Consider the following 255,958-nt stretch of genomic DNA (forward strand, 5'->3'; position numbering starts at 1 on the left):
CCCCCTCTCAAAAACCACAATAAACTACAGAAGAATTTGGTTTTCTGAGGCTGGAAAGACAGCTCAGCAACCAGAGTTACACAGAGAAACCTTGTGTCAAATAAATAAATAAATAAATAAATAAAGAGTGAATAAATAAAATTTAAAAAGTACTTGATGCTCTTCAAGAGGATCTGGGTTAGGTCCCCTGCATCCTTGTGGTCACAGTCACTGCACACATACGGTGTACACATATACATGTAGGTATTCTCATATACGCATTAAAATAAATATTTAAAAAAAACTTTTCAAATTCTTTTTCTACTTTCAAGTTTGGCTCCTACCTGGGCTGTGTTGATCAGAGAAACATGTGAATTAAAAGTTCAACAAAAGGGCAACTATGCAATAAACTCTAATATGGTTAGGTTGCCTTCATATCACACACACACACACACACACACACACACACCATACAGACACAGAAAATAAGTAAATGTAAAAGAGTCCCAGTCGCGTCCCTGAGAACTGGAGTTGCAATGCTGTACAATGAGATATATCAAATTCTGAATTCTCAGTTGAGATTACAGGTGTGTGCCACCGTGCCCAGCAAGATGTAACTTTGTTAAGGATAATATTCCTCCTTTGCCAAGCATGATGGTCCATGCTTATAAAATCTTGGCAGTCTAGAGGGTAAGGCAGAGACTCTGAGAGCTCCATGCCAGCCTGGACTACATATCAAGACCCTATCTTAGAAAACACGATAGTAAAACATTCCTCTTTCCACAGCTTAAGTCCTCTTTAGTTTTCCAACATATATCCACTGCCTCCCCATTCTGCTTAGGCCAACTACTTACTTATTTTGACTTGTTAGTCGCTGTGTAGTTTACCATGAACTAGTGTTACCTTCCTAATATACGACCTTGCAGTGCTATCAATAGCAGTAAGAGGTGCTCCTTTGCCATCCTCCCCTATTTGAATGCAACCTGTTAGGGGAAAGCTGGCTACTTTCTTGGACACTACAGAACACTCAACATGTTACACCGACTGAATTAAAGACTGATTGGCCATGGCTTTATCAGGCACTATTTCTGCTAATTAGGCAGGCCATCAGAGGTCTGGGGCCACCATCCTTCTGTTCACTGCGCTGGGATGGGAGTACCCTCCTCAGGTTAGGACAGAAAAGGAGGGCAACCCGACAGCCCGCTTGAAAACTCGGTTCAGTCAGCACCCAGGTGCCCAGGGAGGACACAGAAGCAAAGGAGAGCTCCCCAACCTTCCCAGCACCTGGTTGGAGACAGGGGTCACCACATGCCCTCGCCAGCCCAGTTGTTTTAGGAGGGCCATTCTCAGCTCCATAGTCCTGAAGCTGACAGAGGATGGCAAAGGACCTGAGTGGAGAGGAAGAGATTAGACCACAGAGTGTGTGGCAGGCCGGTGTCACCGTGCCGACAACTCTGTCGCCCTGCCAATCCGGAGGCCACACAAAGGGGATCGCTTAGCGTAGCCCAGGCTTGGCACTAAGTCGCTGATTCTATTCGCCGCCTGCGTGGCTGGCGCCAGGGCCTTCTAGATCCTGACAGGATGAGCCCTGGCTGGTCCACTAGCCTGAGCCTCCACTACCAGGGTAGGGGAGGAGAGCTAGTGCAAGGAGGAGCCCAGGACAGGCTGGGGAGCAGATTAAGAGTGTGGTGGCACCAGAAAAGGGCAGAAGAATATGGATACAGTGGGTGGGACAGCAGGGCCCAGTATTGAGCATCTAGGATATGTGCGAGGTAAGGCGGATAAACATTTGACCCAGCCAATCTCCGACGGGTTCTCCCGCCCAGACACCCATACACACAGAGATCCAACCACTGTACACATGCGCTGTGCTGGAAATGAGAGCTGAGTGGGTTGCTTGAGTTGGGCCTCCCAACGTCGTTTGCCAGAGTAGAGGAGTGGGACTCACTCGTCTCACAGAGTTCACTGTCCATCAGAGAAACGATGCCAAGGGTGAGGAGGGCAGAACTGGCTGGAAACCGTGTCCTTCGGCTCGCCCATCCCCCAAATCCACTAACTTTCAGTAACACACTGAACCTTGGGTGACTGAAATCTTAATAGCCCTGCCTCCACTTCCCAATTACCCTATTACACCTTGTACCATGTCTGGCCTAGGCAGCTTCTTTTTTCAATTTCAGTGAGCCATTAGAACTGCGGGAAAGTAAGAGCAGTTACTACAATGGAAAATGAGCTATTGCAGAAAAACAAAACAAAACAACACTGTCTTGTGCTTTCGTGTTACTTATTGCTACAGAAGAAAAATAAGATTTATAAAAAATTTTAATAGACGTGAGCCATGGCTCACAACCAGAAGAACTAGAAAAGAAATTTAGTAGGGACACCTGTGATAAAGCAAACCTTTATTCCCAACACCAGGGAGAGGATCTCTGTGAGTCTGAGACCAGCCGGGTCTATGTAGCAAATTCCAGGGCTAGCAAGACCGTGTCTCAAAAAAGTAAAACACCAGTAGGAAGGACCAGGAATGAATTACCCTACAGACTACATTCCTAAAGCTAGCCACCAGGGTCTATTCCCTTATTAGGCTACCTACTCATTCCTAAACCTGATCACCAAAGTCCAACTATCAAAATTCATTTTTTTTACTAACCTCATTAAAATATCCAATCAGATATGCCCTAGCTCATTCTAACACAGTCCTTCCCCCTTTCCCTTTTAAAATCTGAACTTGCAAAGCTGTTTGCAGCTGCTTCTGGATTCAGATTCTGCCACCTTACGACTTCGCCTTGCTTAATAAAGGATCTCTTTGTGTTTGCTTTGTGTGTAGAAATTAGTATTCGGGTGTATTCTGTGCTTAATTCAGGGTCCAGAGCGGAGCACCCCACAGTACTCCTTCAAGGCTGTAACAGGAGAAAGAGCAAATCTTCAACTCTGAAAAGCTGATTCATCATCATAAATAACATGACTGGGATCTTGAAGATAAAGAGCCTTTTAAAGAAAAAAGAAAAAAAAAAAAAAAAGAGTGTTTCTTAACCACAGTGATTTTTGACCCTGGAGGCAGAGGAGTGGAGCAGGTTTCCACATAACTTAGCTAACTACCAAGGAGTCACAACACAAAAACTAAATAAAGGTAGTTGTTTTATGTCTGGATATCAGGAGCTGGGCTTTCCTTTTTGCCCTATCTGAGGCCTGGGGCTCTAGCAGTCACTAAGGAAATGGACCTTTATTATCCTTCATGGGTCTTGGTTCTGTCCATTTTCTCTACCAGTTCAACAACTCAACAATCCTCCTGCCTCAGTGAGCTCAGTGTATGAGAGGGCTAAGCCACCAAACCATCTGAATGGTAGTCTTTATTCTTAAAGAATATGTAGACATCCTTCCACTTGAAAAATTAATGTGTTCAAGAAAACAATCAACAAATAAATATATAAAGCAGAGGTCTAGGAGTGCTGGCACATGACCTTAATCCCAGCACTTGGGGGGCAGAGGCAACCTTTATAAGATCAAGGCTAGCCAAGGCTATATAGAGAGACTTGTCTATAAATAAATAAATGTGGGAAATGAAATGAAACAGAAATGATATTCTCTTTTCCTGTAGTGCTTTCAAATGTGTTTTCACATTTCACAGTAGTGCTAGAAATGTGCTTGAAAAAAAAATATCCTTGGGTGTCCTCTTTGTCTACAGTTCAGGTTGGATCCCAGCAGTGGCCCAGGCATTGGGCAGTCTTTCCCTGTGGTTAGCATTCCACAATCCTGGTGAAGTCCTTGTTGTGCTTGTTCTTGGAGACCTTTGGAAGTCACTGTTAGGATCTGGGATTCTTTGTCATAATAAGTTTAAGCATTTTCATGCTATATTTAATACATTTTCTGACAGGTTCGAAGGCCGGTTCCTAACAAGAATATCTGAATTAAACAATCTTAGTTATTTAGTTACTCATGTTAGGCGTAACCATGAAAAGATAAAAAAAGGAGAGTAGGTAAACTTAATTTTGTAATTAACTGGATCAGTTCTGAGTTTTGAACATATTAAAGGCCCTGATTATCCATAAGGTGGCTGACCATCAACTTGCATTTCTTAGTTACCCTCAACGGTTTGTAATAATTTAGTTTTTTGTTGTTGTTGTTTAATTTTGAAAAAAAAAAAAAAAAAACGAGGCCAAATAGAGCTCATCTTGGCAATCAATTATGATCATAACCACAATCATGAATGTTTTAAAGAATACAACCATTCATGAGGTAACTGACAATCAACCTACATACCCCAGTTATCTTTAACAGTCCATAATAAAGTGATAACCACTGAAATGAAGCTCCTTCTGCATCAAAATTCTTAAATATAGCTAGAGACTGAAAACTTCCCTGACCCCCATATGGCAAACCACCATAGGACACAATAGTTCTCTGTATGACCCAGTTTACAAAAACCAGCTCTCCTAACAATGTTAGTAAAAACAAGTATACAATGTTAGTAAAAACAAACATATACATCCTTAAATCTGTCTTTGATAGCTTGAATATACCCCATGAGGCAGTAATTTTAATTTTCTTTCAATGTTGTAACCTTTTAAGGTATACATTCTGTAGTTGTTGTAGTAACCATATTACTATTATTATTATTATTATTATTATTATTATTTGCTTGGTCAAGCTCACAAGGGCATGGCTGTCTGGTACCTCTTTCTCAATTATGCTTCCTGTCTTTAAGCTTCTCTAAGTTATTTGTGTGTGCTGGGGATGACAGTTATAAAGTATACTTGCAAAGGCATATGCCATGTTGCTAAGGTATACTCTGACCTTCAATTGCTATATTTTTAGACAAAATTCAGATATTCTATATGGCGTGCTGAAGCTACTAAAGTATATAAAGTCTACTATACATAAAGCACATATATAAAATCATATATATGGCCTTCAATAGATTAATTTCAACTACAGAGCTCCGGTGATGACAACAAATTCGTGAAAACATTGCCTAGAACACTTGCCTAGCATTCCTGAGTCTGTGAGTTTGATCCAAAGCACTACAAAAACAAAAATTAAAAAAAAGAAATTGCCTTCTAGATATTGGCAAGGAATATCATTATGTTTCTTTATTGGGTTATAGTTTAACATTTTGATTTCTGATAGCACATTTAATAAAAATTATATTTGAAAAATCACATGAAAATTACATATACTCATGTTTTGTTATACAATTTTCTAATGTATAAAAAAGGTACATGTTCTGTGTGTGTGTGAGAGAGAGAGAGGATGAGAAAGAAGAGATCATACCTATGCACAAGCAGAGGCCTGGGGATATGCAGCTATAGATCAAGAGCTTGTCTCAAAACGAAACAATTAAAAAATGTAAACACAATCAAAATGTTCATATCTGGTGAAGCGTTAAAACTTGTGGATGATTTTAACTGATAAACAAATGAGCCATGCACATAAGTATACTTAATCAACATGACACAAGAAAACTTCTAGTGTAGAATATTGCTAAAGACTCATGAGCACACTGCCACTGAGCCACATTTAAATCAAGTTAACTTTTAAACTTCAGATGTGCTCTCATCTTCATAAATTATCTGATGGCTGGTACTGTGGAAGCATGGCTGAATGACTTTTTGAGAATCCTTACATCCATGAATTGTTGATGAAACTTTGTAATAAAGTCATTTGGACTACAAAAGTATGCTTTCACATTGGAATCCTGTGCCAGATGAATTTCAAATTCACTTCAAAAGTTTTTGCACTCTTTATATTCTTAGGGTTTTAAACACATGGGTTACAGTGTCATTACATGACATGGGGCACTTCAAGAAGGCTTAGATGATTTTGATCATATGAATCGACCTATGTTGCTAAAGCTAGTCTTCAATCACTGAGTCTCAGTAAACCCACAGTACAAGGATCTAGAATAGAAAGCAAGTGGTATTATACCATAGTATGATTTTTTTTCCTTACTTGTCATATCACACATGAAGTTTCTAATGTAGATTTCTGTTTCAACATGTGTCTGTTTTTATTAATTTCACTGGACCTCACACCTGCACAAGTTTTCAGGTGTGAATTAATGGGGCTTAATGTTAGAAAGCTTTCCTCTCTTCTTTACATTCAGTGTTAGTCACCTACAATATACTCGACTCATTTGAAGAATGATAAAGCTTTTCTCTATTTTTTTAACTTTATAGGAGAAATTCCCATGTGTGGCTTCTCTTACAACAGCATATGTGGTACTATGCCTTCCAACAATGTTTACAGACAGACTCCAGTTCACTGGTTGAGTAACAGCTGGCTTACACTAGCAATTTTCCAGTTTTTACATTCATCAGATTCTCACCTGCAAGCTTTCTGATTATACACTTGAATAAGATTTCACACATTCTTTACATTCTTAGTCTTTCTTATCTGACTCTGAGTGAGGTGTGGCATGAAGGAGAAAATTTTCTGCATTTGGCACACTCACAGGGTTTCTCCCTTGTATGACTTCTTTCACACACAGAGAGGTGGCATTTGCAGTGAAACATTCTCCTGCATTATTCACAGATAATGACTTCTCATGGGTATGAGTTCTCTGATGTCGAGTGAGTTGTTTTTTAAAGTAGTAAGCTTTTCTACACTGTCCACATGCATAGGGCTTTTCACCTGTATGGATTCTCTGATGTTGAGTGAGGTGTGACATCCAGGAGAAAGCTTTCCCACACTCTGAACAATGAAATGACTTCTTACTTGCATGTGTTTTCTGATGTAGGGAAAGATATTTCTTGCAGTAGAATGCTTTCATGCATTCTGTGCACTGATAGGGCTTCTCACCTGTATGGACTCGATGATGCTCAATGAGCAAGTACTTGTTATAGAATGCTTTTCCACACTGGTTACACTCATAGGGCTTCTCACCTGTATGGGTTTTCTGATGTGCAGTAAGTCCAGACTTGCTGTAGAATGTCTTCCCACATTGCTTACATTCATAGGGCTTCTCATTGGTGTGAGTTCTCTGGTGTACAGCAAGCTGTGTCTGAGAGTAGAATGCTTTCCTACATTCTGTGCATTGATAGAACTTGTCACTTATGTGAGTTCTCTGATGCACAGTGAGGTGGGACTTGCAGTAAAATGCTTTTCCACACTGTTTACACTCAAAGGGCTTCTCACCAGTGTGAGTTTTCTGATGCACAGCAAGGTTAGACCTCCAGTAGAATGCTTTACCGCACTGTTTACATTCAAAGCGCTTCTCAGCAGTGTGAGTTTTCTGATGATGAGTAAGCTGTTTCTTAAAGTAGAAAGCTTTAGGGCATTGTGGACATTCATAGGGCTTCTCATTTGTATGAGTCCGCTGATGTCGAGTGAGGCATGCACTGAAAGAGAAAGCTTTCCCACATTCTGCACACTCATAGGGTTTCTCACTTACATGAATTCTCTGGTGTAGAGAAAGATGTGTGTTACAGTAGAACGATTTTCCACATTTCATACATTCATAGGGCTTCTCCCCTGTATGACTTCTCTGGTGTCGAGTGAGTTGTGACTTATAGTAGAAAACTTTCCTACATTCTGTGCATTCATGTGGCTTTTCACCTGTATGACTTCGCTGATGTACAGTGAGATGGGACTTATAGCTGAAGCATTTTCCACATTCTGTGCATTCATAAGGTTTCTCACCTGTATGACTTCTTTGGTGTTCAGTGATTTGTGATTTATAGTAGAAATATTTCCCACATTCTAAACATTTGTAGGGCTTCTCATCTGTGTGCGTGCTCTGACGCTGAGACTTGGTGTGAGTAGCTTTCCCACATCCTGAGCTTTCACAGGGCTTCTTACCTTTATGATGTCTCTGATGTTCGGCCAGGTGTGAGTTCCAAGAGAATGTATTCCTGCACTGTCTACGTGTATACAGTGTCTCTTCTTTAAGAAGCCTCTGGCAGTTACTGAGAGGTGACATGTAACTGAAACTTTTCTTGCATGTGTCAATCATCTGACTCCTCGTGTGCTGTGACTGCTGGCAACACATCTTCACACATCCTTTACCTTTATAAGATGTCGCGTGGCTGATTTTCTCTGCCCACTTCAGGTCTGCCTTGAGACAGAGGAATTAGTTATATTTTATACAGCTACAGAGATTTTTTTTTTTCCTAGAATGTGTTTTCTGATTTTGGTTTTGAATTTTGTTTGCGCTCAATAGATAACGTCATATATAAAGATTTCTAATATTTACTGACCTTGTCAGAGATCTCCTTAGTATTAAAATCCATTTGGAAATAATGTTGCCTTTATTTAAAACACTATCCATGGTCAAATATATTAAACATACCAATGTCAACTTTGACTGAGGTTTAGGCAAATTAATTTGATCAGATGTCAAAATAATTTTCCACTATCATTAAAAGTATCATATTCTTCTCTAGCTGGCGTCTTAATAGCCACACAACAGAAAAAGATACTCAGCTGTGGGTTCTTTTGTAAGTGTATAGGAGGGAACATATGTATGTACACAAGTTTATATGTGTCTGTGTGTATGTATGTGAGGTTACTAGAGGTTGATGTTCAGTGTGTTCAAAAGTCACTTTTCACTCTATTTTTTGAGAACAGTTCCCTCTCACTGGACTTGAAGCTTCGTAGTTTGCATAATGATAAGCCAGAAAACCCCAACGACCCTAATCTGTTCAACTTCACAGCACTGATTAAAGATACATGTCAGCAAAGCTAGTTTTAAATATGGGTGCTGAGGATCCAAACTCAAGTCCCCGTTCTTTTCTACATCAAACATTTACTGACTAGAGAATCTCCCCAGGCTTGAGTAACTTCCTTTCATTTTTCAAATTACATTTGTGTTTCTGTGTGTATACATATGCATGCCACAGGCCACATATGAAAGTCAGAGAACAAGTTTCAGGTTTTTTTTCATATCCACCATATGCGATATGGGGATCAAACTCAGATGGCCAGGCTTGGTGGCAAGTCCATTAACACACTGGGCCATCTTATTGACTTGGGTTAATTTCTTGGAGATACATTCCTAAGTAATTTGCAAGCTTTATGTTTAGATCTGAAATATGTTAAGAGCTTATATTAAAGACTTTTAAGAGATAGCTCACTGATTGCAAGCATCAGCTCCAGAGGACCCAGGTTCAATTCCCAGTACTTGGTAATTCACAACTGTCTGTAATTCCAATTTGAGGAAGTCTCACAACATCACTCAGACATATATGTAGGCAAAACACCAATGCACATAAAATAAATATTAAATATTTTACTTACTTCAAAAATTTCCTCACTTGATGTCTGGTTGTTGGCAATTTCGACTTGGCACAAATGCCCCTTGTGATTTTCCTGATGGGTCTCAGTTGGGGTAATGGCTTTATGAATACCTAAAATGATATTAAAAATATCCCTGTCCATTAATAACTCTGAAATCTTTTTTCATATAACTCAAACAGAAAAGTGTTTCTTCTTATCCTCATGGAAACTATAAAATACTGACTTGTGAGAATGTATACATTTTAGCTCTTCTTGAGGTTTATAGTTATTTGCTTTACCTTGCATGTGTGCCCCCATGCCCAGCACCATCTGAGTCTTTTAAGTTAAACAATACAACTGAAATGTGCCTCATCTTTTTTTTTTCCTGATGATTCCAATGATAAACACTAAGAATGATACCATTTCTTGGTTATTGTGGTCATGAAACTTGAAGGAAGGACTGCCACAGGATCCTTAGTCTCACCATGCATATATCCAGGACGGGCACACTTATATCATGCAGCAGTTCTATTTTTCATAACTAAAAGAACTCCATACTGGATGGATAGTTCTATATTATCACCAACATGTATATGGGTTGTTTCTTCATATATTCTTAATATTGATCCAATACTGAGTGAATACCTGGAGAAGATTTTTTTTTCTATAAGATGCTTCTCCATTCTGGTTATTACTGGATAGAAAATTTTAATTTAAAAAAAAGGCATTCATTTTTGTTGTGGTGGTGGTTGTTTTCGTTTCAGATATGGTCTCATCTACCGTATTCTGGCCTTGAACCTTAGTATATGGAGGATGACTGTGAAATCCTCTCACTTTGGGGGTTTTAGGCATGGCCCACCATACCCTGCTAGATTCATATTCCAGAGCTGTTTACATTCTATTCAGAAGTCACCACACATGGCATATTCAAATGTGTTTGCATGAATTTCTCCAGCTGTCTCGAGATTAAAGGCCTCCTGTTAAGATCTCTGTTCCGGACACAATCCTTCCATAGAGGTCCTCTGAAAGATGCTACCCACCAGGTTATCAAAGGAGATACTGAGATTTGGTGCCACACTTAGGGGAGCATGTTGGAATCCTTATAGAAGAAGAGGGAGATAGAAAGATCTGCAGGGAACAGGAGCTCCACAAGGAGAACAACACAGCAAACATACTTGGGCTCAGGGGATCCTACAGAGACCAATACTTCAGCCAAGGACCATGTGTGGAGATAACCTAGAACCCCTGTTCAAAGGAAGCCTCAGTTTCTAAGTGGGTTCCCTAGTAAGGGGTACAGGGACTGTCTCTGACATGAACTTAGTGGCAGGCTCTTTGATCACCTCCCCCTGGGGGGTGCAGTCTTGCCAGGCCACAGAGGAAGATGATGGAGCCAACCTTGATGAGACCTGATAGATAAGCTAGGGTCAGATAGAAGGGGAAGAAGTCCTCCCCTATCAGGGAAATAGGGAAAGGGCATAGGGGGATAAGAGTAAGTGGGTGGGACTAGGAGGAGACAAAGGAGGGGGCTACAGCAGGGATACAAAGTGAATAAATTATAATAAATAAATTTATAAATAAAATGAAATTTAAAAAGACCTCTGTTCCATATGTATAGTATATGATAGCTGTCCAAGTTCAATCTTTTATGTTTTTTGGAGATCTACCTTTTACAGAACCATCCTTTAAAGTCCTTTTGTTGAAATAGAGTTTCTTGGTAATACTATTGAGAAAAAAAATGGCTAATGTTGTGTGAACATACTTTTGAATCATTGTGTAAGTCCATTTGAGGGTATGGGCTGAAAATTTCTGCTAACAGCTTGCTACTTTTGTTAATATAGGTCTTGGAGCATTATTTCAAAACAGGTATAGGGGTATGTCCAGCATCACCTTTTCTACAGGATTCCATTGGCAAGTTGGCATTATTTCTTCTGTGAGACAATCACATGTTTATATTTTCATATTACCTACAGAATATGTTATCATTTCCAAGGAGTGCACTGAATGTGTAGATAGCTTTCATTAAAGGATAATTTAGGTGCTGGCTAGCTGGAAAGGATGCTTGTTATGCAAAACTAGCGATGTAAGTTCAAGCCTCAGAACCAACATAAAGGTAGAATGAAAAAAAATCTCGACATAGTTGTCCTTTGACCTCCATATACATGCTATAACACACATGCCCCTGCCACACACAGCAGGCCCACACAATAACAATAGCAACAACAATAAGCTTTTAAAAATTAAAGAGATTTGGAGTATGCTAATTGTATTAATGTATGAACATGTGATGTCTTTAATTACTCTATTGTCTTCCTCAATCTTCTTTTAGAAAGTTACATTTATTTATTTGTCTATCTGTGAGAGCGCACACATGTCACACCACATGTGTGGAGGACAAACCCATACGAGTCTGCTCTCCCCTTTCACTAAATGGGCTCAGTAATTGAACTCAAGCCCCTTTATCTATTGAGCCATTTTGCTAACCCCAATTTCATCACTGTTATAGTTTTAACTGTACACACTGTTTAGAGTATTCCCTAGGTAGCTCAGGGATTTTTGAAGGCAATTTTAAATTACATCGTATTCTTCTTTTCCTTCTCAGCATGTTCACTATTCATATGTAGGCAAGATAATGAAAGCTAAGGATGAAGTTCAGTTGGTAGGGTGTTTGCCTGGCATACACAAGGTCCTGGTTTCAATCCCCAGCACCACATAAAACTATGCAAGGTGGTACCCATCTCAGATTCAAGGTAATAATCTACTACATAGTGAAGTTGTGGTCATCCTGGACTACATGGCATGCTGCTTAGAAAAAAGTTTCTGCCCTGGTTGATGCCAAATCTCATGGTTATAGCACTTTGCTGGTACATATAAGACCTAGATCTTATTCTTAGCAGTAAAGGGAGGGGAGGGGAAGCTGCTGATTCTCTATTGAGTGTATAACTTGATACTTGCAACAACGTTTAAGAGCCTTTATGGTCATCTGGGCCTGTTGGTACATGCCTTTAATCCCAGCACTTGGGAGGCAGAAATAGGTGGACCTCTGTGAGTTCAAGGCCAACCTGGTCTACAAAGCGAGTTCCAAGGCAAACAGGGCTGTTATACAGAAAAACCCTATGTCAAGGAAAAACAGGAAAGAATAGAACAGAACAGAACATCAAAAAGAGCCTTTATGGTCACCTAAATATAGGATCACTTCACCTATATTTCTCCTAACTTGTATTCTTTGGTTTCTTTCTGCTTTTGCTATGCTTTATGATTTTGTTATAATAAGTGCTTTTCTGCTCTTGTTATGAAATTAACATGTTTTAAAAAGACTGAAGAGAAAGAGTGAGCACTGTATTATTGCTTATATTAAAAGAAATGTTCTCGGTTTGGATGGAGCACTATATTTATTTATTCATTTTTTAAGATTTATTTTATTTATTCTTTATACAGTATTCTGCCTGCATGTGTACCTGCATGCCAGAAGAGGGCACCAGATCTCATAGATGGTTGTGAGCCACCATGTGGTTTCTGGGAATTGAACTCAGAACCTTTGGATGAACAGCCAGTGCTCTTAACCTCTGAGTCATCTCTCCAACCTTCATTTATTTTCTTTTTCCTTGCTCTCTTCTTTTTGAGACATGATCTCTTTATGCAGTTCTAGCTATACTGGAGCTTGCTATAGAGACCTGGCTAGCCTTAGAACTCACAGAGATACTTCTGCCTCACCACTACACCTAACACAGTTATGTTTTAGCATTTTGACAAATCTTGAATCCCACAGTAACTAATATCCACTGCAAAACCAAACTTTTCTTACAGAAGCTGACATCAGCACTGATCTATGAACACAAGCCGACAGGCATATCAGGTCCATTGAGAAAAATATGAGTATCAGCTTCTTCACTAAGGCGTCTAACTACCCCAGTCACAGGTTTTGATAATTCAGGTATTGAATTCAGTTATCAGAGTTGTCACTCGTGCTTGCTCTTTTACCAAACTCTGGGTTTCCAGAGTGCCCCTTGTAGAGGTAGAGGGATGGCTAGCTCTTTTCATTTTATGCTCAGGCTCTTTTCCCTCAGCACCCTCAGTCTCTGTCACTACTAAGAGAAGAAAAAGTGAACTGAAGTAATAGCTCTGTCACCAAAGAAAACCATTCATAAACATAAAATGAAAATTAACACAAAAGTAGAGCCTGTAATATGGCACAAGGATTACAGGAGGTGGCAGCCAGTGTGACAACCTGAATTCTATCCTCAGGACCCAAACGGTAGAAACAAAGGAACAATTCCCACAAGCTGCCCGCTGGCATCCCCCAGGGTGTGCCCTAACATGTGCATAAGCATGCAAACAGGAGCATGCATCTGCATACACTTCCACACGCAAATACATACTTTCACATACACGTTAAGTAAAAACAGATACATAAATTAATAAAAATCAAAACTGACACAACAAAGAATATGTGAGTACAAATTTCAGGTAAAAATGAATAAAGATTATGCTGGATGTGGTGGCACACACTTTTTTTTTTAAGCACTTTAGTAATTTATTGCCACAAGTGTTTTTTTTTCTATTTTTAAAATTATCATTTATAACAATTTATTCAATTTGTATCCCAGCTGTGGCCCCCTCTCTCCTCTCCTTCCAATCCCTCTCTCTTCTCCCCCTATGTCTCTCCCCTAGGCAACTGATAGGGGAGGACCTCCTCCTCTTCAATCTGACTCTAGCCTATCAGATCTCACATCTTTAATGCCAGTGCTCTTAACCAGATGCAGACACAGAGACTGTAAGACTGTAAATTCAAGGTCAGCCTGATCTATATAGTGATTTCTAGGACACACAAGGCTACGCAGAGAAACCTTGTCTCAAAAAACAAAACAAAACCAAAACAAAAGGCAGATGGTGGTGGCACACACCATTAATCCCAGTACTTGAAAAGAAGAGTCAGTCCAGTTCTGAGTTCAAAGCCAGCTTGATCTATAGAGCAAGTTCCAGGATAGCTAGGGCTACACAGAGAAACCCTGTCTCAAAAATCAACCAATCAACCAAGCAAACAACAAAAATAAAAACAATAAATGTAAAAGAGATAATAAAAATGAACAATAAGATTCTGTGCACTCTGCCCAAAGTTTAGTTATGAAGTCTCAGCATCTGCTTTAATACCCTGCTGGGCAGAGTCTTTCAAGGCCTTCTGTGGTAGGCTCCTGTTGTGTTGCCTGTTTTCTCCGTCTTCCAATGTCCATCCTGTTTGCCTTTCTGAGTGAGGACTGATCATCTTACCCAGAGTCCTCCTTCTTGCTTAGCTTCTTTAGGTGAATCGATTTTTAGTATGTTTATCCTGTATTATATGTCTAATATCCACTCTAAGTGAGTATATACTATGTGTGTCTTTCTGCTTCTGTGATACCTCACTCAGGATGATATTTTCTAGTTCCCACCATTTGCCTGCAAATTTATTTCCTTGTTTTTAATTGCTGTGTAATATTCCACTGTGTATCTTAGGAAAGAAGCAAGAAATAGAAAGAGTTGGAAGGGACAGGAGCTCCGCAAGGAAAGCAACAAAGCCAAAAAAAATCTGGGCACAGGGGTCTTTTCTGAGACTGATACTCCAACCAAGGACCATGCATGGAGATAACCTAGAACCCCTGCACAGATGTAGCCTATGGCAGCTCAGTCTCTAAGTGGGTACCCTAGTAATGGGAACAGGATTGTCTCTGATATGAACTCAATGGCTGGCTCTTTGGTCACCTCCTCCTGAGGGGGGGAGCTGCCTTACCAGGCCACAGAGGAAGATAATGAAGCCAGTCCTGATGAGACCTGATAGGCTAGGGTCAGAGGGAAGGGGAGGAGGACTATCCCTATCAGAGGACTTGGGGAGAGGCATAAGAGGAGAGGAAGGAGGGTGGGTGGGATTGGAAGAGTATGAGGGAGGGAGCTACAGCTGGGATATAAAGTGAATGAACTATAATTTATAAAAAAATAAATTTAAAAAATGAAACAATAACAGAGCAAGAAAAGTAGAAAACAGGGTTAAAAGAAAATAAAAAGGGAAAGGTATACATGAAAGGGAAACAGATAAACACAGGAGATAATGAATCTGGTGGGAAAAAAAAAACCAACACAAAGTTAAATAAGCCTGCAAGGAAGAATAAAAATACAAAGACAAAAGAATTGAATAAATAAAAAAAGAAGTAAAGTAAAACCACTAACCATAAAGTAAGAGGTTAAAGAAGAGAGGAGGGAAAAGAAACATTTTAATTTGTGTTCTCTGACAGTACTATCTGTTAAGAGCCAATGAAGTATGGCTCTGGAGTCTAAGTAAGTTTTCTGTTCTCACCTTACCACATAGCACTGTGCTGGCTGGCTGCTGGCCTCATGAATTATATGTTATATGCCAGCAATAGAGCAGCAGTCAGTTAAAAATCACAAATCAGAAACAAGTAAAAACTAGGAGATGGGTTGATATGGCAAATTCTTTCCAGAAACTACAAAAATCAAGTGTTTAGTTGGGCTAGTTAAGTTAGAGATAAATGTTTAACATGACCAACATGATGAACTGTCCTCTTGCTGCCCTTCTATGCTCAGTATCCATTCACTGACCTGGAAGGCTCTGGACAGAGGCTTCTGCCACTGCCCATGGCCCAAGTCCATGCTCCAACTTGAAGATTAGCTCAGGTTTGGTCATGCAATGTCCTGTAAGTGGGGAATAATAAACACGTTTTACAAAAGTGTTCGGTTCAGTGCACAAATGAAAGACAACAGATCTAACTCAGGACCTGTGCTTTGATCAGTGAATCAGATACTTTCATTAGAGTGTTTACACTCACATTTCATTGAATGGAATCACCTTCAATCAGTGTAATGATTTCCAGAAAATTTAAGAGAACAGAAGTGAATAAAAGAGAAAGCATAATAAAAGCGGTATTTAAAACAAATTATTCATGAGAGAATAATCAGCCTAGGTACCAAAAAGATGGCTCAGTGGTTTAAGAACACTTGGCCACTCATACAGATGAGTAGCACCCATATCACAATCACCTATAACTCTAGTTCCAGCATATCCGACACTGTCTTTTACTGTCTGTACTTACTGCCCACATGGTATAAATAAAAATAAAAATTTTTAAATGTTTTAAATAAACTAAATTTCTATGCATGGTGGAACACATATTTAACCCCAGCACTTGGAAGGCAGAGGCAGGAAGATCACTTTTGAGCCTGGTCTATGTAATGATAGATACACATACATACAATACAATACAAATAAACAATATTTTTCCTTTGATTCAATATGTTGGTCGACACCGGCACCTGTGGAACTGTGGAGCAGCTCCAAGGAGCCTGAGAGACCTGCGGAGGCTCTGAAGGGAGACAAGAGGTGGAGGAGGAGACTGCAGAGACAGAACAACTAAACAGAGGCAGTTTTAGGAAAAAAAAAAAAGCTTTTTAAAAGTAGCCTTCTAAAATTGGAAGAAAAGTTCACAGGGCAGGGCCATGTACACAGTGAAGAAAGATGAAACTAGAGATGAGGGAGCAAAGAGTATGGGAGCAGAATAGGAGTGTGGTCACAGCAGACAAAGAGCATGTCCTTGATGAATAGGGCTGGTCCTCAGACCACTGGAAGGAGTGGGGGACAGCCTGCAGCATGGAGCCACTACTGCTATAGTCCAGGCTACTCATCCTGCTGGGAGGAGGAGGTTGAGGGACTGTGGTGACAATCAATGCTCAGCCATAACTGGTGAGCCTCAAGATCCAGGTTCAAGCATATCCTGCTTTCATATACCCTATCCAGCCACAAGATCATCTTGACCTGACTGTGGGCAAAAACAGACTATCTAAGATGAGTCTCAACAATGGTCCAGTATTTGTGGTGCTTCGTTACAGTAAGTATTTGCATATAAAACTGTTTGGCAAAAGATTATACTGTGACACACTGCAATTTGCAATGCTACTTTGGGAAACAAATGTGTGATGAAGAGGTGAGAAAAATGGTGGAACGGGTGGTGCATACTTGGTAGAAGAAAAGTGGTGGTGACAGATGTGGAAGCATGGCTGCAGTGAATGGGGGAGCATGTCACTGCAGCATAGGGCTGGCAGGGTGTTATGCAGAGCTAACACACTTCTGCCCCAAACACCCCATCCACCTGAATGACAGCCCTGATTTTGAGCAGCAGGATGTCCAAGATAGGGAATGGCTCATTTTCTCAATAAGGCCTCCTCAAAAGACCTCTGTCGTCTGTGCTGCCTCCAGAAGCCATGTTGATATCCCTTGTCAGTGCTATATCCTGGAGATGTGATGGCACTTGTGGTCCATGCTGCCATCTGAGGCCATGTTAATGTCTGTGGTCTATACTGCCACCTGAGGTCATGTTGATATTTGTGGTCCATATTACCACTGGAGGACATATGGATATCTGGGGACCATGCTGCTATCAGAAGCCAAGTTGATGTTAGTGATCCCTAATGCTACGGGGATGTTCATGTTGAGGTTCACAGTACATGCTGCGGCCAGAGGACTTTCAGATGACTATGGCCCTTGCTGCTACTGAGGCCCATTTTCGCATCCATGATCCATGCTGCTGCAGGGTGCCACATTGATCTCTGTGGTCTGTGCTCCCACTGGAGGCCATGTCTGTGGTCTATGTTACCACTTGAAGCCATAATCTGTGGTCTGTGCTGTCACCAGAAACCACATAGAAGTACATGATATGGCTGCTGCTGGCTATTATGGGCAAGGAAGCTTCCTTGGCCATAGTATCAAAGATGACTGCAGACTACAGTTAAGAATGAGCGACAGTGAGGCTTCTGTGACAATCTCTCCCCCTACCAACCTCCTCATAAAGAAACAGTCCAGCTAGGAAGCTATTAAAGAGAGCCTTTAAAAATTGTGATAGGGACTCTAAAGTGTAGCTCTTCATAGTTGATGACTTCTGGTCGGAAAATAGGGTGGGAAAAGATCCAAATATCTTTCAGGGGCTAACCACTGGGAATTTGACCATGCTCCAGTGAGTATATGGGCAACAAATATCAGACATGTTCTATTTTCCCCTTTTTCTTTCCTTCTTTTTATGGGGCAGGTTATGACAGTGTATAGATGGGGACCCTGGGAGGAGTGTGAGACAAGTGTGATCAGGGTGCACTGTGTGAAATTCCCAAATAAGCAATAAAAATATTATGTTGGAAAAAAATTTTAAAGGTTCAATACTTTTATGGTTTACTTATTTGTACTTAACTTTTGGTAATGCTGAGACTTACATATAGAATCTCAGTCATAATACAGAAGCCCCTTGCTAATTATATAAAATCACAAATCCACTTTTCTTTTAGATTTGTCTCATTTGATGTGTCAGAAGATTTTGCCTGCATGTATGTATATACACCAAGTGCATGTCTGGTGCCTATAGAGGTCAGAAGAGGACATTAGATACCCTGGAACTGGAGCTACGGATGGCTGTAAGCCACCATGCTGGTGCTGAAAACCAACCTGAATCATTAGTGAGAACAACAAATGTTCTTAACCAGTAAGCCATCTCTTTAGCCCAAGTCCACTTTTAAAATTTGTTCACCACATACACTTATTTACTTGTGGTCTCTGTGTGTATATGTGTACGTGCTTGAGCATAAACAAGCCATGTCACATACGTGGAGGATGGAGAAAAACTTTCAGTAGTTACTTTTCTCATTACACAACGTGGGTCCTGAGGTTGAACTTGGGTGGTTAGGTGTGGAAGCAACCATCTTTACATATTGAGTCTTCCCACCAGCCCCACAATTTTGTTTTACAAAAACTAAGGAATTGATAAGTACATTAGTTGTTTAGTGTCAAACAGTCAGCCCTGGAGGCATACATATAAATAATATTCTATGATCCAACAGGAGGCAGAGGTAGGTGGATCTCTTGAGTTAGAGGCTGGTATGGTCTACAAAGTTCCAGGATACCCAGGGCTGCACAGAAAAATCTTGTCACAACAAACAAACAAACAAACAAAATTAAATATGAGGGTCTGAATAGATGGCTCAGTGGATAAAGGACGCTCACTGCTGTTGCAGAGGTGTTGGTATAAATGTTCTTGTGGGATGTATACAATTTACCCTTGTTCATTCACATGCTGATTTCTATACCCCACTATCTGGTTTCAAACAGGACAATGCATTATGAGGTTTATTCTAAGCATCACCTGTCTCAAGTTTGTGTAATCATGCCACCATTTGTTCTCTGAATTGTCAACTACACAAGCAGCCAATGCTGAGTAGTAGATTGAATAGGCTGGGACATCCTGGTCTGAAGGGGAGGAGCTGGAAGTGAGTGGGAGGAGTAGGAGAGGAAAAATGGGGAGGAGAGGACTTGGAACCAGGAGGAGAGATGAACCGGACCTAAGATATCACTAAAAGCAAGTATAATGTGGGAAATCTAAATGGAAGGAAACTATGCGGAATTGGAGGTTTAGGATGAAATGACTATTGCCCAGCATCATGATTTAGATTAATGAAATAAATCCTAGTCTCTATGTAATCTGGGTGGTTTAGGAATAAAAGACAAATCAATAATAAATATTAATAATCAACAACACAGAGGACTGGAGTTCAGTTTGTTGCACCCAAATGGCAGCTCACAACTATCTGTAACTACAATCCCAGGGAATCTGATGCCCTTTTCTGACCTCATAGGCTCCAGCATGTACATATACTCTCTCTCTCTCTCTCTCTCTCTCTCTCTCTCTCTCTCTTTCACACACACACAGACAGACACACAAACACGCAAAATATTTTTAAAAATATTTAAAGGCCAGCTTCTGCTATATAGTAAGGAACCTGAAACAAATTAAACACAAGGCTATACTTTCACACAATAATGATTACTCCCAAAAGTAAAACCTTGTTTCAGAAATCCCACCTCCTGAAAAAAGAACATGAATCACATTGTATGCAATGTTATAGATTAAAAAAAATATTTTAAATAGTGGCCCTACTCAAAGTGACTCACCAATTCAATAAAATCCTCATTTTAATACCAATTATATTCTTCAGAATTAGAAAAACAACCCATTATAACTAACACATTCAAGGAGCAATATCCCTAATTGTCAAAATCTTTAATTGTCAAAGCAACTCCAAGGAACAAACCTGAAGTCCCTGTAATACCAGCACAACAATAGACAGTAACCAAAACACCAAGGCATTGGCATAAAGACAGAGAGATAGACATACAGACACAGACACACACATATACACGCACACCAATGAAACAATCAGATAACTTAAGTATAAAAGCCTGCATGTTCAGTGTTATCCCCTGGATCTAAAATGTTCTCCAAAAACTAGATGCTCAGTTCTTCATTTCCAGTCTGTGGTGATGTTAATAGATAGCAGATAGTACCCAGTGAGAGAAAATGAGGTCATATTTGGGATGTCTTTCTTTCCTTACTGCAGTGAGACAAACAGTATGTGTTCCCTGCTATGCTGCTTATTTCACCACAGGATGAAAGTAACATAAACAAGTATGGTTTGAATGAGGTGTCCCTCATAGTCTAATGCATTTAAATACTATGCTCCTAACAGGTCGCCCTGCTCAGGGAGACTTAGGAGACATGTTCTTACTAGAAGAAGTATGTCACCCAGGAAGGGCTTTGGGAATTAAAACACTTTCCAATTCCAGTTTGCTTTCCACTTCCCATTTGTGGTTGGAGATAGGAGCTCTCAGCTGTTCCTGCTGCCATGCCTGGTGTCTGATTCCAGCTTCACCAGAGGACTCTTGGGCCTCTGGAACGATGAACTCCAAATAATCCTTTCCTTCTTTATGCTGCCTTGGTCATGGTGTTTCATCACAGCAGTAGAAAGGTAAGTAACACCAAGTTACTGGATGAAACTTTAGAAATCCACAAGCAAACTTAAATCTTTCCTCCTGTTAAGAAGTTTACTTGCAATCATATTGAGAAACATGCATATCCATCAACTGAGGAAAGCTATGTGATAAACCTTTCTCACTACACAGAAACCAGCTAAAACTGTATCAAAATTTAAATATGAGGTAAAAACTACAAAGCTGTTAGCACATACAGAAAACACTTTGGAATAAGGGCATACACAGTGTTTTAATATATGTGAAAAAGAGCAAACAGAAGCAAAAGTCAAGTTGATTATGAATCTCAAAATCATCTCTATAGAAAAATATGCAACTAATAGAAGAAATAAACCTACATGGTGAAAAATTATGGGCAAATGATTTATCCAACAAGACATTCATTTACAGACCAAATAATGACCCTGATCACCTAAAGAGAAGGAACACAGTCAATCTTTTCTTAAATCTGGGTAAATGGCCTGAAAAGACATTTCTCAAACACAAAGAGCCCACGGGGAGGGGGGGGGGAGCTCATTGCTCATCATGAAAATACCAATCATGACCACAAGGGGGTGTTGCTTCTCTCATCTTATGGTACCTGGAGATGCACAATAACAAACCCTGAAAGGTCTCATGTACTGATATAACCCAGTACAGCTAATATGAAATACAGTATGATGCATCCTCAAAAAAAACTGAACAAAGAATACTGCATGATGGTCCAATTGCACTGTTGACTGAATAGTTAAGGAAAGTACTATGTAGAGAAACCTGCAGCCCACTGTGTATTACAGTGTTCTTCACAAAAGCCAAGAAAAGTGTCCATCAACAGAGGGCAGTGAGGAACCTGTGTCAAAAAGACTAACAATAATCATGGAAATGAATAAAAAGTCTTAGAGTGTCATGGTGAAATGAATGAAAAGTTGTGCAGTGACATGTACACAACTGGAGGGCATTATGTGAAGCTACTTCCTCTGAGCTTAAAGTACAGCAGCTGTGGTGAACTGCAGTAGACACTGGCCCATGGTCATGGTAACAGGAACCATTCAGTGAATGTCTAGGTCTGGGATGGTGAGGACATAATAAGTCTCTTAAAATTTCTACACAGGATTGTCATAAACACAACATTCCATTTAGGACTGGCTTTTAGCCAACTATGTGGCACAAGTAGATATAAACTGAGTATTGCTGGTACCTTTATGCAGCAGAACTATCTGAATGCTCTTGTTCTCCAAGAATCCCAGTAACTTTTCTTATACTCTAAGGTGGAATTGACGGAATCTTTCTTTTGGCCTATCTACTCATTTCATAGTTATGAACAAAAGTTTCTTTATGTCTGCCAGGAAAAAAAAATCAGGCATAATCTAAATGTATCATAAAACATCTTACCCCCAGAACAAAAACAGAAAACACCTGATAGTTCTCATCTCATTTGAAAGCTAAGGTTATCTTGCAGTAGCAGATGGGGGAAAAAAGCAGCAATTATTAGAAGGTAGAAAATGCAGAGAGGAGAGAGGAATGGACAGAAGACAGGGACTATTTACTGAGATGCATATGGAAGTAACTTCTTCCCCTCACCCCCATGACAGGGTTTCTCTGTGAAGCTCTAGCTATTCCGGAACTCCTTCTGTAGAACAGGCTGTCTTGTTTTTATCTTGAAAAACAAACAAACAAACAACAACAACAAAACAAAACAAAAGGTCAGCAATAATTCCTATAATTACCAACCAAAAATACACCTGGTACTGAGACAGACTCACCCAAAAACATGAGGCTGTTGTAGTTCTCCAGCATCACATCCCTGTAGAGTGTCCTCTGAGCAACATCCAGGTCCTGCCACTCATCCCAGCTGAAGTCCACAGATATGTCCTCAAATGATACAGAACCCTATAATGACACATTTCTTTTTAAACTCTAAGTACTCAGCATGCTTCACTATCATCTTTTTGTGGTTTACACTGAAGACTTGACAAGATGTGGAACTAGGGAAGGGAACCACAATGACAAACTGTTTTAGAGAATGTTGATATGAGTTGGTATGTTTTAAAAAGTAGATTAACTGAGGTGAAAGCACCTGCCCACTATGGATGCTAGGTCTCAAGGGCTGGGTCCTGAATTTTAAGAAAAAGAGAGAGAGCTAAGCATGCAAACATTCCTTGTTTCCCATGTTTGACTATGGATCAAATGGGATCAGTTACCTCAAGCTCCTGCCACTGTGATTTCCTTCCATGGATGAAATATGCTATTAAACTGTGAGTTGAAATAAATACTTTCTCCTCTACTTTGCTTTTGTCTGGCCATTTTATCACAATAAAAAAGAAACTAAGATAGTGACTTACAGAAGGTTTCATCACTTGATTTGTATCATGAAACAAAAGCTAATATAAATATTTTACCTTTGTTAATGCAAGGATTCAACAAATTTTGAGTAAAGAGTCTTCCAAACAAGTACACTACAAACAAAACCTGATGCCCAGTCTCTAGCCACTGTAATCTACAGGTCCATCAAATCTGCCTATGCACTGAGTGTCTCAGCTGTAACAGAAGTGACATAAAGTAATACAGGATAAACCTCACCCTTCCCTCCTCACCCAAGCTCTAGGAATAAAGGGATCTGGACAAAAGCAAATTCTCCTGGATCTCAAAACAAACAAATGAAAACAAATGGTTTTAAGGGGGCATGTGCCCACTTCCCTGGGCTGAAATCTCCAGGAGCAATGCAGACAGAAACATCTTGCTCTCTCAACAAAGCTGTGTGAACAACTACTTATGCCTTCAATCCCAGCACTTCACTTAGGTGAGGCAAAGGCAGGCAGATCTCTGTGAGTTCCAAGCCAGCCTGGTCTATATAGAAAGACCCTGTCTCAAAAAATAAAACAAAACAAAACAACAACAACAACAACAAAAAACAGCCTACAAGTGTTTGAAAGGACAAGAATGCAGCTAGTACTCTGTTGTAAAAAAAAAAAAAAAAAAAAGGTAAATTATGTAACGCAGTCTTGGTCAGAGAAGCTTGTTCACAGTAAGAAATAGTTAATATAAATAAAGAAACTGTAACTGGTGAGAATGCTGAAAATAAATGACTGTTGACTGCTCAGTTGTATATGGGACATCTATTCTCATCCTCTCTAACAACAGGGCACACCACTGAAGAGGGCATGGAAAGTGTCAGAGTCAGCTTATGAGAAGGAGCACGGGGAAACACTGTCAGGACTGACATAGTTATTGCACCCAGGAACTCACAGCTGTAGTGCCTACTTGCCCAAGACAAGGCCCATCAACAATTTTAAGAAGTGACTATTACTATATAAAATGGTTGTACTAATTTTGTATTTTCCCTCTTTAAAAATTATTTCATACATGTATATGATGTGCTTTGACACACTTACCCAATTGTCTCTTTACAACAAATCTCCCTAGTACTTTTTCATATTTGTGTTTCCTACAATATTTTACTAGGATGTTTTTGCATAGGGGGAGTTTATGTACTTGAGTAAGGGCACCTTCCCAGTGGGCCACATCAATAAGAAGTATGATAACCCCTCCTCCAGCATCTATTAATTATCTAGAGCTCCACAGAGAGAAATAGGGCTGTATGTGCCTATCTCCCATCCTTGTCAGCAGAAGTGGAAAATGGGACATAGACATGGCTTTTCCCTGCTCCCTCCAACTACTTGAGGAGCTGTTTTCAGAGACTGCCACTCAGGTAAGGATAGGTTTCCTTTTTTAAAATTATTTTTGTTATTTTTTATTATTTCTAATTGGGGAGCACATGTGCAGATGCCCACAGAAGCCAGAGAAATTTGCTGCCCCTGAAGTTGAAGTTACAGGTTATGGTGAATGTGGGTGCTGGGAATCAAACCTGAGTCCTCTGAAAGAATGGTACATGCTCTTAAGTACTGAGCCATCTCTCCAATCCCACAAGGGACATTTCTTGACTTCATTACAGCAAAAATTCAGGAGATCCAGCATCAAACAGTTGGAATTTATTAATTCAGTTTACCCAGAAAGTGAAGACAAAGGAAGGGAAAGAAGAGTACACACTCAGCAGTGACGAAGGCTTTCTAAGAGCCACCCTTAAATTTCTTTAGATCAATGACAGATAGTAGGTAGGTAAGTAGGTAGATAGGCAGACAGACAACAGGATCTTGAGAACTAATGACCTTCCATGTCAAAGGATCACTTAGAAACTTAAATATAGTGTAGTTCCCAAGCTGCACTGGATAGGTTAACACTGTAGAGGTAACTCAAGAGTTGTAGAACTTAAGACATTTTTACTGTTAGTAAAATAATATGTAGTTTTCTGTGGGTTATTTCCAGAAAAAAAATCAGGTTCATGGAAAAGAAAGGTCTACTTTAAAAGGTCATGTACTCATAGGTTGTAAACACAGTTCACGGCTATTTTGACATTCTTATTTGAAGTACTGTTATACAGAATAACTGTTGTCTCTACAAAGGCAACCTTCACAGTAAATCTTGTTAATTTTATAGAAATTCCTGATTCCTAGCTAGAGACAACAGACTCTAGGACTCCTATGTTCCCCTAATTTTTGGTGTGGGGTGAGGTGGTGCATGTGTGTATGTATAAAGTTGTGGGTGTGTTGGAGATCACAGGTTGACCTTGGATGCCTTCCTCAGTCTAAGCCCACCTTGTTTTTGAAATAGGCTCTCCTACTTTCCACGTAGTGCTTGCTCATAATTAAGCCAAGCTGGCTGACATGTAAGCTCCAGGAATATGCCTGTCTCCAACAGCATACTTTTAAAGATCTACTGTTTTTAATTATCTATGTGAGTGTGCAGGTGAGTACAGGTGCCCACGGACCAGCAGCGTTGGAGCCCCTGGAGCTGGGGCTTCAGGAAGTTATGGACAGCCCTACATAGGTGCTGAAAACCAACTCCAAGAAGAGCTAGGACTATTAACTGCTGAGCCGTCTCTCCAGTCCCCTCAGCCAGTACCGTTTGTTTAAGTGGAAATTACTCAGATCCTCATGACTGTGCATCAGGATAAAGAGATTAAGCTATTTTATTATAACAATGTTTTTCATGCACGTGCACATATGTGTGTTGAGAGAAACAGAGGCAGAGAGAGAAAAAAAGAGAATACGAATGTGAGCATCCATGTGGAAAAAGACAGACAATCTTTCAGTTTTGCCTTCCAACCTGAGGCAGTCTCTTTTGTTGCTTTTCTGTAGAATATGCCAGGCTAGCTTCTTGAAATTTTTCCTGCCAGATTCTTGAGATTTTTCCCATCTGTGCCTTTCATCTCTCTATAGGGGGCACTGAAATTGCAAACATTCATACTACATGCCCAACTTTGATATAGGTTCTGAAGGTTTGAACTTAGGTCCTCACACTTTCATGGCAAATACTATACATTAAGCTATCTCCCCAGCCTTCCCTCATCTTTCCATGGGCTATGCTTCCACCTTCAGATTTCCTCAAACCCTCCTTCTCACACACAACTGACACCCACTCTCAGATCCCCTCAAAATCTCATCCCTCTACCACAAGGAGTTTCCTCAATGAGGGGTGGGAACTATACTTATCTGTGGGTTTAAGGTCAAATATTTAGAAAGGAGTTTGAGATTATGCTGGTTTAGTAAAATGGCAGTTGTAGGTTCTCCTCTAAAATCCATGACTTCACTAGTTCAGAGTAGTTGGCTAGGTTTCCATTATTGGACAAGTATTGCAAAGTTGTAGAGCCAAAGCCTAACTAATACACCTATAACACAATTCCTGCACCACTATCAAAGAGGAAGCAGAAAGACAGTGAGTGCTAGAGAAACAGGGAGCTTGCTGTGAGATTGTATTTCCTAAAAATGTCAGAAGTGACATCCTTGAAGTCTCTCCAACATGGCTGCCTAAATATGCCTGAACAAGGACAACAACAGACATAATAACTTGGATAGGGGAAAGCTCAAGAGGCCTTAACGCCAGACAAATAAGTATGGACAACTACAAAAGGCTGAGCACAGGGGAAGTTGTCCTTCCCAGGGGCCAGCACGCCACTTAGTTAGCTCTGAAAACACATACATACAAGTAACATTACACAGACTGAACAGGTTGTGTGTATGTATTTAGGAACACACAGCAACAATTTTTTTTTTTTTAAAGGAGATTTAAACTTGAAAGAGAACAAAGTTGAGGTTAAATGTAAGAGGCTGGAAGGAGGAAAGGGGAAAATGATGCAATCATAATTTCAAGAAATAAAATTAATTTAAAAAGTCTCATCCCTATAGAACGTTCCATCATTCTCTTCTCCCTCGGAACCACTTCTCTTACCCTCAGACTGCGAAAGTGTCCTCTTCCTCAGACCCTCACATTCTCAGAATCTCCCCAAATCTCTTCTCTCATACCCCTTTAACCTCAACTCTCCTTCCTCAGAACTATTTTCCCCACTTCTCTCTCAGACTTCTGCAGGTTACGTCCCCTATCGAAGACCATCACGTCCCTGCTAAAACCCTGATTCCTTCCCTCACATTGCCTTTTCTCCTCACACTTAGAGGGCTTTCTCCCTGTACCCACTCCCAGAGGCCTCCCTCAGACACGTTTGCTCTTAGTCCACCTTCATAGACTGGGGATCATCAGCATCGTCTCTTCCATCCTTTAGATGCCTTTCTGAGCCGAGTGCAGCCACAGTCTTCTGCAGTCCCATGATGGCCAAGCGACTGCTTCAGGGTGTCAAGCTGTGGAAAAACTCACTCTGTTTCGGTCCTAGGCCAGCCTTGTCAACAGAGACCTACCTGCAATAGAAAGAAGAAAAAAGAAAAGAGGAGAGAGGGTGATGGGAGATAATGAACATAGGGACTGATTTGCAGATACAAGACAGCCAGATAAAGAACCAGAGAACCCATATGCCCCTGGCCAGGTTTGGGGGACAGTTCCCATTCCTGTCTCACTGCTTCCTACATCCTTTCCCTCTGGCCCCTGTCCTGGACTGATTGCCCAGAACTCAACCATAGCAGTAACTTGTCCCAAGTTAAGCCTGGAAATGCTCCCCAATAAGGGTGCACCACAGGTGGGAACTGGAGAATACCTGAGACATGTCCCCCAAACAGCAGTTTCAGCTGCCCACCTGCCAAGCCCTCCCAGGTGATGGACAAGTAGGGAAACGGGATTCAACCTCCACCACCACCCCAGTGCCAGGTCTCAGGTTCTAACTGCGGCAAGCTGATGAGCCTTGTGATCTGTGCCTCTCACCACGTCTGTACCTCAGTCTACAAGTCTCTTTCATTGTGTCTTCCAGATTCTTAAAGTACCACCTTATCTGGAAAGGGCAAGGTGCAGGGACCCCACCAGGACAGACCTATTCACAGCCTCTTTGCACACACACACACACTGAACCCTAGATTCACCACAAGCAGAAGCAGGGGTGACAAAAGAGCAGCTGCCCTGGGTTTCCATTTACTTCTACAAAAAGAGCAGCCAGTAATAACACTGATGGTGTAGGTCTATAATCCCAGCTACTTCAGAAGCCAGTACAGGAGAATAGCAAGTTTAAAGCCATACTCTGGGACTCTGTCTCTATCATGGCACAGAATTTGTCAAATACGCTCAAATCTCCAAATTCCGTCCTGAATATCATATGCACACACATACAGCTCAAAGAAGAGCCTAATAACAGTTTACCTAGTAAGGAAGTAGGAATCAGTACTCCAACCTATGACCTAGAACTCCAGGGTCTCAAAAAAAAAAAAAAAAAAAAAGGATCCTCTTGAACAGATGTTAAGAGATCCAGATACTGAAAGATGAAGTGACAGCAGACATAAAGCACAGTAGGTTCATATGCCTAGGTTCTGACAGTCTCACATTCAGAGAGAGATACATCACACAGATTCAGAGCAACACCCTGACACACAAACGCAGAGGCATACCACGTGTTGCGGTGGGGTAAGTCAGCTAGCCCTTAACCCACCTCCCCAGGCACATAGGTGAGTAGTGGAGGGGCACAGAGGCAGTCGGCTACTGCCTTCTCAATAAAGGTAATAATCGGAGTCGCACAGCCCATTTCGTAGTGACCCCAAATGACTCAAGGAAATGCTTCCTTAGGACAGGTGGTGAGAGATTCGAGGAAAGACCAGCCCGAGACAGCAAAGCCACAGCGGAGGACGGTACTCATAAAACTAGATATGGAGAGTCCAACTCAAAAACCACAAGGAAACGGGGACACACAAACCCAGAAGCGCACGCAGAGCCCAGGGAGGAAAGGGAAGCGGGGTCCGAGAAAGCGCTTGCGCGGATGCGGCTCCGGGGCTGCGGCTGCGTGCCGCAGGGCGCCTGGACAGACCACCTTCTAAAGCCGCTCCCGGCCGCCCCCGCCCCGGCCCGGGTCTGAGAACCTAGCATGCCAGGCCCGAGTCCAGTGCTGGGCTGGACACGGTGGCCCGAAGGGGCGCGGCGGGAAGGTGTGGAGCAACCACCCATGGCCCCGTCAGGACGCCCAGCGCTCACCATTTCCGGTTCCTGGCCACCCGCGTCCTCGCTGTGGAGCAACTCGCAGCAGCAAGCAGCCAGACACTCGAGACAGGACGAGGCGGAGAATCTCAGGTACCGAGAAGGACCTGACAGATCCCAACGGGGGCGGAGGTGGGAAGTGAACCTCAGTTCGGGGGGGGGGGGGGAGGGAGAGCCCGCCCTCTATTCTGTCAGGGGATCTGATTGGATCCTCTTATAACAGTGCTTTCGATTGGACAGGGCTTCTGGTCTGGACTCCTGAGTGATGGGAGAGAGGGGTGAAGATGCAGTTGACTACATAAGCCAGAGATGTCTTCGGATGGCCCCCAAGCCATCCCTCCAGCCTCGTGGAAAGACTGCCCAGTTCTCGCTAGCGGATGTTTTAAGGCAGAAGCCTAGCCCCAATTAATTGAATATTTGAGGCTAACCTTCTACGTAAGGTTGTATCAGGTAATGATTGATATACAAATATTTCTTATTCATACGTGGAAATAATATCAGCCTTCATAAAAAAAACTAGACACGGGCTGATATTTTGAGGGGTTGGCATGTAAACAAACATGAAAAAATATATTCAGATTTTTTTCTTCTCTCTTGGACATTTACACTGCCATATTCATATTAGAAGCAGGATTCTTTTTTTTTTCCCAAGTAGCTGGTGCTGTCAAATGTAAAATACTTTACTAAAAAAACAAAACAAAACAAAAAAAACCTTACGGTGGTGGGAGAGATGACCTTTGATGGCAATCGTTAGATATATTGATGGCTAGCTTTATGTTTAAAAGTTTAACTAAAAAGCAAAATTGGACTTCCATATGTCAAGGGTTGTTTTGGTAATTGCCTGATCCTGTAAAACTTTAACAAAACTGTTGTTCATGCAACATGATTCCAAGGTTAACTGCTGTTTCTGCTTCTGTAAAGCAAAGCTTGTGTTGCTGGAGAGAACCAGGACACCTACCTGCATGATATCTGTACAATCATGTAATTGCAGTGCCCCCGGAATTCAGAAGGTGTTGTTAAATGTAACTTTTGGGGTGGTTTTTTTTTTTTTTTTTGTTTGTTTGTTTGTTTGTTTTGTTTGTTTTTTTTTTTTTGCTTTTTTTAAGTTAGACTAATCTGGCTCTGGGCTACATTTGGGAATTCTGAGTCCCAAGTGAAGCCTTGGCACCAATATATGCATAAAAGTCTCTCTGCTAAGTTATATTTGTGTTCAGATTGGTGAATCTCTGAACAATCACAGACCCTTGCCAGGTTCAGCAGGTGTGTATTGCAGAGGTTGAAGCTGGGTTCCCAGCTGCTCTCTGGCTGCTCCCAACTAACTACCTGTGACTCCTGCTCCAAGGGACTCAACACCCTTGTCTGGCTTCTGGGGACACTGCAATCACAGGCTTGTGATGATACAGGAGAAACTTGAAAGAGATTGATACCACAAAGGATTTATGAATAAGCCTTCTTAGAAAATGCTCAGTTACACAATCTTGAATTCAGAGAAAGAGCTATCTCCAGTATGACTGGAAGATAAAAAGTCTACTAACCGGGCTTTTTAGAGACTATGAGAAAAAAAAAAAAAAACAATTGTACAATTGAAAGTTAGGGTTACTGAGAAAGTTAATGTTTGGTCATAGAGACCCACCCCCAGTTAGGCTCCATTCATATAACAAAAGGAAGCAATCTTGACTTAGAACCAGCGATTAGGCTCATCCTTTATCAAAGAACCTGCCTCTAAGAGGCAGCTCAAGGAGACAGCATGGGGTCACAGCCACCATTAAGTCCCTTGTGATCTTATCAGGAAAAGCTTAATTCTGCCAGGTGAAGCATGCAGTCTCCTCATGCCCCTCTGGGCCCATGTGTTGGTCTTCTTGTTGAGCTCCCATCCCCTCCTGGTCCTTCTATGCCCCCACTCTTCCATAAGACTCCTGTACTCTACCTGAAGCTTGGCTGTGAGTCTCAGCATCAGCTCCAAACCCCTGCTGGGTGGAGCCTTTCAGAGGACATCTATGGTAGGCTCCCATCCTGGCCCCCTCTCTTCAACTGCTTTCAATGTCTATTCTCTTTGCCTTTCTGCATGAGAATTAAGTATCCTCCCTAGGTCCTCCTTGCTACTTAGCTTTTTTAGGTCTGTGGATTATAGTATGGTTATCCTGTATTGTATGGCTAATACAATATATCCACTGGAAATAACCCAGATGTTTCTCAACCAAAGAATGGGTAAAGAAACTGTGGATTATCCACATAATAGAATAGTATTCAGCCATGAGTTTTCAGCCATAAGTTTGGCCATAAGTCTCAGCATCTGCTTTGATAACCTGCAGGGTAGAGCCTTTCAGAGGTCCTCTGTGGCAGGCTCCTGTCCTGTTCCCTGTTTTTTCCTTCTTCTCATGTCCATCCTCTTTGCGTCAGAGACCTTAAGAAGCTCTGAATCAAAGATACTCTTGGCACATCTGTCCCTGCACTTACTCAGAAGCAAAATAACCAAAGTAAACTTAACATGGTAAATAATATTCAGTACACTAGAAAAGTTGGGAGCACATCAATTAAAAGCTCCTTCCTACTACTGATGGACAAAGAATTGTGTGGATAAATGATAAAAGAAACAAAAAATTAAGACCTCCCTTCCCCAGAAAAGTGAACTTACTTAGAGTCACTGTGGTGTCCTATGCCCAAGGGAAAAAAAATACCAAGCAAAATGGAAGTTTTGCTCTCTTTAAAAACTCAGTTATATTATATAGATATATTTTTGTTTTAATCCCAAGTCTGGGAGTTTAGTTGAGTTTTAGTTTGTCCATAGCTGATAATTGTCTCTTGTAAGACATGGCCGCGGACAGGTGGTAATAGCCTGCTTCATACACCATGGAGTGTGCTCTAGGGCTCTGAGGATATAAATATGAGAGCCTAGAAAGAAAAAGTGTGGCATGGCATGCAGTGGTGGTGTGTGGTGAGTGGCAGTGTGGAGAGACCAGAGATGGATGGTGTGGTGGTTTAGAGCAGACAGATGAAGAGAGGTGTTCAGTGGCTTGGAGGAGACTGTTGGCTGTGTTTGTTGTTGACGGAGATTAGTATAACCCTAAAAGAACCCATCAATCCTAAACATTTGGGAGAAGTAAAGGGGTCTGTGCCTCTTTTCCCCACTAACATTCTCCTATTTAAGGTTGGAGGATTGGAAGGGAGAGGCTTTAAAGAACCTCAAATAAAACAGACTTTAAAATGAGCACTACAACCAAGACAGGGCATATAAATAAATTCTACAAGTATATAAAATATAAATGCTGTATTATGGCAGAAATTAAATAACTGCAGCAGCTTTGGCTTGAAGACTTTCCTTGGCCATAATGACTATTAAAAGTTGATAATACACTGCTTGGGACATGACAATCTACCCAGGATGGCTTGGGTGTTTTCTCTTTGTCTAGTGCCCTTGAAGACTCCCAAACTACAAGAACATGCTGTCATGCTTTCACATAATATGCACTTGAATCTGCTGTGTTGTTAGAAGTTGTATTGTGGGATTGATGAGGGTAATTTATTGTAAAAGATAATTCTGTTCTTCCATGGTTTATCAATGCTGACTAAATTTATGACCAAGTAGAAGTTAAAACACAGGTCTTAAAACAAAAATATTATGAGCTATGTTTTGGAGCAGGATACATCTATCCCTGCCTACTAGGTTCTTTCTGTACAAAAAAGCACCCAAACTGCCCATAAGACAGGATCCCTGTGCTGACTCACTTCTCCTTATCACTCTTGCATCCACACATTCAGGCCCTGACTTACCTGGGGCTGGACTCTGGCAAAGCGTGGGCAGCTTTTCAAAGAAATCTGAGTCAGCTTAACCCATATAACTTGGTGTCTTGTTGTCTTAGTGTCTTTAGTTTATTGATTTATCTTGAAAAGTATATTTTTGAAACTCAATACATTACGATTCTAATGTTGTTTATTTACTCAGCCACAATGATGGTGCCTTTAAAGATGTTTCTTGCTATGTGGAATTAAAAAACACTGAGATTCTTTGTATTACATTTTTTTAAAAAAAATGGTTTTATTTCAGATGTACTTCCACATGTGTTCTTGCATTTTTTTTTTTTTTTAGCTCATTCCTTTCTTAAAGAAGACCCTCCTGAAAAATTATGTAATGGATGGGGGGGAAAAAAAACAACTTAGATTCAGAGTATGACATTCTCAATTTTTGGAATTTTCCAAAGGGTCTGGGATTACAGGTGAAAGTTGGAACCTTTTCTCTAAATGCCCCACAGGGTCAACAGTTGTCTTTATCTGAGCAGATCATACAATGGCCTACATTTACAAAGGTAGGTTGTGACTTATAGCACTACTTTGACCAGTTATAAAAATGCTAATTTTCAGGATGTAACGATCATTGGACACTCATTTAGTACCAAACACTATTCAACTACCAATAAGGAACTTCACATAAAAGCAGTCAACATAGACTATTTTCTCATTCCCCTAATCTAATGAATGGAAAAGTTTATTTTTAAATTTTATTAATGTCCAATTATTTGTTGTGAATAGAGTTTCTATTATGATTCTGTCATTCTGCCTCAAAAAAGTGATGTGAGGTTTATTTTGTCAAACAGCTGAAGAAAATTCAGTGAGAGGTAAGGTGGGATGTTTTTTTGTCAGCCTCTGAACAGGTAGAATGGCATAACAAATGTGTGTGTGTGTGTGTGTGTGTGTGTGTGTTGTGCATGAGAGAGAAAGTACATGAGCAAGTGCATATGTTATAGCTAAATAATTAAGAAAGGCAAGTTAAGGGATGACTGTTGCTTTGGCTGACACTGTGAGCATGGAGTTCATCATGGTAGGAAAAGAATGTTTTAAGAGCCAGAAGAGGTGATGACATCATATTCACCGACCTGAATCAGAGACTTAAAAAAAAAAATTGTGGTTGCTTACCTTCTCTCTTCTCTTTATTCTGTTTGGGAAAGTAGCCAATTAAATACTGACATTCATTTTGTGGTGGTTCTTGCTACCTCAGGTAAATGTCTCTATAAATCTCCTCACAGAAATTGCCCCAAAATTTGTTTCCATGATGAACCCAAGCCCTGAAAAATTCTCTCTGCTTCTGGGTTACCTCACACAGATGATCTTTTCTAGTTCCATACATTTGCCTGCAAATTTCATGATTTCCTTGTTTTTAATAGCTGAGTAGTATTCCATTATGTAAATGTACCACATTTTCTGTATCCATTCTGTTGATGGACATCTGGGTTGTTTACAGATTCTGGCTATTACAGATAAAGCTGATATAAACATAGTTGAGCAAATGTCCTTGTTGTATGGTTGAGCATCTTCCAGATATATGTCCAGCAGTGGTATAGCTGGGTCTTGAGGTAGCACTATTCCCAGAAGCAGAGAGACACACATGGTGTATACTCACTTATAAGTGTATATTAGCCACATTATAAACATATTAAAATCTACAGACCTAAAGAAGCTAAATGAGAAGGATAACCTTAGAGAAGATGCTTAATTTTCATTCAGAAGGAAAAACAGAATAGACACCGGAAGCAGTAGAAGAGAGGAAACAGGACTGGATCCTACCATAGATGTCCTCTAAAAGACTCCTCCCTGCAGGGGATCAAAGCAGATGCAGAGACTCACAGCCAAACTTTGGACAGAACACAGGGAGTCTTATGGAAGAAGGAGGACATAAAAGGACCTGGAGGAGATAGGAACCACACAAGGAGATCAACAAAGCCAAAAAAAAAAAAAAAGCAGGAATTGCAGAAACTGATGCATCAACCAAAAACCACATATAAAAAGGACCTAGACCCCCTGCTCAGATATAGCCCATAGACAGCTCTGTCTCCCTGTGTGTTTCTTTTTTTTCTTTTTTTTTTTTTTTTCTTTTTTTTTATCAGTTACATTTTATTAACTCTGTATCCCAGCCGTGTCCCGATCCGTCATTCCCTCCCAGTCCCTCTCTCCTTCCCTCCCTCATCTCCACCGTGCCCCTTTCCAAGTCCACTGATGGGGGGGACCTCCTCCCCAATCATCTGATCCTGTTTTATCAGGTATCTTCAGGACTGGCTGCAAAGCCCTCCTCTGTGGCCTAACAGGACTGCTCCTCCCTTCGGGGGTGGGGAGACCAAAGAGCCAGTCATCGAGTTCCTGTTAGAAATAGTCCCTGTTCCCCTCACTTTGGGAAACCAATTGGTTACTGAGCTACCACAGGCTACATCTGAGTGGAGGTTCCTGTGTGTTTCTAATAAGAGGAGAAGAAACAGTCTCTGACTTGAACTCAGTTGTCTGCTCCTGTAATGCCAGGTTCACTGGACTCTCAGAGACCACCTGGAGATGACTCGATGCAATTGCAAGAGCGATAGAACTCGGGACCCAAGTCTCACTGACGCAACAGTAGAGAAGTGGTACCTCGAACCCTGAGTGAACAGGATTTTTAAAGGGAAAGTCTGTGAGCAGGGGGTTTCCTTGGCAGCAAGCAGAGGGGCACAAGCCTTGGCGTTACAGAATTGGATGAAGTTTAGCAGGGCGGGGTGACCTTTTCTGAGGCACAAAATCACAATGGCTAAGGCATATAATCTGGCTGTTTTTCTAAACCATATCTGAAACACTGGGAAGAATTTTCCCACTCGATTTCCAACCGATTCCCATTGATTATTGCCAGGGAGTTTGTCTCTATTTTCTATGAAGCATTTATTCTGTATTATTTCCTGGAGGCTGTTGCTAGGAGAGTTAATTTTATTCTCGGCCAGGTGTACATTCTGTGATATTTCCTGGTACCTGAATTCAGCTCCCAGTTAAGATGGCTTTTTATTTTAAAATGGAGTTATACTCAGGATAATTATACCCAGGCTAATTTAAACTCTGTACTCCTTAATCACTTCTCCCTGGTGGCATGACCTAGCCAGCCCATAGAGGGAGAGGATCCTGGCAGTCTTGATGGGACCTGATACGCTAGGGTCAGACAGTAGGGAAGAAGGACTTTCCCTAGTAAATAACTTGTAAGTAATAATAATTAAATATAATTAGAAAAAAAGATGACATTAAATTGAATGGATTCTTTAAACAAAGTTCTCAACATTCACAACCACATTGCATATAAAAACTCCCCCTATACTAACCAATAACTATAGATACAGATTGAATCTGAAGTCATACCATGACCTAGAATACTACCTTAATGACTTACTATTAACAACAGCTTTATGTATCAGACTAAGATTTGCACATTTGTGCAATGAAGCCCAAAAGCTGTTAAATTTAGCAATACCCAAACCTTCAACTGTAAGTATCAGTATTTGCAAATTAATTGTTTAATGATACTCAGAAGTACTCTATTTACTTGTATAATTCACAAAATTCTGAGCACTTGCTAATATATTTTTCTCTCAGATTCCTCAGTCGGTGTGCAGTGAGAGCTGTAGGCCTGGTCAGGAAAGTTGCTCAAGAAGGCAAGGCAGTCTGCTGCTTTGATTTCATTCCTTGTGCAGACAATGAGATTTCTAATGAGACAGGTAAATGTAGGCTTACAGCGAACTCTCCACCTTGTCCACAGGAGTTTGCAATGCTTAAGCAAATGGAAATATGTTGAAGAGAACTAAGAGATAACCCTTTGTTTCTTGATTACAAATTTAAGCATTTCTGTTACTTTTATTTCCTTTTAAAAGGACACACTCTAGACATTAAAATCATCCTTCATTTACATTGTTATTTAATTGCAGACACTGTTCCCTGAAGAGACACACCTTTCCCCAAAATAAAGTCTGTTTCATTTCACTGTGAACACAGTGTTTAGAGCACCATTTCTTTACATTTCTAAACAATGCTCAGTCACCCGTAGAATTCACAGAAAGCTTGGGTTTCTCACAAGCTTTTTATGATTATTCCCAGTACAGTTTTTTTTTTTCTTTTACACTACAGGTGACTGGAAAGTTGAGTTTTATTTCCTGCATATGTATATTTTATCTTTATCATGACTAAGTTTTTTCTTTTTTAGTTTACAGAAAAGAAATTATTTCATGTAATATGTTGTTTTTAAATCTTTGTCTCCCTTTTATTAAACATAGATTCTTTTTCACACAATATAATCTAAACACATTTTCCCCTCCCTCCACTTATTTCAGTTTCTCCCCACCTCCTCTCTCATCAGAGATCCACTCCTTATTTATCTTTTATGAGAAAAAACAAAACAGGCCTGAATATAAGAGAATGCAGGCTGAGATTCCTTATCTCTATTACTAGGATTTCTCAATAGGATAGCCTTCATAGATTCAAGAAAATTTTTCACATAAATAAAAATACCCTTTCCAATTTCAGCCATCTCTCAAAACAGTCTTTCTCTTCATTCTGTCTCCATCCCTACCTGAGCCCTTTTGCTCCTTTTTCCCCACCTGCCTCCAGTTTACATGTAAAATAGAGTCTATTTTTCCTTGACAGTGAGAACATTTGTTATCACTGGAATGGAGCATCTTTAGTTAATGCTCACTCTGTGTGACAGGTCTCCTTTGGGAATTGAAAGACTCACAAGTGTTACCTAAGATTATCAGAAATTAAAAGTTTACATTTCAACTAATTGCAGTAGAAAAATGCTGTTAGAAAGTAGACAGACAGGGGTTGGGGGGAGAAGGGGCAAGATGGCGGCGCCAGAACACTGCATCTGAGGAGCAGGACAACATTTTCTGTACAGCGACCAGGAGACTGAACTCTGGGCCCTAAAACAACAGCGGTCGTGTTTCCCAGGTGAGAGGAAACCCCCACGGCATGGGAACCAGTCGGGTCCATGCTCAGGCCACCCAGCCAGAAACCCGGAAGAGATCCCAGGTGGCACAGGCACTAGGTCGCCAGACCAGAGCCACACGCCTGCATGCCCCAATCACCTTCCCAGGCTGATTGGTGGGCACAAAAACACCAGAGACTGAGAGTCCCAGTTGGGAGAAAAACCGACGGGGAAGGAAAGTAGCAGGACTGGCCACACGTCACCCAGTCTTCCCCTGGAAGAAGTATCGCAGACTGGCAGGTATGAGCTGCCATCACTGAACTAGGCTCCCACCGCCAGCATGGAGAGGGGCTGTGTGCCAGCTCTCTAGCACAGACGGAGCTGTGCAACCTAGTGCAACAGAGTCTGGGAGTTCCTGTCGGGAGAGACCCCCCACAGGGAAGGAAGGAAACAGTACTGACGTGGGTCACCCAGGCTTTACCCAGGGAAAGTCTCTCACAGCCTGGTGGGTATGAGCCGCCATCACTGATCTGGCTCCAAACCGGAAACACAGAGACTAGTTGGGCACCAAGCTCCTGCAGACTACCAGGCAGGCGCACGTGCCTCCAGCCCAGAGACCTGCTTTGTATGAACTATTCCTCACAGACAGAACTGTGCGCCCCAGGACACCAGAGACTTGGAGTCACTGTCTGGACAAATTCTCACAGGGAACTAAGCAAAGGGGATGGACTTAAACCACCCAGTATATCCCCAGAAAAGGTCCCGCAGACGGGCCCAAACCAAGGACTTGCTATGCACTGAAGGGATTGGACTGGATTTGTGACCTGTATGTCTTCTAAAGCCTATAGTTTTGAGTTTTGGGTTCAGGTTAAGCTAGGGCCTCTTGGTGCCTTTCCAGAGTGTGACCCTATCTGTGAGGACAGATATAAAAAAAAAAGCAAGCAAGTAATGACCTTCACTCACCAAAAAGAATGACCAGACCCTTGTCTTAAAGATAGTGTTTCTTAGCAACAAACCTAGATGGCCTCAATCCTCCTTCTGAGTAGCTCCTGACCTCCAGCCAAAGGATGAGCTAATCACCCCCACCTTCAGTTGCAGCTACATCCACACTTGGCAGGACTGGCCAAGCTTGAGCACCTAAGATTAACCAATTATCTTACTTTATAGCTTCCTCATCCAATCCTAAATTGTCAAGACTGCAACTTCAAATCTCTGCAATTTTTCTTTTAAAAACCTAAAGGCCTTTGTCTCCGGGTGCCACTCTTTGCTGACCTGCAGGGGTGACCCCATTGTGCAATGGTTAATAAAACTCTTGCTTTTGCAACTAGTCGTGGTCTGGGGGAGTTTCTGGGAAGGGTGCGATCTTAAACTCCTAAGCTGTGAGACCCTAGGTCTTATAGCACCAGATAGCCTGCTGTAAACAGGAGAGCAGTACTCACCCGCAACAGATTATTGCTTGGGTACTGGGGCACAGAGCCCCAACCTGAAACCTACAAAAGCCCGGGATCCCTGAGATCAACCCCCAGATACTGCTCCAAGGGGCAACCAGTTATCACTAGCAAAACTGACCAAACCACGGGACACACAGGTTATGGCAGCAGATCACTAAATTCACAGCAAGAAACTGGGCAGCTGTCTTCAGGACTTCTCCTGGTGAGAGGGGAGCCCTCTCGACTAACAAGGAACACAGTTACCATTCAGGTCTCTACACCTGAGGTGAGCAGTGGCAACTCGTGAAAAACACCATCCATCCAGTGACTATACCCAAAAAGCTGAGAAGGCTTCCTTCAGGAAAAACCATCTTCCTGCCAAAGGGATTCTCTCCACCTCAGGATTCCAGGAACCACCAGAAAACAACTCCAAACACCTAAGATAATCCAAAGGGTAGAGGCCAGTGTAAAAGTTCAAACAACAAAAGCCAGAGCAATATGGCATCTCCAGAATCCAGTTATCCAGGGGGCAAGTGGCCCTAGACACCCCAGCATAATTGAAATGCAAGAAGAGGACCTAACATCTATGATCATGAAGAGGGTAACAGAGGAAACAAATAAAATGCACTAAGAAATAGAGGAAGATAAAAAGAAACAGTGTGTGGTCATCCATAAAGAAATAGAGGAAGTTGCAGCCAAACAGTTTGTGGCATATAGAGAGGAAATGCTTAAATCACTGAATGAAATAAAAGAAAAAGAGGATTGTTCAAACAACCAGCTGAAGGAATTGATGGAAAAACCGGAAAATACAGTCAGACAGATGAAGGAAATAAACAAAATGGCTCAAGACCTGAAGACAGAATTGGAAAACTTAAAGAAAACACAAATGGAGGAAATTGTGGAAAGAAAGAACTTAGGGAAGAAAACAGGAACCACAGAGGTTAGCATAACCAATAGACTACAAGAGATGGAAGAAAGAATCACAGGTGTGGAAGATACAATGGAAAAAATAGATGTATCTGTCAAAGAAAATGTTAAATCTAAAAAATTCCTGACACAGAACGTCCAAGAAATTCAAGACAACGTAAAAAGACAAAACCTAAGAATAATAGGAATAGAGGAAAAAGAAGATTCCCTGCTCCAAGGCCCAGAAAATATTTTCAACAAAATCATTGAAGAAAATTAAAGGAGAGGCCAATAATACAAGAGGCCTACAGAACACCCAATAAATTAGACCAGAAAAGAAAATCCTCCTGCCACGTAATAATCAAAACAGTAAGTATACAGAGCAAAGACTAAAAATACTAAAAAATACTAAAATACTAAAAATACTAAAATACTAAAAGCTGCAAGGGAAAAAGGCCAAGTAACATATAATGGCAAACTCATTAGAATCACACCTGACTTTTCAACAGAGACTATGAAAGCCAGAAGGGCCTGGACAGATATCATGCAGACCGTAAGAGAACACAGATGTCAGACCAGGCTACTATACCCAAAACTCACAGTCCTCATAGGTGGAGAAAACAAGATATTCAGTGACAAAAACAAATTTCAACAATACCTACACACAAATCCAGCATTAGAGAAGACACTAGAAAGGAAAACACAACGCAAAAAAACTAGCTACTTTCAAGAAAACACAGGATATAATTAACCTCACTACAGCAAAACAAAAAGCAACCAAGCACACAAACTTATGACCACAGCCAACATCCAAATCATAGCATCTAACAGCCTCTGATCATTAATCTCTCTCAAAATCGATGGACTCAATTCTCCAATAAAAATACACAAATTAACAGAATGGATGTTTAAACAAAACCCAGCAATCTGTTGCATACCAGAAACACACCTAAGTCACAAAGATAGACATTACCTGATGGTAAAGGGTTGGAGGACGGCTTTCCAAGAAAATTGACCCAAGAAATAAGCAGGAGCAGCCATTCTAATACTGATAAAATAGTCTTTCAACCAAAATTATTCAAAAGAGATGGGGATGGATACTTCATACTCATCAAGGAAAAATTCCACCAGGAAGACATCACAATCCTGAACATCTATGCCCCAAATACAAGGGCACCGACATTTGTAAAAGAAACATTGATAAAACTTAAGCCACACATAGATCACCACACATTAATAGTAGGAGACTTCAACACCCCACTCTCAACAAAGGAAAGGTCAACAAGACAGAAATTAAACAAAGAAACAATGTCTCTAACAGAGGTCATGAATCAAATGGACCTGACAGACATTTACAGAACACCCATACACAAAAGAATTTACCTTCTTCTTAGCACCTCATGGAACCTTCTCCAAAATAGACCATATAGTTGGTCACAAAGGGAGCCTCAACAGATACAAGGAGATTGAAATAATCCCCTGTATCCTGTCTGATCACCCTAGAATAAAGCTGGACCTTAACAACAACAGAAATAGCAATAAGCCTACGCAACATGGAAACTGAACAACTTGCTACTAAATGACAGCTGGGTTAGGGATGACATAAAGAAAGAAATTAAAGTCTTCCTAGAACTCAATGAAAATGAAGACACAACATACCCAAACTTGTGGGACACAATGAGAGCAGTGCTAAGAGGAAAGTTCATAGCACTAAGTGCCTTCAAGAAGAAATTTGAGACAGCTCATTCAAGCAACTTAAAGGCTCACTTAAAAACCCTAGAAAAAGAAGAAGCAGATACACCAAAAAGGAGTAGATGGCTGGAAATAATCAAACTCAGGGCTGAAATCAAACAATCAGAAACAAATAAAACAATTCAAAAAAATCAATGAAACCAAAAGCTGGTTCTTTGAGAAAATCAAAAAGATCGACAAATCCTTAACCAAGCTAACTAAAAGGCAGAGAGACACCACCAAATCAACAAAATCAGAAATGAAAAGGGGGACATAACTACAGACACTGAGGAAATCCAAACAATCATTAGGACTTACTTCAAAAGTCTGTATGCCACGAAATTTGAAAATCTAAATGAAATGGACAATTTTCTTGATCAATTCGACTTACCAATGCTGAATCAGGACCAGGTAAATCAATTAAATAGTCCTATAACCCCCAAGAAAATAGAAGCAATCATTGAAAGTCTCCCATCCAAAAAAAGCCCAGGACCAGATGATTTCAGTGCAGAATTCTACCAGACCTTCAAAGAAGAGCTAACTTCAGTTCTCTTCAAACTATTCCACAAAATAGAAACAGAAAGAACATTACCAAACTCATTCTATGAAGCCACAGTTACCTTGGTACCTAAACCACACAAAGACCAAACAAAGAAAGAGAATTTTAGGCCAACCATCCTTATGAACATTGATGCAAAAATACTCAACAAAATACTTGCAAACCGAATAGAAGAATACATCAAGGATATCATCCACTATGACCAAGTAGGCTTCATCCCAGGTATGCAGAGGTGGTTCAATATGCAGAAATCCATCAATGTGATCCACCATATTAACAAATTGAAAGAAAAAAAAAAACACATGATAATCTCCCTAGATGCTGAAAAAACATTTGACAAAATACAACATCCATTCATGTTTAAAGTATTGGAGAGATCAGGGATACAAGGCACATATCTAAACATAGTAAAGGGGATATACAGCAAGCCTATAGCCAACATCAAACTGAACAGAGAGAAACTTAAATCAATCCCACTGAAATCAGGGACAAGACAACCTGCTCACTTTCTCCATATCTCTTTAACATAGTTCTGGAAGTCCATACTAGAGCAATAAGATAGTTGAAGGAGATCAAGGGGATAAAAATTGGAAAGGAAGAAGTCAAATTATCACTATTTGCAGATGATATAATAGTATATGTGAGTGAACCCAAAAACTCTACCAGGGAACTCCTACAGCTGATAAAATCCTTCAGCAAAGTGGCCGGATACAAAATTAACTCAAAAAAAGTCAGTAGCCCTCCTGTATACAAAAGACAAAAGGGCTGAGAAAGAAATTAGGGAAACAACACCCTTCACAATAGCCACAAATGACATAAAGTACCTGGGAGTAACCCTAACCAAGCAAGTCAAAGACTTGTATGAAAAAAATTTCAAGTCTCTGAAGAAAGAATTAGAAGAAGATATGAGAAGATGGAAAGATCTCCCATGCTCATGGCTTGGCAGGATTAACATAGTAAAAATGGCCATTTTACCAAAAGCAATCTACAGATTCAATGCAATTCCCATCAAATTACCAACACAGTTCTTTACAGACCTGGAAAGAAAAATTCTCAACTTCATATGAATAACAAGAAACCCAGAATTGCTAAAACAATCCTGTACAATAAAAGATCTTCTGGAGGTATCTCCCTCCCTGATCTTAAACTGTGCTATAGAGCAACAGTTCTAAAAGCTGCATGGTACTTGCATAGAAACAGAATGGTGGATCAATGGAACCGAACAGAAGACCCATAAATAAACCCACACACTTATGGACACCTGATCTTTGACAAAAATGCCAAAACCATACAATGGAGAAAATATAGCATTTTCAACAAATGGTGCTGGTCTAACTGGATGTCTACATGTAGAAAAATTAAAAATAGATACATACTTATCACCCTGCACAAAACTAAAATCCAAGTTCATCAAAGACCTCAACATAAAACCATACACATTAAATTGGTTAGAAAAAAAAAGTGGGGAATACCCTTGAACTCATTGCCACAGGAGACAACTTCCTGAACAGAACACCAACAGCACAGGCTCTAAGAGCAACAATTAATAAATGGGACCTCGTGAAACTGAAAAGCTTCTGCAAAGCAAAGGACACCGTCATCAAAACAAAATGACCGCCTACAGATTGGGAAAGAATCTTCACCAACCTTTTATCTGACAGAGGACTAATATCCAGTATATATAAAGAACTAAAGAAGCTGAAAAGCAGCAAACCAAGTAATCCACTTAAAAAAATGGGGAACAGAGCTAAACAGAGAACTCTCTGTAGAGGCATATTGAATGGCAGAGAAACACTTAAAGAAATGTTCAACCTCATTCATTAGCCATCAGGGAAATGCAAATCAAAATGACCCTGAGATTTCACTTTATACCCATCAGAATGTCCAGGATGAAAAACTCAAGTGACAATACATGCTGGAGAGGTTGTGGAGAAAGGAGAACCCTCCTCCACTGCTGGTGGTAATGTAAACTTGTACAACCATTCTGGAAATCAATCTGGCACTTTCTCATACAACTAGGAATAGCGCTTCCTCAAGATCCAGCCATACCACTCCAAGGCATATATCTAAAAGAGGCTCAAGTACACAATAAAAACATTTGCTCAACCATGTTTGTAGCAGCTTTATTTGTAATAGCCAGAAGCTGGAAACAACCCAGATGCCCCTCAACTGAAGAATGGATGCAGAAACTGTGGTACATCTACACAATGGAGTATTACTCAGCAATGAAAAATGAGGGAATAATGAAATTTGCAGGTAAATGGTGGGACTTAGAAAGGGTCCCTGAGTGAGCTGTCCCAGAAGCAGAAAGACACACACGGTATGTACTCACTCATATAGACATATAGGATAAACCTACTAAAAACTGTACATCTAAAGAAACTAGTTAAATGAGAGGACCCTGACTAAAATGCTCAATCCCCATCCTGAAAGGCATGAGGTTGGACATCAGAAGAAGAAGAAAACAGGAAACAACCTAGGAACCTGCCACAGAGGGCCTCCAAAAGCCTCTGCCCTGCAGACTATCAAAGCAGTCACTGAGACTTATGGCCAACTGTTGGGCAGAGTGCCTGGAATCTTATGTAAGAAGTGGGAAATAGTAAGATCTGGAGAGGACGGGAACCACACAAGGAGAGCAACAGAACCAGAAAATTTGAACACAGGCAACTTCGCAGAGACTCATACTCCAACCAAGGACTATTTATGGAGATAACCTAGAACCCCTGCACAGATGTAGCACATGACAGTTCAATGTCCAAATGGGCTACATAGTAATGGGAAGAGGGACTGCCTCTGACATAATCTGATTGTCCTGCTCTTTGATCACCTCCCCCTTAGGGGGAAACAACCTTACCAGGCCACAGAAGATGACACTGCAGCCACACTTGACGTGATCTGATAGACTAAAATCAGAAGCAAGAAGAGGACCTCCCCAGTCCATAGACATGTGTAATTTTCCATCATTTTTTTTCAATGTATTAAATTCTTCCTTGATCTGTTGCATACAGTTACCTTACAATGTCTTTTAAATCCAGGGTTTTTAAGTCTAGTTTATTTCAAGATAACCTGTTTATTGGTAGAAGTGGGTGATTTGTTATCACTGTGCTGGGGTATATGTTTTTTTTCATATCTAATGGTGCTTCTCTTATAAAACTGAGTAGACTTGTTTGATATGTATAGATGTATATGGGATTCTAATATCATGTTCATAGACTTTACTTTAATGAATATGAAGTCTCCCCCTTTTTGTTTGCTGACTACTCTTGGCTTGAAATACACTTTGTTAGATATTAGTGTAGCTATATATATGGCAGTTTTTTAGTTCCACGTGCTTCGAATTTTTGCAAAACTTTTACCACAAAAGTCTACGTTTGTTATCAAGGGGAGGTTCTTAGAGATATAAAAACAGATGGATCCTATTTCTAATCCAATCTGATAGTTTGTGCATTTTTTATTGAGAAATTGAGGCCAGTATTATAGTTATTACTGAAAGGCTTGTATTGATTCTGTAATTTTGTTGATTTCATGATGTTTTCTTAGTTAAATAACCATTGCAGTGTAATATTTGTTTGTCCCATTTTGCATGTTGTATGTGCTTATCCTTCACTTGAGTTTGAGGTATTCACCTATTTTCTTTTTCTGTAGAGTTATTTTTGTACACATAAACACCTTTAATGTGTTTTATCATGAAAAGTCTTTTCCTCTTTCAATTTTAAAACACTTTCTGGCCATATCAGTCTATATTAATGAATAAAATTATCAGGAGTTATAAGAAATCTTTGAATTTCTTTCTGTGCTTAAAGGTTTCATCAAACAAGGAATATTCTGATAAGCATTCCTTTATAATTTACTTGATTGTTATCAGTGCAACTTTCTTTTTTTATTAATTACAGTTTATTCACTTTGGTTCCCAGCTGTAGCCCCCTCTCTCATCACCTCCCAATCCCATCCTCCCTCCCTCATCTCCTCCCAGCCCCTCCCTAAGTCCAGTGATAGGGGAGGTCTTCCTCCCCTTCCCTCTGACCCTAGCCTTTCAGGTCTCATCAGGACTGGCTGCATTTTTTTCCTCTGTGGCCTGATAAGGCTTCTCCCCTTTCAATACCATTTTTTTTATTTTGTGCTTTTAAAGTTTCTCTATAATACATCATGGAGAATTTATTTTCTAGGCTTCTGTATTTGGTCTTCTGTAGTTTTCTTGTACCTTGGTTGGCATCACTTTAATTAGCTTTTGGAACTTTTCTTTTGTATCTTTACTAATGATATTTTCTATGACTTTGTTAATTTCTTCTGTTCATTGATACTGTGAGAAACTGGTTTGCTATATCTTATGTTCTTCTTGGACTGTGGTGTTTGTATCACCAAGAAGAGATTACATTTTCATAATCACTCATTTAAGACATTGTAACAAGGAAAAGATTTAACAAATGTTTAGTTCTGATACTAGGACATTCCTTCAAACCCCCATCTTTAAATCTCTTGGTTATCTTGCATCAAAGAATCATGTTCAAGAATTTATCAATGAAATTCTTATTCTGGAGATTTACTACTTTGTGTCTAATGGAGCAGCTGTTATTAGTTGATTGATACACAGCCTTGACCAATTATCCAGGATTGTAAGGAATTGTGATTTACTGAGCAGGAGGTTTCCCTGTGCCATTTCATTGTGTACAGTCTTATAATAGACAGGTTCTGTCTATCATTGTACACTGTTAATCTGACACAAAAAGAAAGTTCCAAGAAGCTATAGTTTTACCTGTTAACATTTACTAATGTAGTACTTTTTTATTGTTGTTTCATTTGGATTTTTGTTCATGCTATTCTCCCATTGTTTTTAGGGAATCATTTTACTGGGGGGGGGGGCATTTGTTCATTATTATATCACAATATGTACTACATTCAGTGCCCTAAACTCATGGAAATAGAGTCCTTGGTAGGATAACTTTCATCAGTATATTAGGTGAAAGGACACAGTTATACCTTTAAATTATCATACTTTTTACAGAACTGAGAGGAATTTCTCACACACAGTCATGTTTTCAGAGCACAGTAAGCACTGTGCTAACACACTGCCCTATATGTAGGGATGAATTACCACTATGCCTCTACTCATTGATTATCTCAGGCTGAAAGGGAAGATTAGTAATGGAGAAGTTTAAATCTCAGAATCTAAATTGGGATTTAATCTTTGTACTGAAATTAAGTAGATAATTTGAAAATACAGAATACAGCAGGACTATTTCCTTTTCCAAAGTGAGCAATACACTTATTTTTTTGGGTGCAGACATCATATTGTCCTGCAGACACAAATAAATCAAAGAAGAAAATTCTGAGACACAGATACTCAGTAGATTTAAATGGTTTTATTTGTTTTGGAAAAGCATGGCCCACTGATTTTGCCTAGTATGCCTGGCATGGACATTTTAGGCTTTCTCCTAATTCATGTACATGGAAACATATGACCTAGTATGTTTTCACCATCTAAAGTTATTGTCATATGAAAAGTTTCTTGCTCCAAACTTAGCCAAAACAGCCCAATCTGGGAACTGATTGCTGAGCTCTTCATGGGTGTCTCTTTGACTGAAATCATGGTGCCTTTGGCTAGAGAAGAAGCTACAAAAATATTTTCCAACTTGTTTTTCAGCAGAACACAGGGCCTCAGATGCATAGCCTAAGGGAAGAAAGAGTTCTAAAGCTCTGAGTGGCTGTGGATGTGGTATCAGGAAGAACTTGGGGTAATTACTCTGATGGTTGCATTCATTAACATATTTACAGTCACTTGAGCTGAATATATAGCTGCTGAGTATCATTAGATCTGTATCCATCAGTCTTATGGCTGGGCAGATACATGTGTTAATAGCATGTTCTGGATTTTTAGCTTTGGGCTCCTGTATGTTCCCGATTTTGTGTGTGCTTTTACTGACAATGAATGCTATGTAAGAGTCAAGGAATATTTTTACCATGAAGGAGATGTGACAATTGGTGCATTTTTTCCTCTTCATATTTTCTACACAGGCAAAAAAGTTCCTCATGGATATGTGCCATACCACTATGCGGACCTTCACATACAGTAAGTACAATTATTTATCTTCAGAGTTCAGAATTCTTGTTACTTAAAGGATGCATGATTAAAAGATTCTTGCATTTCTCACAATTTCTGTTTTCACTTTTCCAATATCTTCAAGTATATAATTACATGCACTTCTTTTCTTCTTTCAAGAAAAAGTGATAGTTTTGATATTACTCATTTTGCTTTACTCATATGATATTGGAACTTGATTATCTTCTTTTGTAATGTTTGTCATGCCAAATGATTTTATTATCAGTGTTAAGATTTCATAGTGTGGATAATTTAATCTATAAGCTAGCATTTCTGGGCTCTCTTTAAGACCAGATGTGCTATTGTAAAAAGAGGTGATGTCACTGAATGCAGATTCCTGAGTGTCTGGAATGTTGCTAGAGAAACAAGTCTTGACTATATTACATGCAGCTGATTTCAGAACAAGAAAGTCACCATTAAAATTTGGGAGCACTTTTTTGCTCTAATATCTTTGTCTATCTCATTTATTTGCCTGTCAATATATCTTTAATAATCTTTTTTTACAATTCTCAGACAGATTTTTAAATGTATACATGTTTGTCATATGTTTCCAGTGCTTTTCCTCATGTTTATGAATGTGCCTACCAAAATACTCTTTCTGTGAGGGTGGCAATTGAAGGCTGTTTCTTTAGCTTTTCTGGAATATGCAAGATTAAAGAATAAAGTCAGAAAATGTGTGTGTGTGTGTGTGTGTGTGTGTGTGTGTGTGTTTAAGAAAAAATGTTGACAAATATTCTAGAGTGTCTTTTTATAGAGGAAAAATATGGTGTGATTATCCCATAAGTACTTCTCGAATGTCTATGAATCCTGAAATACAGCAATAGGATTTGTAAATATCTTTGAACAGCTGAGAAAAATGACAGGAAAGCAATAGACAGAAATTTGCAAAATAAAATAGACTTATAAAGGTGACATTACTGTGTACTTGTTAAGCAATTAAGTAAAAAAGGAAGGACAGTGGAGAAGAAAGAAATATGTCCAGATGTAAAATATTCTATTTTTTGGTCTCGACACATTTGGTTTGAAACTAACATACTAAAGATATCAAGGATCCAATTTTATTTCTATATGCAATAATTCATATCTCATTACAGTAGTTCAAGGTAGATAAAATTTATTACAGATTATATTTTATCTCAAGTGAAATTACAAATTTATCTCATATGACGAGCAGACCAGGGTGCTACTTGAAGCACTTTCTTCTTTATCATACTCTATTATTTAGAGTAACTAAATAATGCCCTTTGTTACTCTTTCTCTTCACTGCACTTTCAGAAGCTCAGGCACCAATGTATATTTTTATGTGCTTTTTCTTTATATCATACAACAACAAGTGCTTATGTGAAAAGACTATACTTTCAGTTATATGAGCTGTGAGTATCTTGCTTGTCCTTAATGAATAAAAGAATTGTATCCTGTAAAAAATATTCAAATTTTATATAGTCAAAATGAAACTAAAGTAGTTCCTAACAGGAAAACAGTATTTTGCTATACAGTGGTTACAACCATCTCTTACACAATGCAGTTTCCAAACATTTTTCTGCATGCACTCAAACAAATTTGTATTGCTTGCCTTTTTTTGGAGTAAGTAAATAGATAAAATGGAGCAACTGTAAGTTTTGTAGGATATTGCTCTGGTGTCTAAAATTTGTCCTGGATTATTTTCTCCATTTATATCCTTTTGTGTATTAGCAGCAGAAATGAATTCCACTTCTACATTGTTTCTTGATCCTAAGAACATTTCTCCACTCTTGCTAGTGACCTTATAATTGAGGTCGCTATTTCTGTGTATTGTAGTCCTATAGCCTTTTCTTTGTACATAGTCAGTAGCCTCTAAATCTTTTCATGGAGATCTATCATGTATCTAGCCTGCATTCATTTACTTGAGACTTATAACTTTGGTGTCTGCTCTTCTGTATCCATTGATCTTTTTGCATACTCAGTTCATTCTTTGATTTCTGACCTTTCCTACTGATTTGTCTTCATGTTCTGCTACTATCATTATTCCAAGAGAGCACTGTAAATAACCATTAGTTAATATTATTTTTATGTAGCTGGGTGTGGTGGCACACACTTTTAATCTCAGCATTCAGAGAGGCAGAGGCAGGTGCCCAGATTTTTTGATTCTGTTGCTCTCCTTGTGGCGCTCATCTCCCTTCCAGGTCTATTATCTCCTCCTTCTTTTCTAAGGTTCCCTACACTCTGCTCAAAGTTTGGTTACGAGTCTTAACATCTGCTTTGAAACACTGCTGGGTAGAGTCTTTCAGAGGCCCTCTGTAGTAGCCTCCTTTCCTGTTTCCTCTTTTCTCCTTCTTCCAATGTCCATCCATTTGTCTTTCTGAGTGAGGATTTATCCTTTTACTCAGCCCTCTTTCTTACTTAGATTTAGTATGTGTATCTGTATCCTATATTATATGTCTAATATCCACTTATAAGTAAGTATATACCATGTGTGTATTTCTGCTTCTGGGATACCTCACTCAGTATGATCTTTTCTAGATCTCACCATTTCCCTGCAAATGTCATGATTTCCTTGTTTTTAATTGCCAAGTAGAATTCCATTGTGTAAATGTACCACAATTTCTGTTTCCATTCCTTCGTTGAGGGATATCTGGGTTGTTTCCAGGTTCTACCTATTACATATAAAGCTGCTATGAACATGGTTGAGCAAATTACCATTGTCGTGTACTTGAGCATATTCTGGATATTTGCCTAGGAGTGGTATAGCTGGATCTTGAGAAAGTGCTATTTCTAATTGTATGAGAAAGCACCAGATTGATTTCCAAAGTGGTTGTACAAGTTTACATTTTCACTATGTTAATCCTACCAATCTATGAGCACAGAGAACTTTCTATCTTCTGTTGGTATAATGTTCTTTTAAAATGTATACACCTTACCCTTGTTCATTCAAATGCTGATTTCTGCCCCCTACTGTCTGGTTTCAATCCAGATATTGCATTGTGATACTCATTCTAAGCATCCTGTCTCAACTCTTGTGTAAACAGGCCAAAATAAAGCAACTAGACACAATGTTGAGCTGGGAGGAGCCAGAGGACAGGAAAGAGGGGAGGAGCTAGAGGGCAGGAAATGAGTGGCAGGAGGAGGGGCTAGAAGAGAGCTTGAAGAGAGAGCTGGAGGAGAGATCTTGGAACTATGTAGAGAGATAGACTGGATGTAAGATTTCACAAAAAGCAAGTATAATGTGGGAAATCTAAATGTTAGGAAACGATGAGAGCTTGGAGGTTTAGGATGGAGTAGCTATTGCCCAGCATTGTATTCTAGGTTAACTAAATAAACCCAGTGTCTAATGTGGTGATTTGGTTATACAGCTGTTTAGGTTTAACAGCAGCATTACCAGAAGATAAATCAATAGTAAATATTAATCGCCGCCTACAACAATCTTCTGATACCTTCATCAATTTCTTTTTTCTGTGACTTAAATATTTTTTTGAATAGGTCTTTCACCTGCTTGCTTAGAGTCATACCAAGATACTTTATGTTATAAATGTCTATTGTGAAGTGTGTTGTTTCCCTAATTTCTTTCTTGGCCCTTTTGTCTTTGGTATACATGAGGCCTTCTGATTTTTTTTTAGTTAATTTTGTATCCAGCTACTTTGCTGAAGGTGTTTATCAGCTGAAGGGTTTCTCTGATTGAATTTTGGGGGTTGCTCATATATACTATCATATTATATGCAAATAGTGATACTTTGACTTCTTCCTTTCCAATTTGTATCTCCTTGATCTCCTTTAGTTGTCTTATTGCTATAGCTACAACTTCAAGTATTATGTTGAAGAGATATGGAGAGAGTGGGCAGCCTTGTCTTGTCTCTGATTTCAGTGGGATTGATTTAAGTTTCTCTCCATTGACTTTGATGTTGGCTATAGGTTTGCTGTATATTGTCTTTACTATATTTAGGAATGTGCCTTGTATCCCTGATTTCTCCAAGACTTTAAACATGAATGGGTGTTGGAATTTGTCAAATGCTTTTTCAGCATCTAAGGAGATGATTATATGGTTTTTCTCCTTCATTTTGTTTATATGGTGGATTGCATTGAAGGATTTTTTTATATGGAATAATCCCTACATGCCTGGGGTGAAGCCTACTTGGTCATGGTGGATAATGTCTTTGATGTATCCTTGGATTCAGTTTGCAAGTATTTATTGAGTATTTTTGCAACAATGTTCATAAGAGAGATCGATCTGAAGTTCTCTTTTTTTGTTGGGTCTTTGTGTGGTTTAAGTATTAAGGTGACCGTGGCTTCATAGAATGAATTTGGTAATGATCTTTCTATTTTGTGGAATAGTTTGGAGAGAATTGGAGTTAGCTCTTCTTTGAAGGTCTGGTAGAATTCTGCACTTAAACCATCTGACCCAGGGCTTTTATGGAAGGGAGACTTTTGATGACTGCTTCTATTTCCGTGGGAGACATAGGAGTATTGAATCTATTTATGTGATTTTGATTAATTTTGGTAAATGGAATCTTTCAAGAAAATTGTCCATTTCATTTAGATTTTCAAATTTTGTGGCATATAGGCTTTTGTAGTAAGACCTAGTGATTGTTTGGATTTCCTCAGTGTCTGTTGTCATGTCCCTGTTTTTGTTTCTGATTTTGGTCATTTGGATATTTTCTCTCTGCCTTTTAGTTACTTTGAGTAAGGGTTTATTTGTCTTGTTGATTTTCTCAAAGAACCAGCTCTTGTTTTTTGGTTTTGTTGGTTATTTGAATTGTTGTCTTAGTTGCTAATTTATTGATTTCAGCCTTGAGTTTATTTCCAGCCATCTACTTCTCTTGGGTGTGTCTGTTTTTTTCTAGGGCTTTCAGGTGAGCCACTAAGTTTCTTGTATGAGATGTTTCAATTTTTTTCTTGAAGGCAATTAATGCTATGAAATTTTGTCTTAGCCCTGCTTTCATTGTGTCCCATAAGTTTGGGAAAGTTGTGCCTGCATTTTCATTGAATCCTAGAAAGTCTTAATTTCTTCCCTAACCCAGCCGTCATTGAGTAGCGAGTCGTTCAGTTTCCATGTGTGTGTAGGCTTTTTTGCTATTTCTATTGTTTTTGAGGTCCAGATTTAGCCCATAGTGGTCAGATAGGATACAAGGCACTATATCAATCTTCTTGTATCTGTTGAGGCTTGCTTTGTGATGAACCGCATGGTATACTTTGGAGAAGGTTCCATGAGGTGCTGAAAGGAAGGTATATTCTTTTGAATTTGGGTGAAAACTTCTGTGGACTTCTATTAGGTCCATTTGATTTAGGACCTCTGTAAGTGCCATTATTTTCCTATATAGCTTCTCTCTAGATGATCTGTCCCTTGGTGAGAGTGGAATGTTGAAGTCTTCCACTATTAAGGTGTTTGGGTCAATTGTGATTTAAGCTTTAATAATGTTTCATTTACAAATGTAGGTGCTCTTGTATTTGGGGCATAGATGTTCAGAATTGTGATGTCCTCCTGGTGGATTTTTCTCTTGATGAGAATGATGTGCCCCTCCTCATCTTTTTTGATTAATTTTGGTTGAAAGTCTATTTTAGTAGATATTAGGATAGGTACCCCAGCTTGTTTTCTGGGTACATTTGCTTGAAAAACTTTTTTCCAGACCTTTACTCTGATGTAGTGTTTATCTTTGTTGCAGAGGTGTGTTTCTTGGACAGAGCAGAATGTTAGCTCCTGTTTCCACAACCATTCGGGTAGTCTGTATCTTTTTATTGGAGAGTTGAGTCAATTGATGTTGATAGATAATAGTGACCAATGAATATTAGTTACTTTTATTGTGGAGTTGGGGTCATCACTGTGTTTCATTGCTTGTTTTCTTTTAATTTTTTTGTTATGAAGTTATCTATATCCTATGTTTTCTTGCATGTAGTTTTTGTTGGATTGGAGTTTTCTTTCTAGTATCTTCTGTAGGGCTGGATTATTGTGTAGACATTGTTTAAGTTTAGTTTTGCCATAGAATATTTTGTTTTTTCCACCTATGTTGATTTTGATTGAAAGCTTTGCTGGGTAAAGTAGTCAGGGTTTGCATCTGTTGTCCCTTAAAAATCTGTATGACATCTTCCCAGGACCTTCTGGCTTTCATAGTTTCAGTTGAGGAGTGTCATGTGATTTTGATAGGTCTACCTTTTTATGTTACTTGGCCTTTTTCCCTTGCTGCTTTTACTATTTTTTATTTGATCTGTAGATTTAGTGTTTTGCCTATGATGTGACATGAAGAGATTCTTTTCTGGACTAGTATAATTTGTGTTTTGTAGGGCTCTTGTATGTTTATGGACATCTCTTTCTTTATGTTGGGAAAATTTTCTTCTATGATTTTCTTGAAAATATTTTCTGGACCTTGGAGCCTGGAATCTTTTTTTTTTTCTTCATGTATTCCTATCATTCTTAGATTCTGTCCTTTCATGGTGCCCTTGATTTCTCAGATGTCTTGTGTTTGGAACTTTTCCAATTTTACTTTTTCTTTGAGAGATGTATAAATTTCTGCAAGGATATCTTCAATACCTGAGATTCTCTCTTCTATCTCTTGTATTCTATTGGTGATGTTTAGCTTTGTGGTTCCTGATCTTTTCTCTAAGTTCTCCAGCTCCAGGATTTTCTGTTTGTGTTTCCTTTATTGATTCTATTCTATTTTATTCTGTTTTCATGCCTTGCACCATTTCCTTTATCTTTTTGAATATGGATTCCTGTCTTTCTATGATGGTCTCAATTTTTTTGTTTATTTCCTTATATGCCACTTATTGGGTCTCTACTTGTGCCTATTTGTTTGACTGTATTTAACTGTGTCTCTTTGAGAACTTTGTTTTTCCTCTTTATTTGCCTCCATTTATGTGGCTATTTCTTTGAGAGATTTGTTTGTTTCCTCTTTATGTACCTCTAATACCTACATAAGCATAGTTTTAAAATAATTTTCCTGTGTTTCCAATGACTGAAATATCCATTGATTTTGGGCGTTGCTGGTTAAGCCATGATGTCCTGATTTTTTTTTTTTTTTGGATGTGTTCTTATGCCAACTTCTGGCCCCCTGTTTATCTGTAACCTTTGCTGTTTGTTCCTGGAATCTGTAGTTTAGACTGGGTCAGTCTTTTTCTGGTGTCTGGAGTATTCTTCAGGAAGATGAGAGAGATCCCTTAGTTTGAGAGTGTGCATTGGTGTTTCAGTCATATCTAAGTGAGGAAGCTCTCAGGTGCATTGCACAAATGCAGGTGAGGAAGTGCTGGCATAAGCTTGGAAGTGTGCCTTGAAGAACAGGGTGCTAGAGAGTGTAGATGCTTGGAATGTGGGGAAGGGCGGTACAGATGCAGGAGAGGGTGTGGGCACTGGTGCTGTTCACAGACAAAATGCACATGTGCAGGTTCCCTGAATACCTCAGTGGCCTATAGGACTGTCATACTGTCCTTCTGGTATTCAGATTTGTCTGGGCTCCAGGAATTGTTTGCCTGGACTCCACTGGTAGACACACCGAACAGGGGCTTCAAAGTTGAGAACACTGTTCCAAGAATCCCTATGTTGCCCACAGTGGGTCTGTGGGTGGGAGGGATCCAATGTCTTTTTGCTAGCATAGAGGGACCCTGGATTTGGGGCTCTGCATGCTCTCACTTGAAAGCACAGTTGCTGTCTAGTAGGCCTAATTGAAATGTAGAGGGTTCCGATGTTCTCTACTCTCAGATTTGTGCCTGCTGAGGTAAATGCAAGTGAGGAGATCTTTCAGCTCAGTGGTGCTGCAGCTACAGAACTGGGAGGCTACTATAGTAGCCTGCTGTGAGTCCAGTCATAGCCTCAGAACTGGAGGCTGGTACAGTTGCCTTCTGAGAGGCCCTGTGGAGCCTGGAGCCTATACAGCTGCCTATAGACCTGGGTGGCCTGGCAGACCTTGTTGTCCCACTGCTGAGGACACTGGGAGGCCTGCCTTCTCAGTCTCAGATACGGAGCAGGGAGTTCTGTGTTAGGAGCAGTGGGCATTATGGGCCGCCTCTGCCAAGGGGGGAGGCTTGACAAGAGGAAGTGCAGGGGGATTGAATGTTAGCCACTCTCAGTTCCTGGAGAAGTCCACGGGTGACCCTGGATCCAAATGGTGTCAGCTCATGGGTTGTCCCCTCTTACCCAGGAAGCCTCAATATTTATGTTCTGGCTTCAGCTTCCACTCCACTCACCAATTTTGGAGTTTCAGATCCTCTGCCTGTCAGATACGATGCAAACTGGTTGCTGCTATCTTCTCATTTGTTTTCTTTTTGAAACATAGTCTTTCCAACTCACTTAGCCCTAGCAATTCTTTTTTTAATTAAATTTTTATAAATTACATTTTATTCACTTTGTATCCCAGCTGTAACCCCCTCCCTCATCTCCTTCTGATCTCACCCTCCATCCTGCCCTCCCTCATCTCCTCCCATGCCCCTCGCCAAGTCCACTGATAGGGGAGGTCCTCCTATGCTTCCCTCTGACTCTAGCCTATCAGGTCTGTAACTTAATATGTAGACTAGGCTGACCAAGAATTCACAAAATCTTTCTGCCTCCTGAGTGCTGGAATTAAATGCATGCACTACCATTCCCAGGTAAACATCTTGTTATTTACCTTTCTTTGTTTCTTTCTTTCTTTTCTTGAGGCAGTTTACCTGTGTAGTTGTCATTGTTCAGAAATTCTATATGTACAACATATAGAATATATCTTTGCAGCCTCGGCTTCTGACCATGCCTCTTGAGTCCTGACATTAATGGTGTGTACCATCAAACCTCACTTCTCTGTTTGTTTGTTTTTAATAATGGTTTGTTTGCTTTTTAAAATTTATATGTTTGAGAACTAGAGAGAAAAAGAGCACAAATTTGGGTGGATGGATGGATGGATAGATGGATGGAAAGATGAAGATGAAATAGTAGAAAGAAAAAAATTCTTTCATTCTAAAAGAAAGATATTACTCATGTTCACGAACTTGTATATATTAATCAAGGTGAATTAGCCAACTGATGGAAGGCAGATTTTAAAACCAGTGTGTAAACAGAATAAGAAAATCTCAAATAAAATTTTGTTGATTTTTTTGGTTATAGTATTTCTATTTCCTTATCATTACTTCATGTTTGGAATGTTGGAGCCCTTCTGCTGCTTTTCCCCAAATGTGTAGTAGTGATTGCACTCTATAATGTGCTTGCAAGCCTTTGTTTACACACATGAAGTTGTCAAAATGATACATATTATATTTCTATATGTATGCATTTGAATTGATACTGTATATTGGCAAAAGCTGTATTTTTCTTCTGTCTCGTCATTGTGAAAAATAACCCCCCATAAGACATAATATTTGCTTTATTTTGGCCTTTAAAGTATTTATTAATTTTTAATAATTTCATAGTTTATTATTTTCACCCACACCACCACATCTTCCCATATCCTCTCTATTCGCACTTACTCCCTACTCAACTAACACTGTGTCTCTTTTATTGTTTTCCAGTCAAGTACAGTTTGTGTTCTATAAGTACTGTTGTAAGTGGAGCCTTCCCTGAGTGTGGTTGACATGTAAGGGGAAAAAGATGAACAAACTGACTATCTGGCTTCCATTAACTAAGAAATCTTAATAACATCTCAGCTTGTGGTGAAATTTTTGTGCACATCTCCTTCTCCATGCTGGTGTTTTGTTTTTTTTTTTTTAATTTTTCATTGTTTTTATTTCAAATTAGAGAGGATATGCAAAAGGCTGGTCATTAAAAAGAAAATGTAAGCAGTCATCCAATATGCCCATGCTAGTTTACACTTCAAACAAAAATGGGTTGCATTGAAATTATACTTTTCAATGGAGAAATTCCCTCATAAAATAAGAATAAACCATGAGTGGATAGATTATAAAACTTGAAAAGTTCAATGATAGCATTTCTTATGTGAAGGTATTAATATTCTCAATTTGCTTTAATATTTACATCCAAGCATATACAAAGTCAATAAATTTCTTGAATCAAATAATCTCACACAGCTAAGATAAACCCTCCAGTAGAGAACATAAGAACAGAACACAAAATAACAATTAAATGTGATAAAGTTAGTGACTTCAAACAAAAATATTCTACTTCACTGAAGAGCAAAAACAAAACAAAATAAATATACATTTAGAATTCAATTTCAAGCTACTATGCTATAAAATATTAATAGAGTAATGTATGAAAAAATGGATAATTTATATACAACTGTTTCATTTTAGATTTCAACATATCATGTGATTGCATGATGGAGTCATTTTTCAAGATCCTTTATTGTATTTCTTTCTACCTAAAATTCTATTTATCAGAAAACTTCCTTCCTAGGGAAGTTCCCAGAGGCCTGAAGAAATATAAGTTTATTAATAACTAACAAACTTGTAAGTAAATAAAGTACTCATTAAAAAATACTTTAACTTTTAAATTTCATTCAATTATTTATCTTCCTAGCTCATAGACAAAGTACAGACAGACGTATGTATGTTTAGGGTTAAAACTATATATATATATATGTGTGTGTGTGTGTGTGTGTGTGTGTGTGTGTGTGTGTATTTTGTAACCTCTCCACATTTTTAAGCCTTTGCACCGGGTCAATATGAGTGGCCTTGAGCACTGGGATATTAAGAGGTGTGTATGATTACTAGGGCATGGCCTGCCCTACATCATTTCAAGGATATAAGCATCATTAAATTGTATTGATTCCTCGTTGAATTGTCTCTTACAGCCAGAATGTGTAAGATGGTCTTCAAACAAATGGAACAACAAATCACAGTATTCTTTCCAGAGAGGAGTTGACTGTTTTGTGTGTTATCAATCTCTGGCTTAAGCTCTCTTAACATTCTTTTTTGTTGTTGTTTCTTTTTTTTTTTCAATGCAGTTTATTCAGGAACCTTGAACAATCCTCGGACCCTGGGGAAAGCCAGCCCACAGCTTAAATAGCCTCTGGGTAGCCAACCCAGGCGTGCCACGTGGGCAACATGCTGGTGTTTTTTTTTTTTTTTTTTTTTTTGTCTTGTTTGAGTACATACTTTCATAATCGTTATGAGTTCAAATGTGCAAGTGTTGTTCACAAAAATACTTCTCTAAAGTTATGAAAAGCCTATAGGCCTTCCAGTCTTCCCTCTTCTCTTCTGCCATGATCTCTCAGCCTTCTTTGTAGGGGTATGCTATGTAATCCACATTTTTTTGGCCTAAGAATGTCATAGTCCATTGTTATATGTACCATGATCCTTCATTAGTTGCTGTGTTATTTAACATCTACTGGACAAACAAGCTTCTCTGAGAAGGGTTGAGGGATGTATTAATTCATGAGTTATTAGAAGTTGATTTCGCACTGTGTCTATTTAGCAGAATATGCCATTGGGTATATGACACACCTAGTCACATACTCTGGTCATTTTTTATAGTGCCAAGCATGTGCTCTATGCCATGGAGGAGGCCTTATATCAAATCAGACAAAGGTTCGCTCCACATACAACATATGTGGATATTTTAGTACCAGAGGATATACCATATAAAACCAGTTATTACTGGATCCCTCATGGTTCACAGATGAGTGAGAGTGATAATTACTTTTACTTTCTTTGTTGACATAGCACTTTTCAGCACTGTAAAATCTAGCCAGGAAAGATGAAGTATCCAAGTGAGTATACCTTTATTTTTCTATGTTCTGTAATTTGAATGTGTGGTGTCTTCAGCAATGGAATCTGTAGAATCTAGTCTTGTATCTTCCTGGTATATATTCTATGAATGAATCTGAAATATTATAGTATTTGACTTCCTTATGTTACTAAGAATAGCTATAGTTATATACAAGTTCAGAGAGATGTGCAGAGTTCTGGTCTGGTTAATTTTAGTGCCTGGAGTTTTTTATTTAATGGCTCTTTATAATAAATTTTAATTAAAATATTTTCATTGCGAGTCTTTGAATTTCTACTTTAGTCTTTGTAGTCTGTCACAAGTCTCCTGAATTTAGTGGTGTGGTACTCTCTCTTCTTTACAGCACTGATGAAAGACAAACAGCAAGAATGTTAGTGATTTCAAGGCCAGATTAGTTTGCAGAGTGTGTTCTAGCCAGCCAAAGCTACATGGTCAAAGTCTGTCTCAATCAATTAAGTAAAACAGTCAATCAATAATGAATTCAAATGTTTAAAAGACCCTATGTAAAATAATGTGGACAATTTGGGCTGACTCTGGATGTCCTTTGTCTTTCGTTCATAATTGTTGACACTCATGAACTTGTAGTTTCACAGAGACTCATATCCACATAAGTGACCCACATTGTAATATGTGTTACTCATAAATATACAAAAGGTAAACTAATTTGGGTGTGTTCATAAGAATTAATCCCAACCATTGAGAGTTAGTTATAGGAAGACCACCATAAGTTCCTCTTGGTCTACATAGGATATTTCACACAACCCTATTAAAAGGATCATAGAAACAACACCTGCAGCAATATATGTTTTAAATTAACTTTGTTATATATTTTAAATAGGATATTATCGCAGAAAACTGGGTGTTTAAGTAAAAACTGACCCATTAAATTTATAAAGGCTAAAAAAACCAAGATCCAGACACTAAGAGTTCTAATGTGTCAGAACCTAGTTCCTTATTTATAGATAGTTTTTCCACACATAAATAAATAAACATAACAATAAATTAGAGTCCCAGAGACCATACTTAGCAAGTGTTCAACCTATAGGATTTTACCTAATCTTACATACTTAAAATGGCCGTTCTAACTCAAGCTATTTATGACACGATATTAAAATATAGATTTTATAGAGACCTTGGTATTTGAGTTATAAAAGACACTGCACTAACTAGGAAGGTTCTATAGTCTGTGACTTCTTCATGTGTAATTTTTGTTTAAATCTGTGCAGATATAAGTTTAAGAACTACAAATTTGTTCTGGCCCTGATGTTTGCCATTAAAGAGATCAACAGAAATCCTCATCTTCTACCCAACACAACCCTGGGCTTTGATCTTTATAATGTCCCATTTACTGAAAAGAGTATTCTTCTTAGTGCCTTTTTTTGGCTCACAAGAATGAGCGTTCCCCTACCTAACTACAACTGTGGGCAGAAGAGAAAGTCACCTGCTGCACTCACAGGGACAGCATGGGCAACATCTTCCCATATTGGGACACTGCTACAACTCTACAAAATACCACAGGTGAGGTATGAGTTGTGGGAGCTAGTATTATTGGTGTCTGAAATTCAAAAATAGTGGGACTTGAAATATTCAGCTATCAATGAAAAGTATGAAGGTACTTGACAATAGATCCAAGTTTCCATAATAGGAAATAGCAAGGAAGGAGAGGTGGATAAGACCAGCTAGGATATTTAAACTGAAAACCTGTCAGGAATTACTGTGGAAAACTCTGAAATGTGTTTGCATTTTAAAACTGACAAACCATCTTTATCCTAACTGTTTATGTTTGTTGATTTGGAAGTGACATTGTGCTGATGATTTCCAATTTTGTTTCCTCTTCAGCTCACCTTTGGGCCATTTGATTCTATCTTAAATGACCGAGGTCAATTTAAGTCTCTCTATCAGATGGCCCCCAATGACACATATCTGTCACATGCCATAGTCTCTTTGATGCTTCATTTCAACTGGTCTTGGGTTGGTTTGATCCTCCCAGATGACCATAGAGGGACTCAGATACTGTCAGACTTGAGGGAAAAAATGGAGAGCAATAACATCTGCATAGCCTTTTTGAAAATGATCTCTGGTACCTGGAATTCATTTTCCAATGTAATATGGAAAAATATTGAAATTATTTCAGAATCATCAGCAAATGTGATTGTTATTTATGGGGATATTGTTTCTTTACAAGGCTTAATGAGACATATTTCACAACTCTTAGAGACATGGAAAGTCTGGGTCTTGAACTCTCCGTGGGATTTTGACAGCCATTCTGATTATTTCATGGTAGAGTCACTTCATGGGAGCCTCATTTTCTCACACCACCATGAGGAGATGGTTGAGTTTATTAATTTCATTCAAACAGTTAATCCCTATAAATACCCAGAAGATATTTATCTTCCTAAGTTTTGGTATTTGTTCTTCAAGTGCTCATTCTCTGAGTCTGATTGTCAACTTTTAGAGAACTGCCAACCCAATGCTTCTTTGGAGTTACTTCCCAGGCATGTTTTTGACCCAACCATGAGTGAAGAGTCCTACAATATATACAACGCTGTATATGCAGTAGCCTACAGTCTCCATGAGATGAATCTTCAGCAAATACAGATACAAGCATATGATAATGGAGGGGCATTCTTTCCCTGGCAGGTAATATCCCTTTCCGTGTGTTGGAATATCCACAATGTGACATTTTTATTATTTTCTAAGGCATGACAACAGGGTACCATAAATTTTAGAATACGTTGTCAATAAATAAGGGTGGAGATATTTGCTTCCCTTTTTGAAAGCCATTGCAAAATTCAGAGTAAATTTCCTTTATAAATGGTTCATCAGGCTAGAGGAAAAAACTTATTAGTCAATATTAAGTTCATGCAATAAGTTGCCTCACATTTTTATTATTTGTGAAAAACTGATATTTCCCATTTGTATTCCTTAGAGCAGAGTTTGGAGCAGTAGACCATTAAGGGTTACAATGTTTCTAAATACTACCAGAGGCTTACGAAGTTAAGGATAACATGAAATTGTACTTTAGACTTCAGGGCCATCATTTTAGGGAAGAAAGCTCTGACCATATTTCAAATGTTAAAAGAGGTGGCTAGCTTTTCAGAAAAAAAAAAATGAATCAGCTTAATTCACATAACTTGGTATCTTAGCTGTGTTTAGTTAAATGATTTCTTTTGAACAGAATGAGATTTTCAAAATTTAATGCATTTGAATCCACGTATCTTACGTCTCCCTTACAGATTTTTTTTTTATCATGAGTGCTCAAAAACACTGAATGTTGAGGACCAGCAATAGCATTTGACATGGTTCCGTAAGAGGAGATAAGGAACTGATGAGGAAGGGATGAGTCAGTTATGGTGGTCAAGAGAATCTTGAAATTCTTACTAACAGTCAGGTTGCTTGTTTATTTAAACAGGCTTCACACAACAGATGCAGACTAATGAGTCTTTGTGGCATACAGATTGTATAATTTTGACTCTCGATGTATGTTTAATTTTTCATTATATGTCTGGGGTTACAAATTCAGTCATCATTTGAAAGTACAAATAAAACAGATTTTACATTTATTATCAACCCTATAACCAATTCAGATTTTAAAGAATGTGTTTGAAAGCAAACACATTTATTATATGGTGCCCTGCTTTTAGGCTGGCAGAAATTGTAGTTTTAGGGTACTCTAGACAAATAGACAAAAATGGGAACTGTTATTTTTATGAATAGCCACTACTAATACTTAACTCATTTTATTTATATCATTTTACAATCTATGCTATTAAGAAGAAAAAGGTTATTTTAGTCAATCTATCTTATTCCTCCACTAGTGTAGCCTGTATGATCTCTTATCTTTAAACTACATTTTCAGAGAGCTCTACACATATTGTAAAAAGAGGCTTTGAATCTGTTACCAATTCTCCCAACCAGTCAGTTTGTCGAATATTGCTAAGTTTATCCTGGTACAATTATACTGTTTGAGTATGCTTAGTTAAAGATACCAAAAGAACATTCCTGGAGTCGTCTCACTTAGAAATTCCTAGCTTTGTTTTTATCTGTGCTCATCAAATCTCCAAGACCTAAGAAAAATTTTTCAAATTGGGCCAGACAAAGTTATTTCCTTAAAAGCTGAAAGGATAATAAGTTTAGGACTTTCCTAAAATGATTCAGGCATAATTTTCTCAGAAAAAGACATAGAATGAATCATATTCCAGAACATCCCTGAGAATGTAACACATAGAGAATAGAACCTAAAAATGAGAGACAGAATTACAGCAATTGCATCATTAGCTTCAGGTTTGCTGGAACTGTGACAAAGAGCTGTGCTGGCTCCCTGACTTTTGCCATTTCCAATGAATATGGCTGTGCCAACTGAGATTCTTTGTACTACTTTAAAAAATGTTTTTTGAGTATCTCAAGTGTACATCAACAAATGTTTCTGTATTTCTCTTAGCTACTACCTTTCCTAAAGAATACCCTACTGAAAAATTATGTTCGTGGTCACACATTAATGGATGGAAGGAAAAAAATAGTTTCAGAGTATGATATTCTCAATTTTTGGAATTTTCCAAAGGGTCTGGGATTAAAAGTGAAAGTGGGAACTTTTTTCCCAAATGCTCCCCAGGGGCAACAGTTCTCTTTGTCTGAGCATCTAATAGAATGGCCAGTAAAATTTACAAAGGTGAGTTGTGATTTGTCTCACTGCTTTGATGTTTCATACAAACAACAGTGATTCTCAGAATATAATAATCCTTGGAAACTCAGTTTGTACCAATTAATATTCAGCTGCCAATAAGAAACTTCACATAAAAATAGGCAACATAGACTTTTTTCTCATTCTCTGAATCTAATCAGTAAAAACCCTTAGTTTTAAATTTTATAAATGCTCACACACTTCTTCTGAATAGAGTGTCTGTTGTGAAACTGCCTTAAACCATTGATAGGAAGTGTATTTTGTCATCCAGCTGAAGAAATATCAGTGAGAATTAAAGTGTTATTTTTGTTTTGTCAACCACTGAAAAGGTAGAATAGCATGACAGATGTGTGTGTGTGCACATGTATTATACTTTCTTTGTAATTCACATAAACAGTCAACCAAAGAAACTGAAAGAAGCACAGGTTTGCTTTGGATGACACTTTGAGCATGTGTTATATCATGGTGGGAAAAGAATGCTGTAGGAGCCAGTGGAGGGGTTGACATCACATTCACAGACCAGAATCATATATTAAAAAATATGGTTGCTCACCTTTCATCTTATTTTATTCTGTCTGTGACAGTAGCCACTGAAATACTGAGCTCCATTTTGTGGTGACTCTTCCTACCTCAGGTAAATGTCTATATAAAACTTCTCACAGAAAAGCATTAGATTTGTCTCCATGACGAATTCCAGCTCTGCAAAGTCCTCAATCATCATTCATAAACATATTGGATATAAAAGCTCCTCTTAGTAGCCTGTAAGTGTAGAGACACGTTGAATCTCAAGTCATGACATTTTGGAACATTTAGTTTAATAACCTATACTTAACAACAGCTTCATATATTAGATAATGTGGGCTGTGTAAACCCGAAATCTGCCATAATTAGTAATATCAAAATCATTATCTTTAATTTTAAATGCAAGTATTGGCAAATTAACTACTCATGATACTCAGTAAGTATTTATTTACTCAAAAATTTCACAAAAGTCAGCATTTGCTAATAGCTTTCATTTCTCTCAGATTCCTCGGTCGGTCTGCAGTGAGAGCTGTAGGCCTGGATTCAGAAAAGCTTCCCAGGAAGGAAAGGCTATCTGTTGCTTTGATTGCACTCCTTGTGCAAACAATGAGATTTCCAATGAGACAGGTAAACACATGCTTTCGTAGAACTTTCCAACCTGTTCACAGGAGTCTGTAATACCTAAGAAAGTGGAAAAAGACTGCAGGGAAGAAAGGGGTACACTTTCGTTCCTTTATTAGAAATTTAAGTGTGTCCCATCCTTTTATTTCCACTTGAAAGGATACGTTCTAGACATTGAAATCATCCTTGATCTACATTTTTTTCATTGCAGATATTGTTCCCCAGGAAAGCCACCTTGCACAGAAATTAATAGTCTGTTTCATTTTACTGTGAACACAGTGTTTTGAGTACCACTTCTTTGTTTTCAAACATTCTCAGTCACATGTAGGATTCTTTTAAAGCTTTAATTTCGCACATCCTTTTTAAGATTATTCATAGTATATTTTTTTACACAGTACTTGACTGGAGAGTTGGATTTAAATTCTGCAGTACATGTATTTTGTCTCTATCAAATCTAAGGATTTTTTTTTACTGTAAATAATATATTTCTTATAAGATGAACTTTTACAATCTTTGTCTTCCTTTTATTACACATTGATTCTTCTCTCATACAATATTATCTGAATACATTTCCCTTCCTCCACTCCTCTCAGTTCCTTCCCAACTCCTCCTTCACCAGAGATCCATTCATTATTTGTCTCTCATTAGTAAAGAACAGGCATCTATGCCATAACAAAATAAAATATAATTAGTTAAAACAAACCAAAAAAACTCCCAGCAAATCAAAGTTGGAGAAGTCAAGACAATAGAAAAATAAAAGTCCCAAGAGAATGTGCAAGAATCAGAGGCTTACTTGTTTACACATTTAGTAGTGCCATCAATGTGCTAAACTGAAAGCTGTAGTACATGTCCAGAGGACCTAGTGTAGGCCTTTGTAGGCTGTGATTCCTGTTTTAGTCTCTGGATCTTCATATAAGCATTGATTAGTTGTTATAGAGAGCCTAGTTCTTCTGATGTCCTTATCCCTTCTGTCTTATCTGTCTCGCCTACTCCTTCTGCTTCATCTTCTATGGGTTTCCCTAAGCTCTGAGATGAGGGGATCAATGAAAACACTTCACTTAGAGTTGTGTGTGCCAAGGTCTCTCTCTCTCTCTCTCTCTCTCTCTCTCTCTCTCTCTCTCTCTCTCTCTCTCTCCTCTGCATAATAGCTGGATATTGGTCTCTGGAAAACCTTTCTGCTGCAGAAGTGAAAAATGAAGCCCCCCCCCCTTGATGGCTTACTAATGTACTGATGTATGAATATTGGAGAATATAATTAAGAGTCAATTTTTGAGACCAATACTGACCCAAGGTTTTTTGTTGTTTGTTGCTCAAGTAACATCAGAAATAAGTTCCATCTCATGGAGTGGGCTTTGAGTCAAATCATACAATAGTTGGTTACTCCATCAAGGTTTGTGCCACCATTATCCTAACATACTTTGCAGAAAAGACTGAATGTAGATCAAAATATTTTGTGTTTGGGTTGTTGTTTAAGCTCATCCTTTGGCAGTCTATAAAGTACTTTCTGTGTCATAGACATTGATACATGGGGGTGAAGGTTATCTGTATCACCATTTTGACTTCTCTATGTTCAATGAGTTGGTGTGTTGTGTTGTCTTAAGGTGTAGGACCTTTTTAGGATCTTTTTTTTTTTTGGCAGAGCAACCATTTTCTTGGCACATCCTGGGTTTGGGGGAATTTTCTTTTTTTAAATTTTTTTAATTAAATTTTTATTTTTTATTAATTCTATTTTATTCATTTTGTATCCCAGCTGTAACCCCCTACCTCATTCCCTCCCAATCCCACCATCTCTTCCTTATCTCCTCCTATGCCCCTCTCCAAGTCCACTGACAGTGGAAGTCCTCCTCCTCTTCCATTTGACCTTAGCCTATCAGGTCTCATCAGGACTGGCTGCATTGTCTTCCTCTGTGGCTTAGTAAGGCTGCTCACCTCTCAAGGGGAGGTGACATGAAATCCCTTTGTAATGGACATTTTGGTTTCTTTAAAAGCTCAGTTATGCTATTTAAATATGTTTTTTGTGTTAATCCCAAATGTGGGCTTTTAGTTTGGGCCTTGGTTTGTCTACAGTTGATAATTGCTTGATGGGGGTGTGGTATTTGACAGCTGATGAAGGCCTGTGTCCTGCCTCACAGAAAGAGATGTGGTCTAGAACTGTGAGGTATGTAAATATGAGAGCCCAGAAGGAGAAGAGAAACCAGAGACTGATGGTGAGACCGCTTCTAGGAGACAGACAGAGAGAAACATGTCAACTCAGCAGCTTGGAGGAGACTGATTGCTCTGTTTTCTGTTTAAAAAGATTAGTATATCCCAAAAGGAACCCATGGACCCTAAACAGCCAGGAGAAGTAAAGGCAACTGTGCTTCCTCTCTCCATTAATCTTCTCTCTCCTACCTACGGTTAAAGGGTTGGTAAAAGAAAGGTAGAGGCATAAATACCCTTCTTGATGATTATTAATATTTAACGTTGATTTATCTTCTAGTTAAACAGCACTTATTCCTAAACAAGCCGTATACCCAAATTACTACACAGAGACTAGGATTTATTTAGTTAACTTTGAGCACAATGCTGGGCAATAATTACTCCATCCTAAACCTCCAAGCTCTCGTAACTTCCACCCATTTAGATGTTCCTCATTATACTTGATTTTTAATCATATCTTAGGTTCAGTTCATTTCTCCTGATACTTCCCAGTCCTCTCCTCTCAAATGTCTCTTCCCACTCTTTCTTTCTCCTCCCCTCTGGACAAGGATGTCCCACCCTATTCTCTCCATTGCTCAGCATTGGCTAGTTGTTTTTACTGGCAATACAGAGAACAAATGATAGCATGTATATACAAATTTGAGACAGGTGATGCTTAGAATAAGCATCACAATGCAGTGTCTGGATTGAAACCAGATAGTGGGCTGGATATATCAGCATTGGAATGAACAATGGTAAATTGTATACATTTCACAAGAACATTATACCAACATACCACAAATAAAACAGGGTTTAAAAAGGAGCACCACATAAGCCCCGGTACTAGAAATTCCATTTGTTTGCAAGAGATGACCAACTGGGCTTCCATTTCCTTCATTCTTTGGAGACTTCATGAGGATAACTTTTATATATTATAAGAAGTTTCTACCATATTAGGTTTCCATATTGTGTTTCAAATGCCCTTCATTTCTAGCTGTCCTTATCTTCATTCCTTCCCTTAACGTCCATCTCACTTTTCATTTCTTAACTTTCTGCTATTTTTATCTTCCCTGTCTCCAGTCCCTCATAAAATCTATTTTATTTCTTCTTCCCAGGAGATCTATAAGACCTTCCTCTATGAGTTCCTTCCTTTATTCCTAACTACTCTGTGTCTATAGAGGTTGATTCTCATTTATTTAACAGCTAATATACAGATATAAGCAAATACATGGCATATTTGTGTATCTTGGTCCAGCTTACCTCACTCAGGATAAACTTTTCTATTTCCATCAATTTTCCTACAAATTTTATGTTATTTTTTAACAGCTGAGTAATAATACAACATTATGAAATTGTATCATGTTTGCCTTATTCATTTTTTCGGTTGAGGTACATGTAGATTGTTTACAGAAATCCATAACTTTTCTTTCTCTCCATCTCATTACAATAAAAATAGGCATCTAAAAATAAGACTAAAATAAAAACAAACCAGAATAGTAATAAACAAAGAATCAAATAATTGGTCTATGTGTATAGACCAAAATATTGGTCTATATGTATACAAGAATGTCATTAGGAGTTAATTATATTGCTATGTTTCTTTCATAGAACACTAGAATTTTCTTGTTTTCTAAGTCTAAATAAATAAATGAAAACAAAACCCAAAATGAATATTTTAACAAACACATGTAGACATCGACACACCAAAAACCATAATGTATACACAAAGATCTGTATGGTTAAAAAAAAATGTGAAGACAAAGCATTGAGAAACAATAAAATCTCCCCAAATACCATTGAATTGGTTTTGTATTGGTCATATGTTACTGGGTATAGAGCTGGCCTTTATATTTTTTTTATTACCTAGTGAAAATCCACAGAAAAATAATTCTCATTTGTCAGCAGTTTTAATTTGGAGATAGCTTCTGTTTTGGGGGTGAGGCTTGTATTTACTTCCCATCTCGGCACTAGGACTTCTTCTGGCTTATACATCTACAGTCATTTTGCAAGCTGACAGACTCTCTGTAAGTTCATACATATATAAGTCCTGATGTTCAGTGGATTTCTTTCATGTTTCAGTGTCTTCCTTCATAACTGGCTCTTACAATATCTTTGAATCCTATTCTGTGTTTCATAAGCCTTGAAGGAAGGAATATTTTGAGACAATTTTCAAAGTCGGTTATCTCTTCACAATGTCCAGTTCTGAGTCTTTGCCTTTATTCCCATTACTGTAGGATGATGTGTTTCTGCTGAAAATTGAGGAAAAATATTGGTCTATATGTATACAAGAATATCATTAGGAGTTAATTATATTATATTTCTTTCATAGAACACTAGAATTTGCTTGTTTTCTAAGTCTGTTGCCTACCTAATCTCAGATTGTTGGCTATCCAGGCATTGTCAGGCATGAGTTACATATCAAGTTACATATCAATTGGCCTTAATTCCAATAAGACAGTGGTTGTTATTTCCACAAATTTTGTGCCACCATTGCTTCATTGTGTTCTGCAGGCTGCACACCATCATATATTGCACTGTTCGTAGCTGTAGTGGTGTTTTCTCCTCTAGTAGAGTGCAAAGTACCCTTTAATACTATAAAAACCAATTAATAGTGGTAAAGCGTATAGATACACACTATTTTGACTTTTGTATTCTCAGTGAATAATGAAGTGTTCTCCTCAGCAACAGAGCCTACAGTCAGTTTATGCAGAGCAACCAAAAAGCTTTGGCAATATCCTGGTTTCTTCGAGTGTTCTAATTGGATCTCTTTGACATATGCAATTAATTTGACAATGAAGCTTTCATGTTCTGGCTAGAGATATTTAATTGGAGTTTGGCTCCCCCATTATTTGGTGATTCTAATTACATTTTCTTTTATATTTTTATGTATATTTAGTATTTTGTATTATACTGGTTTTCTATAGAACCTCTCACATGGCCCTTAGTTTTAGATGTCCATACCTCCATTTCCTTTCTTACTCACTTCTCTGCCTCTTTCATTTCATCTGCCAGAACCAATCTCTCCTCCCATCCATCTATAACTATTCTTTCTACTTCTACTTCCTGGGATGATTTTTCTCCCTCCCAGGCCATTACTTTATATCTAACCTTGGTGGCTATATGAGTTGTATTCTGCTTATCAATATTTAACAGATAAAAAAAGCTCATATAAATGAATATATAGCATACTTGTCTTTTTGGGTCTGGTTATCTTATTCAGAATGATTTTTTTGCTAGCTCCATTAATTTACCTTGGAAATTCCACAGCATGTTTAACCTTCAAATTTTGTTTGTGGGATACATTAATTTTTCATTGTCCTGTTTCACTTGTGTCTAAACAGTAAATTTAAGATCATGTGATAATATTAACTCCTCTTATTATCGTATGAATCCTTGTACTCTGCCGAAGGTTTGGTTATGAGTCGCCGCATCTGCTTTGATACATTGCTAGGTAGAGTCTTTCAGAGGCCCTCTGTGACAGGTTTCTGTCCTGTTACTTGTTTTCTCCTACTTCCCATGTCCATCCCATTTGTCTTTCTATGTGAGGATTTATCATCTTAATCCGGGTCTCCTCTTTCTTGTTTATCTTCTTTAGGTGCACATATTTTACTATGTTTATCCTATCTTATAGGTCTATATAGGTGAGTATGTACTGTGTGTGTCTTTCTGCTCCTGGGATACTTCACGCAGGATGATCTTTTCTAGGTCCCACCATTTGCCTGTAGATTTCATGATTTTCTTGTTTTTAATTGCTGAGTAGTATTCCATTGTGTGGACCACAATTTCTGTATCCATTTCTCTGTTGATGGACATCTGGGTTGTTTCCTGGTTCTGGCTATTATGAATAAAGCTGCTACAAACATGGTTGAACAAATGCCCATGTTGTGTGCTTGAGCTTCTTTTGGATATATGCCTAGGAGTGGTATAGCTGAAACTTGAGGAAGCACTATTCCTAATTGTCTGAGAAAGCACCAGATTGATCTCCAAAGTGGTGTACAAGTTTACATTCCTACCAGCAATGGAGGAGGGTTCTCAATTCTCCACAACCTCTCCAGCATGTGTTGTCACTTGAGTTTTTAACCTTTGCCATTCTGATGGGTATAAGGTGAAATCTCAGGGTCATTTTGATTTACATCTCTCTGATGGCTAAGGACGTTGATCATCTCTTTAGGTGGAGATAATATGACCAGGAGAGGACAGGAGCTACACAAGGACAAAATATAAGAGGGCACATGGGTCCTCTATGAGACTATTTCTCCAACCAAGGACCAGGTATGGATATAACCTAGAACCCCTGCTCGGATGTAGCCCATGATAGCTCAGTAACCAAGTGAGTTTCCCCAGTAATGGGAACAGGAACTATCTCTGACATGAACTCAATGACTGGCTCTTTAACCTCCCCCCCGCCAATGGAGGAACAGTCTTGCTCAGCTACAGAGGAGAACATGGCATCCAGTCCCGAAGATACCTGATAAACTAGGGTCAGATGGAAGGGGAGGAGGACCTCCCCTAACAGTGGACTTGGAAAGGGGCAAGAAGGAGATGAGGGAGGGAGAGTGGGATTTGGAGAGAATGAGGGAGGGGCTAGAGCTGGGATACAATTTAAATAACCTGTGATTAATATTAAAAAATAAAATTTAATAAAAAACCCAATTCTTAAAAAAAAGAAGATCATGTGATCAGTGACCAATAATAAGATGTTCAAAAATCTGCCATGTGATGCACATAGTTCCCACTTGGGGAAGTATGTAAAAATATTCATAACATTTTCAATTATGAAGAAAACATTTTCCATAAATATTTACATATCTATTATTTTTTTAAATTTTTATTTTTCTTATTAGTTACATTTTGTTAACTCTGCATCCCAGCCGCATACTGCTCCCTCATTCCTTCCCCAATCCCAGCCTCCCTCATATCTTCCCTGCAGCTTTCCAAGTCCACTGATGGGGAGGACGTCCTCCCCTTTCATCTGACCCTGTTTTATCAGGTATCTTCAGGACTGGCTACAAAGTCCTCTTCTGTGGCCTAGCAGGACTGCTCCTCCTTGGGGGGTGGGGTCAAAGAGCCTGCCATTGAGTTCCTGTCAGAAACAGTCCCTGCTCCCCCCACTATGGGAAACCAATTGGCTACTGAGCTACCTCGGGCTACATCCGAGCAGAACTTCTAGGTTATATCCATACATGGTCCTTGGTTGAGTGACAGTCTCAGAAAAGACCCTTTCCCAGGATATATTTGGTCCTTGTGGAGCAACTATCCTTTTCACATCATACTAACTCCCCTTCTTTCCTATGATTCCCTGTACTCTGCTGAAGATTTGGTTATGAGTCTTCGTATCTGCCTTGAAACACTGCTAGGTAGAGTCTCTCAGATGCCTTCTGCAGTAGACTCCTATCATACATTCACTGCACATCCAATTTGTCTTTCTAAATGAGGATTGATCATCTTACCCCATGTTCTCTTTCTTGATTATCTTTTTAGGTGTATAGATTTCATTATGTTTATCATATCTTATAGGTCTATATAAGCAAGTATATACCATGTTTGTCTTTCTCCTTCTGGGATACTTCACTCAGAATGATCTTTTCTAGATCCCACCATTTGCCTGCAAATTTCATGATTTCCTCATTTTTGATTGCTGAGTAGTATTCCATTCTGTAAAAATACCACAATTTCTGTACCCATTCCTCCGTTGATGGACATCTGGGTTGTTTCCAGGTTCTGGCTATTACAAATAAAGCTGCTACAAACATGGTTGAGCAAATGTCCTTGTTGTGTATTTGAGAAAATTTTGGGCATATACCTAGCAGTGGTATAGCTGGGTCTTGAGGAAGCACTATTCCTAATTGTCTGAGAAAGCACCAGATTGACTTCCAAAGTGGTTGTACCAGTTTACATTCCCACCAGTAGTGGAGGAGGGTTCCCCATTCTCCACAACCTCTCCAGCAAGTGTTGTCACTTGAGTTTTTCATCTTGGCAATTCTGATGGGTGTAAGGTGAAATCTTAGGGTCATTTTGATTTGCATTTCCCTAATGGCTAATTAGGTTGAGTATTTCTTAAAGTGTTTCTGTGCCATTTGATATTCCTCTCTCAAGAATTCTGTTTAGCTCTGTTCCCCATTTCTTAATCAGATTACTTGGTTTGTTGCTTTTCAGCTTCTTTAGTTTTTTATATATACTGGATATTAGCCCTCTGTCAGATAAAGGGTTGGTGAAGATTCTTTCCCAATCTGTAGGCAGTCGTTTTGTTTTGATGACGGTGTCCTTTGCTTTCCAGAAGCTTTTCAGTTTCATGAGGTCTCATTTATTGATTATTGCTCTTAGAGCCTGTGCAGTTGGTGTTCTGTTCAGGAAGTAGTCTCCTGTGCCAATGAGTTCTAGGCTGTTCCCCACTTTTTCTTCTAACAGATTTAGAGTAACTGGTTTTATATTGAGGTCTTTGATCCACTTGGACTTTAGTTTTGTGCAGGGTGATAAATATTGATCTATTTTCACTTTTCTGCATGTAGACATCCAGTTGGAGCAGCACCACTTGTTGAAGATGCTGTCTTTTGTCCATTGAATGGTTTTGGCTTCTTTGTCAAAAATCATGTATTCATAGGTGTGTGGATTTATTTATGGGTCTTCTATTTGGTTCCATTGATCCTCCTTTCTGTTTTTATGCCAACAGCATGCAGTTTTTATTACTATTACTCTGTACAGCTTGAGATCAGGGATGGAGATACCTCCAGAATATCTGTTGTTGTACAGAATTGTTTTGGAGATTCTGGGTTTTTTGTTTCTCCATATGAAGCTGAGAATCTTTTTTTCAAAGTCTGTAGAGAATTGAGTTGGTATTTTTATGGGAATTGCATTGAATCTGTAGATTGCTTTTGGCAGGCCGGCCATTTTCACAATGTTATTCCTACCAATCCATGAGCACGGGAGATCTTTCCATCTTCTGGTATCTTCTTCAGATACTTGAAGTTTTTCTCAAACAGGTCTTTCACCTGCTTGGTTAGTGTCACCCCAAGGTACTTTATGTCTTTTGTGGCTATTGTGAAGGGTGTTGTTTCCCTAATTTCTTTCTCAGCCCTTTTGTCTTTGGTATACAGGAGGGTTTCTGATTTTTTTTTAGTTGATTTTGTATCCTGCCACTTTGCTGAAGGAATTTATCAGCTGAAGGAGTTCTCTGGTTGAATTTTGGGGGTCACTCATGTATACTATCATATCATCTGCGAATAGTGACACTTTGACCTCTTCCTTTCCGATTTGTGTCCCCTTGATCTCCTTTAGTTGTCTTATTGCTCTAGCTAGGACTTCAAGTACTATGTTGAAGAGATATGGAGAGAGTGGTAAGCCTTGTCTTGTCCCTGATTTCAGTGGGATTGATTTAAGTTTCTCTCCATTGACTTTGATGTTGGCTATAGGCTTACTGTGTATTGCCTTTACTATGTTTAGGTATGTGCCTTGTATCCCTGATCTCTCCAAGACTTTAAACATGAATGGGTGTTGGACTTTGTCAAATGCTTTTTCGGCATCTAAGGAGATGATCATGTGGTTTTTCTCCTTCAGTTTGTTTATGTGGTAGATTACATTGATGGATTTCCGTATGTTGAACCAACCTTGAATGCCAGAGGTGAAGCCTACTTGGTGATGGTGGATGATATCTTTGATGTGTTCTTGAATTCGGTTTGCAAGTATTTTATTGAGTATTTTTGTGTCAATGTTCATAAGAGAGAGAGGTCTGAAGTTCTCTTTTTTTGTTGGGTCTTTATGTGGTTTAGGTATCAAGGTGACTGTGGCTTCATAGAACGAGTTTGGTAATGTTCCTTCTCTTTCTATCTTGTGGAATAGTTTGAGGAGAATTGGAGTTAGCTCTTCTTTGAAGGTCTGGTAGAATTCTGCACTGAAACCATCTGACCCTGGGCTTCTTTTGGAGGGGAAGCTGTTGATGGCTGCTTCAATTTCCTTGGGGGATATAGGGCTGTTCAATCTTTCTACCTGGTCTTGACTTAATTTTGGTAGATGGAAGCTATCAAGAAAATTGTCCATTTCTTTTAGATTTTTGAACTTTGTGGCATATAGGCTTTTGTAACCTAATGATTGTTTGGACTTCCTCATTGTCTGTAATTATGTCTCCCTTTTCATTTCTGATTTTGCTGATTTGGATTGATTCTCTCTGCTTTTTAGTTAGTTTGGCTAAGGGTTTGTCTATCTTGCTGATTTTCTCAAAGAACCAGCTCTTGGTTTCATTGATTCTTTGAATAGTTTTATTTCTTTCTAATTGGTTGATTTCAGCCCTGAGTTTGATTATTTCCAGCTGTGTGCTCCTCTTGGGTGTTTCTACTTTTTTTTTTTTTTTTTAGGGCTTTCATTTGTGCCATTAAGTTGTTTGTATGAGATGTTACACATTTCTTCTTAGATGCATTTAGTCCTGTGAGTTTTCCTCTAAGCACTGCTTTCATTGTGTCCCATAAATTTGGGTATGTTGTGCTTTCATTTTTATTGAATTCTAGGAAGTCTTTAATTTCTTTCTTTATTTCATCCTTAACCCAGCTGTCATTGAGAAGTAAGTTGTTAAGTTTCCATGTGCATGTAGGCTTTTTGCTATTTCCATTGTTGTTGAGGTCCAGCTTTAGTCTATGGTGGTCTCAGAGTATACAGGGGATTATTTCAATATTCTTGTACCTGTTGAGGCTTGCTTTGTGATGAACTGTATGGATTGGGTAAGTTGTACCTTCATTTCCTTGAATTCTAGAAAGTCTTTAATTTCTGTATTTCTTTCCTGACTCTGTGGTCATTGAGTATAAAGTTGTTAATTTTTCATGGGTTTGTAGGTTTTCTATTATTTCTGTAGTTGGTGAAGTCCAGCTTTAATCAACGGTGGTTTGATGTGACACAAGGGATTTTTTCAAATTTCTTGTTTCTATTGAGGCTTGCTTTGTGCCCAACTACATGGGCAATTTTGGAAAAGGTTCCATGGGATGCTGAGAAGTAGGTATACTCTTATGTGTTTGGGTGAAAAGTTCTGTAGTCATCTATTAGGTCCATTTGATTTAGTACCTCTGTAGGTGTCACTGTTTCTCTATTTAGCTTCTGACTCAATGATCTGTCCCTTGGTGAGAGTGGGACATTGAAGTTTCCTACTATTAAGGTGTTGGGATCAATGTGTGATTTAAGCGTTAATAACATTTATTTTACTAATACAGGAGCCCTGGTGTTTGGGACATACATGTTCAGGATTGTGATGTCCTCCTGGTGGATTTTTCTTTTGATGAGAATGAAGTGTCCCTCCCCATCTCTTTTGATTAATTTTGGTTGAAAGTCTATTTTATTAGATATTAGGGTGGCTAGTACAGCATACTTCTTGGGTCTGTTTGTTTGGAAAAACCTTTTTCTAGCCCTTTATTCTGTGATAGTGTCTATCTTTGTTGCAGTGGTGTGTTTCTTGAATGCAGAATGTTGAATCCTGTTTTGGCAACATTTTGTTAGTCTGCGTCTTTTTTTTTGGAGAGTTGAGTCCATTGATTTTGATAGACATTTGATAGACACCAATGATTGTTAGTTCCTTTTATTGTGGAGTTGGTGGTATCTTCAGTGCCTGAGATTCTCTCCTCCATCTCTTATATTCTGTGGTTCCTGATCTCTTCTCTAAGTTCTCTGTTTTCATGGTTTTCTCTGTGTTTTATTTATTTACTCTAATTCTGTTTTCATGTCTTGGAAAGATTTTATTCATTTCCTCCACCTGTTTGATTGTGGAATCCTGGATGTCTGTGATGGCCTCTATTTTTTTTTTTTGGTTGTTTCCTCTAATAACTGCATAATCATAGATTTGAAATCATTTTCCTGTGTTTCAGCAGCATTAGAATATCCGTTAATTTGGGGGGATTCTGGTGAAGCCATGATGTCCTGGGTTTTGTTGATTGTATTCTTATTCTTTATGCCAGCCTATATCTGTCTGATTGTCCATATCCTTGACTTTATTCTTAGAGCCTGTACTGCAGACTGGATTCACCTGCCTCTGGAGTCTGTAGTCGTCTATAGGAAGATGGGAGATGTCCAGTGGCTCAAGAATGGGTGCTAGAGATTCAGATGCATTTGAGGAAGGGAGGGTGCTCTGCTAAGTTCACTGTCTTTGCTGTCTCACTGTTTGTGACCTTGGTATATCAGGCAGCTGGGACACAGGTTGAAAGCTCTCCAATGCTAGAGCTGCTCTGGTGCCCCACAGACTTCCTTCAGATGGCAGACAATAGGATTTTGCGTCCAGAACCTAGCCCAGCTCCACTGGGTTCACTGTCTCCATCTGGCTTACTGGCTATTTCTGACCCAGGCAGGTGAGGCAGCTGTGTAGCAGGCAGAAAGATATCTGAGCCAAGAACTGATTCAGTGCCCCACAGGCCTTTTTGAGATGGAGGACATGGGCTTTGGTCCCACACCCCACTCACCTCCTTTGGATTACAGATAGTCCATTTCTAATGTAGAAATATTGCTTTGGCTGTTATTATTTGTGCCATTATGCCATCACTTAGACATCTAGGTTTCAGATGATTATATGTATAGGAGCTGATTTCTGGATATTTTTCTTTTTGGGGGTGGGGTTTTGTTCCTTGCTTTCTTTTTCTCTCTGGATTTTTGGAGAGTGTGATGTGTGGTTTTGTTTGTTTGTTTTGTTTTTATTGCTTTGTTTTATTGGTTTACTAGTTTTACTTGCCTGCTCAGCTGGTGTATTTACAAAAGTGCCTGCTGGTATTGGAGCCTGGTATACTGAAATGAGTTGGGGGAAAGAAAGTTGGTGGAGATGGTCTTTGCGATCTGTTGAAGATAGAGTCTGAGAGGAAAGAGAGACAAAATATTCTGCTGTAGAGCTGTTAAATGAGACTGGGAAATTGGCTTTCAGAAGTAATAGGAATCCTGAAGGTCAGACTTAGCCTGCTTGTTTTCCTGGGAAGAGCAACTCTTGAGTTAGCAGCAGTACCTTCCAGAGTTAAAATGTGAAAAAGGCAACAATTGGGAAGAGGAAGATTAGAGAGGGAAAATCATTGAAATCCAGAAAAGATGAAAGCACAGAGAAACAGAAGGCTGCTATATCTGTTCTGCTGCGGAGCTGGTGATAAGAAGGGAAGATTTGGAGTAGATTAACAGAGAGGAGAAAATGTCTATGGGCACCATAGCTGGTTTTCTAGGGGGTCCTGTGTTGGAAGCTGGGATATCACAGTGGGGGGAGAAAAAGTAGAAGAGGATGGTTGGTGGGATCCATAGAAGATGTGATCAGGTAGTAAGGGAGGCTACTATAGTACTAAGATGTGACTATGTCGTAAGGAAGGCTGCTGTACTACTAAGGATGATGTTGGGGAATAATAGAGTCTGGCGGACCAGAGAAAGAAGGTCTCCAGGCAATCTACCTGGTTTTCTGGCAGGCCTGGTCTCTATTTCATTTATTTTTGTCAAGTTCACTCTTTTGCAATTTCCCATAAGTACTCAAAATATCCCAGGTATGCCCCCTCTTCAACACTTGTGAACTCCTCTCATCCTTAATTGAACCCTTAACAGTTTTTTTTTTTTAATCTTTATGTGTGACCTAATTTTTTTAAACATGGTCATCTTGATGGTCCTTGGATTTAGATGGTACCTTGGGGCACAATTAATCCATCAGTTAGTCCGCAAATGAAACAGTTAACTTATTTCTTTTAATACCTTTCCAAGAGATAGATTAGCCGGGAAAGGTAAGATAATTTTTCTCATTCTCCTTAATCCCATACTCATGTAGGACTAACCAGGGAACTAACCTTAATTTTCGAATGTTCCTTAGTGCAAAGCATGTGTTGCCTGGATGGAGGAATTTTCAGTCCTCATCTTGTAATCATTTTACCTTCATTTCCATTATAGTCTTTGACCACTAGAATAGATGATTGAAATGTACCTGTTTATGAATGGGGATTGATATGTCACTTCTTCTCAGGATTTTCCACAGTCATATTTCTTGGTTTTCATCAAAGGTCACTGTGAAGAGTGGCTTCTTTGAGTGTTACTTGATGATGTACATAAATACAAATATTTAAAAGGTTGTTTCCCAATAATTAAATTAAGATAAACGATAGCATCAAATTCCTTCAAATGTGTTATGTCAAACATACCAACATAAAATTTCATGAGTGCTCAGAGTAATAAGGATCAAATACTATTTTAATAAATATTGGTCCCCTGTACTTTAGCTATATGTGGGTCTATATACATTTTCACTATACACGGAATAGGAATACTTCAGTATGTATACTAAAGCCTACATAGTTTTCTGCTAATAAGTAAATTTTGAAACAATATGTAAATCAAAGTAGTGTAAAATATACATCATTAAAATTTAAAATATTACTAGTGTAATATTGTAGAATAAAAACATTTGTAAAGAAAAGTCTTATTCTTACGTAAATCAGTTAATGAAGCACATATCATGTACCTTAACTAAGTCAGAGATGAATCTGTCTAATTGAAACATAAATTCTTCACTAGAAAAACAAACAACAAAACACTCAAAATAAAAACAAAGGAAAAAGTTGTGATTGTGTGAAAAGCTTGTGAAAATGCTCATGAGAAAAAAATTGGTTGGAGTTCATGATTAAAAAAAAAATAATAAAATCCAAGATATCAAGGAACGGATTTTATTCTCCTGAATAAAAACTTGATAAATGTTTAGTTCCAAATATAAGACAGAGAAAATCATTTGATGAGGTCATAGATTTCAGAAATATATAAATGTTTAATAAAATAGAAATATGGAATTATAAACAGAGATTTATAAACAGAGAATTATAAACAGAGAATTAAGATATTTCTTAATTCAAGATAAAAGTTGTAAATATTTAGAAACAGTATATTAAAATTTTATTTTTGAGTACCAAGAAATATTTCAATAGTTCTCTATATATGTCAAAAATAATGGTATAGCTAAACGTAATAACATATTAATAGTAATGTATTTGAGCTTCAAAAATATAATGCTATTTATTATTTCAACATTAGAATATGAGCCAAATTGGATATCCAAGAGATTTTATGAAAATAAGTAATTATGGGTCCCAAATATAAGAACACCTTTTAGGAAATGAATTTTCAAACACTATTATCCATAATGTACAAAACGTATATACATAAGTATGCATTTTGATAAGGTAAAAATTTCACAAGAATAAATTTAGGATTGTGCAATAAAATTCTGTAATCTTATAGAAAATAGAGGCAAGAGAGTCACAAATGCAGGCAAAGCATATACAGAGGAAAAGAATTAGTATTCTTTGATTTTTTGTGACCATAGACAACGAGGGCTGTATAGATTTAAAATGAGTCACAGAGCACTTAAATGTTTGTTTCTGAAGCAACAAAGGAAGGTGCCTCAGGAAACGTTTCAATGAGCATAGGCTGAGTAACAGTTTAACGAGAAAGGGAACATCTGAGGATTGATTCACAATCACCTTTACTTCTGAACAGATATGGATCATTGTGTGAAGTGTCCAGAAAGTCACTATGCAAACTCAGAGAAGAACTACTGCCTCCAGAAATCTGTGAGTTTTTTGACCTATGAAGATCCCTTGGGGATGGCCCTAACCATAACAGCATTGTGCTTCTCTGTACTCACAGCTACAGTCCTTGTAGTCTTTGTGAAGCACAAAGACACACCAATTGTCAAAGCCAATAATCGGGCTCTCAGCTACACCTTGCTATTGACACTCATCATTTCTTTCCTCAGTTCCTTGCTCTTCATTGGCCAGCCCAACAAAGCCACCTGCATCTTGCAGCAGATAGCATTTGGAATTTTGTTCACTGTGGCTCTCTCCACGGTGTTGGCCAAAGCTATAACAGTAGTTATTGCATTCAAAGTCACTGTTCCAGCTAGAATGGTGAGGTGGTTAATAGTATCAAGGGCCCCTAATTTCATCATTCCCATTTGCACACTGATTCAACTTGTTCTGTGTGGAATATGGCTGCTTACCTTTCCACCCTTCATTGATCAAGATACTCATGCTGAGCATGGTAACATCATCATTGTGTGCAACAAGGGTTCATCAATTGCCTTCTACTGTGTCCTGGGATATCTCTGCTCTTTGGCACTTGGGAGCTACACTGTGGCTTTCTTGTCCAGGAATCTTCCTGATACATTCAATGAAGCCAAGTTCCTGTCATTCAGCATGCAGGTATTCTTCTGTGTCTGGGCCACCTTCCTTCCTGTCTACCATAGCACAAAGGGGAAGATTATGGTGGCTATGGAAGTCTTCTCTATTTTGGCTTCCAGTGCAGCACTTCTTGGCTTGATCTTTGTGCCTAAGTGCTACATTATTTTGTTAAGACCAGAGAAAAACTCCTGCCTTGAGATCAGGCAGAAAACCCATTCAAGAAAGAGTAGTCATTTATACTATAATTAAAAGTTGAAAATAATCTGCTATAATTTAAATACAATGGTGAAACCATTCTAAAGCTCTTATTCAGGTATAATACACTGTGATTATGTGGGTTCATAATTCTTCATCTAATAGAATTAAGTGCTCTTTGTAGTGAAATCTTTAGTTTTATTTCATGTTTGTGATTCGTACTACAGATTTTTTTCTTGTAACAGAGTCTCACTATGTATCCTTTTTGGCCTGCTGAGCCATATGTATAACAGTGTGGCATAAACTCATAGACATCTCCCTTTCTTTGCCTAAAAAGTGGTGGTGCTGAAGATGTGTCATCTTGTCCAGCCACCTTGTCTTAATTTTGTATTTCTTTGGTAAGTATCACATGACTTGTTTTTGGACTTTAAGAGATTCTATTATATTCTACTGTATACATTGAACATTATCAGAGAAGATTGACTTTCAAACATCGGTTTAACAGGTTCTTGTTTTCAGGAAAAATTATACTGTTTAGAATGATAGTAGAAGCTTTTTTTATTTTCATATCTCATTATTTTGTTACATGAGGGAAAATGAAGCTTCTTACTGTGGAGAACTATGGATGATACATGACCAGGAACTAGTAGTTGTTTAGAAACATAAGCTGAGGAAGAGGATGTGAATGACTAATCAAGTGGTTCATAGGGTGTCTAGCCCTGCTATTGGAAATAAACAATCACTTCTGCTGAGGGCAGACTGGTTTGTTTTTGCCTTCTTTCTTTCTACATTCCCTCAGAAATATAACAGGCTCCATGAAGTTAGAAACATGACATTTGCACGCTATACAACATATACAACATTAATGACTAAAACTAATTGTTCTGCCATGCTTCTACATGCTTTCCTGACTTGGGAACTCGGAGGCACATGGGTGGCCTGAATGCTCTACTACCTGAGAGATAGTTTCAGGTCTCTAGAACTAACAGGGACACAGTGTGCTAGGAGCAATGAATTCTAAACTTAAAATCCTATGGTACATCCTTCTCAAGTCAGATAGACTAGGCCAACTCTGTAATTCTGCAGAGCACTCTTACCATATTTTGTTTTGTTTTAATTTTAACAAAAGCAAGTCAAACTTCAAAGCAGAAAGCAAATCAATCTCTGCCTAACCAACAAAAAAATTCCAGAGACATTCCTATGGACAAAATTTTAGAAGTCCAACCAAGACTGTAAAATAATGACCAAAATCTTTGCTAGGTTTATTATGGCAATGATAGAAGTACAATTCATCCAAATTTCAGTGCCAAATAGTTAATATTTCATCATGTAAGGACTTAGCATTAATACTTAAAATGTCATGTTTCCATCTTTTACATAAGGAACTATATGATCAGCAGTAGCAGATAAACTACATAGAGACAACATAGCAATGAATAGCATTCCGGAGTCAAACCCTTACCCTAAGATTTTTACCAACTATTTCCCTCAGTCGCTAGTTTCTTCTTCCGAATCATTGTAGGTAGAGAGCCTCTGTTTTTTTATAGCTGCCTGATTCCATTATTACATTCACTTTTTTCCTCGGGTGTAACCTCAACACTGTGGTATTATCTCTGTTTATCTTCCATGTGTCAAATTGGTCTTTCAGGTATCCACCCTGGTTTTCAGGGCTGTGAGGAAAAATGCAGTCTCAGCTCCAGTGAACTATTGAGTCTGGGCAGTTACAATGAGATGATATAATATTTCTTCAAAGGATCATTATTTTGAGTGTTTTGGAGGGGATAAGAAATGATCAGCAGGAGTAGACTATCCTTGCCCGTTTTTTTAAAAAATTAAAGTTTTAAAAAAATAAATTATTATGAAGAGCAGTTATACTACTCTTCTTCTTTATTTTTATATAATTTTAAGTTGTTCATTACCTATTTACACAAAAGATTGAATGTTAGAGGTTGATCTGGTGTGTGTTACTGGCCTTAAGTTCTGGTTACATCCATCTTTGTTTTGTAATCCTGCCTAAGATATATCTGATTGGTTGATTAAACAGCCTATACCTGGGCAGGGCAGATGGAGTGGGCATTGCTAAGGTTCCTGTGCTTTTGGGGACTCAAGAGAGGATCATAACAGATAGGTAGGAGAGAGGAGAAAGGAGGATGCCATGATAGGTTAATGTTGAGAAAAAAACAAGTGCCTTGAGAGAAAGGACTCCAATAAATGGTGTAAAAAGATCCAGATGAAAAATAAGCAAGTTCCATGGGATTATGGATGAAAGGTAGTCCAGTTGAAGAGGATTAAGGTGGATAGAATTGGATGGAGGCTGGGAGATAGATGATGAGGCTATTGAAACAGTGTAAGTGAAATAGCTGCCCGGCCCAAGGTAAATAAGGCAATTATAAATCTAACAGGTGTCTCTGTGTCTTTCTATTTATGAAAGTGGGTTAAATAATAATGATGTGATAATTTTAGAGCTAATAATAAACATTATATAGCCCAACAGCTTTTTAAAAACACAACAGTTGATGTTGAATGTTATATGGAATGCCTGTGATGTGGGTTACAGCATATTGTTGGCAAAATTCCTGGAGATGTTTGGTAGTATATGGGGGAACATTGTCAATTTTTAATATTTTACTGGGAACTAAAATAGTAAAGACTCTAAGTCAAAAGCTGATCACTTCCTTAACTGTTTCATTTTGTATGAGAATAGGAAAAATGAGTGAAGAATAAATAGGTACAATCCCATAGATATTTCAACTTCCCCAACTTGAGGACATGAGTAACATCCATGTGCCAAATATGATTTGGCGGCAATCCTTCAGGAGTTGCAGCATAAGAGAGTTCAGGCCCCATACTAACTTTTACACATGAAAGGTATTGTTTTAACTATAAAGGGAGCCTGCTCTTCAGTTAACGAACATGTTATTTCAATATTGAAACCTTTTGATGAAAGTGTTCATGAGTCTGTGCCTCCTTTAGGTTGATAGTACAAATAAACAAACAAAAAGAGCCAGTAAGTAAAAAAGAGAATCTTACTTCACAATTCCTTCAGACAAAAGTTTTGGAAGATTAGAATCTGAATTTATATGGCCAAAATAAAGTGTATTTACCTGTGTGTACAGTTTCTGTTGACTCAATTGTAATAAATTACGAATAGAGACTCCTGATGAAGTAATCTACATTGATTCTAAAGGCTGCACTGCCAGCCCTGAGTATTATGCAACAGAATAAAGTTTAGGGGGTTGATGCTAACATAAGGCACAATTTTAAGACAACATAATTCACATAATTCATCTGTAATTCTATTTGTTGTACAGAAACAGTTTGGTGAGTAAAAATCAGTGACACACCCTAGAAACCAGGGCTGCCTTACAACCTTTGGTCACATCTGCAAATACTACTTGTACAGAAGGTATCTGCTGAAACCTGACAGTTTTAGGAAATAAATGCATTGTCTTTTTTTTTTTTTTTTCTTGCTGGATGACTGCCAGTAAAGTACTCTTTGCCCTGAGAACGCTGCAGCTGAAAACATATGAAGGCCCAGTGTCAGTACAGGGTGACATAATCATTAATATCTCTTTCTTTCAAAAAGGAAGAGGGCAGTTTGGCATGGAGAATTATCATTTTCACATGCCAGCTGCTTGGCAATAAGCACTGCTGCCTTGCCATCAACCATCAGGTGAGCGACAGCCTGAAAAAAAAAAGATGAAAAACAGAATCTTGTTATGGTTCATCAAGCCCCTGTATAGTTTTCAAAAGTTCCTCTTTTCTTTTTCTTTTTTCCTTTCTTCCTTTCTTCCTTTCTTCCTTCCTTCCTTCCTTTTTCTTTCTTTCTTTCTTTCTTTCTTTCTTTCTTTCTTTCTCTTTCCTTCTTTCTTTCTTTTCCTTCTTTCTCTCTTCTTTCCTTCTTCCTCTTTCTTCTTTCTTTCTTTCTTTTTTCTCTTCTTTCATTCTTTCTCTTTCTTCTTTCTTTCTCATTTTTCCTTCTTTCTCTTTCTTCTTTCTTTCTCTTTTTTCTTTCTTTCCTTCTTTCTCTTTCTTTCTTCTTTCTTTCTCTCCTTCCTTCCTTCCTTCCTTCCTTCCTTTCTTCTTTCTTCTTTCTTTCATAATCTGGTAATTTAGACCATGTTTGCAGTGCTGAATCATTCATGATATTCTTGTGCTTTCTTTAGGTTGTTAGTTCCTAGGAAAGAAGCAGTGCTAAAGGGCAATTATCATTCGCATTTCCCTCAGACAAAAGTCCTGGAAGATTAGAATGTGATCTTATATAGCCAAAATAAACCAGATTTCCTTGTGTCTGCAATTCCTATTGAATAAATTGTAATAAATTATGAATAGGATTCCTGATGACGTAATCCACACCGATTCTAGATGATCCACCAATAGCATTGCATATTGTGCATCAGAATATAAGATTCAAGGTTGAGGGTAACATTTTAAGGCAATATAAAACATGCAATTCCATTTGTTGTATAGAAGCACCTGGGTGAGTAAAAATCAGTGAAGCATCTTTGGAACCATCTTTGGTGATATTTACAAATAATACTTGTACAGAGGGTATTTGCTAAGCATGCAGCTTTCAGGAAATAATTCCACTGTCATTCTTATTTTGTTTTTCTTGTTCGATGGCTGCCAATAATTGAGGCACTCTTTGCTCCCAGAGGGCTACACTAAAAGATATATTAGCCTTGAGTTACACAGAGGTCCAATATCAGTACAGTTGTAATATAATCACCAAATTTTCATTTCTTTGAAAAGAGACACATGGCAGTCTGGAAAGCAGCAGTAGAATTCTCATATGCCAGTTGCTTGGCAATAGTCACTGCTGCCTCTCTACCGACCACCATGAGAATTATGGCCTGAAAAAGATGAGAAAGAGAACCTTGATACAACTCATCAGGCCCTTCTGTAATTTTGAATAATTCATTGGCCTTTCTTGGAGAATCTAGTAACTTTCACCATGTTTGTAGTGCCAAAGCATTTATTTGTTCATAAGTGACAGGAGAACACATAATGTGTCATTGAGCATCGCAATACATGCCTTCTCTTGCTAATATCTCAAAAGTTATTTTTACATTAATTTGTCGATTTCTGTGAGCTTAGTCTTGACATTTTTCTGAATAATCAGTCATACACAGTAAATATTCATCAACAATAAGACACACTGTTGCTCAGGGACAGAAATAAAGGCATTATAAAGGTTGCAGTCTACCTATACTGAGCATAGGCTGACTTAAGATCCTTATAAGAGTCTTAAATGAGGTTAGTATGTAAATTTCACTTGCTGGCCCAGTTTAATAGGTTGAGCATTTCACCAACCTGGAAAATTGAAAAGCCCTCCATGTCTTCTCCCATCTTTTGGATTCCATACTCAGCCTCTTGCATATAAAACCTGTAGTATGACTGAAAACTTGATTTTTAAATATGGAATCATATAAATATATGATGCATATATATACTAGCCCATGTATATGAATTTGAATATATATGTAGTATATCACTGAGCATCTCTATTCATATCTTCTTCTAACATCTCAAAAGTTATCGTGGCATTAATTTACTGATTTCTGTAAGCTTAGTCTTGACATCTTTCTGAAAAAATCAGGAGTACACAGTAAACATTCACCCCACTAAAACAAGCTGTTGTTTATATAGTATTATATATATAGATAGATATTCAAATTCTCTTTTTTGTATTTTCTTTTTTGTGTTTTCTTTTTCTTCACAATTTATTCATTACATATCCAGAATGATGCTCCCTCCCTCAATTCCCCCAATCCCACGCTCCCTCCCTCTTCCTCTCATTACCTTCACCTAGTCAGATGAAAGGGGCATTCTCCACCATTGCCATCTGCCCATAGCTTGTTAAGTCTCATCAGGACTGTTTGGATCCTCTTCCTCCATGGCCTGGCAAGGCTACATCATCAGGGGCAAGTGACCAGAGAGCAGTAAACTGATTTCATGATAGAGGCAGCCCCAGGTCCTCTCACATGGAGACTGAGCTGCCAGTGGGCCACATCTGAGAAGGGGACTAGGTCCTCCCCATATATGGTCCTCCATTGGTGCATCAGTCTCTGCAGTAACCCCTGGGCTCAGATCTTCTAGTTTTGTTGTTCTTGTGGGGCTCCTGCCCCCAATATGTCCCTCTTATCCCACCCCTCTCTTCCTTAATAAAACTCCTTGTACTCTATTTTTTTTCTATTCCCAGTGTTTGTTTTGCATTGTTCTGATAACTTTCACTTTTAATTTTTTATTCACTTTGCATCCTTGTTGTAGCTCCATTCCTTCTCTCCTCCTAGTCCCACTCTTTCTCCTTCTCCTTTCCCCTCCCCCTACTCTTTTCACCTAAAAGGGGAGCTCCCTTTCCCATTCAACCCAGATCATCAAGTTGTGTTAGGACTGATCCTGTCCTCTTCCCTGTGGCCTCAAACCTCAATAAACAATATAACCCAATTAAAAAAAATAGTACACAAAACTAAACAGAGTTCTCAAAAGGGGAATCTCAAATGGCCAGGAAGAACTTACAGAAATGCTCAACTGTTTTAGCCAATAAGGGAAATGCAAATCAAAATGACTGTGAGATTCCATCTCTCACCAGTCAGAATGACTAAGATCAAATCCTCAAGCTACAGCTAGTTGTAGTGTGAAGAAAGGGGAATATTACTCCATTGTTGGTGGGAATGTAAATGTGTACAACCATTTTGGAAATCAATATGGGGCTTTCTCAGAAAATTGGGGATAGCTTTACCTTAAGACCTAGCTATACCACTCCTGGGTGTATAGCCCAAAGGACATTCCACCATACAACAAGAAAATTTGCTCAATTATGTTCATAACATCTTTATTCATAGTTGCCAAAATTTGGAAACAACCTAGATGTCCCTCAACCAATGAATGGATAAAGAAACTGTGGCACATTTTGACTTTTAACTTAAATGGTATCACTTTTATTTATTATGGTTTTTATATTTTCCAGAGCTGAAAAGCATTATTAGGAATCTTTTTGCTCCTACTGCATTGAATTCTTCTTTTATCATTCTTCCTAGGATCACACTTTGGGAACAATGGTAAGAAGAAACTGAGTGGCAGAGGTAAATACAATTAAGATGAGGACTGAGTTATATAGGGAAGGGGTCTTGGATCATTCTGTATTCCATCTTATGAACTTGTTGACCTCAATTTAGAGATTAAAATAAAAAGTTTCAAAGGCTTACTATCATTATCTATTGTCCAATGTTTATTCAAGTCACAATTGAACCAAGAACTATACAAGTCTGACTTTCCTGAGGTCTCCCAAATGGAGCTTTGTTAAGTTATCCCACAGAGAGATTAAGAGTGTGGAAACATGGTAAGAACAAGGGCCAAGTTCAGCAAACCTTCACTTTCTCTGAGTTTTGGATTGACAAAACTGTCCTGAAGAGTATGCAGGGAATTTCTAGATTCTTACATTTTGCAGTCAGTAGTTTTTTTGCCTGTGAAATTTTTCTGGAGTTTTTGAACAAATGAGTTTCTGAAAATATGGAAGGGGATGGTATCTAAAGTTATTTTTTTTTTAATGAGAAGTTAAATATAGCTTTAGGGGCTATATGCCAGTTTCTATTTCCTAGGCTGTTTGTCCATACAAAGCCATTTTATCTTTAGATAACTAGTCTTGTCTTGGTTATCAGCATGCACGTTGTAGTGGGTGACTGACTTAGACAAGTGCAGTGTATGGTAAAGGGATAGAGTTTTAAAGTGGGGCAGGCATTTTCAGTAAGCCTTAGAGGAATGGAAAATTCTAAGATTTGCTTTCTCTATCATTCTGTCTACCATTTTGCACCCTCCCTGTTTATTGGCAACCATTTCTGTGATTGCTACTCTAAAATGCAGAAGACCCTAGCTGGTTTTGAACCTATAATACTTTTTGAACTCTCTGGCTCTGTTAACTTAATACACTCATACTCACCATTTATCCATGTGCACTCATTCAGATATTTACTTATTCCAACAGAATCTTAGAAACATTTCAGTACGTAATTCCAAAGAGTGAATTGCTATGCAAGGAAAATTTTCTGTGTCTGCCTTAGTTACCTCTCTCCTTTCTGTGATATATGACTTGAGATGAAATACTTAGAGCACTCTGTCCACTTGGGCAGCCCACCACCCTTACATATGTTACTAAACCACATGATCTGTGCTATAGTACTTCTATCTGTGTTGGCATCTACTACACAGATGTGCCTATCTTAATACATCCCAAATACAATGTCCTCTGTTGTGCTTCTTTCATGGATTCTAAGTCTTCCATTTGCTTCATCACCTGTCTGGCTTTATTACGTCTTAGCACAAGTTTCCATTTACCCAGCAGTTTTGTATCTTTTATGTCTTCCAAACAACATCACATGGAAAGTGTTGCCATGTTTTTTTTTGCTAGCTCATGTTATAGGCTTGATTCTTGGGCCATATTTTCAGTTTTATTTTCTCCACTGATTCAGGGAAATATGTTCTCACATAATTCTTTTGTAACAGGAAACCTGTAATGAATATTTCTGTCTCAGACTCTCTTCTTCTTGAGAATTAACATTTTTAATTTCTTCAGCATTGCATCACTGGTATCTTGCCATCAGGGAACTTTTGCTATTGTTCCAGTACAGAAAATGTACTTTTAGGAATTATGTTAATTTCTCTATTTTCATATATTTGATGTGAAATATGTCTGCAAATCTAACAGTGCTCACATTCCTTACAAGTTTTCACATATTTTTCTATATCATGTTCTTTTCATTTTAGTTCCTAATCAAAACAATGACCAGCAAACATTACTTGTGTAAATGTGACCCTGTGCTGTCATTTCTTGTACAATAAGAATTGGTCTTTTGCTCTCTAGTTTATTCTCACTTAACTGCTAAAGGTAAGAGCAGAATACACTGAGAGTTTTATAACATTGTGATATGTATGACAGCTAGATAATGAATTGTTCTTGGCGAGACTAACAACATAGATTTGATTCTCAGAACTCACAAAAGGATGAAAGATGTGAATTTTCAACAGAATGATGTCCTTTGCCTTCCACATTTGCTTGCTTGCAGCTGTTTCTTATTCTATGCTGCCCGACAATCCCAGCAACCACTACAGAGAGTGGACATTAAAATCAGTAAGGAAATAACCCATAACCCAGTGGGCTGACCACATCTGTAGGCTCTGGGGATTAACCCAGAAGTGACTTGGAAAATTGTCCCCATCCAAATTCAGGCTACATATGTCCCTACATGTACTTTGGAAATCAACACAGCCTAAAGAGAGTCCTCCAGAGCATGAAGGGTAAAGTCAAACATGATCACCAAAACATCAAATAAAAAGTTAATGAAATGATCCCTAATGATATTCTGCTGTACTCATAGACAGGAGTCAAGCATAATTGTCACCAGAGATGCTCCATCCAACAACTATCATCCAGCGTCTACTGGAAACAGATACAGAAACCATCAGCCAAACATTATGAGGAACTGTACGTTTCCTACAAAAAACAAAAGGAAAGATTGTGGAAGCCTGAGGATTTTAGTACACCAAAAGAACAATCAGGGAGCCTTCAGGGGTCTGACTCAAGCCCTCTGTATATATATCATGATTGTTAACTTGGTCCTCTTGTAAGTTTCCTAAAAGTAGAAGGCTAGGCTGTCTCCAACTAATTTGCTTTCAGGACACTTTTCCTCTAATGGGTTGCCTCATCAAGACTTTGGATAAGGTGCCTACTCTTATTGAAATTTGATATGCAGAATATCATTGATATCCCAGAAGCTTGAACTTTTCTGAAAGGAAAGGAGGAAGAATGAATGGAGGGATATGGACTGTAGAGACTAGGAGGAGAGGATGAAGGAAAACCTGGAATAAGGGTGTAATATATGAGAAAGTATGTAAAAAAAAAACACCCAACAAAAATTTAAGAAATGTGAATAATTCTTAAAAATTGGCAAATTTACTCAATAATTTTAATACTGTTGATTTTTTTCAATTCCTATAATCAGTGTTTTATCCAAGTAAATATGAATTTAGTATTTTCATGCTATACAAAAGAACAAATAATTTTAATAATTAAAAATATGTTCAAAAATTCAATGTTAAATAGTTATATGTGAAAGATATTTAATATCATTGAAGTCTCAAAACTGTACGTACATATTTATATTTATATATTGTATATATTATATATAATCACATTATATATTTATATAAATTAATGTTTTATACAGCTGGAGAGAGAAATTAATGTTAATGTTGAATCAAATACACTCTAACTGGGACATAATGGATGTTTTCTCAATGGAGTTTTTCTTGCATAACATTTAATAGAATGATATGGAGTATAATTTGAATGCATTATTTTTGTGTAATATGATAAAAATTTATTCAGTATTATATTAAATTGATTCCCTGTCTAATATTATGGAAGATAACATGATGCTTTTCTCAGTGAATCAGTGTCCTGCTTTAACAGAGATGACTCCCAGATGACTAGTTCCAATTTTATATTTATTTTTTGAAGTTAACTAAAACAACACAAACTACTTGAACCTGAAGGTTTGTCATAACTCAGACTTCATTAATTCTATAAGAATTGTGAGTTAACAATATCATAAAATTTACATATGGTTATTTCTTTATTTATGGCCTCTCTTCATTTACATGTACATAGAAATGGGTCTGATAGTTGTTAAATGTTAAGTATTGTCCTTTAATGCAGACTTTCAACTAGTAAAAAATAGCTATGAAAATCTCAAGAAACAAAATATTGAACTACATATCATTGAAAATGACTTTAACACAAGCTTTGGCAATTAAATGTTATGCAAGGGACATAAATTCACAAAAGAAGGAAAAATAGATTTTTTTAAAGGTAGGCTTATTTTGGCCCATGAAACAGATATTTTACAGTCACTTAGCTCCATTGCTAGGAGTCTGTCTTGAATCAGAATTTAATGGTGATGTAGGATGTGAACACAAATGATAGTCATCACATTGAAGGAGAATTACCTAGAACTACATTATCTTTATGGATTTGATGAGCCCGCAAAGCTTAGACCTTAGATCTTAGAATTACTTATCAGTTCTCAGTTTTCAGGACAAGCCAAAAGAAGTTGTTGGATAATTCTATACTGGAGATAGAGGCCACTGACAACCACCTGATCTGCATCGAAGAATTAGAAATCAGAATCCAGTTAACTGGAAAAGCAGGAAGCATTCCTAATGCAAACACACACACACACACACAATATCTACCCAAAATCAAAATACCAAAAATAATGTCTGCTAGGTAGAGTCCATATCCTTCAAAATATTGTTTAGCTTACACCCTCATTATTCTTTTAAGAACTAAAAAGAACACACTTGCAATGTATAGGAAACATATTTTCCTAGACAACACATGAGTTATGTGGATTCTTAGAGATATAGTTCATATTCATTTTTCAAACCTTCACAAATTTGCTTGAATTCTTTAAAATCCATCTCCAAGTAGAAATATGAAAACATTGAATTTAAAACTAGGATTGTCTGGGGTGCTCATTGTAGATGATAAGGGCCAGAATTAATCTATGGCTTCTGCTTATTTGTATACAAGATTTCTAAAGACACACATGCAGCAGTCTAGAGTTCCTTTCATTGAATAACATCTGTAGTGAATGAAGGGCAGCTGAAAGAGAAGACACTTGTTCTCACTTCCTAGATCAATTATTTACCTTAATTACAATCATCAGAATATGTTAATCACAGTTGATTTTGTATTGTACATAAAACTGGTGTTGTGGACTTATTTCTTTGTAGAGACCTCACAGAGAAAAGAGCCCTGTTTTTCAAATATAGGGTTCTCACATGAGAGAAATAACAAATTAACCCCTATGTTTCGCTGAAACTAGTCACTGGAGCGGAATCAGGCATGAGTACTTTGGCTGTAAAGATTGCTTTATCCCTATGCTATCCTCTTAGTTTACAGTCATTAGTCTTTCAGTGACTGGAAGCTTCTATAAATGTCTCTTTCTAAGACTGTGTTCTGCAATTTTCTTCTCTAATTTTCTGGTACTTTTTTTTCTTTAATAGTTTCAGCATTCACAGCTTCTACTATGGACAATTATCCATCCATTGGGAATTGCTTTCTGTTCACAGTGAGAATAAGGGATCTTTCAGCATCCTTCTTGTCTTATACCCACCCTTCTTGTGAATATCCAGTGTTCCTGCATTGTTTGTAAAGGTAGATATCTCAACAGTACAACTTTTTAAACTTTTTTAAACATGATTTTACATATGGGTCATCTATTTTTCTTGCAGCTTTTCTGACAGTGTTGGGATGGTTTTGATTTATGCCAATGGAGCATGTGATCTGTCCAAGATTTCTTTTGATCATGATTGCTGTGTCTACCTAGAAAACCTGGAACTTTCACGAGATTGTAACATTACTGTCTCATTCATCTCTGGAAAATGTCATTGGAATTTTATTGAATAAGTAGATAAATTTGTGTCATGCTTCCTGTTCTGCTACCCTCTAGTACTTGCCTCATATTTAAAATGGAACATGGAAATAGGGCAGTGGTAGCAAACACCTTTAATCTCAGGTCTTAGGAGACAGAGAAATAAAGATTTCTGAGTTCTAACCCCAATCTGGTTTACAGAGCCAATTTCAAGTCTGGGAAGTCAAAAAAAAAAAAAAAAGGACAAAAAAGAAACATGGGATTTGAATCATGATACCATGATACTGTGGTCACATAGAAACATATATGCTTGACATGTATTATTCTTGATCAAGCAATAAGATTTTGTCATTATACCCCATGGTGAATTTGTGAAAGTTGATGCTTCCCTCACTCCCATTGAGACAGTTCTGCCAGATGGCCAATATTGGAACAATCCATGCTACTCTGTTAGGTAAATGTTATTTTGTATTCAGTTAAATGTGCCAATTACTATAAAAAAAATTTCAAATTAACACATGCATATTGAATTTGCTAACTATGAATGCAGAGAAGATCAGGATCATGCATAGGCCAGGGTTCATATGTGCTAACATTACACCTCTGTTGCTTGCTCTAAAGGTATATTATTGAAGTCTACCCATTATTTTTTCCACCTGTGATCAATCTGCTCTTATTTAGGGGATCTTTAGAGGCATATTAGGTTATGTACAAGACCATTACTTCTTTAAGATGGAAGTTTTTCTTTTCAGAATTCCATATAAGACATAGCTTTCTGTATACTGCTCATTCTAGGAGGAGGATTAATTTTCACACATTTTACATTTGCATTCTCATTTATAAATGGAGTAATTAAATATTGATTAGAATCCTATTAGAATTTTTCCTACTGTTTTTCTGATTCTCTATTTTTTCCTTTTTCCTCTAGTCAGTTGTAAATTATTTTATTTTAAAAAGATATTTTTCTTAATTTTTTTGATTTCTGTGCCACATATATAGATCATACTCAATACATATTTTACTTTCAGTACTCCAAAGATCCTGACTATAGGTTCTATAATTATGTATGCTAAAATAAAATATTACAGTTATTTTGTTCATTTCTCCAAAGACTGATGGTTAAAAACACGATATAGGCAACAAAATTTACTCAGGAATAAAGAATATCTAAATTATAACATTTATATGGAATCATATTAATCAGAAGTTATTTAATTAAATAAAAATGAACCATATAAACAAAACATGAATACCAAGTTTTACTCTTCTATATAAAACCATATTTTGTTTTATTTACATGTGAATATGAGGAAATTAACTCATATAGTGCATGACCTTAGAAGATGATCTGTGACATAAGAAGAACAATAGTCAAAAAAGGAGACAAGAAAAGAAAATGCATCAGGAAAGCATAAACGTCTAAATGGTTAGAAGAACTGATAAATACAATTGGTCCTAACAGAAAAAGGAGGCATAAAAAAGGCTAATCAATAAAACTCACTATGTAGGAAAATACATTACAAACCCCTTGAAAAATTACTGTATGCTAGCTAGAGTCATAAAGACAAGAAAGAAATAGGAGGGTACCCCCAAAAATCCTCCTGTTCATCAAATGTAAGAAACAGTCATACATTAAATCGGTTAGAAGAAAAAGTGGGGAACAGCCTAGAACTCATTGGCACAGGAGACAACTTCCTGAACAGAACACCAACAGCACAGGCTCTAAGAGCAACAATCAATAAATAGGACCTCATGAAACTGAAAAGCTTCTGTAAAGCAAAGGACACTGTCATCAAAACAAAATGACTGCCTACAGATTGGGAAAGAATCTTCACCAACCCTTTATCTAACAGAGGGCTAATATCCAGTATATATAGTGAACACAAGAAGTTAAAAAGCAACAAACCAAGTAATCCAATTAAAAAATGGGGTACAGAACTAAACAGAGAACTCTCTGTAGAGGAATATAGAATGGCAGAGAAACACTTAAAGAAACACTTAAAAACGTCATTAGTCATCAGAGAAATGCAAATCAAAACAACCCTGAGAGTTCACCTTACACCCATCAGAATGGCTAAGATAAAAAACTCAAGTGACAATACATGCTGGAGAGGTTGTGGAGAAAGGGGAACCCTCCTCCACTGCTGGTGGGAATGTAAACTTATACAACCACTTTGGAAATCAATCTGGAGCTTCCTCAGACAATTAGGAATAGTGCTTCCTCAAGATCCAGCTATACCACTCCTAGGCATGTATCCAAAATATGCTCAAGTGCACAACAAAGACATTTGTTCCACCATGTTTATAGCAGCTTTATTTGTAATAGCCAGAACCTGGAAACAAACCAGATGTCCCTCAACAGAGGAATGGATACAAAAATTATGGTACATTTACACAATGGAATACTACTCACCAATTAAAAACAAGGAAATCATGAAATTTACAGGCAAATGGTGGGACCTAGAAAATATCATCCTGAGTTAAGTATCCCAGAATGAGAAAGACACATACATGGTATATACTCACTTATGAGTGGATACTAGACCTACAATATAGGATAAACATACTAAAATCTGTATACCTAAAGAAGCTAAACAAGAAGGAGGACCTGGGGTAAGAAGATCAATCCTTACTTGGAAAGACAAATGAAATGGACATTGGAAGTAGGAGAAAAACGAGAAACAGGAGAGGAGCCTACCATAGAAGACCTCTGAAAGACTGTACATAGCAATGTATCAAAGCAGATGCTGAGACTAATGGCCAAACCTTGGCCAGAGTGCAGGGAATCATATGAAAGTAGAGAGCGTTAGTAAGACCTAGAAAGAACAGGAGCTCCACAAGGACCAAATATATCTGGGCACAGGGGCTTGTCTGAGACTGATTCTCCAAACAGGGACCATGCATGAATATAACCTAGAACCCCTGCTGAGACATAGCCCATGGCAACTCAGTATCCAAGTGGCTTTCCCAATAAGGGGAATAGGAACTGTCTCTGACATGAAGTCTGTGGCTAGCTCTTTGACCTCTCCCCATCCTGTGGGAGGAGCAGCCTAGCTAGGCCACAGAGGAAGACATTGCAACCAGTCCTGGTGAGACCTTATAAGCTAGGGTCAGATGGAAGGGGAAGAGGACCTCCCCTATCAGTGGACTTAGAGAGTGGCAGGGAGGAAATGGGGGGGGGGACTACAGCTGAGATACAAACTAAATAAACTAATTAATATAAAAAATAAAAATTTAATAAAGAAGATAACAAGGGGAAAAAACAGTCATAAGTAAGATGAAGACTGCCAGGAAGTTGAGCAAAATTAAATTATGGGCTCCCCAAAAAGGAAATGTTGAACAAAAGTTTAGCTATATGCTGGAGCGTGCTAACAGAGTGGAACAGTTCTTGAGTGGGGAGTGAGGATTAAAAGAAAATAACAATACACAGAGATCCACTGGAGAAGGATGTCAGTAAAAACTGCCCCACATGGTTTATTCTTTAGTCAGAGAAAAGCACCTCAATACAATGAAGGGGTTCATCAATAAGTCAAACTTGTTTACCCTGATCACCTGTCTGTGTGATCCTCACACAAACAAAAGGAAGGAAGTTGGCAAAACATCCTGCTTATCTCTGTCTGCAGGTGAAGGCCAGGGTGAACACATGTTTTTTGATGGAAACTCACTAACAAAGCAGCCTGACAAATAAGGGGGCAATTCCTGCCTGGCAAGCATCTATTGGTCAAAATGCTACATTTTGAATTGATTGGTTATAGGAAGGTCCCCAGACCATAATGACCTGGTTTCCCTCCCTAGGGGGATGGGCCAGTTTCCTAGCAACTGTTACCTCTAGTGGGTGGGGAAAGAATGCAGTAAGGCAGTCCTTCCCCTCAGGGCATTACTAGACTTCTCCACCCACCTACTTCAGGTCTTAATAATAGCTGCTAATTTTTAATCTTTTTGGTCTCTCACTACATGGGAATAGCTCTGAAACTGAGACATGGATGTCTATGTGTAGCCAAAAATTCCTGTTGGCTTCAGAATCCCCACGACATGTGTTGGGCCCAAGGGGGAACCCTAACTTTTAGAGGGGGATGAAGAGAACTCAGAAGATTGGATTGATGCAATTTGCAAGAGGTTTATTTGAGCCATCATATGATGGGGCTGGCCCCCACAAAACCATCAAGGAACAGCCAGGAGAGACAGAAGGCTGAGGTTTTTAAAGGAAGGAGCGCTGGAATTGCAGAGGTTGTGAGCTTGGCAACACTGGATTGGGTAGTTGATTTTTAAAATGATTAATTCATTTTAGGTGCCAAGTCCATCTGGTCGTGCCCCATCTGGGTTGGGAAACTGTGATGTCTTGGACTGGTTACTAAGCAACGTTATCTCATACTACAGATCTGGACATTCCTCCGCAGCACAGTGGGGTAGAGACCTTTCCATTCCTTTGCAGCAGAGTGGGGTCTTGTTTTAATTCACCAGCTCCTCCTTCTGCTTTCTGTAAAAGTTCTGGGAAATCTTAGTTTAACATGGGGTATAGAATTTATAAAGAAACCTGTAAAGCTAGTGTTATACCCAGTTCGCGAGCCCCCAAAAGATCTCCAGGAATCGACTCTGTTGCAAAACCCATGAGGGTCTCTTTATTGAAAATTACAAGCTGCAGCTTGGGCTACACAGCTCCACCGCCAAAGCGGTGGGAGCTGAGCGCACCGCCCAAGGTTAGTTGGGTGATTTATAGATTCTGGTCCCTCCTAGCATGCCCAAGGCAGGGGCAATTCCTGCCTGGCAAGCATCTGTTGGTCAAAATGCTACATTTTGAATTGATTGGCTATAGGAAGATCCCCAGACCATAATGACCTGGTGTCCCTCCCTAGGGGGATGGGCCAGTTTCCTAGCAACTGTTATCTCTAGTAGGTGGGGAAAGAATGCAGTAAGGCGGTCCTTCCCCTCAGGGCATCGACATACTTCTCCACCCATATAGTTCAGCCCTTAATAATAGCTGCTAATTTTTAATCTTTTTGGTCTCTCACTAGCCTGTTCCTTTCACATGTAGATGCCATCTTTTACTATGGCATGAATAAAGATTTTCAGATGTCTTTTTTCAGCCCATACGAAGAGCATAGAGCCATTCTTGGTTGACCTGTGCATCCTGCATATCTCATAATTTACAATTTTAAAACTGTGTAAATGCTTGTGAGGAATTATGTATTTTTCAGAACAAAAAAACAGGACACCAATGACACATCTACTGATTTTTGCATCAGTCTAGTGTATTGAAATAGCCAGTGCATTCAGATTGTATTTTCAAACCTGAGAATAATACTGTATCATGGTGCTTAACTTGTTAAGTTTTCCTTTTTTTTCAGCAAAAATGCTTCATGTAAGGGTATTGACATTAATCTATTTTTAAAATTTTTTCATTCAACAGTATTCATTCTGTTTTACTTAAGCTTGAACTGTGCTTTTGCTGTCTGAAGGCACTGTTATCTGTTATGATGCATTTGTAGATAAGCCTTTCAGGAAATGGAGAGAGAGCATGGGAACCTAGAGAATGGGTATTCTAAAGCAGAGTTTATTCAAGTTGAAATAGGGATTTTTTTCTATTGGAGTGTTTTTTTTTCTAAGCAGAGATATTTGCACAATGTCAATGCCATGTCAAGGATATAACTTTTCTTTCTCTAAAAGTCAAAGTGATACTACAGAATTTAAAATGTATCTTTCCTTAAATGAAAAGTATCACCTAGGGATTGTCAGATCGCTTTAGTGATGTATTTATGTGGTGACTCATTTTTAACCACTACAGCATCTGTGTAGCTGTAGACCACTGCCCTATAACTGCCTACATCTGAAATACTGGCAATATATTTAATGTGAACATAGCATTTCTTTTAAACAACCAATTTTGTATAGATATGTTTTCACTTTTAATAAATAATATAAAGATGGGGTATGCACATATATTTATATACACATGTACATAACATTCATAATGTACATATATATCATCAATGTATGAATGAAGGGTCTTCTGATTGGTGCCATAGTATGACACTTTGTAGTCATTTCCTCAATAACATTCCATCCTAACGAGAGACGAAAGGCTCACCAAGGGGCAAGAATTAAAACTCACAAGTCTCTGGATTTCCTGAAACTTACAAAATTCACCAGGCTCCTCTTCAAATAATTTATGAGCAATAACAGATTCTGTCTGTAGTGTACTCGTAGTTGGGAAAACAGATCTTAGATGCAGGTTTCTTAAATCAGCTCCAGTTCTGGGATGGGCTTTTTGGTTATACAACCAAGGCATTTTAACATTCATGTTCTTGCAAATAACAACATTCAGGTAAGTCACTCCACTAATCTCAATGTTTCACTAAGCTAGACTTGAATGATAACTTTCTTTCTAGTCATCAGTAAATTTCTGGGGCCTGGATGACTTCGTTGTACAATATACTCCATTGAAAGAAAAATGCTTTGACCTTAATAGCATAGAGAGTAATTCTGATTATGGATTTGACTTTCCTGCACCTAATACTTCTGCCCAGCTTCCAGCCATGAACTTACAGAATGTGTTATCTACCATCTTGGTATTCTACATAATATTTATGCTGACCAGGAAACAGATTTTGCAGCCAGAAGGTGAGACATTGGGCCCACAATAACAGAATTCACTGAGTTTGCCAAGTTCTCTGAGGTTTAGCTGCAGCTGTCTTGGTAGAAAATTGAAATGATTTTTTTAAACACAGGTCCATCATCAATAAGTTAGCAAATTCCTGGATGTTTAGGAAAAAGTTCTATTAAAAATGATACATAGTTTGATTAGCTTCTTTAGGTGTACAGATTTTATTATGTTTATCCTATCTTCTAGGTCTAGTAGCCACTCATAAGTGAATATATACTGTATGTGTCTTTCTGCTTCTGGATACCTCACTCAGGGTGATCTTTTCTAGATCTTACCATTTACCTGCAAATTTCATTATTTCCTTGTTTTTAATTGCTGAGTAGTATTCCATTGTGTAAATGTACCGCAATTTCTGTATCCATTCCTCCACTGAGGGGCATCTGGGTTGTTTCCAGGTTCTGGCTATTACAAATAAAGCTGCTACAAACATGGTTGAACAAATGTCTTTGTTGTGTACTTGAGCATCTTTTGGATATATGCCTAGGAGTCGTATAGCTGAATCTTGAGGAAACACTCTTCCCAATTGTCTGAGAAAGCTCCAGATTGATTTCCAAAGTGATTGTACAAGTTTACATTCCCATCAGCAATGGAGGAGGGTTCCCCTTTCTCCACAACCTCTCCAGCATGTGTTGTCACTTGAGTTTTTTTATCTTAGCCATTCTGATGGGTGTAAGGTGAAATCTCAGGGTCATTTTGATTTGCGTCTCTCTGACGGCTAAGGACAGTGAATACTTTATTCTATATTCCTCTACAGAGGAATATACAGAGAATACACAGAGAATTCTCTGCTTAGCTCCGTACCCCATTTTTTAATTGGATTGCTTGATTTGTTGCTTTTCAACTTCTTTAGATACTAAAATCTGTACATCTAAAGAAGCTAAACAAGAAGGAGGACCTGGATTAAGATGATCAATCCTCACTTAGAAAGACAAATGGGATGGACATTCGAAGCAGGAGAAAACAAGAAACAGGAGAGGAGCCTACCACAGAGAGCCTATGAAAGACTCTACATAGCAGTGTATCAAAGCAGATGCTGAGGATCATAACCAAACCTTGGGCAGAAGAGAGGGAATCTTATGAAAGAAGGGGGAGTTATTAAGACCTGGAGAGGACAGGAGTGCCACAAGGACCAAATATATCTGGCACAGGGATCTTTTCTGAGACTGATTCTCCAACCAAGGACCATGCATGGTTATAACCTAGAACCCCTGCTCAGACGTAGCCCATGGCAGCTCAGCATTCAAGTGGGTTACCCTAATATGGGAACAGGGACTGTCTCTGACATGAACTCAGTGGCTAGCTCTTTGATCTCCTCCCACCCCCGAGGGAGGAGCAGCCTTGCTAAGCCACAGAGGAAGACAATGCAGCCAGTTCTGATGAGACCTGATAAACTAGGGTCAGATGGAAGGAGAAGAGGACCTCCCCTATCATTGGACTTAGAGAGGGGCAGGGAAGATATGAGGGAGGGAGGATGGGATTGGGAGGGAATGAGGGAGGAGGCTACAGATAGAATACAAAGTAAATAACTTGTAATTAATATAAAAAATTAAAAATGATACCTAGTTTGAATCAGTGCCTAATATATTCAGTTTATCCCACATCCAGAATACACTAGTCCAGGACTCCTTTGATGTAAAGAAGAATGGTTCCAATATAACCAGTCCAGTAACCAAATATGGATAAACCAACTAAAGATCGCTAGTAAGACATCTTGCCATTAACTTTGATTCTGTGTCACGTGTGATGCTTATAGATTATCTAGGTCTTCCAGACACAGTTTCTTCAAGATCTGTGGTTACATGATGTTTTTAGTGAGACCCAGAAGAATACAGGCTGAGATAATAATAAATTTAATTTTTTTAACTTTTCCCGTAACTCAGAAAATGACAGATATGAAAATAAGTAAGGGAAAGCAGTCATTAGCAGTCTTCTAAACAAAAATATCTCAGGACCAATGATTGTACTGCAGAATTATGCCTACTTTCAAAGAAGAGTTACTAAAAACATCTTCAAATTATTCCATATAGTAAAAACAGAAGGAACATAGCCAAACTCATTCTATGAGGCCACAATCAACCTGATACCTAAACCACATAAAGACATAAACAAAATGAGAATTAAAGATCAATTTTCCCTGTGATCTTTGGGTTGTATTTTTCCTTCTAGTATCTTCTGTAAAGCTGGATTTGTGTATAGGTATTGTTGAAATTTGTTTTTGTCATTGAATATCTTGTTTTCTCTGTCTGTGAGTACTGAGATAGAGAAGGACACTTCATACTCATCAAGGGAAAAATCCACCAGGAAGATATCACAATCCTGAACATCTATGCCCCAAATGCAAGGGCACCCACAGTTGTAAAAGAAACATTAATAAAACTTAAACAACACATAGATCCCCACACATTAATAGTGGGAGACTTCAACACCCCACTCTCAACAAAGGACAGGTCAACAAAACAGAAATTAAACAATGAAACAATATCTCTTAACAGAGGTCATGAAAAAAAATGGCCATCCTACAAAACCAATCTAAACATTCAACACAGTTCATATCAAAATGTCTACAAAATTTCTTACAGACTTAGAAGAGACAATACTCAACTTCATAAAGAAAACAAAATACCTAGGATATCTAAAATAATGCTGTATAATAAAAGATCTTGAGGTATCACCATCTCTGATCTCAGCCTTTATGAGAGGGTAACAATAATAAAAACTTCATGGTACTAGCTCAAAAACAGACGTGTAGAGCAATGGAATTGAATCAAAGACCCAGAAGAAAATCCACACACTTATAAACACTTAATTTTTGACAAAAAAGCAAAACCAAACAATGGAAAAGAGAAAGCATCTTTTGCCCGACCCGAGGGACCTAGTTATTCGTGGGGGCCAAGGGGGTCGCAGCCTGTAAAAGATGAGCGGGAGAAAGGAAGGACTCAAGCAAATGTGCACTTGTCAAGAGTCAAATTTTATTGAACCGAAGCAGGCTTTTAAGGCCAACCTTAGATAGGGGCGGGGTGAGGGAGGAGCGCAGTGTAGAATCCTTTTTACTCAGGGAGGGGTAGGTTGGAAAGGCACACTTTAGAGCCTCTCAACTCAGGGAGGGGCAGGGTAGAAGTTACAGAATCTTCTTGGCCCAGGGCCTGGAACACTTTGCAGTTATTTTGGGAAGTCATGGTACAGTTAGCACATTTCTGCAACTGTCAAGTGGGATGTTGGTCAACCAGGTACAGCAGGGTGGGGGGAATGAGAAAAGGTCAGAAGTTTCTCAGGGCTTGTCTCCAACATCTCCCCCTTCTCTGTATACAAGAACAGGGATAGGGAGGTTACCGTGACCCGCTAATGGTGTACCAAAGAAGGGCTCATTTTGGCAGCCAATTATTTTTGTTTAAGAGTAAAATTTTGGATCCAAAGGAGCAAATCATCACCAGAGAGGCGAGCGTTCCGCAGAGTAGGTCAAGCGTTGTCACTCATAGGCCATTGGTTTTGACAAGGCTATTTAGATTGACCATAGTGCAAGGGGCACAAACGGGGTCTGAGCTTGTTAGAAGGGCAGTGCTGGACCCTTACCCGTCATTGGATCGACCTCCTCCCGGCAAGGTCGTCCTGTCTTAGGCAGGCTGAGACTTATCCACCCGTTCCGTCTCTAACTTACTAGACCACTCACTTTGTGGAAATGTAACGCATCTTGCTCTCAATAAAACCATCAAAGCTCCATAAGGATCCTGGAAGGAATATGTTTAGTAGCCAAATAGTATATGAGGGGTCACGGAAACCTGAGTTATTATTTGGAGGGGCGGGACCAGAATTTCCACCCCCGGGTTGTAGGGAGGTGAAGTCTAAGGGTCGAGATGTGGTGTTGTTTTGGTCCTTTGGCAGGTCAACGGTAGACTCTTCTTCCGTGGCGTGCCAATGGTAATGGACTCCCACCGGCTTGATTGCAGAATCCACCTGACTCTTAACAAAGCTTGTCAATTGATTAAAGGCCCAGGGGCCAAAAGAGAGAAGCAAAAGGATACCGACAAAAGGTCCTAGCAGACTGGGAAGCAGAGTGGTTAGCCATGGGGATGTAGAAAACCAATTTCGATACCAGGACTCTTGTTTCTCTCTGTTCCATTTTCCTTCCTCCAAACTGGAGCGAACCTTATCGATACTGCTTTGCACTAAACCTGTTTTGTCAGTGTAAAAGCAGCATTCTTTCTTGAGCGCAGCGCAGAGTCCGCCTTCCTGGAGAAAAAGCAAATCTAGACCATGCCTGTTTTGTAAAACTACCTCAGATAAGGACACCATAGAATCTTTTAGGTCCTGTAAGCCTTTTTGCAAATCTTGTAGGTCTTTGTCCACTGCTAGGGAGAGCTGATTAAATTGTTGCTGGGAGGTAATTAGGGAGGCTATGCCTGTACCAGCTCCAGGGGCTCCAAGCCCTAAAATTACAGTTAGAGTAATGGCAGTTAAGGGCTCACATTTAACTCGAGATGGACGTACCCCTTTTTCCCAAAACCAAAGGAACTAATCCTTAGAATGTATAATCAGCCTTGGGAAAAGCTGTACAAGGACGCAGTAATCTTTATGGACTAAAAAGGTGGAGCTTACAAGATTAGGAATAAGACCAGTGGAGCAGGCAAAATAAATGCCATTAGGTGCAGCAATATATGTAAAGCTTGAATTTACAAGAGTAATATTGCAAATTTCTTGTAAAGCCACCGGGGGAAGCATAGAAGGTCCCAATAGGCATGTTCCAATTCCGGACACCTGTGTGACTGTAAGGCTGACTCCCTCTGGGTGCTGCCACCGTAAGGCATTAGAATTATTAGTTGTAATTACTTCTAAGGGTAAGGCTATGCCCTCATAGAAGGGTGGCCGTGGTGAGTAACACACCCAGCATTCCTGAAAATCAGTGGCGTTAATTTGATGCATGGCCTCTTCATTGAAGGGCAGAAGCAGAAGGAATGTAATTGCCTTTGGCAGGGTTACTAAGTGACTAGAAATCACAGGATGGCCCACCAAGCAATATGTGTTAATAATGGTAATTTGGAAAGTTCCTCAGAAGAGTTACTTAGGAAGCCCTGAGGGAGAGGAGGATTTAGCCCCTGACCTTCTCTCAGGCTTGCTCCTCAGAGAAGACACAGGTTGAAGCTAATTGCTCTTCCATCTTTGGCTGTAGCCACATCCCCACTATTAGGAGATTCTGAACGTGAATTAAAGATCAGATATTCCTCAGGTGTCTGGCCAGGACTGACCAGACCTGAAAGTCAGCTACCTAGCCCCTCATCCAATTATGAGTAGCCAGGATCGCAACCCCTGAACTTCCCTGTGCCTCATCCCCTAACAACCTGAGGCTTAGGTCTCTGGGGACCCACTCTTAAAATTTTGAAAACATATTTCCAACATAGCCAGGGCCATTATCTGTTTTAAGTTGTGTTGGAAGTTTTAAGATAGCAATTGCTGACAGTGTATGAGCAATAACATTTTTTCCAGATTTACCAGTTTGGAGTATGGAAAATATAAACCCACTGTAAGTGTCAACAAAAACATGAACATATTTTAAATTACCAAATTTAGGAATATGTGTAACATCCACTTGCCAAATAACATTAGGTACAAGGCCACAGGGATTGACCCCAAGATGGGAAGTAGGCAAAAGGACAACACAAGAAGGACATTGTTTAAACAAGTCAGCTTTATAATTACCTTAGTTAAAGGTCCTGGAAGGTTAGAATGAGCTTGCAAATGTCCAATGTAAAAGGAAAAGTGTTTTGTTTTTTTTGTATCAAATTTTGAATTTGTAAAAATAATTTTAGCAGGAGAAGATGTCTAAATTTAATTCGCAGTCTCTAACCTAGGCAAAGACTGAGCTACATAGGCACTATCTGTAAAAATATTTAAAGACTGTTTATTAAAACTTTAAAACACAGCCAACACTGCAGGTAACTCTGTTATTTGCACAGATGTGCTAGACACTTGAAAAGATGCATCAACAGGTTGTACTTTGTCATAATAAGCTTACATATGTTAAAATGCCATATTCAGATCTCTGACAAGCTTGAGGGCCAGCGTATCTGAGTTACTGTTTTTATCATCTGTTCTAAACTATGTCCTATAAAAGAGAATGCTATCTAGAACTATATTTTAAGTAGATTTATAAAGGCAACTTTAGTTACCCATCCTAGGCTTAACCTTAAAAAAACTAAACAAAGACACTAGGTATAGCTCAACATCTTAACCAACTGTAGTTGTTAGCATAACTTTAAATCTGCTCTTTCTGAACTAAAATTAAAGCAAACCTTTTAATCAGATACAGCTCATAGAGAGGCTAGCAAATCTTGCTGCTCCTACTGCTTTCATTAAAATTGAACAGTAAAAAGCTTTGTATTTAGCACTAATCAAACGACTGAACATAACTCAGACCTAAACAAAAATGGTGGCAAACTCATAGCTCCACCCTCTTTATCTCTGGACCAGCATGGCAGCTGGCCACGTGTAACTGAACTCAGCTGGAAGCCCTAAACAAAGATAGCGGCAAAGCTACAGCTTCACGCGCTCTCTATCCCTGAACCATCAAGTTACTTAGCTTCCTAAGTAACTCTTCTGAGGAACTTTCCAAATTACCATTATTAACACATATTGCTTGGTGGGCCATCCTGTGATTTCTAGTCACTTAGTAACCCTGCAGCTAGCCATGTGTTACCACAGGCTGCGACTGACAATACCAAATATAGCCATTAGGTGCTGCTGATGATACAGCAACCACTGTGGAGCATCCACAATCCCCCACAACCAAAAGTTCAGGGTCATCTTTGGCTATATATGGAGCTCAAATAAGTTTTAGAACCAACTGCATAACAGAACAGTACAGAAAAATCTTAAACTGTATAAATTATTTTAGCCATACCAAACCTATTAGCAAGAATTATTTTCCCTTAAAAGAGCATAAGAAAACATTTTGCAATGAGCAATCGCCAGCCTTTTAAATGAATTATAACAATACAGTTTTTGTCCTCTGGTTACATACATTTATTAACCTTTTGCAACATTCTATATACCTTCAGGTTCCTAGGTTTCTTTTTCTGGCTTAACCAGACATGCTTACTTTTTTGCTCTCTCTCTTGCTTTTTAGACAACATAAAAACTCTCATCAAAATCCTTTCCATCCTAACATGATCCTGCTGGAGCCCAGCGTCTACGATTTGCTTTTTAAAGGCAAAGCAAAAACAAGTTACATTACTACAAAGAGGAGTTCTGAAACTGCCAAATTTTTTTTCTAAATTACTTTCCTGTAGCAGATAAGATGGTCCAAGGTCACATAAACTCTAAGGAACTTAGAACAAGCTTTAAGGAACTTGGTGAAACTTCCTCTTTTCTTTGTCTCAAGGTAAAGAACAGGGTGGAAACGTTTTTCCATAAAGCAGCTTAACAAACAGCTCTCCATAAGATACATTCTAAAAACTGCAATTTTCTCAATTAGCACAAACAATACGGCAGGGTTTCATTTAGTAAAATTGATAAAATAAATACCCAAAATCATTGTCATACCCAAATGCCTGGTAAACTTTAAACATTTTATTATAGCCTTAAACATTTAAACAAATTTTTAAACCCATTTTTGCAATATCAAAATAAAGTACCACTTTTGTAGGAGAGAAGTCACAAAACATAACCATTATCTTAAAAGTCAAAACCAGATTTTAAAACCAGAATTTAAGTCATCCTTTTAACCTAGAAGGAAATGAGAATTATTAGACCAAGGTTCTTTTTTTTTTTTTTTTAATCCATACCAATATGGCGGTCACATTATAAACACATAGGCACACACTTTAGACACACACAAAAAAAATACTGCACAGAGATATTCAGACAAAAAAAAAACATTAACCAGCTGGCCAAATTTATTGAAAATACTGATGAAGTTAGGGGCGTCCCCCTGAACTTTGGCAGCTGTCTTTGATCACGTCTTGCTACCCAGATACAGACACCTCAAGCTCTGAGGAATTTTTAGAACAGAGAACAAAAAGTACTACACGCACAAACATTGCACAGAAACATTTAGACACGCCCGGCACACAAAAACAAAACACAGAGACAAAGACAAAAAGCAACCACAGTACCTGCTTTTTAAACATTTAAATATATATATATATACAGAGCATAACCATGATTTTAAGTCAGAACTAGAAAAATTTAGAATTTATCAGTGAACACAATTTAATCTTTAAAACTAGAAGTGGCTCCATCTTTCTGGTTTCTGTTCGAGAGTTGGCTGAAGCTGACACTGGCTGAAGCCAGTGGGAGGGGGCGGAGTAAATTGCAGTCCTGCTAAGCTCTGCAGCTGGCAGAGGCAGGTCTTAGGCCTCCGAGGGTTTGGGCGTTCTCATCCACCCAGTTCTCTGCAAGCCTGGCCCTCGGTAGGGGAGTGGGAAGGAGACAAGTAGAGTCCCCGTTCCTCCTGCTCACCGTGCTATGGCTCCGCCTCCGATCCATGCCCTTTGCCCCAGCCCATCTAGGGGCCTTTTTTGTTTTGGGCGGAAGGGAAGCAGCGCAAAGGAAGTAGGCTATGAGACTTAGCAGTTTCTTCCCTTGACTCTGTTTCATCCTCACTTTGTAATGAGATGAGGTCTATCTCTTCTTTAGGAGGCTTTTTGGTACCAGCTCTTTTTTATGTACTATCTCTTAACATTTGCTTGCACTGCCAAGTGCAGGCAGCCAATCAGGGTTATGGTACCTGGAAGCCTCTTCTTTCAAATCACTCTCCTCTGAGGGGTCTAATTGGTCAGGGCCTTCTTTGGGAAAAATGGGGAAAGCTAGGGAATTAACAGTAATGACTGGGGGGGGGGGATAATTATTATTTTTATCTCGACCTCTTTCTCTAAGGTCCTCGAGTGGGCAGGCTCTAACCTGATCCCACTTTTTGGCATATCTCTGGCCCATCAATAGCAAACCATGGACAAATGTCCGGCACAAAAACAAAGAACTTAATTAAATCCTTTTTCTTTTAACCCATATTCCTCTCTCCCTGAGAGAAGCCTTTAAATCCTTTACAAAAGCAGCTTCTTTAGACAAAGAATGGCCCATCTTTATGGGACGGAAATGTAAAATAGAAACTCACCAGGCATTGCCATTCCTTGGGTGCCAAAGCGGGAGCCTCAGAAACTGCCTTGATCAAGGTCTTTACTCTGGGGTCTGTCCAACTTGACCTGTACCTCCTGCCCCACATTGGGTGCCACTTGCCCCGACCCGCGGGACCTAGTTATTCGTGGGGGCCAAGGGGGTCGCAGCCTGTAAAAGATGAGCGGGAGAAAGGAAGGACTCAAGCAAATGTGCACTTGTCAAGAGTCAAATTTTATTGAACTGAAGCAGGCTTTTAAGGCCAACCTTAGATAGGGGCGGGGCAAGGGAGGAGCGCAGTGTAGAATCCTTTTTACTCAGGGAGGGGTAGGTTGGAAAGGCACACTTTAGAGCCTCTCAACTCAGGGAGGAGTATTTTGGAAGTTACAAAATCTTCTTGGCCCAGGGCCTGGAACACTTTGCAATTATTTTGGGAAGTCATGGTACAGTTAGCACATTTCTGCAACTGTCAAGCGGGATGTTGGTCAACCAGGTGCAGCAGGGTGGGGGGAATGAGAAAAGGTCAGAAGTTTCTCAGGGCTTGTCTCCAACAATCTTTAACAAATGAGGATGTCCTAACAAAAGAATATAAATCATATATCTATCATAAATATATCTATTTATGAATATAAATCCATATCTATCGTCCTGCAAAACTCAAGTCTTAGTGGATCAAAGGCCTCAACATAAAATTGGATACAGTAAATCTGTTAGAAGAGAAAGCGGTGAATATCTTTGAACCAGAGAAAACTTCTTAAACAGAACCACAACAGCTCAGGCACTAAGAACAACAATTAGTAAATGGGATCTCATGAAAGAAAAAGCTTCTGTCAGGCAAAGGACATGGTCAAAAAGATAAAACAATTACAAAATGGGAAAATATTTTTACCAGCTCTACATCAGACAGAGTGCTGGTATCTAAAATATATAAAGAACTCAAGAAACTAGGTATGAACAAACCAAATAACACAATTTTAAAAATGGGGGTACAAATCTAAACAGAGAAATGGGCAAGAATCTATATGAATATTCAACATCTTTAGTCATCAGGTGAATACAAATCAAAATGACACTGAAATTACAATTAACACCCACCAGAGTGGCTAAGACATAAAAAAAAAAAAATTGAGCAACTGCTCCAATGTTAGTGGAAGTGCAAACTTGTACAACTATGTAGAAAATACATAGTTTCTCAGAAAATTAGAAATAGATATATCTCAAGACCCAGCTATGCCGCTTCTGGGAATATACCCAAAAGATGCTCCACCACACCACAAGGATACTTGTTTAATTATGTTCATAGCAGCTTTATTTGTAAGTAGACAGAAACTGGAAACAGCCTAGATGTCCCTCACCCAAAAAGGACACTTTGAAGGAAAAGGCTTCAAAGAGAGGCTCCAAGGGAGAGAGAGGATGCTTAGAAGAGATCTTTGGAAGAAGGCTGCTGTTCCCAGCGCTTTTGCTGCTTCAGCATTTGCTGATTTGCAAGTTGATGGACTGCTAGAAATCCTGACAACTGAGATTAGTATTTCCCAAAAGGTAACCCAAATCAGCCAGAAATATCCTAAGAAATCTATGCCCCCCTTTCTCTCTAACACTCTTTCTCTCCAATTTAGTGTTGGGGTATTGGTGGAAAGACAATAGAGGCACTAAGAAACTAAAATAAAATAGAGTTTAAAAATGGCGCCAAGAGGGAAGCATGAATCTCACTGTGAAAAGGAAATTCAATAGATATCCCAAATGAATGGAAGGAGGGGACTGAATCAGAGTAAAGGGTAGGGATGAAAACAGGAAGGAGGAGTTGGAGGAAGGAGGGAGGAAGAGAGTAATGGAAGAGACAACTGGAGTGGAGAGGCATCTCAGCCATGGGGTAGAAGCCTTAAACAATAGAAATTCCTAGGGGTTTATGACAGTAACTCTAGGTAAGACTCCAATCAATGGGTTCTTAAAAGCCTAAAACAGCCATCCCCTGTAACCAGGCAAGGCTTCCAATGGAGACATTGAGACTAAAACCCATCCACAAAATATTAGACTTAAAATTTGTCATACCTACATGATGCACAGGATTAAAAGATAGAGCATAATTTGAGGGATGTGCCATCTAAAGACTGGTCCAGTTTGAAACAAATGTCATGAGAGGAACATGACCACTGACACAAAATGAGCTTCCTGATGTACTCGCAAACAGAAGCCTAGCATGTCATCATCAAGACATTCAACCAGGAACTGATGGAAACATCTGCAGGGTCCCATAGCCAAATATTAAGAGGAGATTGGCAATTCCTCTGGAAGTGGCAGGGGAAGATTGAGAAAGCCAGAGGGGTCCAGGACACCACAAGAAAACTTACAGAATCAACTAACCCAGGCCCATAGTAGCTCATAGAGACTGAACTACCTAAAGAACAAGCATGGGATGGACATAGGCCCTTGGCACATATGCATAACAATTGTGCTGCTGAGTCCTCATGTGGGACTACTGAAGTGGGAACAGGGGATTTAATAAATGCCTAGTCTTGTTACCAGGACATTCCCTGAAACCCATATCTTTATGGCTCATGTTTATCCTGTATAAAAAAAATCTTGTTGAAGACATTAACAGTGAACTTTCTGTTCTGCAGATTTGGCACTCTAAGGAAGGAGTGGCTTTCAGTTGATTGACACACAGTTGCTCTATTACTGAGTAATCCTCTATTACTCAGGATTGCACTGAACTGTGATTTCCAGAACAGCAGGTTTTCCTGTCCCTTTTTCATTGCATACCGCCTTATAATAGATAGGTTCTGACAATTATGTTTTCATTGCATATTGTTAATCTGAAACAAAAAAGAACTTCCCAGCAAGCTATAGTTTCTCCTGTTAACATTTCCTATTTTAATGCTTTTTAATTGTTGTTTCATTTGGGGTTTTGTTCACTCTACTCACCCACCTTTCATGGGGTCATCAACTTATTTTGGAGAACATCCATTGATTACAGTAACGGACTACACAGTACATTCATTGTTCTAAACTTCTAGTAGCAAGAAAATAGAGCACTGCTCAGGATAGCTTCCCTCATTATATTAGATGAAAGGACACACTAAGATGCCTTTAAATTATTGTAAGTTTTAGAGAACCAAGAAGGATTTCTCACACACCCTAATGATTTCAGAGCAGAACACTCTGCTCTGGATGCATGGATGTATCACAACAACACCTATATTCAGTGATTAACCCAGAAAGAAAAAAGAACAGGACTGGAAAAGTTCCAGTCTCATAATATAAAGAAGAAACTTGATTTTTGCACTGAAATAAGAAGATAATTTTGAAGTGAGGAAGGCAGCATGACTATTGAATTTTCCAAAGTGAGCAATGGGCTGATTGTATTGGGTACAGACATCTTATTTTTCTGCAGATATAAATACATCAGAGAAGAAAATTCTGAGAAATTACTGTTAGTAAGAAGTGGAGAATCCAACAATTGTCTTTTGTTTAAAAAAGCATGGTACAATGTATGGACATAACCTAGAACTTTTGCTCGGACGAAGCTCGTGGTAGCTCAAAAACCAATTGGTTTCCCATGGTAAGGGGAACAGGGACTGTTTCTGACAGGAACGCAGTGCAAGCTCTTTGACCTCCCCACCCCCCAAGGGAGGAGCAGTTGTGCTAGGCCACAGAAGAGGTCTTTGCAGCTAGTCTGATAAAACAGGGCCAGATGAAAGGGGAGGAGGTCCTCCCCAATCCATAGACTTGGAAAGGGTCAGGCAGGAGCTGAGGGAGGGAGGGTGGAATCAGGAGCGAATAAGGGAGCAAGATACACCTGGGACACAGAGTTAATAAAATGTAAATAATAATAATAATAAGGCACTTCGACATTTCCCCCATTGAAATCATCAGTTTGCATAATCTTAATAGCTGCTTCTTGTCCAGTGTGTTGGGAAAAGCATCGCCAGGAAAAAAACTGAAGGTAGAGATTGTTACACTGCAAAACAGAACAAGGAAGTAGCTATTCACGTCAACAAATCTCATTCCCTCAGAGTGGTTTGGAAAGGCAAAACATCCCCAAAATTTACATGAACTGCATTTTCATCCCTCTTTACTGAACAAACCAAAGAGTCAACAAAGATAACCAGATCTGCTTTAGAAAGGTGTCTCCAGAGCTGCGAATGTTAGTGAAGCTGGACTAATGGGCATTTGGACTTCTTGAGTCTCTTTCTCTTGTGTGGGACTTCAAGCTATACTATATATATATATGCTTAAAGATTTGCCACCAGAAAACTACTAAATGTTTCCATTTTCTCTGAAAAAAAATCATAAAAAAGGAGAAGATGAAAAAAAAAAGCATGGTACAATTAATCTTGGCTCTGCATAAATGGCATGAGGAGTTTCAGGACTTCTTGCAATTTACCTACAATGGCAATCTTTGATGCAACAGGTTTTCATAAACCACAGCTGTCATTATATGAAAAAAGTTTCTTGCTTCAGATTTGGCTAAAAGAGCCCCATGAGAAAATTGATCACTACTGTCCTGCTGTATTCATGGCTCAAATCATGATGCCTGTGGCTAGGGAAGAAGATCCAAAACATATTATCCAACTTGTTTTTATGCAGAACACAGGGTGTCAGATGCAAAGCCTCAGGGAAGACAGAGTTTCAGAATCCTCAATGACAAGGAAGAAAGGACTATGAAGAGCTTAGGGTGATTAGTGTGACATCTACAGTCATTAACAGAGTTAGAAGCTAACATGTTCACAAACACTTGAGCTGAATATATACCTGCTTATCATTATTAGATCTGAATCCACTAGTCTTTTGCCTGGGCATATATGGGTGTTAATAGGATGTTCTGGATTTTTTTCTTAGCGCTCCTGTATATTCTGAATTTTGGGTATAACTTTAGTGACAATGAATGCTTTGTAAGAATCACAGATTTTTTTCCACCATGAAGGAGATGTGAAGATTACTGCATTTTTCCCTCTTCATCTTTTTTACACAGGCAAAAACATTCCTCATAACTTTTTGCCATACCATTTTGAAGACCTTCGTATACAGTAAGTACAATGATTCATTAAAATTTCAGAATTCTTTTTACTTAAAGGATGTATTGATTAAAACTTCCCTGGGTTATTCACAGTCCCTCTTTTCATTCTCAAATTACTTTCATATATATTTTCATGTGTCCTTTTCTTCTTTCCAAAACAGCCAATAATTTTGACTTTATTCATTTTACTTTTCTCATATAACATTGGCCTTTCATGATCTCCTTTTGTCAAGCTTGCAATGCCAGATTAGTTGAATATTTTCAGTGTTAAGATTTCAGTATATGGGCTACATCTGAGCAGGAGTTCTAGGTTATATCCGTACATGGTCCTTGGTTGGAGAAACAGTCTTATAAAGGACCCCTGTGCCCTGATGCATTTGGTCTTTGAGCTTGTAATAAAGCCTCTACTGAGTTTGCATCAGAATTGCTCCTTGGTGGTCTTTAGGGTCTGAGACTGGGCCATAACAATCTGTTCTAATTGAATAAGTAAATAATTTATGAAGTATTTTCTAATTTTATTTTTCCCATTTATTTATTTGGTTTTTTTTAATCACTTTAGAGCCTGATCCTAGCCCCTTCCTTCATCTCTTCCCAGTCCCAAACTCACACCCCACTCTAACCATTCCACCATTTTCTTCTTAGAGAACGGGAGGCCTCAAGGGGTACCAACCCACCATGGCACTTCAAGTCTCAGAAAGACTAAGTATATCCTTTCTCACTGAGGACAGACATGGCTGGCAAGCTAGGGGAAAAAGATCCAAAGTCAAGCAACAGAGACAGAGACAGACTCTACTCCCATTGTTAGGGGACAATGCTAGTCATCCCACTGTTGATGACCAAGATGCATATCTGCTGCATATGTGTAGGGGACCAAGGTCCAGGCCATGCATGCTCTACAGTTGGTGGTTCAGTCTCTGAGAGCCACCATAGGCCCAGGTTAGTTGGTTCTGTAGATCATTTTATGGTGTCCATGGCCCTTCCAGTGCCCTCAAACCTGACTCCCACTGTTCCACCAAACTGACAGAGTTTGCCTCTTGTTTGGCTGTGGGTTTCTGCATCTGTTTCTAGTAGCTGTTTGACGAAACCCTTTAGAAAATGGTTATGCTAGGCTCCTCTTGGCAAGCTTAGCAGAGTATCATTACTAGAGTATCATTAAGAGAACAGTTAGCTATCTTCCATGGGAAGAGAGTTGGACAGTCATTGCTCTTTACAGTCCATCAATTTCTGCTTCATCTTTATCCCTATACTTCTTGCAGCCAAGTTTAGGTCAAAGGTTTTATGGTTAGTGTCCCACTCCCTCTAATGAAACTCCCACCTGGCTAAAAGAAGTGGCAACTTTAGGCTCCATATCTCAAGTTCCTAGAAACCTCAGTTAGGGTCACCCAGCCACATAGACTCTGATGAGCTTCTCCTGTCCTAGAAATGCCCAACCCAATGATTTCCTTTCTGTCTCCCAGTCCTCCCACATGACCCTCTTACTTTGCAAATAATTGAAACCTACCCCTGTTACCATCACACCCTCTCCAACCACTGTCCCTCCCTACATCAACTTCAGACATCTATTTTGATCTGAATTAGAGTATTTTTTAAGTTTTCTTTTTTATTAATTACAGTTTATTTACTTTGTATCCCAGCTGTAGCCCCTTCTTCATTCCCTCCCAATCTCACCCTTCAATCCCTCCTCTCCTCCCATGCCCCTCTTTAAACCCACTGATAAGAGAGGTACTCCTCCCCTTCTATCTGACCATGGCCTACCAGGTCTCATTAGGACTTGCTGCATTTTCTTTCTCTGTAGTCTCTTAGGCTGGCCTCCTTCAGGGAGGAGGTGATCAAAGAGCCAGTCACTGAGTTCATGTCAGAGACAGTCCCTGTTCCCCTCAGTAGGGAACCCACTTGGAAGCTGAGCTTCCATGGGCTACATCTGAGCAGGTATTCTAGGTTATATCCATGAATGGTCCTTGGTTGGAGTATCAGTCTCAGGAAAGACTACATGCCCAGAATTTTTGGTTCTGTTGCTTTCCTTGTGGAGCTCCTATCCCTTCCAGGTCTTACTATCTCCCATTCCTTTCATAAAATTCCCTGCACTCTGCCCAAAGTTTAGTTATGAGTCTCAGCATATGCTTTGATATACTGCTGGGGAAAGTCTTTCAGAGGCCTTCTGTGGTAGGATCCTGTTTTCTGTTTTCTCCTTCTTCCAATGTCTATCCCGTTTTTCTTTCTGAGTGAGATTGATCATCTTACCAAGGGTACTCCTTCTTGCTTAGCTTCTTTTGGTGTACAGATTTTAGTATGATTATCCTATATTATATGTCTAATATCCATTTATAAGTGAGTTTATACTGTCTGTGTCTTTCTGTTTCTGGGATAACTCACTCAGGATGATCAGATGTCAGTTTTATTTCTCTTTCTGAATGAGATTCAAGCATCCTCCCATGTACCCTCCTTTGCTAATCTGGGTCTGTGAATTGTCGCCTGGTTAGCCTGTACTTTATGGCTAATATCAACTTATAAGTAAATACATGCCATGTGTGTCTTTCTGGGTCTGGATGACATCACTCAGGTTGATATTTTCTAGTCCCATCCATTTATCTTCACATTGCATGATGTCTTTGTTTTAATAGTTGAATAATATTCCATTGGAATTTTCTTTATCAATTTTTTGGGTGAGGGTCATCTAGGCTTTCTCCAGTTTCTGGCTACTTACAAATAAAGCTACTATGGACACAATTGAACAACTTTCCCTGTGGTATGGTATAGCATATTTTTTTGTATGCCTGGAAGTGGTATAGCTGGCTCTGGAGGACATTCTATTCCAAAATTTCTGAGAAAACTGCAGATTTATTTCCATGGTGGTTGTACAATTTTGTACTCCCACCAGCAATGGAAGAGTGTTCCCCTTTCTCCCAATCCTTTCCAGCATGTGCTGTCACTTCAGCATTTTATCTTTCCCATACTGACAGTTACAAGATGGGATCTCAGAGTCCTTTTGATTTGCATTTCCCTGTAGAAGAAGAACATTGAGCCTTTCTTTATGTTCTATGTGTAGGTTTTGACCCACTTGGACTTGAGTTTTGCAGAGGGTAATAAAAATGGATCTATTTGCATTCTTCTCCCTGCAGACATCCACTTAGAACAGCACAATTTCTTCAAGATGTAACATGTAAAAGGTTTAATGTAAAAAGAATCTCTCTCCCTATAGATTTTTTACAAAATATGTTTCTTTTCATAAAAATACTGAAAATGTCTAAATATAAAATATTTCTATATCCCAATGAAGAACAACTTACTAAATATAATAGTAAGGAAACTGTTTTGTGAACAGCACACTTTGACAATAATTCCTTTATGTGTGGGTCTTTTGGCATCCTTAAAAGTGTATTTTTTTTGTCCTGTTATTATTAGACAGAGGAAAAATTCCCTAATAAGGTAAAACGTCCTAGGTGCAAGTGTGAGGACCCGAATTCAGATATCCCAAAGAATATTAGTATACTTTTGTAATCCAATGATCATTTCGAGAGCAGAAACAGGAAGAAGTGGTATGCTACAAGATTGCTGGCCAGAGTATCAGGTTTATGTTATGAAAATAATAAAGAAAATGTGTGATCAGTTGGTATGGTACTCTCTCTTCTTCACAGGAGTAGGAAATGAATGGCAGAAAGAATCTTAGTGATTCCAAGGCCAGATTAGTTAACAGAATATGTTGCAGGCCATCCAGGGCTACCTGATCAGACTCTGTCTCGATCATTACAATAAGTTAGTCAATTGGTAATTAAACAGTTGGTTAAGAGACTCTGTGTGAAATAATGTGGACAGCTCAGACTGAACCTAGATGTTCTTCTCTGTCTTGCATTCATCATTTTGACACTCATGAACCTCGATCTGTACAGAGACCGACATTCACATAACTGATGCAGACAGGTCATGAATACACACGAAGGTAAAATTAATTTGGGTGTAATAACACATGAATTAACCCCAGAAATTGAGAAGCAGAAGCAGGAAGATCCTGATGAGTTCAATGATAGACTTGATAACATAGTATGTTCCAGGCCTGCATGCTAAAAAAATTATTATATAAATGAAACCTGTAGCAAAATATGATTCATATTAACATTTTGCTATTATTTACATATAATATTGTCACAGAAAACTGGGTGATTGGATAACCATATATTGGCCTTTCATAATTATAGAGGCTATAGGTTCAAGAGTTCAGATGGTTTATCAGAATCTAATTCATGGACAGTTTGGGGTTTTTTAATACACATAAAAGATAAACAAAGCAATAAAATAACAAGTTAACGTCACTGAGAACATAATAAGTATTAATACTATAGGATCTTACCTAATCTTATCAATTTAAAATACCTATTCTAATTCTACCAAATCATAAGAAGATATTAAAATAATGATTTTTGTAAAAGAATTGGCATTTGAATTATAAAAGCCACTGCTCTAATGAAAATTTTGGTTATTTTAAAAACTCAGTTATGTTATATAAATATGTGTTTGTTTTAATTCCAAGTGTGGGATTTTAGTTTGGGCTTTAGTTTGGCCACAGCTGATAATTGTCTCCTCAGGACACGGTCATTGTCCGGGGAAAGTATCCTGCCTCATGGAGTATGAAGAGGGGAATATTTTAGGGCTCTGAGGCTATAAAGTTGAAAGTCTAGAAGGAGGAGGAGGTGTGACATGCAGTGGTTGCATGTGGTGAGTGGCAGTTTGGAGAGATTAGAGACAGATGGTGTAGTCATTTGGAGTAGACAGACAAAGAGAAATGGTTCAGAGAACAGCAGCTTAGAAGAGACTGCTTGCTGTATTTGATGCTGACAGCGATTGGTATACACCTAAAAGAACCCATCAACTGAAAACATCCAGGAAAGGTAAAGGGATCTGCATACCCTTTCCCCACTAACCTTCTCTCTCTTACTTAGTTTTAGGGGTTGGAGGGGGAAAGCTTTAAGGGACCTAAGATAAAAATAAAGTTTAAAAATGAGGGCAATACACTGCCCTAAGTATGAAAGTTGTATAGTCGATGTCTTCCTCCTGTGTAATTCTGTGAAATCTATACAGGTATAAGTTTAAGCATTATGAATTTGTTCTCGCTCTGGTTTTTGCAATTGAGGAGATCAACAAAAATCCTTATCTTCTACCCAACACAACTCTTGGCTTTGATCTCTATAACGTCCCATTTACTGAAAGGAATATTCTTTATTGTGCCTTTCTTTGGCTCACAAACATGAGTGTTCCCCTTGCTAATTACAACTGTGAACAGAAGAGAAAATCAGTTGCTGCCCTCACAGGATCATCATGGGCAACATCTGCGTACTTTGGGACTCTGCTACAACTCTACAAAATACCTCAGGTGAGGGCTTGGGCATGGGAACTAAAAATAAAGTATCCATTGTTGACCTTATAGATGCCAAGAAAATGTAAAATAGGGGAAAACTGAATTATTCAGGTTTCAAAAGAGAACATGAAAATACTTGATGATAGATGCACATTTTCATTACTTGAAAGAGATAGGATGAAGAGGTGGATGAGACCAGCTAAGTTATTTAAACTGCACACTTTTCAGCAATTTTGTGGAAAAGTCTATAATAGATTTCCACTTTAAAATGTGACAAACCCATGTTCCTCTTTATTATTTTCCATCTGTTGATTCAAAAGTGAGATTTTGTTTGATGCCATTGTTATTTCTCTGGTTTTCATTTTTGTTTTCACTCCAGCTCACTTTTGGGCCTTTTGATTCTACCTTGACAATGGTTGGTTTAGTTTTCTCTATCAAATGGGCCCCAAAGACACAGCTCTGTCTCTGGCCATAGTCTCTTTGATGGTTCATTTCAGCTGGTCCTGGGTTGGTCTAATCCTCCCAGATGACCACAGAGGAACTCAGATTTTATCAGACTTGAAAGAAGATATGGAGAGAAATAGCATCTGCATAGGTTTTTTGAAAATGATCCCTGGCATGTGGAATTCATTTTCCAATGAATTATGGAGAAATCTGGAGAATATTCAGGAATCATCAGCAAACATGATTGTTATGTATGGGGACACTGTTTCTTTGCAAGGTTTAATGAGACACATTGGACAACTCTTAGTGACATGGAAAGTCTGGGTCTTGAATTCTCCATGGGATGCTGACCACTATTCTGATTATTTCATGGTAGAGTAATTTCATGGGAGTTTCATTTTTTCACATCACCATGAAGAGATGGTTGAGTATATGAATTTTATCCAAACAGTTAATCCATACAAATACCCAGAAGACAACTATCTTCCTAAGTTTTGGTATTTGTTCTTCAAGTGCTCATTCTCTGAGTCTGATTGTAGACTTTTAGAGAACTGCCAACCCAATGCTTCTTTGGACTTACTGCCCAGACACCTTTTTGACCCAGCTTTGAGTAATGAGGGCTACAATATATACAATGCTGTGTATGCTGTGGCCTACAGTCTCCATGAGATGATTCTTCAGCAAATGCACACACAACCATATGCTAATGGAGAAAAAAATGACATTCTTCCCCTGGCAGGTAATACACCTTCCTGTGTATTGTGTTACCTGCAATGTGACATTTTTATTATTTTCTAAGGCACTCCAATTGGGCATCCTAATTTTTAGATTATGTTGTCCATGAGCAATATTTCTTTCCTTGTCAATACAAAAAGTGGCCTTTATACATGATGTGCAAAAAAAAAAAAAAAAACAGTAAAAAATAATTATTAGGTCATTATTAAATTCATATAACAAGTTGACATACACTTTTCTTCATAATAACTTCATTGTTAAAATTTGAAAATAAAAGTTGAAATTTCTCATATGTATTTCTCAGAACAGAAGTAGGAACAATAGATGCTTAGGACATAAGATGGTTATGAGAACTACCACATAGTTATAATGTTAAGGCTCACTTTATAGTGCATTTTTATATTTGGAGAATTCATTTTATGCATGGAAGCTTTGAACATGTTCCAGAAGTTAATCATGTGGTTATCTTTTCACATAAATTTGAATTATATGAATCCACATAACTTGTTGTCTTGGTGTCTTAGGTGTGTTTATGTCATTGATTTCTTTTGAACAGAATGAGATTTTTGAAATTTAATGCTTTTCAATACAAGTATAGCTTATTTACCCAACCACATTGATGCCTCCTTTAAAGATATTTTTTATCATGAGGGCTTAAAAGCAGAGTTACAGAGGCCCAGACAGCCAGTTGACACAGTTCCCCACATATAAATAAGGAGTCAGATATGGAGGAGTGAGTCAGGTGTGATGGTCCAGAACTCTCACAGCTCAGACTAGCAATCACGTTTTTTCTTTATTTATACAATTTTCACAGAACAAAGAAGTACAAATTATATCATTGTGTCTCCAAACATGTGTTAGATTTTTCATTATATTTCCGGGGGTACAAGTTCAAGCGTATCTAAAGTACAAATAGAATGTACTTAATTTTTATCTGAGCCATAATATTCCAATCAAAGAATTTAAAGAATGTCTCTGCTAAACAGAACACATTGATTATAAGAGAGCTCTCTTTTAGAGTGGCATTATTAGTGGTTTTAAGGCTAAATGGGTACCCTAGTAAGGGGTATAAGGACTGTCTCTGACATGAACTCAGTGGTCTACACTTTGACCACCTCCCCCTGAAGGGCACAGCCTTGTCAGGCTACAGAGGAATATGATGCAGCCAGACTTAAAGAGACCAGACAAAGTAGGGTCAAATAAAGGGGGAGGAGGTCCTCCCCTACCAGGGGACTAGGGAAAGGGCATAGGGGGAGAAGAAGGAGTACAGGACTGGAAGAGGAGATGAGGGAGGCATCTGCAGAGGAATACAAAATGAATACATTGTTAAAATAATTAATTAAAAAGTGCTCTAGATGCAAAGACCAGATCTGGTCTTTTTATGAATAGCAAATACTTATAATATCTAACTTTTTATGTACATCATTTCATTATTTTATGCTGTTAAGTAGGAAAAAGATGTTTAAGTAAATCTATCTTATTTACTGTAGTCGATTCCTTCAGAGGTACCTGTGTGTAAGGCCCTATCTTTAAACTACAATTTCAGAAATATCTAAGTATATTATATAAAGAAGCCTTGAATCTATCAGCAATTCTGCTGTCCACTTATAGTTTGTCAAATATTTCTAAATTTACCCTGGATCAATTGCACTGTTTGAGTTTGCTTAGGGTTGAATACCCCAAGAAAAACCATGGAGCATGGTCTGATTTATAAACTCTTAGCTTTGTGCCTATCTGTGCTTATCATGACCTCTGGAGCATAAGGAAGACTTCCAAATAAGACCAGAGGAAGTTATTTACTTAAAATCAAAAGGGATAGTATGTTGATGACTTCACTGAAGACTCAGACATAATTTTCTCAGAAAAAGACTTAAAATGAATCATTATGCAGAAATTCCCCAAGAATGCAACATGTAGGTACCAAACCAAAAAAGGGGAGACAGAATCAGAGTGATCACAGCATTCAGCTCAGCTAGATTGGAACTGTGACAAAAGCCTGTGCTGACTGCTCGACATTTGGAGTTTCCAGTTGATATGATTGTTCCATCTGACATGATTTTTAAATGTTTTTTTTCTAAAGTAGTGTTTTTAGAATCTCAAGTATACTTCAACATATGTTTATGTATCTCCTTTAGCTCCTCCCTTTCCTAAAGAACTACCTAACAAAAACTCATGTGAGAGGACACACTCTAATGGATGGAAGAAGAAACGTAGATTCTGAATATGACATTCACAATTTTTGGAATTTTCCAAAGGGTCTTGGATTAAAAGTGAAAGTAGGAAGCTTTTCTGCAAATGCTCCCCAGGGTCAACAGTTCTCTTTATCTGAGCCGATGATACAATGGCCTACTAGATTTACAAAGGTGAGTTGTGAGTTATCTCACTGGTTGACCTTTTAACAAAAATAATTCTCAGGATGTGATGATCCTTGCACTCTCATTTAGTACCAATCAATATGAACTACAAATAAAGAACTTCACAAAAAAAGCCACCAATACAGAAATTTTTATCATTTTCTTGCTCTTATCAATGGAAATGTTTATTTTTAAATTTTATTAATGCCCATGCAATTTTTATGAATAGAGTATCTGTTAAATTTCTCTAATTGCCTCAAAACATGGAAAAGTTTGTTTGGTCAGCCAGATGAAGAAATTTTAAAAACAATGAGGTATCATTTTTTTGTTGTCAAACTCAGACTCTGACAATCTGGTGTGTGTTTGTGTGTGTGTGTGTGTGTGTGTGTGTGTGTGTGTGTGTTATATGTGCTTTGCTAATTCAGAAGGGAGGACAGGTGTGTTTTGGCTGACACTGTGACCATGCAGTATATCATGGTTGGAAAGACTATGTTAGGAGCCAGGTAGGTAATGGCATCAAATTCAGAGACCAGAATCAGAGATCAAAAAGTGTGGTTGCCCAGCTTCTGTTTCCATTTCATTTTGTCTATGACAGTAGCCAGTGAAATACTGATGAGCATTTTGTGATGGCTCTTTCCACGTCAGTTAAATTGTTCTGTAAAATTTTTTAGAGAAATGCATATGAGTTCTTTACAAGATGAATCCAAGCCCTGTAAAATTGTCAATCAACACTGTCAACCACATTGGATATAAAAGCTCCCCCTAGCATCCAGTAAGTACAGAAACAGGTTGACTCTGAAGTCATACAATAATATTCTAGTACACTACTTTAATGAGCTACTTTTAACAACAGCTTCATGTGATGGACTAAAATGAAAACATGTGAGCTGTGTAGCCCAAAAGCTGCAAAAATTAATAATACCAAACTCCATTATGTTTAATTATAAGTGTAACCATTATCAAATTTGATTGTTCAGTAATTCTCAGAAATATTCTGCTTACTTGTATTATTCACAAAAGTCTAAGCATTTGCTAATAGATTTCATTTCTCTCAGATTCTTCAGTCAGTGTGCAGTGAGAGCTTCAGGCCTGGATTCAGGAAAGCTGTCCAGGAAGGCAAAGCTGTCTGCTGCTTTGATTGCATTCCTTGTGCAGACAATGAGATTTCAAATGATACAGGTAAATATAGGCTTACAGAAAATTTTCCAACTTGCCCACAGGAGTCTGCAGTACCTACACAAATGGAAAATGATTGGAGAAGAGTAAGAGATAAACTTGTGTTCTTTAACTAGAAATGTAATCATTGCTCTTACTTTTAATTCTTTTTTGAAAGGACACACTCTACACATTGAAAGCATTCTTGACTTACATTGTTGACCCATTGCAGGTATTGTTCCCTAAAAAGAGCTGTCTTGCCTTAAAACTAACAACAGTCTGTTTATTTCACCAATGTTACAATGTTTTGAGTACTATTTCTTTATGTTTTCATGTTTTATGTTTCATGTCTTTCACAATCACATGTAGAATTCCCATAAAGTCCCATAAACTCTCTTTAGGATTATACCTAGTACATGTTTTTGTTGTTTTTTTAATTTTGTTTTTATACTTGTTTTATTTGGTTGATTTTTCCACAGTAAATGACTGAAGAGTTGGTTTTAATTTGCACAGTACATATATTTTATCACTACCATTATTATGTTTCTTTGTTTTACTAAAAATACAATATTTCATATGTGTCCTTTTTAAATCTTTGTTTCTCTTTAACCAAACCTAAGTTCTTTTCTCACACATTATAATCTGAATATATTTCTTATCCCTCTACCTCTCTACGTTCCTCCTCACCTCCTCTCTTATCAAAGGTCTACTGGTCATCTCTCTCTCATAAGAGAAGTACAGGCTTCTAAGAGATAACAACAGAACATAACAAAATAAAATATAAGATAAAACAAAAACCCTAGTATCAAAGTTGAAGAAGACAAGACGAGCAAAAACCAAAAGTCCCAAGAGAGCACACAATAATCAGAGGTTCAGCTGTTTGCACATTCAGGAGTCTAATAAAAATACTAAGCAGAAAGCTACAGAATATATGTAGAGGACCGAGGACATTCCTCTTGTAGACCCTGTGAATCCTGCTCTGTGTGTTCATATAAGTGTCACTTATTTGTCATAGCCTTTTCTTCTGCTGTCTTCTCTCCCCTCTGTTCCTTCTGCCTCAGCTTCTGTGGGGTTCCTGAGAGGAACAGCTCTGAAAGCAGGGAATAGATAGAGACATTTGACTTAGAACTGTGTGTTCCAAGGTCTCTTTTCTGCACAATGTGTGTCCCTTTGGCTGCAGAAGTAAAAGAGGAAACCTTTATGATGGTAGCTGAGTAATGCACTGATTCATGAGTACAACAGAATATACTTAGGATTTTGCTGCTGTTGTTGTTTTAGTAGAATGAAATGAATTGTATTTATCATTCATTTAAGAGCTAATATAGAGAAATAAGCAAATACTTACTTTATTTACCTTTCTGGGTCTTCCTTACCTCACTTGGCATAATTTTTCTATTTCCATTTATTTGCCTGAAGATTTCAGTACGTCATTTTAACAGCTGAATCACAATCCGTCATTATGTAAATGTATCATGTTTGTTTAACTCATTCTTCTGATGAGGGACATATAGGTTTTTTCCAGTTTCTGGCTTTTATGAACAGAGTAGCAATGAACATGTTTAGTCACATACCTCTGTGGTAGGATAAAGCATTACTGTATAGATTTCCAAAAATTGTAAAGCAGTATATTGAGAGAGCTTCATTCCCATATTTGAGAGCAAAAGTCATACATATTTTTATAGCGATACAAGTTTGCATCCTCATCACAAATAGAAGACTGTTTTTCTTTTCCATATCCTTGCCAGAATGATATGTAACTTGTATTATCGTTCTTATGCCTTTTGATAGGGATAGCCTGGAATGTAAAAATAGTTTTAATTCATAAAATATGTCCTTATTATTGTTTTTATCACCAAATTCCTTTCAGTCCCTGCCCACTTTCCCTCAGACCCAAATCAATACCTTTATTTTTCTCTCTCATTACAATAAAATAGACAGCTCAAAATAAGAATAAAATAAATTACAGTAAAATAAAAGAAATCAACATAAAATAAAATAAAATAATAAATAAATAAATGTAAGACACCCCCCAAAATTGCAAGAAATAAAGGTAGTTATTGAAATATATATATATATTCAGACCTACAAACCACATAAAAACTAAATCTAAAACTGTTACATATACACAAAGATCTGTAAGGTTAAAGAAAATATTGCATACCAAAACATTGTGAAACAATCAAAGCTCCCAAAATATTGTTGAGTTCATTTTGTACTGATCATCAGCTACTGGGCATGGAGTTCACCCTTAAGTTTTATTTGATTAGCTAGTACAAATTCACTGTTTATTGCTGTTTTTGTTGTTTTATTTTTCCAAGTTCCACCCAATGTTATGCTCCCGGTTTCTGCCTTTGTTTTTTTTTTTTTAATTAATTATTTATTACAATTCATTCACTTTGTATCCAGCTGTGGACCCTTCCTTCATCTCCTCCCAAACAGTCCCTCCCTCCAACTTCTTCTCCCATGCCACATGGAATTTTATGAAAAAAAAAAAAAATGGGGAGATAAAAAGACCTGAAGGGAACAGGAGATCCAAAAGAAAATTCACTGTTCAAAATACATTTTTCATTTGCCAGAACTTACCATTTGTTACGGATGGGGCTTGTGTCTACTTCCCATCTCATTATCAGGACCTCATCTGGCTTATACTGGCTCTTTGCATGTTCCTAGACTCTCAGAGTGTCTATGTACTTCCGTGTCTAGAAGGCTTTCTCTCCATGGTGTTCTCTTTTATCACTGACTCTTCTTATCTTTCTGAATCTTTCCATTTCTGCTATGTTCCCTAATCCACAAAGCCAGGGATTTTATAGAGACATCCAATTTATAACTGAGTGGTACAAGACCTGTCACTCCCAGCACATTGTGTGTCTCTGTACTGTAGGAAGTCACTGTTACTGTAGGAAGAAGCTTCTCTGATAGAAGTTAAAAAAGTATTGACCTATGTGTATAGAAGAATATAATGAAGAGTTGACTATATTTCTGTGTTCCTTTTGCAGAACATTTGTTTTTAGCTGTTACTGAGTCTATTGACTAATCTCAGGTTTTGAGCTACCCAAGCAGTCTCAGAAATGGGTTACATATTGTGGAGTGGGTCACAATTAAGATTGGATAGTGGGTTGTTATTTACACAGTTTTTGTTTCACTATTGTACCACTGAGTCTTGCAGGCAGATTATCCTCATAGATCGCAGTGTTTGTAGCTATGTTTATTTTACTCCTATCATGGTGTACCTAGTACCTCTCAGTTTTATGAAAACTAGTGAGTAGTGGTAAAGGCTCTATAGAGGCACCAGTTCAACTTCCCTATGATCAGTAAATTATGAGGTGTTGTCTTCAACAATAAAGCCTACAATCAGTTTGTAGAGAGCAACCAATTGGCTTGGCAATAACCAGAGTTAATTGGGGGTTTTCCTGGGGCATTTTTAGCCAACAATTATATGCAACTCATTTAACAATGAAGCTCTCATTTGGTGGCTAGAGATATCTGGTTGGCGTTTGGCTCTGCAATTATTTGGTGATTTCAATTATATATAATTATATTATATATTTTATATACTTATAACATATAATAATTATATGTATACATATACACATACATAACATTCAGTCATGTCATGTAATTGCACTATTGGATATTAGCTGAATCATAGCTGCATGTACTTGAGCTAGTGGCAAATGAAGATAGTGAAGTAAAACATCACTAGTCCTTCTACAGGATGTTCAAATTTGAAAATTCTTATATCTAAATGAATTAATGAAAAAATAAAATTGCTACACTGTCTGTGAGACCAGAGAACTAGAGAATGAGAGCTGAGATAGAGCACTGAATACAGATAGAAAAAGATATATTAACCATGAATAATATGGCAGTCACAAATCAGATTTTATATTCAGACATTAAAAATATTTGTAAAAAGCATGTATCTCTTTGGAAAATATATATTTTTTCATTTTTTATTAATTACACTTTATTCATTTTGTATCCCCCATAAGCCCCTCCCTCCTCCCCTCCCAATCCCACCCTCCTTCCCCTTTCTGCATGCATGCCACTCCCCAAGTCCACTGATAGGGGAGGTTCTCCTTTCCTTTCTAATCTTAGTCTATCAGTTCACATCAAAAGTGGCTGCATTGTCCTCTACTGTGGCCTGGTAAGGCTGCTCTCCCCTCAGGGGGAGGTGATCAAAGAGCAGGCCAATCAGATTATGTCAGAGGCAGTCCCTCTTCACATTACTATGTAACCCACTTGGACACTGAACTGCCATGGGCTACATCTGTGCAAAGGTTCTAGGTTATCTCCATGAATAGTCCTTGGTTGGAGCATGAGTCTCTGGGAAGTTCCCTGTGTTCAAATTTTCTTGTTCTGTTGCTCTCTTTGTGGAGACCCTGTCCTCTCCAGCTCTTACTATTTTCCACTTCTTACATAAAATTCCATTCACTCTGCCCAACAGTTGACCATCAGGCTCAGCATCTGCTTTGATGGTCTGTAGGGCAGAGGCTTTCAGAGGCCCTCTGTGGTAGGTTCCTAGTTTGTTTCCTGTTTTCTTCTTCTGGCTTTCAGAAGCCCTCTGTGGAAGGTTCCTAGGTTGTTTCCTGTTTTCTTCTTCTTCTGATGTCCATCCTCTTTGCCTTTCAGTATGGGTCACTTGAGAGCATACAGAGTAACTTCCTCCACCAAAGTGATAGAAATTAGAAGGATAAGCTCCATATGACTGCTTCATTTCGCCACCTTCAAAGAGTTGTATGGATGTTGTCCTCTACTTAGAGACATCATTCTGTCAGTTAGTGGAAATCAAACCTTTGTCTTTGCATCACTCTGTGTTGTTTAGGGAATTCCATAGGACCTTCTGGGCCAAAAACTCAAATGAATGCAACCTAGTCCCACTACTAGAAACTTTGCCTGGCTACAAGACATGGCCAGCTGAGATTTCTTATCCTCCATCATTTGGAGTGATCAATAGAATCACCTTCATAGATTAAAGAATGTTCCCACATAAATGCAAATGCCCTGATCAATTCCATCCATCTCTTGTAACATTCTCTCCCTCCATTTTATCTCCATCAACTCCTGAGCCCTCCTGCTTCTTTCACCACCTGCCTCCATTCCACCTGCAAACTATATTAAATTTTCCTAACCCAGAGATAAATTTGTTCCCATTAGATATTGCCTCTTTTTATAATGCAGTGGTTCTCAATCTGTGGGTCATGAACCCTTTGGGGATTGAAAGATTCTTTCACAAGGGTTGACTAAGACCATGAGAAAATATGTATTTTCCAGAGGTGGCCACCGCTGAGGACTACAAGCAGCTGTAGGGTATGCTCCATGACCTCTGCACACCTGGTCTTGGGTCCCAGTTCTGCATGGCAATCCCAGAGACAGCAGCCATTGAGGACTACAACAAGTGCTGAGGTCTTCCTCATGCCTTCAGCACATCAGTTTTCTGGTCCCAGCTCTGCCTGCAATCTCAGAAGCAGCAGCCATGAAGGACTAGCAAAGATGAAAGCAATCAGGGGCTCTTAGGGACCTCCAAGCCTGCCAACAACAGGAACAACCAGAAGGTAAAGGACACCTTAAGGACACACTCAAAAACAAACAAACCAACAAAAATGCCACCAGGTCAACACAATGCCACCAGAACTCAGATATACTACTACAAGAATCCCTGGACATCTTACCACAACTGAAGCACAGGAATATGACCTTAAATCTAATCTTAAGAAGATGATAATGGCATTTAGAGAGGAAATGAATAACTCCCCCAAAGAAATATAGGAAAAGGCAAGCCATCAAATGAAGAAAATGAGTAAAACAGTTGAAAACCTGACAAGGTAAATAGAAGTAATAAAGAATGTACAAACTGAGGCTTTTCTTGAGATGAAAAACATAGGAGAGAGAAAAGGAACTAAAAATTCAAGTATCAGCAACAGACTACAAGAAAAGAAAGCTAGATCTCAGACATAGAAGACACGATCAAAGAAATCTACACATCAGTTAAAAACTCCACAAGGAGAGCAACAGAACAAGAAAATTTGAACATAGGGAACTTCCCAGAGACTCATACTTCAACCAAGGACGATTTATGGAGATAACCTAGAACGCTGACAATGCAGCCACTTCTGATGAGAACTGATAGACTAAGATCAGAAAGAAGGAGAGGAGGACCTCCCCAATCAGTGGACATGGGGAGGGGCATGCATGCAGAAAGAGGGGGGAGGGTGGGACCTGGAGGAGAGGAGTGAAGGGCTTATGGGGGGATACAAAATGAGTAAAGTGTAATTAATAAAATTTAAATAAAAAAAGAAAAAATGCTAAATCTAAAACATTTCTAACATAAAACATTCAGGAAAATTGGGGCATCATGATATGACCAAACCTAAGAATAATAGGAATAGAAGGAGAAGATTACTGCCTTAAAGGTCCAGACCAAATCTTCAAGAAACTCATAGAAGAAAATTTCCCAAACTTAAAGAAAGAATACATACAAATAAACATAAAAGAAGCCTAAAGAACACCAAATAAATTGGACAAAAAAAAAAAAACCCTCTTGACACATAGCAATTAAAACACCAAATGTACAGAAGAAAGAGAGAATGTTAAAAACGACAATGGATAAAGTCAGACATACTAGAATTGCACAAGACCTCTCATCAGAGCCTTGGAAAGATAGAAAGGCATGGACATGTATTTTAGTGTCTCTTAGAGACCACAGTTGCCAGCCCAGAGTACTATACCAAAATAAACCTTCCAATCATCATAGATGGAGAAAACAAGATATTTCATGACAAAACTAAATTTAAACCACATCTTTTCCCTAATCCCACCATGCAGAACATACTAGGAGGAAAACTCTAACACAATGATGGTAACCTGAGAAAATGCATGAAATAAACAATTTCATCCCTTACAAAAAAAAAAAAAAAGAGAGAAGAAAACAGAAGAAGGGAAACTCACAAACTCACACTACTAACTCCAAAATCAAAATTTCAGGAATCATCAACTGTCAGTCATTATTACCTCTCAACATCAATGGACTCAATTCCCAAATTAAAACCACAACAACAATTCTGAAGGAGTTATCAGCTGAAGGAATTCTCTAGTAGAATTTTGGAGGTCACTCATGTATACTATCATATCATCTGTGAATAGTGGTACTTTGACTTAATTCTTTCTGATTTGTATCCCCTTGAACTCCTTTAGTTGTCTTATACTCTAGCTAGGACTTCAAGTATTTGGACTGGAGGTGGGGCATGGGAAGAGAAGAGGGAGGGAAGGTAGGACTGGGAGGGGATGGGGGAGAGAACTACAGCTGGGATAAAAAGTGAATAAATTGTAATGAATTAAAAAATGAAAAGAAAGATCAAAACAAACAAACAGAACAAAACAAAACAGTCTAACAGACAAGATGTGGAAATAGCATCTTTCATTCTAATGCATACAAGAAACATACCTCAACAGCAAAGATGGACATTACCTCAGAGTAAAGGGCTGGAAAAAATGTTTTCCAAGCAAATGGACCCAAGAAACAACCAGAAGTAGCTAGAGTAATATTGATTAAATACAAACATTTAAGCAAAATTAATCAAAAACGATGGAAAAGGGTACTTCATACTCATCAAAGGAAAAATCCACCAGATGGCATCACAATTCTAAACATCTATTCCCCAAATGCAAGGGCAGTCATACTGACAAAAATGACTAAAGTTTAAATCACACGTTGAACCCCACACATTAATAGTGGGAGACTTCACCTTGCTACTGTCATCAAAGGACAAGTCAATGAGACAGAAACTAAACAGAAATAATGAAACTAACTGATGTTGTGAATCAAATGTACCTGAGATATATCTATAGAACATTTTACCCAAACACAAAAGAGTATACCTTCCAAAACTGATCATATATGCAGTAACAAAGGAAGCCTCAACAGATACAACAATATTGAATAACTTCATGTATCTTATCAGAAATCCATAGATTAAAGCTGGAACCCAACAACAACAGCAACAATAGGGAGCATACAAACTCATGAGAACTGAACAGCTCTCTACTCAATGACCACTGAGTCAGTGAAAATGTAAAAAAGAAACAAAACATGATCTAGAATTCAATGAAAATGAAGGCACAGCATACCCAAACATTTGGGAAACAATGAAAATAATGTAAGAGGAAAGTTCATAGCACCAATCACCTTCATAAAGATCACACGCTAGCAACTTAAAAGCACATCTGAAAGCTTTAGAACAAAAAGAAGCAAACAAACCAAAGAGGAAATAATCAAACTCACCACTGAAATAAATAACTTAGAAACAAGAAAAACAATACAAAGAATCAACAAAACAAAAAACAGATTCTTTGAAAAAAATCAACAAAATAGACAAAACCTCAGACAAACTAACAAAACCATTGAGGACTAATATCCAAATTAACAAAATCAAAACTGAGAAGGAAGATATAACAACAGACACTGAGAAAATCAGAATAATCAAATATTAATCATTACAATCAAACACCTAATCACAATAAATCTACTATTTTCTTGATAAATTCCATTTACCAAAATTAAATCAAGAAGAGGCTAACAAACAAAATAGTCCTCTAACCAGTAAGAAAATAACCCATCATTAAAAGTTTCTCAACCCCTCTCCTATCAGTGGACTTGGGGAGGGGCATGCATGAGGAAGGGGAAGGGAGGGTGGGATTGGTAGGGGAGGAGGGAGGGGCTTATGGGGGAATACAAAATGAATAAAGTGTAATTAATAGTAAAAAAAAAAAAGTCTCTCATCCAAAAAAACCCCATGGCCAGATGTTTTCAGTGCACAATTCCACCAAACATTCAAAGATGAGCTAATACTAATACTCCTCAAACTATTCCACAAAATAGAAACTGAAGGAACATTGCCAAAGTCATTCTATGAGGCACAGTCACCCTGATTCCTAGGCCACACAAAGACCAAACAAAGAAAGAGAATTTCAAACTAATATCTCTTATGAGCATTGATGCAAAAATATACAACATATTACCAAATCAAATCCAAGAACACATCAAAAATATCAACGACCATCATCAAGTAGGCTTAATCCCAGGTACACAGGGATGGATCAACATATGAAAATTCAAGAAAGTGAAAGGAAAAAAAACACATAATCATTTCATTAGATGTGGAAAAAGCCTTTGACAAAATCCAACACTGATTCATGATAAGTGTTTTGAAAAGATCAGGGATGCAAGGCCCATACCTAAGCATAAGAAATGCAATATACAACAATCCAATAGCCAATATCAGACAAAACTGAGAAAAACTTAAAGGAATTTTACTAAAATCGGGGACAGGAATAGGCTGACCACTCTATACCTCTTTAATATACTATTAGAAGTCCTAGGTAATGCAATAAGACAACTAAAGGAGACCAAGGGAATACATATCAGAAAGAGTGAAATCTAAGTAACACTATTTACAGTTGATATCATAGTATACATAAGTGATCCCAAAGACTGTACCAGAGTACTGCTACAGTTAATAAATGCCTTCATAAAAGTGTCTGGAGAAAAGATCAACTCTAAAAAATCAGTAGCTCTCCTTAGGAAAACAACACCCTGCACAATAGCTGCAAATAACATAAACTATTTTGATAGTAACTCTCACAAAGCAAGTAAAATATCTGTATGACTAAAACTTTAAGTCTCTGAAAAAAGAAATTGAAGAACAGATCAGAAGATGGAAAGATCTCACATGCTCATGGATTGATAGGATTAACATAGTAAAAATGGCCATCTTACCAAAAGCAATTGAGAAATTCAAGCAATTCTCAACAAACTTTCAACACAATTCTTTGCAGTACTTGAAAGAGTAAACACATGTAAACTTCATGTAAAAAGTGAAAAATAGGCCTGAATGATCATGGCTGCATTACGCTGTTGTGAGACTCTAATCTTGCGTATACACCACAGGCAAACCAAGGAGACCAACATCAGAAGGCCTGCTAACGCTCCCATGCCCGCCCATTCCTTCAGATGATTCATGGCTGCAGCAATCCATGATGATAATCCTGTGGCTAGTCCTGCGTCCACTCTGGTAGAATTTTCCGTAACAATGGCCACTCTCAGCTGCTCCATCATAGTATTGAATTCTCTAGTCCAATTACCTAAAATATAGCTAGACAATTGTTTAGACAGATTTTCAGCATGGGAAAAATTCTCATATTGTATGCTAGGCCTTTACAGCCATTGAAGCAGGACAGTCTCCCCAAGCAAGGTTGGCTACCATAAAAAGCTAAAATGTTACGCTCAGGATGTGAGGCTAAGCACTGCACTCAGGGTCAGCCGCTTTCGACCCAGAGAAGAGCATGTCTGATTGCATGCGGGTTGATGCCCCGGGTCCCGCCTCTGAGAAAAAGGTATCAGACAGGTCTGATGCTCTTTGGGTGGATGACACCTAAATGAACATCGGTACAAAGTCCCAATTTATTTCTAATATCAGAGATCAGACCTCTACTCTTGCCTGATGTGTCTAAAACAAAAAGGGGGAACTGTAGAGAGCTGCATAATGCCGGGCCTTAAAGATGGAGCTGGTTTCATCTTCCACCTTCCTGATGGTGAGTGCTCTCTGTCACAAACAACTCCATATTTGGCTAAGGCTGAGAATCTGGCTTGCTTCCATGTATGTGTACCTATCTGCATTGCCCACGTGGCACGCTGGAGTTGGCTACCCAGAGGCTATTTAAGCTGTGGGCTGGCTTTCCCCAGGGTCAGAAGATTGTACAAGGTTCCTGAATAAACTGCATTGAGAAGAAAAAATAAATAAATAAATAAATAAATAAATTTTAAAAAAGAGTAAAAAAAAAAAAGTGAAAAAAAAAACCGGATAAAAACAATTCAGTACAACACTAGAACTTCTGGAAGTATCACTATCCATGATTTCAAGTTCTACTACAAAGCAATACAAGTAAAAAACACATGCAATTTGGATAAACAAAAGACAGGCTAAACAATGGAATCAAAACAAAGAGCCAGAAATAAAGCCACACACCAATGAACACTTGAGTTTTGACAAACTATGGTTTAAAGCAGCTGGTCTAAGTGGATGTCTGCATGTCGAGGATTGCAAATAGAACAAAACAGCAGCCTACACATTGGGCAAAAGATCTTCACCTACCCTCTATCCAAGAGAGGGTTTATATCCAAACTGTACAAAGAACTCAAGAAATTAAACACGAATAAAACAAACAATCTGATTTAAAATGGGATACAGAGCTAAACTGAATTCTCAACATAGGAATCTTTAATGACGGAGACACACTGAAAGAAATGTTCAACATCATTAGTCATCAGGGAAATAAAAATCAAAACAAGTCTGATATTCCATCTTACACCCTTCAGAATGGTTTGATAAAAAAACCTCAAGTGACAACACATGCTGGCCAGGTTGTAGAGGAAGGGAACACATCTCTGTTGGTGTGAATGAAAATTTGTACAATAAATGTGAAAAACAATCTGGCAGCTTCTCAGAAAACTGGGAATAGCCCTACCTGAAGACTCAGCTGTACTACTCCTGGGCATATACCCAAAAGATGGCCCACTATACCACAAAGACACTTGCTCAACTATGTTCATAACAGCCTGTAACTGGAAACAACCTAGATGTCCCTCAACCAAAGATGAATGAAGAAAATGTGGTTCATTTACATGATGGAATACTACTCAGCTATTAAATATGAAGAAGTCATAAAATTTGCAGGCAAATTGATGGAACTACAAAACATAATCCTGAGTAAGGTATCCCAAACCCAGAAAGACACACTTGGTTTGCACAGGGTCTTTTCTGAGACTGACATTCAACCAAGGACCATGTATGAATATAACCTAGAACCTCTGCTCAGATGTAGCCTGTGGTAGCTCAGTAACCAATTGGTTTCCCAAAGTGAGGGGAACAAGGACTTTTTCTAACAGGAACTCAATGATTGGCTCTTTGACCTCCCCACCCCCCCAAGGGAGGAGCAGTCCCTTTTCCTGTTAGGCCACAGAGGAGGGCTTTGCAGCCAGTCCTGAAGATACCTGATAAAACAGGATCAGATCAATGGGGAGGAGGTCCCCCCTATCAGTGGACTTGGAAAGGGGCACGGTGGAGATGAGGGAGGGAGGGAGGGAGGAAGGGACTGGGAGGGAATGAGGGATCGGGGCACAGCTGGGATACAGAGTTAATAAAATGTAACTGATAAGAAAAAAATAAAATTCAAAAAAAGAAAAAAGAATAAGTTGTCAGTGTATAATAAGCTTGTGGCAATATCTTGAGAAAAATAATCACTAAAGAAAAACTCAAGATATCAAAAGAAAGATTTGGTTCTCAGGAAAATAAATGATAAATGTTTAGCTCAAAATATAAAACAGAGAAAATCCATTGATGAGGTGATAGGTTTCAAAAGTAAACAAAGGTTTCATGTAAGATAGCATTATAAATTGAGTGTATATACATTTTTAATTCAAAATGAAAAGCACAAGTAGCTAGAAGCAATGTATTCAAAATTTATTTTTGAATATCTAGAAATAGTTCAATGGTTCTTTCCCTGTACATTGACAAATAATGCCATAGCAAAATGTGACAATGTATTACTAGTGAAAGATTTAAAATTCAAGAATATAATAGCATTTATTATTTCAAAATCAGAATACAAACTGAGCTGGAATACCCATGGGACTTTAGGAAACTAAGTAAATATAGGTTCTATATCTGAGAACACCATATATAAAATTAATTTCAAAAAATATTGTCCATATTATACAAAACATATGTCCAGAATTAGGGACTGTTTTAAAAGGTGATGTATGAACCAAATTAGGATTATGCAGCATCATTCTATAATCTTATGATTCATAAAGTAGATGCCAGAGTCACAAATTTAGAAACAGCATACAAAGACAGGAAAAACATTGCTCTTTGATTTTTCTCACTATATGCATTGAAGACTATGTAGATTTGAAACCATTCACAGAGTACTTACATATTTGCTTCTGAAACAATAAAGAAGGTGATTCAGAAAGTATTTCAATGAACTGAGGCTGAGTAAGGGCTTAGGGGGAAAGTGAAAGACATACCAATCACTCACAATGGCCTTAATTTCTGAACAGATATGGAGCAGTGTGGGAAGTGCCCAGAAAGTCACTATGCAAACTCAGAGAAGAACTACTGCCTCCAGAAATCTGTGAGCTTTTTGGCCTATGGAGACCCCTTGGGGATGGCTCTCACCATCACAGCACTGTGCTTCTCTGTAATCATGACTGTGGTTCTTGTACTCTTTGTAAGGCACAGAAACACACCTATTGTCAAGGCCAATAACCGGGCTCTCAGCTACACCCTGCTATTGACACTCATCAGCTGTTTCCTCAGTTCCTTGCTCTTTATTGGCCAGCCCAACACAGCCACCTGCATCTTGCAGCAGATAGCATTTGGAATTTTGTTCACTGTGGCTCTCTCCACAGTGTTGGCCAAAGCTATTACAGTGGTTATTGCATTCAGAGTCACTGTTCCAGCTGGAATCGTGAGGTGGTTAATAGTATCAAAAGCCCCTAATTTCATCATTCCTATCTGCACCCTGATCCAACTTGTTCTGTGTGGAATCTGGCTGGTCACCTCTCTACCCTTCATTGATCAAGATACTCATGCTGAACATGGCCACATCATCATTGTCTGCAACAAGGGTTCAGCAGTTGCCTTCCACTGTGTTCTGGGATACCTCTGCTCTTTGGCACTTGGGAGTTACACCATGGCCTTCTTGTCCAGGAAACTGCCAGACACATTCAATGAAGCCAAGTTTCTATCATTTAGCATGCAGGTATTCTTCTGTGTCTGGGTCACCTTCCTCCCTGTCTACCACAGCACCAAGGGGAAAGTCATGGTGGCTATGGAAGTCTTCTCTATCTTGGCTTCCAGTGTAGCCCTCCTTGGCTTGATCTTTGCCCCCAAGTGCTACATTATTTTGCTACAGCCAGATAAGAACTCCTGTCTTGACATCAGGCACAAAACCCATTCAAGAAAGCGTCGTCATTTAAATTTTAGTTAAATTTTAAAATTAATCTCTGGTAGTAAGTTAAATACAGTGGTTAAAACCAGTATCATACCGTTTTAAATGTTTTTAAAATTTCTTTTTGAGGTATGATATGATGTGATTCTGTGAGTTCAAAATTCTTCATTTAATTGTATTGAAATATCTTTGTTCTGGAACTACTATTGTATTTCATGTTTGAGATTAATGTTATTCTCTTTCTGTAAAAGTATCTTACTGTGTATCCTTTGTTGACTCCCAGCCCCCTAAATGGACCGGCATAAACTCATGGATTTCTTGCTTTCTCTGCCTACAAAACGCTAGTGTTAAAGATGTGTCACCATGTTCATCCATGTTGCCTTTATTCTGTCCTTCTTTGAGTAAAAAATATTCTCTTATATTCTACTGGGTAAATAGAGCATTGTGAGAGCAGATTGTCTATCAAGCATGAATTTAACAGGTTCTTTTTTTTATTTTTTTTTACATTTTTTTTATTTTCCTGTTTTATTTTGTAGTCTCTATTTTATGTAACAAGCCATTTTAAATTTCAGTTCTGTTCATAATGATACAGCTTTAAATATATGGTTTATCTGGCTTTACCTTCAAAATTAGTGTTTAGAACATTGACTGTACATTTTTCTTTGTTTTCTATTGTACAGATATTTACGCGCATTTGTTTGGTGTTTTTTGTTTTTTTATTTTATTATTATTTTTTTATCAGTTACATTTTATTAACTCTGTATCCTAGCTGTGTCCCGATCCCTCATTCCCTCCCAGTCCCTCCCTCCCTCCCTCATCTCCACCGTGCCCCTTTCCAAGTCCACTGATAGGGGGGACCTCCTCCCCATTCATCTGATCCTGTTTTATCAGGTATCTTCAGGACTGGCTGCAAAGCCCTCCTCTGTGGCCTAACAGGACTGCTCCTCCCTTCAGGGGTGGGGAGACCAAAGAGCCAGTCATTGAGTTCCTGTTAGAAATAGTCCTTGTTCCCCTCACTTTGGGAAACCAATTGGTTACTGAGCTACCACAGGCTACATCTGAGCGGAGGTTCTAGGTTATATCCATACATGGTCCTTGGCTGAATGTCAGATGAAAAACTCAAGCGATAACATGCTGGAGAGGTTGTGGAGAAAGGGGAACCCTCCTCCACTGCTGGTGGGAATGTAAACTGGTACAACCACTCTGGAAAGCTATCTGGCGCTTTCTAAGACAATTAGGAATAGTGCTTCCTCAAGACCCAGCTATACCACTGCTAGGTATATACCCAAAGTTCGTTCAAGTACACAAAAGGGATACTTGCTCAACCATGTTTATAGCAGCTCTATTTGTAATAGCCAGAACCTGGAAACAACCCAGATGTCCATCAACGGAGGAATGGGTACAGAAATTGTGGTATTTTTACACAATGGAATACTACTCAGCAATCAAAAAGGAGGAAATCATGAAATTTGCAGGCAAATGGTGGGATCTAGAAAAGATCATTCTGAGTGAAATATCCCAGAAGGAGAAAGACAAACATGGGATATACTCACTTATATAGACCTATAAGATATGATAAACATAATGAAATCTATACACCTAAAAAAGATAATCAAGAGAGCAGACATGGGGTAAGATGATCAATCCTCGTTTAGAAAGACAGATGGGATGTGCATTGAACGTATGACAGGAGTCTACTGAGCGCATCTGAAAGACTCTAACTAGCAGTGTTTTCAAAGCAAAGACTCATGACCAAACCTTTGGCAGAGTACAGGGAATCATAAGAAAGAAGGGCAGTTAGTCTGATGGGGAAAGGATAGGAGCTCCACAAGGACCAAATATATCTGGGCACAGGGTCTTTTCTGAGACTGACGTTCAAACAGGTTCTTATTCTCAGTGATTTTTCAGAAGAAATCTTACCTTTTAGAATGACAGTAGAGTTCCTTCTATTTTCATATCTCATTATTTTGTGGCATGAGATAAACTGAAGCTTCTTACTGAAGGGAAATAACTCAGATGCTTGATTTGTAACTAGTAGTTGTTCAGAATCCTAGAATTTAAGAAAAGAATGTCAGTGATTGATAACGTGGTTCATAGGCTGTTAAGATCACAAAGCATTGGAGAAGAGGCAAGCAGAGGTGAGCTCAGTTAAGCAACAGGCATTATAGAGGATAAAGCCCCTAAAATCCTACAAAAGAATAATATGAAGGTTATATAATTCGTTGAAAAAAAATTAAATTTCATTTTTAAACCTTGTTGGTTCTTCTGCTGGTTTATTTTAATGCTAATTACTTGCTCTCAAGATATAGTTACACCTATACTTGTTTTTTTAACCTGCCTAAGACAATTTACCAGACTGGTTGGTTAAAGGCCTATCTGGGCAGGGCAGAATGAGGTAGGCATGGATAAGGTGCCAGGATTTGAGAGCAGGAAAAATTAAGAGAAACAATGGATGAGAAGAGAGGAGGAAGGAGGACTCCAGGATGGATTAGCATGGAGAAAGAACCATGTGGGCCAGGAGAAAAGACTCCAAGAATGGCGTGGAAAGGCCCAGATAAAGAATAAAAAAAAGTATTCATAAGATTAAGATGAAATGCAGCCCAGATAAAGATGGTTAAGGCAGATGGCATTGGATGGGGGCTGGGAGATCGATGGTGAGGTTATTGAGACAGCATAGGGAGAAATACCTGCCCGCCCAAGGCAATAAGGCAATTATGAAATCTAACAGGTGTCTGTGTCTTATTATTTATGATAGTGGGTCAAATAATATCACTATAATAATTATAGAGCAAATAATAATAAACATTATATAGTCTGACACTCATTTGTAATTTACTACAACAAATGATGCTCAACTAATTTTATGTACGCACACCCTTTAAATCATAATTTATTGTAATTTGGTGGGGCACATTAAGCTCACAGCCAAACAACTCAAACCTTTCTTTTTAAATGTGCTTTAGTTTACTTACTTTACATTCTAAGGATTCCCCCTCCCTCCTCTCCTCCCAGCCCCATCTTTCTCCTCTTTCTCCTCTTTCTCCTTCTTGTCTCCTTTATTCCCAGAAAGGGAAGCCCTATCCACCCCTTTAACCTTTCCTAGCACATCAGGTTACATCAGGACTGACCATATCTTTATCCCATGAGACCAGGCAAGGTAGAGCTGCCAGGGGAAAGAGATCTAGTAGCAAGCAATACAGTTCATGTTAGAAACATCCCCCCTCCTCTCATCAGGTGCCCCATACGAAGAACAAGCATCTCATCAGCTACATTGTGTGCTGGAGGCCCTGGTTCAGATCATGCATACTCCTTAGTTGATGCCTCAGTCTCTGAAAGCCCCATGAGACTAGGTTAGTTGTCTCTGTTTGTCTTCTTATGGGGTTCCTGTCCCCTCCAGGTCTTTCCATCTTTCTCCCAACACTTCCACAGAACCCCAAATCTCTGGCCCATGCTTGGCTGCAAATCCCAGCATCTGTCTGGTTTCGCTGCTGGCTGGAGTATCCCAGATGACAGTCAAGTCAGGCTCCTGTCTGAAAGCATAGCGGAGTAACATTATTAATATCATGAACTGGCTCTCTACCAGGAGGTGTGTCTCAATTTGAGCCAATTATTTGGATTTTCCCTCAATCTTTGTTCCCTCATTATCCCTGTACTTCTTATAGGCAGGGTACTTTTTGAGTCACAGTTTTGTCAGTGGGCTGTTGTTCCCCTCCTTCCACTAGCCCTGTCAAGCTAAAAGGTGGACACTTAAGTCTTTATGTCCCTCTCTGTGAAGAATCTCAGCTAGGTCACATCTATATCCTTGCAGGTACCTACCCTGTTGAAGGCCCCACGCCTGACAAAGAGATGCCCCCTCAGTTTCCCTTCTTGTTCCTAGCAATCTCATCTCCCTCCCCATTCTCCTCACATCTGGTCCCCACCCTTGTCTCACTCCTGTCCAGTTCCATCTCTTCATTCACTTCTATTGTCTATTCTATTTTCCTTTCTCAGTGACATTCCAGCACCCTTTCTTGGGTCCTCTTTGTTACTTAGATTCTTTGCGTCTGTGGATTGTAGTATGGTTATCCTGTACTATACATCTAATATATACTTATAAGTGAGTAGATATCATATGTGTCTGTCTGGGTCTGAGTTACCTCGCTAAGGATGATCAGTTCTAGTTCCACCCATTTCCTAAAAAAATCACGATTTCTTAGTTTTTAGTAGCTGAGTAGTGTTAGATTGTGCAAAAGTACAATTTTATCCATTCTTTATCCATTCTTCAATTCTGGGACATCTAGGTTGTTTCCAGTTATGAATAAAGCCATTATGAACATAGTTGAGGAAATATCCTTGTTAAATGGTAGAGCATCTTTTGGGATATGCCAAGAATGGATCTTGTAGCTGGATCTTGAGGTAGAACTATTGCCAGAAAGCTCCAGACTGATTTCCAGATAGGTTTTACAAGTTTTCATTCCCACCAGCAGTGGAAGAGTCTTCCCCTTTTTCCACATCCTCTCCAGTATATGTTGTCACTTGAATTTTTATCTTAAACATTCTGACTGGTGTAAGATGGAATTTTAGAGTTGTTTTGGTTTGCATTTCTCTGATGACTAAGGACATTGAGCATTTTTTTAAGTGCTTCACAGCCATTCGATATCCATCAACCTAATCTAACATATAAACAAACAGCAATAGAAAGCCCACATGATCATCTCATTAGATGCTGAAAAGGCCTTTGACAAAATCCAACACAAGTTCATGTTTAAAGTCCTGGAGAGATCAGGCATTCCAGCACATACATAAACACAATCAAGGCAATATACATAATGCCAACAGCCAACATGAAGTTAAATGGTGAGAAACTTAAAGCATTCCCACTAAAATCAGGGACAAAACAAGGCAACCCACTTTTACCATATCTCTTCAATATAGTATTTGAAGTTCTGACTAGAGCAATAAAGAAAGTAAAGGAGATCAAGGGGCTATAAATTGGAAGAGAAGAAATCAAAGTATCAGAATTTGCAGATGATATGCTAGTATACATAAGTGACCCCAAAACTCTACCAGAGAACGCATACAGCTGATAAACACCTTCAGCAAAGTGTCTGGATATAAAACTAACTCAAAAAAAGTCAGTAGCCCTCCTTCATACAAGCCCCTTTTACAAAAGGACTGAGAAAGAAATTAGGGAAGCAAAACCCTTCACAATAGCAACAAGTAATATAAACTATCTTGGTGAAACTCTGACCAAGCAAGTGAAAGATCTATATGACAAGAACTTCAAGTCTTTGAAGAAATAAATTGAAGAAGATTTAAGAAGACAGAAAGATCTTCCATGCTCAAGAATCAGTAGGATGAACATAGTAAAAACGGCCATCCTGCCAAAAGCCATTTACAGGTTCAATGCAATTCCCATCAAAATTCGGATACAATTCTTTTTTTTCTTGTTTCTAATATATTAAGTGTATTCCAATAGTTTTATTTTATTTTATTTTATTTTTCAATGCAGTTTATTCAGGAACCTTGAACAATCATCTGACCCTGGGGAAAGCCAGCCCACAGCTTAAATAGCCTCTGGGTAGCCAACCCCAGCATGCCACGTGGGCAATGCAGATAGGTCCACATACATGGAAGCAAGCCAGATCCTCAGCCTTAGCCAAATGTGGAGTTGTTCGTGACAGAGAGCACTCACCATCAGGAAGGTGGAAGGCGGAAACCAGCTCCATCTTTAAGGCGCGGCATTACGCAGCTCTCTACAGTTCCCCCTTTTTGTTTTAGACGCATCAGGCAAGAGTAGAGGTCTGATCTCTGATATTAGAAATAAATTGGGACTTTGTGCTGATGTTCATTTAGGTGTCATCCACCCAAAGAGCATTAGACCCGTCCGATACAGAAAAAGGTATCAGATACAATTCTTTACAGACCTATAAAGAGCAACTGTTAACGTCATATGGAAAAATAAAAGATCCAGGTTAGGCAAAACAATTCTGTACAATAAGAAACTTCTGGTCCAATCACCACCCCTGATCTCAAGCTATACTACAGAGCAATAGTAATAAAACCTGCATGGTATTGACATAGAAACAGGCAGGTTAATCAGTGGAACCAAACTGAAGATCCAGAAGTAACCTACACTCCAATGGTCACTTGAGTTTTGGCCAAGAAGCTAAAATTATACAATGAAAAAAAGAAAGCATCTACTGCCAGGTATACACACGCATTGCTCCCTGCTGCTGCTAGCTGGATCAGCTGCCACAGAACAGTAACAGGCATGGATACATTTCAAGCTAGAGAGGAAAAACTTGGAGGCAGACAGACCTATAGAAAGAGGTAGACCTGGAACTGCATCTGAAATTAAAAAATAAAAATAAAATAAAACACCCTGGCAGAGAATGTTTGGATTCCTTTTGGCTTTGTTTTGGTTGACATAGTCATGGATCTGGTTGGAACATGACTATCATTAAACACATCATTCATGAGCTTAATGATGATGGCTCTTCTCCATGCCTTTTCCAAGAAAGTTCTACAAGAAGTGGGGGGAAAGCCAAAGGATGGAATACTAAGTTACCAACATTAGAAAGGGCACTCTTCTTGATAGAAACTAGATTAACACTGGCTAAAACTCAAAGCTATCTGGCTGCAAGATACTTGTCAGTTTTTTCTGCAGAGTCCCTCACTACACTGTAGCAACAACTAAATTCCAAAAATCAATAAACTGGGTTATGCTTGGTTACAGCCTAAGTTGTCAAAACTGGCCCAAAACTTAGAATTTTCTTGTTTCTTGCCATGATTTTTATTTAAAGGCTTTGAGTTTCAATGATATGGTTTTGAGATAAATTATTTGAAGGGAAGGTGACAGCAGATGCCTTTCATCCTAAAACAAAGGAGACAAAACCAGGCAGATCTCTGAATTCTGGAGCAGCCTAATTTATACAATAAATAAAGTCAAGGAAGTAACTCCTGATGATTAGCCACTTGCAAAGACAGTCTAGGATTCACAATGACAAACATTTCCTTAAAGTTAAATACTACAAAAAAAGTTAAGTTATTTTTAAAAAAAAATAATAAATGATATGTCTTTACTAATCTAGAGGTTGGATTCACATCAATTTTATGTTTATGTAAGGAGAGATTATATCAGCCAATCTTCTCAGAAAGTGATACTTCCATAGGAAAACTGGTGCCTACCAGCATTTTGGCTTAAGAAATATGTTCTATTGGTCAATGTAAGGACCCAATATTAGGCTGGGAGACAAACATGCACACTGTATGCATCCCATGTCAAAAAACTTTCAAGTGCTGACTAAATTAAGGTGTCACATTGCTAAGGAAGCCAGGTTATCTTTTTGAATATGAGGCATTTTCAACTGGAATAAATGTCGGTCAGGCCTGATGAAAAAAAAAAAAAAAAAAAGACACAGGGGAATTATAGGTGGCAAAGCACATGCCATCCTAGTAAGTCTAAAAATTTTAAAAATTATGGCTCATATGATTAAAGGGCAGAGCTGTACATCCCATATCAAAAAAGGGGCAAGCCAAAGATAACCACAACAAATATAAAAACCCATGTACAAGATACCTAGGGTATGCTTTAATCTAAAGATAAAAGGGACTTTATACAAAGTTTAGCTATAAAGGCATAACCACACATTCCATATAGAAAAGGGGATAGGATAAAAATAGCTGCAACAAATATAAAAGCTGATGCCTAAACCTCTAAACAGATACAAGATGCCTAGGGTATGATTAAACTCTAAGTTAAAAGGGAGTTTATATAAAGTTCATTTAAAACATATGCCTTTTCTATTGCTCTAGGAAACCAGATTCTCTCTTTAAAAAGGAGGCCTTCTCTCAGGAGATAGTAGTGGATTGGCCTAAAACAGCAGATGTTCAGGAGCTCAGAGAAGGATATTTAAGGCTAGACAACCTTGTTCTGATTTCAACATGGTAATGATTATATGTTCAATAATAATGGCAACTTATATTGCTGATCCACCTATGTGGGACTAGCTCTGAAACTGATTGAGACATGGATGTTCATAGATAGCCAATAATTCTTGTTGGGTATAGAATCCCTATGACATGTACATGCCTTCTTTTCAAATGGCACAAATAAAGATTTTCAGATGTCTTTCTTCTGCTCATACAAAGAGCAGAGAAACATCCTTTATTGATCTGTACATTCTACAATCTCATACATTAACAATTTTAGAACTGAATAATTTGTGAGAAATTATATATTTTCAGAACAAAAGAGTCAGACACCAGTGATGCTGGATCAAACCTGAGAGGATTCATTCTTTCAGCGTGCTGAGACACTGACACACCTGTTCCAGCATCCTGCATGTTTAAACATTCTGCTTGTTCCAGCCTCAACTTCTTCAGTTGCTGTTCATCATCAAAGCCTGCTCCCAAGACAGCTTTGAAAAAAGCTACTAATCTCAGTTGGTTCAGCATTTCAGAATGCTCCAAACAGAACTTCTATTAAACCTGAAATTTCTCAGCGTTCAAAGACTAGACCTCAGATGTTAATGCCAACTTAATTAGCCATTTCCCAATTTCCTTTGGGCCACCAAACAGCATTTCTTTGTGTCCCAAAATTCAGCTAGAAGAATCTCAGGAAAATGACACCCCATTTCCCTTAAGGAGGTTCGGGTAGGTATTCTGTTGTTTTCTCAGGCTATGGAATGTTTATTATCATTGGGAAATGGTTATAAGTTATTAATTATCTTATTCAGAGAAAAATGAGGTTTGACTCAGGGATTTCTCTTTCTTTTTGTTTTCTTTTGTCTTTCTTTCTTAAATAAGAAAAGGGGGGTTGAAAAGAAAGAAAGGGGAATATATGGATATGCAAATTAGTTGTTAATCGATTCAAGGTCATGTCAGACAGCAGTCTAATTTATCATAGAAATGTGCATCATGGGCTTAAAAAATAGATATGATTCTATAGACATATAGTTTATATATAAAGGTAGATAAATGAGTCTTCATAAACCACAGAAACCTATAAAATAGGTATTTAAAATGTTTGGTTTTTGTTTTGCTTTGTTTTGGTTTTTTGTTTGCTTTTTATTTTTATTTATTTAGCATTTGCACAGCTCTTGGTGCTTAACTGTAAATGCTTTGAGACAGGGTCTCTTACTATGTAGAATTGACTGTCATCAATTTACAAAGACCCACCTGCCTCTCCATGTTTTTATTATTTTAAAGATTGTTTGACAATGTCATCTCTTGACAGCACCAACCTACTGGTGATAAGCCTACTGGTGATAAGCATCAAAGAACCTTTATATGGAGATGGCTTCATATTTGGGAAACAAGCCATCTGGGCAAAAAGAAAATGCCCTTGCTACACAACAGACAGAATTATGCCTAAAATGGGCAAGCTCAAAGACAGGCCAAGTTGACTGCCAAACTCTGCCAAGACAATGTAAGCAAGTCCTAATTCGTTCCTGTGTCACTTATATATCTGTCAAAAGTACTGGACTAAAAGGCTGAAGATGATGCTCCAATGCCATAGAGAGTTTTGGGTGGCTATTCAGGCAGCAAACTATTTCTGTCAAATTTCTATTTTTGGAAGCTGCTACCATGTGCTTTCTATTTACTTAGGTAATCAATTTTATTCCTTTTCAAGTCTCTGATGGTATTGAAGACCAGAAGATCAGATAGTCATAGTATTACCATTAGCTTAATTGTGTAGGAATTAAAAAGATTTTTTTATGTCTAGATAGATGTTTTTAGGCTAATAGATACAAACTATAATAAATAACTTAGGTAGAAATCCTTAGACCCTCATAGATAGAATAGATATTTTCTTCAAGATTTCCAAATACATTTATGTTAGACATTGTTTATTTAAGCCTTAGCTAATGGTTTTTACAATTGCTTCATAATTATTCTTGCTGTATAAAAAAATGGCCTTTTTATTTAGACAGAAAAGAGGAATTGTTGGATGTTGGTTTAATGCTAACTACTGGCACTCAAGATCTGGTTACTGCCCACCAGATACCCCCATCCTTGTTTGTGTAAACCTGCCTAAAATGTTATACCTGATTGGTTCATTAGATGCCTATACCTGAGGAAGGCAGAATGGGGTAGGCATAACTGTGGTTCCTGTCTTTTGAGGTTTAGAGAATCATGAGAATCATGGGATGGAGACAGATGAGTATAGAGGAAGAAGGAAGACACTAGGGTGGTTTAGCCTGAAGAAGTAACTATATGGGGCCAGGTGGAAGGACTCCAATAATGGCATAAAAAGGCTGAGATGAAGAATAAAAGCAAGTATTTGTAAGATTATGGGTGGAAGATAGGAGGATTAAGGAGGATGGCATTGGATGGGGCCTGAGAGATTGATGGTGAAGTGATTCAGACAGTATAGCTAGGAGTATCTGCCCACCCAATGTAAATAAAGGAATTAAAATGTAACAGAGAGAAGGGCTACAGCTGGGATACAAAGTGAATGACCTGTGATTAATATAAAAAAATAAAATAAAATAATAAAAATAAATAAAAAATATAAAAAAGAATCAGAAGGAATACTTCCCACTTTATTTTAAGAGGTTACAGTTATCCTGATGTCCAAAAGCCACAAAATAACTCCAAAGGAAAAAAAAAGGTATTACAGATGAATTCTCCTGATGAACACAGGCTCAAAATTATAAATGCATGCAAACTTAACCCAAAAACATATTAAAATAATCATCTACCATGATCAATTAGTCTTTGTCCAAGAGCTCTAGGGATGGTTCAATATGCAAAAATTAGCAAATGTAATCCATTGTATAAACAAGATGAAAAAAAATCAAAGGATCATCTCCTTAGACACAGAAAAGTCTTTTGACAAAATCTTCCTGATAAAAATTCTAAAGAGATTAAAGACACAAGGAACATACCTAAATGTTATAGTAAATAAGAAATGAGTATTGGGCTATCTAATGTTTATTATTTTTAACCCTATGATTATCATGGTAGTATTATCTAACCCACTATCACAAATAATTGGACACAGACATTGGAAGTGGGAGAAAACAGGAAACAGGGTCTCTGAAAGACTCTACCCAGCAGGGTGTCACAGCAGATGTTGAAAACTATAGATAAACTTTGGGAAGAGTGCAGGGAATCTTAAGAAAGAAGGGAGAGATAGAAAGACCTGGAGAGGACAGGAGCTCGACAAAGAGACCAACAGAACAAAAAAATCTGGGCCCAGGGGTCTTTGAAAAAGTAATACTCTAACCAAGGACCATTACATGGAGAAGGCCTAGACCCTCCGCTCAGCCTCATAGTGGGTGTCCTGGTAAGGGAAACAAGGGCTCTCTCTGACATGAACTGGCTGGCTCTTTGATCACTTTGGATCTCTCCACAGTATTGGCAAAGTTTATTACTGTGGTTATTGCATTCAAGCCTATAGTTCCAGCTAGAATGATAAGGGGATTAATGGTATCAAAGGCTCCTAATTTCATCATTCCTATATGTACACTGATCCAACTTGTTCTGTGTGGAATCTGGCTGGTCACTTCTCTACCTTTCATTGATCAAGAAGCTTATGCTGAACATGGTCATGTCATAACTCTGTGCAACAAGGGTTCAACAGTTGACTTCCACTGTGTCCTGGGGTACCCCTGCTCCTTGGCACTTGGAAACTACACCATGGCCTCCTTGTCCAGGAATATGCCAGACACATTCAATGAAGCCATGTTTCTGTCTATCAACATTCAGGTATTCTTCTGTTTCTGGGTCATGTTCCTCCCTGTCTACCAAAACTCAAAGATGAAGGTCATAGTGACTATGGAAGTCTTTTCTATATTGGCTTCAAATACACCACTCTTTGGCTTGATCTTTGTTTCCAAGTGCTATATAATTATATTAAAGCCAAACAAGAACTGTTGTCTAGATACCAACCACAAAACCCATTCATGTAAAATTATCATTTTTAGTTACTTAAGAATTAAAATTAACCTATGACAGTAAATTAAACACAGCGATTAAATAAAGTGTCTCTCCATTCTAAATCTATTACACAGGTGTATGATGTGATTGTGTGGGATGATAATTCTTCACTTAGTTGTAGTAAATCTTTTTGTACATTATGAGAGCAGATTTGTTTCTCATGCATCGATATCACAAGTTCTTATATTCAGTGATTTTCCAGAAGAAATTTAATAATTTAGAAGGGGTAGAAGCTCCTTTATTTTCAAGCCCCATTATTTTGTTCCATAAGGTAAAATGAAGCCTCTTACTGTGGGAATTATAAAAGATACCTGATTGATAAATAGAGTTGATTAGAAACATATAGTTCAGGAACAGAAAGTGATAGACTGATAAGTTGGTTCATAGACTATTGTGAACACAATGCTTTGGGGCAGGGGAAAGTAGAATGAGCTCAGTTTAGCAACAAGGGTTATGGAGGATGAAGTTATTAAAACTTTATAGCATGATAATATGAATGTTATATCCTTTCTTATAAAATATCACAATTTTTCATACAGAAGTGGAAATCATTGATAATTGACAATTTAAGTAAAAGTATTATTTATATGACCTTAGGGAAAGACTTTGAACCTGATCATAAAAACCATGCTTGGATATTTAGGGTCTCTGAATAAAATTCATGGTTTTACGAAAACGGGTGATGTTCTATCCTCCTACCCTGTTTTCTTCCATAAGATTCCCTGAACTTTGACCAAAGTTTGGCTGTGAGTCTCAGCATCTGATTTGAATCCCTGTTGGATGGAGCCTTTCAGAGGACCTTCTAGAATAGGCTCCCAACAAGGAGGTGAGAGACCAAAAGATTACAAATCAGCAGTTACGGGTCCCCCAGTGGGGCACCGGGGCGCACACCTGTAGTCGCAGTAGAGGCAGGCGGATCTCTGTGAGTTCGAGGCCAGCCTGGTCAACAAAGCAAGTCCAGGACAGCCAAGACTACACAGAGAAACCTGTCTCAATAAAAACAAAACAAAACAAGCAAAAAAAAAAAAAAAAAACAAAAAAACAAATCAGCAGTTATTATTAAAGTTTAAGGCCTAAACTAGCTGGGTGAGGTCCAGTAATGCCCTGAGGGGAAGAACCCACCTTACTGCATTCTTTCCCCACTCACTAGAGATACATTTGCTAGGAAACTGGCCCATCTCCCTAGGGAGGGACACCAGATCATTAATGGTTTGGGGACCTTTCTATAGCCAATCAATTCAAAATGTAGCATTTTGACCAATAGATGCTTGCCAGGCAGGAATCGCCCCTGCCTTGGGCATGCTGGGATGGACCAGAATCTTTAAATCACCCAACTAACCTGAGCACAGGGCTCTCGGCTCTCACCGCTTCAGCGGTGGAGGGTGTGAGCCCAAGCTGCAGCTTGTAATTTGTAATAAAAAGATCCTCATGTGGCTTGCAATGGACTCAGCTCCTGGTGGTGGTCTTTTGGGGTATCGCGATTCGGGCACAACAGAGGAACCTAAGGAGGGTGCATAAATGTCATCAGAATGCCAAACAGAATAGATACCAGAAGTGGTGGAAAAGAGGTGGCTACAGCCTTTTACATGTGTAACTGTACAGTGAGGAAAAGGAAACAATCGGAATGCAACGGAGCCACTGATCTGTCAGCCTGCTTTGTTTCTGAGCCTCATCAGAAACACATGTTTTCACCCTAGCCTTCACCTGGAGTCAGTGATAAGCTGGATGTTTTGCCAAGTCTACCTCCTTTTGTTTGAGACAGCAGGTGGGATGTCTCCTCAAGTTCCAACCTTTTGTTTGTGTGAGGATCACACAGACAGATGCTCAAGGTAAAGAGGTTTGACTTCTCTGTGAACCCATTCATTGTATTGAGGTGCTTTTGCTCTGACTTGGTAAGGGAGTATTGGAATAAATTTCTACTAGAGCCCTATCAAAATAGATCTCGTGTTTAGTGTGTTGGTTTATTAATTTTCTTTAAATCCTCACTCCTGACTCAAGAAGCATTTGACATGGCCAGTGTGCTCCAAAAGTCCGGGGTCTATTGAATACCAGTTCTGAATTGACACTGTTTCCCGGAGATTCTAAGAGAGATTGTAGCACTTCCAGCACTTAAGGAAGTAAGGTGATTAATAGGGTTTTGGCCAAAGCCTAACTCACAGTAGGCCCAGTGAGTCTATTTACTTATTCAGTAGGTATATCCCCACTCTCAGAATTTATAGTTGGAATAGATATATTCTTAGGTGTCAGAATTCTCACACTGATTTCCAGACCTATGGAGTAAGAGTTATTATGGCCATAAATGATGAGTGATAGCTTCTATATTGCCTCTGCCAAGGAAAATAATAAATCAAAAACCCTATAATATCTGTGGAGGAAATGCAGAAATTAGTTCCACCATTGAGAACTTGAAAGATATTGAAGTGCGTTTTCTAGAAATCTAACTTTAACAGTCATATCTGGCCAGTACAGAATATAGATGGACTGAGTGGAATGGTGGTTGTATTAAATACTCAATCAGGTAGTAACTGTGATTGCAGCTGGTGAACCAGATGTAGTGTCCTTACTCATATAAATTAAGATAACTTGTATGTTTTATGCAGCTACTCTTGTAGAAAACTGCATTGCTCCCAGTGCATGTCCATACAGAACACCAGAAACAATTCACCTTCAATTGACAAGGCTAGAATGATGCTTTTATGGTTTTACCTCAAAGATGTAGTAACTGTCCTAGACTGTGTCATTGCTTAGTTGTAAAGGATGGTGATCATCTCTCTTTTCCATGGAATATTAAACTGACCCACTAGAGTGATAACATTGTATTGATTGACACTGTGAGCAGGAGGTAGCAAACACTGTGGCTCACTGGCAACATATATTCACAGCAGAGGATGTAAATAAATCCAACCAAAATCAGGAGACTATTATTTCAGTGAAATTCTTAGAAATCATAGTGCTATGGTACATGCAGAAGTATTCCTGTCAAGGTGAATGATGATTTACTGAATTTGGTCCCTCATACTGTAAGACCTGGAGTCTCACAGCTCAGGAGTTCAAGATCACGCAAAAGCAAGAGGTTTAATTTAACCATTGTGCAATGGGGTCACCACGGCCAGTCAGCAAAGAGTGGCACTGGGAGACAAAGGCCTTAGGTTTTTAAAAGAAAATTTGCTGGAAATTTGAAGTTGCAGTTTTGGCAATTTAGGATTGGAAGAGGAAGCTATAAGGTAAGATAATTGGTTAGTCTTAGGTGCTCAAGTTTGGCCAGTCCTGCCAAGTGTGGATGCAGCTGCAATTGAAGATGGGGGTGGTTAGCTCATCCTTGAAGATTAGGGCTGCAGGCTCTTGGCTGAAGGTCAGGAGCTACTCAGAAGAAGAATTGAGGCCGTCTGAGTTGATAGCTAAGCAACATTATCTCGAAGACAAGGGTCTGGCCATTCTTTTTGCTGAGTGAAGGTCATTGCTTGCTTGCTTTTTTTCTATCTGTCCTCACAGATAGGGTCACATTTTTCCATTCTCTGGAAAGGTACTAAGAGGCTTTAGCTTAACCTGAACCAAAAACTCAAAACTATAGGCTTTAGAAGATATAAAGGTTACAAAGTTAGTCTAACCCTTTTAATCCTACATTTGGAAAGCCTATTTTTGGTCTGATGACAGCAGTTTATTCTCCTGGATATATTACTCTGGCCTATATTTCAAGTGACTTGGAAAGCTGTTACCTTTTTATGAGTTCTCAAACAGGAGAAGGCTCTTCAATAGATCCAGTCTGCTGTCCTTTAAAAGACAGTTTCTTGCTTGCTATTGAGCCTTAATATAAAAATAAATAAATAAACATTTGGCAATGGGCTATGAAGTTACTATGCAACCTGTACAGCCAATTTTAAGCTAGCATTCTTTTAACCGTTGAGTCATAAAGTACAAGTTGCACAGCAGGTATCTATTATCAAATGGAATTGTGTATTGATTAGGGCCAAGAAAGTCCTGAAGGCACAAGCAAGTTATATGAACAAATTTGCCTAAATGTCTATTATTTTTGTTACATTATAATGACATCTACTGCCTAGCATGTACCTAGAAGAATACAGGTTGAGATAATAATAGATTTAGTTTTTTTTTTTAACTTTTCTCATAACTCAGAAGTTGACAGATATAAAAATAAGGAAGTAGAAGCAATCTGTAAAAGACTTCTAACAAAATACATCCCAGGACCAATGGTTTTAGTGCAGAATTCTGCCTACTTTCAAAGAAGAGCTACTAAAGGTATCTTCAAATTATTCCATATAATAGAAATTGAAAGAACATTACCAAACTCATTCTATGAGGCCAAAGTTAACCTGATAACAAAACTACATAAAGACATAAACAAAATGGGAATTCCAGGCAAATTTTCCCTGTGATCTTTGATGCAAAAATACTCAATTAAATAACTCACAAACACAATGCAAGAACACATCCAAAACATCATCCACCAGGATCAAGTTGGCTTCACTCAGAAATGCAATGGTGGTTTAATATAAAAAATTCATGGATATAATTCCATCACATAAACAAACTGAATGAAAGAAAAATGATCATCACATTAGATGCTTACAAAACTTTTGAAAAAAATTCAATATCTCTTCATGGTAAAAGGCTTGGAGAGACCAGGAATGCAAAGTATATTCCTAAACACAATAAAAGCAACATATAGCAAGATGATAGCCACCATCAACTTAAATGGAGAGAAAATTAAAGCAATTCCACTAGAGTTACACAAAAGAAAAGGCTGTCCACTCTCTCTTTGTGTCTATTCAATATAGTACTTGAAGATTTAGCTAGAGCATTAAGGCAATTAAAGTACATTATAAGGACATGTATTGAAAAAAAATGTCCAAGTATTGCTATTTGCCCATGATGTTATAGTATACAGGAGCGACCCCAAAAATTCTACCAGGGAAATGTTCCCACTCATAATCACCTTCAGCAAAGTAGCTGGATACAAAATTAAGTTTAAAAAAAATCGGTTCCTTTCATACAAACAAGTGATAAATGGGCTGATAAAGAAAACAGAGAAATAATACCCTTCATAATAGCTAAAAAATAATATAAAATATCTCAGTATAACTCTAAGCAAGCAAGTGAAAGACGTGTATGAAAAGAACTTCAATTCTTTGAAGATCTCAAAACATGGAAGGATTTCCCAAGCTCAAGAATCCATACAATTAACATAGAAAAAAAAATGGCCATCCTACAAAACCAATCTAAACATTCAACACAGTTCACATCAAAATGTCTACACAACTCTTTACAGACATAGAAGAGACAATACTCAACTTCATAAAGAAAACAAAATAACTAGGATATCTAAAATAATGCTGTATAATAAAAGATCTTGAGGTATCACCATCTCTGATCTCAGCCTCTACTAGAGGGCAACAGTAATAAAAACTTCATGATACTGGCTCAAAAACAGACATATAGGCTATGGAATTGAATGAAAGACCCATAACAAAATCCACACACCTATAAACACATAATTTTTGACAAGCAAAAACCATGCAGTGGAAAAAAGAAAACATCTTTAACAAATGGGGCTGCTCTAACTGGATGTCTACATATAAAACAATACAAATAGAGAACAATCTATCACCCTGCAAACTCAAGTCTATATAGGTCAAAGGCCTCTACACAAAATTGGATACACTAACTCTGTTAGAAGAGAAAGTGGTGAATATTTTTAAAACAGAGAAAACTTCCTGAATGGAATCACAACAGCCCAGACACTAAGAATAATTCGTAAATGGGACCTCGTGAAAATAAAAAGCTTCTGTCAGGGAAAGGACATGGTCAAAAGAACAAAACAGTAGCCTATAAAGTAGGAAAATATTTTTACCAACTTTGCATCAGACAGAGGGATCATAGAAACTAGACATGAACGAACAAAATACTCAATTTTTAAAATGGGTGTAGAGATCTAAACAGAGAATTCTCAGCAGAGAAATCTCTAATGGCAAGAAGAACCTATACGAATGTTCAACATCTCTATTCATCAGGTGAATGCAAATCAAAATAACTCTGTGATTACGTTTTACACCCATCAGAGTGGCTAAGACACAAAGAAAAAGAAAAAACAAAACAAAACAAAAAAAACCTCTAACTATAGCCCCTATATTGGTGGAAGTGCAAATTTGTAAAATCACTTGGGAAATATATGTGGTAGTTTCTAAGAAAATAAAGAATAGATTGTTAGGATTTTGGAACAAAACCTGTTTCTGGTTGCCTAGCAACTTATGATGTCATCATGTGTCGCCTGCCACACCTGGATGGCATGGTTACCTTTGCCTCTTAAAGGGACAAACCAAGAGACATGGTCTCTCTCTTGCTCTCTTGGTCGTTTTCTATATTGGTCTCTCTTCACCACTTGGCCTTCTCCCTTTCTCTTTCAGGGCATCTCCCTATCTTTCTCTCTTTCTCCCCATCATGTCCTGTTCTACCTTCTCTCCCTCTCTTCATATCCACCTAATAAACCTCTTTCATAGATCTGCTGTGAACCTCATCATTCATTAATTGGTCCCAACATAGATACATCTCAAGACCCAGCTATACTACTTCTGGGCATATACCCAAAAGATGCTCCACCATACCACAAGCACACTTGTTCAATTATGTTCATAGCAGCTTTATTTGTAAGTAGACAGAAACTGGAAACAGCCTAGATATCCTTCACCCAAAGAGGACACTTTGAAGGAGAAGGCTTTAAAGAGAGTCTCCAAGATAGAGAAAGAATGCTTAGAGGAGACCTTTGGAAGAAGGCCACTGTTCCAAGTGCTGTTGCTGGTCCTGCATTTGCTGATTTGCTGGTAGGCTGGACTGCTAGATATCCTGACAACTGAGATTAGTATTTTCCAAAAGGTAACCATAACCAGCCAGAAATAGCTTAAGAAATCCTTGCCTCCTTTCCCCTCTAACACGCTTCCCTCCTATCTAGTATTGGGGGATTGGTGGAAAGGCAGTAGAGGCACAAAGAAACTAAAATGAGAGTTTAAAAAAATAGCGCTAACATGGAAGCAAGAATTTCAATGTGAAAAGGAAATTCAATAGACATCCCAGGTGAATAGAAGGAAGGGACTGAGTCAGAGAATGGGTAGGGATGGAAACAGGAAGGAAGAGTTGAAGGAAGGATGGAGGAAGAGAGTAATGGACTAGATTGGAGAGGCATCTCAGCCATGAGGTAGAAGCCTAAAACAGTGGCAACGCCTATGGATCTATGAAGGGAACTCTAGTTAAGACCTTTTTTTCTAATAGTTTATTTAATTTTATTTTATGTGCATTATGTGTGAAGATGTCAGATCCCTTGGAATTGGGGATTGCTGTTACAGACAGTTGTGAGCTGAAATGTGGGGGCTGGGAATTGAACCTGGATCCTTTGGAATAGCATATAATGCTCTTAACCACTGAGCCATCTCTCCAGCCTCTCTAGCTAAGACTTAACTCAATGGGTTATAAAAAGCCTAAAGTGGCCATCCCTTGTAACTAGGCAAGACTTCCAAGGGAGCTATCAGGACAACAACCCATCCACAAAATATTAGACCCACAATTTATCCTACCTACATGATGCACAGAGGTAAAAGATAGAGCAGAATTTGAGGGAAGGGCCATGTAAAGAATGGCCCAGTTTGAAACGCATGCCATGAGAAGAATATCACCACTGACAGTAATAATGATATTCCTCCTGTACTCACAGACAGTTGCCTAGCAGGTCATCATGAAGACATCAAACAGCAATTGACAGAAACATATGCAGGGAGCCACAGCCAAATATTAAGAGGAGATTGGGAATTCCTGTGGAAGGGTAGGGGAAAGATTTAAGGAGCTGGAGGGATCAAGCACACCACAAGAAAACCTATAGAATCAACTAACTAATCAGATCATAGAGACTGAAATGTCAACAAGAAGAATAGAATGGACCTAGGCCCTTTTGCACATATATGTGAGAGTTGTGAGGCTGGGTCCTCCTTTGGGACTACCGAAATGTGAACAGAGGTCTTCTCTGACTTTGTCTGACTTTGGATCCCTTTTTCTTAGTTGGGTTATCTCTTCTAGCCTCAGTGAGAGAAGATGAGCCTCATCCTACTGTTACTTGGTATGCTAGGGCTGGTTGATGGATGGTTGGGGGAGAAAGGTAAGAGGAGGGACTGAGAAAAGAAGCAAGAGGGGAAAGCTACAATTGAGATATAAATTAAATTAATATCTTAATTAAAAACAAAAGCCAAAAAGTTATATATATTCAAAAGTGAAGACTTAACAACATCAGAAAATATTTATTAGTTAAAACAGTGATATCATTCCTGCTTTGGAATTTGCAAACTTATTAGTTTGTTGGTTGTACTTCTCCCCTCCCCCATCTCCCTAAATATTTCACTAGAAGTATTTACAGGGCTCAGAATGAGGCAATTTATACCAGTCTCAGGAACATTTTAACAATTTTACTATTTTTATTTTATGTGCATTGGTATCTTCCCACATGTATGTCTATGCACTAAAAGCATGCCTGTGCCCTATAGAGGCCAAAAATAGGCAGTGGATTCCATGGAACTGGAGTTACAGAGAGTTGTGAGCCACTTCACATGCCAGGTCTTCTCAAGGAGCAGCCAGAGACTGTAAATGCTGAGCCACCTCTCCAACAACAGTGCTGAGGTCTTGATTTACTCTGTCTGACAGTTGAGATTACAACTTCAGTTGAGGTCTTCTTTTACAAGGTTACAGCCCAGTGCTTTCAAGAGTTAGGAAAAAGCATCTCCAAACATTTCCTTTAGCAGTGTGGCGTGGTCCTTGTTCTCCAATATGGATAAGAAGATTATAGACTGCTAGAAAGGCTACTTGCAGGTATCTGGGACTCTGGGCCTACAGATTCCCTGGGTCTGCTGATTATAGCTTCTACAGGGTGGGTGTTTGCATGATAAACACAGCCTGCAGATAAATAAAAGTTGAGCAGATTTAAAATTTTGAACTATACTCTCATAACTCAGAAATTGACAGATATAAAAGTGAGCATAGTGATAACATAGTCTGCACTGCTTGCTAGAGACAAGACCGTGGGACTCAGCGAGGAGAGTTACACCTTAAAAGTCAGGACAGGAGCTAGTGGGATGGTTCAGAGGTAAGAGCACTGGCTCTTCTTCCAACGTTTCTGAGTTCAATTTCTAACAACCACATGCTGACTCATAAGTATCTATAATGAAATCTGGTGCCCTCTTCTGGCATGCAGGCACACATGCAGGCGGAATACGTATAAATAATAAATAAATGAAAAGTCAGGACACAAGCATCAGAACACAATATTTCACAGTCAATCTCACCTGTTTACTAACTTATTTTTTAACTATTTAACTAACATATTTCTTCAATATTTATCCTTAAATACAAGTTTAAGAATACATACAACTTAAATACAAGTTGAGAAACTAGTGTACCATACCTTATGCTTTTTCTTAGACTTATATCAACAATGCAGAGACAGTGTAACAATGATTTATTTTGTCAGAAAATACCAAGAAATAAAAAGGATTTAATAAATGCCTAGTTTTGTTACCAGGACATTCCCTGAAACCCATAACTTTATGGCTCATGTTTATCCTGTATAAAAAAATCTTCTTGAAGACATTAACAATGAACTTTCTGTTCTGCAGATTTGGCACTCTAAGGAAGGAGCAGCTTTCAGCTGATTGACACACAGTTGCTCTATTACCCAGGATTGCACTGAACTGTGATTTCCTGAGCAGCAGGTTTTCCTGTCCCTTTTTCATTCCATACCGTCTTATAATAGATAGGTTCTGACTATTATATTCTCATTGCATATTGTTAATCTGAAACAAAAAAGAACTTCCCAACAAGCTATAGTTTCTCCTGTTAACATTTCTTATTTTAATGTTTTTAATTGTTCTCTCATTTGGGGTTTTGTTCACTCAGTGACCCTTTCTTGGAGTCATCAACTTATTTTGGAGAGTATCCATTTATTACGGTAACAGAATACAGAGTACATTCATTGTTCTAAACTTCTAGTAGCAAAGAAATAGAGCACTGCTCAGGATAGCTTCCCTCATTATATTAGGTGAAAGGACACACTAAGATGCCTTTAAATTATTGTAAGTTTTAGAGAACCAAGAAGGATTTCTCACACACCCTAATGATTTCAGAGCAGAACACTCTGCTCTGGATGCATGGATGTATCACAACAACACCTATATTCAGTGATTAACCCAGAAAGAAAAAAGAACAGGACTGGAAAAGTTCCAGTCTCATAATGTAAAGAGGAAACTTGATTTTTGCACTGAAATAAGTAGATAATTTTGAAGTGAGGAAGGCAGCATGACTATTGAATTTTCCAAAGAGAGCAATGGGCTCACTTTGTGATTGTGATGGGTGCAGACATCTTATTTTTCTGCAGATATAAATACATCGGAGAAGAAAATTCTGAGACATTACTGTTAGTAAGAAGTGAAGAATCCAATGATTGTCTTTTGTTTAAAAAAGCATGATACAATGTATGGACATAACCTAGAACCTTTGCTTGGACGAAGCTTGTGGTAGCTCAATAACCAATTGGTTTCCGATAGTAAGGGGAACAGGGACTATTTCTGACAGGAACTCAATGGCAGGCTCTTTGACCGCCCCTCCCCCCAAGGGAGGAGCAGTCCACAGAGGCCACAGAGGCGGACTTTGCAGCCAGTCCTGAAGATACCTGATAAAACAGGGCCAGATGGGGCACAGGGTCTTTTCTGAGACTGACATTCAACCAAGGACCATGTATGGATATAACCTAGAACCTCCACTCAGATGTAGCCTGTGGTAGCTCAGTAACCAATTGGTTTCCCAAAGTGAGGGGAACAGGGACTATTTCTAACAGGAACTCGATGACTGGCTCTTTGGTCTCCCCACCCCCGAAGGGAGGAGCAGTCCTGTTAGGCCACAGAGGAGGGCTTTGCAGCCAGTCCTGAAGATACCTGATAAAACAGGATCAGATGAATGGGGAGGAGGTCCCCCCCATCAGTGGACTTGGAAAGGGGCACGGTGGAGATGAGGGAGGGAGGGAGGGACTGGGAGGGAATGAGGGATCGGGACACGGCTGGGATACAGAGTTAATAAAATGTAACTGATAAAAAAAAAAGTTAAATAAAAAATTAAAAAAAAAAAAAAAAAACAGGGCCAGATGAAAGGGGAGGAGGTCCTCCCCAATCCATGGACTTGGAAAGGGGCAGGGAGAAGCTGAGGGAGGGAGGGTGGGATTGGGAGGGAATAAGGGAGCGGGATACATCTGGGATACAGAGTTAATAAAATGAAAATAATAATAATAATAATAATAATAATAATAATAATAATAATAAGAAGAAGAAGAAGAAGAAGAAGAAAAAGAAGGCACATCATCATTTCCCCCACTGAAATCATCAGTTTGCTTAATCTTAACAGCAGCTTCCTGTCCAGTGTGTTGGGAAAAGCATCCCCTGAAGAAACTGAAGGTAGAGATTGTTACACTGCAAAACAGAAGAACAAGGAAGTGGCTATTCACATCAACAAATCCCATTCCCTCAGAGTGGTTTGGAAAGGCAAAACATCCCCAAAATTTACATGAACTGCATTTTCATGCCTCTTTATTGAACAAACCAAAGAGTCAACAAAGATAACCAGATCTGCTTTAGAAAGATGTCTCCAGAGCTGTAAATGTTAGTAAATATATATATATTTAAAGATTTGCCACCAGAAAACTACTGTTTCCATTTTCTCTGAAAAAAAATGATAAAAAAGGAGGAGATGAAAAAAAAAGCATGGTACAATTAATCTTGGCTCTGCATAAATGTCATGGGGAGGTTCAGGACTTCTTGCAATTTACCTACAATGGCAATCTTTGATACAACAAGTTTTCATCAACCACAGGTGTCATCATATGAAAAAAGTTTCTTGCTTCAGATTTGGGTAAAAGAGCCCCCCATGAGAAAATTGATCACTACTGTCCTGCTGTATTCATGGCTCAAATCATGATGCCTGTGGCTAGGGAAGAAGATCCAAAACACATTATTCAACTTGTTTTTATGCAGGACACAGGGCCTCAGATGCAAAGCCTCAGGGAAGACAGAGTTTCAGAATCCTCAATGACAAGGAAGAAAGGACTATGAAGAGATTAGGGTGATTAGTGTGACATCTACAGTCATTAACAGAGTTAGAAGCTAACATGTTCACAAACACTTGAGCTGAATATATACCTGCTTATCATCATTAGATCTGAATCCACTAGTCTTATGCCTGGGCATATATGTGTGTTAATAGGATGTTCTGGGTTTTTTTCTTAGCGCTCCTGTATATTCTGAATTTCGGGTATAACTTTACTGACAATGAATGCTTTGTAAGAATCACGGATTTTTTCCACCATGAAGGAGATGTGAAGATTACTGCATTTTTTCCTCTTCATCTTTATTACATAGGCAACAACATTCCTCATCACTTTTTGCCATACTATTTTGAAGACCTTCGTATACAGTAAGTACAATGATTCATTAAAATTTCAGAATTCTTTTTACTTAAAGGATGTATTGATTAAAACTTCCCTGGGTTATTCACAGTCCCTCTTTTCATTCTCAAATCACTTTCGTATATGTTTTCATGTGTCCTTTTCTTCTTTCCAAAACAGCCAATAATTTTGACTTTATTCATTTTACTTGCCTCATATAACATTGGCCTTTCATCATCTCCTTTTGTCAAGCTTGCAATGCCAGATTATTTGAATATTTTCAGTGTTAAGATTTCAGTATATGGGCTACATCTGAGCAGGAGTTCTAGGTTATATCCGTACATGGTCCTTGGTTGGAGAAACAGTCTTATAAAGGACCCCTGTGCCCTGATGCATTTGGTCTTTGAGCTTGTAATAAAGCCTCTACTGAGTTTGCATCAGAATTGCTCCTTGGTGGTCTTTGAGATCTGAGACTGGGGTATAACAATATGTCCTAATTGAATAAGTAAATAGTTCATGAAGTATTTTCTAATTTTATTTTTTCCCATTTATTTATTTGTTTGTTTTTAATCAGTTTAGAGCCTGATCCTAGCCCCTTACTTCATCTCTTCCCAGTCCCAAACTCACACCCCACTCTAACCATTCCACCATTTACTTCTTAGAGAATGGGAGGTCTCAAGGGGTACCAACCCACCATGGCACTTCAAGTCTCAGAAAGACTAAGTATATCCTTTCTCACTGAGGACAGACATGGCTAGCACGCTAGGAGAAAAAGATCCAAAGTCAAGCAACAGAGACAGAGACAGACTCTACTCCCATTGTTAGGAGACAATGCTAGTCATCCCATTGTTGATGACCAAGATGCATATCTGCTACATATGTGTAGGGGACCAAGGTCCAGGCCATGCTTACTCTAAGGATGGTGGTTCAGTCTCAGAGAGCCACCATAGGCCCAGGTTAGTTGGCTCTGTAGGTCATTTTATGGTGTCCATGGCCCTTCCAGTGCCCTCAAACCTGACTCCCACTGTTCTGCCAAACTGACAGCGTTTGCCTATTGTTTGGGTGTGGGTTTCTGCATCTGTTTCTAGTAGCTGCTTGATGAAGCCCTTTAGAAAACAATTATGCTAGGCTCCTGTTGGCAAGCTTAGCAGAATATTACTAGAGTATCATTAAGAGAACAGTTAGCTCTCTTCCATGGGAAGAGAGTTGGACAGTCATTGCTCTTTACAGTCCTTCAATTTCTGCTTCATCTTTAACCCTATACTTCTTGCAGCCAAGTTTGGGTCAAAAGTTTTATGGTTAGTGTCCCTCTACTGATACTCCCACATGGCTAAAAGAAGTGGCAACTTTAGGCTCCATATCTCAAGCTCCTAGAAACCTCAGTTAGGGTCACCCAGCCACATAGACTCTGATGAGCTTCTCCTGTCCTAGAAATGCCCAACCAAATGATTTTCTTTCTGTCTCCCAGTCCTCCCACATGACCCTCTTGCTCTGCCCATAATTGAAACCTACCCCTGTTACCTTCCCACGCTCTCCGACCACTGTCCCTCCCTACATCAACTTCAGACATCTATTGTTTTCTGAATAACAGTATTTTTAAGTTTTATTTTTCATTAATTACAGTTTATTCACTTTGTATCCCAGCTGTAGCCCCTTCCTCATTCCCTCTCAATCTCACCCTCCAATCCCTCCTCTCTTCCCATGCCCCTCTCCAAGTCCATTGATAGGAGAGGTACTTCTCCCCTTCTATCTGACCATAACCTATCAGGTCTCATCAGGACTGGCTGGATTTTCTTTCTCTGTGTTCTGGTAAGGCTGGCCTCCTTCAGGGAGGAGGTTATCAAAGAGCCAGTCACTCGGTTCATGTCAGAGAGAGTCCCTGTTCCCCTCAGTAGGGAATCCAGTAGGGAAGCTGAGCTGACATGGGCTGCATCTGAGCAGGTGTTCTAGGTTATATCCATGAATGGTCCTTGGTTGGCGTATCAGTCTCAGGAAAGACTCTATACCCAGAATTTTTGGTTCTGTTGCTCTCCCTGTGGAGCTCCTATCCCCTCCAGGTCTTACTTCTCCTGCTCCTTTCATAAAATTCCCTGCACTCTGCCCAAAACTTAGTCATGAGTCTCAGCATCTGCTTTGATATACTGCTGGGGAAAGTCTTTCAAAGGCCCTCTGTAGTAGGATCCTGTTTTTTGTTTTCTCCTTCTTCCAATGTCTATCCCATTTTTCTTTCTGAGTGAGGATTGATCATCTTACCGAGGGTCCTCTTTCTTGCTTAGCTTCTTTTGGTGTATAGATTTGAGTATACTTATCCTATATTTTATGTCTTATAGGTGAGTATATACTGTCTGTGTCTTTCTGCTTCTGGGATAACTCATTCAGGATGATCAGATGTCAGTTTTATTTCCCTTTCTGAATGAGATTCAAACATCCTCCCATGTACCCTGATTTGCTAATCTGGGTCTGTGAATTGTAGCCTGTACTTTATGGCTAATATCAACTTATAAGTAAATACATGCCATGTGTGTCTTTCTGGGTCTGGATGACATCACTCAAGATGATATTTTCTAGTCCCATCCATTTATCTTCACATTGCATGATGTCTTTGTTTTAATAGTTGAATAATATTCCATTGGAATTTTCTTCATCAATTTTTTTGGTGAGGGTCATCTAGATTTTCTCCAGTTTCTGGCTACTTACAAATAAAGCTACTATGGACATAATTGAACAGCTTTCTCTGTGGTATGGTATAGCATCTATTTTTTATGTGCCTGGAAGTGGTATAGCTGGTTCTGGAGGACATTCTATCCCCAAATTTCTGAGAAAACTGCAGATTTATTTCCATGGTGGTTGTACAATTTTGTACTCCACCAGCAATGGAAGAGTGTTCCCCTTTCTCACACCATCATTGCCAGCATGTGTTGTCACTTCAGCATTTTATCTTTCCCATACTGACAGTTACAAGATGGGATCTCAGAGTCCTTTTGATTTGCATTTCCCTGTAGAATAAGGACATTGAGCCTTTCTTTATGTTCTACGTTTAGGTGTTTGATCCACTTGGACTTGAGTTTTGTGGAGGGTGATAAAAATGGACCTATTTGCATTCTTCTCCCTGCAGACATCCACTTAGAACAGCACCATTCCTTGAAGATGTAACATGTAAAATGTTTAATGTAAAAAGAATCTCTCTCCCTATAGATTTTTACAAAATATAAGGTTTCTTTTCATAAAAACACTGAAAATGTCTAAATATAAAATATTTTTATATCCAAGTGAAGAACAATTTATTAAATATAACAGTAAGAAAACTATTTTGTGAACAGCACACTTTGACAATAAAATGAAATGCTATTCCTTTATGTGTGGTTCTTTTGGCATCCTTAAAAGTGTATTTTTTCTTGTCTTGTTATTATTAGACAGAGGAAAAATTCCCTAATAAGGTAAAATGCTCTAGGTGCAAGTGTGAGGACCTGAATTCAGATCTCCCAAAGAATATTAGTATCTTTTGTAATCCAATGATCATTTGGAGAGCAGAAACAGGAAGAAGTGGTATGCTACAAGATTGCTGGCCAGAGTATCAGGCTTATGTGAGGAAAACAATGAAGAAACTGTGTGATCACTTGGTATGGTACTCTCTCTTCTTCACAGGAGTAGGAAATGAATGGCAGAAAGAATCTTAGTAATTCCAAGGCCAGATTAGTTAACAGAATATGTTGCAGGCCATCCAGGGCTACCTGATCAGACTCTGTCTCGATCATTACAATAAGTTAGTCAATTGGTAATTAAACAGTTGGTTAAGAGACTCTGTGTGAAATAATGTGGACAGCTCAGAATGAACCTAGATGTCCTTCTCTGTCTTGCATTCATCATTTTGACACTCATGAACCTAGATCTGTACAGAGACTGACATTCACATAACTGATGCAGACAGGTCATGAATACACATGAAGGTAAAATTAATTTGGGTGTAATATCACATGAATTAACCCCAGAAATTGAGAAGCAGAAGCAGGAAGATGCTGATGAGTTCAATGATAGACTTGTTAACATAGTATGTTCCAGGCCTCCATGATAAAGAAATTATTATATAAATGAAACCTGTGGCAAAATATGATTCATATTAACATTTTGCTATTATTTACATATAATATTGTCACAGAAAACTGGGTGATTGGATCACAATTATTGGCCTCTCATAATTATAGAGGCTGTACGTTCAAGAGTTCTGATGGTTTATCAGAATCTAATTCATGGACAGTTTGGGGTTTTTAATACTCATAAAAGATAAACAAAGCAATAGAATAATAATTTTTAATAGAAAATACATGCTTTATTTTGTCATTCAAACAGACAACTTGGGAATGTTTCTAATGCATTCCCTTATAAAGGTTAACTCATAAACACATTTTACTAACATTGGAATTAGCCAACTGATGCTTCGAAAATAACAGTCAAGTTTAATCTCAAATCCATGCAACATAACATTTGAAAGATGCTAAAATAAGTCCTAGAAACATCTTATGTCTTTAATATGAAGTCACTGTGGGAAGATTTTTGGTTGCTGAATTTTGAGCTGAATCTAAGGTTAAAAGGCCCCAGATTTCCCAAGGTAGAACTTAGCTGGTAAGGATAAATGCAATAAATAAGAATGACTTTCAATTACATAGGAAGTACCACACCGTGACTCAACAGAAGCCACTGCTTTGATTCCTCTGGCTTGAATGTTCAAGGAATTCTCCAGGGTCTGTCGTGGTTGGTCTTGGTTTGTCAGTGTGATATCTACCCACAGCTTAGTCTTATTCCCTTGAACTTTGATGAGAACCTGAGGCAATGCAGATTACACCAGCTTGGAGACAAAGACATTCACAAAGAGCAGGCAGAAGTCCTGCATGGAATGCCGGTGTTTCCTGGGCTGACTTAAAAGATGGCACATAGCCAACACAAATTCTTTTCAATCTGCGTACTTAAGCTCAAAAGAAAAGGTCATTCCCAGCAGGCAAGCTGAGGCCACTCACAACCCTAAACATGAGCCATGGCTGCAGCTGACAGGGATGGGGGTGGGGGTGGAAAGGTGAGGTTTAAAAGTCATAATTAAAGGGCTGATGTTTAAAGGGTGCTAAAGGGCATGGGGAATGGCTCTTTATCCTTTTTTTTCCCATTTCTTTTTATTATTATTATTATTATTTTTTATCAGTTACATTTTATTAACTCTGTATCCCAGCCGTGTCCCGACCCCTCATTCCCTCACAGTCCCTCCCTCCCTCCCTCATCTCCACCGTGCCCCTTTCCAAGTCCACTGATAGGGGGGACCTCCTCCCCATTCATCTGATCCTGTTTTATCAGGTATCTTCAGGACTGGCTGCAAAGCCCTCCTCTGTGGCCTAACAGGACTGCTCCTCCCTTCGGGGGTGGGGAGACCAAAGAGCCAGTCATCGAGTTCCTGTTAGAAATAGTCCCTGTTCCCCTCACTTTGGGAAACCAATTGGTTACTGAGCTACCACAGGCTGCATCTGAGTGGAGGTTCTAGGTTATATCCATACATGGTCCTTGGTTTAATGTCAGTCTCAGAAAAGACCCTGTGCCCAGATATATTTGGTCCTTGTGGAGCTCCTATCCTTTCCCCATCAGACTAACTGCCCTTCTTTCTTATGATTCCCTGTACTCTGCCAAAGGTTTGGTCATGAGTCTTTGCTTTGAAAACACTGCTAGTTAGAGTCTTTCAGATGCGCTCAGTAGACTCCTGTCATACGTTCAATGCACATCCCATCTGTCTTTCTAAACGAGGATTGATCATCTTACCCCATGTCCGCTCAATTGATTATCTTTTTTAGGTGTATAGATTTCATTATGTTTTCATATCTTATAGGTCTATATAAGTGAGTATATCCCATGTTTGTCTTTCTCCTTCTGGGATATTTCACTCAGAATGATCTTTTCTAGATCCCACCATTTGCCTGCAAATTTCATGATTTCCTCCTTTTTGATTGCTGAGTAGTATTCCATTGTGTAAAAATACCACAATTTCTGTACCCATTCCTCCGTTGATGGACATCTGGGTTGTTTCCAGGTTCTGGCTATTACAAATAAAGCTGCTATAAACATGGTTGAGCAAGTATCCCTTTTGTGTACTTGAACGATCTTTGGGTATATACCTAGCAGTGGTATAGCTGGGTCTTGAGGAAGCACTATTCCTAATTGTCTTAGAAAGCGCCAGATAGCTTTCCAGAGTGCTTGTACCAGTTTACATTCCCACCAGCAGTGGAGGAGGGTTCCTCTTTCTCCACAACCTCTCCAGCATGTGTTGTTGCTTGAGTTTTTCATCTTGGCCATTCTGATGGGTGTAGGGTGATATCTCAGGGTCGTTTTGATTTGCATTTCCCTGATGGCTAATGAGGACGAGCATTTCTTTAAGTGTTTTTCTGCCATAGAATAATAATTTAGGGTCACTGAGAACATAAAGATTATTAATACTATAGGATCTTACCTAATCTTATCAATTTAAAATACCCATTCTAATTCTACCGAATCATAAGAAGATACTAAAATAATGATTTTTGTAAAAGAATTAGCATTTGAATTATAAAAGCCACCACAAAAATGAAAATTTTGGTCACTTTTAAAACTGAGTTATGTTATATAAATATGTATTTGTTTTAATCCCAAGTGTGGAATTTTAGTTTGGGCTTTAGTTTGGCCACAGCTGATAATTGTCTCATCAGGACATGGTCATTGTCCGGGGGAAGTATCCTGCCTCATGGAGTACGAAGAGGGGAATATTCTAGGGCTCTGAGGCTATAAAGTTGAAAGTCTAGAAGGAGGAGGTGTGACATGCAGAGATCGCATGTTGTAAGTGGCAGTTTGGAGAGATCAGAGACAGATGGTGTGGTCATTTGGAGTAGACAGACAGACAGAGAGAAATGGTTCAGAGAGCAGCAGCTTAGAAGAGACTGCTTGCTGTATTTGCTGTTGACGGTGATTGGTATACACCTAAAAGAACCCATCAACTGAAAACAGCCAGGAAAAGTAAAGGGGTCTTGATACCCTTTCCCCACTAACCTTCTCTCTCTTACTTAGTTTTAGGGGTTGGAAGGGAAAAGCTTTAAGGGACCTCAAATAAAATAAAGTTTAAAAATGAGGGCAATACACTGCCCTAAGTATGAAAGTTGTATAGTCGATGTCTTCCTCCTGTGTAATTCTGTGAAATCTATACAGGTATAAGTATAAGCATTATGAATTTGTTCTGGCCCTGGTTTTTGCAATTGAGGAGATCAACAAAAATCCTTATCTTCTACCCAATACAACTCTTGGCTTTGATATCTATAATGTCCCATTTACTGAAAGAAATATTCTTTATAATGCCTTTCTTTGGCTCACAAACATGAGTGTTCCCCTTGCTAATTACAACTGTGAACAGAAGAGAAAATCAGTTGCTGCCCTCACAGGATCATCATGGGCAACATCTGCGTACTTTGGGACTCTGCTACAACTCTACAAAATACCTCAGGTGAGGGCTTGGGCATGGGAACTAAAAATAAAGTATTGTTGACCTTATAGATGCCAAGAAAATGTAAAATAGGGAGAAACTGAATTATTCAGGTTTCAAAAGAGAACATGAAAATACTTGATGATAGATGCACATTTTCATTACTTGAAAAAGAAAGGATGAAGAGGTGGATGAGGCGAGCTAGGTTATTTAAACTGGAGACCTGTCAGCAATTTTGTGGAAAAGTCTATAATAGATTTCCACTTTAAAATGTGACAAACTCATGTTCCTCTTTATTATTTTCCATCTGTTGATTCAAAAGTGAGATTTTGTTTGATGCCATTGTTCTTTCTCTGGTTTTCATTTTTGTTTTCACTCCAGCTCACTTTTGGGCCTTTTGACTCTACCTTGAATGACAAAGGTCGGTTTAATTTTCTCTATCAGATGGGCCCGAAAGATACAGTTCTGTCTCTGGCCATAGTCTCTTTGATGGTTCATTTCAGCTGGTCCTGGGTTGGTCTAATCCTCCCAGATGACCACAGAGGAACTCAGATACTATCAGACTTGAAAGAAGATATGGAGAGAAATAGCATCTGCATAGGTTTTTTGAAAATGATCGCTGGCATGTGGAATTCATTTTCCAATGAGTTATGGAGAAATCTGGAGAATATTCAGGAATCATCAGCAAACGTGATTGTTATGTATGGGGACACTGTTTCTTTGCAAGGTTTAATGAGACACATTGCACAACTCTTAGTGACATGGAAAGTCTGGGTCTTGAATTCTCCATGGGATGCTGACCACTATTCTGATTATTTCATGGTAGAGTCATTTCATGGGAGTTTCATTTTTTCACATCACCATGAAGAGATGGTTGAGTATATGAATTTTATCCAAACAGTTAATCCATACAAATACCCAGAAGACAACTATCTTCCTAAGTTTTGGTATTTGTTCTTCAAGTGCTCATTCTCTGAGTCTGATTGTAGACTTTTAGAGAACTGCCAACCCAATGCTTCTTTGGACTTACTGCCCAGACACCTTTTAGACCCAGCTTTGAGTAATGAGGGCTACAATATTTACAATGCTGTGTATGCTGTGGCCTACAGTCTCCATGAGATGATTCTTCAGCAAATGCACACACAACCATATGCTAATGGAGAAAAAATGACATTCTTCCCCTGGCAGGTAATACACCTTCCTGTGTATTGTGTTACCTGCAATGTGACATTTTTATTATTTTCTAAGGCACTCCAATTGGGCATCCTAAATTTTAGAATATGTTGTCCATAAGCAATATATTTTCCTTTTCAATGCAAAAAGTGGTCTTTATATATGGAGTGCAAAAAAAAAAACGGTAAAAATCATTTATTATGTCATTATTAAATTCATATAACAAGTTGCCACACACTTTTCTTCATAATCACTTCATTGTTAAAAGTTGAAATTTCTCATATGTATTTCTCAGAACAGAAGTAGGAACAATAGATACTTAGGGCATTATCACATGGTTATAAAGTTAAGGCTCACTTTATAGTGCATTTTTATATTTGGGGTCCTCATTTTACGCATGGAAGCTCTGAACATGTTCCAGAAGTTAATCATGTGGTTATCTTTTCACACAAATTTGAATCATCTGAATCCACATAACTTGTTGTCTTCGTGTCTTAGGTATGTTTAGGTCATTGATTTCTTTTGAACAGAATGATATTTTTGAAATTTAATGCTTTTCAATACAAGTATAGCTTATTTACCCAAGCACATTGATGCCTCCTTTAAGGATACTTTTTCTCATGAGGGCTTAAAAGCAGAGTTACAGAGGCCAGGCCAGCCAGTTGACACAGTTCCCCAAGCATAAATAAGTAGTCAGAGATGGAGGAGTGAGTCAGGTGTGATGGTCCAGAACTCTCACAACTCTGACTAGCAATCATGTTTTTTCTTTATTTATACAATTTTCACAGAACAAAGAAGTACAAATTATATCATTGTGTCTCCAAATATGTGTTAGATTTTTCATTACATTTCTGGGGTTACAAGTTCAAGCATATCTAAAGTACAAATAGAATGTACTTAATTTTTATCTGAGCCATATTATTCCAATTCAAAGAATTTAAAGAATGTCTCTGTCAAACAGAAGACATTATAAGAGAGCTTGCTTTTAGAGTGGCATTATTAGCGGTTTTAAGGCTAAATGGGTGCCCTAGTAAGGGTTACAGGACACATGAACTCAGTGGCCCACTCTTTGATTACCTACCCCTGGAGAGCACAGCCTTGCCAGGCTACAGAGGAAGCCGATGCACCCACCCTTAAAGAGACCTGATAAGGTAGGGTCAGATAAAGGGGGAGGAAGTCCTCCCTTTCAGGGGACTACAGAAAGGGCATAGGGGGAGAAGAAGGAGGGCAGGACTGGGAGAGGAGATGAGGGAGGCATCTGCAGAAAGATACAGAGTGAATAAATTGTTAAAATAATTAATAAAAAAAATTAAAAAGTCCTCTACATGCAAAGACCAGATCTGGTCTTTTTATGAATAGCAAATATTTAAAATATTTAAGTTTTATTTATATCATTTCATCATTTATGTTGTTAAGTAGGAAAAGGGTATTTAAGTAAATCTATCTTATTTACTGTAGTCTATTCCTTCAGAAGTACCTGTGTGTAAGGCTCTATCTTTAAACTACAATTTTAGAAATCTCTAAGTATATTATATAAAGAAGCCTTGAATCTAGTAGCAGTTCTGCTGTCCACTTACAGTTTATCAAATATTTCTAAGTTTGCCCTGTTCCAATTGCACTGTTTGAGTTTGCATAGGGTTGAATACCCCAAGAAGAACCATGGAGCATTGTCTGATTTATAAATTCTTAGCTTCGTGCTTATTTGTGCTTATCATGACCTCCAGAGCATAAGGAAGACATCCAAATAGGGAAAGATGAAGTTATTTAGTTAAAATCAAAAGGAATAGTATGTTGATGAATTCACTGAAGACTCAGACATAATTCTCTCAGAAAAAAACTTAAAATGAATCATTATGCAGAAATTCCCCAAGAATGCAACATGTAGGTACCAAAACTAAAAAGGGAGAGACAGAATCACAGTGATCACAGCATTCAGCTCAGCTAAAGGGGAACTGTGACAAACAACTGTGCTGTGTGAATGACATTCAGAGTTTCCAGTTGATATGATTGTTCCATCTGACATAATTTTTAAATGTTTTTAAATTTTTCTAAAGAAGTGTTTTTGGAATCTCAGGTATACTTCAACATATGTTTGTGTATCTCCTTTAGCTCCTCCCTTTCCTAAAGAACTACCTAACAAAAACTCATGTGAGAGGACACACTGTAATGGATGGAAGAAGAAACGTAGATTCTGAGTATGACATTCACAATTTTTGGAATTTTCCAAAGGGTCTTGGATTAAAAGTGAAAGTAGGAAGCTTTTCTGCAAATGCTCCCCAGGGTCAACAGTTCTCTTTATCTGAGCAGATGATACAATGGCCTACTAGATATACAAAGGTGAGTTGTGAGTTACGTCACTGGTTGACCTTTTAACAAAAATAATTCTCAGGATATGATGATCCTTGCACTCTCATTTAGTACCAATCAATATGAACTACAAATAAAGAACTTCATAAAAAAAGCCATCAATACAGAAAATTTTATCATTTTCTGGCTCTTATCAATGGAAAAGTTTATTTTTAAATTTTATTAATGCCCCTGCAATTTTTATGAATAGAGTATCTGTTAAATTTCTCTAATTGCCTCAAAACACAGAAAGGTTTATTTGCTCAGCCAGATGAAGAAATTTTAAAAACAATGAGGTATCATTTTTTTTGTTGTCAGACTCTGACAATCTGGTGTGTGTTTGTGTGTTTGTGTGTTTGTGTGTGTGTGTGTTTGTGTATTATATGTGCTTTCCTAATTTAGAAGGGAGGACAGGTGTGTTTTGGCTGACACTGTGACCATGCAGTATATCATGGTTGGAAAGACTATGTTAGGAGCCAGGTAGGTAATGGCATCAAATTCAGAGACCAGAATCAGAGATCAAAAAGTGTGGTTGCCCATCTTCTGTTTCCATTTCATTTTGTCTATGACAGTAGCCAGTGAAATACTGATGAGGATTTTGTAGTGGCTCTTTCCACATCAGGTAAATTGTTCTGTAAAACTTTTTAGAGAAATGCATATGAGTTCTTTACAAGATGAATCCAAGCCCTGTAAAATTGTCAATCAACATTCATAACCACATTGTATATAAAAGCTCCCCTAGCAGCCAGTAAGTATAGAAACAGGTTGACTCTGAAGTCATACAATAATATTCTAGTACACTACTTTAATGAGCTACTTTTAACATCAGCTTCACGTATTGGACTAAAATGAAAACATGTGAGCTGTGTAGCCCCAAAGCTGCAAAAATTAATAATACCAAACTCCATTATGTTTAATTATAAGTGTAACCATTATCAAATTTGATTGTTCAGTAATTGTCAGAAATATTCTGTTTACTTGTATTATTCACAAAAGTCTAAGCATTTGCTAATAGATTTCATTTCTCTCAGATTCCTCAGTCAGTGTGCAGTGAGAGCTGCAGGCCTGGATTCAGGAAAGCGGCCCAGGAAGGCAAAGCTGTCTGCTGCTTTGATTGCATTCCTTGTGCAGACAATGAGATTTCAAATGATACAGGTAAATATAGGCTTACAAAAAATTTTCCAACTTTCCCACAGGAGTCTGCAATACCTACACAAATAGAAAAGGATTGGAGAAAAGTAAGAGATAAACTTGTGTTCTTTAACTAGAAATGTAATCATTGCTCTTACTTTTAATTCTTTTTTGAAAGGACACACTCTACACATTGAAAGCATTCTTGACTTACATTGTTGATCCATTGCAGTTATTGTTCCCTAAAAAGACCTGTCTTGCCTTAAAACTAACAACAGTCTGTTTATTTCACCAAGGTTACAATGTTTTGAGTACTATTTCTTTGTTTTTTCATGTTTTATATTTCATGCCATCCACAGTTACATGTAGAATTCCCATAAAGTCCCATAAACTCTCTTTAGGATTATACCTAGTACAAGTTCTTGTTTTGTTTTTTTTTTTTATTTTGTTTTTATATTTGTTGTTGTTTTATTTGGTTGGTTTTTCCACAGTAAGTGACTGAGGAATTGGGTTTAATTTGCATAGTACAGATATTTTATCACTACCGTTATTATGTTTCTTTAGTATCATTATTTTGTTTAAAAATACAATATTTCATATGTGTTCTTTTTAAATCTTTGTTTCTCTTTAACCAAACTTAAGTTCTTTTCTCACACATTATATTCTGAATATATTTCTTATCCCTCTACTTCTCTACGTTCCTCTCCACCTCCTCTCTTATCAAAGGTCTACTGGTCATCATAAGAAAAGTACAGGCTTCTAAGAGATAATAACAGAACATAACAAAATAAAATATAAGATAAAACAAAAACCCTAGTATTGAAGTTGGAGAAGACAAGACGAGCAAAAAACAAAAGCCCCAAGAGAGCACATAATAATCAGAGGTTCAGCTGTTTGCACATTCAGGAGTCTAATAAAAGTACTAAGCAGAAAGCTATAGGGTATATGCAGAGGACCTAGGGCATTCCTCTTGTAGACCCTGTGAATCCTGCTCTGTGTGTTCATATAAGTGTTACTTTTTTGTCATAGAGAGCCTTTTCTTCTGCTGTCTTCTCTCCCCTCTGTTTCTTCTGCCTCATCTTTTGTGGGGTTCCTGAGAGGATCAGCTCTGAAAGCATGGAATAGAGACATTTGACTTAGAACTGTGTGTTCCAAGGTCTCTTTTTTTCTGCACAATGTGTGTCCCTTTGGCTGCAGAAGTAAAAGAGGAAACCTTTATGATGGTAGCTGAGTAATGCACTGGTTTATGAGTACAGCAGAATATACTTAGGATTTTGCTGTTGTTGTTGTTTAAATGCATGAAAATGAATTGTATTTTAATGCTGAGTGAGCTGGAAAAAATAATCAAATGTCAGAGTAGCTCACCTCAAAATTCCAAAGTGCCTGAAAAGGATCCTCTGAATAGGACTTCCTGAATTTTCAAGTACAGTGAGAATAGGAACCTGGATCCACCACCTCCTTCCCTTACTCCCCATTGCCAGTACAAATCCTGTGTTCATTCTTAGTGTATCTTTAGTAGGTTTATACTCTTTTTCATGTTTTTGGTTTATTCAGACAGGGTTTCTCTGTGTGGCTGTGGCTGTCCTGGTCTCACTTTGTAAAACAGGCTTGCCTCAAACTCACAGTGATCCATCTGTCTTTGCCACCCTGAGTGTTGATATTAAAGGCATAGGTATCATTTTTGAAACCAGTAGTATTCGTATTACTCAAGGTCCCTGGACTATCTAGTCTTTGATTCTTGATTGTGGAAGTATTAGCCAAAATGGGTCCAATCTCATGGACTTGACCTTAACTCAAATTAGACATAGACTGGATACTTCTTCAAGGTTTGTGCTATCATTATCCAAGCATTTTGCGGACAGGACTAATTGTAGATCAAAACTTTGTGGCTGGAATTGTGTTTTTGCTTATCGTTTGGCAGCCTACAGAGTGTGTTTATGTGTTATAGTGTAACATGTGGTTTGAGGTTACATGTAGCACCATTTTCTTTCACTATATTCAATGAGTCTTATGTTCTGTGTGTTGTCTTCAGAAGGGGGCCTTATCATTTTGTGCAGAGCAACCTATTGTCTTGGCCACAGACTGGACTATTTGGGGATTGCCATGACTCCTGTTTAGACAACTACTCAAATTTATGAAACTCAGTCTCAGTACTGGAAGCCTCATTGGTTGACAAGAGTTGACCAATTGAGTTTCTCTCTCCTCCATTATTTGGAGTCTTCAATAGTACCACCTTCAAGTTTTTTTAAATATTCTTTATTTATTTAACTTTATTTTATATGTATTGGTGTGAAGGTGTCAGATCCCTTGGAATTACAGACAGTTGCGTACTGCCATGTGGGTGCCGGGAATTGAACCCGTGTCCTTTTGAAGAGCAGGCAGTGTTCTTAACCACTGAGCCATCTCTCCAGCCCCACCTTCAAATTTTATACAGCGTTTCCACTGCACTAAGTGTTCATATTGACCCTCAAATGCCCTTCATTTCTAGCTGTACTTGTTGTCTTTCCCTCCCTCAATTTCATCTTAACCTCATTCCCACCTGTTTTTCCTATTATCAACTCCTCTGTCTATAGTCCATCCATAAAATCTATTTTATTTAACCCTCCCAAAGAGATCCATGTGATCTAGTCCTTTCCTCTATGCCTGACGACTCTGTTTCTATAAAATATAGTTTTGTTATCATTTATTTAAGAGCTAATATAGAGAAATAAGCAAATACTTGCTGTATTTACCTTTCTGGGTTTTCCTTACCTCATTCGGTATAATTTTTTCTATTTCCATTTATTTGCCTGAAGATTTCAGTACATCATTTTAACAGCTGGATCACAGTCCCCCATTATATAAATGTATCATGTTTGCTTAACTCATTCTTCTGATGAGGGACATATAGGTTTGTTCCAGTTTCTGGATTTTGTGAACAGAGTAGCAGTGAACATGTTTAGTCACATATATCTGGGGTAGGATGAAGCATCACTGGATAGATTCCCAAAAATGGTAAAGCAGTCTCTTGAGGTATCTTGATTCCCATATTTGAGAGCGAAAAGCCACACGTATTTTTATAGCGATTGTACAAGTTTGCATCCTCATCACAAAGAGAAGACTGTTTTTCTTTTCCATACCCTTGCCAGAATGATATGTAACTTGTATTATTGTTCTTAGGCATTTTGACAGGGATAGTCTGGAATGTAAAAATAGTTTTAATTCATACAATGTATTCTTATTATGGTTTTTATCACCAAATTTCTTTCAGTCCCTCCCCACTTTCCCTCAGACCCAAATCTATACCCTTTTTTCTCTCTCTCATTACAATAAAATAGACAGCTCAAAATAAGAATAAAATAAATTACAGTAAAATAAAAGAAACCAAAATAAAATAAAACAATAAATAAATAAATGTAAGACCCCCCAAATAGCAAGAAATAAAGGGAGTTATTGATATATACATATTTTCAGACTCAGAAACCACATAAAAACTAAATCTAAAACTGTTACATATACATAAAGATCTGTAAGGTTAAAGAAAATAATGCATGAGAAAACATTGTAAAACAATCAAAGCTCCCCAAATATTGTTGAGTTCATTTTGTACTGATCATTGGCTATTGAGCATGGAGTTCACCCTTAAGTTTTATTTGATTACCTAGTAGAAATTCACTGTTGTTTGTTTGTTTGTTTGTTTGTTTTGTTGTTTTTTCCAAATTCCCCCAATGTTATTCTCTGGGTTTCTGCTTTTTTTAAATTTTTTAATTAATTATTTATTACAATTTATTTACTTTGTATCCAGCTGTGGCTCCCTTCTTCATCTCCTCCCAAACAGTCCCTCCCTCCATCTTCTTCTCCTATGCCACATGGGATTTTATGAAAGAACACAGAGATAAGAAGACCTGGAGGGAACAGGAGATCCAAAAGGAATTTCACTGTTAAAAATATTTTTTTTTTCATTTGCCGGAAGTTACAATTTGTTACGGATGGGGCTTGTGTCTACTTCCCAACTCATAATCAGCACCTCATCTGGCTTATACATATACTGGCCCTTTGTGTGTTCCTTTGTGACTCTCTGTGAGTTCATAAGTGTCTATGTCTTTCTGTGTCAAGAAGGCTTTCTTTCCATGGTGTCCTCTTTTATCACTGGCCCTTCTTATCTTTCTGAATCCTTCCTTTTCTGCTATGTTCCATAAGCCACACAGCAGGGGATTTTATAGAGACACCCAATTTAGAACTGAGTGCTTCAAGACCTGTCACTCCCAGCACATTGTTTGTGTGTCTCTGTACTGTAAGAAGTCACTGTTACTGTAGGAAGAAGCTTCACTGAAAGAAATTTTAAAAATATTGACCTATGTGTATAGAAGAACATAATGAGGAGTTGAATATATTTCTGTGTTCCTTTTGCAGAACATTTGTTTTTGGTTTTGCTGTTACTGAGTCTATTGACTAATGTCAGGTTTTGAGCTATCCAAGCAGTCTCAGAAATGGGTTACATATTGTGGAGTGGGTCACAATTAAAATTGGATAGTGGGTTGTTATTTACACAATTTTTGTTCCACTATTGTACCACTGTATCTTGCAGGAAGATTATCCTCATAGATCACAGTGTTTGTAGCTATGTTTATTTTACTCCTGTCATGGTGTACAGAGTACCTCTCAGTATTATGAAAACTAGTGAGTAGTGGTAAAGGCTCTGGATATGCACCAGTTCAACTTCCCTATGATCAGTAAATTATGAGGTGTTGTCTTCAACAATAAAGCCTACAATTAGATTGTAGAGAGCAACCAATAGCCTTGACAATTGACTGAATTAATTGGGGATTTTCCTAGGGCTTTTTGGCCAACAATTATATGCAACTCATTTAACAATGAAGCTCTCATTTGGTGGCTAGAGATATCTAGTTGGCATTTGGCTCTCCCATTATTGGTATTTCAATTATATATATATATATATAATTATATTATTTATATACTTATAATATATAAAAATTATATATATATACATATATATATATATACAAATACACATACATAACATTCAGTCATGTCATGTAGTTGCACTATTGGATGTTAGTTGAATGTTAGCTGCATGTATCATTGAGCTAGTGGCAAATGAAGACAGTCAAGAAAAAACATCACTAGTTCTTCTCCAGGATGTTCAAATTTGAAAATTCTTATATCTAAATGAATTCATGAAAAATAAAATTGGTACACTGTACGTGAGACCAGAGAACTAGAGAATGAGAGCTCAGATAGAGACAGAAAAAGATATATCAACCATCAATAATATGGCAGTCAGAAATCAGATTTTATATTGAGACATTGAAAATGTTTGTAAACTGTATGTATCTCTCTGGAAAACATATTTTTTATTCTTTATTAATTGCACTTTATTCACTTTGTATCCCCCCTATGGTTCCCTCCCTCCTCCCTTCTCAATTCCTCCCTTCCTCTACCCTCTGCATTTATGCCCTTCCCCAAGTCCACTGATAGAGGAGGTCTTCTTCTCCTTCCTTCTGATCTTAGTTAATTAGGTCTCATCAGGAGTGGCTGCATTGTCTTCTTCTGTGGCCTGGTAAAGCTGCTTCCCCCTCAGGGGGAGGTAATTAAAGAGCAGGCCAATCATTTCATGTTAGAGACAGTCACTGTTCCTATTACAATGAAACCCACTTGGATACTGAGCTGCCATGGGCTACATCTGAGCAGGGGTCTTAGGTTATCTCCATAAATGGTCCTTGGTTGGAGTATCAGTCTCAGGAAAGACCCCTGTGCTCAGATTTTTTGGTTCTGTTGCTCTCCTTGTTGAGTTCCTGTCCTCTCCAGATCTTACTGTTTCCCACTTCTGGAAAACATATTTTAACATAAAGCAAATTTAATGTTAAAATTTGTTTATAGATAAAGATTCTACCTTTCACATGCATGTTAGAATGTCAGCTGGTATTGTCACTGGATTGGTCATAATTAGATGATCATACTGTGTGGAGTTGTGTCCACGTGTCCTCTTGTTAAAAGTGCTCTCATACATTATCACTATATTACGGCAAACCCATGCTTTTAGATCCAAGGGAAATTCTGTTAAGTAATTGGGTGATCACATCTGGATATATCTTTCTGAAAATTCTGTTGCTCCTGTTGTAATCTCTGCTTCTACTGACATAATGTATTTAGTTTATTTTTTTCTTTTTATTATTGTTCTTATACTATAATTACATCATCCAACCCTGTCTTTTTCTACCACAAGTGCTTCCATAAATGCTTCCTTGCTTTCTTTCAAATTCATTGCCTATTGTTATTTGATTTTTTTATTGAAAACATTTTATTTCATACAATATATTCTGATTATAGTTTCCCTCCCTTTGAGTCCTCCTAGCTCTTTGGCCCCTTCCCCTCTTCTGTGTATCCAATCCTTTTCTGTCTCTCATTAAAAACAACAGATTTCTAAGAGAGAATAACCAAACATGACAAAATAAAACATAAGGATACACTATCATTTGGAAGTTGGAAACAGCAACTGAACAGAAGGAAATTGTTCCAAGATGAGGCAATTGAGTCAAAGACCCAATTATTCTCATAATTAGAGGTCCCAAAATAATAAGCTAATAACTAAAATATATATGCAGAGGAAGTGGTGTACGCTCTTGTAGGCCCTGTTCATGCTGCTTTAGTCTCTGTAAGCTCACTTGTACCTTGCTTAGTTGATTCAGAGAACCTTGATCTGTTGCTGTTCTTCATTCCCTTTGACTCTAGTAATCTTGCTGCCTCCTTTTCAGTGTGACTTTCCGAACTCTGAGGGGAAGGATTTGATGGATACCTCCAGTTTATACTCTCTTAACATAATGTCTGCTTGTGAGTTTCTGCATCTATTTTGATTTGCTGCCAGAGGAAGCCTCTCTGATGATAATTGGATAAGGCACATCTCTGTGAACATAGCCAACTACTACTAGCAATTATTGATATTTTTTAGACCAGTTGTATCTGGTTTTACTCTAGTCTCAGGGATATCAAGTCTTTTGCTTGTCATTACCCAAGTAGTGTAGCTCATGGACTCTTTCTTGTTAGTGGACTTTAAGATAATTCAGACATTTGTTGGCCACTCCCACAAGTTCTGTGGCACCATCGACCTAGATTATGTTAAAGTTAGGACACAGTGTATGTCAAAGATTCTATGACTGGGTTGGTGTCCATGTTTGACACTTGAGAACATACAGAGTAACTTCCTCCACCAAAGAGATAGAAAATAGAAGGATAAGCTCCATGTGGCTAACGGCTTCACTTCTCCACCTTCAAAGAGTTGTATGGATGTTGTCCTCTACTTAGAGATATCATTCTGTCAGTTAGTGGAAATCAACCTTTGTCTTTGCATCACCCTGTGTTGTTGAGGGAATTCCAAAGGACCTTCTGGGCCAAAAACTCAAATGAAAGCAATCCAGTCCCACTACTACAAACTTTGCCTGGCTACAAGACATGGCCAGCTGAGATTTCTTATCCTCTATTATTTGGAGTGATTAATAGAATCACCTTCATAGATTAAAAAATGTTTTCACATAAATGCAAATGCCCTGATCAATTCCATCCATCTCTTGTAACATTCTCTCCCTCCATTTTATCTCCATCAACTCCTGAGCCCTCCTGCTTCTTTCACCACCTGCCTCCATTCCACCTGCAAACTATATTAAATTTTCCTAACCCAGAGATAAATTTGTTCCCATTAGATATTGCCTCTTTCAATAATGCAGTGGTTCTCAATCTGTGAGTCATGAACCCTTTGGGGATTGAAAGATTCTTTCACAAGGGTTGACTAAGACCATGAGAAAATATGTATTTTCCAGAGGTGGCCACCGCTGAGGACTACAAGCAGCTGTAGGGTGTGCTCCATGACCTCTGCACACCTGGTCTTGGGTCCCAGTTCTGCATGCAATCCCAGAGACAGCAGCCATTGAGGACTACAACAAATGCTGAGGTCTTCCTCATGCCTTCAGCACATCAGTTTTCTGGTCTCAGCTCTGCCTGCAATCTCAGAAGCAGCAGCCACGAAGGACTACAAAAACTCAAAGTAATCAGGGGCTCCTAGGGACCTCCAAGCCTGCCAACACCAGGAAAAACCAGATGGCTAATGAACACCTTAAGAACACACTCAAAAACAAACAAACAAACAAACAAACAAAAAACAGGTCAACATAACGCCACCATTACTCAGATATACTACTACAAGAAGCCCTGGACATCCTAACACAACTGAAGCATAGGAATATGACCTTAAATCTAATCTTATGAATATGATAATGGCATTTAGAGAGGAAAAGAATAACTCCCTCAAAGAAATATTGGAAAAAGCAAGCCAACAAATGAAGAAAATGAATAAAACAGTTCAAGACCTGACAAGATAAATAGAAGTAATAAAAACTGTACAAACTGAGGCTTTTCTGGAGATGAAAAACATAGGAGAGAGAATAGAAACTAAAAATTCAAGTATCAGCAACAGACTACAAGAAAAGAAAGAGAGAATCTCAGACATAGTAGACACGATCAAAGAAATCTACACATCAGTTAAAAAATGCTAAATCTAAAATATTTCTAACATAAAACATTCAGGAAATTTGGGGCATCATAAAATGACCAAACCTAAGAATAATAGGAATAGAAGGAGAAGATTACTGCCTTAAATGTCCAGAACAAATCTTCAAAAACTCTTTTTTTTTATTTTTAATTATACTTTATTTACTTTGTATCCCCCTTCTAGTTCCCTTCCTCCTCCCCTCCCAATTTCTCCCTTCCTCCCCCTTCTCCACACACTCCCCTCCCCAAGTCCACTGGTAGGGAAGGGTTTCTTTTTCTTCCTTCTAATCCTAGTCTGTTAGGTCTCATCAGGAGTAGCTGCATTGTCTTCCTCTGTGGGTTGGTAAGGATGCTCCCCCCACAGGGGACGGTGATCAAAGAGCAGGTCAATCAGTCATGTCAGAAGCAGTCCCTATTCCCATTACTATGGGACCCACTTGGACACTGAACTGCTATGGGCTACATCTGTGCAGAGGTTCTAGGTTATCTCCATGCATGGAACTTGGTTGGAATATGAGTCTCAGGAAAGACCCCTGTGCTCAATTTTTTTGGTTCTATTGCTCTCCTTGTGGACCTCCTGTCCTCTCTAGATCTAACTGTTTTTGCCCACTTCTTTCATAGAAGAGAATTTCCCAAACCCAAAGAAAGAATACATACAAATAAACATAAAAGAAGCCTAAAGAACACCAAATAAATTGGACCAAAAACAAAACAAAACAAAACAAAAAAACCTCCTGACACATAGTAATTGAAACACTAAATGTACAGAAGAAAGAGAGAATGTTAAAAACCACAATGGATAAAGTCAGATACACTAGACTTGCACAAGACCTCTCATCAGAGCCTTGGAAAGTAAGAAAGGCATGGACAGGTATTTTAATGTCTCTAAGAAACCACAGTTGCCAGCCCAGAGTACTATACCCAACAAAGCTTTCAATCATCATAGATGGAGAAAACAAGATATTTCATGACAAAACTAAATTTAAACCATATCTTTTCCCTAATCCATGAAGAACATACTAGGAGGAAAACTCTAATACAATGAGGGTAACCTGAGAAATGCAGGAAATAAATAACTCCATCCCTTCCATTAAAAAAAAAACTGAAGAAGGGAAACACACAAACTCACACTACTATCTCCAAAATCAAAATTTCAGGAATCAACAACTGTCAGTCATTATTACCTCTCAACATCAGTGGACTCAATTCCCAAATTAAAACAACAACCCTGAAGGAGTAATCAGCTGAAGAAGTTCTCTAGTAGAATTTTGGGGATCACTCATGTATGCTATCATACCATCTATGAATAGTGGTATTTTGACTTAATTCTTTCTGATTTGTATCCCCTTGAGCTCCTTTAGTTGTCTTATTACTCTAGCTAGGACTTCAAGTACTTGGACTGGAGTTGGGGCATGGGAAGAGTAGAGGGAGGGAGAGTAGGACTAGGAGGGGATGGGGGAGAGAGCTACAGCTGGGATAAAAAGTGAATAAATTGTAATAAATTTAAAAAATGAAAAGAAAGATCAAAACAAAGAAACAAAACAAAACAAAACAGTCTAACAGAGAAGATGTGGAAATAGCATCTTTCATTCTGATGCATACAAGAAACATATCTCAACAGCAAAGATGGACATTACCTCAGAGTAAAGGGCTGGAAAAAATGTTTTCCAAGCAAATGGACCCAAGAAACAACCAGAAGTAGCTACAGTAATATCGATTAAATATAAACATTTAAGCAAAATTAATCAAAAAAGATGGAAAAGGGTACTTCATACTCATCAAAGGAAAAATCTACCAGAGGACATCACAATTCTAAACATCTATTCCCCAAATGCAAGGGCAGTCATATTGAAAAAAGTGACTAAAGTTTAAATCACACGTTGAACCCCACACATTAATAGTGGGATACTTCACCTTGCTACTGTCATCAAAGGACAAGTCAATGAGACAGAAACTAAACAGACATAATGAAACTAACTGATGTTGTGAATCAAATGTACCTGAGATATATCTATAGAACATTTTACCCAAACACAAAAGAGTATACCTTCCAAAACTGATCACATATGCAGTAACAAAGGAAGCCTCAACATACACAAGAATATTAAATAACTTCTTGAATCTTATCAGAAATCCATAGATTAAAGCTGGAACCCAACAACAACAGAAATAGGGAGCATACAAACTCATGGAAATTGAACAGCTCTCTACAAAATGACCACTGAGTCAGTAAAAAATTAAAAAAGAAACAAAACGTGATCTAGAATTCAATGAAAATGAAGTCACAGGGTACCCAAACATATGGGAAACAATGAAAATAATGTAAGAGGAAAGTTCATAGCACCAATCACCTTCATAAAGAAATTCAAAAGATCACACGCTAGTAACTTAAAAACACATCTGAAAGCTTTAGAACAAACAGAAGCAAAGAAACCAAAGAGGAAATAATCAAACTCACCACTGAAATAAATAACTTAGAAACAAGAAAAACAATACAAAGAATCAACAAAACAAAAAACTGATTCTTTGAAAAAATCAACAAAATAGACAAACCCTCAGACAAAGTAACAAAACCATAGAGGACTAGTATCCAAATTAACAAAACCAAAACTGAGAAGAAGGATATAACAATTGATACTGAGAAAATCAAAATAATCAAATATTAATCATTACAATCAAACGCCTAATCAAAATAAATCTATTTTCTTGATAAATTCCATTTACCAAAATTAAATCAAGATGAGGCTAACTAAATAGTCCTCTAACCACTAAGAAAATAACCCATCATTAAAAGTCTCTCAACCAAAAATGGCCCATGGTCAGATGTTTTCAGTGCACAATTCTACCAAACATTCAAAGATGAGATAATACTAATACTCCTCAAACTATTCCACAAAATAGAAACTGAAGGAACATTGCCAAAGTCATTCTATGAGGCACAGTCACCCTGATTCCTAGGCCACACAAAGACCAAACAAAGAAAGAGAATTTCAAACTAATAGTTCTTATGAGAATTGATGCGAAAATATACAACATATTACCAAAACAAATCCAAGAATACATCAAAAATATCAACCACCATGATCAAAAAGGCTTAATCCTAGGGACAAAGGGATAGATCAACATATGAAAATCCAAGAAAGTGAAAGGAAAAAAAAACAACCCATAATCATTTCGTTAGATGTGGAAAAAGCCTTCTACAAAATCCAACACTGATTCATGATAAGAGTTTTGAAGAGATCAGGGATGCAAGGCCCATATCTAAGCATAAGAAATGCAATATACAACAATCCAATAGCCAATATCAGACAAAACTGAGAAAAACTTAAAGCAGTTTTACTAAAATCCGGGACAGGAACAGACTGCCTACTCTATACCTCTCCAATATAGTATTAGAAGTCCTAGGCAAAGCAATAAAACCACTAAAGGAGACCAAGGGGATACCTATCTGAAAGGATGAAATCTAAGTAACACTATTGACAGTTGATATCATAGTATGCATAAGTGACCCCAAAAACTGTACCAGAGTACTGCTACAGCTAATAAATGCCTTCAGCAAAGTGGCTGGAGAAAAAAATCAACTCTAAAAAATTAGTAGCTCTCCTTAGGAAAAGAACACCCTGCACAATAGCTGCAAATAACATAACTCTCACAAAGTAACTCTTTGTAGTAACTCTCACAAAGCAAGTAAAAGACCTGTGTGACTAAAACTTCAAGTCTCTGAAAAAAGAATTTGAAGAACAGATCAGAAGATGGAAAGATCTCACATGCTCATGGATTGATAGGATTAATATAGTAAAAATGGCCATCTTACCAAAAGCAATTGAGAGATTCAAGCAATTCTCAACAAACTTTCAACACAATTCTTTGCAGAACTTGAAAGAGCAAGTTCATGTAAACTTCATGTAAGAAATGAAAAAAAAATGGATAAAAACAACAATTCAGTACAACATTAGAACTTCTGGAAGTATTACTATCCATGATTTCAAGTTCTACTATAAAGCAATAGTACTAAAAAACACATTGAATTTGGATGAATAAAAGACAGGCTAAACAATGAAATCAAAACAAAGGCCCAGAAATAAACCCACACAACTATGGACACTTGAGTTTTGACAAACTATGGTTTAAAACAGCTGACCTAACTGGATGTCTGCATGTAGAGGATTGCAAATTGAACAAAACAGCAGCCTACACATTGGGAAAAAGATCTTCACCTACCCTATATCCAACAGAGGGTTTATATCCAAACTGTAAAAAGAACTCAAGAAATTAAATATGAATAAACCAAGCAATCTGATTTAAAATGGGATACAGAGCTAAACTGAATTCTCAACAGAGGAATCTTTAATGACAGAGGCACACTTAAAGAAATGTTCAACATCATTAGTCATCAGGGAAATAAAAATAAAAACAAGTCTGAAATTCCATCTTGCACCCTTCAGAATGGTTTGATAAAAAAAAAACTCAAGCAACAACACATGCTGGCCAGGTTGTAGAGGAAGGGAACATATCTCCTTTGTTGGTGTGAATGAAAATTTGTCCAATGACTGCAGAAATCAATCCGGCAGCTTCTCAAAAAACTGGGAATAGCTCTATCTCAAGACTCATCTGTACCACTCCTGGGCATGTACCCAAAAGATGGCCCACTATACCATAAAGACACTTGCTCAACTATGTTCATAAGAGCCTGAAACTGAAAACAACCTAGATGTCCCTCAACCAAAGATGGATGAAGAAAATGTGGTTCATTTACATGATGGAATACTACTCAGCTATTAAATATGAAGAAGTCATAAAATTTGCAGGTAAATCGATGGAACTACAAAAAATAATCCTGAGTAAGGTAACCTAAACCCAGAAAGAAACACTTGGTTTGTACTCACTTATAAGTGGTTATTTGCTATATAATACACAATACTCCTACTACAAGCCACCAACCCAAAAAAGCTAAGTATAAAGGAGGTCTCAAGGGAGGATGGTTGAATCACACTCAAAAGGGGAAATTGAATAGACGTTGGAAACAGATGAAGTGTCAGAAATGGGTAGTAGAGGGTGTGGGGAGGGGATTGAGAGTGGGAGTCAGATGTGAGAAAAGTGGGATTGAGAGGTAAGAAGGCTGGGAGAGAGAAGGGAAACCAAGGGGCATGTCTGGGACAAGGTGGAGACCTGCAACAGGATAGGTCCCTGGGAGGATATGGTGCTGACACGAGCTGAGACTCCTAGTGGGTTGGAGGGCAGGTATGGAGACTAAAGAGTCAACCTCATAGCCAGGCAGGATTTCCAGTGGAGGGAGGACACCAACCCACCCACAAAATCTTTTTTTTTTCTCTTTCAATGCACCATCCAGACATCTTTTAATGGTTGCTGGCTGAGGTCACATAGCCAGGTTCTAATGCCTAATTATTTTTTTCCTTTTCTTTTTTATATTATTATTAATTACACTTTATTCATTTTGTATCCCCCCATAAGCCCCTCCCTTATCCCCTCCCAATCCCACCCTTCCTCCCCTTTCTGCATGCATGTTCCTCCCCAAGTCCACTGATAGGGGAGGTCCTCCTCTCCTTCCTTCTGATCTTAGTCTATCAGATCACATCAGGAATGGCTGCATTGTCTTCTTCTGTGGCCTGGTAAGGCTGCTTCCCCCTCAGGGGGAGCTGATCAAAGAGCAGGCCAATCAGATTGTGTCAGAGGCAGTCCCTCTTCCCATTACTATGTAACCCACTTGGACATTGAACTGCCATGGGCTACATCTGTGCAGGGGTTCTAGATTCTCTCCATGAATAGTCCTTGGTTGGAGCATGAGTCTCTGGGAAGTTCCCTGTGTTCAAATTTTCTTGTTCTGTTGCTCTCCTTGTGGAGTTCCTGTCCTCTCCAGCTCTTGCTATTTCCCACTTCTTACATAAAATTCTATTCACTCTGCCCGACAGTTGGCCATCAGGCTCAGCATCTGCTTTGATAATCTGCAGGGCAGAGGCTTTCAGAGGCTCTCTATGGCAGGTTCCTAGGTTGTTTCCTGTTTTCTTCTTCTGGCTTTCAGAGGCCCTCTGTAGCACGTTCCTAGGTTATTTCCTGTTTTCTTCTTCTTCTGATGTCCATCCTCTTTGCCTTTCAGGATGGGGATTGACCGTTTTAGTTAGGGTCCTCTCTTTTGCTTAGTTTGTTTAGATTTACCGATTTTAGTGGGTTTATCCTATGTTGTATGTTTATATGAGTGAGTATATACTCTGTGTGTCTTTTTGCTTCTGGGACAACTCACTCAGGATGATCCTTTGCAGGTCCCACCATTTACCTGCAAATTGCATGATTTCCTTATTTTTCATTGCTGAGTAATACTCCATTGTATAGATGTGCCAAAATTTCTGCATCCATTCTTCACTTGAGGGGCATCTGGGCTGTTTCCAGCTTCTGGCTATTACAAATAAAGCTGCTACAAACATGGTTGAGCAAATGTCCTTTTTGTGTACTTGAGCCTCTTTTGGATATATGCCTAGGAGCGGTATGACTGGATCTTGAGGAAGCGCTATTCCTAGTTGTCTGAGAAAGCACCAGATTGATTTCCAGAGTGGTTGTACAAGTTTACATTCCCACCAGCAGTGGAGACGGGTTCCCCTTTCTCCACAACCTCTCCAGCATATGTTGTCACTTGAGTTTTTGATCTTGGCCATTCTCATGGGTGTAAGGTGAAATCTCAGGGTTGTTTTGATTTGCATTTCCCTAATGGCTAATGAGGTTGAGCATTCCTTTAAATGTTTCTCTGCCATTTGATTCCTCTACAGAGAGTTCTCTGTTTAGCTCTGTTCCCCGTTTTTTAAGTGGATTACTTGGTTTGCTGTTTTTCAGCTTCTTTAGTTCTTTATATATACTGGATATGAGTTCTCTGTCAGATAACGGGTTGGTGAAGATTCTTTCCCAATCTGTAGGCAGTCGCTTTGTTTTGATGACGGTGTCCTTTGCTTTACAGAAGCTTTTCAGTTTCAGGAGGTCCCATTTATTGATTGTTGCTCTTAGAGCCTGTGCTGTTGGTGTTCTGTTCAGGAAGTTCTCTCCTGTACCAATGAGTTCTAGGGTATTCCCCACTTTTTTCTAGCCAATTTAATGTGTCTGGTTTTATGTTGAGGTCTTTGATCCACTTGGACTTCAGATTTTTTACCCCAAATTTACCTTACCTACAAGAAATGCATGGAGTGTGGACCCAGCTCCATTTTGGTGGCCAGGCATGGAGGTGATTCTACACTGAGGGGAACGCAGCAGCAAGGGTGGCAGTGGCAAGCGTGGCAGTGGCAGCACTCCTGTGCTCGGGTCTGAATCACTGAGGGAGGAGGAGGTGGAGGAAGGGATGACAGAGGATGTGAGTACGAATCAGCTGTGGGCAGAGAGATGGCCAGCATCGTAGTGCAGCTAATCAAGAGGGAGTTCAAGGAGGTGCTGAAGGGTGAGGAGACGATCAAAAATCAAATTAAAGTAGATCTTGCAGATGAGAATTTTACAGAATTAAGAGGAGGTATAGCAGGACCTCCAGACACACCATATGAGGTTGCAAGATACCAACTAGAGATAAAAATACCAGAAACATCCATTTTATCCCTCTAAAGTCCAGTTCATCAAAAAAATATGGCACCCTAAGATTAGTTCCCTCACAGGGGCTATTTGTTTAGATATCTTAAAAGATCAATAGGCAGCAGCAAAGACTCTGTGCACTGTATTATTGTCATTGCAAGCACTGTTGGCAGCTGCAGAGCCAGATGACCCCAAGATGCAAGAGTAGCAAATCAGTACAAACAACATCCTGAATTGTTCAAGCGGACAGCTCAACTTTCGGCTCATGTGTATGCAGGAGCACCAGTTTCTAATCCAGAATACACCAAAAAGTAGAAAACCTGTGTGCTATGGGTAATGTTAGGAGTGCGGTAATAGTGGGCTTGTTGTAGGAATCAGGGCATGTAGATACTGCAGTGGAACTGCTTCTGAGTAACTGGGGTCTGGAGTTGGTGCCAGCCGCACTCTCCTGTTCTTGAGGAGCACCAACACCTGTTATTTTTCATAAATTTCTTTTAAACTGGCATTCTTGCCTGATGATGTTATCTAGGCATCATTGTAGACTGCAAAAAACAAAATCCCTGCTCTTTAAATAAAGCTAATGAAATGTCTGTATAATATATTAATTTTTGCTTGATAGCATAAAAATTCTTTGGGCTATCTAAAACTGGAGGGGGGGGACATGCTACCTTAGTTTTAGCAGTGTAATAACACTAAGCGAGTTTTGTTCAGGACTCTGTTGACTAAGATAATACATTAAATTTTAAACTGATAAAGTCCTTGGAAACTTGAGGGCTAATTCCTGTAGTGTTCAGTCTGACTGGAGCTTCATAGTTTCATTTTCTCTGACATGGATTCACCCTTCTTATACTCTCCATGTTGGCACATGGAAGATGTCAGTGTCTCATTGTACATAACAGAAACACATAGGAATAGGGGTGGTTCTAAAATCTAGCTTTCTTTATGATGCTTCTGATACTGTGAGAATTGACACTTTACCTTCTCTGTATGTAGACTTCCTGTTCTTACTGTCACATCTCATTCAAAGTTCCAAAGTTTGAAAACTCTTAGTTTTGCAAATTCACTTAATTTAGCCATCTTTATCCATGTTCAAGTGAATTTATGTAGGCAGTTGTTCATGGTAGATACAATTATAAATTTTGAGGCCCAATGCACAACTTGCAGAAATGTAATGGAAACAGACTGAATTAAAGTAAGGATGTATATTGAAAGCCATATTCTAAAAAGTTTGTTTTCTTGAAGTGTTATTCATCCTATAGTCATGACGTGTTTGGAAAATGCTTTTGAACCTATTAACTCAGTATAACCTCATTGGACTTTTCAATAATTTTGATGCTACAGGCAATAAAAAACCATTAACTATATTGTAATATTAAAGATGTTAAGGTTCTTCCAGCAAGCTGGAAGGCCTTCACATTCACAGTGACTCTGTGTTGCTGTCCCTGCATATGAAGCTCACCCTGCCATGCTGTTGTATGTGTTTACCGATGCACACATTTCCTGTTGCAGCCACATCCTTTTATTCCTGGGGTTCATTTTCTAAAGATGCCAAAGGAAACAAGGTATTTCATCTTTTAATTCTAATTTAAAATTCTATATTAATTAAAGTTTATCTACTTTGTATCCTAGCTGTATCTCCCTCCTAATCCAACCCTCCCTCTCTCATCTCCTCCCATGCCCCTCTCCAAGTCCACTAATAGGGGAGGTCCTCCTTCCCTTCTATCTGACCCTAGCCTATCAGGTTTCATCAGGACTAGCTGCATTGTCTTCATCTGTGGCCTGGTAAGGCTGCCTCTGCTCAGTGGGAGGGTATCAAAGAGCCAGGCACTGAGTTCATGTCAGAGACAGCCCCTGTTCCCCTTACTAGAGAACCCACTTGGAGATTGAGCTCTCATGGGCTACATCTGAGTGGGGATTCATCTCAATGATTGGTTGGAGTATCAGTCTCAGAAGAGAACCCTGTGCCCAGATTTTTTGGTTCTGTTGCTCTCCTTGTGGTGCTGTTGTCCCTTCCAGGTCTTTGTATGTACACCTCTTCCATAAGATTACCTGCACTCTGCCTACTGTTTGGTTATGTGCCTCAGCATCTGCTTTGATACATGGCTGCGTAGAGTCTTTCAGAGGCTCTCTGTGGTAGGCACCTGTCCTGTTTCCTGTTATCTCTGTCTTCTAATGTCTGTCCCATTTGCTTTTCTGAGTGAGGTCCTCCTTCTTGCTTAGTTTCTTTAGGTGTATAGATTTTAATATGTTTATTCTATATTATATTTCCATTATCCACTTATACGTAAGTATATACCATGTGTGTCTTTCTGCTTCTGGGATACCTCACTCCGGATGATCTTTTCTAGATCCCACAATTTGCCTGCCAATTTCATGATTTCCTTGTTTTTAATTGCTGAGTAGTATTCCATTATGTAAATGTACCACAATTTCTCTATCCATTCCTCAGTTGAGGGACATCTGGGTTATTCCCAGGTTCTGGCTCTTATGAACAAAGCTGCTATGAACATGGTTGAGCAAATGTCCTTGTTGTATAATGGAGCATATTTTGGATAGATGCCTAGGAGTGGTATAGCTGGACCTTGAGGAAGAGCTATTCCCAGTTTTCTGAGAAAGCACCAGATTGATTTCCAAAGTAGTTGTACAAGTTTACCTTACCACCAGCAATAGAGTAGTGTTCCCCTTTCTCCACATCCTCTCCAGCATGTATTGTCACTTGAGTTTTTTATCTTAGCTATTGTGATGGGTATAAGGTGAAATCTCAGGGTTGTTTTGATTTGCATTTCCCTAATTACTAAGGATGTTGAGCAATTTTTACGTGTTTCTCTGCCATTCTATATTTGTCTATTGAGAATTCTCTGTTTAGCTCTGTACCCAACTTTGTAATTGGGTTACTTGATTTATTGCTTTTTAACTATTCTAGTTCTTTATATATTCTGGATATTAGCCCTCTGTCAGATATAGGGTTGGTGAAGATCCTTTCCCAATCTGTAGGCTGTCTTTTGTTCTGAAGACAGGATCCTCTGCTTTACAAAAGCTTTTCAGTTTCATGAGGTCCCATGTATTGATTGCTGATCTTAAAGCCTGTGCTGTTGGTGTTCTGTTCTTGAAGTTGTCTCTTGTGCCAATGAGTTCAAGGATCTTCCCCACTTTTTCTTCTAACAGGTTTAGTGTGTCTGGTTTTATACTGGGGTCTTTGATCCATTTGGAAATTAGTTTTGTGCAGGGTGATAAGTATTTGCATTTTTCTACATGTAGACATCCAGTTAAACCAGCACTGTTTGTTGAAGATGCAGTCTTTTTTCCATTGTATGATTTTGCCTTCTTAGTCAAAAATCAAGTATCTGTAAGTATGTGGGTTTATTTTTGCGTCTTCCATTTGATTTCACTGATCCACTATTCTGTTTTTATGCCAGTACCACACAGTTTTTATTATTATTGCTCTGTAGTACAACTTCAGATCAGGGATGGAGATACCTCCAGATGATCTGTTGTTGTACAGAATTTTGGAAATTCTGAGTTTTTTGGGTTTCCATATGAAGTTGAGAAATTTTCTTTCAAGATCTGTAAAGAATTGTGTTGGTATTTTGTTGGGAATTGCATTGAATATTTAGATTGCTTTTGGCAGGATGCTAATCCTACTATGTTAATCCTTCGGATCCATGAGCATGAGAGAACTTTCCATCTTCTGATACCTTCTTCAATTTCTTTCTTCAGTGACTTGAAGACTTTTTTGAACAGATCTTTCACTGGCTTGGTTAGAGTCACACCAAGGTACTTTATGTTATTAGTGGCTATTGTGAAGGGTGTTGTTTCCCTAATTTCATTCTCGGCCCCTTTGTCTTTCATATACAGGAGGGTTACTGATTTTTTTGTTGTTGTTGTTAGTTTTATATCCAGCCACTTTGCTGAAGGGGTTTATCAGCTGCAGTAATTCTTGGGTAGATATTTTGGGGTCACTCATGTATACTAACATATCAGGCTAAAACTTTGTATTTTTCTCTATATTCTGAGATAAGTTACAATTGTGTGAAATTATGGACAGTTAACTCCATTGTTGATTAGAAAGATTTTTTAATGGATGGTGGTGGCTTGGTAACTTTAATATTTGAGTGTTTAAAGGTATAAAACACATTCTTGGAGTTTACTCTTTGCCTGTGTTGTCAAGGTATATTGTCTGGTTAGAGGTAGATGAGAAAAACTCATATGTCAAGAGTCAAGCGTTACCTACTTTCCTCTCGAAGGCAGCTATTTCTTGCCTTCATCATTATTATTATTATTTCTTTTTGGCTTATTATCTAAGACTGGCTCCATCGTGTATGTACTAAATACACGTAAGTGTGGCTAGCAAGCTGGAAACTGGAGAAGTATAATGTGGTCTCATGAATTGTATATGATTATATCATTATAGAAATTATTTTTAGCCAAGCATGAGGGCAAATTCTCTTGTGTTCCCAGCACTTGGGTGCCAGATCCATGTGTTCAAGGCTCTCTGGGTTACATTATCAAGACTACTTGGGCTTTCTCAAATAATAGTTTTTCTAGGATATTTACTCACTTGTTCTCTTGGGTTTTTCTCTTTATTTCCCAAATGGTAAGTTTAGTTCAGAAAAAAAAATCACTCGGAAAGAACCTACTTGTTAGCTTCTTGAGATCCCTAAAAAGTTTGTTAGTGATGGTAAATTCTGTAGGAGTGTCTATTCTGAGCCATTAACTTCCTGAAAAGGTAGTATGGGCTGGTTATTAGAAATACCATTGAAGCTGGGTAGGCTATGGGTGTATGGGCTATTAGGTGTTTGTTTTGAGAAATGAGAAGTAAGAAACACTTTTGTATATAACTGAATTTTTAAAAAAAATAAACACATTTTTAAAGATGAAAAACATTCATGGATAAAGGTGCAGCAGTGATTGAGGGAATGACCAAAAAATGACTGTCCCTCCCTGAGCCTCACCACATAGGAGACAGCCAACCATTGCTACTCTGCTATGCTTGCAGACAGGAGCCTCACATAACTGTCCTCTGAGAGTCTCCAGACAGCAGTGGATTGAAACAGATTCTGAGACCCATCGCCAAACATGAGGCAGAGTTCAAGGAATCTTGTGGGTGAAGGATAGAAGGACCTGGAGGAGACATGAACTCCATTAGAAGTCCAACATTGTCATGTGATCCATTTAGAGTTGAGTTCTGTGCAAGATGATGAATATAGAACTATCTGCATTCTTCTTTATGCAGAAATCTAGTTTTACCATGACCAGTTGATGAAGTTGCTTTCTTTGTTTTCCAGTATGTATTTTTGGACACTTTATCAAAATTCAGGTGTCCAGATGTGTTTGGATTTATATGTTGGATTTCAATTCAATTCCATTGAACATGTCTGTTTTCATACCAATACTGTGCAGATTTTATTATTATACCTCTGTAATAGAACTTGCAGTCAGGGTTGGTGATGCCTCCAGTGGTTATTTTATTGTTCAAAATTGTTTTAAATATCATGGGTTTTTTTTTTTTTTGTATGAAGTTGAGAAATATCCTTAAGGTACTGCAAAAAATGTGTTGTAATTTTTAGAGGATTGCATTGTATCTGTGAATTGCTTTTGCTAGTATGACCATTTTTACTATGTTAATTCTATTGATCCATGAGCATGGAAGAATTTTCCATCTTCTCATATCTGGCTTCAGTTTCTTTCTTCAAAGACTTGATGTGTTTATCACACAAGTCTTTCACTTACATGGTTAGAGTAGCACCAAGATAGCCAATATTCTTTGAGGCTATTGTGATAGGCGTTGTTTTCCTGAATTCTTTCTCAGTCTACTTGGCATTTGTATATAGGAGCACTACTGATTCTCGTTTCTTAGTTAACCTTGCATCCAGACATGTTGCTGAAAGTGTTTCTGAGCTATACCAGTGCTATGGTGGAGGTATTAGGATCATTCATGTATATTGTCATGTTATTTGCAAATAACAATACCATGACTTATTTTTTTCTGATTTTCATCTTTCAATCTACTTCAATTGTCTTTTTTATTTTTTAATTTGGTATTATTTATATACTTATTTATTACAGTTAATTCACTTTGTATCCCTACTGTAGTACCCTCCCTCATCTCCTCCCACTTCCACCCACCCTCCCTCTTCTTCCCCTATGACCTTTCTGTAGTCCTCTGATAGTGGAGAACCTCCTCTCCATCTATCTGACCCTAGCTTATCAGGCCTCATCAAGGCTGGCTGCATCACCTTACTCTGTGGCCTGGCAAGACTGCACCTCCTAGGGGGAGGTGAACAAAGAACAGGCCACTGAGTTCATGTCAGAGACAGCCTCTGTATCCCTTACTAGGAAAGTCCCTTTGAAACTGAGGAGCCAATGGGTTTCCTTTGAATCTGGGGTCACGGTCCTCCTCATTCTTGGTCCTTAGTTGGGGTATAGGTCTCTGCAGGCCACACCTGGGCCAAGGTATTTTGGCTCTGTTGATCTCTTTGTGGAGGTTCTGTCCCCTTCAGGTCTTTCTATCTCCCTCTTCTTCTATAAGGATTCTGGCCCTCTGCTCATTTGATAAAATTTCAAGTTCTACATTCAATAGATATACTGAGAATAGAAAAACTTGTTTTGTTCCTGGATTTATGAAATAATTTCAGTTTCTCTTCATTTAATCTGATGTTGGCTATGGGCTTGCTGTAAATTGCCCTCATTATGTTTAAGTATCTCTCTTGTGTCTCCAACCTCCTCAAGACGTTTTATCATGATGGTATATTAGATTTTTTCAAAATACATTTTTATATATAATGACATGATTATTTTTTCTTTTAGAACATTTATATATTGGATGTCATTTATTTATTTATTTATTTACTTACTTATTTATATTTTTATATAGAGAAATCCCTGAATCACTGGAATAGAGCCTCATTAATGTGCTTTTGGATTCAGTATAAAATCATTTTATTGTATAAGTTCACTTCTGTGTTCATAAGTAAACTTGGTCTGTAATTTTTTGTCTTTTATACTCTTTTTTTAATTTTTATTTTTCTTTTTAGTTACAATTTGTTAACTCTGTGTCCCAGCTGTATCCCGCTCCCTCATTCCCTCCCCCTCCCCAACTCCCTCCCTGGTCTCCTCCCTGCCCCTTTCCAAGTCCAATGATAGGGGAGGACCTCCTCCCCTTTCATTTGACCCTGTTTTATCAGGTATCTTCAAGGCTGGCTGCAAATACCTCCTCTGTGTCCTAACAGGACTGCTCCTCCCCTGTGGGGTGGGGGGAGGTCAAAGAGCCTGACCTTGAGTCCTGTTAGAAATAGTCCTTGTTCCCCTTACTTTGGAAAACTACTTGGTTACTGAGCTACCACGGGCCACATCCGAGCAGAAGTTCTATGTTATATCAATAGATGGTCCTTGGTTGAGTGTCAGTCTCAGAAAAGACCCTGTGCCCGGATATATTTGGTACTTGTAGAGCTCCTATCCTTTCCATATCATACTAACTCCCCTTCTTTCATATGATTCCCTGCACTCTGCCGAGGATTTGGTTATGAGTCTTAGTGTCTGCTTTGAAACACTGCTAGGTAGAGTCTTTCAGATGCCTTTTGCAGTAGACTCCTGTCATACATTCAATGCACATCCCATTTGTCTTTCTAAATGAGGATTGATCATCTTCACCCATGTCCACTTTCTTGATTATCGTCTTTAGGTGTGTAGATTTCATTATGTTTATCATATCTTGTAGGTCTATATAAGCGAGTATATACCAAGTTTGTCTTTCTCCTTCTGGGATACTTCACTCAGAATGATCTTTTCTAGATCCCACCATTTGCCTGCAAATTTCATGATTTCCTCCTTTTTGATAAATAGTATTTCATTGTGTAAAAATACCACAATTTCTGTATGCATTCCTCTGTTGATGGACATCTGGGTTGTTTCCAAGTTCAGGCTATTACAAATAAAGCTGCTACAAACATGGTTGAACAAATGTCCTTGTTGTGTACTTGAGCAAATTTTGGGTATATACCTAGGAGTGGTATAGCTGGGTCTTGAGGTAGCACTACTCCTAATTGTCTGAGAAAGTGCCAGATTGACTTCCAAAGTGGTTGTACCAGTTTACATTCAGACCAGCAATGGAGGAGGGTTCACCTTTCACCACAACCTCTACAGCATGTGTTGTCACTTGAGTTTTTCATCTTGGCAATTCTGATGGGTGTAAAGTGAAATCTCAGGGTTGTTTTGATTTGCATTTCCCTAATGGCTAATGAGGTTGAGCATTTCTTTAAGTGTTTCTCTGCCATTCAATGTTCCTCTTTTGAGAATTCACTGTTTAGCTCCGTTCCCCATTTTTTAATGGGATTACTTGGTTTGTTGCTTTTCAGCTTCTTTAGTTCTTTATATATACTGGTTATTAGCCCTCTGTCAGATAAAGGGTTTGTGAAGATTCTTTCCCAATCTGTAGGCAGTCGTTTTGTTTTGATGACGTTGTCTTTTGCTCTACAGAAGATTTTCAGTTTCATGAGATCACATTTATTGATTGTTGCTCTTAGAGCCTGTGCTGTTGGTGTTCTGTTCAGGAAGTTGTCTCCTGTGCCAATGAGTTCTAGGCTGTTCCCCACTTTTTTTTCCAAGTGATTTAGAGTTTCTGGTTTTATGTTGAGGTCCTTGATCCACTTTGACTTTAGTTTTGTGAAGGGTGATAAATATGGATCTATTTTCATTTTTCTGCATGTAGACATCCAGTTGGTCCAGCACCATTTGTTGAAGATACTGTCTTTTTTCCATTGAATGGATTTGGCTTCTTTGTTAAATATCGAGTATTCTTAGGTGTGTGGGTTTATTTCTGGGTCTTCTATTCGATTCCATTGATCCGCTTTTCTGTTTCTATGCCAACACCATGCAGTTTTTATTACTGTTGCCCTGTAGTACAGCTTGAGATCGGGGATGGAGATACCTCCAGATGATCTGTGGTTGTACAGGATCATTTTGGAGATTCTGGGTTTTTTGTTTCTCCATATGAAGCTGAGAAACTTTTTTTCAATGTCTGTAAAGAATTGAGTTGGTATTTTTATGGGAATTGCATTGAATCTGTAGATTGCTTTTGGCAGTATGGCCATTTTCACAATGTTAATCCTACCAATCCATGAGCACGGGAGATCTTTCCATCTTCTGATATCTTCTTCAATTTCTTTCTTCAGAGACTTGAAGTTTTTCTCAAACAGGTCTTTCACTTGCTTGGTTAGAGTCACCCCAAGGTACTTTATGTTATTAGTGGCTATTGTGAAGGGTGTTGTTTCCCTAATTTCTTCCTCAGCTTTTTTGTCTTTGGTGTATAGGAGGGCTTCTGATTTTTTTGAGTTGGTTTTGTTTCCTGCCACTTTGCTGAAGGTGTTTATCAGCTGAAGGAGTTCTCTGGTTGAATTTTTGGGGTCGCTCATGTATACTATCATATCATCTGCAAATAGTGACACTTTGACCTCTTCCTTTCTGATTTGTATCCCCTTGATCTCCTTTAGTTGTCTTATTGCTCTGGCTAGGACTTCAAGTACTATGTTGAAGAGATATGGAGACAGTGAGCAGCCTTGTCTTGTCCCTGATTTCAGTGGGATTGATTTAAGTTTCTCTCCATTGACTTTGATGTTGGCTATAGGCTTGCTGTATATTGCCTTTACTATGTTTAGGTATGTGCCTTGTATCCCTGATCTCTCCAAGACTTTAAACATGAATGGGTGTTGACTTTGTCAAATGCTTTTTCGGCATCTAAGGAGATGATCATGTGGTTTTTCTCCTTCAGTTTGTTTATGTGGTGGATTACATTGATGGATTTCCGTATGTTGAACCACCCTTGCATGCCTGGGATGAAGCCTACTTGGTCATGGGTGGATGATATCTTTGATGTGTTCTTGGATTCGGTTTGCAAGTATTTTATTGAGTATTTTTGCATCAATGTTGATAAGAAAGATAGGTCTGAAGTTCTCTTTTTTTGTTGGATCTTTGTGTGGTTTAGGTATCAAGGTGACTGTGGCTTCATAGAATGAGTTTGGTAGTGTTCCTTCTGTTTCTATTTTGTGGAATAGTTTGAGGAGAATTGGTCTTAGCACTTCTTTGAAGGTCTGATAGAATTCTGTGCTGAAGCCATCTGGTCCAGGGCTTTTTTTGGAGGGGAGCCTGTTAATGACTGCTTCAATTTCCTTGGGAGATATAAGGCTATTCAGTCTTTCTACCTGATCTTGGCTTAATTTTGGTAGATGGAATCTGTCAAGAAAATTATCCATTTCATTTAGATTTTCAAATTTTGTGGCATATAGGTTTTTGTAGTATGACCTAATAATTGTTTGGATTTCCTCAGTGTCTGTAGTTATGTCGCCATTTTCATTTCTGATTTTGCTGATTTGTATAGTTTCTCTCTGCTTTTTAGTTAGTTTGGCTAAGGGTTTGTCTATCTTGTTGATTTTCTCAAAGAACCAGCTTTTTGTTTCATTGATTCTTTGGATAGTTTTATTTGTTTCTGATTGGTTGATTTCAGCTCTGAGTTTGATTATTTCCAGCCATTTGCTCCTCTTGGGTATGTCTGCTTCTTTTTTTTTTTAGGGTTTTCAGTTGGGCCATTAAGTTGTTTGTATGTGATGTTACAAATTTCTTCTTGCAGGCACTTAGTGCTATAAATTTTCCTCTGAGCACTGCTTCCAATGTGTCCCATAAATTTGGGTATGTTGTGCCTTCATATTCATTGAATTCTAGGAAGTCTTTAATTTCTTTCTTTATTTCTTCCTTAACCCATTTGTCATTGAGCAGTAAGTTGTTCAATTTCCATATGTGTGTCGGCTTTTTGTTGTTTCTGTTGTTGTTGATGTCCAGCTTTAGTCCATGGTGGTCAGATAGTATACAAGGGATTATTTCAATCCTTTTGTATCGGTTGAGGCTTGCTTTGTGACCAACTATATGGTCTATTTTGGAGAAGGTTCCATGCGGTGCTGAAAAGAAGGTGTACTCTTTTGAGTTTGGGTGAAAAGATCTATAGACGTCTATTAGGTCCATTCGATTTAGGGATTCTGTGAGTGCTTTTATTTCCCTATTTGGTGTCTGTCTAGTTGATCTGTCCCTTGGTGAGAGTGGAGTGTTGAAGTCTTCCACTATTAAGGTATTAGGATCAATGTATGATTTAAGCTTTAATAATGTTTCATTTACGAATGTAGGTGCTCTTGTATTTGGGGCACAGATATTCAAGATTGTGATGTCCTCTTGGTGGATTTTTTCTTTGATGAGAATATAGTGGGCCTCCTTATCTTTTCTGATTAACTTTGGATGAAAGTCTATTTTATTAGATATTAGGATGACTATTTCAGCTTGTTTTCTGGAACCATTTGCTTGAAAAACATTTTTCCAGCCCTTTACTCTGAGGTAGTGTTTATCTTTGTTGCATAGGTGTGTTTCTTGGATGCAACAGAATGTTGGATCCTGTTTCTGCAACCATTCTGTTAGCCTGTGTCTTTTTATTGGTGAGTTGAGTCCATTGATATTGATAGATAGTAGTGACCAATGCACATTAGTTTCTTTTGTAATGGAGTCGGTGATCTTACCCTGTTTCATTGCTTGTTTTCCTTTCATTTTTGTTGGGATATTATCTGTATGCCCTGTTTTCTTGGGTGAATTTGTTTTCGTTGGATTGGAGTTTTCCTTCTAGTATCTTCTGTAGGGTTGGTTTGCTGTGTAGATATTGTGTAAATTTAGTTTTGTCATGGAATATTTTGTTTTCTCCATCTATGTTGATTGAAAGCTTTGCAGGGTATAGTAGTCTGGGTTGACATTTGTGATCTCTTAGAGTCTCCATGATACTTGCCCAGGCCCTTCTGGCTTTCATAGTTTCTGATGAGAAGTCCGGTGTGATTCTGATAGGTCTACCTTCATATGTTACTTGGCCTTTTTCCCTTGCTGCTTTTAATATCTTTTCTTTGTTCTGTAGATTTAGTGTTTTGACTATGATGTGACGTGATGTGTTTCTTTTCTGGTCTAGTCTATTTGGAGTTCTGTAGGCCTCTTGTATATTTATGGACATCTCTTTCTTTAAGTTGGAAAAATTTTCTTCTATGATTTTCTTGAAAATATTTTCTGGACCTTGGAGTCTGGAGTCTTCTTTTTCATCAATTCGTATTATTCTTAGATTTTGTCTTTTCGTAGCGTCCTTGATTTCTTGGATATTTTGTGATTGGAAGTTTTCTGATTTTACTTTTTCTTTGAGAGAAGTATCAATTTCTGCAAGTGTGTCTTCAGCTCCAGAGATTCTCTCTTCCATCTCTTGTATTCTGTTGGTGATGCTTACTTTTGTGGTTCCTGATCTTTTCTCCAAGTTCTCCAGCTCAAGGGTTTTCTCAGTTTGTGTTTTCTTTATTGATTCTAATTCTGTTTTCATGCCTTGCACCATTTCTTTCATCTGTTTGAATTTGGATTCCTGTCTCTCTACGATGGTCTCTATTTCTTTGTTCATTTCCTTTTTATATGCCACTAATTTTATCTCTACTTGTGCCTCTATTTGTTTGGCTATGTTTGCCTGTGTTTCTTTAAGGATTTTGTCTATTTCTTCTTTCTTTACCTCCAATTGACTGGCCAACTCTTTGAAAGATGTGTTCATTTCCTCCTTATGAGCCTCAAATAATTGGGTAAGCATGGCTTTAAGGTCATTTTCTTGTGCTTCTGATGAATTGGAGTATCCATTAATTTTGGGTTTTCCTGGTGAAGTCATGATGTCCTGATTTATGTTGGAAGTGTTCTTTCACCTACCCCTAGCCATTGGCTTATCTGAAACCTTCTCTGTTTGTTTTTGGATTCTGCAGATCAGACTGGTACTGTCTCTCTCTGGCATCTGGAGAGTTCTTCAGAAAGCTGAGAGAGGTCCCGTGTCCTTAGCATGTGCTGAGGACTAGCTGTACCTGTGGGAGAAAAGTATGCAGGTGCAGACGGGGCAAATGCAAGTGTGTGCGCGAGTGCGCGCGCGCGCGCGCGCGCGTGTGTGTGTGTGTGTGTGTGTGTGTGTGTGTGTGTGTTTGTGTGTGTATGTGTGGAAGTGTGCGTGGATGCGTGTCTCAAAGGACAGAGTGATGGCTAATGTTGAACCCTTGAGTGTTTGGGAGAGGCTCTGCACTGTATATGTTGCAGGCGCTAGTGATGATCACATAGCAATTTCTGGCATTAACTGCCTTAACTCCTCAATTAGACCCACAGAGCAGGAACTTCAATGTCCCAAGTGCCCCTCTGTTTCCCAAAGTGGGAATATGGGTGGGAGGGGGCTCGATGCCTGGCTTCTGTTTTAGAAGGACCCAGGATCTGGGGATCTGCAGATTCTCAAGGGTGTACTCACTTACAGGCAGGTCACTCGGCAGAAATCGGGGTATCCGGGCTCTCTGCTCTCTGGTTTGGCCCTGCTTCTTTGATGTGCTCTGCCAGCTCTGTGCTGCTGCCACTGCCAGGTTATGAGGTCCTGCTGCAGCTGGTGTTTCAAGGTGGTCACGTCAGTAGCGATTGGGGTAACCAGGCTCTCTGTTCTCTGCTTTGGCCCTGGTTAGTCTTAAACTGGAGGGCTGATGTGCCCCGCCAGCTCAGTGCTGCTTCGCTGCCAGGTTAGAAAGTCCCGCTGTAACTGGAGACTGGGTTGCTAGTCCAGATGCTTTCTGGGAAGTCCTGGGGTCTCTTCACTGTGCTTTCCCATTGCCTGGTGTGCCTAACTAGTGTGGCATTTCTGCCTGGTTTTGGTGAGTATATAGCGTATTCTCTGTCACTGTGGGATTGGGCGGGCCGTACCGTCAGTGATCGCGATCCTGCGGAGCTAGTATGGCATGTAGCAGACTCGGGCCCTGGGAGGATGGTGCAGCCACCATGCGGATCTGAGACTCCCAGACAGGTGCTGCTGGCACTTGCCGCTAAAGGGCCTGGAGCTCCGCCTCAGTGGCTGCAGACCCCAGGCAGTTATGTCTGCCCTGAGAAAGATGAGTTCGCTGTGCTGAGGAGGAAGGAGGTCTGGGGGAGGGGAGTGCCAGGAGATCAAAGGATCGTTTCTCACCTTCCCCAAGTCCCCGGGTGACCAGAGACCAATGTTTTCACCTCCTGAGATGTTCCCTGTTGTTTAGAAAGCCTCACCATGTTTGCCTGGGTTATAGGTCCTTCCACTGACCAACTCAGACAGCTAACACTTCCACAGCTCAAAAACTGTGTGTGCTAGTCGCCATCTTCTCTTTTATAGTCTTTATGTGGGTTGAACATCAAGGTAACTGTGATCTCATGAAATAAATTCAGAAGTATTTCTTCTGTTTCGTCTTGTGGAAAAATTTGCCCTCAAATTATTGGCATTGAGTCTTCTTTGACACCCTTGGAGAATTCGGCACTTAAACCATCTTGTCGTGGTCTGTTTGAAAGATTTTAATGAGTGCTTTTATTTTGCTATGTATTACTGGTCTATTTAAATCATGTATCTGATATTTATTTACCTTGGTAAGTAGTACTAATGATAAAATTATCCCTTACTTTTGGATTTCCTAAATTGGTGCAGTAAAGGTTTTTAAAATGTCCTTATTATTGTCTAGATTCCTTCAGTGTCTGTTGTTAAGCCCCTTTCTTTTCTGATTTTGTTAACTTGAGTATTCTTTCTCTACCTTTTAGTTACATGGAATGAGTATTTGTTGATTTTATTTTCTTTTTTTTTCTTATTTTCTTTTTTTAAATAGTTAATTAATTACAGTTTATTCATTTTATATCCCAACTGTAGCCACCTCCAACGGACCCTCGCAACCTCATCCTCCCTCCCTCTTGTCTAACCATGCACCTCCCCTAGCCCACTGATAGTCCTCCTCCCCTACCATCTGATCCTAGTCTATCAGGTCTCAACAGGAGAGGCTACATTGTCTTCTACTGTGGCCTAGTAAGGCTGCTCCCCCCTCAGGGAGAGGTGGATCAAAGAGCAGGCCAGTGAGTTCATGTCAGAGACAGTCCCTTTTCCCATTATTACAGAACTCACTTGGAGACTGAGCTGCCATGGGCTACATCTGTGTAGGAGTTCTAGATTAATTCCATTAATGGTCTTTGGTTGGATTATCAGTCTCTGAAAAGATCCCTGTGCCCAGATTTGTTTTCCCTCTCCTCATGGAGCTCCTGTCCCCTTCACGTCTTTCTGTCTTATTTCATAAGATTCCCTGCACTCTGCCCAAAAATTCTAATAGAACCAACTCATTGCTTCATTGAATCTTTGCAGTGATTTCTTAATTCTAATTTTTTTTTTTTTTTTTGGTTTGAGGTGAGGCCTGTGTTTTATTATTTCTCACAAGTGACACTGCTGGGTATGATTACCTCTTTTGTTATAAAGCTCTTCAAGTGTTCTGTTAAGTTTTTTATTATTATTAATTAATTAAGTTTACAACTTGGTTATAAGCCCATCATTCTTCTTCTTCCAGTCCCACCCTCCCTCCTGTATCCCCTCTTGCCTGTTCTTCAGAATAGGGAAGCCCTCCTACCCAGACACACCAGTTCATCTATTCACATGGACTAAGTTCATCTTCCTCCCATGTGACCTGGTACGAAAGTCCAATCAGGGGGAAGAGATCAAAAAGCAAGTAACATATTCCATTTCAGAGATATCCCCCACTCCCATAACAAGTGGGCCCACATGAACTCATTGGCACAGGAGACAACTTCCTAAACAGAACACTAACATCTCAGGATCTAATATCTACAATTAATAAATGGAACCTCTTAAAACTGAAAAGCTTCTGTAAAGCAAAGTACACTATCAATAGAGTAACAGCTGTCTACAGATTGGGAAAAGAACTTCACCAATCCAACATGCAACAAAGAGCTAATATCCATAATATACAAAGAACTCAAGAAACTGAATTCCAACAAACCAAACAATCCAATTAAAAATGGGCTACAAAGCTAAACAGAGAATTCTCGACAGAGTAATCTCAAATGGTGGAGAAGCACTTAAAGAAATGCTCAGTGTTCTTAGTCAACAGAGAAATGCAAATCAAAACAACTCTGAGATTCCATCTGAGGCCTGTCAGAATAAGTAAGATGTTAAGTTCTTAATATAAGATTTTAGTATCAGATTTATTTTTACCCTAGCTTATCAGGTATCTTCAGGACTGGCTGCAATGTCCTCCTCTGTGGCTTAGCAAGGCTGCTCCTCCCTCAGAGGGAGGGGTGAGGTCAAAGAGCCAGCCACTAAGTTCATGTCAGAGACAGTCCTTATTCCCCTTACTAAGGAACCCACTTGGATACTGAGCTGCCATGGGCTACATTGGAACAGTGGTTCTAGGTTATATCCATGCTTGGTCCTCAGATGGAGAATCAGTCTCAGAAAAGACCCCTATCAGTGGACTTAGAGAGGGTCAGGGAGGGAGGGTGGGATTTGGAGAGAATGAGAGAGGGGCTACAGCTAGGATATAAAGTAAATAAACTGTAATTAATATAAAAAATAAAAATTTAAAGAAATTTATTCCATTTTTTATATAGTCACAAGAACTATTAACATTTTTGTGTTCCAAACTTTGGTATGCTCTGTATTTATTTTCATTGAAGTCTATAAAACTAATGGCTTTCTTTATTACTTTCTTCATCAATTTTTTTTATTCATTAGATAGTTATGATATTTGCTCAGTTTCCATGAATTTGTATTAGTTTCTGTTATATCTGTTGTTATGAAAGTCCATCTTTAATCAATGGTCAAAGATGCAAAGGATTATTTCAGTATCTGTTGAGATTTGCTTTGTATGTGGTCAGTATTGGAGAAAGGTCCATGAGGTGCTAACAGGAAGGTATATTCTTTTGTGTTTGGATGAAATTTTCTGTAAAGATATTAGGTCCTTTTGGTTTAAAACATCTGTTAGCAATTTTCTAAGAAAATGCCAGATTGATTTAAAGAGTGGTTGTACAGGTTTGCACTCCCACCAGCAATGGAGGAGTGGTCCCCTTTCTTTCCACAACCTCACCAGCATGTGCTGCCATTTGAGTTTTTGATCTTGATCTTGGCCATTTTTACAGGTGTAAGATGGAATCTCAGGGTTGTTTTAATTTATATTTTCCTGATTACCAAGGACATTGAACATTTCTTTAAGTGTTTCTCAGTCATTTGAGATTCTTCTGTTGAAAATTCTTGGTTTAGGTCTGTACTCAACTTTTTAATTGGATTATTTGATTTGTTGGTCTTTAGTTTTGTGAATTCTTTATATATTTTGGATATGAAACATCTGTTTGATGAAGGGTTAGTGAAGACCTTTTCCCATTATATTGGAAAAGGTCCTATTTTGTCTTATTGATAGTGTCCTTTGCTTTACAGAAGCTTTTCAGTTTCATGAGGTCCTGTTTATTAGTTGTTGATTTTAGGGCCTGAGCTGTTGGAGTTCTATTCAGGCAGTTGGCTCCTATGTCAAGAAGTTCAAGGCTCTTTCCCACTTTTTATTCTATTAGATTTGGTCTATCTGGTTTTATGTTGACTGTCTTTGATTCACTTGGAATTGAGTTTTGTTCAGGGTAATAAACATGTATCTATTTGCATTTGTCTACATGCAGACATCCTCCCAGCAGCTGATGGAAACAGATGCAGAAATCTATAGCCAAATAATAGACAGAGATATGAGAGTCCTATAAAAGAGCTGGTAAAGACTTAGGGAGCCAGAGGGCTCAAGGATATCACAAGAAAATCCACAGAGTCAACTAACCTGAACCCATGGGTGCCCACAAAAACTAAACCACCAATCAAAGAACATGCATGGACTGATCCTAGGCCCCCTGAACATAAGGAACAGATATACAACTTGGTCTTCATGTGGATCCCTGAACAACTGGATCAGGGACCTCTCTGACCCTGATTCTTCACTTCAGGTCCCAATCTCCTAATAGGGCTGTGTTGTCTAGCCTCAGAGGGAGAGGATGTACAGCAACTTAATGTGCCAGGGCAGGTTAGTGCCCATGGGGAACTTCCAGCTTCTCTGAGGATAAAGAAAAAGGAGAATTGGGAGAAGAGTATGTGAAAAGGGACAAGGAGGAGTGAAAGGGGATGATGCAATCAGGATGTAAACTGAAGAAATAAATTTTAAAAATTAAGAACCAAAAAAACCATCTGCTAGCTCCAGTATTTCTCTGTTTGGTTTTTGTCTGGATGACCTGTACATTGGTGAGAGTGGGGTACTGAGATATCCCACTCTCAGTGTGTGAGGGTGAATGGTGATGTAAGGTCTAATAATGTTTTTTTTTTCTTTGCCAACTTGATTTTCTTGCATTTGAGGCATAGATATTAACAATTGAAATGTCATCTTGGTAGATTTTTACTTTGATATGTAGCACCCTTTCCCATCCCTCTTGATTGTGTTTGGCAACAGTCTATTTTTTAAGTGTCTACACCAGCTTTTTTTTTTTTTTTTTTTTTTTTTTGATCCAGCAGAAGGAAAGAACATCTTTCCACCTTCACTCTGTTGCTTTGTATCTTTTATTGGAGAATTGGAATTGATACCGAGAAATATCAATGACTAATGATTATTGATTTTTATTTTGTTGTTGGTGTTGCTGATGGTGGTAGTGGTGGTAGTCTCTAGCTTTCGCTGTGTGTGTGTGTGTTTACCCTTTTCATTGTGCTGTGAAGTCTTTCATTTCCTTTGTTTTTGTCACTGTCATTAACCTCTGAAAAGTGTAGTTTTCCTACTTGTCACATTTATAGGTTTGAATTTTAGACATTATTTAAATTTGACTTTATCGTGAACATTTTATTTTCTCCTGCATGTTGATTCAAAAATTTGCTGAGTATAGTCATCTGTGATGACACCTATGATGTTTTGCACACTGTAATACTTCTGTCCAGGCCCTTCTGGACTTATGTTCTCTAGTGTGAGATCAAGTGAAATTCTGATATGTCTGCCATTATAAGCTACTTTATTTTTTTATGTTTGCAGCTTTTAATATTTTTTACTCTATATGTTTAGTGTTTCCATTGATATGTGGTGAGATGTTTTTAATTTATAGACCAATATATTTGGTGTTCTCTATGCTTCATGTACTTTTATATGCTTCTCCTTCTTTAGCTCAGAAATTTTTTTCTATAATTTTGTTGAAAACCTATTATGGATCTTTGTGATAAATTTCTCCTCCTTCCCTTACATCTATTATATTTACATTTGTTTTTCAAAGTGTCCTAGATTTCTTGGATATTTTTCAAGAGTTTTTGGATTATCATTTTCTTTGATTGGTGGATCCATTTTTTCTAACATCTCAAATGCCTAGATTGTCTCTTCCATGTATTGTATGCTGTTAGTACATCTTGACTCTTTATTTAATTTCTAAATATTTCTAAATATTTATTTAATTTCTAAGTATTCTATCAGTTTGTGTGTGTGTGTTTCCATTTTCAGCTCTTGAACAGTTTTGTTCCCTACAACTTTTGTGCTCTGGCTTTCCTTAAGTGATTTAGTAATTTCTCCAATTTTTGTGTTTTTCTTGATTTTTTTTATCAGATTTATCCATGTTCTCTTTAAGGACTCTTACCATCTTTACATAGTCTGTGTTAAGGTTTTTTACTAGTACCTCAGCTATGTTGAAATATGAAAAGTCTGACATGATAGGATAGTTGGGTTCTACTGTAGAGATATTGCCTTGGCTGTTATTGTGTTGTTAGGCCATCACCTAGATATTTGGGTTAGGGATGTTTATATGTCTAGGAGCTGATATCTGAATATTTGTCATTGTTGTATGGGTGTTTTATTTCTTATTTTTTGTTTTTTCTCTGAATTTTTGGAAATTGTGATAGCTCTATGTTGCCTGCTTTACTTGCCTACTCAGGTAGTGTGTTGACAGGGAATGCCTACTGGTGTTGCAGTTTGGCATACTGAAAAAGTTGGGGGAAGAAAAGTTGGAGGAGAAGGATCTTTTGATAAATTGAGGACAGGGTCAGAGAGCAAAGGCAGACAAAAATTTTCTTCTATAGAGCTGGAAATGAGACTGGGGAATTGGATCTCAGGGTCTTGTTTAGTCTGCTTGTTGCCCTGAGAAGAGCAGCTCTTAGGTAGCAAAGGTTGTCAGGTAGAGTTAGAATCTGGACAAAGCGGTGAGGAGAAGGTTAGAGGAGGAAGATCTATGGACTCCACAGGGGATGGTAGCCCAAGTGTTCAAAAGGCTACAAAGCTATTCTGCTACAGAGCTGGGGAACTGATGAGGGATTCGGTCTAACAGAGGAGAAAGTCTGTGGGCAAGCTGCCTGGTATTCACACAGTGGCCTGTGGTTGACCAGATGCCATGTGGGGTTGAAAGGTGGGATACAGCAATGTTTGGGGGCAAGTAAAATAGGAGAGGATGGTCTATGGGATCCACAGAAGATGTTGGCAAGGAGACCAGGAGGGTGCCAGTAGTTTTCTGTTTCAGCGCTAAAGATGAGATTAAGGAATAAGATCTAGGGGAACAGAGCAAGGAGAAAGTCCTGCAGGCAATCTACCTGGTTTTCTGATAGGCATGACCTCCATTTGCTTTATTTTTGTAAAGTTCCCTTTTTATTTTTTCAGTTTCCCATATATATTCAATATAATCCAGGTACACTTCCTCCAAACCCTACTACCAACGTGTATCAAGTCATTTCATCCTTATTTGTTCTTTTAGTAGTTTAATGATTATTTTTACATTTGTGTGTGACCTATTTGGTTTAATCATTCTCATCTTCATGACCCTTGCATGAAGACTGTACCTTTGAACCTGGTATAGCCATCAAATTTTACACAACTGAATAATTATTTTCTCCTATATTTGAATATCTTTCCAGGAGATAATTAACAGATAACATAATTTCCTTACTCTTCTTCAGCCCATATTTATGCAGAACTAGCCAGAAAGCTTACCCAATTGTTGAGATATTTTTAATGCATCTGTGTCCTGGAAGCAGGCAATTCACAATCCTCATCTTACAATCATTTCCCCTTCATTTCCATTATATTGCTTGTACATTCGAGTAGGTGTTTGAACGTCTTGGTTTACAGATAAGAATTAAACCACAGCTTTTTCTCAGGATCTTCCAAAGTCATATTTCTTGGCCTTTATCACAGATAACTATGAAGAGTAGCAACTTTGATAAGAATGAGAATGATTCTTGTCTATTTGCATACACACAGAAATTTAGAAGGCTGATTGACAAGAAGTAGATTAAGTTAAAGGGCAGCATAGAGTTCCTCCTTATGTGATATGGCCATCTCCCACCATGAAATTTAATTTGGATTAATAGTATTGGGTAATACCCTTTTAAAAATATCCCTCCTTTGAATTTGAGCTATATGGTAGGTCCATGAATATATTCAGTATGCACACATTAGAAACATTTTAGTCATGAATATTAAACCCTACCTTTTCCTTTTAGTGATTATATTTTGAAACTATACTCAAATCAAAGTAGCATGAACATATATATGACAAAATTAAAAAATCTAAATATCACTGATTTAATATTACAGAATGATAGAAACCTATCTTCAAAGAGAAGTGTTATCCTTATATAAGTTAGTTAATAAAACATGTCATATGACTTAATAAAGTAAAAATGAAATTCTAAACTTAAAGCATTCATTATACAACAGAAAACCAACAAAAGACATTCATGATAGAATAAAGAATAAGTGGTCAGTGTGTGATAAGCTTGAGGCAATATCTTGAAAAAATTATCACTAAAGAAAAAACTCAAGATATCAAAAGAAAGGTTTGGTTTTCAGGAAAAAAAAAGATGTTCACCTCAAAATATAAAACAGAGAAAATACACTGATGTGATAGGTTTCAGAAATAAAGATTTAATGAAATAGAAATATTTCATTATAAATTGAGTATATATACATTCTTAATTTGAAATAAAAGACACAAGTGGCTAGAAGCAATGTACTCAAAATTTAGTTTTGAATATCTAGAAATATTTCAATAGTTCTCTCCCTATATGTTAACAAATAATGTTATAGAAAATGTGACAATATATTACTATTGAAAGATTTAAAATTCAGAAATATAATGGCATTTATTGTTTCAAACTCAGAGTACAAACTGAACTGGAATACCCATGGAACTTGAGAAAAAATAAGTAAATATAGGTTCCATATCTGAGAACACGATATCTGAAACTAATTTCAAAAATATTGTCCATATTGTACAAAATATCTGTACAGAATTAGGGACTATTCTAAAAGTGATGAATGAATCAAAGTAGGATTATACAGTATAATTTTATAATTTTATGTTCTATAAAGTAGATGCAACAGAGTCACAAATTCGGAAAGAGCATAGAAAGACAAGAAAAACAGTGGTCTTTGATTTTTCTCACTATATGCAATCAGGGCTATATAGATTTGAAATTATTCACAGAGTACTTACATATTTGCTTCTGAAACAATAAGAATCAGAAAGTATTTCAAAGAGCTGAGGCTGAGTAAGTGTTTAGGGGGAAAGGGAAAAACTTAGGATTGATGCACAATGACCTTAATTTCTGAACAGATATGAAGCAGTGTGCAAAGTGTCCAGAAACTCACTATGCAAACTCAGAGAAGAACTTCTGTCTCCAGAAATCTGTGAGCTTTTTGGCCTATGGAGACCCCTTGGGGATGGCTCTCACCATCACAGCACTGTGCTTCTCTGTAATCACGACTGTGGTTCTTGTACTCTTTGTGAGGCACAGAAACACACCTATTGTCAAGGCCAATAACCGGGCTCTCAGCTACACCCTGCTATTGACACTCATCAGCTGTTTCCTCAGTTCCTTGCTCTTTATTGGCCAGCCCAACACAGCCACCTGCATCTTGCAGCAGATAGCATTTGGAATTTTATTCACTGTGGCTCTCTCCACAGTGTTGGCCAAAGCTATTACAGTGGTTATTGCATTCAGAGTCACTGTTCCAGCTGGAATCGTGAGGTGGTTAATAGTATCAAGAGCCCCTAATTTCATCATTCCTATCTGCACCCTGATCCAACTTGTTCTGTGTGGAATCTGGCTGGTCACCTCTCCACCCTTCATTGATCAAGATACTCATGCTGAACATGGCCACATCATCATTGTGTGCAACAAGGGTTCAGCAGTTGCCTTCCACTGTGCTCTGGGATACCTCTGCTCTTTGGCACTTGGGAGTTACACCATGGCCTTCTTGTCCAGGAAACTGCCAGACACATTCAATGAAGCCAAGTTTCTATCATTTAGCATGCAGGTATTCTTCTGTGTCTGGGTCACCTTCCTCCCTGTCTACCACAGCACCAAGGGGAAAGTCATGGTGGCTATGGAAGTCTTCTCTATCTTGGCTTCCAGTGTAGCCCTCCTTGGCTTGATCTTTGCTCCCAAGTGCTACATTATTTTGCTACGGCCAGATAAGAACTCCTGTCTTGACATCAGGCACAAAACCCATTCAAGAAAGCGTAGTCATTTAAATTTTAGTTAAAGGTTAAAATTAATCTCTGGTAGTAAATTAAATACAGTGGTTAAAACCAGTATCATACTGTTTTAAATGTTTTTAAAATTTCTTTTTGAGGTATGATATGATGTGATTCTGAGTTCAAAATTCTTCATTTAATTGTATTGAAATATCTTTGTTCTGGAACTACTATTGTATTTCATGTTTGAGATTAATGTTATCCTCTTTCTGTAAAAGTATCTTACTGTGTATCCTTTGTTGACTCGCAGCCCCCTAAGCGGACCGGCATAAACTCATGGATTTCTTGCTTTCTCTGCCTACAAAACGCTAGTGTTAAAGATGTGTCACCATGTTCATCCATGTTGCCTTTATTCTGTCCTTCTTCGAGTAAAAAATATTCTCTTATATTCTACCGGGTAAATAGAGCATTGTGAGAGCAGATTGTCTATCAAGCATGAATTTAACAGGTTCTTATTCTCAGTGATTTTTCAGAAGAAATCTTACCTTTTAGAATGACAGTAGAGTTCCTTCTATTTTCATATCTCATTATTTTGTGGCATGAGATAAACTGCAACTTCTTACTGAAGGGAAATAACTCAGATGCTTGATTGGTAACTAGTAGTTGTTTAGAATCCTAGAGCTTAAGAAAAGAATGTCAGTGACTGATAAGGTGATTCATAGGCTGTTATGATCACAAAGCATTGGAGAAGAGGCAACCCAGAGGTGAGCTCAATTAAGCAACAGGCATTATAGAGGATAAAGCCCCTAAAATCCTACAAAAGAATAATACGAAGGTTATATAATTCATTGAAAAAATTAAATTTCTTTCTTAGATGTTGGGGTTCTTCTGCTGGTTTATTTTGATGCTAATTTCTGGCTCTCAAGATATGATTACACCTATCCTTACTTTGTGAAGCTGCCTAAGACATTTTACTGAACTGGTTGATTAAAGACCTATCTAGGCAGGGCAGAATGAGGTAGGCATGGATAAGGTGCCCAGGATTTGAGAACAGGAAAAATCATGAGAAACAGATGGATGAGAAGAGAGGAGGGAGGAGGACTCCAGGATGGATTAGCATGGAAAAAGAACCATGTGGGGTAGGAGAAGGACTCCAAGAATGGCATGGAAAGGTCCAGATAAAGAACAAAAGAAAGTATTCACAAGATTATAGATAAAAGGTAGCTCAGATAAAGATGGTTAAAGCAGATGGCATTGGATGGAGGCTGGGAGATGGATGGTGAATTTATTGAGACAGCATAGGGAGAAATATCTGCCTGGCCCAAGGTAATAAAACAATTATAAAATCTAACAGGTGTCTGTGTCTTATTATTTATGATAATGGGTCAAATAATACCATTTTAATAATTATAGAGCAAATAATAATAAACGTTATATATTCTAACATTCATTTTTAATTTACTATGACAAATGTTGTCCGAGTAATTTTATGTATGCACACCCTCTAAATCATACTTTATCATAATTTTGTGGGGGGAATGAGCTCCCAGCAGAATAACCCAAACTTTTTTTTTAAATTTATATTAGTTTATTTACTTTACATTCTTTCCCCTCCTCCTAGCCTCCCCTTCCCTCTTTCCCCTTTCTGTCTCCCTTTTCCCCCAGAAAAGGGAGCCTCCTCCACACCTTTAACCTTTACCAGTACCTCAAGTCACATCAGGTCTGAGCATATCTTCATCCCATGAGGCCAGGCAAGGTAGCACTGCCAAGGGAAAGGGATCCAGAAGCAGGTAATAGAGTCCACATTAGAAAAACCCTCCTCCACTCATCAGGTGCCTCATATGAAGACCAAGCAGCCCATCAGCTCTATGTGTGCTGGGGGCCTAGATCCAGATCATGCATGCTTCTTAGTTGATGTCTCAGTCTCTGAAAGCCCCATGGGACTGTGTTAGCTGCCTCTGTTGGTCTTCTTATGAGATTCCTGTCTTGCATGTGTCCTTCCATGTTTCTCCCAACACTTCCACAGGAGCCCCGAATCTCTGCTCCCTGCTTGGCTGCAAATCCCAGCATCTGTCTGGATCCACTCCTGGCTGGAGTATCCCAGATGACAGTCAAGTAAGGCTCCTGAAAGCATAGCAGAGTATCATTATTAGTGTCAGGGACTGTCTCTCTCTACCATGTGGTGGGTCTCAGGTTGAGCCAATTATTGTTTGGACTTTTCCTCGATCTTTGTTCCCTCATTATCCCTGCAGGCAGGGTACTTTTTGGGTCACAGGTTTCATCAGTGGATCAGTGTTCTCCTCCTTCCACTAGTCCTGCCTACCTAGGAGGTGGTCACCTCAGTCTTTATGTCACCCTCTGTGAGGACTCTCAGCTAGGTCACATCCATATCCCCCCAGGTGCCTACCCTGTCCTGTCACAGGCCTCCAGTTTGGCAGAGATGCCCCTCTCAGTTTCCCTTCTTGTTCCTAGCCCTCTCATCCCTCCCTCCCCATTGTTCTCACAACTGGTACCCATCCTTGCTTCACTCCCTCCGTCCAGTTCCCTCTCTTCATTCACTTCTATTGTGTATTCTGTTTTCCCTTCTGAGTGACATTCAAGCACCCTCCCTTGGGTCCTCCTGGTTACTTAGCTTCTTCAGGTCTGTGGATTTTAGTATGGTTATCCTGTACTATAGATCTAATATCCACTTATAAGTGAATACATACCATGTGTGCTTTCTGACTCTGAGTGATCATTTCTAGTTCTACCCTTTTGCTGAAAATTTCATGATTTCTTTGTTTTTAGTAGGTGAGTAGTGCTCCCTTGTGTAAATGTACAATTTCTTTATCCATTCTTCATTTGAGGGAAATCTAGGTTGTTTCCAGTTTCTGACTATTATGAATAAAGCCAGTATGAACATAATTGAGAAAATATCTTTGTTGAATGGTAGAGCATATTTTGGGTATATGCTGAGGAGTTATAGCTGGATCTTGAGGTAGAACTGTTGCCAATTTTCTGAGAAAACTCCAGATTTGTCTCCATGATGATTGTACAAGTTTGCATTTCCACCAGCGATGGGGGAGTCTTCCCCTTTCTCCACATCCTCTCGAGCATATGTTGTCACTGAGTTTTTATCTTAGACATTCTGGCTGGTATAGGATGGAAATTTTACAGTTGTTTTGGTTTGCATTTCTCTGATGACTAAGGATATTGATCATTTTTTAAGTGCTTCTCAGCCATTCGATATCCATCAACTTAATCCACCATATAAACAAATGGAAAGAAAAAAACAAACAAACACATGATCATCTCGTTAAATGCTGAAAAGGCCTTTGACAAAATCCAACGTAATTTCATGTTTAAAGTCCTGGAGAGATCAGGGATTTAAGGCACATACTTAAACATAACAAATGCAATATACAGCATGCCAACAGCCAACATCAAGTTAAATGGAGAGAAACTTAAAGCATTCCTGCTAAAATAAGGGACAAGGCAAGGCTACCTACCCACTTTTACCATATCTCTTCAAGTAGAACTCTTGAAGTTCTAGCTAGAGCAATAAGACGAGTAAAGAAGATCAAAGTGATACAAATTAGAAGAAATGAAATCAAATCATCGGTATTTGCAGATGATATGATAGTGTACATATCTGACCCCACAATTCTACCAGAGAACTTCTACACCTGATAAGCACCTTCAACAAAGTGTCTGGATATAAAACTAACTCAAAAAAAAGTCAGTAGCCCTCCTTTAAACTAGCCCTTTTTACAAAAGGACTCAGAAAGAAATTAGGGAAGCAAAACCCCTCACAATAGCAACAAATATTATAAAATATCTTGTGAAACTCTAACCAAGCAAGTGGAAGATCTGTATGACAAGAACTTCAAGTCTTTGAAGAAATAAATTGAAGAAGATTTAAGAAGACACATGGATCAGTAGGATGAACATAGTAAAAACGGCCATGCTACCAAAAGCCAATTACAGATTCAATGCAATTCCCATCAGAAGTTTGACACAATTCTTTACATACCTATAAAGAGCAACTATTAACACCATATGGAAAACTAAAAGACCCAGGTTAGGCAAAACAATTCTATACAATAGGAAAATGTCTGGTCAAATCAACATCCTTGATCTCAAGCTATACTACAGAACAATAGTACTAAAAACTGCATGGTATTGGCATAAAAACAGCCAGATTAATCAATGGAACCAAATTAAAGACCCAAAAATAAACCTACACTCCTACAAGCCTTGATTTTTGACAAAGAAGCCAAAACCAAACAATGAAATAAATAAAGCATCTACTGCCAGGTATACACAAGCTTTACTCTCTACCGCTGCTAGCTGGCTCAGCTGTCAAAGAACAGCAACAGGGGCATGGCTGTGGAGACATTTCAAGATAGAGAGGCAAAACTGGAGGCAGTTAGACCTCTAGACAGAGCTAGGCCAGAAACTGCATCTAAAATTAAAACGCCATGGCAGAGGGTGCTTGGATTCCTTTTGGCTTTGTTTTGGTTGTCATAGTCATGGCTCTCATTGTAACATGACTATCATTAAACATGGATTATGTGTTTAAGGGTGATGGCTCTTCTCCATGCCTTTTCCAAGAAAGTTCAATGGGGAAAATGGGGGAAAAACCAAAGGATGGAATACTAAGTTGCCAACAATAGAAAGGGCATTCTTCTTGATAGAAACTGGATTAATATTGGCTAAAATTCAAAGCTATCTGGCTACAAGATACTTGTCAGCTCTTTCTGGAAAGGGTCCCCCAATGTACTGTAGCAACTATAGCCTGAATTATGACAATTGGCCCAAAACTTAGAATTTTCTTTTTTTTTTTTTTTGCTCAAGTGTTTGTTTTCTTCAATTATAATTTCCCCTCACACTGAGTTTTTTAATTTTAATTGATTCTGTTTCTAATTTTAAGTCTGTAACTGTTTTATTCTTTTCCTTCCACTGTTTGTATTTTCATATATTTATTTAAAGGATTTGCCCTTTTTTTAACTAAGGAGCATTATAATATTTATAAAAGCTGTTTTATGGTCTCTCACTTCTGCTTCACTTCTGCTGGAATACTCAGAGCCTACTGTGGTAGAGATCCTGGTTTCTGATGGAGACTTATTTGCCTAGCTATTATTTATTGTGTTTTCATTCTAGGTGGTGATATCTGGTCATGTCTTTGTTGGGTGTGTGTTTCTTTTCTTGATTTCTTTTGCACTCTCTGATCCTTAGAAAGATGTCTGTCTGTCTCTTGCCTGATAGTTAATTCTTCTGAAATCTTGCTAGACATGGACATAGTAGAGGGTGGTCCAGGAAAAAAAAAATGTGTTCCTATGTATTTGGAGCTGACAGGTAGGAATAGAGATGGTCTAGGAAAGGGGAAATGAGGCAGTCTACAAGAGAGAGAAAGGTAAGAATTTCCATCAGGATCTGCTTAGTCCCTGGCAATGGGAACAGGGAGTTAGGAGACATAGCAACTGATAGTATATTACAGAGGTGAGGATGAGAGAAAGAAATAAAAAATGGAAGAGAAAGGGGAGATTGGCTATCTTAAACTCAACTACCTGGTTCACTGGCTTACTTGTGTCTCTCTTAAGCTTAGCTGGTGGGTTCAGAGGAAACATGCTGGCTATGGAGGCTGGTATATAGAATAAGAGAGGAATGTTGGGTGACAAGTTCTGCATTATCACCCGTAGATGTGAGCAGAGAGTAAGGGAAGGAAGGCCTCAGCACATGGCAAGCTACAGAAATGGGGGTGGGATTAGATCTGAAGAAAAGAGGAAGTAGTGATGCTGCCTACTTCTCTGGACCAAATATTCTATAGATTCCCAAGAAATGTCTGCTGGATTTGGGGACTGAGATAAATGATCTGGGAGAAAATTTAGAAGGAAAGATCTGTTCCACTAGGGATTGGATCAGAGAGCCAGTGAGGTCAAAAAAGGGTGGTCAGCTACAAAGCTAGGATTTAAAGGGAGATACACAGTAATGTAGAAAAATTTAGCAGGCTTCCTGGATGCAGGAAATGAAAAATTTACATTTGCTCTTTTTCTAATACTTCATGGCATCTCTATCTCTGTTGTGGCCCAGGGCACGGAATAAAAAAGTTGTCTTCATATAGTAGCAGGTGGAAAGAAATGCTACTTTAAAAAAAATTACTCTATCAGGAAGATGAAATTTTAGTATAAACTTCATTACAGGATCCAAAAGATGGGTTAAGACACATGACTTGTATGGGGCAAATTAACTATACTTACACAAATGCTTCATTTGCTAGTGTTTCTTCCAAACCTTTTTTATTCTGTGAACATCAACAAGAGTATTTTTATTCAATTCTCTATATGAAATCTTCAACATCTGTCACCTGTGTACGGTAGCCTGCTTTCTATTATTTCCTGCCTCATTTATTTTCTCTAGGGTGTCTTACCATAAATCCATGTCCTGAAATATTTACGTTTTGATACCTGAACTGCATATACATTCTCAATTCCTACTCACTCCCACTTCCGTCATTATTTACCATAGAATTAATGCCCATGTACCAGGAAGCTTTTCACTTCTCTTGAAACTCTATAAGTAAGTCACAACCACCTTCCTTTAAAAACTTAAAATTTCAACTGGGAACTGTGGCACATGCCTATAATCCCAGCCCTTGGGAAGGCAGAGGCAGACAGATTTCTGTGAGTTCCAGGACAGCCTGGTCTACAAAGCGAGTCCAGGAAAGCCAAGGCTATCACCCCTCCAAAATAAAAAAACAAAAAACAAAAAAAAAACCCTTAAATTTTCAAACAAGTTGTATAGATTACTAATAATAATGCCACTATGCTGGAAAGCAAATATAAGACCAAGAAATGACTCATCCAATGACTACAAAGAAAACGATGATAATTTTCACATCAAGGCCTGCTGAGATTAAAGGATGTGGCCACAGACTTCTCCCAGAAGAGTTAGTAATGACAGAAATCTACTCAGAGGGCATTGTACAAAGATGTCATGTTGGAGAACTACAGAAACTGTGTCTATCTGAGTGAGAATATTGTTTCTCTTTCATGACTACCACGTCATCCTAGAGATGTCTTTCAAGTACTATTAGAATTTGTAACAGGCTTCTGTCTCAGTTCTGTTTGTCATAGATCATGGTGACTGTTTTGCTTATGGCAAACATTTTTTGTCACATTTTTTTTGTCTTGACATTTATCCACGTACTTCCATTCTGTCCCCTGTTAGCCACTGGATACAATTCTGCCTTAGAAAGCCAACAACATTCAGCATATTATCAAGAAAGTATCTTGTCTCTTCTAATTCACAGAACTTTCTTATCAAAACCAGAGCTAGTTATCCCTATTGAATAAAGTAAAGAACCCTTGATTGTAGACATAAAGAACTAGATAAATTAGGATGAAAGAATATTTCATGTGATGAGGCTAAAGCAAAGCAATCTAAACAAGTGGTGGTTACCCCAGAATTTTACTAGCTTATGAAGATCCTTTCACTTAGAATCAGAATGTAGTACTCTACAGAAATTATAATATATTTGCCTTATTTCTTCTGAATAGTGTTGAATTTAAACCAAGTATCCCAGTACCAGTTTTACAATGTATATGTAGGTTATTATGAGTTAAACTACATGATTGCATTTATATGTCGCATGCCAGTACTAAGTAGACTTTTTCTTTACCATTTTATTCACTTTTGAGACTTTATTATTGTATATTTTTTCATGTCATTTCTTCCTCCTACATCCTTGCCAGCATCCACAAATGAAACTTAATGTTCTTTTGATCTCACAAAAAGATTTTTAGATCCATAAAAATCAAAACATCTGACATATGCTGGTAAATTGCTCTGAAACATAAGACCTGACCTGGAAAGTGTGTGACATATATAACATATATATATATATATATATATATATATATATATATGTATATATATATTCGTTCATTTATTCACTTAGATTTTCTAATTTTGTGTTTTGTTCATTATCTTTCTTCCTTTGAGCTCCTTGCCAAACAAACCTTTCACTGACCCAACTTTATGTTCTTTACCTCTCATTAAAAAGCATTTTAAAAACAAGTAGTATGTAATTTATTCATAAGCAGCTTCTAAACATGAGGTCTGACCTAGAAATTGGTTGATATACCCGGTGTCACTCCATCATAAAAAACTCATTTTTTGTCTCCCAAAAGATATGTAGCACTATAAAAATACAACCCTAGATAGTATTGTAACTTTATGCCTACTCCACCTTTTCCAAGTTGGGTTTTTGTCTGTCTTGGTCATGTGCAGAACTCATGCATGCTGTCATAATTTCTGTGAATTTATAAGGGTATTTGTCTTGCTGTTTTGAGGAAGTGCTGTTTCTTTAGAATGATTTACCAACTCTTATTTTAACAATCTTTTGGCCTTTTCTTCCAAATTATCCCAGATATTGATTGGGTAGAGTGTGATAAAGGCATCCCCTGTAAGGCAAACTGTTCCAAACTCTCATGCTTTGCAAATGGCCCAATAGTGGGATGCTATGTCTAGTTTCTCTGATAAGGACTGAGTACTGCACATATCTATAGGTATAGAAATATGTCATTAGGAATCATTTTGTTGACAAATACATTTTATAATGCTCTACTTGATGTTGTAAGTATATAGACTTTACAGTTGCGTTGTGGGGTTAACTAATTTGTGAGGGCAAAGTCCTCTATATTTACAGGACTCCAGGACTCCTTTGGTTTTAATAGCTGAGTAGTAGTCCATTGTGTAAATGTGCCACAGTCTCTTTATCCATTCTTTGATTGAGGGACATCTAGGCTGTTTTTAGATTCTGACTATTGTGAATAAAGCTGCTATTAACATAGTTGTGCTTGTATGGTGGGGTGTCTTTTGGGTATATACCCAGGAGAGGTATAGCTGTGTCTTAGGATAAAGCTATTCCCACTTTTCTGAGAAAGCACCAGATTGATTTCTAAAATGTTTGTGCAAGTTTATACTCCCACCAGCAATGGAGGAGTGTCCCCCTTTCTCCACACCCTTGCCAGCATGTGCTGTCACTTGAGATTTTGATCTTACTTATTCTGAATGGTATGAGATGGAATCTCAAAGTCATTTTGGTTTGCATTTCCCTGATGACTGGGGAAGTTGAGCATTTCTTTTTCATTTATTTTATGATTATTTATTTTACATCCCAAGGATGACCTCTCCCTTCTCTCCTCCCAGTTCCCCCTTTCCATCTTTCTCCCTTCTCCTTTCCCTCTCCCCCTAGAAAAGGGGATCCCTCTTTCCCCCAACCTACATATCAATCCTCCCCAGCACATAAAGACATATCAGGACTGATCATATCCTCATCCGCTGAAGCCAGGCAAGGCAACACTGCAAAAAGGAACTGATCCAAAAGCAGGCAACGTTAGAAACAGGCCCCCATCCACTCTCCAGGTGACTCACATGAAGAACAAGCTGCCCTTAACATATGTCCAGGGGACCTAGGTTGGGACCTAGGTCCAGACTATGCATGTTCCTTAGCTGCTGTCTCAGTGTCTATAAGACCCTGTGGGTCTGGGTTGTCTCTGTTGGTTTTCTTGTGGGGTTCCTGTCCCTTCTGGGTCTTTCCATCTTTCCCCCAACAGTTCCACAAGACTCCAGAGCTCAGCCCTATGCTCGGCTGCAAGTCCCAGCATATGTCTCGATCTGCTGCCTGGTGGAGACTCCCAGAAGACAAGCATGTTAGGCTTCTGTCGGCAAGCATAGATGAGCATCATTAATAGTGTCAGGGGCTGGCTCTCTACCTTGGGGTGGGTCTCAGGTTGAGCCAATCATTGGTTGACATTTCCATTCCCCAATCTCTATTTCTTCTTTATCCATGAACTTCTGGCAGTCAGGGTAATTTTTGAATCAAAGGTTTTGTCAGTGGGCTGTTGTTCCCCTCCCTCCACTAGTCCTGACTGGCTATGTGGTGGTCACTTTAGTCTCTATGACACCCCCTTCCCCAAATAGGAGCCTCGGCTAGAGTCACACCATATCCTCCGAGGAGCCTATCCTGTCACAGACCTCCAGCTTGTCCAAGTGACATCCCCCTACCCCTGGAGTTTCCCTTCTTGATTTGTATTTCCCTGATGACTAAAGCTGTTGAGCATTTTTAAAGTGTTTCTCAGCCATTTGTGATTCTTCTGTTGAGAACTTTGTTTAGTTCCGTGCCCCAGTTTTTAATTAGGTTATTTTACTAATTGGTGTTTGACTTCTTAAGTTCATTATATATTTTGGATACTAGCCTTTTGTCAGATGTAGGACTGGTGAAGATCTTTTCCCAATATGTACACTGTCATTTTGTTCTATTAACAGTGTCCTTTGATTTACAAAACTTTTCAGTTTTAAGCAGTCCTATTTATTAATTGTTGATCTTGGAGCCTGAGCTGATGGAGTTCTGTTCAGAAAGTTGTCTCCTGTATCAATGAGTTTGAGGCCCTTTCACACTTTTGTTTCTAATAGATTTAGTGTATCTGGAGTTATATTGAGGTCTTTGATCCACTTGTATTTCAGTTTTGTGCAGGAAGATAAATATTGATCTACTTTCATTTCTCTATATGTAGACATCCAGTTAGAACAGCACCATTGTTGAAGATGCTGTCATTTTTCCACTGTATGGTTTTGGCTCCTTTGTCAAAATCAAGTGTCCATAGGTCTAGGTTACATCTTGTGTAGTAGGCCTTAAGTCAAGTCAGTTATTAGTGGGCTACTCCCACAAGTTATGTGACACCAATTTTCTAGTATATCTTTCAAGAAATATACCATTGTAGATAAAGTATTTGTGGCTTGCTTGGTGTTTATGTTTCTCTTCTGATAGCACACAGAGTACATTTGTATACCAAAGACACAGAAATATAAGAGTGAAGGTTCTGTGTAGGCACCAGCCCAACATATCCATGTTGAGTGAGTTGTGTAGGTTTTATCTTCAGCAATGGGGATATGCTATCAGTTTATGAAGAACAACATATGGTCTTGGAAACAGCCTGAGTTGTGTAGGGATTCCCATTCTCATGAGACCCCTTTGACCAAAACTTCAATCAGAAGTAGCCAAATCCCAGTACTGGAAGCTTCATTTCATGACAAAAGATAGCAAAAAAGAGATAGCTAGATAGGAGCTTGCCTCCCTATTACGTGGTGACTTTAGATCTCCTTCATATATGTACACATTTTAGGTATGATCTGCTTTCATATTATCACTTAACTCTCTTAATTTTAGATGTCTCTTTCTCCACATTCCCTCCTAAAACAACATTTTCCTCCCACTCCTCACTTGAGTCTTCAATTACAGTCCTTCTTTTTTTCATATCTAACTATTTCCCTTTCCTAGTGATATCTGTTTCCTCTAGCCCTGTACGCTGTACCTACCCTCAGTGATCCCAACATCAGTGCTGGGATATCACTGGAATAATCTTGTGCAGGTATCCATATTGTTGAGAGCTCATTGGTACAGCATGCCTGTCTTAGGTGTGGTGTAGACAGACCATTCTTGAACACAGAAAGTCAGTTCTCTCCTTCCACCCTGTGAGCACTGGGGATAAATATCATGTCGTCATCTTTACTGGCAAACACTTTTAATTCACTGAGCCATCTTGCTGTCCCCTACACAGTGAATTTTTACTTAGACATAAAAATGGATGAAATTATTTATATCTTTCAGAAAACTGAATGATACTGGAGATCTGAATAAATGGAAAGAATCTTTCTGAATCAGAAAGATACCACAACTGAGGCTATAACTGAGCCATCTCACCAGCCACTAAATGTGTTGGCTGGCACACTAAATACACACACATACACATACACAAAAGTGAGAGGTAATAACAGTGTTTAGTTTGTAAGCAATTGTTATGCATAATTCTGCTACTTGTGAAAAAGGGTAACAACTTCAAAATGTATGTGTGCATGCATGTGTGTTTGCATACACATGCTTACACATTTATGTGCCCATATGCACACTCAGTATTCAGAAAGGATGTTATGGGTCCCACTCTATCACCCTGAGCCTTACTGTTTTGAAATAGGTTCTGTCAATGATTTTGGAGCTGATACGATGCCTAACAAGCTGCAGACAGCCCCTCCATCCTTTTCCCAGTTCAAAGATTACATGTGTATGCTGAATCCCCCTCAGTTTTTTTATATGAATGCTGAGGATATAAACACAGACCCTTGTGGTTGTACAGCAAGTGTTCTTACCCACTGAAACACCTCCCCAGTCTATCCTCAAGGAAGACAATTGTGAGCACAACTTGGGACATGCTGGGTTAGATGCATGTTTTAGACACAGAAGTTGTGGCTGGTCACATGAACCTGTTCATCAACATATGGTCAAAAATTACAAGCCTGGTTGTTGTAACAAGGGGCATGAGTTTAACAAGACCTATGTGTGACAGCTCTGCAAGCTGAGCATCCAATCCCCTTCTCCCACTCAAAGCTCTGGAATAACAATTGTGACCCAAGCATGGGCCTGGGAGGGCATTTTTCTTGAAAGTATTTTGAAATACTTTCTAGGCATTGCATCCTAAAATTACATAGAGGAACTGTAGCTCAGTAGATAGAGTGCTTGCCTAGCATGTCTGAGGCCCTAGGTTTGGTCCCTACTGCAGGTATGATGATGAAAACCCGTAATCTCAGCACTTGGGAGGGGGATGAAGGCAGGAGCATCATAATAAAAGTTTCCACTACATAATGAGTTTAATGTTAGCCTGGGATAGACACTTTGTTTTATACGACACAAATAAAACAAACACTGTGAGTCCAGGCATAATAGTGCAAGTTTTAATTGTAGCTCTTGGGAGGCAGAGGCAGGTTTCTATAAATTTGAGACCAACATGCAGCATAGTTTATGGAGCAAGTTCCAGGCCAATCAGAACTACTTATTGTGACCCTGTCCAAAAAAAAAAAAAAAAAAAAAAAAAAAACTGTGTAGGTAGCTAGGAGGGAAATGAAGTATATCTGTGATCTCAGCACAGAAGACTGACAAGAGAAAATTGTGGGGTCATTCTGTGCTATAAAGGGAGATGATCTCAACACACACACACACACAAAGCTGTGGAGATGCCTTGGTCTATAAGTGTTTACCATCCAAGCAAGAGGACCAATTTGCCCTTTAGCACACACTTAAAAACAAACAAACAAAAAAACCCTGGGGATTGATGCTCAGTTGTAATTTCAGTGCTACTAAGAAAAAGCTGGCTGTGGTCCAGCTTCTCTAACACACACACACACACACACACACACACACACACACACACACACACTCATACTTGGAGGTCAGAGGATAATTTTCATTAGTCAGTTCTCTCCTTTCATCATATGGGACCCAGAGATAGAACTCAGGACATCAAGTTTGGCAACAAATCTTCACCCACTAAGCCATCTCACTGGCCCTAACACCAAGATTTTTCTGAATGTTTGGAAGATCTAATATCACTAACGGTGGAGATCAGCTGAGGCCCAGCAAGAACTCACCATCTCCCCCATACTGCAATGCACGCTTCATGCAGCAGCCTTCTTTCAGTAAATCCAAAACCTTTACACCAGTCCCAGAGTAGTGTCTAATGTTTTCCTTATGCTGTCAAACTTCCCTCATTTACTACTCTAGATTCCTGTCCAAGTATGCATTTAATTTCTGGGTCCTTAGATCAAAAAAAATTCCACAGTCACAGTCTACAAGTTCTCACTTCTCTCCCCCACTTCTCTCCTCCCTCCCTCTTTTCTCTTCCTTTCTCTTTTTACCCTTATCCCCCTTTTGTATTTACACTTTGAATTTTCAAAAGTCAAACTCATTTGGAAGAGAGAAGGGACAAAGTCCACAAGCTCCCCCTGCTGGACTATACAAAGTTAGCATTTGGATATATGGTGCAGCCATTCATCTCAAGAGATGACAGTTCATAAAGGATGTGTAGAAGTAAGTACCAGGTTCAGCCTCCCACAAAACTGGAAAAAGATTCCATCCTCTCATGCGGTGATATGCTAAATTCACAACAACACAATGGGTTTCTCAGAGATCATTTTGGGTTTTCAGGGCTGTCATGTCTTTGTTTCTATTTTTTCCTGTAGCTGCCTTTTATTCTCCTTCCTGGTTCATAGCATCTTCTAGATACTCCTTACAGTGTTGACTAAAATCACATTAGAAGCCTTCTTCCCACAACCCCTCTTTGATCTTAGAGAAAGAAAATGAGAGAAGGGGGAGGGGAGGGGAGTGGGAAGGAAAGGGGACAAAGAGAGGCTGGAAGAGAGAGTCTGAGACTGTAGACTGAGCATTTTGTTTATCTGAGGACCTGAAATTTTGGAGCCACTTGTCAAAACTCTGCTTCATGGTTGTATTGAGTAGACATGCAGAATTTCAAAATAATTAATTCCTTTCCATTTCTTGTGTGTGTGTGTGTGTGTGTGTGTGTGTGTGTGTTTGTGGTTTTCATGTGTGCATGCTCAGTGGAAGCCAGAGGCCAGTCAAGTTTCTTCTTCTATCTCTCAACCTTATTTTCTTTTTCCACCTAATTGAGAATTTAATAAATGCAAGTAATGTTTTAAGCAAGTCCACCCCCCATTCTCACCCTTCCAATTCTTCCCCTACTCCTATGGTCACTACTCCAATTACATGTGCCTTTACTCTTTTCTAAATGCCTATGGAGTCCTATGGTTTCTGCCTCTGGGTGCATGGATGATATGTTGAAGCACACGTAAGCCTCTCAGGGGCTGCATTCCTGAAGAAACTGGCTCTCCCTCTCTTGGAAGTTATAAATTACCAATAGCTTAGGGTGGTCTGCTACCCTAAGCTTGGGGTGGATTGGTACAGCAGAGGCTTGGAGCTGCCTCAGCCTGAGGCTTCTACTGCAGTGGGCTTGGGGTGGCAGATTACTACAGCTCCAGCCCGACATTCACAGCCCTCTGACATCAACATGGCCTCAGGCAGTAACCCAGACCAGGGATGTTGGCCTGGCCTTTGGTGGTAATTGACCCCCTGTGTTACAGAGCCATAGACCCAGACTCAGCCCTTGGTGTCAGCATGAGCCCTACAGGACCTCACCATGGCCTTGGGTAACATCATTGGCTGCTAGCATCATATCAGGCTGCTCCTCACTCCTCTCAAGTCTCTAGTTCTGCCTCCCTTTCTTGTGCACACATCCTTCTGCTCTTCTCTTCCATATCTCTATCATTTACTTATCTTAGTGATACCTGGTGCTTCTGGGTGTCTGGCGCCATCTCAGGAATGGTCTTAAAAGTGCTATCACCTCAGGGTAAAATGGTAGGAAATAATATTTCAAGTAAGTGGACCTAAGCAGAAGGTGATTTAGCCATTTTAGTATCTGACAATATCGACTGCTGGGCAAATATTTTAACCAAGTACATATCCAACAGAGAGCTAATATTTGAAGCATATAAAGACCTCAAGAAACTGGTCATCAACAAAACAAATAATCCAATTAAAAATGGGATACAGATCTAAACAGAGAATTCTCAACAGACGAATCTCAAATGCCTGAGAAACAAACACTTAATATCCTTAACATCCTGAGAATGTTGAGAAACTGTTCAACATCCTTACCCATGAGGGAAATACAAATAACAACTGCTTGGAGATTTTATCTCACACCTGTCGGAATGGCTACAGTCAAAACACAAGTGATAGTTCATGCTGATGAGGATGTAGAGCAAAGGGAACACTCCTGCATTGCTTGGGAGTGCAAATTTGCACAACCACTATATAAATCAAAGTGTCAGTTTCTGAGCAAATGGATAATTGAACTACTTGAAGACCCCACTGTAATGGAAATTTTGGTTTCCTTGTAAACTCAGTCATATTATGTAAATACGGTTTTGTTTTAATTCCAAATGTGAGATTTTAAGTTGGGCTATAGTTTGTCAACAGCTGGTCATTGTCTCATGTGGGGTGTGGCTTTTGCTAGCTGGAAATGGCCTTCCATGTGTGGCATTGAGAGATGCATGGTCTAGGACTCTCAGGATATAAATATGGGAGCCCAGAGAGAGGTGTGTGATGTGTGGTGTTGACCTGTGGTGAGTAGCAGTTTGGAGAGACCAGAGAGACGGATGGTGTGGCAGTTTGGAGCAGACAGACACAGAGAAAGACTTCAGGGTGCAATGCCTTGAAGGAGACTGCTGGCTGCATTTGCTGTTGACAACGATTGGAATAACCTTTAAAAAACACATTGACCCTGAACAGCCAAGAGAAGTAAAGGGGAGCTCTCTCTCCACTAACCTTCCCTCTCATATGTAGTATTGAGAGGTTGGAAGGGAGAATGAGGCCTAAATACCCCAAATAAAGTAGAGTTTTAAAAACGAGCACTACACCCCACGATACCATTCCTGGGCATATACCCAAAGAACATTCTATCCTACCACAAAGACACTTACTTAACTATTTTTATTTTTAATTTTTTAATATTAATCACAGGTTATTTATTTAGTATCCCAGCTGTAACCTCCTCCCTCATTCCCTCCCAATCCGATATCCCTCATCTCCTCCCTGTCCCCTTCCAAGTCCACCGCTAGGGGAGGTCCTCCTCCCCTTCCGTCTGACCCTACCTTATCGGGGATCTTCAGTACTGGCTGCAATATCTTCCTCTGTGGTCTAGCAAGGCTGTTCCTCCCTCCGCGGAAGGTGGAGGTAAAAGAGCCAGTCCTTGAGTTCATGTCAGAAATCATTCCTGTTCCCCTTAGTAGGGAAACCCACTTGGACACTGAGCTACCATGGGCAACATCCGAGCAGAGGTTCTAGGTTATATCCATATATGGTCCTTGGTTGGAGAAACAATCTCATAGAGGACCCCTGTGCCCTAATATATATTGTCCTTGTGGAGCTCCTGTCCTCTCTAGGTCATACTAACTCCCCCTTTTATCATATGATTTCCTGCACTTCACAAAGGTTTGGTTATGAGTCTTAGCATCTGCTTTGATACACTGCCATCTTTCAGAGGCCCTCTGTGGTAGGCTCCTGTCCTGTTTCTTGTTTTCTCCTACTTCCCATTTGTCTTTCTAAGTGAGGATTAATCATCTTAACCCTGGTCCTCTTTCTTTTTTATCTTCTTTAGGTGCCCATATTTTAGTATATTTATCCTATTTTATAGGACTATATAAGTGAGTATATACCATGTGTGTCTTTCTACTCCTGGGATACCGTCTTTCTCTGGTGTCTGGAGAATTCTTCCGGGAGATGCGAGAGGTCCAATGGTTTCAGCATGTGCTTTGTGCTTCAGCTGTACCTGTGGGAGGGAAGTCCACAGGCGCAGAAGGACAAGGGTATATGTGTGCATGTGCATGGAAGTTTGCCTTGAGGGATAGGGTGCCAGAGAATGTAGAGGCCTTCAATGTGAGGGAAGGGCACCTTGTGTTCACTGAAGTGGTCACGAGCACTGATGTTATCGCTTGCGCCAGTTAAGATCCCGTGCGCAAATTTCCTGGGTATGTCAGTGGCCTACAGGCTACTGATTTTTGTCTCTAACTGAGCTCCAGGAGTTATTTGCCTAAACTCCACTGATGGCCCCACAGAGCCATGTGTTTCCATGTCCCAGGATACCCTCTGTTTCCCCACAGTGGATGTGTGGGTAGAAGATTTCTGATGTCTGGCTGCTAGCTTAGAAGCACCTTGGATCTGGGGCTCTGCAGGCACTAGGGGGCGCACTCACTCTCTAGCAGGTCAAATGGTAAAGCACAGGGGAACCTCCTGGTCTTTACTGGCTAGTTTGGACCTGCCGAGCCAAATGTGCACTCAGATAGCTCAGTGGTGTTGTAGCCCCTGTACCCGGGAGTCCAGCTGCAGCTGCAAAACTGGGGAGTCCAGGTGCCTGCCAGGAAGTCCTGTGTGGCCGGTACCGTGGTTTGGTGCTTGGTGCGCCTAGGTGGTTTTGCAGGTCCACCACACCATGCGCTGCACAGCCACTGAGTCTTCCACTGAGGGACTAAGTCCACCAATGAGGGACTAAGCGTCCTGTACAGTATAGTCAGGCTCTGTAGAATCGGTACAGCAGGCCGCTCTTGGACGTGGGACCCAGGCAGCGTTTTACCGTGGATCTTGGGTTTGGCAAGCGGGTTAGGCTGTCTGCTGAAGCTGTAGTATTCCTGCCTCTGCTGTCTTAGTTTTCAGGCAGCACTGGCGCTGGTGCTGTGGCTCAGCTACTCCAAGGGGGAGGGAGGCCCAAAGGAAAGTGACCCTCTCCAATCCCAGCGAAGTGCATGTCAGACCTGAATCAAAGAGTTCTCTGCTCCTGTGCTGTCCGTCCCCCACCCCCACCTTCGAGGAGCCACAATGTCAATTTTGCTGCTTTAGATGCCCTTCCACTCACCAATTTTGAAGTTTCGAGTCCTCTGGCTCTCAGAAAGGATGCGCACTGATGGCTGCCATCTTGCCCCCATCTTACTTAACCATTTTAATAGCAGCTTTATCCATAGTTGTCAGAAACTAGAAACAAACTAGATGTCTCTCAACCAAAGAATGGATAAAGGAAATGTAGTGCATTTACAAAATGGAGTATTACTCTGCTGTTTAAAGACAAATAGCATCATAAAATTTTTCAGACAAATAGATGGACCTAAAATAAATCATCGTGAGTGAGGTAAACCGGATCCAGAAAGACAAAAATTATTTGTACTCACTTATAAGTGGACATTAGCTATTAACTAAAGGATAATCATTCTAGCCCACAGACCCAGAGACACTCAGTAACAGGGAGGGATCAAAGGGGCAAGGTGTGTCAGGAAGGGAACAAGACAGGTTTTGGGAAGGGTGAAGGGAGAGAATCCGGGAAGAGATGACTGGGAAGTAAAATTTTCAAAAGACGAAAAGTCAACACATCAAAAACACTTTACATCCTGCAGTATCAAATACTTGGCCAAGGTTTACTTCTTTATGAAAAAATAAACACACCCACCTCATGATTACACAGGTTTACTTTCATCTTTAAATAACAGTATAATTATATACATACTAAATAATTGTTTTAAATCAAAAGTCTTTATAATTATCAGTAAATATTTAATTTGTATATCTGCCTTATATACTTATATACTCAGGATTGCGGACATTTTTCTTAAGTAAAGAGTTGCTGTGACTCAAAAGGTTTAAGAAGCCCCAATTAAGGCTACAGAAATGGCTCAGTGGTTAAGAGCATATACTACTCTTCTTGAGTGTCCAAGATCAGTTCTGAGAATCCACATCTAGCAGCTCACATCCTCCTATATTGCCATCTCCAGGGATTCTAATCCTTTTCTAGCCTCTGTTCACATGGCATTCACATACCAAACTCACACACAGCAAGCAAATGTACACATAATAAAATATATAATCTTAGTGGGCTGGAGAGATGGCTCAGCAGTTAAGAGAACTTGCTGTTTTTACAAGGAATCCAAGTTTGGTTCCCTGCACATGTCAGCTCACACACTTCTGTAACTTCAGTATCAGGGGATCTGATGCCCTCTTCTGCCCTTGGCAGGCACTAGAGACAGGTATGAGATGCACATCCTTGTGCAAGCAAAACATTTATATTCAGAAAATAAATTAAACTTAAAATTATAAAATAAAACTTATAAAAAGAGAAGGAGGAGGAGAAAGAAGTGGAGGAGGAGAGAATGAGAAGGGGAAGAAGGAGAAGGGGGAGGAGGAGGAAGAAAAAGAGACAGACATCCTGGTCTAGGAGCCACAAGATGGTTCCATGGGCAAAAGTACATTCTGCCAAACCTGATAAGTTCTATCCCCAGTATCCACAGGGAGGGTGAGGGGACAGAATTGAGTTCCCCAATTTGTCCTCAGATTTCTATGTGAGTGCTGTTTTATACCTATATTCACATGGACATACATACATACATACATATATATGCCCTGATTTAACAAAAAAAATACTATTATTAGAAAATCTATTATGGCACATGCAGCCCAGGCAGGAAAACAAGCCTGAGCCAATCCCTGCCTGGTGCCACTTAGGCCCAGGTGAGCAGACCACACCCAAGATGACCGTTGCCCAGTGCCACATGGTATAAGCTGGGCACGGCACTTCTAAGACCATTCCTAAGATGACTCCAGATACCCAGAAGTGTCAGGTACTACTAAGATAAGTAAGTGATAGAGATACAGAAGAGCAGAAGGATGTGTGCACAAGAAAGAGGGGCAGAATAGGAGACCTGAGAAGAGTGAGGAACAGTCTGATATGATTCCAGTGATGTCACCTAAAGCCATAGTGAGGTCCTACAGGGCCCATGCTGCCACCAAGGGCTGTGTCTGGACTGTGGCCCTGTAACAGAGGGGGTCTCTTACCACTAAAGGCCAGGCTAACATCACTGATCTAGGCTGCTGCTGAGGCCATGTTGATGTCTGAGGGTTATACATGTAAGGCTGGAGCTGAGGCAATCTGGCACCCCAAGCCCACTGCAGGGGAGCCCTAGGATGAGGTAATTCCAAGCCTCTGCTATCCCGATCCACCCCAAGCTGAGGTAGCAGACCACCTCAAGCTATTGTTAATTTATAACTTCCAAGATAGGGAGAGTCAGTTTTCTTCAAAAATGCAGCAGTTCTTATGCCCCACAAAGTGTGGTGACCCACTGCTGCCCCTCCCCCTTGCAGCATCCAGTAATCCAAACTGCCAACTTCATCCTCCAAGTTTAGACCCCAGTATAATACATAGTAGCAATACATAGCCAGTTCCCTTTCCTGCCTGAGGGCCATCAGCAGTTCCTTCCCTCCCTGGGGATTGAGGGGTCAGGAGACAAAATGGTGGGCAACCCCTCACCAATTCCTCTGTGGGGGCTGTCCATGGTGACTCTTCCTTCCTCAGCCTATGGGAAGTGGACACATTTGCTGCCTCAGAATGCTCATGGCTGCCACAGTGGGAGCTGTTCATGATAACGACGAACTTTCCTGCTTTCCTGCTTCAGTCTCCTGCCTTCACAATGCACTCTTTGTAAATTTTGGATACTTTATATTCTTTATAACCACTCAAAGCAGAAAAGTGGTCAGACCTCTGCCTGAGGAAGCTCCAACAGCCCAGTTCCCCCATCCCAGACCTCAGTAACCGTCATCTCCAGGCCTTCAGTAAGACTCATCTCAGATTATGCAAATTTGAGATAAAAAGACTGGACACAAACCCAACAATCTGAATAGTAAAACTGACCAATTCCTGAGCTTCTGACAAAAACCCACCAATCCCTGAACAAGAAAACTGACCAATCCCTGAACAGGAAAACTATGAGATTCCCTGAATCCCCGAGATTCCCACAGCTCAGGACTTGAAATCTCACCAATCCACATTCTGAAAATCCCTGCCGGAAAAAGCTCCACCCTCTAAGAATTCCTATATAAATGTTGTGTTGACCCCAATTCCCTGTTACCTTCATCAGGGAAAAGAGGCAGCCACTCATGGATTCATCTCTCCTCTCTTAGGTTCGTCCCTTCAATAAATCTCTTTTAAGATTTATTGCCTGCTGTGACTCACTCATTGGAGCAAGAAGAAAAGAAAGGAGTGAAGCTCAGGCTCAAAGGCTCCTCAGCTCATCAGGGGTTGGGGCAACCCTCCCCTGTTAGCTACAATGTCTGTTTAGATGAATTAATGATTTCATGAAATCTTAATTTGATTTAAATAGTTTTAGGAAGCTAAAGTAGTTGATAAGGAAGACTAAGGAGATAATTTGGATTGTTTTGCCTTGAATATATAGCAAAGAGAACTAAGAGTAGAATGTGCAAACTCTTTGTAGAGTAATGAAGGCTATGTAGGCTAGAAGAGGAACATGGTGAGCCCTCATTCATTACAAGCACATGGTTGTACTTGTAGGAAGGAAAATAGGTTTGAGACCAGTTATTGATCAAAGAAAACATTCATTATACATTAGGTCTGAGTTCTTTGATCTTGTGATCTAAGGATGTGGCCACAGGACTCAAGTGTGTACCATGAAAAGGCAGTGTTATGGACAAGTAGTAAATTATCCTATTATAAGAATAGAAAATAGGGCTGGAGAGATGGCTCACCCATTAAAGGCTAGGCTCACAACCATAAATATAAGAATAGATAATATATTATTAGCCAGTTTACCTAAATAAGCTTTCAAAAAGTAAGATATAAGATAAATGATTTGTTTCTTGGTAAATACAAGCTGTCTTCAGCTATCGTAGGGGGAAAACTGGCTTCAATTAGACTTGCCTTGCTTAAACTTTGTTAATCAATGACAAAAGGATTATTGCCTTGAGGTTAGGATGAATTTGTGAAAATAAAGATGGGAAATGTTCAGTCAGGTGTAGGTTTCAAGAGAATACATAATCAATAATCATGCTGTAATTTCTTTCTGTGAAATGATTTTAATCTGTATTTGAAGAATATGCTTTTTGGGGTAATTATTTTTGGAGATTATGTAACTATGAGGTGTTTTTTTTTTTTTTTTTTTTTGTCTTAAGTGGTATAAATAAGCTGAGACCAAATCAAGTTGTTGGAGTCTTCCTTTATCCAAAATGTGTGTCTGTGTGTACGCGAGTGCTTGCGCGTGTTTACGCTCTTGCGTACATGTTTGTGCGTGCATGGGTGCGTGTGTGTGTGTGTGTGTGTGTGCGCGTGCGTGCGTGCATGCGTGTGTGTGTGTGTGTGTGTGTGTGTTTACACTGGCTCCAGAGAATTAGGTTTTATTCACTCAAAGAAAAAGTCTTCTGAGTGGTTAGCTATCCACTCCATACATCTTCATCAGCACATGACCTTTCAAAGCTGGCATTCCACAGTCACCCATGGCAAAGGCTTCAAACACTGTCAAATACTAACACAGTCCAGCAGCCACTTTCCTCTGGGGCTCCAGATGAACACTGGTACCTGCAGAAGTGGCAAGTATGTACTTTAAACTCACCATGTCCAAGCCTTACTTTAGGTTTTCCCCTCTAGGCTTGTTCCTCATTCCAGTAAATAAAAACTCCATTTCCACTGTCCCTGGTCAAAGGTCTTAGAGTAATTCTTACCTCTCTGAATTACAATATATCCAACAAAAAATCTTCAAGAGTTTAACATTCAAAACAGATCCAGAGCCAGGCAGTGGTTGTGCACATCTTTAATCCCAGCACTCAGGAGGCAGAGGCAGGAAGATCTCTGAGTTTGGTCCTAGCCCAGTCTATAGAATGAGTTCTCTGACAGCCCATACTATACAGAAAACCTTGTCTCAGAAAGACCAGAATAAATTTAAAAATAAATAAAAACAGATCCAGAACAAGAGCAAACAGCCAACACTGTTCTTCCTCCTTCCCCTCCTCTGACTTTTCTTTCTGCTGTGTGGCTTTTCCGCCTCTATCTCCTCTGCTTCCTGATCTTCCTCTTCGACATTTCCTTTCCACCCCTCTTCTTTCCTACTTCCTTCTCTTCTTCCATTTCCTGTCTTTTCTTCTATTCTTCTCCCCCACTTTTCCTCTTCCTCTTTTTTACTTAATCTTCGTCCTGTGCTTCCTTCCCTCTTATTTGTCTTCCTCCTTGTCCTTTTGCCTCCTATTCTTTTTCCCATGTCTAGTTTTCCCCTGCTCTTCTTCCTCCTCTTTTCTTTTCCTGTCATCCCTTTCTCTCCTTTTCTGTCCAAAGGAACCCTAAAACCAATAGGTATGCAGAAAAGGATGTATTATACACAGAAATCTGACATACAATAGTATGAGTGGGGATTGTTTTTAACAAAAATTATCAATGAGAAATGTTGGGACTTCAGTAGTAATGGCAACAGAGCTTGAGTTGCATGATGAAAGAACCTCCCATGTTGATGAATGGGCTTCTAAACATGGAGAAGCAGAGCGAAGAAACAATGACAGTAGAGCCACTGCCAAGTTTGCCCAAGAATAACCTCATTTGTAAAGTGCCAAGTCTGTGAGTGAAATGGTTACCAAACTGAGGTGAATTTAACCTGACACCCTCACAATAGTCAGTGAGATCCCTGGTATTATGGGTATCCACTAGAAAAGACTTTTTGAACATGAATTTGACCCAAGAGGAAGTCTTTATTAGCTAGTCAGTGACTACCCTGGATGTTCAGGATGTTAGCTCTGAGCCTCTCCTAGAGTGAGATTCTAAGCACAAAGCAAGCAAAGCAAACAAAACACACACACACACACACACACACACACACACACACACACCACATACTCTGGGTTGACTTACTTCAGTTAACAAGATATTAGCCAGAAACAAAATGACAGAAGCCAAAAAGCAATGTTAGTACATTTAGAGCCTTTCACAGAACTATGGGCTTTGATGGATTAGTCCTTTCTTTTCATTTTTGCAGGTGGTACTGACTATATAATGACTTATATGTCTTGAATGGTACTTGCATCATAGAGTAAGTTGTGATAAGGTCTTGGGGGCCTAGTACAGCCATTGCATGAAGTTGTAAAGGTGAAGCCTGAATTGTCTTGGAGACCCTAAGATGTTGGACATGCCAGAGTCATGGGACACTTGCCAAGGAACAGCTCAAGAGAAAGAAGCCTGTTTTAGTCAACAAAGCTAAAATAAATTGGAGATCTTTTGTTTTCTTTTTTAATTAAATTTTATTTTTAATACATTAATTAGTTTATTCATTTTTGTATCTGAGCTGTAGTCCCCTCCCTCATTCCTTTCCCACCCCACCCTACCTCTCTCATCTCCTTCCATGTCCCTCTCCAAGTCCACTGATAGGGGAAGTCCTCCTCCCCTTCCATCTGACCCTAGCTTAAGAGGTCTCATCAGGACTGGTTGCATTGTCCTCCGCTGTGGCCTGACAAAGCTGCTCCACACTCAGGGGGAGGTGATCAAAGAGCCAGCCACTGAGTTCATGTCAGAGACAGTCCCTGTTCCCCTTACTAGGGAAACCACTTGGATACTGAGCTGCCATGTCCTACATCTGGACAGGGTTTCTAGGTAACCTCCATGAATAGTCCTTGGTTGGAGTATCAGTCTCAGAAAAGACCCCTGTGTCCAGAATTTTTCTTTCTGTTGCTCTCCTTGTGGAGCTCCTGCTCCTTCCAGGTCTTACTATCTTTGCCTTCTTTCCTAAGATTCCCTGCACTCTCCCCAAAGTTTGGTTATGAGTCTCAGCATCTGCTTTGATACACCTCTGGATAGTCTTTCAGAGGCCCTCTGTGGTGGGCTCACATCCTACTTCCTGTTCTCTCCTTCTTCCAATGTCCACCCAGTTTATCTTTCTGAGTGAGGATTGATCCTCCTACCCAGGGTCCTCTCCTTGCTCAGTTTCTTTAGATGTAAAGATTTTAGTATGGTTTTTCTATATTATATGTCTAATATTCACTTATAACTGAATACTTACACTGTGTGTATCTTTCTGCTTCTGGGTTACTTCACTCAGGATGATCTTTTCTAGATCCCACCATTTCTCTGCAAATTTCATGATTGCCTTCTTTTTAATTGCTGAGTAGTATTCCATTGTGTAAATGTACCACAATTTCTGTATCCATCCCTCAGTCAAGGGCCATCTGGGTTGTTTCCAGCTTCTGGCTATTACTAATAAAGCTGCTATGAACATGGTTGAGCAAATGTCCTTGTGTGCTTGAGCGTATATTGGATATATGCTTAGGAGTGGTACAGCTGGATATTGAGGAATGGATATTCCTAATTGTCTGAGAAAGCACCAGATCGTAAATTGGAGATCTTAAAAGCTCTTTGATATCAGACATATAGTTGTAGAGTTTGGATTTTTCCCAGCTGTTTTTCTGCCTTGGTTTGATCCAGTGTTTCCTCATTATGCTCCCTTTTTTTCCATCTGAAATGGTAATGTGTATCTTGTGCGCTTGTGTGTGGGAAGCATATGGTCTGCTTTTTCATTTTGATTTTACAGGGGACTGTGGGACCCTGCTGTTAAGGTCAAAGTCTGGCATTTTCAGATAGCCTCTGAGCTTGGTATAAAATGATGGGCCCCTTTTATTATCTGGTTTCCCTCTCCACCTGATCTAGGGAACCTCAGGTCTTCCCAGGAGAGTCACACAGCCCTCAGGAAGATTACAAACCCAACTCTTTCCTGATAAGAAATCCATTCAGCAAGCAACTGGGGATTCCTGGAAACATCCACCCTATGCTAATGAGATGTCTTAGTGTCTTAGCTTTTAACCAGTGAACTTTAACCATACCCAAAGTTCTTTTCCCACCCATAGGATAATTAGGCACTATATTCCCCCTCTTATGTTAGAACTGTATTACTTCCTGTATAGCAAGTATCCCTGGCACTTCTAGCAGGTAAATCACTTTCATCTTCAAATTTCCTCCAACTTCCCAAGGTTTATAAGTCTCTGTATCACACAAAATAAATGGGCCAGCATCATCTATTTCACCATGACCAGCTGAGACTTTTCATTTATTCTGGTGAAGGATGGGCCCCCTTCTCCCCGAAGAATTCATTACTGGACCCCCAGGTTCTTGACTTCTGGTCAGGCGGCATGCACTGCTGGCCACTGCAAGCTTCCACCATTCACTGGTGTGTCAGAGTGTGGCAGTAAGGTTCACTGCTGCCATCTTTCTAACACTGTTCGACCCTCTGCAGTGCCCATCTTGGGATCAAGACGTTGGCTGTTCCCAAAACAGCCATTTTGTCCATGTGGACAAAACTGAGTTCCCACCTCTGCCTCCCTTGCTTTTGGAGCCCTGAGAGAGCCTCTGTTACTGGCTGCTCACAAAGTAGCCCCTGACTTGTCCGGGCCAGGGCTTCATTGCCACCCTATCATGCACTTCCGGTTTCATGTTTAATGGCCTGAGCTTCCTGGGAGAGTACCTAACAATGCTCAGGCTCAAAATAACAGGGGGTTACAACTAAGAGATTGTCATGAGTCTCATAAGAGACTTTGTGCACATTTAAACAATGTTGAGACTATGGTAGACTATGGGGACTTTTGAAGTTGGACTGAATGCTACAAGCCTATGGGGGCAAGGGAATGGGATATAGTGTTTTGATAGGAACAGCCTCCTTAGCCTCACAGATTCCAATGCTTCGTCACCAGGGAGTGGCATTAGTAGGACAGATAACCTCGCTGGAGGGAGAATGCACTGAAGGTGGGCTTTGAGGTTTTCAAATGTTCAAATGTTGTACCTATTGTCTTTCTCTTCCTACTGCCTGGGCTCTGGATGTCGAACTCACAGCTACTACTCAACACCATGCCAGTGTGCCACCATACTTCCAGCCATGATGATAATAGACTAAACCTCTGAAGCTGTAAGTCAGCTCCAATTAAATGTTTTTTTTTTTTTCTTTCTAAGAATTGTCGTAGGGTCATGGTGTCTTTTTAAAGCAATAGCACATTGACTAAGACACTGCAGGAGCTTGTACACTGTGCTTTGAGCAGTTTCAGTCTGGGTGTGGAACACTTCTACCCGTTCAGAAAAGATATCTATAAAAACAAGCAAGTAGTTGCATCCTGTCTGGCAGGCTGAATCTTGGTGAAGTCAGTTTTCCCAGAGTTCACCTGTGTGGTGGTCTCTCATTCAGAACCCTTCCTGGGTAAGGACTCTCTGTTTTGGGTTTACTTGAGCACAAACCTGGCATCTGGCTGAGACAACCGAGGCTGTCCAGTCTAGGTATAACATACCTAGGTCTGAGCAACTCAGAAAATTTTGGAGACCCCCAGAGAGTTGCCAGTGTCTTGGTGGTTGTTTCTGGGAGAATGATCTTTCCCTCTGGCATCCTCCATTAATCTGTGGATTTGAACTGTTCATTTCTTCTTACATGGAGTCTCTGGCAGCACAGAGTCAGTGTGTGTCATTGGTAATCAATAGGCCCCACTGTTTGTTCAGCAGCCACATCAGCAGCCCATAATTCATAAGGGGAGCCAGATAGCCTCTATGCAGGACAAAGCTTTTGTTTTTGTTTATTTTAATGTGCTTTTCCCCAGTGGAGACACTCTCTCTTTATATAGATAATACTATGGACACACAAGGTAGCGTGGTGATGGTGGACTTTCCTTTTCTGCATCTGAGAACCTAGTTCAGATTGATCCGTTGTGTTCTCTGGGCTGAGGTACCTGGACCAAATCATTTCAAAGTAGCTACTTCATCTTCCATGTACTTAGTTTCATCTTTTGTTCCATGACAGTCATAGAAGAGCACTTTTGGGTCATTGTCAGTCAAGAGGGTAAAAAAAATGATGGCAGTGGGTTCCTCAAATATGACTCAAAGGGAGCTTAGGAGTACTGGATCACACAGGCATTAGACAACCAGCATTCTTGTGTTCCTCAGAGGAGGGCCTCAACAACATCATGGGATGGTGTGAGTATAAGATCCAGATCCAGGGGTAACTTGTTTGTATGGTTGTTTTTGTTTTTATTAGACTAGCAGTAGCTGCCACAGCTCTTAGACAGGTGACATGTCCTGTGGCTCTAGGGTCCAATAATGTAGACAGGTATATCATAGGCCATTTCTATGGCCTCAAATTTTAGGTTAAACCCCCTTTTTGTAATGTCTTTTTTTTTTTAATCGACAAATAGATGAAAAGCTTTTGAGATTCCTGGAAGTGGTAAGGCTGGAGCCAAAGTCAGAGTAGTTTTTAAAGCCTCAAATGCCTTTTGTTTAGTCTCTGTCAAGAGTAGGGGCTCAGTGCTCCCCTTTGTGCTGGTGTATAAAGGCCTTGCTATTTCCACAAATGATAGTATACGGAGGTAGCAATATTTAGCTGAACCTAAAAGCTCTAGAACCTGTCTCTTAGTCTTTGGAGTTGGGATCTGAAGGATGGCAGCAATCCTACTCTGAGACAGGATCCTTTTGCCTCCCCTCAGCTGGTAGCCAAGATAGGTAGCTTCTGATATACAAAGTTGGGCTTTCTTCCCCCAAATTCTGTAGCCCAACATCTCTAACTCTTGTAGCAATTCCTCAGTGTTTCTTTTCTAATCCATTTTCCTGGGAAATCTCTGACAGAAGAGCAGGAGGTCAGCATTAACAACATTACACAGGTTGGGAGAATGTTTAATATTTAAAGCAATCTGGTCCATTTAATTTGTCTAATGTAACCTTTCTCTAGGTCTGTCCACTTAAAAGCAAAGATAAGTTGACTTACCTCTGCCAATGAGAAGCAGAAGGATGCATTTTTCATGTCCTAGACAGTGTTTCACCTGTTTTACTGGAAGAATAAGACTCATGAGAATCAGAGGTCCCAGGATCCTTCACAAGCAGGAGAGATATATTCTAGAGTGGCTGGCAGGGCACTGGTATGCCTCTCTCTCCAAACTAGACAATATAGAATGCAGTTTTTATTTTTGGCTCCAAGGTCATTGGGTATTACTTAATATGGACAGGGGTAGCTGAACTGGTTAATTTAACAATTATACTGACTTCATGTTGGACCAATCCTGGGGGGATTGGTTTCAGCTCCTGCCCCCAGGAATCTTTGTTGTCAATCTAAGAGATAATTCAAGTTTATCTTTTGATTGGAGACACGGATTTCATCTCAGAGATATTCTTCTGACAAAGGGTAAGATATCAAACATTTACTGGGTCTAACTGTACCTCATCATTAGAGAATGTGAGGTATTTTTCATTTTATACAAAAGTTGTCTCTCAATCAATTATCTGTTGTTAAACACCTTTTGAGCTATCTCCAGCAACTGTGACTTTCTTATACCTTTAAATCAGCTGGTTTTTTTTTTGTTGTTGTTGTTGTTGTTTTGTTTTTTCCTAATACTTTGGGATTACTGGGTGAGAAAAAAAATCTGTTAGCAGACATCTCTAATCCTTCTAAAAAGGATCTAGGGGAAATTGCTTAAAGTCTCCTTGGTTGGTGTTACACAGAAGGGAAAGTCCATTCTGTCCAGGCTGCATTGTCCAGTAGTGATCACCCCTGCCCAGCCTGGGGACAGTTGTCCTACTTTTTTCAGAGAATAGTGGGTTTGGAGTTTACAAATTATATTATTTGTTGAGAAGAAGACACAAATCATGAAAGAGCAAGGAGGAGAACTTCCTCTTTTCCCCTTTCCTGCGACTGCTTAAAGCAGGAGGGGGGCTGAGAACCTCAGGGAACTATTTAATTCCTTCCTGGGTGCATCCTGCTGAGATGACCTGGGTCCCTGAATGAGGCTAAGCCCCTCCCTGACTCCAAACAGGGACCATGAACCAGAGTCAAGTGACAAAACAAATGAGTGCTCCAGGAGTGAGGCAGGGTTATTTGAGTTTCTCTGGATGACCTGTCAGAGCCAAAAGGCTTCAAATCCCAAACAAAAGGGCACAAGTCTTGAGCCAGGGTAGGAAGTAGTGCTCACACCAGAGAAAGCCACTGGTCAATTCCAGAAAACAAAACTGACAAACAGATGGAAAGACACAGACAAATACACAAAGAGACACATATCAAAGACAACCCGGGGTGGCTAGCACACATCTGTACACTTGAACAGACGGGGGAATCCAGTGACATGTCACACAGAGCCAAGACACTGGATGGGCTGCCACTTCTGACTTCTTTGTGTCCAATAAAGAGGTGCCTACAGTTGTCACGGTTCTCTTAAGTAGCAGAACTTATAAAGTGACTCCCTCTCCCTCTCCCTCTCTCTCTCTCATATATATACATACATATATATATATATATATATATATATATATGCAGGATATCTGATATGCAAACCCTATGAAGGGGTCATTCGTGCTCCAGAGGGGTCAAGATCCACAGATAGAGAATCACTGACTTACAGACCGCTGTCCAGCTAATCTAGCAATTTGTGGTTGTGACCAGAAAGTCCAAGAATTCGTTAGTTGCTCAGTACATGAGGCTGGATGTCTCAACTGCAGTCCTTGGAAAGTAGCTTCCAATGCCAGTGAAGGAATGAACTTGCTAACAAGAAGGCAAGCTAACAAAGAGCAAAAGCTTCTTTCTGTCCTTACACAGGCGTCAAGAAGAAGCTGTGGCCCAGATTAAAAGTCTGCCTTCCTTCCTCAACATCTGGATTAAATGTATGTTTTTTCCTATCCCAAATGTCCAGAATAGAAATGGATCTACTTCTATAATTAAGAAAAAAATAATCTCTTACAATTGTGCCCTCCATTTTTGGATTTTTAGTTAATTCCAGACGTAGTCAAGTTGAGCACCAAGAATAGCCACCGCAGCGCCTCAAACAGACTTACCTCTTCTGTAGGTGACAGACCAGTGCCTTTCTTATTTGTTCCCTTTTGAGGTGGAAGTGCCAGACTCCTCTGAAATGTTAAGCAGAATCTGCTCAAAGGGCACCCTGTAGCCCTGGAACATCTTGTCTTGTACACCCCTAGGAGCTTCTTGATCCCTGTACCTTGCTCTGAGGGGTTTTGCTACCCCAAGTGTCTAAAGGTCTGGTGTCTGTGAATCTCCAAAAATATTGTGAAGTGTCCACCAGAGAAGACTGCTCAGACATAGATTTAATCTAAAAGGAAGTCTTCATTAGTCACCTGTCAGCGACAGGCAACATTGGTGATTGAGATTCCAGTGTAGCCCTGACCCTTTCTCAGGGTGAGATTTTACCACAAAACACATATTCTGGGTTGATATACCTCAGTTCACAAGAACAATTACCCAGAAATGGAACTCCAAAAGCCAAAAAGCAATGTTAGTACTTTCCCAGTACTAAGAACTTTGAAGGATTAGTCCTTTGCTTTTGTTTTGGCAGATGGCGCTGTCTACTTGCTGAATTTTATGGCCTGAGTTGAACTTCCACCACAGAATCAGTTGTGTTAAGGTCTTTGGGTCTACTAAAGCCTAGGGCCCTGTTATACTGAAAGCCAAGTATCTGGCATTTAGGTCCCCAGTTGTTTGATGTAGGACTTCCTCCTAGCACTTACAAAATGGTAAAAGCAGATGCCCATTGCATTGCCGAAGTGACTGACTGCAGGCTGAGGTAGGTTCTGTAAAGTCTAACAGGAGAGTGTGGTTTTAAACCATCACACGGGACACACAACCAGGGCCAGAGGACACAGTGTCAAATCCAAAGAGGGGAAGACTGGCCTTTCTTGCTTCTCCCACGTGTTAGACAAAATGACAAGCTTGGTTTGATATAACCTAGAACCACCTGGGAAGAAAGTCTCTTCCTGAGAAACTGTCTGGATTAGATGGGCACATTGTCTTGACAGCCTTAATTGATGTGGGGAAGAACTAGCCTGAAAGAGGATGGCACTATCCCTTGGGTTTGGGCTCTGACCTGTATAAAAGTAAAGAAAGCTAGCTTATATTATGCATGCATATCATTATTCTCTCTGAATGTGATGACTTTGTGCCTGAAATTTCTGCCCTGACTTCACTGAAATAAAGGACTATATAACCAGCAATTGTGAGCTAAAGTAAACCTTTTCTCTTCTACGTTGCTTTTGGTTGGAGTATACTAGTGTTTGTTTTTATTATTGTTTAGAGAAGGTGTTTCACTGACCTGGAACTTGCCAGGTAGGAAAGTCTAGCTGGCCATCAAGCCCCAGGGATTCACCAGTCTCTGCCCCTTAGCACTATTTTACTTTTCTCCCACCCTCCTCTTTCTCCTCTTTCCTTTCTTCTTTCCTTCCTTCGTTTCTTCCTTCCTTCCTTCCTTTCTTTCCTTCTTTGTTCTTTTCTTTCTTATTTCTTTGTTCCCTTCTTTCCTTTCCTTTTTTCTTTTCTTTCCTTCTTTTCTATCTATCTTTCTTCTAAACATTAATTATAGGAATTAAACTTAGATTCTGTGTCTGCAACAATCATTTATCAACTGAGCCATTTCTCTTTTTGTGATCATTGGAATGAGAAATACTCCTCACAGGCTCTGGCATCTAGACACTTAGTCTACAATTATGGTACTATTTGGGGAAATCTAGAAGTCCAGCCTCTCTGGAGTGAGTGTGTAACTGGTGATGAGCTTTGAAGTCATATATATATTATCCCCTACTTCTGCTTTGCTCACTCTGCTTGCATTTGAAGATGTGATTCTCAGCTTCCTGCCTGCCTTCTGCCTTGTTTCCAGAACATGACGGACTTGGAACCCTCTCAAACCATAAGCTGAAAGAAACTCTCTCTTCTTTAAATTGCCTGGTCATGGTTTTATCACAGCAATGGGAAAGCAACTAATACACCTTCCCTATTTTTTCTTCTTCTTGAAAGTACTTCCAAGCATCACAACTTGAGTATATTTTAAAATCCCTCATCTTTCAGTTATGAAAATGCTTGATAACATTATGCAATCAATGTGGTGCTTTTTGTTTAACATTTTATCTTCGTTAGACATGAAACTATGAAGAATTTATCATGTAGTTTTTCTAATAAAATGAATTGCTTTGAAGTTTAATTACTGAGAGACAATATATGTTGGTAGCAATAAACTTCAATGCTCTTTTGTTTTCCTTGTCTCTGCCTTCACATTGGACAAAAATAATCTTACCATAGAAATTTTTAAACATAATTTTATTTCCACTTCAATAAATCTGTCAATCTTTTTCAAAATTCGTCCTCATAGATGTGAAGGCCTTTCAAATAATACCTTTTCTTAAAAGACATATAGCCCAAATGGAATTAAATGACTAAAACATTAAATTTATTAAAGTTTATTTTCTTTAATTACATGAAAGTTATAACCACAAGCAATTTTACAAAGAAGGCTGCTTATCATAAAACCCATCTCTATTCCCACTTATATCTTCTTTGTAGTTTTTTCTACCCCTTCTTAGTACAGTTATTTTTACAAGATTGTTTGTTTCTCGGTTTCTCTCTTAACCCAGCTATCACGCAATTAATTAAGATTCTTTTATATTTGTTTACTAATATAATTTTACTAATTATATATTTATACTATTTATATAATTTATGCTAATATTATATATTTATATAATTATACTAATTATATTTGTTTACTAATATAATTTACTAATTACTAATGCAATTAATTAAGATTCTTTTAAATTTGTTTACTAATAAGCCTCACAACATAATAACTGAGCAGTTATTATTCTATTCTTAACTCTATAAGCTAATCTGGTTTCCTTCCGATGTACATCACAGAGATGCTTGCACTTTTTAGCTTTCCTGCTCCACTTCCAACTGCTGATCACTCTTGAACTTCTCAATCCCCTATTCCTCTTTTAACTCCTCTTCCCCTGTCTGGCAGGAAGTCCAGCCCTATTCTCTCCCCTGCTCAGGGATTTACTCTAAGCTGCTTTATTGCCATATCAGGGGACAATGAGGGAGCAATGTTCACAGAATATTAAGACAGGAGAGTCTCAGAACAAGGATTGCAACAAGATTTGGGGGGAAGTGTACAGAAATCATCATTTGAATTTCATAATAACCTTATGCCTACACATTCTCACTAAAGGTACTAGACCTAAGTCAAGCATGGTGGCACATGCCTATCATGCCAGTAATCTGGAGATGGAGGCCCTAAGAAAGACGTTCAAGACCGTCCTCAGGTACATAGTGAATCTGGATCCAGCCTGGGCTACATGAGACTGAAACTCAAAAACAAACATTTTAAAAATGTTAGAAAGCAAGACATAATCATATTTGTCAGACATCAAGTTAGTTCTAGGAAGAGCTATGGTTCAGTGCTTAAGAGTACTTGCTGTTCTTACAAAGGGCAGATCTGATCCTTAACATCCACAAGGCAGCTCACAACCCTTTGTAACCACAGTTCTAGGGGATCAACACACTCTTGTGGCCTCCATCTGCACTTGCATGTAGATGGTACACAGACATACACTCAAGCACACATACACAAAAATGAAGGAATGAAAACTGTCTCGAGAAACAAGAGTGGGAAGAGGGTAAGAAGATATTTGTTAGAGAATGGGAAGGACGTGCTAAACAGATGGTATTTAGCACACACATAAACACACCTATAATAAAACAAGAAAACAGAGCAAAGAAGGTAAAGATTTGTTCCTCGTTGTTTGAGAAGTCCTGTGTCCGGGATTCAAGCATAGGCATTCTTGCTTATAAAACTCATGGAGCCAAGGAGAGAGGGTAAGAAAGGGGGAGCAATTGATTTGATAACCTGAAGACATTTATGAGTTTGGAATTCTCATGACCTAAACAACTTCCATCATGCCCCTTCTCTCAAATATCTCCACAAGGACCGTCTTCACAGCTCTGCCCATGAAGATCCTTCTCCTAACTCTTTCCATGTCTTCCCTCTTCTCAACCTTGACCCCTCAATTTCATCTGTGAGCACCACCCCCACTTTGCCTATGAGGCCCCTCTTCCCAACTGGGTCTGTAAGTCCTCGCTTTCCAACTTTGTTCTTGACCTAGTCTGTGAAGTCTGTCTTCTCAACTCTTCCACAAGGAGGCTCCCCGTGAGATCTTTAGGTCTTTCCTCTCAGCTTTGTCCTTCAGATCTCTCCTCCCAACTCTGTCTTTTATGCCCTCCAACTCTGCCCAAATTGTGTCTTTGTATCCCTTCATTCAACTCTGTCCATGAGGATCCATTTCCTAACTCTGTTACACTGAAGACTGAACTTCAAAAACAGACTGTTAGAGGAGGGACTCATTAGCTATAGCACTAGCATGGTTTTGTGTGTGTGTGTGTCTGTGTCTGTGTGTGTAAGTAAATACGCATATTTCTACCAGTTTCAAACAGAGAACCTTCAGCAAATTCAGCCCCCTCTCTCTCTGGCCCATGCTCAACCAATAGAGATTCAATAGAGATTCGCTAATCACATCAAATTCATATAAGACAGACTTAGCTGTCAAACTTACCCCATCAGCTGTTTCCCTATGTGGCTTTTGTTCTGGGTGTGGAGGTCCCTGCTTCGTGCTTCCTGCTGGGTGAAGCTCTTCAAACTCTAGTTTATAGTACTGCCTGATGCACAGAGCATTCTTTGTTCAATTGGGAATCAATATTTTATTTTGTTAAGGTCAATGAGATGGATCAGTATGCAAAGGGACATGCCACCAAGCCTGTCAACCTGAAGTCCATCCTGGTAATCACATAATGGAAAGAAAGAACAAACTTCTAAAAGTTGTCTTCTAACTCACACACGTGTGCCCCTGCATGTATGCACACTTTTACACAAATATATTCAGGCACAAACACACACAGCTATAAAATACAATAATTTGATATGTCTTAGGTTGTTATTTTATGTGTGTGCACTCATGTGTTTACTTTTATTTTGTATGTGCACACATGTTCATGCCCCAGCGCTCCTGTGGAGGTAAGAGAAAAACTCTTCGCTGTAGCTTCTCTGCTTCCAGAAAGTGGATCCCAGGAACCAAACTCAGGTTTGGCAGAAAGTATCAGTAATCACTGCCTGAAACCACCTCGCTGGCCTAAAGATGATTTCTTAACTGTTCAGTGCGCAATATTCAGACCCAATCTTCTTGTCAAGAGTCAAAACAATCCCTGCGGTAGAATGGCTAAAGCCTTTGCTGTGACTGCTGGGAAACGTGGGTTTTCCCACTTCCAGGTCCTGCTCTCTTTGCTGTGACCCCCACCTGTGAATCTATGCCCACTTAATCTGCCTGCTTAATCTGATGAACTCTGATTTCTGCTTTGGAATCACTGTCCTGAAGAGCCAACCGTGCCCTCCATGCTTGCCCAAGCATTACTGATGATGCCAGCCTTTTGCTCCTGCAATTACATTCGAAAGCCACTTCATCAGAATGATAAGATGTTGACATTGAATAAAAACAGACGATATTTTTCTCTCCAACTTAAACTTCTCTAATGATAAATTTGAAAACAGTTAAAGAATATATAGTACATATATATTTACCTATAACAAAAAAATATGGGACCAGTGATATAGCTCAGTTGGTAGAGTGTTTGCCTGTCATGTACAGGGCCCAGGGTTTGAACCCCACCACTGCATGAAACAGTGTGGTAGTCACCATCTGTAATCCCAGCATCCGCAGTATAGAGGCAGGAAAGTTTAGATGTTCAAGTTTATCATTAGCTATATATAGAGTTCAAAGCCAGCCTGGGCTATGTAAGTCCCAACCTCCAAATAAATAGATTTCTAGAAAAATATCTCAGAGAGTAAAGGAACTAACTTTTCATGAAGCCTGACCACTTGAGTTTGATACCCAGGACCCACATGATAGAAAGAGAAAACTGACTACCTCAAGTTGTCTTCTCAGTTTTACACATGCACTGTGGCACACATTCATCGGCCTCACGTTGGAAAATGTGATCACAACTATTTTAAAAAATCATGCCATTTGCAGGATAGTGGATAAAACTGGATGTCATCATGTTAAGCAATATTGCCATATTTGGAAGACAAATACTCCAACTTTCAACTGATTCACACACATATATTAAAAGCATGCGATGGGAACACAGAAGGGGGAGCACAGAAGGTAAATAGAAAGAGAGGAAGAAGAGAAGGCAGTGTCCGGTGAGACAAATATAGCATGCTTTTTCACATATGTAGAGTCTGTTTACACACACACGTGACCTAAAAGTAGAAAGAGGGATTGTTTGCTGATTGGGGTAGGTGACTATTGGGAGGAGGAAGGAAGGCTAGAAGGGTAAAGTCGAGGTGAATAAATAAGTAGAGTGCGTTGTAAACATATGTTCAATGTCATAATGAATTACACTGTATTGTACCTTTAAAGGCAGAAAAGGCAAGAGGGGCTTGCAGGAATGGCTCAGTGTTTTAGAGTACTAGCTGCTTTTGCAAAGGACCTGGATATAATTCCTAGGACCCACCTGATGGGTCACAGTGGTCTCTGTCTGTATCTGCATTCCCAGGTATTTGATTACCTCTGAAGGCACCAAGCATATATGTAATGCACAGGTATACATGCAGACAAAACATTCATATACACAAAATAAAATATTTAAAAAAAAACTGTTTTGTTTTTTGTTGTTGTTGTTGTTGTTGTTGTAACAAGGGGCTGAAGGGGATAACTTTGTGGCTAAATACTTACTCTGCAAACCTGAGGAGCAGAGTTTGGGTCCCCAGAAACCATAAATGCAAATTAGGCATGACAGCCTGCCTGTAACCCCTGCCTTAGCAGGCAGAGACAGGCGATCCTCCGAACAAGCTGCTGAGATTAGCTCTATTGTGAGCTCTGTGTTTGACTGAGAGATCCTGCCTCAGTGAATAAGGGGGAAGAATGATAGAGGATGATTTCTGGAGTCAACCTCCAGCCTCTGTATGTGCGCGTGCGCACACACACACACGCACACACACACAAAACCATGCATGACACATGCATGAATAAAAGGATAAAAGTCAAGAAAGAAGAGAACCATAAGGAGGAAGCAAGGAGACAAGGCGGTGAATATGAGCAAAATATAAGACAAACTTAAATAATAACATAAAGAAACCTGGCTTTTATCCAGTAAGTGTATGCTAGCTAGGAAATAATACATACGTGTCTGGAGTTGAGATGATGGGAGCAACAAAACCTGTTCATATGACTAAAGGTACCGCACTGATCTATACTCACTGCATCCACAGAAATTGGAGTCCACAACAACCATCAAGTGGGTAATTAGTGCACAATTTCTTTTCAAGGGATTTGGATGAGGCCAGTGTAAACAGAAAAGATAAAAGTGGAACAAGTGTTGAAACAAACAAACAAAAATCTTTATTTTAAATTGTATTCATTTCCTGTTATTGTGGGGCAGGGGTAGCACTCATGGGTCCACTAATTTCAGGATGATTTTTCGTTTCCTATCTGGCTGTAAGAATGCTAAATTACAGGTGTGACATCACATTTGGCTTTCTGTATGGGTTCTACAGCTTGAGCTTATCATCAAGCTTGTATGGCAACTGCTTTTTACCTGTTGAATCTTTTTGCCAGCCCTTAATTCATTTAAAATTTAAAGTGCACTAAAAGTCTTTTAAGTGTAAGGGTTTGTACATGGATATGCTTGGTGCCATCTCACAAAGTGGCTCTTGAGTCCCAGGGGCGGATGAGAGTGGCAGATTCTGAACCCCAGGGGTTGGAAATGGAAGGACCTGTCTCCATGAGTGATACAAATGATGGGTCCTGCATTTCAAGGATTTGTAGAAATTTCAGGTATGATTCTTAGGTTCCTTGTGAGTTGGAACTCCCTGAAACAGAGGACAAGAGCAGTTGTCCCCAAGACCTCCTGATGAGAATAAGGGCCTCATGTCTCAGGAATGATGTTGCCTTATCCCACTGGCTTAAACAAAGTGACAGACTAATCTCTAAATAACCCATTTGACATTGACCCATCCCTCCAGTCACTTATTTAACAAATGTTTCCTGATTCCCCACTCTGAGCTATGCCTGTGTTGGGTGATACTGAGGACCAAGAGGTGACTCAGAGCTAAGCTATTACCTCAAAGTTGCTCAGTCAGACACAACATAACACAGATGAATCCAAGCCAGGACAAGAGGTCAGCAGGGCTGTGGATGACTTACAGCAGTTCCAGACACCGAGTCTATGAGCAACCACTGAGAAAGGGTACTTATAAATCACCTGTGAATCTGTGCACATTAGTTAAAATATTGGTCCCCGGTACTAGCATATTTTAACAGACATGGCACACCTCCTCTGGGCTTCTCCCTATCGAGAACATCAAGCCTTAAGCTGAGGTTTTAGCTTACTGTTAGTGTGTGTGCCTGGCCTATATGAGGCCCTGACTTCCCCCTCTACCAAGGCAGAACCTGGGTTCCTTATCTTTACATTGAGACCAACATTTCTTGCTGACAATAAGATGTGCGTTAAATGATATTCTCTGTAGCAGCACCTCTCAATCTTCCTAATGCTCCAACCCTTCAACACATATATTTCCTCACGTGGTGGTGACCCCATCATTTTCATTGCTACTTCAAAATTGTAATTTTTTTGCTAATTATAAATCTGACATGCAGGATGGTCTTAGGTGATCCCTTTGAAAGGGTCATTCAGTCCCCAAAGGAATTAGGAGGCACAGGTTGAGAACCATTGTTCCACAGAGAATCCTAAATCCTGGAAGTGTTTTTGTCTTCTTTCAACAATGAGCACGTGTGCTGATTGTCAATGCCTTCACTAGTATTACCTCCTACTGGTGGCGATATGCTCCAACATCTTTATCGG

The 255,958-nt window shown here is 38.8% G+C and overlaps 3 protein-coding genes and 1 pseudogene across 9 annotated transcripts; 3 read left to right on the plus strand and 1 right to left on the minus strand.

The window, feature by feature from the left end:
- Positions 1 to 2,361: 2,361 nt before the first annotated feature.
- On the minus strand, positions 2,362 to 29,620 carry LOC110566238 (zinc finger protein OZF-like). 7 transcript variants are annotated; one of them, XM_021664056.2, is made up of 6 exons: positions 29,468 to 29,620; positions 27,582 to 27,759; positions 22,777 to 22,903; positions 15,775 to 15,867; positions 9,211 to 9,320; positions 2,362 to 8,029 (listed from the first exon to the last, which is right to left on the minus strand). In XM_021664056.2, the coding sequence occupies exons 2-6, from the start codon at positions 27,669 to 27,671 to the stop codon at positions 6,356 to 6,358; spliced, it is 2,094 nt and encodes a 697-aa protein (XP_021519731.1). In that variant the 5' UTR covers positions 27,672 to 27,759; positions 29,468 to 29,620; the 3' UTR covers positions 2,362 to 6,355. The 7 variants fall into 7 exon arrangements, with proteins under 7 accessions (XP_021519731.1, XP_060222746.1, XP_060222747.1 ...); XM_060366763.1 differs by lacking the exon at positions 29,468 to 29,620 and adding an exon at positions 29,193 to 29,418; XM_060366764.1 differs by lacking the exon at positions 29,468 to 29,620 and adding an exon at positions 22,595 to 22,670 and having other exon boundaries at positions 27,582 to 27,593.
- Positions 29,621 to 29,841: 221 nt separating this feature from the next.
- LOC110561262 (vomeronasal type-2 receptor 116) lies at positions 29,842 to 216,142 on the plus strand. The gene is made up of 12 exons (XM_060366762.1): positions 29,842 to 29,920; positions 48,804 to 48,858; positions 94,910 to 95,060; positions 116,013 to 116,067; positions 124,722 to 124,949; positions 125,996 to 126,119; positions 164,357 to 164,543; positions 171,724 to 172,015; positions 172,376 to 173,182; positions 175,277 to 175,504; positions 176,545 to 176,668; positions 215,204 to 216,142. Exons 5-12 carry the CDS (start codon positions 124,779 to 124,781, stop codon positions 216,133 to 216,135), a joined length of 2,865 nt encoding a protein of 954 aa, XP_060222745.1. The 5' UTR covers positions 29,842 to 29,920; positions 48,804 to 48,858; positions 94,910 to 95,060; positions 116,013 to 116,067; positions 124,722 to 124,778; the 3' UTR covers positions 216,136 to 216,142.
- LOC110566236 (vomeronasal type-2 receptor 116-like) lies at positions 48,650 to 83,192 on the plus strand. The gene is made up of 7 exons (XM_021664054.1): positions 48,650 to 48,858; positions 61,726 to 62,017; positions 62,339 to 63,139; positions 64,941 to 65,168; positions 66,206 to 66,329; positions 81,966 to 82,874; positions 83,155 to 83,192. The coding sequence occupies exons 1-7, from the start codon at positions 48,650 to 48,652 to the stop codon at positions 83,190 to 83,192; spliced, it is 2,601 nt and encodes an 866-aa protein (XP_021519729.1).
- On the plus strand, positions 192,566 to 193,203 carry LOC110563833 (ubiquitin-conjugating enzyme E2 K-like; annotated as a pseudogene).
- Positions 216,143 to 255,958: the final 39,816 nt, after the last annotated feature.

This window comes from Meriones unguiculatus, chromosome 14, assembly GCF_030254825.1.
Source record: "Meriones unguiculatus strain TT.TT164.6M chromosome 14, Bangor_MerUng_6.1, whole genome shotgun sequence".
Lineage (NCBI taxonomy): Eukaryota > Metazoa > Chordata > Mammalia > Rodentia > Muridae > Meriones > Meriones unguiculatus.

Bases quoted from the DNA above. Each gene is read 5' to 3' on its own strand.
- LOC110566236 (XM_021664054.1), top strand. From the start codon at position 48,650: ATGTTCTGGATTTTTAGCTTTGGGCTCCTGTATGTTCCCGATTTTGTG. The intron at 62,018-62,338 runs GTGAGGTATGAG...TTTCCTCTTCAG, and splicing joins AACTCTACAAAATACCACAG to CTCACCTTTGGGCCATTTGA. The intron at 66,330-81,965 runs GTAAACACATGC...ACTTCTGAACAG, and splicing joins TGAGATTTCCAATGAGACAG to ATATGGATCATTGTGTGAAG.
- LOC110561262 (XM_060366762.1), top strand. From the start codon at position 124,779: ATGGATGGAAGAAGAAACGTAGATTCTGAATATGACATTCACAATTTT. The intron at 124,950-125,995 runs GTGAGTTGTGAG...CATTTCTCTCAG, and splicing joins GGCCTACTAGATTTACAAAG to ATTCTTCAGTCAGTGTGCAG. The intron at 173,183-175,276 runs GTAATACACCTT...TATCTCCTTTAG, and splicing joins TGACATTCTTCCCCTGGCAG to CTCCTCCCTTTCCTAAAGAA.
- LOC110566238 (XM_021664056.2), bottom strand. From the start codon at position 27,671: ATGGGACTGCAGAAGACTGTGGCTGCACTCGGCTCAGAAAGGCATCTA. The intron at 22,904-27,581 runs GTGGACTAAGAG...GTGTCATTATAG, and splicing joins ATGATCCCCAGTCTATGAAG to GGTTCTGTATCATTTGAGGA. The intron at 15,868-22,776 runs GTGAGTCTGTCT...CCCCACTTACAG, and splicing joins CAACAGCCTCATGTTTTTGG to GACATTGCATGACCAAACCT.